This window comes from Cynocephalus volans, chromosome 1 (genome assembly GCF_027409185.1).
Source record: "Cynocephalus volans isolate mCynVol1 chromosome 1, mCynVol1.pri, whole genome shotgun sequence".
NCBI lineage: Eukaryota > Metazoa > Chordata > Mammalia > Dermoptera > Cynocephalidae > Cynocephalus > Cynocephalus volans.
The window spans coordinates 289,939,624-290,191,817 of record NC_084460.1 but is presented as its reverse complement, the minus strand read 5'-3'; the positions used below and the strand labels follow the sequence as shown (position 1 = coordinate 290,191,817).

General features: G+C 39.1%; 3 protein-coding genes across 10 annotated transcripts; 1 reads left to right on the top strand and 2 right to left on the bottom strand.

Moving 5' to 3' along the window:
• The first annotated feature begins 64,077 nt into the window (after nt 1–64,077).
• TM4SF20 (transmembrane 4 L six family member 20) lies at nt 64,078–75,547 on the top strand. Its single transcript, XM_063086677.1, has 4 exons — nt 64,078–64,260; nt 69,974–70,039; nt 71,984–72,135; nt 75,301–75,547. The coding sequence occupies exons 1-4, from the start codon at nt 64,078–64,080 to the stop codon at nt 75,545–75,547; spliced, it is 648 nt and encodes a 215-aa protein (XP_062942747.1).
• Nucleotides 75,548–80,040: 4,493 nt separating this feature from the next.
• On the bottom strand, nt 80,041–109,543 carry MFF (mitochondrial fission factor). Of its 8 annotated transcripts, XM_063097066.1 has the most exons (12): nt 109,379–109,543; nt 106,335–106,446; nt 105,406–105,589; nt 104,242–104,462; nt 102,815–102,984; nt 96,400–96,488; nt 93,661–93,735; nt 90,354–90,512; nt 86,785–86,817; nt 85,211–85,267; nt 82,288–82,372; nt 80,045–80,966 (listed from the first exon to the last, which is right to left on the bottom strand). In XM_063097066.1, the coding sequence occupies exons 3-12, from the start codon at nt 105,441–105,443 to the stop codon at nt 80,835–80,837; spliced, it is 1,059 nt and encodes a 352-aa protein (XP_062953136.1). In that variant the 5' UTR covers nt 105,444–105,589; nt 106,335–106,446; nt 109,379–109,543; the 3' UTR covers nt 80,045–80,834. The 8 variants fall into 8 exon arrangements, with proteins under 8 accessions (XP_062953154.1, XP_062953165.1, XP_062953185.1 ...); XM_063097084.1 differs by lacking the exon at nt 93,661–93,735 and having other exon boundaries at nt 80,041–80,966; XM_063097089.1 differs by lacking the exon at nt 105,406–105,589.
• A 12,436-nt stretch (nt 109,544–121,979) lies between these two features.
• COL4A3 (collagen type IV alpha 3 chain) lies at nt 121,980–249,075 on the bottom strand. Its single transcript, XM_063105191.1, has 52 exons — nt 248,989–249,075; nt 190,338–190,394; nt 188,527–188,616; nt 183,921–183,965; nt 183,301–183,345; nt 182,613–182,675; nt 181,861–181,914; nt 181,045–181,071; nt 180,406–180,483; nt 179,320–179,382; nt 179,156–179,191; nt 177,850–177,891; nt 177,552–177,629; nt 175,845–175,907; nt 175,378–175,437; nt 173,544–173,588; nt 173,216–173,269; nt 172,247–172,288; nt 168,675–168,759; nt 167,254–167,289; nt 165,792–165,956; nt 162,219–162,311; nt 161,644–161,739; nt 158,735–158,805; nt 157,710–157,892; nt 155,875–156,043; nt 153,879–153,971; nt 153,133–153,237; nt 151,349–151,446; nt 150,603–150,753; nt 150,215–150,328; nt 148,352–148,519; nt 147,000–147,089; nt 146,500–146,634; nt 142,638–142,736; nt 141,827–141,916; nt 141,361–141,500; nt 139,284–139,410; nt 138,076–138,156; nt 137,437–137,535; nt 137,145–137,192; nt 134,636–134,821; nt 133,976–134,106; nt 130,977–131,049; nt 128,972–129,043; nt 128,756–128,881; nt 127,807–127,905; nt 125,247–125,459; nt 124,434–124,611; nt 124,195–124,309; nt 122,673–122,845; nt 121,980–122,064 (listed from the first exon to the last, which is right to left on the bottom strand). The coding sequence occupies exons 1-52, from the start codon at nt 249,073–249,075 to the stop codon at nt 121,980–121,982; spliced, it is 5,016 nt and encodes a 1,671-aa protein (XP_062961261.1).
• Between the last annotated feature and the right edge of the window lie 3,119 nt (nt 249,076–252,194).

Below are 252,194 nucleotides of genomic sequence, written 5' to 3'. Positions count from 1 at the left end.
TTGAATGATGGAATAATTTATGCTAACTACCTTTCAGTGACTCTAATTTTGCATGCAGAGGTGAGCTCCTGTGATTAGGAGACAAAAAGCCTAAGTGAGACATGCTCTCTGGACTGTAAATGAAATGACAGAACTAGGGGTCACACACAATACACAGTGTAATGTATTGTCACTGAATAACCATTACCCCATTTAATTAATTTTTTCAGAGGAAGCAACCTTGAATCTAAATGCTAACAGTATTGGCCCATGTAAGGACATCATGATTCTGCCAAAGAGGAAGAAAGTCTGACACTGGAGGCCCGGTGAAATCGTATTCATTAAATTCTGAATTTGAGAAAGGAGAGGAAGTCTCTTGCAAAATATCATTACAAACTAGATGTACCTTGAGTCTTCATGCTTCTTATGGAAAATGTGCATTTTTGTTGTCGTGTGTGTTAAAGATTGAAGGGTGTTTATTGTTTCCTTTCAGAATTGCTTTTCACAATATAGATGCTGATGTGACTCATCAAACAGGCACACAATGACATTGTACTGTGCAAGCTTGAAAAAAACTGCAAGTCTAACCTTCTTAAGAAGTACATATAATTGCTAAGACCTGATGAGTGACAACACCAAATGAAAGCTTTTCTGGTGAAAGTCAAAGGTCAGCAGCATCTTGTAGACAGGTAAGGTGATAGATAACCTTGGTTTCTTAGACAAGATAGCCTCCCCAAAAAACCCAGGCCATGTGTTTAAATCTGGCCTGGATTTCCAAAATCCAGAAGAAATCCTCTTTCTTGCTGCCTTCACAGTCAACATGCATTAACTGAGCTCAGTGGGAGGCCACTCTGTCTGATCTCTCTGTGGCCTGTGACTCTGTGACAGCCCTGTTGCTCTTGCCCTTTCATCTCTGCACTTTTTCCATCACACAGGGCTTCTTTCTGACTATGCCTCTTTCTCTTCTCTACACTGCTTCCTCTTGGGAGAGGAAGATACTAAGCTAAAAGGAAAGATCTTAGGTTTTCGTCTGACTTCTCTTCTGCTATAGTGCTTCTGTTCTCCCTCCCCAACCCTCTTACCACCCCAGCTCACTGCTCCATTCTAAGTGGTGGTTATGAGCTGAGGCTCAGGAACCATACTGCTTGGGTCTGTCCCCTGCTCTCCCCCAAACCTTCTGTGGGACTTTGAGTTAGCCGGTTAACTCTCTGAGCCTCAATCTTCTCATTAGCAAAATGGAGATGAAAATGCTAACTGTGTTTTGGTATGGAATGAGATAATACATATAAAGTTTTTGAACAATATGTGATACATATTAACCACTGCTACTGTTATCTTCAGATGCAGTAATCTATTTATCCTTCAAGTCTCCTGTCAGATTCTAAATATTCTATGAAGTCTTTCCAGATTTTTCTGACCAAATATAGTGGTTCTTGCTTATTAAGTTGAGCCCTTGTAATACTAGGTTGGCACTTTTCTTATTCCTTGGAAAGCAACTAGATGTGATAAGTACTGAGCTCAATACTTTATGTGTATTATCTCATTTGTTCTTGAAAGGTAGGTATTACAACTTTTATTTTACAGATGAGGAAACCAATACTCATAGAAAATAAGCTTCTTTTCAAGATTCACAAAGCAAACATGATTAAATTCTCATTTGTCTACTTGACTTCTAAATTAAATACTCTTCGAAGGCAAACTCAGCATCTCTTACTTAACTTTCTATCCCTTGTACCTCATATGGAGAAGGTGTTCATAAATACCAAGTGTTGATTTAAAATAAATGTACTACTTGGATGCCAGAGTGTGGTGATACAATGAGAATTGGCATTTATATAGCATTGTATACTTTACAATACATTTTTACATGTATTATCTCACTAAAATCTCAAAGCAATTTTGAGAGACATGTATTGTTATTGTCTATTTTTCAGATAGGAGATTGGGAGGCAGAAAGGTTCATTGGCTTTCCCCAAACCAAACTGCCAACAGTGACAGAGTCAGGACTCAAATGCAGGTCTTCTTTCATAGGCTGTCTAATAGACCACCATTACTTTTTGCATCATCCCATCTGAGACCCAACGAATGACATAATGTCTTTGTGGCAAAATAAACTTTATATGAAACTAAAATCCTGCAAAAGAGGCAACAACCACAAATTAGCAGAACACATGAAGCTGTTTTGCCAGAGTTCGGTTCTTCAAAAGGAGGAAGACACAGAGACCCAGAGCCAGGCCAAGTTAAAGAAATCTAATTCTCATTCTGGGGAAGAAAATATTCAGCTCAAATAGTTGCTTTAGTCAAAATATGGATTTATATAAAGTAACAAACCAAAAGGTTTTTAGGAACTCCAAATGTTGACCATCCTCATTTGTAAGAATTCATTTCTGGCACATTCTTTCTTGTCTTTTTTAGAAAGGTCAGGCATAGTGTCATTTCAACATCTCTCTGGCAACGATCCCTACAAAGGGGTTGGACTAGATGATGTAATCATTTTTATATTTCTAAATCTGAAAGAGCGGGTTGGTGTGTTATACGACAGAAAGAGAGAGAGAGAAAAAATGAATGGCTGTGTCTTTAGTAACACGCCCCATTTCAGTAAGCAGCCAGTGTTGCCTAGTTTGTTCATTGCAGATACATAGAAAGATATGGAAGCAGAAATGCTGACACATTTGCAGAGGGAACACATTGCAACATTAGTCCAGAGTGTTGATCTACAACTGGCCTTTGCCTTTCTTCACCTAGGACTGGAAGGGGCTGGAGAGGAGCTCGACTGTATTATCTCAGCCTCCAGATGGACTCACTCGGAGAAGAACAAATACCAGACACAGACATGATATCTAATGGGTCGTTTACTTAACATGTTATCTGCTGAACTCAGTGTTCAAAGTCCTCAGCCACGTGGTGTGGGAAGTGCAACAAGAAAGCAGAGGCAGATCCTTCGTGAAAGAATCCTTCTGTATAATAAAAAAGAAAATATAAATGATCTTAAAACAAGACAGAAAGTGATGTGTCTTAAAAGTGATGAGCTAATGTGCTAAGGCAGTTCATAGGAAGGATCTAGAAGGTTAACAGAAAAGAGACCTCATGGAGGAGGTGGCAGTTAAGATAGGCAGGATTTGGAGGCATGTGGCCCTGAGCAGAAAGCACATCAGGCAGAGGAGACAACCTGGGCTGAGGCTGCTAGGGGAAATTACAGCAGCTGGACACAGAATAGAGAATTCAGTTTATTTATAGCTGAGGATGCTTGAAGGTAGGATTATTACAGGTTTTTAACTTTTAACACTAATTTCTGTTAATGAGGTTTAGAAAGCATTAATAAGGGTGTCTTTCAATAAAGTGAAATTCTTATAAACTAGCCAGTCATTGGTCTTGAGTGCCTCTTAGCTCTCCTAGCAGAGGAAGATGCTTTCAGACATACGAAGCCACAGGGCAATGGTGGGCCAGCCTCACTCACTAGGAAGCAGTCCACGGAATAAAGTTAGGCTTTTACAACTAAACACCTGCCCTTCATTGGTACAATCTGGAAAGTTCTTCATGCTACAGAGAAACTAGTAAAATCCACAGTCCCTTCTTTACAGAGCTTGCTGAGGCAGCTGCTTAATTTTACATGTTCAATTGAACAGTATTACATTAGCAATATGTAATACTTGTACTGACCCACCCACAACCAGGCTTTATTTCACAATCCAGATGTTTTCAGTCAACTCTTCTTATATGTGCGAACATTGTCAGAAACCAAAAGAAGGAAGGAAGAAAAGGGGGAGAGGGGAAAAAAATACTTTCTTGTAGCCAAGTCTCATTTCATAATTTCTGCATTACAAAATTTCGTTGAATGTAAGAAGCATAGTGTGACATCTTTCCCAAACAGGAAATAAGTAAGGTGTTTTACTGCCAAGTTGAATATATAGATTTGGCTGTGACTTTTAAGCAACCTGGTAGCATATTTCAAGATTTCTTCTCTTGTGGCTGTTATCTTAGCTCCATCTATATATGAATGTGTACTGGACTCAGATGCAATAAAAAGGCTGACTTTTTACTTCTCCTTGAATCACTGGAGTTTTTTACCTTGCGAAAAATGTATACTGCAATGTTATGTCTGGCCCAGGATACTTAAAAAAATTCTTGATTCAGGAGAATTTGACCCTGTTCCCATTGTTTTCTCAGCATGTTTTCAGCATCAGAGCATTGATTATTCTGTCATTTGCCAGAATACTGAGACAGGAAAAAGATCTATTAGATCATCAAAGTCCATTCCTGGAGGAGGCCCAGGTCTCCCAGGAGACACTGTGACATGCTGTCTTAGGCAAATGACCAAGGAACGTTGAGAGTCATGTAAAAATTTACCCTGCTCCAGTTTTTAATTTTTGAAAGTTTCTGAAATAACTCTCAGAGACAGACTGTTCATAAAACAGTTACACTGCTGAATTTAGGTTACTGGTTCTCAATCGGGGGTGATTTTGCTTCCCAAGTGATATTTAGCAATATCTGGAGACATTTTTGGTTCACAACTCAAAGGAAGGGGTACCAGCACCCAGTGGGTCGAAGCCAAGGAAGCTGCTAAACATCCTACAGTGTGCAGGACAGCCCCCCACAACCAAGAATTATCCTGCCTACAGTGTCAATGGTGCCACGGTTGAGAAGCCCTAATTCAGGTCTTTTCCTAAGCTTTTGGTTTTCTTGCTGCTTAACTATTCACTCAACTCTAAGCAAAGCAGACCCCTTGACTAACCAAATGTCTTTGAGGAGCACACACTATTTTGAAATAAACTATTTCAAATAAAATTCCTTCCAATTCTATTCCTTAGTCCCTAGACAAGCAATTATTAATATTCAGAGAGAGAAATGAAAGCACCTTTTCCAGTGATTTCAATATTTAGATTGCGATGAATTTAACAAGACTCCAGATCAAGTATGTAACGTTCTAGAGACTTAAAGAAAAGGAAATATTAAATGCATAAAGAAAAAGAAATCATCATATTTGCCTTAATCATTAAAGCCGTATTGTTAATTAGAAGCTTTTTTGTTTGTTTGTTTTTTCATATTCTTCAAGTAAAAGTTTGCATAAGCAGAGCAGATCTATAAAGTCAAAACCTCAAGTGAAAAACTTTTGATAGAAATCAAATATCTCAAGAGTATTTACTAGGCAGCCCTCCTCTCCCCCAAACCATACCCACCACTCATTGTTTTTTAGGAAGTAAAGAAAGGAAAGAAAATATAAGGTAGGATGAAGGGATAGAAAAAGGAAAAGAGAAGAGAAAAGGGAAAAGGAGGAAGGGAGAGGAGGAGAGGGGAGGTAAACACAAATTTTGTCTCTGCAGGTCTGAAAGGACTTTGGCTAACAAAAATTTCCTGCTTGGCCATTCTGTTCTCAGCTTTCTATGGAACTTGGCACTGGCTTTTGTCTCATCTGTAATGTAGATTTCAAAAAAGTAAGCAGTAATTATAAATACATTGACTTAAGATCATCACATATCTTGATATTTTTGCTTGCTTAGAGTTTCTAGTTTTATAAATCTAATTTGAGTTAGTATTTTCAGAGACCAAAGAGTTGTTACCCATCCTAGGTTAGTGCAGATATTTTGAAAGTGTGGGACTCAAGCCTGATCCACTGAGAATCATTGTTAAACATATGGTTTTGTTTTGTTTCTTTCTTAACTCTGATATCATTATCAGAATTGTGCTTGTGTACTTGAAACATTAAATACATTGACTCTTTAGCCTATTGAGGAGGCACCTCTTTCTTGAAATCTTGCCTTGATTATGACATTTTTTTGTTTCTCCCCTCTCCCCACCCCCCATCCCCAATAAAGTCAGGGTTGGACTCTTCGGCACTATTGAGCTAACTTGAATTAAAATCTGTCACTTATGTTCAGTCACAACTCCATTACATTTCCTAATGAGCTGTGTCTGATCTGCAGGCATTTCCTGGGGTATCTATGAGAGCAGTGCATCTAAGTCTGAATGGAGATTTCATGGTGATATGTAGTACTTGAGGCATCTGCACAAAGCATACAGTCAAGAATGTTCATCTTTTATTGCTGTTCACCTCAAACACCTACATTCCTCCCCTACTGAATAAGGCCACCAAGGATGACTCAAACATGCATTCTTCACAGAGAAGACAGTAGCACTGAATAGAACAGAACTCAGAATCCACAAATCAGGTCCTAACTTTATCAGCTGGGGATAAGTTTCATAAACTGTTTTCCTTTACTTTTATGATACTTGTAAAAATTACAGTAGTCGTATAAGCTCACTATTTATGAAAAAATGCCTAAAACACAGAATGGTAGTGAAACTAAAATTTTCTTTTTCTACCTGCCCAAACCCAAGTCCCATTGCTCAGAAGTAAGTGCTATTAATAGTTCCTCCTGTGTTCTTCTAGAAATTCTCAGCGAGGAGAATAAAGGAAAAGTTATCTTTTTTTCTGTGCCCCAATTTCCTTCTCTCCCACCTGCCCCCCCGCCACCCCAGAGCTCACAGTGCTATATATCACCACTAAGTCTTTACCAGGCCAGTCCCATAAATACCTCAAGCTATTCCAAATGAGTTAAAGAGACAAAAGGAGAAAGTAAAATATTGTGATTACTATTAACGACAGATTTTAAGTAACGTTTTTCCCAGACTTTGGTGGTTTCTCTTTATGCTTATCTGCTTTTAATTCAAGTTCTCAAGTTCATTTTGAATTTTGTAGCTGTTTTTCTTTAATTAAAAAAAAAAAGTGCTTCATTTACAGAAATTAAGTAGGGGCTTAAACTGACATTGATCTTGCAAATCCATGCAGACTGTGTGGGACTAGGGTATTCATTAGTGGGCCATGGACTTAAATGTGGTGGTTCTATATCCTTAAATATCTTGATGCTCCAAGATACCGGACCCTCACTATTCCCTTTTAATCCTGAAATGGGAATACATCACTCCTCTGGCCTGTCTTCCTAGCCAGTTTCCTGTTCTCCCTGAACATATTATTAATGTTCGTATTATTAAAACACATACTGGGATCACACTGCTATATCTGGATTTGCCCCCCATGTGCTGTGTGGAGTCATTCTGGCCTCCAGTCTGCTTTGACAGAGACCCACCAATTTCACCCAAGCCACTGAGGGTGACAGACCCCTGCCTTCCTGTTACCTATCGGGCATTCTCTGTCTTTTTGTCCACTTGGAATGGAGCTCCACTTAGAACATTTCTCCACAAGCCTGTGGATTCCACCAGATGACTTAGGCCCAGAATATTTTTAGTCAGTAACATACCTCACCTGGCTCTGGCCTAAGACTTTTTAGCATGTATCATTGTGGACAGAAAACAATGTGAAAGGAAGTTTCTCACTTTTCTTAAGCGCAAGTCAGCACAAAATATTTAACCCCTGGTACCACGTCATTAATAGAAACAAAACCAAGCAAATCTGCAGAGAGAGGCATCAGTAAAATCCACAGCATGGCTGAGGGCTGACAGGGAGATCAGAATGGACCTAACTGTTAGGCTCCATCACCCCTCTCGAACCCCACGCTTGTTCAGGTAACTTCCCCTCCCCCAGACAACCGTCTGTTCCTCAGGAGCAGCTGAGCCCCCAGGATAGGAGAGAGGCCTGGTGGGTCTGCAGGGATCATCCCAGCTGCCAGCCACTGGTTCAGTGACAGGCATGTGAGCCAATGAGATGAGGCCAGGATGCCCCGGGAAACTCTCCTCGCACGGAGGACAAAGCAGGAGGAAGAGAGGGGCTTTCTCATCCTCTGGACACTATCGTGCGAGGACATGCAGCCCAGAACTTGTTGATCTTGCCTGCAGATGAAGTCAACCCACGGGGGAAGGCAGAGCCCAGGGAAATAGAGCTGGAGCCTCTGGATTCGGTCAACCCTGACCATGCCCTATCAATCCCCAGTTCTGTGAGCCAAGACAGTTTCTCATCGTTTAATCTAGTTAAGTTCCATGTCTGTTACTTGACACCAGAAGCATTCTAAGTGGTGAAGAGATAGAGAAGGGAGCATCAAAGGAACAAAAACAAAATTTCTGCTCCACAGACTACATTTTGTCCCCTTGGGCAAATGAACTGTTTTGTATAAAAGCACACTGTGGATCGTTTTCTATACCCTTCTGGTTTCTTTGAATTTCTATAACAGTGTAATTGATTTGGCCTGAGTTTTTTTTCTTTTTGGAATGCAGACTCAAATTGTGTGTGTGTGTGTGTGTGTGTGTTTCTTTCTAAATTAGAATCCTAAGACACAGCTAAATATATATACATATAAAAAACAGCATGAGTAAGAATAAAAATTGTATTCGCTGGACTGAATATGAGTTTTGGGAAGAGGTGAAATGAAAGATGAATCAGGGCTGGCTGGTTATCTCAGTCGGTTGGTGCATGGTGCTGATAACACCAAGATCCAGGATTGGATCCCTGTGCTAACCAGCTGCTAAATAAATAAATAAATAATATAATATAATAAAAAAGAAAGAAAGATGAATAACATGGTGCTGGAGGTAATATACTTTTATTCTTTTTTTTTTTTTTTTTTAAAGATGACTGGTAAGGGGATATTAACCCTTGACTTGGTGTTGTCATCACCACGCTCTCCCAAGTGAGCTAACTGGCCATCCCTACATAGGGATTCAAACCTGTGGCCTTGGTGTTATCAGCACCACACTCTCCCAAGTGAGCCACGGGCCGGCCCTTGGGCTGGCCTCCATTTACTTTCATTCTGATTCTACCCTCATACAATTGCAGTAAAGAGCAATTCATATAATTTTACCTGACAATAGCCTTGAGTGAAGGAGACATTCAACCTGAGTCTTAGAGCACTTTTTAAAAGTAAAATAACTGCAAACACAAAAAGTACAGAAAATGATATAATGAACACCCATATACCCATAATTTTTTTGAATACTAACATTTTCCTATTTGTGCTTCAGATCCATTTTTTTTTTTTTTTTTCATGACCGGTGAGGGGATCCTAACCCTTGGCTTGGTGTTGCCCGCACCGCACTCAGCCAGTGAGCGCACCGGCCAGCCCTATATAGGATCCGAACCCACGGCCTCGTCACTCCCAGCGCCGCACTCTCCCGAGTGAGGCACAGGGTTGGCCCTCAGATCCATTTTTTAATTAAACTTTTTATTTTGAGATAATTGTAGATTCACATGTAGTTGTAATTGTCAAAAGATTAACTGAGGTACATCAAAATTTTTAAAGTTTATTTGAGCAGACTGTGATTCATGAATCAGGCAGCACTAAACTACGAGTGGTTTGAGCTCTACTGAGAGGACGCAAAGGGATAGTTTTTATAAGGTGTTTGCAGAAACAAGACAAAAGAAAATGCTTGTTTGGTTTAAGTGGAACAGTAGCCTTAAAGTCCCTAGTTAGAGGTTAGTTGGTGGTTTATGATTGGTTAAGCTTAAATTTTATTTTCCTAAGATATGGCCTTTTACACTTATATAGGAACTCTAGGCACTGGGCTGTCTCGGCCTCATGGCCTTCCAATTAATTATTTTAACATAAGAAACAGTATCGTGAGATTCCTTTTTACTCAGTTTTCCCCAACAGTAACATCTTGCAGAACTACAGTACAGTATCACAACCAGGGTGACACTGATGTAGTCAAGACATAGAACGTTTTCAATCACCACAAGGATCCCTCATGTTTCCGTTTTATAGCCACGCTGACATCTCTGCACCATGACCCTTTCCTTGAACTCTGGAAATCACTAATCTAATCTCCATTCCTATGTTTTTGTCATTTTCTGAATGTTACATAGATGGAACTATACAGTATGTAACCTTTGGAGATTTCCTTACTTTGTTAAGCATAACTCTGGAGATTTATCTAAGATGTTGTGTGTGTTAGAAGATCTCCACTTTTAAAAAAAATTTTTTTTAAATTTTTCTTTTTCTTTGTTTTTGAAACAATTGATTATACATATTTGTGGGGTGCAGAGTTGACTATCAGCATTTGTGTACATTATGTGATGATCAAATCAGGATAGTTGGCATATTTGTCATTACAGAACATATTAATTCTCTGTGTCCATTAACCAATTTCTCCCTAGACCCCTCCCCCTCCCCCTTCCCCCTTCTAATAACCAAGATTCTGTTCTCTCCTTCTAAAAATTCAACATATTATTGTGTTTACTGTTTCTTTGTTTCTTTCTCTTTTCTTTCTTTCCTTCTTTTTCAGCTCCCACTTAAAAGTTAGGATATGTGGTATTTCTTTCTGTGCCTGGCTTATTTCACTTAACATAATTTTCTCCAAGCTCATCCATGTTGCTGTGAATGGCAGAATTTCATTCTTTTTTATGACTGAATAGCATTCTACAGTGTACATATGCCAAATTTTCCTTATCCAGTCATACGCTGATGGACATTTAGGTTGATTGTGTATTTTGGTTATTGTAAATACAGCTGCGATAAACATGGGAGTGCGGGTATCCCCTCAAAATGATGAATTCCATTCCTTTGGGTATACAGCCAGTCGTGGGATCATATGGTGGTTCTGTCTGTAGTTGCTTGATCATCCTGACTTGATCATTACGCCTTGTACACAGGTATTGATATTCAACTCTGTACCCACAAATATATATAATCAATTATGTTTCAATAAAATAGCTTAATTTTGAAGTCTGTTCTGTGTTCTACGATATGGTCTATTTTGATATACATTTCATGGGCACTTGGAAAGAACGTACATTCTAATGTTTTTAGGTGCAGTGTTCTATAAATGGTGAGGAGATTTAGGTGGTTACTGGTGTTTCTGAGTTCTATATCACTGCTGACTTTCTTTCTGGTTTTTATGTCAATTGTTGAGAGAACAGTGGTGAAATCTCCAACTATAATTGTACAATCGTCTATTTCTTCTTTTACTCCTAACAGTTTTTCTTCATGTATTTTGCGGCTCTGTTATTTGGTGTGTACACATTTAGTATTGCTATGCCTTCTTGATGGTTGGGCTCTTTTTGCCATTATATAACGTCCTTGTTTTTCTCTAATAATTTACTTTGCTCTGAAGTGTACCTAGTCTGATATAGCTATAGCCACTCCTGCTTTCCTTTGATCAATGTTTGCATGATATGTTTTTCCGTCCTTTTACTTTCAATAACTATTATATTTAAAGTTACTTGCAAGAGCATATTATTATGTCATGTTTCTTCATCCAGTCTCCCATTCTCTGTCTTTTAATTGTTGTACATAGTCCATTTTCGGGTATGTTAGGGCTTAAGTCTGGCATTGTGGTGTTTTTCTCTGTATGTTCTCTTTCTCTCTTTATTTCTCTGCTTCTTTTTACTATCTTCCTGTGGATTACTTGAACTGTTTTTGAGTATAACTCTCTATATAGCCTTTTAGGTATTAGATTATATATACATAACTTATCACAATTTAATGGTGTCATCTTTTCACCAGTTAAAGTGAAGATTTACCTCTCATTATCTTCATTTTTACTCCATTTATAATATTGTTATCCTAAATATTTTCTCTACATGCATTGAGAACCGCATCAGCCAGTGTTACCATTTTTGCTTCAACTGAATAACACAATTAAGAAAACTCAAAAGGAAATCTTATTGTATTTCAAAGGAAAGCTTATTGTATTTATTTTATATAAAGCCATGTTCTTTCTTCTTTTCTAAAGTTCCAAGGTCCATTATTCCATCATTTCCTTTCTGCTTAGAAAACTTCCTGTAGTCATTTCTGTGCAGTAGGTCAGTTAGCAATTGAACTTTTAGTTTTCCTTCATGTGAGAAAGTCTTGATTTACCTTTTATTCCTGAAGGCTATTTTTGCTTGGTATAGGATTCTGAGTTGAAAATTCTATTATTTCAGCGCTTGAAAAATATTGTGCCACTTCCTTCTATCCTCCATAGTTTCTGATAAATATATTCTGACATTCAAAGTATGTATCCTGTATAGAAAATGTGTCATTCTTCCCTGACTACTTTCAAGATTTTCTTCTTTTTCCTTAGTTTTCAGGGCTTTGATTATGATGTGTCTTGCAGTGAATTTCTTTGGGTTTATCTTGTTTGGGTTTCAGTCAGCTTCATGAATCAGTGGGTTTATGGCTCTTGCCAAATTTGGAAAGTTTTCAGCCATTACGTATTAAGAATTTTTCATCCATGCTCTCTTTTTCCTCTCCTTCCAGGACTCCAATGACACAAATGTAGTAGCTTTTGTTATAATACCGTGGGGTCCTGAGGCTCTATTCATTTTTTTTCAGTGTATTTCCCTCTGTTGTTCAGATTTGATGATTTCTATGTTTTATATTCCAGTTCACTGATTCTTTTCTCTGTCCCCTCCATTCTGCTGCTGAACACATGCATTGAGTTGGTCTTTTTTTTTTTTTCAGTTCTAAAATTTCCATTTGATTTTTGTTTATATTTACTAATTATTTGAAAATATCTATTATCTTTACTGAGGCTTTCTATATTTTTATTTGTTTCAAATGGGTTAATAAGTGCTTGTTGAAGCATTTTTATCATGGTTGCTTTAAAATCTTTGTTAGATAATTTTAACATCTCTCTCTTATCAGTGCGGGCATCTATTGATTGTCTCTTTCCATTGTTTGAGGTCATCCTGGTTCTTGGTATGATGAGTAGTTTTTTATTGAAACCTGGACATTTTCTTATTATGTTTTGAGACTCTGAATCTTACTGCCTGTGACACTGCTCAGGCAGGGGAAGGAGAGGGTGCTGCATCATTGTGGCCAGATGAAGATGGTGGTCTAGGTTCCGCTATTTGTCATCACTGACACTTGGTGGGGGCAGTGAGTCTCCTTGTTATTGTTGGTCACAGGTGGGAGTTCTGGCTTCCCATGTGATCTCCATTGACATTTCATGGGATAGGAGGCTAATTCCCAGATGGCTGATATGCAAGTCCCAGCTCCCTACTTGGCCTTTTCTTGATGCCATTCCAGTGGGATAGTTGGACACATTGTTGCAGCCTCACAAGAGTAGAAGTCTGAGCTCCCTACTTGTCTTAATCCATTCAGGTGGCTATAACAAGAACCTGGGTGGCTTATAAACAGCAAACACTTATTTCTCACAGTTCTGGAGGCTGAGAAGTCCAAGATCAAGGCAGTGGCAGATTCAATGTCTGGTGAGAGCCCATTCCTCATAGATGGTGCCTTCTTGCTGTGTCCTTACATTGTGGAAGGGGGAAGGCAGCTCTCTGAGGTCTGTTTTGTAAGGGCACTAATCTCATTCATGAGGCTTCTACCCCCATGATCTAATCACCTCCCAAAGTCCTCACCTCTTAATACCATCACCTTGGGTGTTAGGTTTCATAATATAAATTGGAGGGGGCTGCAAACATTCAGACTGTAGCACTACTCAACATTTGCAGAAATAGTGGAGGTAAGATTTACATTTTTTTTCTGTGGAGTTTGGCTAGAGTATAGCAGTTATCATTTAAAAGCTTTTTGTCTCACTAGGCTGCCTCTTTCTGGTCCTATGGATAGAGTGAGAAGGCTTTTGTTGAGGATTTTTTTTCATATGCATCTGTTGACATTTCCAGGTCGCTACCCTCTTCAGTTCCAAGTGTGGATATATATATATATATATATGACACAGAAAAAGACCCAGGGAACTTACTATCATGCCTTTCCTTAAGCCCTACAATCCCTAGCTAATATGCCTTTTCTCCCCACCTCTTGGAGTCTTATGTCTGATTTACATGTAATACCCAGACTTTTAGTTGTACTCAGCAAGAGAAATTGGAAAAATTACTTGTATGTCATCTTCCCATAACTTTAAGATTGATCATTAAAAGGAAATACTATGTTATAATTGCTGTTAAAGACTTCTTTGTAAATTTTACCCAGTCTCATGGTCGTCTTTCCACCCCATGTATTCATCATTAATGTTTGTTTCTATTATCATTGCTTACATTTATGTGGCTATACATTATATATAGTAAGCTTTTTGTAGCTTAAAAATTTACATGTCACACCTTATACATAAAATTCATCCAAAATGGATCATAGACCTAAATGTAAAACGAAAAACTATAAAATTTTTTGAGGAAACACTGGTTAAAGTATTCTTAGTTATGATACATACAAATAGCAATGATTCACATAAGAAAAAAATTGGTAAGTTAGACTTTGTCAACATTAAAAGTTTTTGTTCTGTGAAAGACAACTTTAAGAGGATAAAAAGAAAAAAGGAAAAGCAAAAGTATTTGCAAATCACATATTTGACAAAAGACTTGCATATAGACTACACAAAGAACTTTCAAAATTCAATGGTAAGAAAGCAAACAATGCAGGGGCTGGCCATTTAGTTCAAGTGGTGAGAGTGCAGTACATCACACCAAGGTCAAGGGTTCAGATCTTCATACCTCCCAGCTGCCAAAAAAAAAAAAAAAAAAGAAAGCAAACAATTCAGTTTGTATAAATGGGCCAAAGACTTGAACAAATACTTCAAAGAAGATATGCACATGGCAAATAATCAAATGAAGAGATGTTTAAATTATTAGTAATTAAAAAATTCTAATTAAGCCACAATAAAATATCACTACAAACCAATTAAAATGGCTAAAAATAGGACAAAAATCTGACAATGTCATGTACTGGCAAGGATGTGGAGCAACTAGATTTGTCATACAGCCACTATGGAAAACTGCCCTGTAGTTTCTTATAAAGTATTGTGACTTACCATACAACTTATAATTCCACTTCTATGTTTTCACCCAAGTGAAATGAAAACCTGCCTTCACACAAAAAATTGTGTGCAAATGTTTATAGCAACTGTATTCATAATTGTCAAAAACTGAACACGACCTAAGTGTCTCTCAACAAACCATGGTCTATCAACACAATTTAATATTACTTAATATTAAAAAAAAGAACTATTGATACATGTAACAACTTGGATAGATTTCAAGGACATTATGTTGAGTGAAAAAATACCAGTCTGAAAAGGTTATATTTTATGTTATTCCATTTACATGACAGTCTGGAAAAGGCTATAATGACAGATTATAGATCAGTGGTTGCCAGAGAGTAGAGGGGTCTGGGGAATTTGGGGGTATGTGTGATGAAACCATTCTGTATCTTGATAGTGGTGGTAGTTACATGACTGTATGCATTTGTCACAACTCATAGAACTATACACCAAAAAGAATGAATTTTACCATTTGTGACTAAAAAGTAGAGAAAAAACTTACATTAACGTTGTCATACTGTGTTAGTCTGTTTATGTTGCTTTTAACATTTCTAATTAACCTTCACATATACTATATTCATCCTTCTGAAACTTCATTATTCACTCAACTTTTTTTTATTCCTAAATATGTCCATGTCTTGAAAATTTTTAATAGGTAGAAGAATGCATTCCAAGTGGAGGGACTATTACGAACAAAGATTTAGAACTGATATGGCCCTAGGATCATCTATGCACTCAATTCTAAAATGGAAAATGTCATTAAATGGAGCAGGTTCCAGTTCATCCTCTGGGGAACATTGCTTTGACATGGAGGTTGACAGAGGTTATCCATCACTAGCCATTTTCTCTGATTTTCAAGGCTGTTATTCCCCCAAGTGAATTCTTCCAGAGACCTCAGCTATGTCAACATTAAGTAAAAAGCATGGGGCAAACTAGACTGTACATTCTCTCCAATTTGTTTTTTTTTTTTTTTCCATTCCTGTAGGAATCAAATTTATTTGTATGTGCTGCACTGGAAAAAGGACCAGATTAGTTCTAGTCCTATTCTACTAACTAAATAGTTGGTAACACTGGCAAGTTGTTTAACCACTCAGAGTTGCTTTCCTCTTCCACAAAAAGTTGCATTGTATTATTTTAAGTCTTTTTCCAACTATAAAATATTACATGATATTAACCAAACCTCTGAAGCATTCAATCCATTCAATTACCTGACATGTCTCCGGAACTTATCTCCTCGGCACCCTAAATATAAATAATAATAAGAAAGACTCCCGAGTTTAGAGAGAGCAACAGCATAGCCATATACAATGGGGTGGTACAATGGATTGAATTGTGTTCCTCCAAAGTTTAATGTGTTGGAGGCTTGGTCCCCACTGTGACAATTTTAAGAGGGTAGGAAATCCTATTATGGTAATTGAAAGGTGGGGCCTTCAAGAGGTGATTAAGTTGATGGTTTAATGGTGGTCGTGGACGTGGTTCTGAGGGCTTTAAAAGGAGAGCATATGAGAATCTCTCTCTCTCTCTCTCTCTCTCTCTCTTCTTTGTCATTTCCACCAGGTGAGACCCTGGGTCACTGTCACCACCACCAAAGCCTTCACCAGATGTGTTCCCTGGACTGCAGACATCCCAGCCTCCAAAATTTTAAGCAATAAATTTCATTTTCTTACAAATTACCCAGTTCCATGCATTTTGTTATAAGTGACAGAAATGGGGGCCGAGCCTGTGGCGCACTCGGGAGAGTGCAGCGCTGGGAGCGCAGCGACGCTCCCGCTGCGGGTTTGGATCCTATATAGGAATGGCCGGTGCACTCACTGGTTGAGTGCCGGTCACGAAAAAGGCAAAAAAAAAAAAAAAAAAGAAATGGGCTAATACAGGTGGTCAATGGGGGAGGGCCAATGTGAGAGTCGGGGAACGATGTTAAAGAGGAGAACGCCAAATAAGCAAACAGATTACCCCCACCCCCAAATTCACTGTCCCGTCTCTGTTCTCCACTTCTGATTTCGTTTGAAATAGAAAACAGGAGGCCTTTCCTCTGCTTGCATTGCTCTATCAGAACAATAAACAAACAGGAAGCTACAGACTCTCAGTCGTACTTAGTGCTCAGACATGTGTCCTCTCAAACCTTCACTTATGTAACAGAACACAGAATGAAGGCATCTAAAACTGGAGGGCCTAGAACTTCAGCCGATGTAAAGATGTAAAAGCTTTCCCAGCGATGAGTAAGCACTTAGAATCTGGTCCTTTCGTTTTGTTTTTTTAAGTGGTAACAGCCTAGTTTTGAGAAATGTGTGCAGCACATTTTCCCACACTTCTTCTAAAGAAACAACAAAAGAAGTAAATATTCTAGAAGATGATTTTAGAGAATGAACATAATTCCTACCCATTAATTACCACATGACTTGATGCCAGGAATGTTCATCTAAAAACAGTTAACTCAGAAGTTTAAATGACAAGGGAAATATAAAATCTAAGGGTCCATTAATATAATCTAACATGTATATGAAAAAGCAGAAAATATTAAATATGGGATAAAAGACACCCAGTTAATATTGGTACAAACAATGTTATATTTATTAGGGATATATTTGTCAAAGATGGAACAGGGTTTCATGATGTGCTAGAGAATCTCAATCAGAAAGCTTTTTTTCAAATTTAAATAGGAAATGGGAAATACTTTTAGCACTTCAACATCTATTGTTGAAAGTTTTGATAAAGTATATAAGCTTTCCTGACTATCTAAGCACAGAAGAATTATCGCAGTTGAATTAACCCCTGACAACAGAGGTATCTAAATATCCACAATAATGGCCAACTACCATAGACACAGGGTTGAAGACCAGTATTCAGAACTTCAGGTAGACCCTGGAAAATCCTTTTGGAGAGATAAATTCCTAATGCCAGCTCTAAATATTTTTTTTGGGGGGGGGGAGCTATTTAGACTTACAATCTTTATTTTAAGTTCGTTTGCTTGAATAATTAATTCAAAGTTAAGATTTTATTGTTGAGTTGTCCAGGATTTTAGCAACTGAGTTACTTGGACATGAAAGATCTTCAAGGATGAAAGATAAAATAAAGTCTGTTCTGTTACAGCTCACATTCCCATAAAGCAGATTAAGTTCATTCCCGATTGGTAAAGTGGTCAATGATATGAATATAATGAGGACATCACATAGATCCACATGTAACTTTTTCCAACACATTATTGTTTAGCATAACCAGGTAACAGCAGCCAAATACACAGTTCACCAATAAAGCTCAATGCAACAAGATGCAGAGTTCATAAAAGGCCCATCAACCCCTTACTCTTTCTCTTGGCTCAGATTGAATAAGTCTGCCTCAGTAGTTTTACTGTCATCTCTCCCTGATCTTTCAAAATTTGGATCTGTCTACAATTCCACAATCTCACTACTTCCTTAAACTCCTTTCTATCCAAATACCATCACTTCTTTATTTACAAGGTAAAATCTTTTATTTACTGTAGCATTCCTATATTTATTATAAATTGAACAAGTGGTTTTTAAAAAAATTTTAATGCCAATTAAGAAGGAACAAATTTAATACAAAGATTAACATCCATAATGAAAAAAGAACTCTTAAAAATGAATTAGAAAAATTTAAGCAGAAACTTGGTGAAGGACATGAGCCGATAAGTTACACACCCCATAGAAACTCTCATGTCTAATAAACACACTCTAAGATGTTGGGGGGAGAGAGAAGAGTGGGGCTAAGGCCCTCGGCCCCTCATCTCAGGGCCCTGGGTGCTTTTGGTTGAAGGCTTTGGTTCCAGCTCCGAGGTTGTCCTGGTTGCCTCAGGGCCCAGGGAGCGAATGGCCTAAAATATTTTTCATTTCTCTCTTTTCACCAGATTGTAGGGAACCACAAAAAGTTTAGCAAAAGACAACTTCCACTTAACTGATTCTGGTCAATTGAGATTTTAGTGTCTTAGGAGAATGTTCATGAGTATAGACGCTTAATAACATAGTGGATCTCAAAGAATATTCCCCCCAAACACTATTCACTTATGAAAGGTAAAATATCAGCTTTACAGTGGGGAAACCTGGCACACACCACCATAACCAAATGACCAAGGTAAACTTGCAGCAATGGAACTCATCAGCTCCGTGTGTGTCCTCACAGGAAACACTGAGGAGAACTCACAATCACGCCGGTGGTATTCCTGCCAAAAGTGCATAATCTGAACCGAGTCATGAGGAAACATCCCACAAACCTGAGTTAATTGAAGGACAGTCTGCAAAATGACTGGCCTGTACTCTTCAAAAATGCCAATGTCATGAGAAAAAAAGAAATACTCAGGAAATTGTTTCAGATCCAGGAGACTGAGGAGACAAGACGACTGAATACAAATTTTTTATTCCTTTTGCTACGAAAGACATTGTTGGGACAATTGACAAAATCTTAATAAAGTCTATAGCATTGTTTCAGAGTTAATTTCCTGATTTTGATGACTGTCCTGTGGTCTTGTAAGAAAATTCACGGTTTTAGGAAATGCAAACTGAAATATTTAGGTAGTTGTTAAAAAGAAAAACTTTAGATAGATTAAATTTAACAGAATTTAACTGAGCAAAAAACCATTTGAGAATCCAGCAGCTGCCAGAACCAAGATAGGTTCAGGGTGATTCTGCCACGGCCATGAGTTCCAGTGAGATTTATAGACAGGAAAAAGAAAGTGAGGTACAGAAACAGCTGGATTGTTTGCAGCTGGACTTTTGACTTATTTGAACAGGGTGTGAACAGTTGACTGCCTATAATTGGCTGGGACTTGGCTACTAGTTTACATCCTGTTTACACAGCAAGTTAGGTTACAGTTCACTATGCCCTGAAGAAACTTAATTTAACAGAGTGAAAGGTCATCACACTTATAACTTATTCTTAGATGGGCATGAGACAACTTTATTGCTGATGAAAATGTTCTGTATCTTGATTATGGTGATGGCTTCTATATGACATAGGAGGTGCTCAGTTACCCTGGGCTCTGTTCTGGACACACCTCTGGGCTTCAAGCCACTCCCTAAGGTCTCAGGCCGCTCCTCCGGGTCCTCCCCTAGAAGAAAGCTACTGTTGTCAGTTAGACCTATTTTCAGCACCCACATGGGAGAAATGAGACCACTGGGGCTGGCTTATGCAAATCCCATGTCTGGGCATGCTCAGCAGAGAGGGGTTATATAACCCTGGGCTGGGCATGCTCAGGAAAGTAGCGTTTATCCTCTGAATGACCTTCCACTAGAGGTTCCAGAGAGCACAGAATATTCTTGAATATGCCCGGTGCATGTGGTAGAATTTGACCAATGAACATGCTCCAAGACTAGAGCAACTGAGCATGCACCAGACTAATGTTACATAACTGGGGGCCGCCCCCTTAATTGAATATTCATTAGATAGAGAAACTATAAAAGCTGAATTCCAGCAGAAGGCAGGGCTGTTGCTCACTGTCCTGGGACCAAGTCTACCTGTGGAGTGTGTATTTCTTCCTTTTTGTATCAAACTAACCTCAGCAAATGGCTGCTCACTCTCTTGAGCCAGCCTGCATTCTGTACTGAACTTCAAGTGTGTATTTCTTACTTTTGTGTTAAACTTGGTGTGGGCCCTGCTCAGTCTCTGGAGCTGTGCCACACTCTCTCTGTGAAGTCTGTATCTCTTATTCGTTACATTACACCTGTTCTCACTTTCTACTGTGACTCTGCTCTTGAATCATTTCCTGTGGTGGAGTCAAGACCCTGGTAAGAGGATGGGGTGGGTTGAGGCCACCTGTTGGGCCTCCTGAACCGTACCTCGGACATCAAATAGTTACATGAATACATACATTTGTCAAAGTTCATTGAATTTGAATGGATGGATTTTATTGTTTGTAACCCTACCTCAATAAATAATGCTGATTTTTAAAATAATGTTCATTTTGACATTTTATGATATTGTTTTGTAAAGTATCTACTCAAGTAATAAGTCATATGAACTAACTTTATGGTTTTTATGTGTATGGATTTATATTTGTTGATGGATTGATTACCTAAACTGATGCATGAAATTCGATAGATTGTCACTGAATATTACAAGCTCACTCTCTCCATTACATGTCATTTTATCTCATCTATTTTAAGTAGTCTGCAACTAGGCTTATAGGTTCTCATGAAAATCTTGCTTGCTTTTAAGCAGCTGCAAATATTTTCTATCTAAAAAACTCTTCTTGCCAATAAAAGATCTCTCCAACATAAAACAACCCCTATATTTTGTGTTATATAAAAATGAAAAAAGAAACAAGAAGAAAATCATGTTGGCTAGTTCAAAGGAAATGAAAAACTAGTTCTACAGCCATTTCTGATCTTAAATAATAGGATTTCAGCTGTTCTGTGTCCACTGGAGCTTAGACATTAATTTACCATAGGAAGGGGATTGTAAAATAGACTTTCCTGTGGCGAAGAGATTCTAATGCCTTTACACTGTATTATCAAAGCCTTGAAAAAAAGTGAGCAGTGAGGGTCAGCAAATACCATAGAAATTGTCTTCCAGACCTCAGGAGTGAAGGGCTGCGGGTACAAGTAGAAGCTATTCTGACCAACACGTGATTTTTGGACCAACCCATGATTTTTGGACCAACCCACATTAGCAAGTCAGGATAAGGCTGCAGGTGCCTCCAGGGGACAGAGCCTAACAGAGAAATAAGCTGAAAATGTGGTGGCTTTCACTTGTTCTGGCTTTTCCAAACCAACCAGGTGTCCTTGAACAAGTCTCTTCTCTATGACTCAGTTTCCTCATCTGCAAGATGAAAGATTGTGTTAGGTGATCTTTACAACTGTCTAACCTCCTAGGATTCTGAATCGCAAGATCTTTGATATGGAGCACAAAAGTCTTTTCTACTTAAATTTCTGCCCTTTCTCTCCCCCTGGCTTTCCACATCTGACAATATTGTCATATTCATTGTCTATAGTGATACATGGGGCATTCTTTGTATAACAGGAAATATTTAGATGATTTCCATTGTAGTTTTTGCTTACTGAGGATATAAAATGTTTCCTTTTTTTTCCTTACTATTTTCCTGAAAGTAACCACAAAACTCTCTACAGCATGTACAGTAACAGGGTACAGATACAGATAATAGATAAAAATGCACTGTTTGCTTAACTTATGTCCCCCAGGAATTTCTAAGTAATTGAATGACTAATGGGTAGAAATAACATCTGTGTGCAAAAGGCTATCGATTCTCTTACCACCATTTACAAATTAACAGATTCTAGACTTTAAAATGACTTGCTTAACAAGGAAACCTTCTTTTCTTTGAATAAAATCAAGAAATGCAGAGAAAGAACTATTCCAGCCAAAATATGAGGCCAGTTCATGCATCAGCTTTAAATCACATCTGGCTTTACCTTGTGGTGAAAATGGCTAGTTTAAACTCAGCCCAGGTTCTCAAGCTGAAAACTGCCCTACCTAAACAAAAACATTGGAATAAACATTTTTGCCTTAAAGAAGAGAAATGCACCCAGACTGATGGAAGAAGCCACTTTTCAGCCTTGATGTTGCCACCTTTAAGGATTGCCCTGGAGTACTATTTTTGCCAAACTGTCTTTCTGAGAACACTAGTGTTTTAGTTTGTTTTGTGCTGCTATAACAGAATACCACAGACTGGGTAATTTATAATGAACAGAAATGTATTGGCTCACAGTTCTGCAGGCTGGGAAGTCCGAGATCAAGGTGCTGGCGGCATCTGGCAATGGCCTTCTGCTGTGTCATCACATGGTGAAAGTCATCACATGGGGGAAGAGCAAAGAGAGGGTGAGAGAGAGAGAGAGAAAAGGAGGCTGAACCTTTCCTTTTAAAACAAACCTACTCCCTTAATAGTGAACCCACTCCCCCAGTAATGACATTAATCTATCATGAGGGCAGAGCCTTCATGGCCTGAGCACCTCTTAAAGGTCCCACCTTTTAATACTGTTATAATGGCAATTAAATTCCAACATGAATTTTGAAAGGGACAAACAGTCAAACTGTAGCAAATAGTCATGAAAGATAGATGTGTACAGAGATTCTGAGATCAAATAGGCACGGAAATGCTGCATGCTCTACTTTATATAGGAGAGTCACAATCTACATTGGCCCATTCAAAGCTCTGAGATGTTCTGCAATTATTAAACTATATTTAACTTTATCATTAACTTTATTTAACTTGGAATATTTCAAACCTAAGTGACCCCAGAACAATTTTTCCACAGAAGCCCTTCCTGTCCTACAGAACATACTTTGGGAAACCCAGCATCAGTGTTAATTTTAGTGATAAAATGCCCAGAATAGATCTAAGTCCTGACTGAGCATGCTTTCTGAGCAGGTCACTCCAACAATTCATAAGCTTCTTTGGCAGAGCAGGGGTCTACCTCAGGGCGAGACACAGAGCAGCAATCACCAGGGAGCATCACCTAGGGCTGGCAGAGGAAAAGGTTCAAGCAAGCTATTTGGATCCTTTAAGTAGGAAATGGTTGTGGGGCTGAATGGGGTGGTGATGAAGGGGTACAGAATGATCTTCACTCTTTCTGAAGACTGGCTAACCTCAAATTGAGGGTCAGAGCTAGAGCCTCTATCTGGAAAACTGATCTGGCAAGCAATGCACTATCATGATAAAGCTCCCTAACTCCAGGCTCCAAATTTGTCTCAGCCCCTAGCTAGTCATGCAACCCTGGGCAAGTTACTTAATATTCTATGCTTTCTTTTCTTGAAAAATAGGAATGAACCTATTTTTTGGCTTGTTGTAAGGATGAAATGAAATATTAGTTAAGGACTTAGCCCAGTATCTGGTACAAATTAAAGTGTTTCAGATAAAGTTAGAGATTGTCTTTGTCAATGGGAAAAATACTGCTACAAAATAAGTTCATGAATACCAGCTTAACGGTAGCATAAGAAATCAGCTAGCAGAGAGCGACAAAACAAGAGGTAGCAAGAACACCTCACATATTAGTGAGAATCTTTGATTAGAACCCAAACTCTTTTTGCCCTAAAAGTGAAGAAAGTAGGAAAGAAAGCCACAATTTTGTTAAACAGTTTGTAGACAGGTAGGTGTAGATGGGGGAAAAAATAACATATATCTTGCTATTTGCATTTATAAACCTTGGTTCACATTATATCTCTGGGCTGGTTTCTAGTAATTATCATCAATTCTTAATTTTATTATGAAAGAGTTCAGTCCATTGTTTAATGAATATAAAGTTTCAGTTTCACTGTGGGGATCTGTTAAACAATAATGTGAATGTACCTAACACTATTGCACTGTGCACATAAAATGGTAAATTTTGTGTTATGCATTTTTTTACAATGATTAAAAATAAAGAGAGAAAGAAAAAGAAGAGTTCAGTCTGTATCTTGCCTTCATATGGACCTCCGTGTGGGTGACACCTTCAGGGTTGAAAGTAAACAGACTTACACAGTGGCCCATTTATTTCAGTAGGAGCAGAGGATACAGGTGGACAATTAATGGCTTTAGAAGGGCCACAAAAAATGAATACATTGTGTAATCATAAATATAGTAATTATCCTGATTTGAGCATCACATATTGTAGACAGGTATTGATACTAAACACTGTACTCCAAAGATACATACAATCAATTATGTTTCAATTAAAAAAAGTAATAATAAAGAAAATCGTTTTGATTCCATTCAAGATTTGGTAAGAAACGAGTTGCTCATGGGATGTGGAATTGGGCCCTGAGTGTTCTTTGATTTTATTCTTTTGAAAGTAACATATTACAATTGGGAAAAGTATGTCCAAAACTGAACTCAATTTTTTTGCAGAACTACTCCACCTATTTCCCACCACCCCTATCCAACCTTCTCACCAAAAGCGGAAACTTGAGCGATGGATGGGGTGCTGATAAAATAACAACCGGCAATCCAGAAAACAAAAAGTGTGCCTATACGTATGTGTATTTATTAAAAATTTTACTGATATAAATATGTATAGCACTCAGTTTATAAATAATGATAACGTATCAACCTTCTTTATTGTAAATTCCATGTAGCCAATTGATTTTCATAGAATCCTTTTGTTGGTTTTTGCTGAACTCTTGTAACTAGTCATTCTGTGTTGCCACTGATAAATGAATGTGGCTTTAACATGAATATTGGTTGCTATTTTTATTTGCAGTAATGAATATGAAGCAAGGAAGATGTGTATTTGAATTTCACTCATTTGTCAGTGGTGCAAGTGACTTGGCTGCATCAGATAATAGATTCTGAATAGTGGAAGAATATTTCCTCAGTTTTTATGCTATTCACAATGTACTAGCTGCAGACAAGAAACCCTTTAAAGTTTAATTTACATTACTGACACTATTTCGTTTTCTTAAGTCTAGACGAGGAGTTGACAAATTATGACTGGCAGACAAAATAATAACAACATTCATAATAGTATTAGAAGTAAAAAAGTTTGCTGCCTGTTTTTGCCAACACAATTTTATTGGAACACAACACACTCATTTGTCTGTGCATTATCTTTGGCTGCTTTTATTCTACCACTGCAGAGTTGAACGACAGAGTGTGGCACAGAAGGCCCTAAATGTCAACTATCTGGCTCTTAATAGTAAAAGTTTGCTGACCCCTAATCTAAAATATCAACAGAACAACAAATTAAGCCCTGATTGGTAGCATTTGATGATTACCATGGTGTAAGTAGTCCCATTGTGGAAGATTTTAAGCTGCTAATGTGACGTCACTGATTGTGGAGTTAGGAAGAGATGCACGGATATACACTATTGTACGGTATTTCCGTCAAACAGACATGTAGATGCAAGCGGCCAAGATCTCTTGCATAACAGTAAAATATGGTAAAACAATTAGAAAGTAATGCATTTTGAGAGTTTTTAACCTTTGTTTTTGACATAATTAATTTCATTGCAAATGCATATAATTTAATTTTTAGTGGTGGTTATGTGTATATGCAATTGGATCTCCTGCTGTCTCTGGCATGCCACTGCTCTATCATGTAAACTCCCCACTTTCCTCATGCCAGCCATATCAAATTAGTCCTCAAGTCTTATCATTCCATCCCCTAAACTTCCGTAACATCTGTTCTCACTTCTCCTTTCTCACTGGTAGTGCCTTAGCTCTGGCCATCTTCATCGCTTACCCAGACTATTACAATAATTTCTTAAATCCTCTCCTTGACTTTGGAGGAACATACCTCTTCAGTCCATCCTCTACACCAGTGCTTCTTAAGCCACATTATGCATCTGAATCGCCTGAGATTCTTATTAAAATGCAGATCCTAATTCAGTAGGTCTGGGAGGGCCCAAGATTCTGCATTTCTAACAAAGTCCTAGGTGATGCTGATGCTTGTTGGGAAAAATAGGAAAATGTCAGGACCCCTCGGATGTTCAGAACCTTGCCAAGCATTGGCTGTAAATATCCTCAGGTGTTCCTTGTTACTACTTAATGTAAGCTGTGTATGGGCACCCAGGTGTCCAGGGTTGTGGACTTCAGTATAAAAGATTAACAGCTCTGCTCCACAGTGCGTCTCAAAACTCTCAGAGAAGCCACTGGGATAGTTGCTCCTAGATCTGAATAAAACTCATTCGTTATTCTATACCTGTGGCTCCCAGAACCTTTTATTTTTCCCCCTATTACCTAGCTCACAGACCTATGTGTGGGGGGTTTGTAACCCAATCTGTGCAACAGACTCAAGGGGTCTCTAAGCTCTAGCTTTACAATGCTGGTGAGCCTCGAACCACACTTTACATAGTAAGCCTAGCCTGCTCCTGAGCAGTTGCAAAAATGTAAAGCAGACCACGTTACTCCCCTGACAGACAATTACGGTTCCCCAAACCTAACAGGCTGTTTCACACTTCTGTGCATTATTGATTTTCCCCCACTGCCTGGGACCACTCTGCTCCCTCCTGCATCTGCTTGGAAAATGTCTTTTCTTTCAAAGCAGAGCTGGTGGCAGTCTCTTCCATGAAGCCTCTTCTGACATCCCCAGAGAGAAATGAGCACTGTCCTCTCGGGTCCCTGCTACTCCCCGTCAGCACATCCATCTCATAACACTGTGCTGCATTTATTTGTTTATCTGACTTTCTCCTTCACTAAACTGTCAACCAAAATTCCCTAAGCCCTATTCTCACATCAAGGCAAATGTCATTTTCTCAGAGTTTCCCTGACCTCCGCAAGAAGTCCTCTCATCCCTACCTGTGGCTGGCTCTGTTACAACACCCCACCTTCCTTTCAGAGCACCATTCGCAACCTGTAATTAGCTTACTTTAGTTTTTAATAGAAGCCATCTTATTTAATGTAACTGAAGCCAAAATTTGTTAAGTCCATTAAAAATTAGGCTCTGAAAATCGGAGAATCATAACAGGTGATATATAAGCATATTAAATATTTTTGTGAAAATATAAATAAATGCACACTCCTTTGCCTGTATTTTAACCTAGGCCATCATCCTGAATATGTCAATTGGACTTCAGCATCATTTTTCTTGTGTGAGCTATAACCATAAAGTATCATCTGCCATTTCTGGTTTCAGTTTCTTTAAAGTGAAGCAAAAACATAAGGAAATTTGTAAAGCAGGATGAAAATTTTTTTCCTTATCTTTTACAAGTAGGGCTTGCCCACGCCTAATTTCACAGCATTATTTAAAAGCAACTCACCATGATCAAATCTTCCACAGCATGTAATTTAGTTGTTTTGTGTTTTACCACAAACATTTTATTTTGGAGTAATTTTAGATTTACAAATAAGTTGCAAAGAGTACAGAGAGTTCCTGAATACCCCTCACCCAATCCTATCTTCCCAATTGTTACTGTCTACATTATTATGGTACATTTTTAAAAACTGAGAAACCAACACTGGCACATTATTATTAGCTGAACTCAGATTTTATTTGGATTTTGCCACTTCTTGCCTTGTCCTCTTTCTGTCTCAGGATACAGTCCAAGGTGTCTTTGTTGCATTTAGTTGTCACATCTTCCCAGTCTTTTCTGGTCTGTGACAGTTTCTCAGTCTTTCCTTGTTTTTGCATGACCTTGACGGTCTTGAGAAATACTGGCCAGATATCCTGCATAATGTCTCGCAATATCGTTTATCTGATGCTTCTCCTCTGATTATCCTGGAGTTACTGGTTTTCTAGAAGAATACAGCAGGGATGAAGTGCCCGTCACAGGCACACAATATCTACTTGTCTCCCTGTTGATAGTAACCTTCATGTGACTGAGGGTTTAGAAACATAACACTCATCCTTTCAGCACTCACATGTTACTGGTTTACACACTATTTCATTGAGTAATGTCATGAGAAATACAAATATGTACAAATGGCATGTGCAGCATTGGGAGCAAACACAACTGACCCTTGGTCAGCATGTGTCTCATGGGGGCAGCAGAGCATTTGGGAGCTCAGCCATCAGCCTGCAAGGGGCATCGGTGAGTGGGTTTTCTGATGGAATGGAAAGCGTTGGCTCCTTCAATGTTATAAATTCATTGAGAAGCTACACAAGCATTAACTGTTTACATTAGAGACTGAGGGTTTAAATCTCTCCCTCTGGTAAGTGGAGGTGGGTGAAGAGATCCCACTGTGCTTGTTTATTGTCTGTTTCTGTCCTCTCCCGTGAGTGCAAGGTGCCCATCTGACTCACTCACCACTGTGTCCCAGCACTTAGTTCAGTGCTCGGCACACAGTGGGAACTCATTGCATAATTGTTGAATAAATAAACAGAGCAAACTTTAGATGTGTGTCAGTCAGGAGATAGAACTCCTATCAGTTGTTTGAATTGAGAGAACTTAATCGCTAGTTAAGTATAAGTTCATTGACTAGGTAGCAGAAATGACAAAAGATAACACTGAACTATCACGGAAGTAGCAACTGCAGGAAGCAGCCATCACCACTAGGGCTTGGGGACAGACGGAAGAGGCTGGCACTATTAAAACTTGGATGTTCAGGGCCGATCCCGTGGCTCACTCGGGAGAGAGCGGCGCTCCCGCCACGGGTTCGGATCCTATCTAGAGATGGCCGGCGCGCTCACTGGCTGAGTGCGGTGCGGGCGACACCAAGCCAACGGTTGCAATCCCCTTACCCGTCACAAAAACGACAAAAAACAAAACAAAACAAAACAAACCTTGGATGTTCAAAGGAAGAACCACACAGAGCTGAAAACCAGACCCTCAAGAGGAGGGGGCCAGTCATCAGAGCTGATGCCTCTGAAGGGGTGTGATGAGACCAGTTCTGCAAGTATTGACAGCACTGCAAACTGGACTCACTGGTGGCTACAGAAAGGAACTGCTGCTGCCAGGGTAAAGCAGCATTTCCCAGGTGCCGCTCACAGGTGCAGGAAGCGGTCAGGAAGGAGCAGGTGTCTGTCCCTCCTCCAGCGTTGCAGCCTCCCTCTAGCATCCCCCTATAGGCAGAGACTTACAGGGAGCCAACTTCAAAGCAAAAATGAGGTTTGCAGAGATGCAGCCCCAGAATCACAAAGCAGAGTACAGAAGGGTGGTTCTGGAGCTGAGAGACAACAGCTTAGTGACTGGCCCAGGCACAAATTAGGTCACAGTCTTTTTTTTTTTTTTAATAATAAGTACATTCTAAGATTTTGTTAGTGGGGAGTGGGAGAAGGGGGCTGGCCCATGGCTGGCTCCATTGCTGGCCTGGTTGCAGGACCCCAGGGGCTTCTGGCTCTGACACCAGCTCAGGCCTGGTTGTGGTCAGTGGTGGGTGTGGCCGAAGCTTCTGTCCTCAGGATCTTCTGTCACAGTCATTGTTAATGCAATATTTCACTACCTCAATATCCTCTTCCTACTGACAGTATATGAGGCCTTAGTCCCCGTTTCTCAGCTCCTTTCCTCTCTGATGTCTTGGGGAGTCCCCAGATGTGTCTCAGCTACAGTAGGAATATCTTTGGTGTGTAGTTTTCAACACTGCCCTTGTGTGCAGGCATTTGACCAGGGCTCTCTGGTGACCTTGGCCAGTGGGCTCATCTTTCTGCACTCATTAGGGAGTAGTTTCGCCTTCTCTGGGTTCTGTTCTAGAGTTAATCAGACCCAAGATGTAACATGGTTACTATTCTTTTAATTTCACATAAAGTTCTTTTCTCCCCAAGCCATCAACACACCTTCATTTTTCTGGCTGGGTAAGGGGTGGGTTCAAGGACAGGTGACTCCAGATTTAAGACCTAATTCATTTCTGAATAATATTCATTAATGGAGTAGGCTTATGTTGAACCTTTATTATTTATCCCAATCCTGGAAGCCCATTCAAACTACGGATCTATAGACATCTATTTTGACAATCAAATAAAACACGAGATGATGCATTTATAAACAGTTGACGATGTGAACCCAAACATTTAACATAATACATTGAATGTTTAGTTTAATATATACTTTTTAACATACACAAAATATAAAAAATATAGTATTTTGCAAATGTCTATTTGAGGAGATTTTTCTTCGTGGGCTGGACTGATTGAGGCTTCCTAAAATATAAGTCCAGTAGAGTTTGGACTAAAGATCACTTCCTTTCCTGGTAAATATGCTCAGCAAATATAGATGTTCTTCACTGCAAAAAGGACCTCTACCAAGGCTTCTAATTAGTTGTGTGTGGTAAATGGTGGGAGAGGGAATGTGAAGAAGATAGTAGTTCCAGAATAACTTCACTAATCCCTTGCTAGCTATTTCATCAATGTTAACTGCCTTAACACTGTTCAATGATCTTCACTAACTTTGGGGGAACATCTTCTACATTCTTATATCAGAACCCATAGCTTCCCCCTGAACTCTGATGTGATGCCAACCAGCTCCCTTACTAAAGTGATCAAATCATCCTTCGTCTGGGTTACAAAAATTTTGCTAAGCCTGTTCTTAAGCATCTCAAAGTTAACAAGGTAATGCCAATAGGTGGAGCACAGAGGATTTTTAGGGCAGTGAAGTTATTCTGTTTGATACTATAATAGTGGATACATGTCATTACACATTTGTCCAAACCCATAGAACATACAACACCAAGAGTGAAGCTGATATCAACTATGGTCTTTGGGTGATAATGATATCCTCAGTGTGAGGTCATCAGTTGTAATGAATGTACCTAAAATGTGCAGGATTTTGAAAGTGGGTAGGCTGTGTGTAGGGGCAAGGGATATATGGGAATTCTTTATACCTTCCTCACAAATTTGCTGTGAATTTAAAATTGCTTTAAAATATAAAGTCTATTCAGAAAAATAAAATAAAAATTTTTAAATGCCTTTGCTGAAATGTTTGCTTGGTTTAAAGGCATCCACCATGATGAATTTTTCTCCTAAGGAACTCCAAGGCATCCCTTTCAATTTAGCATCTAGTGCCCACCTCCACCTTTCCAAGTCAAATTCACCATAGCTGGGGGGTATGGTGACGAGGTGATGAGGTAGAAGTGTCTTATATGTAAGACTTGTAGTTTCCAGACATACCTGAGCCTCAGATCCAATCTTCCAGGCACATAGTACATGTCTTAGTCTCTTTGGGCTCTGTAACAAAAATACCATAAACTGGGTGGCTTAAACAACAAACATTTATTTCTTACAGTTCTGGCGAGTTCAAGATCAAGGTATCGAGATACTACTGGCAGATTTGGTCTCTGTTAAGGACCTGCTTTCTTGTTCACAGATGGCCTCCTTCTCACTGTATCCCCACATGGCAGAAGGGGAGCGAGAGCCCTCTCTGGAGTCTCATTTGTAAAAGCACTAATCCCATCACTGATAATCCCATTATGAGGACTCCACTCTCATGACCTAATCACCTCCCAAAGACCCCACCCCTCAGTGCCATCACTTTGGGGGTGAGGATCTCAACATATAAATTTGGGGGGACACAAACATTTAGTTCATAACAGCATGTCACCATAGGTCTTCAATGGCAGAGACCGACTGAGCGTGATTTGTCTGCACACATTATTTGCTTAATAGTGTTTGAGCAAGGAAATATGTGAATAAATGAGAAAAACAAGTGGAGATTCAAAAATGAGTAGAGGCATTTACCAGAGGAAAGATTTAAAGACAAAAGTACGGAGAGATGGCAGAGCTTATATTTTTAGTTAACCTCTCTTCTGTTCCTCGGCAACTCTTATGTGAAGAGCAGCAGAGACTGAGTCAGGAAGCCTCACTCTAGGTTTAGAAAACATTGCCAAGGTGACAGAAGAATGTAGTCCCATCCTTCCTGCTGACCTAGCTCAGTTCCTTGCTTGGGAACATGAGATTCAGAAGCTATTTCCAATAGCAGTGGCTTAGTTCACCCCAAGAATGTCAGTTTCCAGGGACAAAGGGAAGAGAGAAATTGGGCATGAGACTGGGTGGATCAGGTACAACCACAAAAATGCACATGTGAAGATCACAATTGAAGCAAGGTTTTGGAATGCTTAACAATGAGCGCAGACGAGTCCAGACCAATTGCAACCTTAACCTTGACATATAGTTTCACCACAGCAGGAGTCATGAACCAGGGGCCCGTGGGATCTAGCCCACTTACAGAAAACGTTCGGCCTAGGTGTTTCTCTTTTTCTTTTAATTTGAATTCATTGCCAAGATTTAGAAATTGGGAAATTTCAGATCAAATCTGGATTTCTGGCCTCTGGTGAAAAAGCAGAAGATTTGGGAACAGGTGGCCCATGTTTCTTCATAGCCCCAGTGAGGGGCAGTGGCAAGGAGTCAGGGGCGGTGGCAAGGAGTCAGGGGCGGTGGCAAGGAGTCAGGGGCGGTGGCAAGGAGTCAGGGGCAGCTGCTTTCTCCACCTAACTGGCTTCCCTCTTCAGCCAATCAGCCTGGCCCTGTGGACACTGGCCTTGGCAAATCTTCCTTCTCCAGGCAGTACCCAGAAAGGGCCTTCATGGGAATGAAGCTGATCGGGAGGGCTGACGTGTATGATGCATTTCTGAAAGGATAAAATCACACTAATGAGCCATTCTGTTTAGTAGAAACTGAAGCTCCCTGGAGTCTCACAATTACAAGCTCAAATAGAGAATGTCACAATACTGTAGTTGTATTGGGTGATTTAAAGATACAGCGTCAGTTTTTATAAATAAGACCTATTGTTCCTCTCTTTGCTCGGGTCCGTTTGGCTGCTCTCTGTGGCAGGAGAATGGCTTCATCTGTATACCATGTATGTATCTGGGTCAAATGTCCCAACAAAGCCAAGTTCCTTCCACATTTACAAATGATTACCAGTTTACCATAACTCAAATTAAGGAAATGTTACTGTGAGAAATGGTGTAAAAAAACTAGCTGAATTATGAAATGTGCACTTACTTGAAATACCATTTCCTACTGACATTTCCCTCCCGGCTGCCTCGGCAATAATGTAAGAGTTATTGATGACTCGGCGTTTCCCCACGACAGCTGCCCACAGGACAGAGCACGAGCTGGAGAAAATGAATGACCATGCTGACTTTACCCTTTCAGCCTCAGCACGCCCGGCTCAGCAGAGGCAGCTTGCTCCTGGGGGAGGGCAGGGCACGGGATTCACTGGTGCAGACTTGGGTTCAGATCCTGCCTCTAGAAGGTACCAGCTTCAAGACCTTGAAACAGTTGTCTGCACAGGGGTCAGCAAACAATTTCCTGAAGGGTCAGCTACTAAATATTTGTGGCTTTTCTCACCATATAGCCTCTGTTGCAACTATTCCACTCTGCAACTGTTTGGTGTGAAAGCAGCCGTTAGTCTCCTAGGGCTGCCAAGGCCAAGTAGCATGGACTGAGTGCCTTAAACAACAGGAATTTAGTTCCTCCCAGTTCTGAAGGTTAGAAATCTGAGATCAAGGTGTCAGCAGGGTTGGTTTCTTCTGAGGCCTCTCTTTGGCTTGGAAATGGCCATCTTGTCCCTGTGTCTTCCCTCTTGTGTGTCTGCGTCCTAATCTCTTCTTATAATGACACAAGTCCTATTGGATCAGGGCCCACCCATATGACCTCATTTTAACTCAATGACCTCTTGAAAGACCCTACCTCTGTCTCCAAATAGAGTCACATTTAGGACTCAGCATATTAATGCGAGGGGACGTTATAGTTAATAATTTTGCACTGTTCAGTGGAAATTTGCTGAGAGAGTAGTTGTTAGGTACTTCCACCACACAACAAAAAAGGTACCTATGTGAGGTGATGAATATATTCATTTGCCTCACTGTAGTGATCATTTCACTATGTTTTTGTTTATCAAAACATCGTGTTGTACATATTAAATATATACAATAAAAAAAAATGGGGGAAGGTAGGGCACAATTCAGCCCATAACATAGTACGTAAAAGAAAGCTACGTTCCAATAAAACCTTACTTACGAAAACAGACCCTTGCAAAGAGAATAAAACCCAACCACAGCCCCAGGGCCAGATTGGGCAGGCGCGTCGGGTTTGCAGAGCCTCCGTGCCACACATTCCTCACCCAGCTCTCCTCTGCCTCTTGCTCACATCATCCCACCTAAAGATCTCGCCCCAAGGTCACCAGTGGCCTCCCTGTGGCCAGTTCACCTCTGCGTCTTCCTCTCTCTTGCCCCAGCAGTGTCAACTCCATGCGGTGACTTCCTTGTGAGCTGCTCTTCCCTGGACTTCGTGGCCACGCGGCTTGCGTTTCCTCCTGCTTCCCTGCCTGTGCTTTCCCTCCTTTCTTTGCTGGCACCTCCTTCTATTCCCGGCCACTAAATGTCAGACCTCCTGCAAACTCAGTGCCGGGCCCCCTTCTTTCTTGCTATATAGTTTCTTCCAAGGTGATCAAATCTACACCTCCGATTGCAATGACCCTCTCTTTAAGCTGATGACTTCCAAATATATAGTTGCAGCTCATATCTCTTCTCCGAGCTCCTGCCGAGAAATCTAACTACCTTCTTCACATTTCCTCTTGTCAGTGTTTCTGTAACGTCTGTGTTTTGTGCCCTGGCTGTTTACTATTTGCTTTTCTTGGACTACCATAATCTACAGGGTAAATTTAGTTCCCTTCCAAAACCATTTCCTCGGCTGATCTTCCCTGACCTGCCTCCCCTGACCGACAGTCCACGTCAGACCTCCTTTTACCTGCTCTGGGAGGACACTGTATGTTTTTTCTTCATTCCTCACAGAGCCTAGTACCTTGTCCCCTCTTGGGCTCACTGTTGTCCAGCGGACAGTAAACCCAACAGGGGTAGGTAGGGCTCCGTCCATTGTCCCTCTCTGTGTATCCCAGCACTGAGCCCAGAGCCTGGCACACACCAGGGCCTCAGCAAACACATGCGGGATGATTGAAGAACTTTAATTAAATCAATTAAACCCTCAAAGGTATTGAGAAGTGTTGTTTGATTTCAGTTCAGAGTATTTTGTGTTGGGCTGTGCTTGTTTAGTTTGTTATAACCTTCAGGAAGTTTTTCCCAGTTTATATATTTTTTGCCATCCCTTCTATTTTCCTCGATTCTACCTGTGTGGAAAATTGAGATCACTTTAAGAGTCAAACATACTCTACATATTTCTTTAGTTGTTGTGTATAAGAGAAGGGATAGAGATCTAGAGGCAGACTTAGTTCAAACGGTTTACGAAGTGCATGACCTTGAGCAACCTCATTCGTTACTCCTCCGGTTCTTCACCTGTAGAATGAAGACCCTAACACTGACCTGTGTGAAATGGACAGTGTATGGGCAGGGCCCGACACAGTGCCTGGCATTAGTAGGGGTTTCCCTATTCATTTAACAGAGATTTTTTTGTGCACCCACAAATGGGACAAGTACTATTTGAGCACTAAGGATACAGCAGTAAGTGAATCAGACACATCCTATGCTCAGGTGCTCACATTCTGGTGGAGGGGTGGAGACAGGCAGTAGAGATAAATAAAGCAGGTGAGGGTGTAGAGACTGATGCTGAAGGGGTAGAGAGGGATCAGGGAAGCCTCCTCATGAGGTCAGTTGCAAACAATCGTTCCTCTCCTCTTCTGCTCCCCTGTAGGGAGAATTTCTACTCCACCTCCATGCCAGGGAGAATGCCTCACCCTGACCCCTTTTCTGTCTGGGTAGGAGTGGTGCCAACAGAAATAAGAGGTGGGATTCAGGGAGCTCTGGGCCGCTATAGGCATGTATCGTTTCACCCAGCTGAGGGTTCGATGTCAAGGTCTCAGGCTTGGTTTCTTTATTCCATAATAGCTGATATGCAGACTAGGCACAGAGAAATGCTTCTGTGCAATGCAACTACTGCCTGTGGAGCAATAGGTAAAAATAAAACCCCAGGAAATCCCCATGTCTCTCTCGGTGGGTTTGAGACAAGAGTTGGCAGGTTGGTTTTGCCTCAGCTTGCCTGTGGACAGAAAACCAAATGAATCAAAAGGCAGCCAGAAAAGAATAACTAGAACCTGAGACCACACCAGGAAACCTCAGGGATTACTCAGGCCCCAGGGATCTAAGAAGACAGGTTGGCTAATTTGTCTGCGCTCTGGACGTTGTTGTCTTTCCACACTGGCTTGATTGAGTTATTGCCCTGGAATGCTGAACTTGAATAAAATTCAAAACACTTGTCTTTGGACTCAATCATTTCTCCCAGTAGGTCCCATACACTGTCTCCTGCACAGTCGAGGGAGGGAATAAGGAGGACAGAGACATGTCTCTCAGGAACAACCCAGATACATTCTGTAGCATGAATAAACCCAAACAAAAGGACTCCCCTCCTTTCTCCAGAGTCTCTCCAGCAGCACAGCTTGCAGCAAGGAGGAGGCAAGTCCCTCTTACGTGAGAGACACATTTGGCTGCCTGTGGGTACCCAAGAACTGTCAACCTATAAATAAAGCATTCAGTCATTAAATGGTTGAACTGTGAAAGGCAGTTGGGAAATTAGAAAAGAGTGTTGATACATTAGGATTTAGGAAGCTGAGCTTTTTAAAAAGGCATTCGATTGGTCACCGAGTCACAAGTTCTGAAGTTTAGCAGCTTCATGACAGCCAGGGCGCATGTACACGAGAGCTGCTCCCACTCAGCAGGCTGAGCAGAATTTGAACACTGTTATGCATCTGGTCCCGAGGCAAATCCCTTACCAAGAAAATCAGACTTTCTCCCAGACACCTAAAAGTAGCAAACACAAACGTTTATGTGTCCAGGTAGCAAAACCAATCAAACCACTTTTTAAGCCATTGCACCAGCTGTGGGGATTCCACTCGATTCTAAGCCTCAGGAGCACAACAGGTGTGTCCTCCCAGACCCAGCCGATTCCCCAGACCGTCCAATGTGCCCCCAATAACCAAGCGGCCCCTCTTGGAATGTGACTAGTTGGATCTCCAACTAGTTTTTTCCCTAGGTTTTAATAATGAAAGACCTTGTTCTAAAACCTCTGTTCCTCCATTTTCAAGATTTGAGAACCTTCTCTCCTTTCAAAGGGAAATGACTAATAGCCAGAACCAAGGAATGAAGAACTGGGTATTAAGGGACAAGAAACATGCTGCATGAGACTCCAGCTTACACACAATGTGTCCAGACCGATTACACGCACAGCTACACTCCTGTTAGAGGGATCTAATGAAAACAAATTAGGTAGTCTAGAATGAGGCCTTTCATTGGACAAACCACTTTAATAAATTTAGTATATTTTAATGTATGCATAATATATTCCTTTTAAGAATTCATCTGGATTTAGAAAAAGATGCTCTCCAAAGACATATGGATAGTCTCGCTAATTTATATGGAGACATTCTCTAGAAAGATGTGAGATCCCAGTACTGGTGGTTGCCTTTGTTGGAGAAGAACCACCAGGTGACTGGAAAACAGAGGGGCAGAGAGTATGGAGGTTTATTCGTTTGAAGCTTTTGACTTTTGTACCATGTGTATGTATTACCTACACAAAAATAAATGTTTTAATTATATATGAAGAAAGATCTATAATATTTATTTTTTGTCATAACCCCCCCCCCCCCCCCCGCCACTTTTCCTCTAAAGTAAGAAATTCTTTCAAGGCCTGAGAACATGATGAATTAAACTTTTCCTGACAGGAAAGACAAAGTCTGAAAATTATGCCTGATGGATAAGAATCCTGGCAAGAGACAAGGTGCTGACAGATGAAGAGATGCGTGTCTGACAGAATTTGGACTATCCACCGAAATTGAGATAAAGCAAAATGCAAAGCACATTTAGAATGATATCTTCTTTCTCGCTGTCATCTAATCAAAGCACTTTTTTGTCATGGCATCAATTTCCATCCTCATCCAACTCACAGCAGGTTCTTTTTTCATTTCTTCTGAGTTGACTGACACAAAATTCAAGAGTCCCACTTTAGGTGGGGAATGTGGTGCTGTCAGGGTGCATTTTTTACCGCACATTGGTTGCCTGTGTCCTGGTAATGACCCGCTATGATGCGACTGTGCCAGAGAATTGCCAGATCAAGCGACGCGACAGGAATCACAGAAGAGGATTAGCCACAGAACAGCCTGTCGCGACACATGGAAACACATCAGCCTGAGGGGAGGCACACTTCCACCTGACTGTGTGACAATTATGCCAAGGATTATGTGTTAGGTGACAGCCAAAAAGCTATTTTGCTGTGCCCTTTGGCTTCTTTTGCAAAGCGAGCCACAAGCTGCCAATGACACCTCCCAAACTTTAACATGCCACCCTTATCCAAAAGGAATAATCAGATGCTACATTTTGCAGAATCCTGTGGTATTTGTGATTACACCACTCATAGCAAGATAAAAGACTTGCAGGGAGAGGTTTCACGGGTGTGACCATCGAGTGGGTGTGATGTGCATGTGCGTGTCTGTGTGCGGTGTGGATAGTTTACTAAACGGATGGAGCTTTTCTGATCCTCCTTCCTTGAATCCTTATACAAATAGTTAATGACCAAGCAGGTTCTAGAACACCAAAAAGCTTGTGATGACATAAAACATGTTATGATGGGCGGGGATCTGCGGTAGCAATGGTCTCCCACAAAAATGCTATGGTGTAGGGGGATTTAGAGGAGTCAGTTTACTTCTGGCAAAAGAGATTAGGGAAGGTTCTATGGAAGAGGGAGCATGCACGGTTCACTTCGTTGAGTAAACCCAACCATCAGTGGCATGAGATCAAGCCAAGCCAGAGACATCTCAATGGCAGGCACTAAACACTTCCATCATCCCCTTGTACTTGGTAGGCTATCGGAATCACCACTCTCCACTAAACAGTCAGATAAACTGGAACCAGATGGTATCTCTAAAAGAATGTGGCCAGCAGCCGCGATCAGAGAACTGAATGTGTGACTTGCTTTCTCTTCCAGAATAAGAGTAGATGATGTAGATACTGCTCTAGGGGCTGACTCAGAGAGAAACTAATAGATGGAAATATATACCTGAGGTTATTGATGCTTCCAGAAGAGAGGGGCCTGGGTGCATTCTGAGACCCATGCTTAGCCCAGAACAAGTGCACAGTCAATTTTCCTCCAGTAAAAAAGGGGCTTTCTCAGAATAAAGTTTTTGTGATCAGGGATCAAGACAGCCCCTGATTCTCTGCACTTTTGAAGTCTTTCTTCTCTGAATATTTCAACAGAGGATAACAAGTCTTAAATATGATTAGCAGCCCAGATTACTGCACAATTCTGAACCTGAGGATGAGAATTACTTCAAGCTCCTTGCATGCTGTCTCCACACTCTGACTTCACATTCTGGCTCTTTGATTAGAACTCAGAGCTAATCTTGTCCCTCCCAAACACAATTTATTAATCCCTTGTAGGTCTGGGAGTTTAGCCAAAAATTCCTGGAGAAGAGTGAATTCCTGTTCCTCACCAAGGTTGACATTTGAGCACACATCGCCCTCTTGTGTCTACAATACCTTTGACAATGTTGTTTCCAGCACCAGCTAAAGCAAAGCAAAATGAAGCCTTTAAGCCTAAAGACCTCAGCATGAGGGAGAGAGAGAACAAACTCACCAATTTCCCCAGAAAGTCCAGAATTTTCTGAAGATAATACTGAAAATTACCCAACCTAGAGCTTTGAATTTTTTTTTTTTTTTAATAAGGCATGATAAAACCCAAATTCAAGAGCTCACAAGCTGAAAATTTACCTTCTAATGGAGCTGGGCACTTTCTATAAACAGAAAGTCCAGCTATAAAGTAGAAACATGAAGATGTTCTCATAGCATTTTCATATTCAAAGTATCGCCTTTGAGTTACCTTTCATATCCTCATCTGTGTTGCTCATTCACACACACCACACACAAACACACACACATAGACATGCCGTAAGCATGTGCAAATATACCCATCGGCAAGGTTTGTGTTCCCGATCACAATCTAAGACTGCTCGTCCTGCCTACACCTCACGGAGAGAGAAGGACCTCGGATTTCGAACCTAGTCAGGCCTTTCTCCTGCACCCTTTTAAGCAGGTGCACGGTGTTTCTGGCATAGCCCAACAAGCACCCGAATCTGAAGCTCCCATCCTTAGTGGCCGAAGTGTGGCCTGGTTGAGACTGGTGGCCTAAGCCTCTATTCTGCTGGTTTTTAAAGTTAAGAGACTAGAATAAAAGATACTTCCACACTGACCTTATAAAAATCATCTCTGAACACTCAGTTATATATTGTTCTGGGTTAGGTGCTATGAATAAAGAATGAAAAAGACATTGCCCAGAAGGAATGGACATCACTTGTCTATGTACAATTTATGGCTCCCCCTCTCACACAGGAAGCTGTCATCGGGACCTCTGTGGGAGACCCTGGCTGGGATCTGAATGGTGACCTTGCAGGTGTGCAGCACACAACCCAAACATCCTTACCAAGCAGCTCTGATAGAACACCTTCTTACTAAAGAGCACTAAGACTATGCTTTTAAAACTCATTTTTGGACACTACTCAAGAAATAACTGAGACTTGTACTTTCTTACTGCCCCGGATAAATTCCATTTCCTCAGTGATATGCCTCTCCCTAAGGACCTTTGTGCTTTCTCCACCCATTGTTCTCCAAGGTGCCCCCCTTTTTTAATGGGGCATAATCTCTTATGTCAAAGAAGCAGAGCTCTGCTGGCAAATTTATAGACCATGTTAGTGATCAGCAGCAGGCAAAGGGGATATTTGGGGTAGCACATTTCTGACACCTCTTCAAGCATGCTTTCTATACTTGTCTCTGTCATCTCTGTGAAAAGAGGTCTCTTCTTATTTCTTTTCTTTCCCTTTCTTTTTCTTATCCCAATCTCACAGCCAAAGAACATGGTTTCAGCAGCAGAAAATACACCTGACCTTTGTCTCTAAGGGTTCTGACTGCAGCGGTGATCATGTTTGTATAACTGTAGCATGGGAGGAGTATGATTTGCTCTGAGCTAAATTATTCCAGTAAATTTTTTACTGATTTCCCTTTAGAGTTAATTGAAGTTAAGGGTAAAGGTCAGGGTTCTCTTGATTTCTTGGTTTTTTATTGTAAAAGAGATTAAAATAAAAACGTAACAACCCTACCCAGCTGTCTCATGGCCAGTTCCTAAGGTGTGGGGTGCCCACCTGGATGGCTGTGATTAGCATTTCCAAGTGATTCCTGACAACGTTTTCCATTGGCTGAGGCATGAGAGGGGGCTCTTCTTGGGTGGATCTAAATATAACTGGCCAGCACTTGCACCTGATCCTCAGCCCACTCTAAACAGGATCCAATCCCACCATCAAAACTAAATCCAGCTCATTCTGTCCAGTCCTCCACTTCCTTGAGCTCTTAGCATTTTCAGGCTTATTAGAGTTGCTCACTCTCTCCTTAAAACACTCTTTCCTTGGCATCCACAGCACAGTTTTCTGGTTTTCCTCCCACTACTCTGGCTCTCTTTTGTGGTGACTTTGGGGTCTACTTCACCATGGTCTTTTTCTGAGTCCCAAGCATATCCTTCCGGCAGCCTACTTGACATCTCCCTGTAATGACTTGCAGGTATTTCCAATTCAACCAAAGTCACAATCTTGCTTCACCTCAAACAATCCCAGCAACAAAACTGATCCTTCTACCACCTGATCACTGAGGCCAGAACCAGGAGCAATTCTTGACACCCCCTTCCTTCACCTCCCTTATTCCATCAACCAGGAATCTCTTCTAAATATACACCAAAGCCATTGACTTTCCACCTCCACTGCCACACCTAAATCCAAGCATCACCACCTCTCTGCCTATTATAATAGCTTCCCCACTGGTTTTCCCATCTCTCTTTCCATCCCTTTCCAACCCATTCTCCACACTGCAGCAACTCAAATCCTTGCTCCCCTGCTCTACCACTCAATGAGGAGAAAGTGCAGAATCACCAACAGGTCCTACAGTGCTGGGCAAACCTGCCCCCTCGACCCCCAAAGTCTCATTGCAAGCAATCCCCCTTCTTTCTTCACAGTCAACATACTCTGGCTTTCCAGAACCCCCTTCCTCTCTCAGCATCTCTGCCCTTGTTTTTGTCTTTGCCTGGAATGTTCTCCTTCCCCTACTTTTATGGCCAGCTCCTGTCCAGACTTCAGCTCTTAGCTATGTTCCCTGGGGACACCTCCCTGACCTACACAGGAGGTCAAGACCCCTCTGCTATAAGCCTTTCCTTCACAGCACCCCTCACCATCACAACCAAAATATATATATTTTGTTCTTTGTAACCACAACTGCCTGCCAAGAAGCGTGGAACCTATTAAATGGAAGGACTCTTGGCTGCTGAACATCTTACCATGAAAGTTTATGGAAGAACTAAAATATTTTACCAAATCTAGTGGCAGAAAAATAATAACAACAAAAACAATACTGGAGTTCTTGGAGCAATCCCAGGAATACGAGTGAAGGGCAAAGGTAAAGTGGGTGCTGTGGGATTGGAGGGTATAGACAGGGCTCAAGTGGGGTGACTGGGAAAGACTTTTGAGGAACAGAGCTGGCATTTAAAATAGTTTTATTTACCCAGGACGCTGTAAGAGACTGTATGGAAGACCTCTCCCTGGGTGACCCAACTCCTATTAAACTTGTGTCCATGAAGGATTTTTTCCTCCAAGTAATAAGGACACATCTGGCAAGAGAAACGTCTGTAGTGGCTGACAAGATCCAGCCAGAGCCTGAAGCGCTGGTGTCTGTTACGTCTGACCGCCCCGCCGGCAGGTGTCCCCACCGGCAGGTGTCCCCACCGCAGACGCCGGCAGGACTCCCCTGTTCTCTGCTTTCCCAGAATGAGCCGAACCCCAGGCTGACAGCCAACGCTGTAAATATCACCTCGGAAATTCCCCACCCTCGATCGTTAGCTGACAGTCCCTTCAATGTTCCCAAAGAGGTGCCATTAAAGGACATTTATAGCTAATCATTACATTCCTAGACACACCCAGGCGGGAACAAACTCGGGGACTGTGACAGGGACGTGCAGGGCACCCACGAGCGGAGGACCCCGAGGCCGGCGGCTCCCCCACTGCCTGCAGATCCCCGTGTGTGTCAGTTACGGGGAATCCTTCCTCAAGGACAATAGTCAGTATTCAATTGATTAAGAAATGAAGTGTCATTCCAATCAATCAAATAAACCGCAAAACCGTCCACAGCGGTGGGTGCAGGGACCACCGATGGGAGGGGGCTGCTGATACTGCAATCGTGCATGGCAAGGGGGGGACATAAGCCAGTAAACGAATGTGGTCGTTTCAGGTACGAATAAATGGTTAGAGACGATAAGAGAGAGTGGTCGGAGTACGGGGTGCGGAGGACCGAGGGGCACTGGGGGAATCCTCGGGAGAGGACGGACACAGCGACAAGGAAAGAGCCCCTGGGGGACGGGGCCAGGGCAGGAGCAGTTCAGGGGTTGGTCTGCTCCCTCCCATCCCCCCTCAATCCCATCCCCCCTCAATGCCCTCCCAGCACCCCAGGGCCCCTCCGCCAGCGCTCCAGCGGCAGCGCCTAGCGTGCCCCTGAGAAGTGCCCGTCAGTGTCAGGCGCTGGCAGCGGTGGGGTGGGTGCCGGCTGCGTGGCCTCCCTGGTGAAGCTGACAGCAGCCCTCCCATTCCATTCCTTTCATCGGTTTGCATCAAAGCCTCCGAATTTCTCCCCCCACCCCCACCCCACCCCCACCCTTCAGTTCTGGCTGATGCAGCACGTGCAAAGCTCGGAGGTGGGAATACATTTATATTAGAGAGAGTGGGAAAGCTGACCGTGCTGGGGCAGGCCGAGGGTGGTGAGGGAGTGGGGTAACCCAAGCCAGAGGCACCCCACCTCACCCACAGCCAGGGCCCTGCCAGCCCTCCTTAGAGGGTGGGTTTTATTATGGAAGCTCTGGAAAGGCACTGGGGGAGGAAATTGAACAGGAAAGGGGAGAAAGAGGCAAGACCCGAAAATAAAAATAGAGCTAAAGAAGCATACATCATCATCATAAAGCTTAAAATAACATGTTCTGGAAAAGAAAAAAAAGAATGGCTAGAAGGTAATTTGGTAACTGTTCTTTGACACCAGGAGGGCTATTTGACTTCTTATGTTTTCCACCTATTCTGAGGACAAAGAAGGATCAGCCTCAAACTATAGAAGCATTCAGGTTAGTTACATGGAAAACATTCCTGACTGCAGAGAGGTTAAATGGGAATTCCTTATAGATTCTCAAGAAAAGGATGAGATAGACAACGAATGATCTTTGACTGGATGAAATCTAATTTGTACACAGTGTTGAGGGTCCCTAGCAATTGGATACACACAATTATGGATAATTTGGTCTCATGCCTGTATCCACTGTATGGAAACCTGACCTTGATTCTAATGCTGGATGACGAATTACCCTCTGTGTGTTCAGAAAGTCCAGTCTCCTAGGAGGGCACAATACACAATCTTCAAGTTATGGAAATGGAGTATGAAAATAATAATCCTTCTAACATTGTCACAAGTACACTATAAACTAACAGTGATAGGTTATGCGTCTGTGTCATCATTGTAAATTTAAAAATGACTTCCTGATATGTGATACATCTTGGCTGGAAGGCAGGCGACAGAATGCACAAGCTGGCAAAGATAAGGGACCAGGGCAGCCACGACGGGCAATTACGGCTCACCTCTCCCACTGACTCAGGCACTACGCTGGCCAGGTCCAAGTTGCTGCCTCAAGGTAATCACGACGACGTCACAGGAGCAAGACATGGGACATGATCGCCAAAGCCCCTCTTTTGTCAGCTCTGGTCTCTTACCTGGAATTGTGAGGGGTGGGGCCTGAGGGAGAGACAGGAGTCCCTGCCCTCCTTGTAGAAGCTGGCAAGCAAGCCCAAATCTGGACCTCAGGTCTTGGGGCTGAATGGAGCAAGAGGCTGAGGCTCAGGAGAGAGGACAGAGACACAATAAGAGGAGAAGCCCTGGGGGAGCTGCGCTGGAGCCACGCCACGGGTGTCTGCGGCGCTCCTGGGCTTCATGCAGGGAATGCGCAGAGCCTGCCCCCGGGGCCGGGGCCGCACGACCTGGCTTAGAAGGAATCTCAGCTCTAAGTCACCATGAACTCTTTGAGTACGAGTATCCTCATTTTCAAAATGGGACTACAGGAGGACAGGTCAAAAAAAAAAAAAACTTAAAGTGAATCTATTTAAATGGGAACTAAAGTTTCACAGCAAGTCATTTAGGAACATTTGATTACAACCTTGGCTTTACAAATGACAGTAAACATTATGAATAAAAATTATCTTGTTTTATAGTTAACAAAACATAGGTTATAATTACAATTATGTGCTAATTTTTCTTTTTTTTTCTTTGGCAGCTGGCTGGTACAGGGAACCGAACTCTTGATGTTGGTGTTACGAGGCTGTGCTCTAACCAACCGAGATAACCCGCCAGCCCACTTTATGCTAATTTTTAGTAAATGACTCAGATTTGTTTGTGGGATGTGGGCATCTTTTTCTTGACAACATTGCCCATGCTGGAGGGCTTCATCAGTTTTCCTAAGGGTCTCTCCTAATGCTTTGACATGCAAAGAATTCTCTTTCCATGATGTGGCATCCAAGTGTCAATTTACTCCTTACAAGAGCAGATAGGGAAGGGACGAGTATAACTGTTTTCGACTTTAATTTTGGCATCTTTCCCCTTCGTTAATCCATGTCCTTCCCACAGAGGTACATTCCTTTTTCCTCGGGGATCATAAGGTAGAGAAAGTAAGCTCTTGCCTACCTCCTTTCTTTTTGCTCAAAATTGAGCCTATTGGCAGAGCATTTTGGAAAGGTGATAAATGATAAATGCCAAGATTCATGTTGAATCAAGATCCCACAAATTAAAATAAATAATGTTAATTTTCTGTGAGTAATGTTCACAGGCAATAAAATGCGGAATGTGCCATAGGACCAGGAGAATGACTGCATAATGGACACAGAAGAATGGAAGGAAGTATTTACAGGAGACATGAAGTGGGAGAGACCTGCGTAAGCCAGAGTCTGGACGGGGCAACTTCTCACCCTTGTGCATTTTCCTGATACATCGTGACTCCCCTCCCAATTTCATGTTCAACAACATTCCCCCAAATGGTATCCTATCTGTAGCATCTTTTTTTTAAAAGAAAAGGTATTTTTATTAATATTATTTTTTTACATTCTAGGATGTTGTTGCAGAGCAGTTGGGCAGTTGGGAGGGAGCAAGAGAGGGGAAAGGGGAAGGAAATGTGATGAAAGAAGGAGGAAGGATGAGGGGTGGGATTGAGGCCTGTGGCACCTCCCTCATTCCCACAGGGGAGACTGGGGGTCTTCCAGCAGTGGAAGTGGGTGCAGATGTCAGGGGGGTGTGGCAAAAGCCTTTGCCCCCCATCACCCCAGCTCAGGAACCCGGGGCCCTTTTTGCTGCAGCTTGGTGGTCACCTGCTGGTCTGGCTGTGGGTGTTGAGTGGGTGTAGCTGAGGCCCTTGGCCCCTCCACCCACCCCAGCTCAGGAGAGCCCAGGGCACTTCCTGAGGTGGCTTGGTAGTCATTACTGGGCTGGCTGTGCATGTTGGGGGGGGCTGGCCAAGGCCTGAGGCCCCCCCATTGCCCTGGCTTGGGAGAGCGCAGGGTGCTTCCTGAAGCAGTTTGGTGGTTGCCACTGGGCTGGTTTCAGATGTCTGGGGGGTGTAGCTAGGCCTGAGGTCCCCCACCACCCCAGCTCAGGAGAGCCTGGGGAGCTTCCTGTGGTAGCTCAGTGGTTGCTGCTGGGCTGGCTGTGGGTATTGGGGATGCGTGGCTGAGGCCCTTGTCCCCTAACCTCAGAACTGGTTGCGGGTGTTGGGGGGCATTGCTGAGGTCCCTGGACCTTCCTACTTCTGGCTTCGTAGCCCAGGGGACTTCCAGTCCTTCTAGGTGTTATAGGTGTTCTTTGGTGAAATGAGACCTTTACTAGTTAATATCAAACTTTGTCTCTGGTTGTGGGTACTTTGGTATTTCTTTTACTTCTCTGTTGGATTATTTGCTGTTCCCACCACTTAAACTCTGCACTGGAACTAATTTGGTGTCTTTTGTTTACTTCTAAAATGAGGGAACTTCCTGTGGGGACCAGTAATTGAGCTGTGTTTGAGCTAAATTGCTGCTTTGCTGCTGTTTCTCTAAGGAAGGCTTTTTGTGCAGCTCAGGGTTTAATGGTTGGCTTTATAGGTATTTCCAGCTCTCATGCGATCTGGTGCACCTGAGTTGCGTAGCAGCTCCAGTCTGGACCTGAGTCTTTTCATCGACCTGCACCCCATGCAAATTCTATACTCCTGACCAGTCTCCTCTGAGTGGTCCTACACTGATTGGGGGGCAGATCAGCTGTCCTTGCTGTGCCCCAGTGTTCCCCCTGTGGGCCCGTCTCCCCCACTGCCCCTTCTCCAAACACTTCCCATGGGACGGGCCATGCTTTGGTCCCTTGCAATGACTCACTGATCTCTGAGTGGCTCCTTTTTTTTCAGTTGTTTTGGCTCCTCGTTCCTATGTGGGTCCACGGGAACCCTATTAGTGGTCTTGCTGGCCTGGGGGCCACCAAGGCCCTCTTATCCTCTGCCACCTCCAAGCAACTCCATCTGAAGGGCACAGCTGCAGCTTCTGCCGGCTCCTGCTCCATGCTCTGTGTGCTTAGCAGCTCCAACCTGAAAGCTGCCAGGGCTCAATATAGTCAGAGCAGTTTATTCTTTCTCTCATCGTGGCTTCTCCCACCTTCATGCACTCTGTAGGTCTCTCCTCCTCTTCCCCTGAGCTCTAGCAGCCCCAGCTTGACTGTCGTTGTTTTTTTATAGTTGTAAATTGGTTGATTTGTGGGAAAGAGTGATGCTGGGGACCGTCTATTCCACCACCTTGACCTGAAGTACCCACCTGTAGCATCTAATGAACAACAGAAGGAATGAGCAGATATTCCATTTAAAGAACGTGCTCTCTTTTCTCTTATCATTTTCCTGCCTCAGGTGATTTGAGAAAGAGCAATAACCAGCCCTCTTTTTCTAAGAGGGGAGAACTCCTTATAAAAGTAAGATTTGAGATGGACCTACCCAGACCCTACCTGTCATCCCTTGACTGAAGGGAAATTGCATCATGGTGTTTCCCTCCTAGCACATGTGGTTTTGAGCATCATAAGTGACTGCCCTTCAGGAAGAGCAGCTCCCCTGTTGCCTGGGCTATTGGGACTTCCTCTTCCCACACCTTACCCTTCAGTGCTGGCAGTCACCCATGGGACAGACACAAAAATGTGAGAGCAGCTTTCAAGCCACCTTCCTGGCTGGCCTCACCTCTCGCGGTCCTCCCTCACCCGACTCCAGTCCTCCCACAGCACTGCATGTGCTGAGCACGCCTGTTCCCCAGCTGGCGTGGCTGATCCACGTCTGGGCTGAACACGCTCCACCTTCGTTTGCATGTGGGCCCAGCCCTGTCATTGCAGGACCAAGGTTTGAGGACAAATGGAAACCTGCGGACAGTATCTCCAAATATTTAAAAGTGATGAATCATGCTGACACTGTTAACTAAAATGTACACTATCTTCTGCCTTGTCAAATATACCGTCATAACAACCAAATGAAAAACTACGTGTAAATCTGGGATTTTAGGCAAAATATCAAAGACAATTTAATTTAGTCACTGTTGTATTATGGCTGTGTGTTCTGTTGATGGGCCAGGATGTTTGGATGAGTAATAAAATAGAAATATACATAATTTATGTTATTATATGTTTGTCCCAGAATGTTTTTCCTTACCTTCACTTCAGCAAAATTATTAAATATTTATAAATAATAAGGATTTAAAAAATAATTTGTATTTAACTGGTAATGATTTCAAGGATTAAAAATGAAAAATGTACAAAATTTAAATTTATATTTATCAAGAGAACAGAATAAAAGACAAAAGTAAAACAATTAAAAGTATTTTTCACATGCTTGAAAGCTAACTTTCTTGAAAACACAATGTTCAAAATTACCTACAAAATTAAAGACAAGATTTAAATTACAATTAAGGAACATCCAAATTTTAAATGATGATTATGTAAATGAAGTGGAAATATTTATTTACCCTTTAAAAATGTAAATAAATTTTAGCAAATACATTACAAAAGTAAAAGTATTCACAAGTCTAGTGTTTAATGTCCATTGACTGCCAAGGTAAAGAACTAATAGCCTATTTCATACATGATATATTTAGATCTACATGTAAACATATAAGAGTATGACTTATTTCACATAGCAGACATTGCTCAGCTACCATGTGCAACTGTTGTGAATACCACACAAGCGTGTGAGTGCTTCCAGAAGCAAGAAAATTTGGACGTTTGCCACTACTTACTGGAAATGCTATCTTATTATACAAGAATACTTTGTGTGCTCGTGCTGAGAGAAAGACTTTGACAAGTTAATCCGTCTTTTCTCTTACTTAGGTATTTCACCATGCAAATCCTCCTCCCACTCAGAGGCAATCAATACACAAACCTCAAAGGCATCTAGAGGCAGGCAGCTGCTGTTTCGAGGACCTGGTGCAAGAGATGCAGAGAAGCGCATCCCTGGGGCCAGAGAAGTGTTAGTCACAACAGCACGTTTAGGTGCATGGCCTGAGCTGTGGGTCCTAAGGAGCCGCGGGGCCCTTGTGTTTTTTAATAGATTTATTTTTTGTGTGTCTGTGATATGTGGGACTGTAAAGTGCAGAGCCCAGGAGGGGCTTCTCTTGCATAGATGGGAGAGTGGTCCTGGGTATACAGAAAACTCCTGTGGGTACTGAAGAATCACCTCCTGTGGAGACCTCCTCTGTAAAGGAGGGCCCATTGCTCCTGGGCCATGGCTCCAAAATAGGGCGCAGCATGTGGCATCAACTTACTTATTTATAGGGATGCACCTACTCAAACACAGTCTCCTTGATAGTGTAAAACTTACAAATAAGATTTACTTATTTTTTACTCTGTTGTATTTCAAAAGTAATACATGTTTAATTATCCAAATACAAAATTATGAAATTGATTATGTTTTTCCAACTACTCCTGCCATCCTGTTTATGTGCCCTGGTGGAAAGCCACTATTCTATAGGAAAAGACTGTGGTTTACATTACTGGGATGCACAGGCCCCAGGGTAGGCCCGTCTGTCTGTACTATTTGTTTATGCATACAGATTTTCTCACACCACGTGCAGTGCACCGGCTGCTCTAGGTTTTGTCCCTGTGACCCAAAGTCTTGCAATTCTCAAAGAGTCCACTTTCTGCTACCTTTTGAGCTGACTCTCACTATATATCATCTTTTATTTGCAAGATCTAAGCACCAGCCAGGGACAGCAAGAAGCCTTTAAGAAAAAAAAGAGGGGGGTGGGGGGCCGGCGGGGAAGGCCCCATAGACTCTTCTGCTCCTGGAATCTGGCACATAAAAGATTTTGGAGATATTAGTTTTGAAGCCTCTACTTGGTAGAGACATCAGCCTTCAAAGGTGTTTCTTTGTACCATCTCTTAAAGGATCAGTGATAACACTGTATAAAAACAGGAAAGCGTAGATGTCACCATTCTAATCATGCTTCAGTTCAGATCAAGACTTCAGAGGTAGACTTTCATTGGTTGTGCAGAAAATATATATGAGAGCAAAATATTTCGGACCCTCATAGTTCTTTTGAAAATATAGTATGTCTTTAAAACAAATAAATTCAGAACTAAAATAAGCTATTTGATGAGGTCAAAAACCCCTAAGAAAGGAGTAAATCAGAGGTGCTATAAAATGCTCCCAAGGAAATTGAAATAAACAACAAGGAAGTAACCATGTGTTCGGCTCCTGCCCAAGCCAAAGATGGCACATAAGGGCCTCCCCCAGCAGCAGCAGGTGTCACACCTCCCTCGCCTCTCAGAGTCCTCCCTCCTTACTTTTCACCTGAGTCCTCTCTACTAATGCCATGGGTTGCTGTGACTGTGGAATTTACAGTGGCTACAATGGTTGCTGTGGCTGTGGTGGCTGCAGTAGTGGCTGTGGTGTTGGCTGTGGTGGCTGTGGTGGTGGCTGTGGCAGCTGCTCCAGTTACAGGTGCTACCGGGTCGGCTGCTGCTCTAGCTGCTGTCCCTGCTGCCTCAGCTGCTGCGGGAGCTGCTGCAGCGTCCCTGTGGTCTGCTCCTGCTGCCGCTCCTGTGCTGTGATTCCTGTGGCTGTGGCTGTGGGATGGGCTGTTGCCAGCAGAAGTGCAGCTGCCAGAAGTAACGCTGTTGCTAGGCAGCCGGCCAGGCTCTGGGCAGGTGTTGCTGGGGCCAGGCTCTCTTCTGAGAGCTTAGATCTTTAGATGTTCTGTACTTTCATCTCTCTGGCTCACATAAATATTGAGCCATGCGATTTAATAGAAATACACTTGATTAGAAATAGGACTGGGCACAGACTTCATGAATACGACTCCAAAAGCACAGGCAACCAAAGCAAAAATAAACAAATGGGATTATATCAAACTAAAAAGCTTCTGCACAGCAAAAGAAACAATTAACAGAGTTAAAAGACAACCAACAGAGTGGGAGAAAATATTTGCAAAATATACATCTGACAAAGGATTAATATCCAGAATATATAAGGAACTCAAACAACTTTACAAGAAAACAAGCAACCCAATTAAAAAATGGGCAAAAGAGCTAAGTAGGCATTTCTCTAAGGAAGATATACAAATGGCCAACAGACATATGAAAAAATGCTCAACATCACTCAACATCCGGGAAATGCAAATCAAAACCACATTGAGATACCATCTAACCCCAGTTAGGATGGCTAAAATCCAAAAGACTCTGAATGATAAATGCTGGCGAGGTTGCGGAGTAAAAGGAACTCTCATACATTGTTGGTGGGTCTGCAAAATGGTGCAGCCTCTATGGAAAATGGTATGGAGGTTCCTCAAACAATTGCAGATAGATCTACCATACGACCCAGCTATCCCACTGTTGTGAATATACACAGACGAATGGAAATCATCAAGTCGAAGGTATACCTGTTCCCCAATGTTTATCACAGCACTCTTTACAATAGCCAAGAGTTGGAACCAGCCCAAATGCCCATCATCAGATGAGTGGATACGGAAAATGTGGTACATCTACACAATGGAATACTACTCAGCTATAAAAACGAATGAAATACTGCCATTTGCAACAACATGGATGGACCTTGAGAGAATTATATTAAGTGAAATAAGTCAGGCACAGAAAGAAATACCACATGTTCTCACTTATTGGTGGGAGCTAAAAATTAATATATAAATTCACACACACACACACACACACACACACACTCACACACACACACAAAAAAAAAATGGGGGGGGAGAAGATATAACAACCACAATTACTTGAAGTTGATACGACAAGCAAACAGAAAGGACATTGCTGGGGGGGAGGGGGGAGGGAGAAGGGAGGGAGGTTTTGGTGATGGGGAGCAATAATCAGCCACAATGTATATCAACAAAATAAAATTTTTAAAAAATAAATAAATAAATAAATAAATAACTGATTGCAAAAAAAAAAAAAAGAAAAAAAGAAATACACTTTTTTTTTTTTTTTAAATTTTATTTTATTTTATTTATTTTTTTTTTTTAATTTTATTTTGTCGATTTACATTGTAGCTGATTATTGCTCCCCATCACCAAAACCTCCCTCCCTTCTCCCTCCCCCTCTCCCCCCCAACAATGTCCTTTCTGTTTGCTTGTTGTATCAACTTCAAATAATTGTGGTTGTTATATCTTCTTCCCCCCCCCCCCCCCGGTTTGTGTGTGTGTGTGTGTATGTGTGTGTGTGAATTTATATATTAATTTTTAGCTCCCTCCAATAAGTGAGAACATGTGGTATTTCTCTTTCTGTGCCTGACTTGTTTCACTTAATATAATTCTCTCAAGGTCCATCCATGTTGTTGCAAATGGCAGTATTTCATTCGTTTTTATAGCTGAGTAGTATTCCATTGTGTAGATGTACCACATTTTCCGTATCCACTCATCTGATGATGGGCATTTGGGCTGGTTCCAACTCTTGGCTATTGTAAAGAGTGCTGCGATGAACATTGGGGAACAGGTATACCTTCGACTTGATGATTTCCATTCCTCTGGGTATATTCCCAACAGTGGGATGGCTGGGTCGTATGGTAGATCTATTTGCAATTGTTTAAGGAACCTCCATACCATTTTCCATAGAGGCTGCACCATTTTGCAGTCCCACCAACAATGTATGAGAGTTCCTTTTTCTCCGCAGCCTCGCCAGCATTTATCGTTAATAGTCTTTTGGATTTTAGCCATCCTAACTGGGGTTAGGTGGTATCTCAATGTGGTTTTGATTTGCATTTCCCGGATGCTGAGTGATGTTGAGCATTTTTTCATATGTCTGTTGGCCATTTGGATATCTTCCTTAGAGAAATGCCTACTTAGCTCTTTTGCCCATTTTTTAATTGGGTTGCTTGTTTTCTTCTTGTAAAGTTGTTTGAGTTCCTTATATATTCTGGATATTAATCCTTTGTCAGATGTATATTTTGCAAATATTTTCTCCCACTCTGTTGGTTGTCTTTTAACTCTTTTAATTGTTTCTTTTGCTGTGCAGAAGCTTTTTAGTTTGATATAATCCCATTTGTTTATTTTTCCTTTGGTTGCCCGTGCTTTTGGGGTCGTATTCATGAAGTCTGTGCCCAGTCCTATTTCCTGAAGTGTTTCTCCTATGTTTTCTTTAAGAAGTTTTATTGTCTCAGGGTGTATATTTAAATCCTTAATCCATTTTGAGTTGATTTTAGTATACGGTGAGAGGTATGGATCTAGTTTCATTCTCCTGCATATGGATATCCAGTTATCCCAGCACCATTTGCTGAATAGGCAGTCCCTTCCCCAGTGAATAGGCTTGGTGCCTTTGTCAAAGATCAGATGGAAGTAAGTGTGTGGGTTGATTTCTGGATTCTCTATTCTATTCCATTGGTCAGTGTGTCTGTTTTTATGCCAGTACCATACTGTTTTGGTTATTATAGCTTTGTAGTATAGCTTAAAGTCAGGTAGTGTTATGCCTCCAGCTTTATTTTTTTTGCTGAGCATTGCTTTGGCTATTCGTGGTCTTTTATTGTTCCATATAAATGTCTGAATAGTTTTTTCCATTTCTGAGAGAAATGTCTTTGGAATTTTGATGGGGATTGCATTGAATTTGTATATCACTTTGGGTAGTATGGACATTTTCACTATGTTGATTCTTCCAATCCAAGAGCATGGAATATCTTTCCATCTTCTTGTATCCTCTCTAATTTCTCTCAGCAGTGGTTTGTAGTTCTCATTATAGAGATTTTTCACCTCCTTGGTTAACTCAATTCCTAAGTATTTTATTGTTTTGGTGGCTATTGTAAATGGGCAAGCTTTCTTGATTTCTCCTTCTGCATGTTCACTATTGGAGAAAAGAAATGCTACTGATTTTTGTGTGTTGATTTTGTATCCTGCTACTGTGCTGAAATCATTTATCAATTCCAACAGTTTTTTTGTAGAGGTTTTAGGCTGTTCGATATATAGGATCATGTCATCTGCAAACAGGGACAGTTTGACTTCATCTTTTCCAATCTGGATGCCCTTTATTTCCTTCTCTTCTCTGATTGCTCTGGCTAGTACTTCCAACACTATGTTGAATAGGAGTGGTGAGAGTGGGCATCCTTGTCTAGTGCCTGTTCTTAAAGGAAAAGCTTTCAGCTTTTCCCCATTCAGGATGATATTGGCAGTGGGTTTGTCATATATGGCTTTAATTATGTTGAGATACTTTCCCTCTATACCTAACTTATAGAGGGTCTTTGTCATGAATGAGTGCTGAACTTTATCAAATGCTTTTTCAGCATCTATAGAGATGATCATATGGTCCTTGTGTTTGAGTTTATTAATATGGTGTATCACATTTATTGATTTGCGTATGTTGAACCAACCTTGCATCCCTGGGATGAATCCCACTTGATCGTGATGAATAATTTTTCGTATGTGTTGCTGTATTCTGTTTGCTAGTATTTTAGTGAGGATTTTTGCATCTATATTCATCAAGGATATCGGCCTGTAGTTTTCTTTTTTGGTTATATCTTTACCTGGTTTTGGTATCAGGATGATGTTTGCTTCATAGAATGAGTTTGGGAGATTTGCGTCCGTTTCAATCTTTTGGAATAGTTTGTAAAGAATCGGTGTCAATTCCTCTTTGAATGTTTGGTAAAATTCTGCTGTGAATCCATCTGGTCCTGGGCTTTTCTTTGTTGGGAGCCTTCTGATAACAGCTTCAATCTCCTTTATTGTTATTGGTCTGTTCAAATTTTCTACGTCTTCACAGTTCAGTTTTGGGAGCTTATGTGTGTCCAGAAATTTATCCATTTCCTCCAGATTTTCAAATTTGTTGGCGTATAGTTGTTTATAGTAGTCTCGAATGATTCCTTGTATTTCAGATGAATCAGTTGTAATATCGCCTTTTTCATTTCTAATTTTTGTTATTTGAGTCTTCTCTCTTCTTTTTTTTGTTAGCCATGCTAATGGTTTGTCAATTTTATTTATCTTTTCAAAAAACCAACTTTTTGATTCGTTGATCTTTTGAATTGTTTTTTGGTTTTCAATTTCATTCAGTTCTGCTCTGATCTTAATGATTTCTTTCCGTCTGCTAACTTTAGGATTGGATTGTTCTTGTTTTTCTAGTTCTTTAAGGTGAAGTGTTAGGTTGTTCACTTGCCATCTTTCCATTCTTCTGAAGTGAGCATTTAATGCAATAAATTTTCCCCTCAATACTGCTTTTGCAGTATCCCACAGGTTTTGGTATGATGTATCATTGTTTTCATTAGTTTCAATAAACTTTTTGATTTCCTGCTTGATTTCTTCTTGGACCCATATGTCATTAAGTAGAATGCTGTTTAATTTCCATGTGTTTGTATAGTTTCCAGAGTTTTGTTTGTTATTAATTTCTAGTTTTAATCCATTGTGGTCTGAGAAGATACATGGGATAATTCCAATTTTTTTGAATTTATTGAGACTTGATTTGTGACTTAATATGTGATCTATCCTGGAAAATGATCCATGTGCTGATGAGAAGAATGAATATTCTGAGGTTGTTGGGTGGAATGTTCTGTAGATATCTGCCAATTCCAATTGGTCTAGAGTCTTGTTTAGATCTTGTATTTCTCTACTGATTCTTTGCCTAGATGATCTGTCTAATATTGACAGTGGAGTGTTCAGGTCCCCTGCTATTATGGTATTAGTGTCTATTTCCTTCTTTAGGTCTAATAGAGTTTGTTTTATAAATCTGGCTGCTCCAACATTGGGTGCGTACATATTTATGATTGTTATGTCTTCTTGATGCATCAGTCCTTTTATCATTAAGTAGTGTCCCTCATTGTCTCTTTTTATGGTTTTTAGTTTAAAGTCTATTTTGTCAGATATAAGAATAGCCACTCCAGCTCGTTTTTCTTTTCTGTTTGCATGGTAAATCTTTTTCCATCCTTTCACTCTTAGTCTGTGTGAATCTTTATGGGTGAGGTGGGTCTCTTGTAGGCAGCATATAGTTGGGTCCTGCTTTTTGATCCAGTCAGCCAGTCTGTGTCTTTTAATTGGGGAATTTAAGCCTTTAACATTAAGAGTTGTTATTGAAAGGTGTTGATTTATTCCTAGCATTTTATTGGTTGTTTGGTTGTCTTAGGTGTCTTTTGTTCCTTGCTTTCTGATTTACTGTTTGGTTTCTTTGTTTGTTGGTTCCTTAGGTTGTAGATAGTGTTTTTGTTAGCTTGTTTTCTCTTCATGAATGCCATTTTTATTGTACTAGCGGGTTTAGATTTTTCTTAGGTTTTTATGGCAGTGGTAGTTATTTTTCAGGAACCAAACCCAGTACTCCCTTGAGGATTTCTTGTAAGGGTGGTCTTGTGGTAGTGAACTCCCGCAGTTTTTGTTTGTCTGAGAAATATACTATTTGCCCCTCATTTCGGAAGGATAGCCTTGCAGGGTAGAGTATTCTTGGCTGGCAATCTTTGTCTTTTAGTATTTTGAAAATATCATCCCATTCCTTTCTAGCTTTTAGGGTTTGTGATGAAAAGTCTGATGTTAACCTGATTGGGGCTCCCTTATAGGTGATTTGACGCTTCTCTCTTGCAGCTTTTAAGATTCTCTCTTTGTCTCTGAGTTTTGCCAATTTGACTATGACATGTCTTGGAGAAGGCCTTTTTGGGTTGAATACGTTTGGAGATCGTTGAGCTTCCTGGATCTGAAGATCTGTGATTTTTCCTATACCTGGGAAGTTTTCTGCCACTATTTTGTTGAATATGTTTTCAATGGAATCTCCATTTTCCTCCCCTTCTGGAATACCCATGACTCGGATATTTGAGCGCTTGAGGTTGTCTGATATCTCTCTCAGATTTTCTTCCATGTCCTTGATTCTTTTTTCTTTCTTTTTGTCTGCTTGTGTTATTTCAAACAGCCCATCTTCAAGTTCAGAGGTTCTCTCTTCAACTTCGACAAGCCTGCTGGTTAAACTCTCCGTTGTGTTTTTTATTTCGCTGAATAACTTCTTCAGTTCAGCAAGTTCTGATACATTTTTTTTCAGGACATTGATTTCCTTGTATATTTCCTCTTTCAGATCCTGTATACTTTTCCTCATTTCATCATGATGTCTAGCTGAGTTTTCTTGTATCTCATTCAGTTTCCTTAGAATTATCACTCGAAATTCCTTGTCAGTTATTTCAAGGGCTTCTTGTTCTATAGGATCTAGAGTATGAGATTTATTAACTTTTGGTGGTGTACTTTCTTGATTTTTTGTATTTCTGGTGTCTTTTTTTTGGTGTTTATTCATTGTGGCAGGGGGTTTCACAGCCCACCGGTTTAAGACTAATGACTAACTAGGATGTTGCTGTGGTTGCCAATTTGGTATGGCTCCCGCCGTGACTGCTCAGTTGGCCTCTAGTGTCTTGTGTGTGTGGTTGCCTCGGGTCTTGGGCTTCTCCGGGGATCCACCTTTCTGGTCAGCTTGTACTCTGCTGGGCTGGTGGATCACGTACCACAGGGTGTGTGATCTCTGTTGAGCTTTCACTTTCTGTACAGGACTTCTCCCCGTTCCGTGTGCTCTGGCCCAGGCTGTTAGATCGTGCAGTGGTGACCCCACCGGGTGTGTGGTTTCTGTCGAGTCTCCGCCTCCCTGGCCGCACGTCTCCCCCCTCTGTGCACACTGTGCTGGGCTGGGGTGTGTCTTCTGCACCCCTCGTCTATCAGCTGGGCTTTCAAGACCCTGCTCAGCACCGCCTCGCCCAGGAAGTCTACCAGGTTTCTGCTAGGCACAGACGACCGGTCTCTCTGGGTGCCTTTGTAGCACTGTGTAGATCTTTCTCGGGTCTTGTTCACCTTTGTATCCCCCCGGTATAAACCGAGTCTAGTGCCCGCCTGCAGCCTGCTCTCCGGCAGGTTCAAGCGGACCTGGGAACTCTCCTACCACACTATTCCCAACCAGAAATTCGTTAGGCTTTTTTCCAAACTGGTGGTCGCAGAGATGGTATCTGCCTCCCAGTAACAGGAAGTTTACCTGGGGCCGGAGTCCAGGGTGTGGTGGAGTGACAGTCGGCCCGCCCGTACTTCCTAGCCCTCCCAACACTGGTCGGGATGCCCCACACCCCCAGCCCCACCAGAGAACCGCGGAGGGAGTGGGGGAGGGAGTGGGAGAGGAGGCCGGCCCGCAGGGTCCGGAAAGCCCCACGCCAGGCCAAGCAAATGGGCTCAGTGATGGCCGAGCAGGGCGGAGCTGCCCACACCTGGGAAAATGGAGGCAGCACCGGGGCAGTGAGTGGCCTGGTGGTGCAGGCGGAAGCCGCGTGGGCATCCACCCCCCGAACAGAGCTGTGCCAGGGATCACTCACAGTCCTGTGCCAGGTCGGGCGCTCGCTCTGTCTCTGGTTTGTTGCCTTCCGTGTTCTCGGCGCTGCCGCCTCGGGCTGTTCAGTCGCGGCGCCGCTCGGGCGCTCCCAGGAATCTTCTTTAATGCCGGCCTGAAACCTCGAATCCTGAATAGGGCAGCTGGCCGCCTTCAGTGCGGCCCCAGCCTCCGGGATCCTGGCTGCATCCACAGCAGCCCTGGCGCCGTGTTCCCTGTTTCAAGACTCGCTTTTGCAGCTAAGAATCAGTTCTTTTCCTGCTCCACACTTCAAAGCTGTTGCCTGTAAATGAGGCAGCCTCTCCTGCCGGGGGCAAAGTGGCGTTGAGCCCCCACGACCGGCCAGCAGCAGCAGTCCTCCCTTAAGAGATGGCCAGAGGAAGGTCCACAAGTTTCCCGGCTGCCTGAGGCCCAGTGGCCACCTTTTCCACCTCAGCTACTCCGCGCCAGCCGCCGCAGCCGCCGCCATCTTGCCCCGAGTCGAAATACACTTGATTAGAAGTCAGAAGCCACGGACAAATTAGGTGGCCTCCCTGAGCCTTGCTCATACATCTACAGAATCGTAAGGTTGAACAATCTCTAAGGACATTTTCAGATTTAACAGCGTATGAATCTATTGAATTCTCAAAACTAAACTCACAGGCTCTCCATCCTCACACTCTGAAGATTTCTTTTATAGACCCTAAACTTTTCTCTTATATATCTTGGCTATAGTGGGCATTAAAACCTGTTCATACAAAACAAACAAACAAACAAAAACCACCCTCAATCCAATATGATCCATCAACCCTAATTTGCACTGCAACAAAAACAGGCCACAGGTCACCTCATGAAAGTCCTAAAACTAACATTAGTGAGCTTAGTGGAATGAAATAATAATTTTTGATATATTTCATTCTTTTGAAATATTTATGGTCTGGTTTTTGAACCTCTACACTTATATATCTGCTTATATTGGTCATATACTGTACATTTTTTACAGTTTCTAGTGTTCCCTTATTTTCCTAAATATAGGGATCTATTTATTTCCTTAATAAAACACTAGAAAAATATAGCATTTCTCTGTCTTTGTTTTGATTTATTTGTTTTTGAGGAGGGGTGGGAATGATGAAGCTGATGTTTGACAACACATCTTGGAAACTTCAGGAAGGTTATAAATGAAAGACAAGAAATACACTCAATTTATTAGTGTAATGCTAGCTACTGTAACAAACTGATGCAAAACTACACAATAATTCAACACAATGGGAGTTTTTTCTGGCGGATGTCAACTATCCTGAGCAATTCTAGGTGGGGAGTAGGGAATGGGTGTTGGGGAAGCCATTCTCCATTCAGTCATTCAGGGATCTAGGATGGAGGAAGTGCTGGCACTTCCAAGACATAGTCTTCTAATGAAGCTTAGTTGCCTCTAGTCTACAGGTGGCAAAGAAGAGAGTAGACAAAGCCCATCACTACTTAAGCTCTTTGGCTTGAAAGTGACACAGCTTACTTCCCCTTTCTGTCCAGTGGGTAGAAGAAGTCACATGGTCCTACCTGGATGTAAAGGGGGGTGCTGGGAAATGTAGTCCATGGCTGACCCTCTACTGTGAAAGAAAGAAAGAAGCATACATTTTGCATGGACAGTTAGCTGTGTCTACCACACAGAGCCCATGTTCTAATTAAACTCTCAACTGATTTGACCAGTGCAGTGTTTAGTTGCCCTGAGGCAACTTGGGTGGAGGGTTCATGCCCAATCATATCACTTGAATTCCTCCTTGCAGGAGTTAAACAGGTTCCTGAGGCAGACTCAGTGCTGAGGGGAGTCCTGGTTCCCAGTCCATCTTGGTAGAATCCTTCCTTTTTCTGAACCGCTAGGCTTTTGCTGTTTTGGCATGCCGTGTGACATGTTATTTGCATACTTTTCTATCCCTGGCTTTAGTAAAGTTCTGTTTTAGCTCTTTTGGTTGCAGAAAAATAGATATCCACTAAAAACAGTACAAAAGAGATAGGTTATTTTAAGAATATAGAGGCATCTCACAGAAAACAGAACTTGCAGTCAGTCTTCACAGGGTAGAAGTCAAGAAGTAGAAAGCCATTGAGAAGCCAGGCAGCTACCCTTTCTCTGCCTCCCTCTAAATCCACATGGTCTCTCACCTCCTGTCCCTGCACATCTGTTTCTCCCCTCCCCTAGCCTCCCCCTTCCGCCTTCTTTTTGTGTAGACGGGTTGTTCTGTTTCTCTCAGCACAGCTCATGAATTTAAATGACAAGGTAGAGACTGCTAGTTGCCTACCCAATACACTGTCTCCTTCTTCCCCACCCCCCAATTTTAACTGGGCACAGATTACTTGGATTATATACATTTTCCTTTGCAATTAAATGTTGTCACACAGCTAAATTCTAGGCAATGAGATGGCTCTTTAAAAGGAAGAGGGTGGGCCTTTCTCAGCTATGGCTGACACATATTGAACATGAGAATGAAGCGATCAAAGAGCTGGTGGATCCATGAGCTGGATCCCTGAGGAAGAGGAGCTACCATTTCAGCTCTTGAGTACCTACCTCCAGACTTGTTGTGTGTGAGTAACTAAATTTCTGTCTTAATTAAGCCGTTGTTTTATATTCATTTTTACATGCAATTAAGCATAATTCTCATACAAATGTCCTCTCATGTCATGCATAACAGAGAATAAGTAGTGTCTCTCAGTTTTAATTCCAAGCTCCTGGTGGGGATTGGAAGAGCTTAGCTTCTGTATCTACCTGTATTCCAATCAGCAATGGTCAGGAGGACAAAGTTCCATAATACAAATGAGATACCGAAGGTCTACTCATATAAGTTGTGGGGGGTTGTTTTTAACAGGAGTGCATTAGTCCGTTTCTGCTGCTTATAACAAAATAACTGGAACTGGGTAATTTGTAAGAAAACAAAATTTATTGCTTACAGTTTCTGAGGCTGGGAAATCCAAAGTCCAGGGAACACATCTGGTGAAGGTCTGGATGGTGGCAACAGTGACTTAGGGTCTCACATGGCAGAAAACGGCAGAGCTGAGAAAGACTAACCTCTCACATGCTCTTCTTTTAAAGCCCTTGGAACCACGCCCCTGATCACCATTTTTAATCCATTCACCAGGCATGGCCCTCAGAATCTTATCACCTCTTCAAGGCCCCACCTTTCAATTACCATAACAGGATTTCCCACCCTCTTATCAGTCACAGTGGGGATCAAGCAACTAATACATAGAACTTGGGAGACACAATCTCTATCAAGGAGGCGTGTGGTTAGGCAGACACTCAAAAATTGTCTCCTGTACTCCTCTTCAGTTATGAGCTAATTCCCTTTCCACTTTTATCCTTATATATCTTCCCCTTCGTAACATACAAACTATACTTCTACTTTTTTACAGAATTCTTGACTTACTTCTAGCCACAAGTATAAGGAGTACCAAACTCAACTGGAAATAAGTTATGTCCACCAGCAAAACCATGCAACGTACTTAGTTTTTGTCTCTGGCAAAGACTCTGGAAATCAAACTTGATTCTCATAGTCAGGTAGAGTCTGCCTAGTTCAGGTCCCTAGGTATAAAACAATTATCTAAACAGTGCTTCAATTCAACATCTTATGAAGACAGCAAAAAGATTTAGCATTACAGAGCCCACATTTGAAAATAAGTAACTGCCACCTCCCATGGATCTGATCAGTAATAAACATATGATTTACTTATATAATATTATATAATTACATAATCATATAATTTGCATGACTCGGTGAAAACATAATTTTAATTGTTCATTTTTATAAAAGAAAAAGATATATTTATAGAAAATTATGTAACTGTTCTAGAAATCTCAACCAGGCAGAAGTGTACGAATGGAAGTGTCTCCTGTCTCTCAACCCAGCTGTGGTGGGCTGTTCTGTAGTGGTATTTGTTCAATCATTCTCAGTGTTTTGTGTGCTGTGGTGATGAGGAGGGTATTTTTAATCCTTTGGTACAAAGAGTCATTTCCTGCTTAGACCCCAAACTGGAACTGATGTTTAAGTGTCCACGACCATGCATGCTCACTGTCACAGGCTCGGTGTGCCCCACCGCTGCTGCAGGATGGGATGCCCCTCTCTAAGCCCATACGCCTGAGCTGTGGACTCCACAGACTTCCTAACAGCATTGGCTGAATCCATGCTCTGGGCTGGGATGGGGAGCACACAGAAGCAGAAGGAAGTCACTGTAGCTATTAGAGCTGGCTACTGTTCCATTCTTTTCTTCTGAACACATTGGTTTGTATTTCATCACCCACTTGAACTCAAGCATAACTGAGTGGCTCATTTGGCAAACGGAATGTGAACAGAAGAGATGTGGGTCATTTCTGGGCAGAAACCTTTAGACCCAGTACATGGCTCACCACGTTTTTTTACCCTGCCTCTGTGGTTGTGGGAGCCTGGATCAAGACGGTGCTACCGCCAGTCTGGGTCTCTCAGTAACTACCACAAGCAGAGCCGCCTTGCAGATAATGATGGCACGTTAGCATAAATGAGAACTTTTGAATTTTAAAGCCTATCCCAACTGATACAGCCTTTTCTTGAGGAGCTCACAAACCCTTAGGGAAACAACATGGTGCTACAGTCTAGAAATTTAAAACACTGTACATGATCAAGTGTTCAGGTTTTGAATAAGATATGATAATTTCCCCTCCAATTTCTCTCCCATTGTCATCATTCCTTCTGGTTTCCATATTTGATCATTTTTAGTCTGGTAGTGTTAGCCAAACCCCCCACATGTCTTAGATGGGCTATCTCCAGATGAGTTAGTCTACAACATGCATACTATAACAAAAAAACATTTGATTGTGTGTATGTGAGCATACAACCTGAATGCTCCATATTTTGACTAATCAAAAACATTGGCAGGGTAAAAAAAATATTTTTCTCCCAGTCTCATATACGTTCATCTTCTTGTTGAACAACTTCACAATAAACTTCGATAGCTGATAATAATATCAATAAAACAGGAAAAAACAGTTTATGTTAACTGGGTATTCTCATTTCTACTTTTTATGAGGCATACTAATAAAAGAGTATATCAGAGGAGCTTATCTTAAACTCACCTTTTTTTATATTCCTAGTTTCATGTGTAACTATCTCACAGAAACCGTAGGTTTGTTTTTTCCGCCTTTCATCATTTACCCTGTCATAATATAAAATTATCCTTAGTTCCTGTTATACTTCTCATAATAATGTCCTACCCTATTGGACTCTGAACTTGTTGCCACAATTCATTTTTCATAAGTGCTAAACATTAACCAGAAGGTGTAGATAAAAGGTAAGACAGTTCCTCACAAGTGCAGCTGCTTGGAAGAGTTTTCTAACTGAACCAGGGTGACCATGACCTGCTGCGAGGGATGGACATCCTGCAATGGGTTCTCCCTACTGATTCTGCTTCTCTTGGGAGTAGTTCTCAATGCAATACCTCTGGTTGCCAACCTAGTCGAGGAAGACAAGTTTTTTGAAAACCCCATCTCTTGCTTTGAGTGGTGGTTCCCAGGAATTATAGGAGCAGGTGTGATGGTGAGTAATATTTATGTGACTTCATTTGGAGAAGGGCCTGCCTATTTTACCAAACTCCTGCAGACTGTTTTTCAGCCTTAGAGTGAGCTCTGTCTTGGCTTAGGATACATTTAGCAGCAGTGGTATAACATTAATTTATACTGGCCATCAGTGAAGAATGGTAATTTAAATAAACGATGTTGTACAAGCTAGAGAGCTCGGGGGAAAAAAGAATAATAAATTGATAAAAGTTGGTTGGGTTATTACCTATCACATTTCTTCACATGTAAAGATGCTCTTCCAGGCTTTATAGTTAATGTTAGGGACCTTTCCAGTTCATTCCCTCAACTTTCCTTTGCCCCACTAAGTATTTACAGGGAATACGATAGCAGTGGGTTCCTCGGTAGGGATGAGAGAAAACATTCCCATGCACAAGGACCATCCTGGATGATGATAGTTGTCAGGCAGGAATGTGGCACTGCCTGCACGTGAAGGGAGGTGGCCTAAGAGATACAAATGTGAAATCCTGGGTTTCAAGGACTTTTTGACTCAGCTATTACGTAGATCCAGAACACTATGGAGGTCATTTAATAGTTTGATGATTATTAAGAGGTCAACCTTTGGTGAAATCTGCTGCAGAGCAGTGCAATACAGAACTCTGGAATGTACCCGATCATGAATCACCTGAGGCTTTTACATATTTAGATTTACAGACTTTCTCCTGGGAACTCGGATGTAGCAGGCCTGGGTAGGACTCCCTCGGAGAGTGGAACACTGTTTTCAGATCTGGCAACTCATCTCAGCTATAGTTCTCCAATATATTACAGTGAGCAAATTATTTATCCTATGGTTTTGTTTCCATGTTCATAAAATGGGTATGTGGATGTCGAAGGTGAAAATTCAGCATCCAGGGCGCTTGTCTTTGTTTGTTTTACTTCTTGTGTGCTACTTCAGGCGGTCTAGTTAGTGCCAGAGAAATGAGGTTGTGAGAGTGAGTGTGTGTGTGTGTGTGTGTGTGTGTGTGTGTGTGTGTGAGAGAGACAGAGACAGAGACAGAGAAGAGACAGAGAGACAGGCAGAGAGAGACAGAGAGACAGAGAGAGAGAGACAGAGAGCTGCAAGGACTGGTATTATCAGTGTTTTAGAGATAATAAAGCATGGTGGCAACTTTTAAAGAAATTCAGGACACAGTTTTCTACTTGAATCACTAATTCCTAATGATGATCAGTCACTGTTGCTGGTCATATCTCCGGACTTATATAATAACACTCTTAGGCTATTATATGTTAAACTTCATATAAAATTTGTCCTTCAGCTGGTACTGGCTGGTAGACCGGACTTGAGACCACTCTGGCATCAAGAAGCCATCCTAGGAAGCGCTCCCCAGAGGTTGATGGCTTCTTTTCCTTCACCATCAGGAGCAATCTGTTCACCTGCTTTTGGTGGAAAGAGCTAATTAAAGGGGAAGCTTCTGGAAATTTTTGGGCTATTTTTTCAAACTGCCATAAAAGCTCTCTTTCAGCAGAAAGAGAGAAAACACATCGCTCAACAGTATGAAGTAACTGCAAATCTTTGTGTCTGTTTCCCCCCTTGTAGAACTTCTCTCTACTTGACTAGTGCAAGCCTCCTGTGCATCTGCTTACACCAGAAGCCAGGAGCACCTGGCTGAGCATGACTTTACGATGGTCATTTCTATGAAGCTCCTAAAACTTCCTGAGTTGAGATAATCCATTTAGAATAGCTCATATGGCTTTAGATGTAAACTGGCACTGCCACAAACCCCATGAGAACTTTTAAAAATAATTTCTACTAACATTAAAGGAGACTGAGGTGGTTTACATCCCTTGCATTTTTCTATTTGAAGAGGTGAGGGACAGGGGAGGGAAGAGACAGAGAAAGACACAGAGACAGACCGAGGTCCATAAATCTTCTATTGACCACCCACTAAATGCCAACCACTGGGCTCACATGTTACATTATTATCTCATTTCACCTCTATACTAATCTGGGAAGATATCATTTGTACTTTACAGACCAGCAAACAGGTTAAGAATGCTAACAAGGTCACACAGTAGGTGTGAAACCCAGGTCTAGGTTTATCTGACTCCAAAGTCGTTTCCACCAGTGTTAGTACCATAGTCCCCAACACCCATCTCAGGCTGACAGAGGTGAAATACAATCCATAACTTATTCCATAAATTTAAGTAACCAGGAAACTGAATCATAGAAAGTTTATACAGACCTGTGAAACAGTTTCAGAGAATCTGGATATCCTTGTTCCACAGCTAAATTTACTTTTATTACCCTTGATAAAAATTAACAAAAGATATCAATACCAGGATATATCTATTACTCAGTATTATAGAATGTCATTAAAGCATAAACAACTCTTTGAAAAATCCAATTCATAGAGCCTCAAACTCTAGGCTATGTCCACAAGCAAACAGATAGAAGTGCTCGGAATACAGGTGTATTTTCATGATCTTGGTTTATATATAGAATATAGAGGAATATCTTTTTCAAAAAAATTAAGTCCTTTACAACATCTGTCCAAATACCAACTACTTCAAAATACTGAACTCTCAATATACCTACAAATACACAGAAAGTTAATGGAATCAGGAAATCACTGTCTGTGGTAAGTGTTTTGGTTATAGTTCTTGAAATCTTTACAAAATTGATGTAGCATTTCAAATTAGTACTGCTCCAAAAATGGGATTTTGCAGGATACAGCTAATAATACAAACTATTGGATTCATTATTGATTACTTCATGAAATACATTCATTTTATGGTTTTCTGACACCCAAAACAGAGGTGAACCTTTCCTCTTTTGAAACCATGACCAAAAGTAAATGTTATGTAATTAATTATCTTTAGCCTATTATCTGATAAATGAAAAAACTAACACAAATGTCATTAGTTCAAGTATTATAAAAGACCTAAAATGTTTCTTGAAAAAATATAAACAGAAAGGCCATTTTATTTCATATGAAGTAAATTGTAAGCCTGATTTTAATCACACTTACTCATTGAATTCACTTATTACATAATGGTAATTAAGCAAAGTCAATTACTAAAGTCTTAACAGTGAACAAATTGTTGAATGTTAAGCAGATTAGAAGATATGGTGCATAACAAGAATTTGCAAAATATAGTTTTTATATTTATCATGAACTATGGCTTTGTGTGTTACTCTCATATTCAATTACTTAGAGGACTCCCAAAAGTCTAAATTCTAACCAGAGTTTCTAATGGTCTAAAGCTCTTTTGTGCTTCATTTGTAAAATCATATAAATGACTTTTAAAACTAGATAAAAGCATGGGTTCCTATGAGGACAAATGAACAATACTACTTTTTTCCTTTATAAAAACGAAAGACTAGCAAGACTTTTTAATGTTACAGAAGTTCTTATGCATTCAAATATGATTAGGAATTGAAGAGAGTGTTATATTTATTCATTTTGGTAGGAGATTAACTGGAAGATTTATAATTCACACACACACACACACACACACACACACACACACACACACACAAACACACACACACACACACTCTTTCACATTTTGTCCATTCCATAAAAAGTCCGTCCAATTTCTACAGCTCTGAATGGGCAAAATTGTTGGAAACACAATGAATTATCAAATTACCCATAACAGCATAACAAAGATGTGTTAACATGCCCATGAAGTCAACTGGGTGGTGATTCACACACTGTAAGTTATTGTTAATTTATAAAACCCCTTTGCAAGTGAACTATGAAAGTAAATATTTAGTATCTCTTAAATTAATCTTCAAGAAAGTTATCAGAGTTTAATTTACACCAATAAGAAAAATGGATTGATTTATCAATTTGAGTTGTAATTTAATGTTGCTCCACTTTCTTTTAAAATATTCGATTTTCTAAATCAGTGGTTGGCAAACATTTTCTATAGAGTCAGATAGTGAATATTTTAGGCTTTGCAAACCAGTTTCTTCAACTCTACTAATGGTGTGCAAAAGTAGCCATAGACAATATGTAAACAAATGGGCATGGCTGTTTTCCAGTAAAACTTTATTTACAAAAAAGAGGTGGCAGACCACAGTTTGTCAGTTCCTGTTCTAAATGACTTGTTCTGTAAGCTCAGAGGCAGTATAACTTACAGGTACAACAAAAGAGGTTTAGTGTATGCATGCTGTCACCTATTTGGTGGCTAAAATTTTTTTCCCTTTTCTTCTGGACTTTTGGCTATGCCTGAAGTGGCTGGGCAGTCATATATACATATGGCCTCTGAATTATAAGGGGGTTTGTGTTCAAGGCAATGTGTCAGCAAAGCTTGATGACTGGCATGGAGTTAGCACATGATTAGATGGGGTGAAGTTTGTTAGGAAAGCTGCCTTGCAAGAGGTGTAAACCTTAAACTTGTTCTGAAAGAACAAAGGTAGAGGGGGTCTTGGAAAAAAGCATCAGGAAGGAGCAGTTAGAAGGAGGACAATGAGATGAGCAAGGTGGCAGTTGTGGGGAGAATGGGAATGAACAAGACCTATGTGGGAACAGGGGAGAAGTATAAGAATTGAGTCAATGTGGAACAGACTGAATAGAGTCTGAGCGCTGGAGCCCAAATGCTTAGCTATGAATTTCGCCTCTTCCACTTTCTTTAGCAAGTTACTCAAACTTTCTGTGCCTCAGTTTCTCATTGGTAAAATGGGGATAGTAACAGCACCTGCCTCATAGGACTGTTATACGGATGGAATGATCTACAGCAGGTAAAGCAACAGCAGTGCCTGGCATGCAGTTAGAGCTCAATAAAATGTTACAAAATGAGAGGAGAAGTAGAGAGAGAGCTAGTCATGGGCAGCTGTGCTGAGATGGCAAAAAAACCCTTATGGCTAAAATTTCTCAAGTGGAAGGAAGTAATTTACTTCCCACCCTTCAGTGATACAAAACTCCTTCCAGTAAGAATTTCTAGTGACAGCTGCTGACTAGATATAACTAAAAATTGAAACCTAAGTCCCGAGAATACGGTGTCATTTCTTACAGCTTTCCTTAGCAATATGTTTTTCCCTTAATAGAGAATGCAATATATAAAAGATTTCTGGACATCAGTGTAAAATGAGATCATTACATATCATGGATATAGAAGCAGAAAGGAGAATGTGGAACCAAAAATAATTTTCAGATATAAGCTTGGGGAAACTAGCAAGATGATGGTGACCCTGGGAGAAGAAAGTTAGACAAGTGGGAGGAGGTAGGGAGAGAATCTCTTCCCAACTGCCCAGCAAGCAAAACCATTCATTTCCTTTCTGGAGGCTTGCCAGACTAATTTATGCAATTTAAAGGAAATTGGATAAGAGGCTGGAGATTGTATTAAATGGAAAAAAAAAAAAAAAAGGTGAATTTTGGATGATGCAACCATTCTTTCAGAAATATTTCTTATAAAATAAAGCATAAGTCATCCCAATCTACTCAAAATCCAAGTTTCTCGGCAGATGACTCAGAGTAAACTAAGAATGTAGATGGAAGACTTCACAACTGCAGTCTTGAACCACCCCTGCCCACCACCACCCCTTTTAATTTTATGGTTGAAATTGGAGTCACGAGGGTCACAAGATCAAGGACATTGACAGATTTCCTTTTTGTTCTCTTGAGCCTTGATTCCCTATAACTGGTGGCAAGCGGAAGTCAGAGAGTAGTACTACTGCTTCATCTAATAAGTGTAACACTCATCTTTCCTGTTAACGTAATTCCCAGGTCATTCCAGCAACAGTGATGTCCTTGGCAGCAAGAAAAAGAGCGTGCTGCAACGACAGAACTGGAGTGAGTATGGAGCAATCGGTTTGGAGTCGGAAGTGCATAAATTGTTATTGACATCTAGGCAAGGCCACTCTAAGTCATCAGCAACTACTGAATCACAGTAGGACTCCACTGGCAGGGCCACAGTCTTAGAAACATGCTATTTAGGATGATTATATGGTAACATGGAAACTCAGGGGTTTTTTTCCTCCATAAAAATTTTGTTTGGGAGCTATCCTTCAGTCCTTTCCTCAATTTTCAGTTCACCAATCTAAAGGTTTTCAAAGAAAGGAGATTTAGTCACACAGCCAGAGCTATAAACAATTTCATAATGCTCAAATACTTATCAATTTTGGAGTGCATAAAACGCTTATGGAAAAGCATATTCTCAGTTCTCTCGTGCATATGAAAGTCTGCTTTGCTAGGATCAGAATGATAATTGTCCTGGTCCAGTTAAAGGAGATGCCAGTTATTTTTTCAAACATTTAATACCTATCTCCTATTATAAAGTTGTGACCAAGTTAAAAGTAAGTTAATACTCATTAACCCAAGTGTCACTCTGCTCAGAACATTTTCAAATATGCTACCTCATTTAATTCTTTCAAAACGCTTAATTGGGAAATAGTAAGATCTGTTTTATTGACCAAGAAACTGATATTTGGAGAAAGTAAATAATTTGCCAGTGTAGCACAGCTAGTAAGTGGATTTTTATCCAAATCCACCAGACTCCAAAATACAATCTTTACACTATTGACACCATGAACTACTGAACACTACAGAAGTAACACTGAGAGCTCTCATAATTCTCTAAGGTCAGATCAATAACAAGCAGTCACAGTAAATACGCCTGGCTGAGCCTGAGGTTTTAAAGCAAGAGTTCTCAGTCAGATGGGAACATTACAATCATCAGGGAGATCTGAAAAATACTAAGGACTGGGCGGCCCCCAGAGATTCTGCATCAATATTTTTCAAGGGCACCCAAGGTGATTTGACTATGTTGTTTTAGAGAACAGATATTTATGTCCACAATAGTTAGAAGATTAATATTTTTAAAATTACCTTTTTCTGACATTTGATATTTATCTAGGATTAGAATAATTATTTATTTGTTCCTGATCCATCGTAGGTACTCAATAAATATTTGTTTTCAGTTTCCCCTCACTGTCACTTTTCTTTACAAACTATAATAATTTGGAGTTTGACTTTGCATCACTTCTATATTGTACTCAAAGCATTCTTGAGAGATGAATCCCTGCAAAAATATCAAAACACTTAACAGGACCTTCTCTGAAATCTTATTTCTATTAAGGATATATATATTTTTTTTCCTGCACATATCCTTCTAAGAAAAATTAATCTTTTCAATGATCACTTAAGTTTTCTCTCTCCTTTGAGAACACAGCCAGGTGAGAATAACGAAGCCACTTTTCATGCAGGTGTTGGGCTTAACTCACAAAGAAAGCCCCAACAGCAAAATGCCCAAATGTCAGTAGTGCTGAGGTTGGGAAGTCCTTGTCTAACACTACAGGGTTGATTGATCACGGCAGGATGCTGGTCGCTTAGAGAATCAGGGCCAAATTCAGATTAAAGGTTAGTGAGCTGAGAGACCAGACATTAAAGTGTGGGTGGTTAAGATCTAGTCAAGTACAAGTAGGAAGTACACAGAACAGGGAGGAAGAACCAGATCTCGGTGGTCAGATGAAATGCACAAGGCTCAGGAATAATATAAAGATTGAGATTTTTCAGAGACAGTGGCAAGCTCAGCCATCTTTCAGTGAGTGTAATCAAGTGGCAGAGACTTTTCCCTCTGCCTTTTTAATTCGCGGCTAATTGAACTGTGATCTTAAGATCCAGAACTGTAGGATGACTGGAGAACGTCAGTAGTTGATTTAAAAAGACTGCACGTGAGCTTGAACAAGACCAAGAACATGTAATAACGTGTGCAAATGGCTCTACTTTATTTTCCAGATGTTTCTTTCATCACTTTTGAACGTAATCACAGTCATTGGTGCTGTGTACTGCATGTTGGTATCTATCCAGGCTCTTGCAGAAGGTCCTCTCATTTGTAACACTCAAAGCAACAGTGTAGCCACTTGTGAATTTTCATTGAAAAACTTAACGTAAGTAACCTGATTTCATTGTCTCAGTGTCTCACACAGATGGTTAGTTAAGATTACAATAGTGTGGTGCTGAAACAATGCCATGTTTTTCTTTGATGCAACTACTGGAACAAACAGATTCTTAGGGATTTAGCACATTAAATCCCAATTGGCACAATCTCACTCAGAAACGTAGCAATCACTATATTCAGGATGCTCTGGATATGATCTTACCTAAAAGGACTAGCTGATCTCAGATGGGTTATGCTTGTATTTTAAAAATCTATGGCTACATATGTGTATGTGTATGTGTATAGAAAACTTCTGGAAGTATACACCAGAAACTTAAACTTCCATCCTTGGAGAATGGTAATGGGGGATGCTCTGGGAGAGCAAAGGCAACATTTATTTTCTACACTTTGGAACTAATGAAATCTGTAAACCATGAGTATATATTACCTTTATTAATTTAAAAAATTTAATAAAAACACAGTAAATAAAAAATAAACCCTTGACTATAGGCCCTAAAAGAAACAAAGTGGCCAATGGACTCATGCAGACATAGTATAATATTATAGGCACAGGAATGAATCAAAATTTAAGTCACATAACAAATAATACTGAAGAGTTACTGTAAATGGCTCATTTCAGTCTTTTAAAATGGTTCTGTGCCTGAATCTAGTCACAATTTGTAAAAACTGGAAGAAATGAAAAATCTAATTCATTAGCTATCTGCATAGGCTGCTCAGTTTGGAAAATAACTAGAATCTACTTTTGTAGTTAAATGGAAAAAAAAATGTTTCCCTCCCTTTCCCCTTACCTTGTTACACTAAAAAAGACTCTCAAAATTTGCATAGCATAATTGTTGTGAATGAAAACCCAAAGAAATTTTCCTTACTAATAGATTTTAAGATTAGAGATTCCAACCACAGATGCTAAACACATTCAGTCCTCTGGGAATGGCAGCAGTTCACCATGTACCAGGCTCCAGGCTCAGCTTTGCAGGTAACAGCACTCAGCATTCCCAGTCTAGTTGGGGAGATGGGCTAGTCTAGTAAACAGTTACAATGCTTGCTATGCTTGCTGCACATTTCACAAAGTAGACTCAATAACATGCTGAAAACAGTAGTGTTTTCCCAGGTCGAATGTCAGTTGTTGGTATACAGAAACGCAAACTCCCTAAGAACACTCTGTCTTACTCTATAATAAACCCAAGAAAAAGCATCTTGAGATAGACGTGTTAGGGCTAAAAGTTACTCATTTTCTTTTTTTTTGTTTGTTTGTTTGGTTTATTTTTATTTTTATTTTATTTTTTATTTTTTTGTTTTTTTTTTTAAATTAATTAATTTATTTATTTTAATTTTATTTTGTCAATATACATTGTGGCTGATTATTGCTCCCCATCACCAAAACCTCCCTCCCTTCTCCCCCCCCCCCAACAATGTCCTTTCTGTTTGCTTGTCGTATCAACTTCAATTGTGGTTGTTATATCTTCTCCCCCCCCCCCGGTTTTTTTTGTGTGTGTGTGTGTGTGTGTGTGTGTGTGTGTGTGTGTGTGTGTGTGTGTGAATTTATATATTAATTTTTAGCTCCCACTAATAAGTGAGAACATGTGGTATTTCTCTTTCTGTGCCTGACTTGTTTCACTTAATATAATTCTCTCAAGGTCCATCCATGTTGTTGCAAATGGCAGTATTTCATTCGTTTTTATAGCTGAGTAGTATTCCATTGTGTAGATGTACCACATTTTCCGTATCCACTCATCTGATGATGGGCATTTGGGCTGGTTCCAACTCTTGGCTATTGTAAAGAGTGCTGAGATGAACATTGGGGAACAGGTATACCTTCGACTTGATGATTTCCATTCCTCTGGGTATATTCCCAACAGTGGGATAGCTGGGTCGTATGGTAGATCTATCTGCAATTGTTTGAGGAACCTCCATACCATTTTCCATAGAGGCTGCACCATTTTGCAGTCCCACCAACAATGTATGAGAGTTCCTTTTTCTCCGCAACCTCACCAGCATTTATCGTTCAGAGTCTTTTGGATTTTAGCCATCCTAACTGGGGTTAGATGGTATCTCAGTGTGGTTTGGATTTGCATTTCCCGGATGCTGAGTGATGTTGAGCATTTTTTCATATGTCTGTTGGCCATTTGTATATCTTCCTTAGAGAAATGCCTACTTAGCTCTTTTGCCCATTTTTTAATTGGGTTGCTTGTTTTCTTCTTGTAAAGTTGTTTGAGTTCCTTATATATTCTGGATATTAATCCTTTGTCAGATGTATATTTTGCAAATATTTTCTCCCACTGTTGGTTGTCTTTTAACTCTGTTAATTGTTTCTTTTGCTGTGCAGAAGCTTTTTAGTTTGATATAATCCCATTTGTTTATTTTTCCTTTGGTTGCCCGTGCTTTTGGGGTCGTATTCATGAAGTCTGTGCCCAGTCCTATTTCCTGAAGTGTTTCTCCTATGTTTTCTTTAAGAAGTTTTATTGTTTCAGGGTGTATATTTAAATCCTTAATCCATTTTGAGTTGATTTTAGTATACGGCGAGAGGTATGGATCTAGTTTCATTCTCCTGCATATGGATATCCAGTTATCCCAGCACCATTTGCTGAAGAGGCAGTCCCTTCCCCAGTGAATAGGCTTGGTGCCTTTGTCAAAGATCAGATGGCAGTAAGTGTGTGGGTTGATAAAGTTTCTCATTTTCCATAGCCCTGTTAGAACAGGCACAAGTCACTTGTATTTAAAATGTCCTGTGAATAAAAACCGTACATCTGGTTTAAGAGCAGAAGCAACATGCAGTTCTGCACTAAAAACTGAGCTCCTTAGTTTGCTTAAATCTTTAGCAAGTAGAAGACTGCCTTCAAAAATAGGTTGAACCAAGTGAAATTGTGGATGTTCGACCATTTCAGACATAGAAAAACAGCAATTTCATATCGTTCAACCTAAGAGTAGGTGTACTATAGAAACGCTTCTTGAATGACAGGATACACAATGAATAAAAGTTTTATAAACTACTAGGGTAGATGGACACATGCTCAAAACCCTGATCTTACATATAGTTTCTAGGCACTGTATTTCAAAAGTGCATTGTTTGACTATATTTATTCTGAGCACAACGCTACATTCCTTTGATGGTCAGTGATATTTCTTAATATCTTATTTGTATCACTTTTTTTTTCAGTCACATTCATCTAGAATCCTTCGACCTACAGTGGTTCTTCAGTGATTCTTGTCTATCTCCTACCGGTTTCAATAACTCCACCCTCAACTTCAGTTCTGAAGAAAACCACAGGATAATCCACTTCTCAGCATTTTTAGGTCTACTGCTTGTTGGAATCCTTGAGCTGCTGTTTGGGTTCAGTCAGATACTCATTGGTTTTCTTGGCTGTCTGTGTGGTGTTTCTAAGCGAAGACGTCGAATTGGGTAGTTAATGGAAGTATTAGTAGTTTGAATTATTTGAGAATTACATTTAAAATACACTTTTAGAATTTCAATAATAAAGCGTTATTTAGAAAGCTGTATCAGTCATTTTAATCCAAAAAGTTGTTTTTAAAGTCATCTTCGAGGTGATTAAAAAAAAAAATTACCTTTTACATATAATGCATGTTGTAAATGCATCACATGCTTTCACATGGAAAGGAAAAATCATTAGTGGTTGACTCTGGGGAGAAGTGGAAAGGCGCTTTCCATTTGTTTTTTATTTTTCTGTTCTTCTGTGCTATTAGAATTTTCCAACTCTATATTCTTGTGTGGAGAGAGAGAAGGAAAGGGAGAATGGGAGCAGGAGGGAGGGAGGATGACAAGGAACAGAAGTCATCGGGAAGTGAAAGTACGGGACCATTGCATTGTATTTTGTTATATTTTAAAGAGGATAAATATATAACGTGAATGTAACGAGTCTTTAAACCTAATTCCCAGCTTGCAAGGGGAAGAAACAGACAAATCCAAAAGTTGGACAGTAAACAGAATAGCCTCTTCTTTTCAACAAGAGAATATCAAAGGAAAAGAAAAAAGGTGGGCTGGATTGAGGGAACTGTTCTAGATTAAGAGAACAAAGAGATGTGTTTCTACTAAATGCATTATGTGGACCTTCTTAGGGATAATTGGAGGAAACATGTACAAGAATTGGGTTAGATGATATTAATGAATTGTTAATTTTGTAAGGTCTGATAGTGGTTTTATGGTTATTTAAGAAAATGTACTTTTTTTTTTTTTTTTAGAAATGTGTATTTGTATGTTCAGGGGAAAATGTCATGTTTTTAAAATACTTTGTCAGAAAAAATGAAGCAATGGAAAAATATGCATTGTTATAGGTGCCTGGCAATTCATTATACTCTTCTATTTTCCTATGTTTACATTTTTCATAATAATAATTAAAAGACAATACAAAAAAAATCAGTCTTTCAAAAGCTGGTTTCTATATATGTCAATCTTTAAAAGGTAGGTTAACCAAGTGTATTTACCATATTAAAATGATGTAAAACAGACAAAACTAAAATCCTACAATTTCTGAATGCTATCATTCCTGCATTTTATTTCAATTGCTTTTTAAATGTTCACTGGGCTTAATGTTCTACAATATCTATATCACAGCTGCCCAGATAGATTAGTAACATCCAAAATTTATAAGCCTTTTTTTTCTGAATCCATTCACTATATAAGGACATTCTGCCTATACCCGTACCATACTTATTTATCCTTAAGGCCTACCTTAAATATCTCCCAGTTGAGGAAGTCTTCCCAGTGTGCATGGTTCCGATAAACTAAGTTAGCACTTACCCAAGCCACTATTATCATACCCGTCACAATGTAACATAATGTTTTTATCTTGACTGTCACTACAGAATTTCAGAGAACAGGGACCACATCCTTCTCATCCATTTGGTCCTCGGCCCTTCCCAACTCCAGGTCCTTAGCAAGGCCTCTCCTCTCCCCACACCCAGCCCCAACCTCCTACCCCTGCCTTTTCTCTGGCTGAGTCCTCTGTCCTTCAGATTTCAGCACAACTACCACTTTTTCTGAGAGGCTGTCCCCAACCACCTAATGAGAAGTGGGTTCACTCTCTCCTTTAGCATGCATTTACAGCATTTACCACAATGGCAATCTCATTTTCATATGTGCTTGCTTCTTAAATTTCACTGTTCCCCATAAGACCACAAGCTCCACGGGTACAGAGACATGTTTCTTTTATTCACTCCTGGTATAATCAGCACCTAGCAAAGTACCTGGTACAAAGAAGGGCCATCATAAGTATTTGGTTGAATGAACCAATAAATGCTTTCTTCAGTGCCCAGCTTTTAGTGGAGACTCAAGGTTTATTAAATGAGTGTTAAACTGCTATTAGCCATGAAATTAAAACGCAGGTAAAATAAATGACAGCTCACTGTACTTGAGTGAAGAATACAAGGGTCAGTGATAGTGCTTAAAATGTTCTCATCACCCTGCAAATGGGAGAGAAATGACTCCAGTTCTCAAGAGGGTCAGAAGAGACAGAGACTTAAGTCTCCCTTTTCAGGAGGCAAAAGAAAGGATGGTTGGCAGTAGCACAATCAGCTGAAATAGCTGCTAAGTTATTTCTTCACTATTTTATGAAACTGCTGCCATGGATTAAATGTCTAAAGCCTATGGGCCACCTGTGGTTAGTGTCTTTTGGAGGCATGCCATCTCTGATGAGGCACCAACACTTGCAAATGCATGTCTGCACACATATGAGCCTGTGTACCCACCCCCCAATGCACTTTCACTCTCAAACCCCAAGTCAATCTCATTTTGGAATCTACACTTTTATTTTTTACTTATCTGCTGTCTAAAACTCTCTCATCTCCCCATCCTTTAGCACATATCTCAAGTCCTTTTCTGTAATAAAATTGATTTTATAATTCTCTAACTCTTTAATAAAGCTTTAACACCCCCCGCCCCCCCACCCCATAATCTGTCAACTCCTTAAGAGCAGGGCCCATGGCATATCTTCTGTAACTGCTTAGTTCTTAGGTTGGTATGGTATGTGCACAAAGAAGTCTCTACTTATTGAGATGATAATACCTTATGAGCAAAAGAACACTGATGACTAATTAAACATTTCTGAACTTGAAGCCCAGAAAAACGATTCAATTCTTAACTGTCAAATACAGTTAAGAAACTGGAAAACAGACATTCATGCAGGAAAGGAAGGAAAGCTCTTTTGAAAATACACTACTTTCACAAAATTATCCCTTGAAATGTAAACGACCTGCAAATGTTCCGACAAGTATTCCTAGAAGTGGATATCCAGAATCTTTTTCTTCATTCTCTTGTTAAAATCCTATACAATCATCCCTCGGTGTCCACGGATCATTAGTTCCAGGACCTCCAATGGATCCAAAATATATGGATGGTGAAGTCCCTTACATAAAATGGGGTAGTATTTGCATATAACCTATACGGATCCTCCCGTATACTTTGAATCATCTCTAGATCACTTATAATACCTGATACACTATAAATGCTATGTAAGTAGTTGTTACACTGTTACATTGTTTAGGGAATAATGACAAGAAAAATATATCTGCACATGTTCCGTGCAGACACAATCGTTTCCCCCCTGAATATTTTCAATCCCCAGTTGGTTGAACCCATGGATGCGGAACCTGAGGATAAGGAGGGCTGACCGTATATATCTACAAGGTTCAGCTCAAATATCTCTTAGAGGTATTTCCTGATTAACCTAACCAAGAATGAATTTGTTCCTCTCAACTCTGAAACGCTTCTTTACACTGATTAACAACTTAGGGGCAGCAGACTGGTGTAACAGAGAGAGCTTGGCTTTGCAGTTAAAGAGGTTCAAGCTCTTCTACTTCCAGATACGTGACAAGGTCAAGAAAGGCATGTTTCTTTGTTGTCCCCTTTTGCACGGTAAATAGATTTCTCACTCATCTTTCCACTGAAGAAGTAGTTTTGGGCGGTCCCAGCTTCATTCATGAGTTTCCTGTTATAGTTAGTGCCTGTCCAGGGTAGAGAATTCTGTCCTCTGCCCTTTGCACAACCATTAAGGGAGAAAGCTACAGGTCTCTGGTATTTGGTAAAAATTATCAGGGAGAATGAGAGCTTTTGCACTTATCTCCCCAAATTCCTACTTTTATTTCATTTTTGGCCTTTGTGGAATCCTTTTCATGCCTGTTTAGCAAAAGAGGTGATACTTTTATCCATCATTTTGTTTTTGTGGTTTCAACTGGGAAGATCGCTCACAGAAACAACCTTGTGGTATATACTTCACAAAGTACTACAGAAAGTACGTGGAAAAATAGAATTAAAAGGTAATATGAATCCACGAACTTTTGGAAGCACCCTCGTGTATGAAGCTAGAATTAATATAATTGCACCATTAGGATATTACCAAAAGTCAGAATACTTCCACAGACAAAAAAAAAAACATTGTCATCAAACTCATGATAAACCTAAGTACAGAGTAGAATCTTCCTCCTAATATTTTTTGGAGGAATGAGGGAGAAGCAAGAACAGAAACATCAAATCTACCTATATCTAAGGAATTTCCCTCAATTGCCTTTCCTAAACTTCACTGCCTTGGTAGAAAGACACTAAGATGTGTGGAGAATATTGCACCTCACTGATTTCTACCTGTTTCTAAACCGAAAAAGGGAAAATGAAAATTTTGAGAACTGCAGGTGCCCAGGACTTGGTTTCATTGGTGTGTTTAATTCTCACGAGTTAGTACAATAGCAAGTAAGTACCACAATGGAAAAAGCGTACACAACTCAAGGTATTTTAATCTGATACTGCAAATAGAAAACCACCTACAACGCAACCAACGCCCACCCTTACCAGGGTGAAGATCTGAAAGAAAGCAAAGTAGGCTCTTGCTACCTGCTCAGTCAACTACGTTACTTGCTCCTGAGATGAGAAGACTCACATAAGGTAACACAATACAGAATTTAGCTCACAGAGCAGTATGAGGAAATAAAATCTTTCAAAAGACAAATATTGCTTTAGTTGACAGTTTATTAAATACACTACACCGGTACCTTATTCTGTAGTTTTTGAAATTATTCACACATGGATTCAGTAAAAACATACTTTATAGAAAACGGTCTGCAAAACTAAAATGAAAATAAGAACGTACATATTGCACACATATTAGATAAGCTGCTGAAATGTTAGGAATTATTTTAATTTAATCTGTACAGGTGCTTAATGAAGGTGATCATAAAATATTAGGTGGCTTGATTTTCTTAAATCTGGCACCAGACCATGACTTCAAAAGTGTTAATGTTGAAATGTGGATGCAAAAATGTCTATTAACAAAACTGCTTAATCTAACTGTTTGAGAAACATGACAAAATATTGTTTTTCTTTTAGAGATACTTTTCTAAATCCATTCTCTATGCACTCTCTCTCTCATTCAGAGAATTAGTTGTGTAGACTGACGAGGCAAAAAATCAATTCTTTTTAGAAAACAAACTAGAGCCTATTTACAAAACATGCAAAGAGAGAATTTTAAATAGGTGTTACTACAGAACTGGTAAAAGTGAATACAGCTGAGTGACAGAAAGTACCTTTACTTCTACAAATACAGGTCCTTCCCCCCTACTTTCTGGAAGAAATACATTTTTAGGGCATGGACTATAAAATGGCATACAATGCAAAGACAAACAAAGAAGTTTTCAAATCTTTTATATTTCCAGCTGTTGAGCCAGTATTTTTGAGAGCTGAGGTTACCTCTAGCGTCGAAACCAGAGCCAGCTATTAAGCAGCCAGAATGCTACAGTAATTGAATACATGACCATTTCTCTTTTAGCACGTTCTTTGTTCTCCTCTTCTAGAAGCTGTAGACGCCTATTTAGTTTGATTATCTAAGTGGAAAACAAACAAAAAATACAAAATAGAAGGTTTAATACATAGAGCAATCAGGTTCTTATAAAGCAGTATAATAACTTGACAAAAAAATTATTACAAACAAACATGGGAAGTTTCATTTGGAGCAAAATAAACTAACACAACTACATATAGAAAAAATGTTACTCATGACACTTCCAATTCACTCAAATACCCATCCCCCATTCATTTCTCCAAATTTCTAAGTTAGAGTATATTTCCTTCCTTACTTTACCAGATTGTGAGATGAAGAAACCATTGCGTCAGAAACTTTTCTACCAAAATATTGCTATTCTTCTCTACCAGAATATTGCTAGTCTTTTCTACTGTTTTACCATATTGCTATTCTGGTAGAAAAGACTAAGTATACATTTAGGTAGGCTTACCACAGCAGAAAGAATAAGGGACTCCTGTCCCTTTCTGTGCCTCTTCTATGAGCTTCTTGTCATTCAGCCTCAGCTGTTCATCTTTAACCTGTTATAACTACCTTCTCTGTCCACCTCTGTGAGTCACCACAAGGGTCCTATAAAATAACCTATAGTAGTGGGCCCCGTGACATGCTGCCCAGACCCCTCAGCTCTGAAAGGCTGCTAGAAATGTTGTTGGTTGACAGCATCGTCCTCGGCTGTTGGTCCTCACTGCGAATAACCCTGGGCTGAACAACTGCCTTGCCTAACCTCATGCTCCCCTATTGATCCCTACTTAAAAATACTTTATTTCATCCAATTTCCCTCTACATCTATTCGGTATAGACACAATGAGGACACCAAATATGCCATCCCCACATGTGTGTACGTTTGTTTGATTCTAGAGGTTGTGGGGGTACATATTAAAACTACGCATATGTAACTGCAGTTCCAAGATAGGACTTATTACAGAGTACAAGAAATGTGTATATAAAGACACTATGCAAACTGAAAGCACTGGCTTCCAAAACAGAGCTAATTAAACAAAGTAACAGAAGTCCCCAAAGTGATTATTCCACATTTCAAATGCCTTGAACAAGCAATTTGTCTGTACTGGTTTGCTAAAACGTCAAGATTTTTTGTTATTGGCCAGAATTACATCAATCCATCTTGGTAATACTGTTTTATGCTGATCAAAACATGTAAATGGTGGCTTTATATAACTTTAATCAAAATGGGTTAAATCAATTATGGTTTACTAAATAGTTTCACAGATAAAATGTCAATTCATGGGTTCCACTGGAGAAAAACATGATTAAATGTTGTGAATTATCACTTTAAAATATTATATGACTATAACTTGGGATTATATCTTATTCGGTACATTAACTACCTGCCGTCTTAATGAAGCTGCATCTACAAGAGTCATGTCATCTGATGTTCCTTCGATTGATGCATCTATATTTGAAATGCCATACCTAGCAGAAAAGAAATAAAAAATATGTTAATATTAAAATAGAAATAAGAGTAGCTGGCAAACCATGTGATGTATGTGTTGTATAATGCTCTAAGAAACATTCAAATGACTGGTATTGAACAATATGAATTACTGAAATATTTTTACCACCTGAATTACTAACAAAGGAAAGAAAAAAGCTTAAGATGACAAATATCTACAATACTAGGAAAGTGTACTGAAACTTTGAGAGATGAGAAGAAACCCTAACTCAAGATATAAGCAGAAAATTTTCAAGCCAGAGGGACTGGCAATGCTAAAAAGAATTCCTGGCTGAAAAGGTTTGAGAGCTACTGCTCTAGGATATTAACGTACAATTCTTACACAAACTTATGTCCATATACAGTTCCAAAGGCAGACACTCATTGGCAGAGAACGCAAAGCAGACTAAGTCTAATTGAAAAAAGAAAAAAAAATGGATCATTTTTTATTTCTCCTCCTCTTCTTACTGCCTCTTCTCTTGCTATTTCTACTCTTATTTCCAATCACTTACTCTGTATTGTATTCTCCCATAGAAGCAATAATAAAATCTCCTGAATACGTTTTGCTACTACATTTAGATCCAGAATTATTCCATAATAATTGTGTATAAAACAATAACACAAGAAGACCACTAAGACAAAATCCAGGGAAAGCACATTAAAAAGTACTTTTTGTTCAAATGCAGTTACTTCTGAAAGGGCACTGATTTTTAAATGAATGACAATAAATTTCTGAAAAACAAATACAAATGCCACTTCTTCCCTTTACTTGGACGTCCACAATTTAAAATTTAATAGCTTTATTGAGATATAATTTAGATATAATTCATTTCACATGTATATCTATTTTATATCCTATATGGTTATTTCAGTAAAATGACATAGTAACTTTTCTGAATGAGCAGGATATAATTTAATTAAATTAAAAGTTACTCCTATGTAAACTACAGAGTTGGCATATAATATTCCCAGCAAGTCCCCATTACAAAAAGCACATTACCACACAAAAGGATATGAAGTGGAATTATATTTTTCATCCAGACATGTTAAAGACAAGTGCATTCAGAAAATCCTTGTGTTTCAAATGTTGTTGAAAATAATCCAAAAACACTTTAACATAGTATGTAAAACAGAATTTAAGTAAAAGATGGTATATACTGACTATAATCTACAACTATCTCTAAATGTTCCTTTTACAGCTAAAGTATTTGCTTTCCCATTAACTGTCCCTTTCTTCATGGGAACAGAGTAAATATCCCGGAATACTGGAAAGTCAGTGAAGTGAACTTCTTAGCATATGCTAGAACTATCGGTTTACAAACATCTGAGTTAATTATTCTTTTGAACATTAAAACACAATTATTAAATGATTAGTGGAAAAAATAAGGGCTGAAGATTGCTCTTTGCTACATTTTATCCTCAGCATAAAACTCTATTTCCCTGAGGTTGCATATGAAATAAATGATTGGGAGGGAAAAATCAAACATTAGAAGCAATTGCCTCACAGGTAAAGGGACCTGGACTGAACACAGACAATGAAATGTAGATAATAGAGATTACTCAAAATTTACATCTTAAATTTAACTAGGGTTTTAGAAAACTGTAAAGGAAACTTTAACTTGCAAAGAAATAAGGATATAGCAAAAAGACTTTACCTATATAATTCAATTTAAAACAAAAACAAATATTACTTTACAATGTGTTTTAAACCAAAACCTGTATTTACCAGAACTAAAAACTCTATAAGAAATGCTATGTCAGACTATTGGCTGAAAATGCTTTCGCAGAAAGATAAAAGGATCACAAACTTAACAGAAAAATACAAGAGAAAACTACAATGAATTGAATTAAGATTCTAAAAAGAAACGAGTCATCAGAGTGGTCAGGGACCACCAATGGCACCCTTTTAAATTTCTCCATCACAAATTCAGTATTAATGAAAAACTAACGTTTTCCCTTTTCTCTTGCTTAAATGATACGTGGCAGTTTGTTTTCATCATAGAAATAATGCTGCCAGGCTTAAACTTACTGCTACAGATAATATATTTCTGCTTAAATAAACAAATTTGGCTCTGAAAAAATTACAGCAATAAGCACTTGTGAATACCAAGCACTTTTACTTTTGTTTTTCCAGAAGATGGGAAAACTAAATGGGGATTTTGACACTTGAGAACCTTAAGTGTTCGCATGTGCCATTCTACCTGCATGACAGGGAGAGATCATTACTCAGGCTAAGTGATTCTGAAAGTGTGGAAAGGGCAAAAATAACAGAGGAAGGTTTAAATATCAACAGACGATAAAAACACTTAAAACTAAATTCTCTTTCTAAATGTTCAATTTCCTGAACAGTCCTGTTGTCAATGCTGATTTCTCCCAATTTAAGATGATGCCTTACAGACAGGTTTATCTACACACTGAAAGTGACGTTACAGATAACTAACAACTAAAAAAGAAATGCTGGACAGAGAACCTAGGCAACAATTAAAACAATGTACAAAATACATGATTTAAGATTATTTTTTCTGTGTTTTAGCATGTTCTCCCATAAGCTATTAAAACGGTATCTAAATAAAATGTCTCAGATGTCACATCATACCATATCATAATTATTAAACGTTTTCTTCCCTCATAGTCTAGCGGTCAAATGTCATGACTAATCAGACTCATTGTTCTTGGAGAAGAGCAGGATGTACTCATCAAGAAAAGCTGTAGAAGCTCCAGCTATAACATAGAGGCATGGCTACTACATGCATTACGTCCCGCAAAACACAAATTCCGTCAACCATTTACCCTGGTAATTAGAAAGACTCAAAATTTACCTGACGTCATGATGAGGATTAGAAGTGGCGGCAGCAGACCCACCACGCAACACAGGTCTAAGGCAGGTTTTTGCGGGAGAAGGCACAAGACAGTCAGGAAACAGAGAAGTAATAAAATAAAAGCAAAAACAAGACAAATAAATGTCAAATAGGATTATATTGTATGTTATGATACAATATAATATCTCTCAAATACTTTAAAATCTTTGTTTCATATGTCTTGCATTTCATGATTTTCATAAATTTAACAGTCTACAATTTATTAAAGAAACAAGGGGAATCTATATGGATGTGACAAAATAGCACCAACATATAAAATAATTCTTTTTGGTGCTTATACTTTATGGAATTCAAGACAGAGAATAATTCTGTTTAAAAAGTGTAATTCCTCTCTTCTAGTTGGAAAAAAAAATCACTAGCAACTTTTAAAGCATGTCAAGAACCAGTTAGTAGCACCTGCATGATCATGGTTGCTCATCTGATAGCAACAGCTCTATCTCAAAAACTATAAATTTCAAGAAACTCCCATTCCCCACAATTCCTTTCCTCCCACCTTATTAATTCTGATTAGTGCCTGATGTATCAATGTAGCAGTGTCTCATTGAAACCCTCAGCTCTCCAGAGCAGAAATACAAGTGTCAGTTCTGGAGCTGAAACATCAGGGGACAGGCTATAGTGCATTAAAGGAAGTGCAATCAAATATGTAAGTGAGTCTGATCTTGAGACAACCAGGAGTGACACACAGGGCTGCTGAACATGAAGGTTAATGTGCACTGGAAAACTTTGTGGGGATTTTCACTCATTCTCAAATTCAGTAATACAATTTTTCTACCTAGATAAGCAAGCAGTACCCTTTCTAATAAATTTTATGTTTTAAAATCGAAAAACAAAAGGTCTATGTGTACACTGGCCAATTCCCGCACAAATAATAAGCAATATGTCCATATGAGGATTTTAGAAATTATTAAATCCTATTTTGCATGTCTTATTCTCTAAGTATCTAATCAGGTTTGCCTAAATTTATGTATCAAGGCTATACGTAATTACAGCAAATGTTTAAAACCAAATGCACTGATTTTTTCCCTGTAAATTGACACAGTTGTAGAACTTTAGCTATAGTACAAGTCACTATTTTCTGACAAGCCAATATACACAGTTTTAATATACAGAGTTTTTAATATTTAGCTTCTACGTGTCCTAAAGGTGCTACCTGTGTTTGAAGAAATTTCTGGAGCCTAGAGGACAGAAGATTCAGAAACTTTTGGGGAAGACATGTTTGACTTTTATTTGGGGGGCTAAGGAACACTGAGAAATCACATACGCTTGAGAAAGGGTTTAAACTCATCCCATCCTACTAACATATTTACTCTGTGGTATTAGGAAACTGTTACCTAACTACAATCTTAAATTACACCAACATGGGAATGGTTAACTAAATGAAGCCACTGCTGTGTGCTTCCTGAAACCTTTTTTAAAACGCATACTAATACGTTCAAATAAATCTGCCATATTCGACATATTCCACCACAGAGATTTCCCTTTTATAATGCAGAGCCAGAAAATAATACAGTTACCTTTCACAACGTATTTCATTTTGTCTTCTCACACTGGCAATTGACACATATAATATAAAATAAATCAGACAGGTATTTGACAAAGTTAGAAACTTCATTCAAGTACCACTTTCTACCATAAGTATGATTTAGTACATAAAAGAAATCTTTTCAACAGTATGTTTTGTAATTAGAGTAGCAAAAGGGAAGGTAATCCAAGGCTATCAAATTCCAGTATTAACTTGTACATTGACATTTTTGAGTATTATATAGTCTGACTTTAAAGAATATGTGTTTTTTTTTATATAAAAATGTTAACTGCTGCAATAAATAAACAGTCTGATTGCAGGACCAGGAATCACACATTTTTTAAAAAAGCAAAATTACAAATAACAAACATTGCATCAACTGAAACTTTGAATTTCTAAGTCTTCCAAGTTATGTATTTATAAGGATACTAGCCAAAAATATAAATTATCCAAACATTCGCTTCCTATTCTATTCTCTCAAAGCTAGTACACTCTGGTAAGGAAAAACTATAAAAATAATCAAGCTCCTCCTAAAAATGAAACTTAAGTATGACTCATCTATCAATACTTAAATAATGTTCTTGCACAGAAACTAAGTTTCTTTTTAAAAAATTAATATTTTACATTGGAAAATGAGATATATAGATCTAACAGACGTAGGAAGAGATGGGCATTTCCTAACCAGCAGAGGATCAAATCATAAGAGCATTTTAAATCCCACTGCCACTAAGTAAAGAACACACCTGATGCTTGTCCCAGGTGTTTTGGTAAATTTTAAATCTATCAATTTTCCAAATGTACAGAACTGTACCTAGGATTTAACTGGGTTTTCATGTTGAGTTTGTTTTAGATCATCTAAGTTCTTGTAAGAAAAACAAAATGTAGTACATAAATCTTTTGACAGTGCCCCTTGAAGTATAAACTAACAATAGTTCTTATGTCAAGCAACTGTGAATCTCCATCATTTTATAACGATAAACCAGGCAGAAAGCTTTTTGTGTCTTTCTGCATAATAGTTCTCCCTTAAATTAATTACACCTACTGCAATGGCATAAGATGAAAGACCACATATTGGATTAGCATAACAGCAAAGAGTAATAAAATAAAGGAAAAAATAATGTACAGAGCAAGGAACATAAAAGCACCTAAAATTTCATAAGCCATATTATTTTCTAATCATGCAAGTAACATTATCCAAATTTCACATTCCTATTTTTTATGTCTGAAAAGTCATGTTAGATATTTCTCATTGTAGAAATAAAAACTGATTTGGCACTTAAAATTCTGATAAAAACTTGCTCAACATTTAGATCATAAGAGATTTGAATACAACCTAAAGAAACTCTTAATAACCCTCCAGGCTCAAAGGTAACAAGTAATGGTGTACATCGAGGAGTAAAGTATTATTAATTCCTTTATGAATTTTAAAAATGTTATGTAAGTAAGAAAATTTCCTTCCCAGAAAAGGGATTTTAAAAGTTACCAATTATTACAATGTAAAAAAAATAAAATTTGACTTCAAAAAAGTTTTTCATAACAGAAGACTACAAAGTAAAGTTTACATGAGTAAGATTTCTGATTTTGTATGCCTGAACTTGAGGCAAAATTTTTTTCACCATAGAGGAAAAAAACCCTCATTTTTGTAAGTTCTGTATCACTGAACTGCCTATGTGTTGGTGGGAGGGGTGGAACAAATAATTTGAATGTACTGGGACTTTGTCATCTAGCTATTATTTAATCTACACAGGATTTAGAAATATCGCTTTCAGGTATTTTCACTATGATAGATTTGATGTAATATCAAATATTACATCAAATAATAGTCTGACCCAATAATCTGGCCTCTTCTAAGAAACTGGTGTAATTAAGAAGGTAAAGAGGAGGATACCTGGCACAGAATAAATCTGTTTTAAGGAGGGAGAAGAAAACAGGCCTTTGTAAATATTAGTTTTTAAGTGCCAGATACTCTATAACCAATACATTTTGAAGGAATTCCTACCACACTAAATAAATAATTTAAGGCCATTATCCCCATATCTTAAATAAAAGTGAGGGCGGGGAGGAGATTCTTCACAAGAATCCAGAAAAAAAGCTGGGTATTATCCCTCCCTCTCCCCTTTTTTACACAGATGAGGAAAACAAGGCCCAGAGAATCAAGGCAGTTTGTTCAAGGCCATCAGGTAGCTATTGAGTGGGTGGATCAAGACTGAATCTGACTGACCTCCTGAATCCATGCTTTTTCTTCTGAACCTAACTGCTCTTAAAGCTTCCAAACATCCCAGGGTGGACTGTGAAGCTTCAAAGAACATAAAAAGGACTTTAAACCCTCGGGGAAAAACAAGCAAATAAAAAACATATATATATATATATATATATATGTATATACACACACACACACATAAATACACATGTATATATAACCCCTCCTGCTCCACCCCTGCCCCCCACCAACGCCATGAGCATTCTCTTTAAGTTCTTTTTAGTACAGCTTCAAGTTCTTGGGTCCAAATGCATATTATTACATTGACCCTGGGGAGGCTTAGAAAGACCATGGTTTCAACACTGGTAGCAGTATGAAAAGTGCAACACCTGGGGCCTGTGTGAAAATTAAAAGCACTCAACAAGAAAAAGTTTATTCAGAGCAAGCCAGAAGACATATCAGTTCCTAAGGTAAGAAACAAGGTTTACGGGAAGGGCCAGCTTAATTTACTGGGAATTCTTCAAAACGTAAAAATTAACAGTCCAATAAAATGATAATGAAAATTCAAACACTGACTCTCAGGAACCACTAATAAATGCTCAGAGTTGAAATAAAACTGACTGTACCTTTCCCACACTATGCCAAAAAAGCTCCCCGAATTTCGACCTTTTATTACACTATGTAGTAATAAAGCAAGAACAAAAAGTATTTGAAATAAGTGCAAAAAAATTATTTGTATAAACAAGTATAATTATACTACCAATAATTTTACTTGGAGACATTTCAAAGTGAGATAAGTTGTACTGAAAAATATCAGCATTGTCAAAAAGATAGTAGCACATGGGATTTCCAATACAAGCCTAGAAATCCATAGCTAAGAGGAAAAGAGAAAAAACATCCTGGTAGTTACACTGACATCACCTTCTCAGATCTGCTGTATTAATCCAGTCATATTAGTATCATAAATGATTAAATCAAAAGACTTACTGAAGAAAACAAGTATGCTGCAGTCCAACATCCCACACTCAATCAAACAATATCTCTCAGCATATCCCCAAATGGAATCAAGTACTTAGAATAGGTCAGTAAAACCTTTGGAAAAAATCATTACAATTCCTGTGTATAGTTAGTAACTAACCACTCTCCCAAACTGAAGGAAAGCTAATGCAATCTTGTGAAATGTGAATTTTGGACAATAATTTCAAATGAAAAGAAAGCAAAGCAAAGCAAGCTGTTTCAGACCACTGCATCTTAGAAAGAGACTAGAAAGTACAAACATAAAAGGAAGACACCACATTCCACTAAATAAGGAGCCAAAAAATATATAACAAAGCTGGCAAGAGTCACTGATGGCTAATCACCTGCGATTTTCATCCAGCACATCCAAGATCTGCTGGTAAGCCCTACGAGTAGAAGACTGGATAAGCGACAAAATGCCACGAGCAGAGGAAAGATTAGCTCCATCTTCAGGTAACATACGGGGAGGACAGACCCGAGCCTGTTGTGGTGATGGTGTCACACTGTTCAGAAAAGCGCAGCAAATGAAGAGAAAAACACTCAAGTCAGATTTTTATAAAACTTCAGCTGAACAGTTTTCATTTTAGTTTTCTTGCCCCCTTTTCCCACCCTTCATTCTCCCCTAAGAACACAGTCAAACCAAAGAAGTTAATAAATATTATGAATTGTTTTCAAAAACCAGCTACAATGTAGCACTTGTAACTCTGCAACCCTAAACATCGAAATAAACAAACTGAATATGAAAGAACAACTGTGGGGAGTGAAGACAACTGTAAGCAGTGAATATGTTCAACCCCTAGCTTTGGAGAAGCAGCATTCTTTATTTAGTGTATATATTCCAATCCAGTAAAGCAAACCTCTAAGGAACAACACTGCATTCATCTTATGAGTGATCAGAAGAGTAGGACGGAGTTCTGGTATATGGGGGTCAAAGTTTAAACACATGAATCAGGATTCCATGAAAATGCCAATTCAATAACTTCACAAAGACAATGAAGCAAGCTGAGTTATGATGAGTAAATTACACTAAAGATGAATTAAAGTCTCCAAAAACTGTAACAAAGCATTTTGATTGTTTAATTATAGTAAAACATATGTTCTCTAGCTAAATGACTAAAACATAAAATTATCCTAATTCTTTGACTACAGTGAAAGAAGGCAAGGACACTTCTTAAATTAACAAGACGGCTGATAAACAACCATTGCAGGACCTCTCAGTAACAGTAATCTTAATCATTCTTTCACGTGTGAGCTGAGATGCATAATTTCTTTTGGCTCCAATGCCAGTGCTTCCAGAGAGCTGAACACATTTGAATGAAGCAACTTTTACAGTTGTAACCTAAACTCTTAAGATCCATGTATTTTCAGAAAGTTGTTTAATGTTAGAGCATGATTAGCATTTGGTTTGTCACAATAAAAGGACTATGATACTGGGATGAAGGCTCAACATTTTTAATGTCAGGACAAAACACATTAGGCTAAACTTCATCCTTGTGTATTATGTCCCAAAGAATAAAAGCAGAGCAGATGGTGAACAAGTGAAAAGAGAAACTCTTTTATTTTGACAGTGTAATATTTTCTAACTTATTTTGTTTGGAAATCACAAAGTAGGTGGTATCATTTTTGAAAGGACAGTTATTGTTATCTAATAGTATTCCCAGGGTCCCAGAAAATTAAAAACCAAAATCTTCTCCATAATTCTGTGAACAAATTTCAATGTCTTGATGATCCAAAGAGAGGTAAATAAATACAAAAACCATGTTTTACTTAGAAGAGAAAGATCTAAATCACATCTTGGCATACTGAGCACTTACTCTGTTAAGGCTGATTCAACATAGGAATTAGGCCCAATGATGTCAAGATAAACTCAAATTTTCAGATACAGTCTCATGGCTAGTGACCCTAAACATCTGTCCAGAGACTAAAATCCTTCTGGAATATACATAAGACAATGTATCAACTGACCCGTGGTACTTGGCAAAACCCATACTGAGCATCCTAGAAGAATTTTTTAAAAACAGCATATCTGGGATATGTTGGCCACTTTTGACAGTATATATATAGACTAAATGCCTTTGATTGTTGACATTAATTTCTACCTACAGATGAACTGAATGATTACATCATAAGATGTCCAAAACTATCTTAATAATTAAATTCAATAAATAATTTTGCAGTTCTTCTTCTTTTTAAAAAGAATTTACAGTCTTTTAAGTGTGCTTACAAATAAATTTAAGATGAAAAAAGAATAAGTCCCATTTTAGCAATCAGTCTGACACAAGTTGGAATGTCTTCTACTGATAACAACTGTGAAGGGAAACAGAGCTTTTAGAGCTGGGTTTCATCTCTGTCCACTCATGTACCCAACCAAGGTTTCGTGACGTTTTATTTTTGTTGTTTTGACAAGTGAACTATTGTGAAAAATACAAAAGTAAACATACTGCAAAGGAACTAAGAAGATTATTTAAGCAGACATCATAACATTAGTTATTTAATAAAAATGCACTTTGATGACAAATTGATCCTATTAATGTTATACAACAGCACAATTTCAACTTTACCTTTTTTTAAATAAAAAATTAGAAAATTCTGATTAAAAGCACTGATGCTTACCATGTTATTTCATTAGTCATATCTCTACCTCATGCTTACATGAAACCTTATGAGTTAAGTAAACAACACTAGCCAGTGTCAGAACTAAAATTTAAGTTAAAATTTACTTGGCATGTCATTATTAAAAAGTAAGTTCAAAGTCAAGTACCTCTTTCCCTATGGGTTTTCATAGGAATAATGTTTCTCAAACTGTGAGGTTAACCTCTTCAGTGAGGTGCCAGCCTCTTCCAAAAAACAGTAAAGGTAAAATAGTAAAAAAGGGGAGAAAATATTTTCACTGAAACAAATTTTGTATTAATTACTCTTGGAATTTTAAATAGAGAGAAAACTTTAATTTGTTCCCACTGGCTAAGGTAATTTATTAGTTTCTAGAAGCATTAATAATGGAACCAGAATAAGAGAAAAATCATTGTCAGTGTGGTTTTTTCTGTTGCTTAAGAAACTACATTAGCTCTTAGATTCTTATATTGCACACCAAAATGTTCCCACTCACGTGAGAGATCAGTCATCCTCATACCTTATTTTGTCACACTTAAAGAATACATTTAATGATCTCAAATTAATTGTTCCATACATAATTTTAATCTATGGACTTTAAAAAAAACAACTTAAATGACAAACTACATTTAGACTCCATTTCCTTTCTGGGTCAAAATAAAACAAGAAAAAATAGTGTGTTGAAATTTGAAAAAAGATTGGGATCAATGAACTTGGTTGAGTCTATAAAGAAATAATATGCGAACCAAGGCAAAACAAAGAAAATGGACATGGATACTTGGTCCTTAGGTGGATTTTATTCTCCTTCCACCAATATACCCCAAATCATATAAAACTTCCATAATTGGTCCAATTATTTTTTCCTTAATAAAGTATATGATGACAGTTTAAGAAATCCTGAAACAGAGGTACTAAAAAGCCAAAAGTAAGAGAATTAGGGTACTGTATACCAGTTACCTGGTGAAATAGATTAGTATTAATATCAGCTCGCAAGATTAAAACAACTCCTATTTGTGAAAAGCAGAGCAGGTAAAATCTTACGTGTACTCCGGTGCAGAAATCGGTGCGTGGAACCTTGAAATTTTATTTCTTGGGGCAGAATCTGATCTGTGCCACCTTAAATAATAATTATGCTTCTTTTACATATTCAGCTTTCATAACACAAAGAAAAAGCTAGATACATGATTCTACTGGTCAGAAATCATTTTTGTGCCAGTAGCTGACAATAATCAATCCTACTGCCTCTTCAAAGTCATTAAGAAAACAAAGGCCAGCGCTCCTGTTCTTATACCCATTCACACTTCTATTCTTAATGCCACAGAATAAAATAAAGTGGAGGCAGGCAAAAGTTCATGCACAATGAGGCAAAATCAATTTCATACTACAAAGAAAAGACTAAAGTAGGTAAAGAAAGCAAGAGTGTAACAATTACTTTGGTAGGGGTAAAATATAGCTGTATTATATTAATGTTTCTTCCTCACCACACTAACAACATTGAATACATAATGTGCTCATTACACAAAATTCCTAAACTTAATAAGATGTAGACTCTTAAGAATGAATTCAATTATAAATCGTAAAATTAACAATGGCAGAAGGAAGGCAGGTAGATTACATTATAAATAAAAAGATGGTTAAGTATGTTACCATAACATGGTAACATACATAACAACTCTAATGAAAAGTATGGTTAAGTAATGTAAGCATTTCACTGTGATGATGTACAGTTAAGGATTCATGCTACTTTTACTGCCAAAAATGAGATTTTTTAAAACATAAGATTTTCAGTTTTATTAAACATCTAGAAAATGCCATTAAGGCAACCTAAAGAAAAAAAGAAAATCAAATATTTAGTTAGCACTGTTAATCTTTTCTGTTATAAGGAACTTTCATTATTGGGTAAGTACAAAAATATCTATTAACTAATCATTTCATTGGGCTGGTTTTCATACATAACAGAGCTGTTTGCTTTCTCTTCAGCTGAACTTGGCTATCAATAACATATACTTCATAAGAAAAGACAAAAGTGATGTTATACTAAAATAATCCTATTTTTATTTTATTAATAAGAAATAAAGTGACTATAGACTAAGGACTAAGCCAAATCTTTATACATGAGAAAGTTTACTAGAAACCTCTACGGCCTTAAAAAAAATATTATAAACTGAAAATAACTAAAGCCTTAGGTACATGTTAATCATTCTGATAGGGTACTAAAGATCAATGAGCTACCATAGCCATAGACTATGTAGCCTTTTCACTATTTGTATGATATATTTGGATATATTCTAGAAAAATGGATTTAATGGGCCTGCTGACATCACTGCCAACCAGATAACTTCAGGGAAACATACAATTAACCATAAAAAAATTTATATTAACAATGGTTGAACCTTTCAGATAAGTCTTCCCTGAAGAAGATATATATTCATTTTAACTCACTCTCTTTCTATATAACCCTTTAGAATAATTGTAACTACTTTAGGAGACATTTCAAGACTATCCAAGAAATCAGAGCATTAAAAGAAGAGAATGGAATTTAAACAAGGCAAGCAAATAACTTATATTGAAGTTAGAACTTCACTGACTGGTTAAAATGCCAGTGAACTTGTTCTTAAGACTCTTTCAAAGCAAGGATAAAAATACATGTTAAAAAATCCTCTTTCTACCCTGAATATTAAGCACCATACCCCATCAAAATTCCTCTGCACTCCTATATTCTTTAGTCAGGTCCAAACTAGAACTTAATATGGTTATAATTGTATTGTGCTCTGGTTGTTTTATATATATATACAAAATTAAACATTTTGCTTTTATCTACATTTGTAAGCTCGAAGAAAAGGAGATGTATCATCTCCCAGTTCTTCACAGTTCCCTAAGAAGCTAACATGATGCTGGCATCACATATGGTTCATGACGAGCTCATGAAAATTGACCAAAAAATTAAAGAGGAAGAAATATTAATTTATATAAACAATCTAAATATTAATCTTTTTAAAAAGCCACCACTGCCAATGGCTTTGAGATTTAAAATTCTGACCAGTTTTAGAGAGATGTTTTATTTGTAAAAATCCATTAATTTTAATAAAACAGTAAAAAGCTCTTCCCTGATCTAAAACATCTTATGGCAGGTTTAAGATCAGGGTGTGATAATATGACCAAATGGAAAAGAAAGGTTTAAACAAACAGTCCTTTAAACAACATACTTGCATTTTTGAAAACGAAAGAGACCTAATAATTTAACTAATAATTTAAAAAATTAGTATTAAAATCAGTATTTAAAAAATACTCCTGGAAAGTTAAAAAAAAAAAATCCACATGTCTATGCCACACTGTTTACCACGTCACATTAGAAGCAGAGCTGGAAAGGGCTGGTTCACAATCTTATAACCACCTAAGTAACTTGAAAATAGAGACATTTTATACACTGTTTTCCTTTTCTAGTTTTCAATATACACGCTAACTTTTGAAGACTGCGTATAACTAATCCCTTACATTTATCAGTTTGTTTTAAGTATACTTTATAGGAGATTTCCTAAATAACTAAATCGTACGTATAGAAGAGTACCATACATACAGAAGAGGATAATGCTACTGAAAAATTCTCACAACTAACAAAATGGTGCAAGTTTAAGACTATAAAAAGTACTAAATGTAAAATTGATATATATGTAAAACAGATTTCAAAAACTAAGGGAAGAAATTATTTAGAAAAAGCTAGATACACACTATACCAAAAAAACTTGTAAAGGAGATACAATGCTCAGTGGTTCTACTCACATAGAATCATTTCTGACCAGCTGTCCATTTTGGCGAACAGCATTTTCACTCATAGAGCGCTCTCTTTTTAGCCTGCCAACTGCACGGATCTGTTAAGGCATAAAGAAAGGGAAGGGAATATCAAATATTCTTAGTAACATGACAGCTTCTTAGTATCAAAAAAACCTTAATCCAAGGCTACTCACAAAATTTACAAAGAACATAGCCAAGAAAAAACAACCAATAATTGCTGCCAGGCATGTGTACTACAGATAGACTTGTTAAGAAACCCCTACTTATTATAATGCGGATAAACTTAGGAATTCCTACTTAAGATAAAAGCTACTTTGATTTCTTTTCAAGTATCAATCTTACTTTGAACAATTATTATTATTTGTTATAATTTATATTATATACTTATATTATTTATAAGAACTAAAAAATAATTTAAGGGCACATATATTGTTAGGAAATGGAATATATCTGTATGACAAATAAATGTTTCTGGCTTCTAGCGTTAAAACAAATTCAGATTTGGTTGGATATTTGAAAACTAGACTAAAAAAGTATCTTTCTAGCTTAATGGTTTTGGCATTCCAGAATGGTCACAATTGTCCACCCCACATGATCTTCTTCCATTAAGAGACAGTATTTATGATCCCTTCCTTGATACTGGGTGGGCTGGTGACTGCTATAGGAATGATGCAATGTGACTTCTGAAGCTAGGTCATAAATAATAATACAGCTTCTGAATCTTTTCCTCCAGATATTCATGTTAAGAACAATGGCACCTTGATGTAAGGAAGCCCAAGTAGCCACGTAGCAAGGCCATGTGTAGGTGCCCCAGCTGACAACCCCAGCAGAGGTCCCACACAACAGCTAATGTCAAGTGACATGTGAGAAAGCTAGCCCTCAAATGACTGCAGCATCCAGCTGTTGAGTCATCCTTAGCCTTTGAGACTTCCCAGCTTAGGCCCCCAATCACGCCCACTTCAAATTCCTAACCCACAGAATCCACAAGCAAAATAAATAATTTTTTTTATTTGTTTTAAGCCACTAAGTTTAGGATGGTTTGGTTATACAGCAGTAGATAACTAAAACAATGGTAATCATTCACTTTCCTGCCTGTTTTCTTTTTTTAAGCTAGAAACAGCCATGGCAACTTCATGATTAAAAAAATTTTAGACTTCACTGTAAAGAAGAACTAGTATGTGAATCAAATGACTTAAAAATTAAAATTTTCAAAAATGCCAATCAATATTTAGTGTTTTAAGACCTGGGAGTATATTATCAGGTTATAAGCACCATCAATGTAGAATAAACCCTATATTTCATGCCAACAGAACTTAAAACCACACTATGCAGCACATAATTTCAAAGCATGGTTTAGATTTGGTCATAAACCATTTACCCATCTAAACAAAAGAAAAAAAGTAACTTCTGAAAGCAGAGAAAGAGTCAGTTTGGAGCCTACTGCAAGAGCCTTTTAAGGTTAACCCCAAAATCAAAATTACTTTTAAGCAACTATATTTAAAATTTAACACCTTCACAATCAAAGTATATTTTATTTACATACAGTGACCACCGCTGAGTTGGTTTCTGAGAATTCCACTGATGCTTGCCTTCCTACCTCATGCAGCATTGCGGGTGCCTTCCCTACAGTAGAACAGCTCTTTCATATAGCAAGGATCAAGATCAATTGCCTATTAAATCAGAACCAATCCTACTGCAATGTGCTAAGAACTAAGATTAAGCAGGACAGGAAATGATGGGAGAAGACAAATACTTCTATGACTGCAACACATCCTGAAAAGCTAGAGGATCCTAAGTCTACTGCTATTTTCACCACCTGCAATCTGATTTAAAATATATCTTAACAGGGACACTGGGCTTGATATTACTGCCATATTGGGGGTGGGCAGGTAGCAACTTGAGGCAAAAGCATATATCTGTCATGCCTTCTAACATGACTGACTTATATACTGTAATACCAAAGAATTCAGACACTGACTGGGATGTTAAGAAACACAATGATCTTTTAAATATTTTCACCATTTAGTGATGGTGGATGTCTTTTCTTCAATTAAAGATTTTAAAATGTCATTCAGAACCATCCTGCATTGATCAGCCACTTAAAAACTTGTTCACTCCTGAGGCTGAGAAATACGGTTTTCTATCTTCAGACAACTTCCTGGAACGTGGGTCATAGGGACCTCTACGTCCAGTAATATAACATGGAACACTAGACACAAGTTGTACACATGTATAAAATTCCTCTTTAATGTGCTTAGACTCCAAGTTACATTTCATTATTCATAAATTCCTGGGCAAATTAATATCCTCTAGGCTTTTGTTTACCAGTTCTCTCAATCTGTTCAAAGCCTTCTCTCCTTCAAGAATCTGCTCAGGTGCCTTAGTATTTTCTCTCTATACTCATCCCTGTTTTCTGTGGTACTTTTATTGGAGAAGAGTCAAAAGTAAGAGTCAACAATGTGAACCGAACAATTGGGGTGAACATCCTCCCCTCCCCAAACAATTTTCACTGTCCAAAACTTAAAATAACTAATTAGGGGGAGAACAGTGGAGCTGGTGATTGCAGGTTTTGGGAAGGTAACATGGAACAACATGTTAGCAGTGAAGAGACCATGCCCACACTAAGAGGGCCATGAAACAAGAGCTGTACAAAGAATGTGAATGCACCTCCCTGAATCTTCCATGGACGTATGTGTTTACATACACATAATTAAGTTGTTCTTTTTTTCTTCTTCTTCTGTTCAGACTTTTGCTCCATTCTACTCAGTGCAGTCCCAGCTTCTTTTTCCACAAATGAAGGGAAGAAAAGGAAGCTAAATAAACCATCACTAAGGTGATGAGACCCATATCCATCAGGTTCTTGATTTTCTAAACTACTGCACAGCCCCTGTAAGTATTCACTGAGATCCTGGGAGTCCTGCATTTGTTTTAGGAGGTGCCATATAGCTGGGTGACTCATTAAACTTCAGGTCAGGTATGATCTTTCACTTCACATGCTCAGGGTTGTCATGGCAATTGAACTGGGCCATCATAAGGTACTGATAACCATCTGCTGTTTCCTTAAAGTAGGATTACAGGTCTAGAGCCTTCTGTTAGACATAATGGCTTTTATGTTATCCTTTTGCTTCTGGGCCACTGCTTTCCACGTGTAAACTGTGATAAGCTTGGTTCCAGCTGGATGTTATTTGTGCAAGTCCTTGACTTCCAGCTGTACACTATGTACATGATTGCTGTAGAATTTGGCATCTGGTAGATGCCATTTAATGGCTTCTGTATAAGACTTGCATGGCTTGGAGACAGTTCCCTTTCTGAAAACATTCCTTGCTTTTGCTCTTCTCTTCCAAAATCAGGTCTGGGTTATACATAGGCCAACTGATTTTGCTCCCTTGAGATCACATCTGATTATTAATAGTTCTTGGGTACTTGTGGAGTTCAGCACTCTTCCAGAGATTTATTATAGAATGGATGATATTCTCATACTTCTCTTCTCTGAAGTAGGAGTTGCCAATTCAGGCAAAAGCTCTTATAACCAGTCTGTTTTTTCATCCTATTTCAACAGCCTCCTGACAAAGCTCTTGGCATTCGTTGTAGTTAATCTTTTCAAAGCATTCCACTGCTTGCATAATTGACAGAATATGACGGTGGAGTCCAAATCTTTGGATAGGTCACATTGTTCAAGGCTGCATCAAATCTTCTTAGAGGCATCATTTTCCAACTCTTTTTCTTTACATTCTTCCTTCTTGTTCTCTGGAACTTTTCCTACTGGCTCCAGTTGGAACTCCTTTTGGAGAAGAGAAGGTAGTGTCAGTGTCCCCACCTCTTCCTCCCTACTCACACTGCCCGATCTACTGTAAGAACACTGAGAGTTGTCATAATTTGGGTATTTTGTAGTTTCAGGCCCAGATCACATGGTTTACTGCATAGCTATTTCATTAGTTCCCTGTAGGCAGAATCATCAAGCAATGGTTTTGTCCTGGAGATGCTTTCCAAATATTGGTAGAGATTAGGCATATTGAAAGGGTTCATTAATCTCCTCTCTTCCAGCCAAGCCTCCTGATTTTATAAGTCCTCTTTGAACTAGTAGATTATCTATGTCAAATGGCCCTCCTCATGGGCTCACTTATTCTTAAGTCAGTTTAAGAATTCAAGTGCAGGTCCTTTCTACAAATTTATCCCTTTTGGCTTTTAGACAACAATTTTATAGCCTTCCTCATAAACCTTCTCCTGGTAGTAGCCTTTCTTGACATAGGCCAGTGATTCTCAGCCAGGGGTGATTTTGCCCTCTAGGAGATATTTGGCAATGTCTGGAGATACCTTATTTTTATTGTGGTGAAATATACATAACATACAATTCACAATTTTAACCATTTTTAAGTTTATAATTCAGTGGCATTTAGTACATTCACAATGTTGTATGAGCATCACCACTATCTAGCTCCAGAATATTTCCATCACTCCGAAAGGAAATCCCATACTGATTAAGCAGTCACTCAATTTTCCTCTCCCCCAATCCCCTCATCTGCTTTCTGTCTCTATGGATTTGCCTATTTTGGATATTTCATGAGAGTAGAGTAATATAACACATGTCCTTTTCTGCCTGACTTCTTAAATGTAGCATAATGTTTTCAAGGTTCATCCATGTTACAGTACATATTAGCACTTCATTCCTTTTTATGGCTGAATAATAGTCACTATATGGATATATAACATTTTGCTTATCCATTCATCGATTGATGAACATTTTGGTTGTTTCCACCTTTTGGCTACTGGAGACAATTTTGACTGTCATGACTTTGAGGATGCTACTAGTATCTTGTTGACAGAGATCAAGAATGTTGTTAAACGTTCCACAGTGCAAAAGGACGGCCCTAACCACAACAAAGAATTCTCTAGTCCAAAATGTCAACAGTGCTGACACAGAGAAACCCTGGCATCCACTGTAGAATGATTACTACAGTGCAAATCGCTCTGGGGATCTCACTTTACAGATTTTGAGTAGTATGTGAATGAATCATCAATGTTATCAGCACTCCGGGCCTTGGCTGCTTCAATCAGTTATGTGCATCAGATAGGCAGAAGTGTCTAAAGCAGTCAGGGGGAGCAAAAAGACCAAAATAAAAAACAAAGCCTGAAGAGCAAAGGGAATGTCTCTTCCTCGGCAGACTTCTCACTCCAACACAGGATTTTTCACAGGTGTGATTCCCACTGGGAACTTTGGAGAGCTGAGAAGCTGAACCTCTAACTGGGAGCACGCTGTGATATCTTTTGCTTTGTGTAACCATCTTCGTAACTTTCATTATCTTTTTATATCCAAGAACTTTATGTCTTCTGTGTGCGTTGATGTCTTTCCCTCACTTACACAATTGTCCTGCTGTGACTAGGCAGAACTTTTGAGAGCAGGAACTATGTCTTATTCATTACTGTACTACATACAGTGTTTTACACATACAAGCTCAAAAAATGTTTGTTAAATTAATAAAATTCTGCAAGTATCTCAGTGTCTTTTTGCCATTTAAACCCTCAAATTTAGTGCTTTCCACCAAGCAAATATCTAGAATGTTCCAACTGGCACCTACAAGTACAGTACCTTAATTACCTCAGCAGAAATTACAACCTAAAAAAAAAGGCTGCACCTAGTATTAGGAAACTGCATTGCCTCAGATTAGATGGGTGCTTCATCTTTTTCGGAAAGGACTATATGAAAAATAAAACCAGACACAGGCAAGTACCATTACTAATAAGAACATATGTTGGCACACTGTCTTATACTAGCCTCATGACAACATGTTATAAGCTCCAAAGCTATAATGAAAAAGACGCAATTGCAGAAATCATCACAGAAAAACAGCTTCAAAAGATTGGCCCTAAATCCATGGCAGAGGCAAGATGTGAACTCTGCTACTAACACCTTATTAGTCCACACTGCTATATCTAGGTATTAATGTCATGTGGCACAGCAACTAACTGCGTACAAACCTTTCATCAAGTAGCAATGGGTTGTGTCTAGGGATAAAGAGCTTTCTTTGCCCTGTTTGCCAAATTGATTGTGTAACAAAGTGATGCATTAATTTCCCCCTATTGATAGACTTTCCAACTTTTTCTGTATTGCTTGAGACTTAACACCTACCCATAAAAGCTCTTCTTTCAAGACCACACAAACGTTAACAATACCTTCTGCAAAATTTTCATTTCCCTGAAACATAATTAAATAAGAAAAAAATAGCATAATACCTTAATTGAGGTATTTATAAATCAGAATTGATATTAATCAATGTTCCATGTGGATAGTTTTCATTACATATTTCTAATGATATAATTTATAGCCTTTTACCTCCTCTCTAAATTTTACTTCTGTCCATATCTGTATTATCTCAAATTTAGTTGATGTTAAAATTCTACTTACTTCTTCATTTTGAGGGGTTGGAGGAGGTCTTTCTAAATCCAGAAAATCCAGTGGTCTTTCACTTAATGTAAGTACACGAGGTGGTGTTTTTAGTGCCAGAGGTTTTAAGGGAGTTGACTGAATAAGGTCAAGATCTGCTGGCCTTGAAAATGGAATGTCTTCATTATTTCCTAGAACCAAAAAGTAAAATAAAATAAAACAAGAAAGTGGGGGAGGTTTTTTTAAAAAGATAGTTGTTTTGTTAAAATGTATTTACCTTCTCCCACTTTTGTATTATAACCTGCCCAATAGCGTTAGTTTCTTTAAAACTATGCTTTCAGTATAAGAATTGACATTTCACTAATCTTATCGTTGTGCTCCAGAAATAATAAAGTAAATATGGAATACATACATGACAAAAAAGCTGGTGTCCAGAATACATAAAGAACTCTTGTAACACCCAATTTTTCAGACTGGCAAAACATTTAGATACATGCTTCACAAAGATATACAAATGATCAAAAAACACATGAGCAGATGTTCAAAATTATTAATCATCAGGGAAACAGAATTAAAATCACAATGAGATGCCACTACACACTTATTCAAATCACTAAAATTAAAAACACTGACAGTCAATATGTTGGCAAGGGTGTGAAGCAACTGAAACTCTCATACATCACAGACATGACTGTAACATGGTACAGCAATTTGGAAAATAGATTGGCAACCTAACTTATAATATGATTAAGCAATTCCACTCCTAGAGATATGAAAACATATGGTCTCACAAAGACTTCTACATGAATATTCATAGCAGCTTTATTCATAACAGCTCCAAACAGGAAACAACTCAAATGTCCATCAACAAATGAATGGATACACAAATTACAATGTACCCACACAGTGGAATATATATAATACTCAGTAATAAAATGAAATGAACAACTGATATACACAACATGGAAGAACCTCAAAAACATTACACTGAGCAAAAGAGCCAGACAAAAGAGTATATATTCTATGATTCCATTTATACGAAACTCTAGGAAAAACAAATCTAGTCTCTGGTTATAGAAAGGAGACTATGGTTATCTGCAGTTGAGGGGTAGGAACTAACTGAAGAGGGGTACAAGCGAACTTTTCAGGGAACAAAAATGATCTACATCTGGACTGTGGTGGCAGTTACATAGGTGTATACCTTTGTGAAAATTCATCAAGTGTACACTTAAAAATGTATACATTTTATGCATGTAAAACCTCAGATAATTAGTTGAATTATTAAAAAATACTATTTGAAATTCAGACTATTGTAAAGAATAGAAAATGTGAATCTAAAGTTGCATTTCCCAATCCCTTCTCTTAATATTCTGGAAAACCCAAAAGTTTTCATAAAAATATATAAAACAAAGACTTATCAGGCAACTTTTTAAACTAATGGGAAATACCTGCCACAACAATCCTCTCCGGAACCTGCATTATCACACTAGCATTTGGAACTCCTTCTTGGAATCCTTGTTCCAGGTCAGCATTTGGTGGTGCTACTTTTAATTTTTCCGGGACCCTCATTCGTTGACTGATACCTTCGGTGTACTCCATTTCATACTGAATTCGACTAATTTCCGCCATCTCAGCAGCAGTGGGAGAAGGAAATGCTGCCCCACTCACCCTGTGGGAGAAATATTTAAAGACAGGAATAACTGAGTACTAAAATGTCAGTCTCCTCTATGTAGTAGTAAAGTTAGAAGACAAAACCCTTATAGAAATAGCAAAAGAAAACTTCTCATTTGCGAATACTGAATACATACAAAGGAAAAATAAAAGACCAAAGAAGATGCTTTCCTCAACATAATATCTTCTTACTTATCAGTTAAAATTGCACCTTGAGGATATTGCTTAGGAGCAAATTTTAAAAATCATCGTATAACCACAAGACAAATGTGTACAAACACATACACATACACATACTCTCTCTGCACAAACAGATTAAATGCTGCTTAAAACTCAAAAAATGCCTGAAATAAAATTTAACTTAAAATTTCCTAATCAATTCTTTCAGGGAAAGCTGCTTGGACTTTATAAAAATGAATTTAGAAATTGCCATCATTCAAGAAAAAAATAAAACTTTTCAATGATAAAAATCAAACTTATAGGTAAATAAGGTTAATTCTAAATTTACTAAAAAAGATGCCAACCCTTGAAAATCACATAATATAAATCAAAAGATCGCTTACTGAACATGTATCTGTTGACTGAGATGGAATGAATACCAAATACGGAATTTGTATTAATAAATCCTCATTGTACGCATTCATTTTTTGAGGGAATGAAAGTTTTACATTATTAATTTGTACTTAATATCATATTTATACGTATACTTTTACAAAGCAAAGCATGCCTTTAAAGAGAAAGACAATACAAACGCATTGAATCACGTTTTAAACTGGAGGATGATCCATAATCCCAGAAAAATGCAGTACAAAGAATGCTGCCCCAAAATACAAAGTACTGATAAAAGTGTGAAAGAGCACGGTTAGCCTATGGCAATCAGCTTTAAAGCCACTGTCTCTCAAACCTATAACACCAGCTCAACTGAATAAAATTTCACTGACCTTCCTAGCGGTGTGTCACTGCTTGTTCTTTTACTCATTTTAATACAGTAAATATGAGTACACGTCTACAATAGCTATTATAATACTGCTACCCTGTAGTTCAGTTTACTTTACACAACAATTCCCCTACAGATCTGAACTTTTTTTGAAGGAGTACATAACAACACGGACACTGCTTTTCCAGCTGCAAAAAAGAAAGAATAAAAATCAGTATTTCGACAATTCATTTCATAAGAAAACTATAAATAAAAGTAAATATTTACATAAAATTATTTTTCAACTTGATCAAATTTTTCATAAACAATTATTCTATACCTCAAAAATCATACAGATGGTTTTAAACATGGTCACTGTTTTAAGATTTTGCAAACAGGATGAAGAAAAGCTGTATCAAATGTATACACAGATGTGAAGTCAGATTAGAAAAAACACTGCCATAAAACTAATTATATCCTGAAGGTGAAAAGGTACAAATGAAAAAGTCATGAAGAGAATGCAATGGATAAAAGTAAATGTAGTTGAGGCAGCATAAAATTTCATGTGTGAGTAATAGTTTCTTTAAAAGGAAATAAACTTCAAAAACCAAATTACACTAAATTTTCAGCAAAAGATATTATATACAAATCAAGGACAATTAAAAAATTAAAGACAGTATAAATGTCTTTATCATAGCTGCTGAGATATTTCTTAAAAGCTAAAAATGTCAGAGATGTATTCTACACCTTAGCCCCCCCCCCCCCCCCGCACACACTGAGATGCTTAAGAGAGTTCTCAGAGGTTGCTTAGGCTGCTGAGCCCTGACAACCGGTTTGATAATGACTGCTAACTAGCTTCTTTCATTCTTTACCAAAATGTCAGAATTTGAAGGATTTGGCATGCAGACGGTTTAATGACTAAGAAATAGAGCCAAAGAGAAAATTTTTACTCACAAATGTGTACCAACTACTGCTTAATATTTGACACTATCTGCTTCTGTGCTTCATATTAAATCCTTTAACTTGCTTCAATGTGCATGTGCTGGATTTAGAGCCACTTTTGTCCCTGGGGGAGAAAAACAGGGGCTAATTGAGAAATAGATGATACCAATATTAGGAATTCATTGCTGGAAATTCTCCAAATGAAAAAAGTCACAGAGATGCACAACCTTATATTAAGAAATCAATAAAAGAATAAAGAGAAAAATAATAATAATCTTACCACCAATTTTAGTCCCACACATAGGGCCCTATGACTACTCATTAGGTATGGCAAGATAAAATAAAAAACCGACTCTGTCATTGTTTTTGATTTGAATTTAGAAAAATGTGGGAGATGGAAAGTATATAAAATTAAATGAATCTATGCATATTACACACACAGATATTAGGGAGAAACAAATGAATTGGTTAAATTTTCATTCACTTAAAGTGTTTTAAAATTTGAACCAGTAATACATGTACATGGACAAAGTAAACATGTACATACAGAGAAAACGAAGTGTCCCATCTATTCCTATCCTCAAACACCCAGGTACCCACAGATAACCTCTATTATCAACAGTTGTGCATCATGCTAGACAAGATGCTCTTCTAATACTTCTGTGTATCTGAAGCATAACAAAAGCTTATATTCAGAAATAATACCCAAAGAGAGATGTCAAAATGATTATACCTTGGGACATTATGAATTGATGTTTTATAATAACAAACAAGGGACACAAGTTGCTAGAACCACATTATCTCCTTGAAATGTGCTAGTCTCTGCATTCCATTCACTGCATTTCGGTCTTATTAACTTTCCACTAATACATCTCATGAGTCCCAACATTTCTTTCTATAGCATTATTTTTTCTTATGAGAATCTCTGAGTTTGTAAAGAATCATGGACTTACAACATAAAGGTGGACACTGGAAATACAATTTCTGGAAAAAGCCAAATTCTCCCATAGCTGAACTAATTAAATTTAAAAAGTAAATGAATTTTATACTAAGATTTAATACTGTACTGTCCCAATTATTGGGTTTTCTGCTTTGGTAAAATAGATCGAAATCTAATTCTTTTTCTTCCCCATTAGACTATAGCACTTTTGCTAATATCTTTTGGCTATACATAAAATAAACTACTCATTTGGGGTTAAGATATTAATTCCAGAAGTTTTGTCACTTAGAATCTACTAGCCAACCGATACATGATTCTCTGGTATATAACTAAGGAGACAATCACTCTCGGAATCACAGGTGATTATCTCTTGCTAAACCCAGTGCTTCCCAAACATCATTAACTTACTTACCAACTTCATGTTGTTGGTTTTTTTTTTCTTTCACATGGTACATTTACTCTTAGCTACAATTAATTTTTCTCTAACTTTAATAAATATTAATTTTTAAAAGGAAATTTTACATCACTACCCTAAACCATGGACTTGATGTATAACACATAACAAAAACATAACTATTACAAAAAATCCTCATCCACATACCACTGGTAGAAAGTGTACCAATTCTGGGACACAATGATTCAAGCCCAACTTTCTCTTTTTCTGTATTAGAACACTGGAACCCAGAAAACCTAGTAAGTCACACAATTTGGGTCAAATTGATTGCAGTTGTAAAGAATTATATACTTCTCTAATTACATACACACAAAAATCTCCAGTTTTTTTTAATCACTTACTGTGTGTACCTAGTTGAAGGTTTTTATAGGGTCATCCATTTCTAGTTCTCTTTCCAGGTTACTATACTTAAAAGAATGGGTGTATCAGAAAACCAGTACGTAGGGACCCAGGGTTATTATTTTTTTTTAAAGAACAGTCACTGAAAACTTTGAAAAACATGTATTAACGAATTTTAAAATAAGGTTATGATCCCTAAGAAAAATGTAAACACCAGAAGGGAGGACAGCAACAGCTAAACTTTATAATCCTAAAATGAGGCAGCCCTATGGAGACAGGAAGAGGAAGAACACACAATTTCCTTTTGGAAAGCACAACAAAATCAATTCACAAGACTTTGAAACCAAAAAGATTGTAGGTCCCCCAAACAATTTAATTATGGTTAAAGTACATAAGTACTTTACTAAGTACAACTACTAAATCGCTCTGATTTTCCTAAGGGGTCTTCTTTGGGGATCTCATTAGCCAACAGAATTGATGCAGAAACAAATGTTATTCATCCATGGAGAGAATGCATTCACCATCGAAGTCTCTCAGCAGGTTGAGGAGCCTGGATACAACTGGTTTCATACGAGTATTTGGGCACAAGGGCCAGAAAGCTTGTCTAACCTGCAATTAACAGACGCCACGAAAGGGTGCCCTTCCTAGAGCATGCCCCTGCTCTAACTGTGGACGCAGCCAAGGCTTTTCTTTTACCAAAGAAGGGAGCCTCGTCCAGCAGACAAGGTCAGAGGCTCGACGGACGGGAAGGCAGGCCGGGCAGCCACCGCCTGCATCCACCGCTGAGAGCAAGGATGCTCAGCGGCCCGCGGCCACCGCGGATGCCACAGCCGGGGCTTCCCACAAAGCCCTTGTTTCCAAACACGCACGCTCCACAAAACAAACAAAACACTTTTAAACACGGTAGGTTCAAGGTCATGCTGTAAGGGGTCAAGGCTTTGGCCGGGAAGGATGGGCGCTCACAAGCCTCTCCTCCCGTTCCCCAAATCCTAAACTCTCTCCTACTGGGAAACGTCCTAACTCATCCGTAAAACGAGACGCCGAAGAGAAAGGGTGAACAGGTCAGCCCAGGTCCACCTGCAGGGGAGGGTCCCTCTCGCCTTCGCACCGCTCTGGGGCTCGAGGAGCGGTGAGGTCCTGATAATGAAGAAGGGAGGGTTGAAGGCGAGAGACCCCAGGGACGGGACTCTGGCCACGGCGACACCACGGGCGGGCCGAGCCCCCCTCAGGTCCCTCCGCCGGTCAGAGGGTCCGAGCCGCGGGGCCCGGCCCGGAGGTAGACTCGGGCCGAGGGTCCCGGGTCGGGAAGACGTCAGCACTCACCCCTGGGCCGGCTGGAAGGTCCCCGGAGAGGGCCGCCGCCCGCCGGCTCCCGGGGCGCTCGGGTGGGAGCTCTCAGAGGCCGTTGGCGGGGCGCACTGAAGCGCCCGGGAAAAGCACCAGCGGAGCAGCCCGCGTCGGGCCCGAAGGACGCGAGAACTGCCAAGAGTAGGCCCTTGCGGCAGCCGTAGAGGAAGCAGGTTCGTGGTCATGTGACGTGCGAAAGGGCGGACGTGCGGCTCACGCACAGGAGTGAGGGCGGTACAGAGACATCTTTGTTGTGGGCAGAGTATACCGACGCAGGTAACGCTTCTGCGGTACTTAAGTTTGGCTCACGCAAAGGCTCTAGATTAGTTCGTGGGCTTTAAAAACCTCGTGTTTGCAAGGTCAACCTTCGGTAAATTTTTCAGGACCATCTGTTTCAACTATTTTATGGTGCAAGGCCTAAGAATCTGCATCCTTAACCAGCTCTGCTAGTGATTTTTATGCATGCCAGTTTTGATTGCTCCTTAAACCCACTAATTATCGGATATTGTCTTCAAAGGTGAGAACCCTGGAAAAGGGAAGTTAGGTTTCCCAGTAGTTAGCAACCTTGTTCAGCCTTCGGACAGTTCTTCTTAGGGTCTAACCACCTAACTGGATTTTCCTTTTGGAAGCCCTGGCCAGGGAAGACCAGTACCTTGCTCACCCATGTGGGGGACAGACAGAAGTCAAATCACGAACACTTTGTATGCCACAATTTTCACAAACAGCCAAACACTTTTTGTTTTGTTTTTTACAAATATGAGTGATGTATCTACCCCTGATTCCAGAGGAAGGACCTGGGAGGCTTGGTTGCCGGCTTCAACCCACCTGGTCCTCTTACCAGGTTCTTGACTCCACCACAGGAAATGATTCAAGAGCAGAGTCACAGTAGAAAGTGAGAACAGGTTTAATGTAACAAATAAGAGATACAGACTTCACAGAGAGAGTGTGGCATAGCTTCAGAGACTGAGCAGGGCCCACACCAAGTGTAACACAAAAGAAAAAATGCATGTTTAAAGTTCAGTACAGAATGCAGGCTGGCTCAAGAGAGTGAGCAGCTGCTTGCTGAAAGTAAGTTTGATATAAAAGAAAGCATACGCACCTCAGCCAGCAAAGCACGGGTTTGCACCGGGAAAGTGAGCAACAACTCTGCCTTCTATGGGGATTCACGTTTATAGTTTCCCTATCTAATGCATAATCATGCTATCTAATGCGTATTCAATTAAAGGGGGTGGTTTCCAGTTATGTAACATAGTCTAGCACATGCTCCTTTGGTCTCTTTTGGAGCAAGTTCATTGGTCATATCCTATCACATGCACAAGACATATTCAAGAATATTTTGTGCTCTTTAGCAGTCCTAGTGGAAGGTCATTCAAAGGATAAACTCCCTTCCATGGAGCATGCTTGGCTACCAGGGTAATATAACCCTTCTCTACTGAGCATGCCCAACCACTTGATTTGCATAAGCCAGCCCCCTGAGGTCTCAGTTTCCCCCTGTTGTGCCAAAAATAGGTCTAACTAGCAACAGTAACTTTCCTCTAGGGGAGGGCAAAGAGGAGGGGTGTGAGACCTTCTGGAATGGCTTGAAACCAGGGGGTGTGTCATATAAGCGGAACCCAGGGAAACTGAGCACCTCCTATCCTACTCCTCTAGAGTCTAAAGATGTTCTGGAGATGTTACCATTCATCAAACTCATTTGGAAAGTCCTCTGAATGGAATTCTTTGGCCCCTTCTTAACAGTGCTGTGGGGAAGGTAAAATTTCTCCTCCGTCCTCTTAGGATCTTAGCTGGGCATAAGAGTTAAACTGATGTAAAGCAGATTAACAAGAGGGAAGCATGCAAATTTTATTTAGTAATTTTTATACGTACACTGGAGCCATCACTAGAAAAATGAAAACTCAAAGAAACAGTTAGGGTCCAAAGCTTATGCACTAAGTTGGACAAAGGCCAGTAAATTGTGAAGATGTGAAAAGACAAAAGAGTCTGGGCTTGGGCAGTTAATCATGGAGAAGGAACTGGGAGATAAGAATTAGTTTAAGTTTGGTTTGTACAGATTTCTCTTGGCCTTGACTCCCCATCCATCTCTGGTGATAAGAATGTCTTCCTTCCTCCTGGTACAGGGAGGGCTCCGATTGCATGGGAGTTTTATCTCCTGCTTTCAGGAAGAAAAAGGAAGGTCAGAATACCCTTCTTGCATCTGCTGTTTTTATAAGTGCCTTTGGCCCGTAATAATCTTTATGCCAAAGTGGCATATTTTGGGGTGGCATATTTGCTACTCTGCAGTGGCAAAAGAACAGGTTGCTTTTAGGAATAATCAGTCATTCCAAGCCAACCCTTAGGAGGAAAATAGAGGTGAAGCTAGGTGAGGCATCTATGATCAAAACCTTTAGAAATGAGGGTCCTGCTGCTTCCACTAACCCTTCCACTTCTTTCTTATTTGTATTTTTGTTTTTACTTCTGCACCCCAAAGGAAAATGTTTTCCAATAACTTTCAAATGAAGATCGTGACCCAATTACCAAACTCAATGTCTTCTCCCATAATCCTGATTGTCCTTTATCTTCCTGCATCATTTGATTTTGTTAAATTAAATGAGATAGAATGTTGTGCATCAAAGTACCTAATACTGTCTAATAGTAGATTCTCAAAGAAAAAAAGGCATTTTTCTCTGCCTTATGTGGAAACTCTACTCCCTAGTTTTGTGATATAGATTCATGTTGGGTCTTTTTTCTCTTCACCATTAATGTGAACATTCCTGTTTATTTAGTCTCATCCTGTTGCACTAGTTCTTAGCCAATTCTGCTTAAGTGTCCCATGGGAGCTTTGATCCCAGCAGGATTTCAAACTCAATTTTTTTTCCCCTCTTCTCAATCCTGATACCTTCTCCTGAATTCTTTATTTATTTATTTATTTATTTTCAGTTAATTGCAAGATTATGTTTCCAGTCATCAAGGTTCAAAATACTGAAGTTATCTCAAACTGTCACCCACATCCTCGGTGATGGTTAATTTTTGGTGTCAACTTGACTGGATTAAAGGATACTTACATAGCTGGTAAGGTGTTATGTTTGAATATGCCTGTGAGAGTGTTTCTGGAAGAGTTGGCATTTGAAACAGTGGACTGGGCAAGGAAGATCTGCCTTCACCCAATGCGGGTGGGCACAATCCAATAAGCTGAGGACCGGGATAAGGCAGAGGAAAGGCAAATATTCAAAAAGGCACAGGAAGGGCAAATATTTCTCTCTCTCTCTCTCTTTCTCTCTCTCCCTCCCCACACACACACACTCCCCACCCCCTGAGCTCAGGCACCCATCTTCTTCTGCCTTTGGACATCTGAGTTCCAGATTCTCTGTCCTTTGATCTCTGGGTTGCACCAGCAGTACCCCCAGTTCTTGGGTCTTTGGACTTGGACTGAGCTATGCTACCAGCTTCCCTGGTTCTCCAGCTTGTAGATGTCCCGCGCTACCGTCTCGCCAGCAAGAATGACGCGGCACACAAAGGATCCTTCTGCAGATCAGCTTTAATGCATCTTGAGAGGGAGAGCATAAGCTTGCCAAAAATGGAGACCCCGAGCGAGGGAACCCGCGCCCTTTATATAGAGACTGCTCCTCGCCTAGGACGTGCTCCTACCTTATTGGTGGCTGCCTAATCGGCCCAGGCGTGTTACCGAGCAGCCCTGCCCTCCACCGGAAATCAGCGCCATCTTGTAATGGCGATTTCGGGCAGCTCCTCACATCTCCCCCTTTTTTATCATTTAAAGCGGCTGGTACAAGCTCGGCGGTCGCGGACAAATTAGCCAGCGTTCCTGTCCTAGGTCGTCCCTCCACAGACTTTGACCTTACCCGTCATAGGTTGACCCTATCGCCACCGGGCACCATGTCTTAGGTTGGTTCAAGTCTGGGGGAAGTTGCCCGTCTCTGGACACACTGGAGCCTGTTGTTACATATAGACCTGTTTGAGCAAGGGCGAACTCCTCTGAACAAGCTTCAGGGAGGCCAGCCAACAGGAAGGGGGAAGGGGAGTCAGAGCAGGCTAATCCTTAAGCATGGACAGCCAAACATCAGGGTTGGCCCCCTGTTCCAGGGCTAGAAATGCCTGGGCGATGACTACCCTGTCTCTCTGGGTCTGGGCTTTTAATCTGCAGACCAACCATAGTAGGAGCACAGTTCCCCCACATAAGAACATGCCAACCCCAATCACTCCTGCCCACTCCTTGAAGTGGGACACGGCCGTTTTAATCCATGAGGACAGTCCGGCTGCGAAGGAGACATCCACTCTTGTTGAATTCACGGACACAATGGCCATGCGCAGCTGGTTTATCAGGTTGTCAAATTCTCTCGTCCAACCTGTTGAAAGATGCTGGGATAATTGTTTAGACAAATTTGCAGCTTTGGTATACTTTTTATATTGGATACTGGTGACACATAACCCTGAATATTTCCATTGACACCCCAATTGAGCAATTTGCCATAAAACGTCTATTTGTTCCTGCACAAGATCCACCCGCTGGTTAACCGCCATTAATCCTCCCTTTCTCCTCGACTCTGGTTGACCTTGTCCCCATACTTGTGGGGGCCCTGGGAACGGGGGCCCATCTTCACGTTTTTTTGAACCACTTGGTGTTGTTCTGTGAGCGGCAGAAGGAGTCGCCCTTTGATATCTCTAATGGAACGGCAGAGAGCAGCCTTATGATATCCCTTGGAACAGCGGGAACAGAGGGAGTCTGTACTCTGGGGGCCCTTATCCCTGTCCGGGGCTTGGCAGTACTTTTTTAAATGTCCCGGTTGACCGCATTTAAAACAAACTCTCTGGTTCCGCCCCTGTCTTGGCTGTCCCTGTCTAGGCAGTCTCTGCGACTGGAGGATGGCAGCTGCCAGCCCTGCATTGGTCAGGGGTCCCCCGAGTTCTCGACAAACTCTGAGCCAATCCTGTAAACCTTTACCCTTTCTGGGCGCTATAGCCGTGCGGCATTCCTGGGTAGCCTGTTCAAAAATCAGTTGTTCAACAAGAGGCGCAGCCTGATCAGGGTCCCCAAAGATGCGCCCCGCTGCTTCTGTCATTCGAGCCACAAAATCTGAGAATGGTTCCTGAGGTCCCTGAATGATCTTAGTAAGTTGTCCAGAAGCTTCCCCTTTTTTGGGGAGTGCCTTCCAAGCCTTAATGGCAGTGACTTGAACATAAGCACCCCATGGGAAAGCCGTCTGATCAGCGGCAAATGGGCCCTGGCCTGTTAACATATCAAAGGTCCAATCTCGCTGCTCGGGGGTCAGTACAGCAGCGTTTGCCCTGGCTTGAGCTTGTGCAGCCTCATGCCATAGCGCCTTCCATTCCATGTATTGACCCATGGTAGGGAGCGCTGCCTTAGCCAACATTTGCCAGTCAGCGGGTGTCATAGCCACACCAGCAAACCTTTCTAGCATTACTAGAGTAAAATTGGCATTTACACCATATTTTCTAACCGCCTCTGCTAGATCCTTAATTTGGGTGTACTCGACGGGGGCATGAACTCTCCCTCCGCCCTCAACCTCAAAAACTGGGAAGGCAGCTTGAACCTTTTTCCTCACTTTATCAGAGAGGAATGAGAAGGGATTAGAAGACTGCACGTAAGGAGGAGGCGCCGAAGGCGCAGGCCGTGCGGGGGCCACTGGGGGCGGCCGGCATTTCCACTCCCCGAGTGGTCTCCGCCGCCTGTCGGGATATCTCTCCTCCTCGTACCTGGCAGCTTCCTCCTCCAAATCGGATTCCTCACTAGGGCTGAGGGGATCGGAGTCGGACTCATCCAGATTTAAATCTTCTAATTCTTGTTTTAAGGCCCCCAGCTCTTGCATAGGGTAGAGGCCTCCTTCTTTCCCTTCCAACTTTTGTCTGGGTTTTGAAATCCCTCCTTTACCGGCAGATGTGCCGGGAGTGTCACTTTGTTGTTTTAGAATCTCTCCCTCGTCCGTAGACTTACCGGGAGGGCCCTTTTTCTTATGGGAGACGTCTCTCCTCCTGCGGGTACCCATCCTCTCACTCCGTTCAGTTTCTGACATGCTGTCTTGGACCTCCTCTAATGTATTTTGCCCTACTATCACTACCGGTTTACAGCCCTCATCTTCTAAGCAATTTTTAATAAACTTCCAAATGGTCTTGGTGCCCTGACGGAGGTCTCCCTCCGCGTACTTGCGGTCAAGGTCTCTGCCTAGTTTGTCCCAAGAGCTCAAAGTCAAGGAGCCGGAACAAGCAAACCACGGCGCTACACGATCTACCTCTTTTACAAAATTTTTGAGCACACGGCCCCCTACCTTTATATCACGTTGTCTCAGCACGGCCTCTAACGCGGTAACCACAGACTGTGTGGAACCCATAACGCGCTCTGCTTTAGGAGGCGCTGTGAGACACGCCGCTCCCTTACGTACTAGAGGCTCACACAGGTCTCTGGTGCAGCTGCTTATCTACGTCAGTCTGACCACACCAACGGGCGATTTCAAAACCTTTTAAACCAACCGGATTAACCCCAGACCAAGAACAGGCATACCTCTCCGAACTTACCCTCCTGCAGTTCTGAATCCTCCCTGTCTCCAGGGGGTCTCCGAAGGTGCTGACGATGACACAAGTTCCCGGGTTTCGGCACCAAATGTCCCGCGCTACCGTCTCGCCAGCAAGAACGACGCGGCACACAAAGGATCCTTCTGCAGATCAGCTTTAATGCATCTTGAGAGGGAGAGCATAAGCTTGCCAAAAATGGAGACCCCGAGCGAGGGAACCCGCGCCCTTTATATAGAGACTGCTCCTCGCCTAGGACGTGCTCCTACCTTATTGGTGGCTGCCTAATCGGCCCAGGCGTGTTACCGAGCAGCCCTGCCCTCCACCGGAAATCAGCGCCATCTTGTAATGGCGATTTCGGGCAGCTCCTCACATGTAGACAGCATATCTTTGTACTTCTCAGCCTTTATAATCATGTGAGCCAATTTCCACAATAAATCTCTTCTCATAGATAGATGGATAGATGAGGGATCTTCAAAAATGTTATGGAAATTTTCATATTATCTTTGAATTCTATTCTTCCACAAGCTTTTTAAAGTATCCTTGTATAGCCTATTGGTTCTGTTTCTCTGGAGAACCCTGACTAATATATCTGCCATCCTTTAGGTTCTCTCTTTCACTTAGCAGTCATCTACTGTATCTGTCTTTTCTGTTTCTACTGCTAAACCATTACCCATTATCTGGGATGTTATTGTTTTAACTGGACTCCCCATCTCAAATCTTTTTCTTTCTCTAATTCTTTCTAGATGTTGGGTCTACAAGTAACCTATTTTCACAAATCGTGACATTCTGAATATGAAGCCTCACCTTTAAAAGAAATTGATGATTTATAGTTATCTACAAATTCAGAAGTCCATAGCAGCGATCCATTAGTTTTTAAAAACACTTGAAATTATGAAATAGCCCGGCAAGTGCAGTATATTAAATATTACATCTTCCAGGTTATTGTTTAGATGATAACTCCACTCTTTTGCTGAAAAATTGTCACTGGATCTCTGGTACCAGTCAGCAAAATAGTAGTTCAACCTGGTATTCTAAATCCTACCTAACATGGCCTAACCTCCTACTATGCCACTTTATTTACCACTGTGTGTGTGTCTGTATAAGTATATATCATATACTCTTTACCATTAATTTTTCCCTGATATTGCTTCATTCCTTCCTAACTACTTACCTTTATCCATGCTGTTCCTGCCACCTGGCATTCCTCCCTGCTTCTGTCTGTCTTCTACTTCTAGAAATCCTAACTGCTCTTAGAGGACCACTTAAAATGTCTCCTCTTTCATGAATTATTTCTTGAGGCCTCTAACTTTTCAACCACTATTTGTTGTCTCTTGCTGCACTTCTCACGTTTTGTGCAGTATTATAATTATCCAATATTATAATTATATTTATATTATAATTATATTAAGATTATAATTATCTTATTTTCTCCTACAAGATTTTAAACTCAGTGTTTGAGACCAAGGTCTATATCTCACTCATATGAGTATATGCTATGGAGCCAAACATATTCAGCATGTTGCAGGTCTTGGATATAAAGTAATGCCTACTTCCTTGTTTGGCTCATAAATTGGAATTGAAGATAATTCCAAAACAATACTTCTAAAAAGGTTTTAAGCAATGTCAGCATTTTAAGAAAAAGCGTAGAATCTACAAAATCTTAGGAAGGATTATATTTATCTGAATGTTTAAGATTAGCCTGGTTATTAGATATTAGCTACTTTTCCCTCTGTGTTTCCTTGCCTGTTAGTTTGTGATAGGCAGAGCTGGGGTTAGGGTGATGTGAGCTAGGTGCCTAGGCACAAATCGAAGGAGGCATTCACTCTCAGTATTCAAGTGCTCTGCCAGTAGGTTGCTAAGAGTCTATTAAGGACTGATCAAAGTTTTCCTTACTAAACAGGCTTAGAGGTAGAGAGAGAGAATGTGGTCAAACACAGTATCTGTTATTCTTCTACTTACCAACAGTAAAAATAAATTCATTAAAATGGATTAGTACATTTTTTTTTTACCCACAGTGTTTTCAAATTAGATTTTTGGCCCAAATATGAGAATGTTTCCAAAATATTTATTTAAGCAACATTTTTTTTTGTATTAGAATTATTACCTAGAATCACTGTACATGCATTCCATTTCTTTCCTTGATTATGTTTTTATTATCATTTAACACAGCCTGAAAGCTCCTTATCAGAGATTTCATATTTTCTATATAAAAGCATTCTTCTTTACCATTTCTCTACATTTGAAATTTTATGAATTTTTTTCTTGAATGAATTGTATTTGTATTATAAATGGGAAACATTTATCAAAATATCTGATCCATAATTTCTGTAATCTTTATGCATTTCTTATTGATTTGTAAAAACTCTTTAAACAACTCAATATAAAAATAAGCAAAGTCATGATTAGGCCCTTTACAGGAAAACAAAGACGAGCATTCATAATAAATGCTACTTTTTAAGAAAACAAGTAATAATTAAAAGTGACAAATGTTTAGCCTCACTGATAATGAGCAAAATGTAAGTTAAAACAGTGAGATAGGCCAAGATGTAAAAGAAGAGAAATATTCAGTATTGGTAAAAGCCTAACGAAATGAGTATTCTCATTGCAATGTTGATGCAGCTGAAAATTCTAACAACGTTTCTGGAGAGGATTTTTGTATGTATATTAAAGGCCTAAGATTGTGCAATTCCTTTTATTCCATAGTTTTCCTTCTAGGGATTATCCAGGAAATAATCGGACAAATGTGAAATGACATAGGTACCATATGTCCATAATATAACTAAATTAAGTTTCTAGCAGTTGGGGATTCATTGACTTATATTGTAAATCCATTCAATGGACTGTGGTGCAAATGATGGTCAGATTGATGTGAAAATATGTCCACAATATATTAAGTTTTTTTAAAAAAATCTGGTGACAAAACAGTATGGTTTTATGCTATTTTTGTTTCAAAAAATATTTACAGGAAAAAAGTCTGAGTTTACAGTTTAATTAAATAATTATCTTAGGTGGGAGTGAGGATTATCATGGCGATTTTTGTATTTTTCTTTGTAACTTCCATATTGTTTCTTGTTTTTATGCTAAACATCTATTATTTTTACAATACCCCCCCCCCAAATAAATTCATTTCCATTTTGGAAAAAAGACCAAATACAATTTTTCAATTTTATTCTTAGACAATACAATAAAATAATATATTATCTATAATTACAAACATATTAGTACATTACAGAATTGTAATTTTGTCAGAATATAACAATATAAAATATTCAATATATTTTAAATATAGTTCATTTGGTTATAGAGTAAATATTAAATTAAGTTCAGTAGCAGTAAGTTACATTTGATACATAGAAAAATCTTTCTAAGTTAGCATAAAATTCAAATTTAAGCATTATTTTAATACTTTCATAAATAAGTTACTTAATAATGTTTATCTTGCAGAAAGAAAGACCTCTGAGAATTTGGTTACTTTAGCACACTGTGAAATTCCAAAAGTTGAAGCCCCAACTTTAGAAGAAACAAGTTATTTACATTTTATCTACAAAGTTAAATCTTTATAACTTTATAAGCTACTCCTAGGTATCTGGAAAATGATGCACTTGAGCTATATTTTATGCTCAGTCTTAGAAGTATGACTGAACCACAACTGAACCACTGTTCACATGGCTTCATTGGAAATTAAGGTTTTAGCATCACTTGTCTTCCTCAGAAGTTAGATACTGATGAGAGGGCAAGAGAAGATGGAGGTTTGGGGATGAGCAGAGGCCAGTCGTTTGGCATTAGCACCAATCAAGGACTTTAATTTATTAGTGAAATTAAATTACTTACAGTCATCTGTAATTTTAGACTTTTAAAAGAGGCAAGGATTGAGCAATCGTAGCCAATTTTTTGGCTGTTTGTCTAGAGCAGTTTTTCTCAGTCTTTAAAGTGCATGAGAATCATGTTGAGAGCTTGTTAAAACACAAATTTCTGGGCCCTACCCTCAGAGTTTCTGATTTTATAGGTCTGGAGTGGGCCCTAGAATTTGCGTTTGTAACAAGTTCCCAGGTGCTGCTGATGCTGCTGGTCTGAGGACCACACTTTGAGAACTATTTGCCTACAGAGGGTTTATGGAGATCAGCTAGCCCTATCTGCCCCATAGTACAATTGGGTCAGTAGAGTATTTTTAGTGCAGACAAGTCTTAATATTAGGTGAATCTTAGTAAACAATAGTAAGATGCTGCTTGTCTTAGTTTAGGTGTAAAATGGCTTGACAGCAGTCATGTAAGCAGTCAAGAATGTACACCATGGCCACAGTCTGTGCTGTCCTCTGGGGTCACATTTTCACTTACAAAGTGATTGACATTGAAGCAATAGCCTGAATTTAAATGTCAGCACCACCAACTCCACCTAGATGGGTCAAGAGGCTTCTTCAAAGCCTTGTCTCATGATGCCTCACCTCTAAGACTCATCAAATAGTGCTACCATGAAGTATAAATGTTTTTTAATGTTTTGTAGATTTCTTTTTTTCATATTGTTCAGACCTTAGCTTCTGCAGTACCTAAGAGAAGCTAGAAATTCTGAGCTTTCCTTGGGCATAGATCTTATTTTTAAACCTTCACTCAAGCCTGCTGAATTATGATGATGAAATGAAATATAAAAATGTGACAAAAGAAGAAAAAAGGGAGAGGAGCAAATCATATATGAGATCTTAACAGAAGCAATAAGTTGCCTTTTCTGGGATATTAGATTAGAAACAGTCTCCCTTTTTTCTCTTAATATCTCTATAATTTAGCACAGTGCCTGGGACACGGCTTGATGCTGAATAAAATGCTTGTTTAGTTGAATTAAGTAACCTTGGGAATGTATCAAGACACTGAAAAGCAAGTTTTAAGACACACAGTTGCCAAGTTGTACAATTTGTACATTAATATTTTTACACAATGGACTCTTTCAATATGATTTGTAAGAATATACAACATAAAAAAAACTTGTTTTTTCACAAGGGAAGAATTAGAGAAGTAACAATAGAATAAATCTGTAAAACCAGAGTAATGAAATATTTAGAGCAAAGAAAAAATATTCTGAGCCTGATAAGCCAATGAATGCCTTAAATTATTTTATGGATTATTGAACTATTCAATTATATAAGGTATGCACCAACATTTATGGGGATGGGGATAAAGTGCACATGCAATGAGTTGTGTCCTTGTTATTAATGTGGCTGTGCTCGTAAAAGAGGAGTTAAAAGTTAGACACATTTTGAAGTAAACAATAAACACGTGTAATAATATCCTACTAAAATTAATTCACTAAGGGTAAAAATGTTATCTACTATGAATACAAGCAGGCTCTATTGTTGCAGTGAAGTGAATTCAATGAACAAACAAACAGAAATCTTCAAAGACATACAAAACAAAACCATAAAGTATTTCCAAGGCTGTTATGGTTCCATAATACTAGGGAACCCTATTTTGCCCTTAGTTTTGGGTATGTTTGAAAGAATTTTGGAAAATCCATGCATCTCAATTCAATTGTGTTCCTTCAGGCCTCATGCTACTCAACAGGTCTGAAAGTCCAGTTCTAGTCTTGGTGCTCCAGTATTCTACATGCTCCCATCTCCCTCTCTACCCAGGGTCTAAAGTTTCAGGAAGGGGGCTGCAGGCCTGTGTACAATTGACTTAGTTTCCCTGAGTCTCAAAGACTGAAAGAGAAGAGGACAGATGTTGAGAATCCAGTGGGCCAAATATCTCTTAACTTGTAGCATTCAATCTTCACATAATTGCCATTTAGACTTTGCATTGGATAAAAGTAGAATACGATTTCAGTGATACTTTGTGAAAAATTGCTGCCTCGCCACAGGGAACTTTGAAACAACCTAGATTTAGAGATCAATATCACAGAAATAAATTAAAAGAAATGCTTTGTTGTAGGGAAACAAATTGAAACTTTGTACTAAGCCATCATAGAGCAATATTGTTTGATTAGAAAAAATACCTAAATAAATTCATGTCCTGAGTCATAACTTTGTTATTTAGGATGAAAAATAGCAGTTCTATTTTCTTTGATTTCTTCAACGTCTTCTCTTCATGCACACCTGACAACGACTTATTATTTTTTCTAACTCCCCAGCTTTTACAGTTGATGGAATAGGTTTTCTGAAATAAAAACAAATCTTTTGATTTATAGATAAAAGGAAATCCTTGCTAGGTTTGAGTTTTATTAATGAATGTTGTAGCAGCTCTAAATTTTATTACAGAAACATCTTCCTTTATACAAGAGCTGTATTCTGAAAAAGTATATATGTCTACATTTTAAAATTTTAGTTGTATTTCAGTAGTACTAAGGAAACACAGACCTTGATGCAAGTTTACAGATCATCTTTTTTTGTTGTAAAACTATCCCCACCCTTCAAATAATCTGTATTATTCACAAATCTTCTAATACAGTAAATTAAGATTAGTAGGTCATTTAGTGGTTTTATTTAATAATTTACTGTAAATTCATATGTAAATATTAAGTATGTTGAGTGATGACAAAAATCACTTATTTTGTCTTTAATGGTATACTAGTACAAAATCATGGCTAGCTGTGGACTTGAGAACACTTGTAAACTGGGAGTGCCAAGCTTAACAGGATTTTATTGGCATGGCGGCGGGTGTTAATGTGAGTTCATCAACACATAGATAAAGAAAAGCTAACATAGGCAACCTTTGAATAGTTCTGTAATTGAGTCATCAGACCTAGCCCAACAGTGAATAGTTACCTGAACATTCTTTCCGGATTTAATGAAGCCAACCAGAAACTGTAGGAATTTGAATAGTAGTTGCATGTTCCTCTTCCATGACATTCTATAAATGGGCTGGCTCGAAATTCTTCCAAGCAGGAGCCGGGGGATGCCAGTGCTTGCCCAGCGCCCTCAGAACCTGCACTTGTGAACTATCACATAAAAATATCTGAATAAAAACTCTGTCCATTGGTGTTCAAACCTTCAATTCTCTACTTGTGTGTGTGTGTGTGTGTGTGTGTGTGTGTGTGTGTGTGTGTGTGTGTGTAATATCAGGCAATAAGAAAAGAAAGAAAAAACCAGAATGTGTGAATTAAACTTCTGTACTTTTTAATCCAGATTTGCTAATACTCCAGGTATCTCCCAGTTTGAGCTATAGTCATCAAAAAGAAAAGAAAAGCAGTTCCTTCTGCCTGGAGTGCTCCTTGCCCCCAGGTCTGACTGGCTCTTTGCTTTTATTTCTGTTGGATGGCCGGCCCTGCCCCATAAGGGGAACCAAACTCTTGACGTTGGTGTTACAAGGCCACGTTCTAATCAACCAAACTAACCAGCCAGCCCTAACTGGCTCTTCCTTGTCTGCTTAAATATAACCTCATCCCTGTCAGTCTCTCACCTTTTCTTGCCTTATTTCCTTCATAGTACCTGTCACCACCTGAACTCTTGTTACTATTATTGTTATTTTGTCTTCTTGTTTATTGTCTATCCTCCTTGCTAGACATAAACTCCCTGAGAGCAGAAACAATGGTTCCCAGTGCCTAGAACAGTCATAGCACGTGGTAGGTGTTCGATAAATATTTGTTATGTTCATGATTGAATGAATGGATGACTATGAGTCAAGAAAGAGAAGTAACGTATCATAAACATCACTATACTGAATATATGAATACCCATGTATGTGCAGCTATCAGAATCATAGATGGTCAGTCCACAGACTTCCTCATTTAGCACTTACATCTGGGAGATTTTTCTTTAAAAGACTGTTTCTCTTTGTTCTCATCTTTATGTGAATGTCAGGGGCATGGTATAAGGCACAAAGATTTTGGAACAGATAGACCTGGGTTCAAATCCTAGCTTTACTACTTAATAGTTGTAAAACCTTGGGAAAGTTACTTAATTCTTATTTATAAAACTGAAGATGATAGAAACTGCCTTTTAACATTTCCATAAGGATTAAGGAGGATGTATTTAAAGCAGCTGCCACATTAAAAAGTAGGCATTCCATTACCAATAAGTGGTAGCTACTATTCACCTAAATATCATGATTTAGAATTTGTAGGTAATCTCCCAAGACGTCAATTTTTTTAATGCTCCATTATTTACCAAAAGCAACTGCAATTAAAAAGAAAAAAAGTTTACTTGCAGATTTTCAAGCAAATGTCCATGGCATATTGCACGTATTGATATCAGGCAGCATCCATTCTGGGAGCCACATTTTACCCAGCACAATGTAAGATTCTACAGGTAATCTTTAACATAAATTTGCTGTTCCTTTTCTCCTTACCATGATGAAAGAAAATCCTTTCCAGAGAGAAATCCAGCCATGGGGACACGAAGGAATGTCCGTGGTCTGGCTGTGAATGGCTATGGCAATTGCAGGACCTTCACAGACAATGCACCTGTAACATGAAACAAAGGCTGGCTACAGCACCCCTTTCTGCACTGTGATGTGCTGTCTTATATTTCAGTACAAGTGAAGGATTCACTTGGTTCCTTTACAGAACTCAGGGACTGGATTTTTACCTGCTAATGTAAGGCTCAAGGGCCCTTCCGGTAACTGGAGCCATGTCCCTTGGCATCAGAGCTGGTGTTGACAGCCAGTATGAATAATCGTTTCGAGATGCAAAATTACACACATCATTGATGTCACAGAATAAGAATGGCATTGTGGTAAATCTCTGTAAGCAGCTGCCAAGAGTTCCTAACAAAACATCAGCCTGAGTATCACTTTCAGTACATGAAAATCATTTTGAGTATCATTACTATAAAACATAACCTGCAGCAAAAACTGGACAAAGACAACACAAAAGAGTTATTTGCAAAATGTGGTATTGAAAAGTTTTAATAATGATAGAAATCGAATATCCAGTAGGCAAAAAAATCCTCCTTCTCCCACTCTTACTACTTTCTGTGGCCCCTTCTAATCAATCTAGAACTTGGGGACTGGTATAGGTCGGTTGGGACAATGTCTTTGCTTGGGACAATGTCAAAGCATTACCAGTTATTCACATGTACATAATAGCTAATAACCAGATAACATTTTAGGAAAAAAGTTACTTTTGAAATTAAAAAGTAGACAGGTGGTTTAAGTGAAAACCATTTGCATTGAACAGGATGAGCTAGGCTAGCATTCATAAACTAGGCTCTTTCCAGTATTTTATATTCCAGGATGAAAATTCTACACTAGGCCAATGTTGTTTTATTTGCCTTCTTTAAAATATGCTGGAAGACACTCAAGGTTATTTATGCTTAACTTCAGAGGGAAACACCCCATGCTATAAAATTTACAATCTGCATATGGAACAACATGACTGGAAACTAGGACTGGAATGTTACCAAGGTCTTGTCCATGGGCTCGTTCATTTCCTTGTATAAAAAGAAGAGAAAACCCACTGTAGAGTGGCTCTGTCCCTTCTGGACATGAAGGAATCATTGTTGTTTGACTATGTCGAGTGAAGACGAAGCCTCTCATTGCTGTCCTGGTTGCAGGTGACCCAGTGTCTCCAGGTTTTCCCTTTAAACCTGGCAATCCATCTAATCCAGGTGGTCCTTTAAAAAACACATTGTAAATGTTATTTACAAACAATATTATTAAATGTTAAGCAGTTTATCACACAACACCTATTATTACAGCTATTTATGTATATCTTATTATGAGTCTTTTGAGATCAGATCTTTATCTTTGAATTCCCCAGTGAATTCTAGCACAGTAGCCTGCATCTGGTAGGTCTTATATACATCTTTTATGAATAAATAAATAGATCTTCCTACAATGTGGGGGAAAAAGAAACCAAATCAAATATCTACAATTTGAAAGTCTATTCAGATAGATAATAGAAATTACTTATGTTTTTGGTAAATCAATAAACAGTCATAGAAAACAATGAAAGTTATTTCCAAAGGTTCTAATTTCAAGATTTTTTTTCGATCAATTCGTAAGTAAATAAAAATAGAAAAGACTTCTTTTAACTGTAAGAAGGTTAGTTTTATTTATATGAGTTAGAAACAAAATAAATGGTTTTTATACTTTGTTTTTTCCTCTGCAGTTGGAATAGGCTAATCTACATTCATCATTTTAAAATAAGAACCAGGGAGCTACCCTCTCTCCCCTTCCACCTGTCCTTCCCTCTTCTTTTCTTCATTGAATAGCTATTTATAATATTGGCATTAGCTATCACTTCCTCACTCCCCCATCCATTTCCACTGCCACCGTACACTGCCACCCTCCCTAACCTGATGTGGGCCATGGTCCTTTAGGGTCCTAAGGAAGTGCAGAGAGGGCAGAGACTGTTAGACTTTTGGCTTACAGCATCAAGGGATTTACTGTTGCCCACGAACAACCACACCATGGGAGTCAGGCAGTGTGTCCCAAGTTTAGTCCTGACTCAGAAGTCAGTACTTTTCACAAGGATTTGTAAAAGCCCCAATATGATGTATATATTATTTCAGTCTCCTCTGAATTCTGCTCTCTCCTGTTTTCTCCAGGGACCTTGACCTGTTCTTTGAAATTAAAAATAGGGCACATCCAAATTCTTGAAAGTCTCGTGTCTTACTTGAAAAGTCCAAAATTGCCATGGTGGTTTTAGTAAATACAGGAGATACACACATTCTTCACCTTTCCTAATCCCTACCCTAATTCGCAGGGGGTTGTCATTGGACCCAGGCAAAAGATGCCTCCAGGTCTCTTCACAGAAATCATAAAATGATTAGTTGAGCAGGACTGGAACTGGAGGTGAGATTGTAGGCAAATGTGCACTATTCAAGGCTATTCTGCATTTCCAGGAAAGGGGCCAAGCCTATCAGTTTAAGCCAATGCAATTTGACTCTTAGTCCCTTTATTATTCTTATGAGGTCTCCATAGCATTGGACTGTGTATACCTGCTAATAATTTCCAACATAATTTGTACTGTAGTACCTTTGCTCTTGCTGTTACCCATTCTGCAACCCAACTTTGGTCATTAAAGTTTTAAAATTAATAGAATTGTTAATAAGAGTTTTGTTTTTCACCACTTCAAAAAGCACACTGTAAGGAAAGTCGAATGAGTAATAGTTCTTTAATGTGCACTCATGACAATACTAAATAATAAGTAATTACAGAATTATATAATTAGCATCATAATGGAACTTTTAAGGATTTAAGTCTCTACTCTTTACCGTGTTATAGTGGATCTGGGAATATTATCTGTCAATAAATTGGGAAATAACATTTAGAACATTTTCTTACCTCAATGAAGTCAGAAATCCTAAAAATATAAGATTTGGACATGTAGATATTTTCCAGAAGTGTGCTTTGAAATTTTTGCAGAAGGTTGATTTTGATACAGGTATCAAACTGACACATATTAGCTCATGTTCAGAATAAAACCTGATTTTTAAGAGGGACCTTTTTAGGACATACACATGAATTGTTGAGTTGTATGAACATTCAAGAATGGCATAGTTAAAAGATGGTTTTCCTAAATAAGGATACTGAGTAGCTTTCTTATTTATATCAAAGTATTATTTTTTCTAACTACATACTTATATAACACTCCTATAAGTAGCTATTATTAACTAACAACTCTTATAAGTAACTAAAAATAGTATTGGCCTTTTTGAAGATAGAACACTCACTAGAGCTTCATTAGTTCCATTTGTTCTTAGGCTAAATCGTGCATCAGACTAAAAATCTGGAGCACATCTGCCCAGCTAAGAGGTAGGAAGGGTAGTTTATTCCAATAATTCTTGATTTTCCATCTTCTTCCAAATGAACATTTCTCCCCTGACATTTGGTCCAATCTAAACAGTGCAAACTGAAAGACCTGGATTACTCATATAGTCACACACTCACACAAGACTCCTCTGCGTATTGAGACAGCCCTGCTTCATGAGGAAAACAAGCTGGGTCTTTGTTTACCTTGCTCTCCTTTGGAACCTTTGTTGCCTTTTTCTCCAACTGGCCCAGGAGTTCCTGGGTTTCCATCCTTGCCAGGTTTACCTCTTGACCCACAGGGTCCTGGGCAAAAAACCAACATTGTATTACATTTCATCATATAGGATGGTAGGTAAGGTGGCCAACCATGCCAGTTAACCTGAGACTTTCCCATTTCAGCAGTGAAAGTCCTTCATACGAGGAAGACCTTCAGTCCTGGGCAAACTGGGATCATTAGTCATTCAACTTGTTATCCCCAGTTCCCAGGGGGGGAAAAGACACTCAAAAATGAACTATGAGTATGTGAAATACAACAATTTAAAATTGGGCTACTATTTTGATTTATGCTCTTCCAGAATTTGCTGTGCCCATGTATTGATCAAACTAATAAGTAATATCTCTCTTATCTTCTAGGTGGTTCAGGCAAACTTAGAACATAACAGTTCTACTCAGAAGTCTATTACAATATACTAAGTCTATATAAAAGGGTTGGTTCAATTTCCAAACACCCACATTTTGAAAAGAGTTCAAAATCATTTTTTCTAACACTTCACTCTACAAAGTGTTAGAAAAGTATAAATTCAGACAACTCAAGTACATTTGGGCAATCATTTAGAAATAGAGCTCTAAGACTGACAGTTTTCAGAGGAGATAGACATAATGCCTTTACCTTGATAAAAAACAAAAACCAAAACATAGTGCCCTAAAGTGTATTTACTCAACTTTATACTATATACAACAGTTTCCAATCAATTCCAAGGTGTTTTATTTGCTCGCCAAGGGTAAAATGAGCTCAATCCTAAGACTGACTGTAAAAAACACTATCATCTTTAACATTTTCTGTGAAGTTATATCATTTGCTTTCAAAGCACTTTACAGGTATTTTGGTTCAACCATTTCCTAGAGATCCAAGTCAATGCTGCTAGTCCCACACCTAGGTTTCCTGGTGGCCCCAGTGGCCCAGAGTCTCCTTGCATCCCTGGTTCTCCAGGTGGGCCTGGTGGCCCTGGGCTTCCTGGAAGGGAGATGATCTTAACTGTGCCAGGGTCTCCACGTACACCTATTGGAATAAACATAAGAAGAAGATGGCTTTATTGATGAGTTACTCTTTCTTTGTGGAGAGCGATAGCAAGGTAATAGGTATATTTACCAGGTGGCCCTTTTGGCCCAGTTGGCCCTGGAGGTCCAATTGATCCTTGAAATCCTGGATTACCCTTCTCTCCTAAAAAAAAAAAAAGATAGTATGATTATACTTTAGAACAATGGTTTTCCAAGCTCTTCAGGTTGATGATGAAATCTAAGGATAAATACTGTAAGTTATGACTGGAGATTATGTCGTGTGGGTTCTGTGACAATGACTATAACATAATTATGTTCATGTGGGTTTTGGCATTTCATTTGGACCAAGTTGATCATGTTTAATCAGTCTATAAAGAAATATACCCAGAAGTAGGCATTAAGATCTTATATTTTAACATTGAAGGGAAGGGTTCCTAAGAGTTTGCTTTTTGAGTTCAGAAACCTTTTCAATTTAATATTTAAGGTAAAGTACAAAGTCACATTAAAATCTATTTTAACACCTCCTGGTGAATTATATTGCTGAATTATATTGTTTGGTTGTCATAGTTATCTACTTTCTCAGCTTATCAGTCAAGCTTTATAATAGCCTAGAGTTAGTTCTATCAAGAACTTTCATGAGCACATACAGAATATTTTCTTTGATGTGAACTAAAAAAGTGGTAAGATTTCTCTTCCAATCATAGCCTTTTACATGAATAAAAGAAGGTTACCAAGAGCCATTTATTTGGAGAAATAACTCCATTTTAAAGAATCTTGAAATAGTGTACATCAGATTACTTGGATTTTAATACTAAATATGATATTAATAGAAGAAATACAATAAAATAATTTTATCATCAAAAATTAACTGGCAACTACACTATAAATGATCCACTTGGTATCGGAACTGAGGAAGCTGTTAATATTTATTTATATATACCAGGAGAAGCCTAAATGTTTTTCTCTTTAGGGATTAAAACTTTCCAAATAAAGAATTGCAAATTCATTAGCAGTGCCAGCTGATGGTCTTATTCTGAAATCTGAGAGAGTAACTGAATATATTTAATGGAACATATTTCAAAGTAGCTGATTTTAAGAATCTCCCCACTAAATACCTCCAAGAATGTTTCTTTCTCTCGTGGGGCCTTTCTGTAGTTTTCAGATCTTAGGTAGTCTTATTGCAAGACTTGGGAAGTGAAGGGTGTTACACATTTTCGCAGGCTGTCTGCCAGTGTTCATCCACCCAATGTCTTGTGAGGCTCCTTGGTATCACTTGCTGTAATTTATTCTTCGCTAATTTGCTCCTTAAAGAGTCCGTGATTGAAAGTGTTAAAAAAAGGACCTCTTTTAAGTCCACCTAGTCCTTTCTTGAACCTGGAAAAAGTTTTCCTTCATGAAAATGTGGCTCTGTTCATGTTGGATACACTTGTTACTTAACAACTCTGTAGTCTGTGATACTTGATTCGTGGCCATGCAAAAACAATACCAGATGAATTAACCAACTAAGACAATGAATCACATATTCAAAACTTTATTTAAGGCCACAGCACACTTATGGAAGACTTGAGAATTATCTTCTGAAACCTGAAGTTTAAATCCATGTGTGTGAATATTTTAAACTTAAAATCCTCCAAAATTATATATATATTATATTTTTCAGATTAAAAATATAATACATGTACCCCATAAAAATAGGGATGCATAAATCTATGTAAAAACTTACTTATTCTCTCCCCACTAAGAGTTTGGTGAATGTTCTCAGATTTTTCACCTTTTTAAAATTATAAAACTAACATGGGCATAAGATAATATAAACAATTCAAAACCGATAGATACTGTTAATATTGATATAGTTCTCCATCCCCCATCCCAACACATATACCACTTTAAACTGTTTCTGTTTTTAGTTTTTCTGTAGTTTCCATCCTCAGCTGGGTGCTGGTGGAGTCTTCCTTCCTCACTCATACTGAAGTCCTATTTTTACTAACCTCAGCTGTCCATGGTGACTATAGGAGTTCAGTAAACATGTGTGTACCCTCAAATAAGAACGATAATTATTGTATTTGCATCTAAAAAGCAGTGCACAAAAATAGTACCTTTTATCCCCGGAAATCCACAGAATCCAGGATCACCTCTGAGCCCTGGAAGACCTGGGGTACCTGGTGCACCCTATAGTTCAAAGAAAAGGGAGCAGAACCACAGAAAAATGTTTAAAATCACAGTACAGCCTTTTTTTTAAAAAAGCAAATAGGATATAATATTATGTTGCTTGAGAATGAACTAAAGTTGACAGATACTATTTTTATTTTTCAATCCAGTGTTTCACCTGCCTATAACTCCTCTGCCACTTAGATCTCTGCTTAAAATGATCATTAGAAAAGAAAAGAAAAAAAGAATTAAAAACTACCCTTACAACCAAGAGTGAACATACTTTCCAATGTTACTGTCTGTGGTTTTAGTGTTGGATACAATTGGATATTCTGTATCCTAAATAGAACTGCCCAGTATTTGGAGATCTTTCAGGAAGAATAGGCACCAGGTTTCCAGAATGAAAATTATAATCTGTATTTGTAATTCTAGCAAAAACAGTGGAGCCTTTGCTGATTCATAGTACCCAAGCATCATTCTAACTAAGCTGGAAGAGCTATAAATTACTCTTGATTAGGGTGATAGGAGAAGTAAAGTATCCAGGGAAGGGAGCATAAGGGGGTTGTCAGGAGAGTTTTTGACAGGCACTTTTGGCTGTAGGAATTGAGATAGAATGCTATTACTTGAGAACAATGAGCTGAAGATCATGAGAAATGCCAAGAAAACAACTACTCTTGGAACCAGATGTCTTTGGAGCAAGAAGACCAAAGAAGGAACAGTCCTATTGCTTGGATAAGGTTGTGGGAGGTTAAAAAAGGAAGATAAAATTATCTCATCAAGGACTGTCTGGCTTCTGTCGTCTGCCTGTTCTCTCGAGATAAAGGTAACTATGGAGGAGGAAGAGTCATCTTGCAACTGCGTGTGTAGAAGCCTATGACCATGAAAGCATCATGGGATTTAAGCAAGATTACACATCTAAACCAAACTTTCTCCATCCCAGTGTCCTGGGAAGGAATTTGCATCAATGTTGGCAACTTTCAAAGAATCATGGAGAACATGAGAGTTACCTACAGACTGGAGATGGGCAATTATGTTATTTTTCAAAAAAAAAAATTTTTTTTTAAAAGACAGATTCTGGAAACAAAATACCAAGGAAGCTTAAGAGACCCTAACATGGTTCCTAACAATAAGCCATGCCAAAGTACCTCATTACCCACCACTGATGAGGTTGGTAGAAATAAGGATTATATCGCAGATGTTCTGTGTTTTCATATGAGTGGTCAAAACACAGTTTCTCTACCATGTCTTTGTGGACAAAACGGCTGCTGCTTGGAGCGAGCACGATGGGTTCAGAGCTCGGGAACGAATGGCCAGATCAAAAGGCAGTTAAGATGTTAATTACAACTTGCAGAGAGAATTCTGGGCATGCACAGCTGCTTTGTAAATGTTTCTTGAATAAATAAATAACCAAGGTGGTCCTGCTTCTTATCTGGAAAACCAGACTTCCACGCCTTGCGCCTGCTTAGCCCTCCAGCCTCCTCCTGCTATGAGCTGTCTCCCGCCTCAGCCTGCAGTGACACAGAGCTGTGTGTTGTGTCACTCACACACGCCCGTTGTCTTTTTGCTCAGAAAGCACTTTTCCTCTCAGCCCCATCGCTCCTACTTTTCTTGTTTTCTAGAAAACTCCTGTGCATCATGAAGACTGAGGCCAAGGGCATCTCCTCCAGGAGAAATCTTTCCTGAGCACCTTCACTCCACGGACTGGACTAAATACCCTTCCTCCATGTTCCCACGACCCTCTGCCATTCCACAGTGTGAGAATGGCCTGTCTCCGTATCTCTCTCCTTCACCTCTCATAGGCTCCTTTAGGGCAAAGGACGGTGCCTTTTTATTTTCCTATCCTTTGGTACTGAATAGACACTCAATAATAATCATTAAACCATACCCGTCTATTCAATATCTGACTCCAAGCATTGGTAAACAGAGGCATCAGCTTTTCAAATCTGTTGTGAAGAGAAAGCTGGGGCAGACAGCTGAGCTGTTGAGGGAGAGAGGTGATGAACTGAGAGATCTTAAGCTGGGAGCACCGGCCCAAACGAACAACGTGATGTCCAAGAAAGATAAATGTACAAGTTCTGCAGCAAGGTCACAAATAAACAAACATCAACGACAAAAAGCTAGACAAGAAATAATGGAGAAAACTTAGTGTGGTCCATGAGGAAAAGGCACATGGCTTTATTTGACTGTAAGCTCAATGTGCACAACAACGTGGTCATGGGCAGGGCAGCCAAGTAGCTCGAGTCGAATTTTAGGTTGAACTCCTAAACTGGTGATGTTTGGGACAGTGAGACTCTTCTCTCTAGACACTCACTGGAGTACTGAGCTCTCACTTCCAGAGGGTGCTCATCCTAGGGACAAACTAGGGTATATTCAGGATAAAGGCAAGGTTGATGAACAGTTAAACTGAATTAGAAAGAACCAGGTATTTATCCAGAAGAAAATAATTGGAAGGAAGTGGCAGCTATTTATAAACACTGGGAAAATAAATAGACATTTACAGGATAGCACAGATAAGTATATTGATAGAGGGAAAATGTGACATCATTTAGAGTGATTCTAAACTCTTAGCTGCTTTTTGAAGATTCCATCACTGAAATTGTTCAGAGTCTAAACAAGCAAGTGTCAGGAATGCTGTAGAGGTAAGTCCCATATGGACCAAAATCTTAGAGGGCCCTTACAGGCCAAATCTTTCCAACTCTTAAGATTCTTTGATTTCCTGAACCTTCTGGGCTCTGTCTTCCCACAGGCCCACTGCACAAAGGCATCACAAAATGGGAAATTTTTGCTGCCTCCAGGTACATCTGATCCCGGCAATTGATTTACAAGAGTATAATACACGAATTAATAATAGTAAGTCAATATTATTAATATTCACCATATACAATATAATATACAATATAACAAGTCAGTATTGTATCAATAATCCAAAATAATTTTGCACACTCACCACATGACCTGGTGGTCCTTTGTCCCCTACAGTTCCAGGTGGACCTTTTGGGCCAGGCTGGCCCATAAATCCTTTATCTCCTTTTATGCCTTTTACATGACTTCCTGGAGGCCCAGGGGGACCAGGATCACCTGAATTCACAAAGAGCTTATCAGTATTGCCAGTAAGGGAGCTTGGAAGGTTCTATCAGTGATTCTTCCCAACAAAGTGCACACCCTGCCCCTTATCATTCCTTTCCTTTTCACTGGGTGATGGGATTGTGGTAAGGACAGAGTTAGATAAAGCCAGTGAGGTGCCTGGCAAAGCAGGACCTGCTTCTCCTTGATGAAGGTCTGTTAGAGCAGGGTCTGTGCTGCTGCCCTAGTACGTAGCCCAGTACCTGATGCATAGTAGGAGCTCAATAAATATTGGTTGAATGGATGCATCTCTCTCTTCTAGGCTTATTAATTAGTTAACTACTAATTGTTTGAACAGGACACTCAGTGCAACGACACCAACAGAATTACTGAACTCTGTGTGAGAACAGGTTGGTATGGGAAGAATCAAGAAGACCAAAGGGAAAAAAGAAGCAATGAGGCAACACGAAGAGAAGGTTGAAAACTTCTGAGGTCAAACATTATTTTCATTCTTTTATTTTATGTTATAAAGTAAACCCTTTACCTGGGTTTCCTCTCGGGCCTGGTGGACCTCGATTTCCTTTTCGGCCAGGGATGATTGCACCAGGTATGCCTGGTGGCCCGGGGAGTCCTGTTAGGCCAGTAGGTCCTCGGGGCCCAATGTCTCCCACTGTCCCTTTCTTGCCAGGCAGGCCAGACAAGCCTGGGGATCCTCTGTTTCCTTTAGCTCCTGCAAAGAAGAAGGCTCAATCAGTTTCTCTAATGCTCCTATTGTTGGAGTTACAGTTTGTGGTTATCTTTCATAATGTAAGCACTTTGCTTAAAAGTGTTAAGATTCAGAACACTTTTTAAAAAAAAAGAGGTGATAAATGAAGTGCAGGTCTATAAGAACTGAGTTGAGACTCAGTCTGTCTCCAACTAGCCATTTGATCTTGGCAAAGTCACTTCATTATTAAAAGTCTTGGTTTTCTCATTTTAAAAATAAAAGTAATACCTGTCCTAGCTCAGTTCTTTAGATATGAAGTGATATAATACTCATATACACATGGAAAAGCATGGTATAAGCTCTAAAGTCTTACGTAAATGTAAGCCACAATTATTATTATTGAATGAACTTTAATTGCGATGTCATTATTTTGTCAACAATAATGCAATTGAGCATAAGAAGCTAAACTGTATGGCTCTGAGGTAGGTGTGCATTTGAAGTGCTGTCCAGCTAAACCCAAAGAGCAACGAAGTCGCAATCTTTATTCTGTCCTCTGGTTAATTCTCCCCGGAACACCTAACACTAGTCTGGGAGGGACAAATGTGGCAGGAGGTTTAGATTTACCAAAGAAGACCCCCACAAGCTCGCAACTTTGCATTAATATTTTTCATCACAGAAAACTGTCAAGAAATTGGTGCTTTGACATTCATAAATGAAAAATGTTGTATGAACTGAAAATAATCTCCCTTCCCACCTCTCCCATCTCTGTGTTATTATAGAAATAGTAAATGGCATGAAAATAGTGAGGATGAGGCTGGTGGCTCAGAAGAAGGGCTGGGGAAGTCATTATATGATAAAAACCTAGAGTGCTGATGAAGTGAAACTGATGAATATTGAACATCCTGCCCTATTCTACTCACATTCTTTAGCTTTTCAATGCCTGTAATTTATGAATTTAAAAGAAAGTGTTTAGATGACTTCAGCTCACTCTAAGCTCTGTAATGTGTCTTTGTATGGCAGTGACCTGGGGCACCAAGATATCTTGGGTTGTATATTCCATGTCATTACAATAATTACTTGTTCTGTAATATGATTTCCTTTTAGGATTTGGGAGAAGAAATTTCAAAGATTTATACCTTTCAAGTCTCAAAGAACTCTTCTCCATACTTGTCATCCTGGAGGGATTGAGGCACATAATGATTTATTTAACCTAATTAGGCTATTTGTTATTTTTGAGGCTTTTTAAAAACTAAAGTAGGGATCATTTTATATCAAATTTTATTTCCAATTAAATGCCAGTGTTCTCAATTCAAAAAAGTTAAACTGTGACTTGGCCTAGGAGTAGGAACTGAAACTATTTTTGAGCACGATTCTAAAACTAGACTGTGGAAAGGGAAAGGCTTTATGCTCATGGGGGAGGCAGGGTTCTGGGAGACATGGGAACATTGAGCTCAATCAACAGGACAAACAAATCATGAAGAAACAAATGGAAAAAGACAGCTCTTGTCTATTCTCATACTTTGTTCAGTCAAGAGGCAGTTCCTGCCCGAGTGATTTTCTCAGGAGCATCAGGCTACTCTCCGCTGGTTCTCTTGAGCAACCATAACTAATGGCCCTTATTGGGTCTAAGTGTCTTTGCTAATGAAATGCTCCAATCCGTATAGCCACAGCTGAGAAGGGTCAATAAAAGATGCAAACAATCTGATATTTCTTTTGGCAGGTTTCTCTACAGAATGGAAAAGAGTTCAAAGAAGCTGCTTTTCTCGTAAAACATTGGCACGAGAAATCCAAACTCGAGTTGTCAAACAAGAAACTTGTGTATAACTTTGAATAACACATTCAGTAAATTGCCAGGTCTGAGATGTTGAGAGAGCTACTGGGTGGCCCTTAATAAACAATAGCATGAACTCCAAGCTGGGTGTGGGGATGGGGATCAGAACTATGAAGAGAACAACGTGGGAAAGGATTGGCATGACTGCGGCTACTCAGAATCGCAGGGAGAGATGCTCATCGTGCAGCCATCAATTCCACCTCCGTCCTTTTAGGAAGCGACACATTTCAACTGTGCTAACCACAACATCAAAGCCAATGAATAAGAATTCTTTTTCTTTTTAAAGACTTTCATAGAAGGAAATTCCAAACTTGGATCAGTTTCTAATTCATCCCCTTTGTTGTAACGGTAATAATGAAATATTTTTAATTGAATACTAAGACTATAAATATCTTATATTACCACTGAGATGTCTTTAATTCACCATGTTAAGTTTATTTTGTATATCAAGTATATTAAATTGGACTCAGTCATTGGAAATGTGTATCATTAGGTCAGGGAAGAAGATCTGCTCACCTCGAGCACCAGGATTCCCTCTTGGGCCTGGATGTACCCCCAGCAAACCTGAAAGAGAAGATTTTGGCATATTAATATTTAGTTAATTTCATTACATTATATATATATGTGTGTGTGTGTGTATATATATATATATGTTTATAAAAGAAGTTTAATAATTACACACCAAGACCATGTTAAAGATCATCAGTTCTATGAGAGAAGAATCTTCAGAGTAGTGAACCATCACAATGTCACTAATGATTCTAGTCAAAATAAAACTAGTGGAACAAAGATAATGAGCAAGTTATACCCATGTCTCCCTTTTCTCCAACTGGACCAGGAATTCCATCATGCCCTTGGTTACCTCTCACACCCATTGGTCCAGGAGGTCCTGGCAATCCTGGAAGGCCTGAAAAAAACCAAAACAATGGCATTCAAAGAGAGGACTTATTTCCTACTAATGGTCTAATGTGAACACCAGGGAGATGTGTGGAATTTTATTAAAGGTGCTATTTTTTCAGAACTGTAGTTATGTGAAGCTAAGTTCACAGTGAAAACTATGCACAGATTAATATTATCATGAGGATTAACACTTTAGAATGCTTAGGTTGACAGATATTTGAATCAGATAGGTAAAAATATCTAACCCCATGTTTCTGAATTTTTTGTCTGGGTACTGAGTACCTAGGAGCTACCTTCTAAAGAGCAGTAGGTGCTGGCAGGTTAGCTCATTTGGATAGAGTGTGGTGTTGTAACACCAAGGTTTAGGGTTTGGATTCCCATACCAGCCAGCAGCCAAGAAAAACCCCAAAAAACTAAAGCGCAGTAGGTATACAGAGGTTTTTTTTTTTTTTTTAATTTCATTTTAACATGACATACAGAGATTCTAACCTGAGGAGAAAATGTGCTTCCCTTATGAAAGAGAAATAGAGAAAATGCAAAATGAAACCTGGAGGGCCTTTTCTTCCTGGAGGGCCAAGGCAGCCTTTGATTCCTTTAAACCCCAAATCACCATCAGGACCCGGCTTTCCTAGAAATGAAGAGAGAAGGGAAGAAAAAAAAGAACACAAACATAGAAATGATTACAATGGTGACCAAAACAGGCAGTCCTTACAGTCAACTGTGCTGAAGCTAGCCTTAAGGAAGCTCTCTTATTACAGATCACCCCTGGCTTTTGTCCTGGCTGCTGCTTCCTCAGGAACCCACAGCAGAGATGTGTCGAATCGTTTTCAAAGTGTGTGTACACCAGCCGTGTGGACAGCTCAATAGCCAACATTGTTTTCACTGAGAGTTAACTGCAAACTATCGAACCTTTCAGTGTTTGAACAGATAGCTTAAATAATGTCTTTAAGTAAGGCCTGGAGCTGCAATCCAATAGTTTTTAATGAAACAAAACTTAAACTAAAACCCAAACTGTAAGCTAGTAAGAAAGAAAACCAATGTTGAACTTGGAAACATGCCAGAAAAAAAGATTCAAAACAACAGAGCTATGGATTGACCCCAAATTCATATGCTGAAGTCCTAACCCCAGCACCTCAGAATGTCACTGTATTTGGAGACAGAGCTGTTAAAGAAGTAGTTAAGTTAAAATAAGGTCACTAGGGAAGACCCTAGTCCAATGGGAATGATGTCTCTATAAGAAGAGGAGACATAGACACACAGAGAGAAGACACAAGAAGAAGATGGCCATTTACAAGCTACGTAGAGAGGTCTCAGGAGAAACCGGCACTACCAACACCTCAATCTCAGACTTCTAGCCTCAAGAAACATGAAAAAATAAATTTCTGTCATTTAAGCCACCCAGTCTTTGGTATTTATTAGAGAAGCCCTAGCAAACTAACACAGACATCATGATGATGCAATGAACTAACATTTCGTGTCCTTAGGCTGAATTTGTTGAAGCAGCACTTCAAAATTTTGTCTATGGGAGCAAGTTTCTAGATTTCAGTCTACCAAATGGGCTGATCAGTAAAATTCACCTCCTCCTGATTAGTTTGCTGTTTCACGGTGTCTTAGAATTTGAAGTTCAAAGTTGAATGAAAGCAGTAGCAGCACGAAAGCACAAATAACTTTCTGTTTACTCAGAAGACTCTAGGAGGTAAAGGCCATACTATGAGTAATGTTTCCAGCTTCCAGAATTGTAATACCAAGGCTCACCTGGGTGGCCAGGACTTCCGGGACTTCCAGGGGCTCCCTCAGATCCAGCCGGCCCTGAATGTCCAGGTGGGCCGGGTGGCCCCCTTTCTCCTTTCTTTCCCATGTCACCTGGCAATCCTGGATCCCCCTTAAATTCAGTCAAACACCTTTAAAATTCTCATATAAGCAGGATATATGATTAGAATTAAGTATAAACTTCATTCATTCATCCATTCATTCAGCAATTTATCTTGTGTCTACTATGTGCTTGTACCATGATAGGTTCCAGGAACAGGGTGGCTACATGGTTTGCGGGGTCCACTGCAAAATGAAAATGTGGCTCCCTTTTTAAAAATTTTTTTAAGAATTTGAAGACAGCAATGGCAGAGCCTTAAACCAAGCTTGGGGTCCTGATTAGCACGGGACCTCTGTGACTACACAAGATGTATACCCATGAAGCTGGCTCTTGCCAAGATATAATGGTAACCATATACAGATATATGATATATACAGTCCCTGCCTTCGTGAGGCTTCAGAGACCAGTGGGGAGATAGATATGAAATAATCACACAAATGTATAATTACAAATTGCGATGACTAACTGTGGGTAAGAGACTAAATGAGTAAGTGTCCTACAAATTCTATGCATGCAGATAAATGTAGATCAGTCACATGTTAAAAAATCTTTCAATGATTTAATATTCATTAAATCTGTACTTTGGTTATATGATAAGCCAGAATATATGGATTTGATGGTGACTTACAATATTCCCATAGTAACTGATTAAAATATACTACCCTGTTCCTATGATTTGCTAACATTCTGGGCTCAAGGCACAGTTCTAAGAATTTCTTCTGGTGGCTACTTATGAAAACCCTAAATCTAAATGAAACTATTAATTAACTGAATATGAATGAAGTCAAATAGGATTCCTTATCAAGAAAATAACTCAGTGGAAGGAGTCTCTCCCTGGTTTTCTGAAGACCCACTTTAAATAGAAAGAGCAAAGAGAATTTGTCTGTCCAAGTAAAAACGGTTGCTTTCTTGGGACTGTGTAGTGTCTACACTGTTTCTTTCTTGTTTAAGTAATTACTACTAGAGAATATGGCTGATAGAAATATTTAGGGAAAGTGGTATTTTATTGGCTCAAAAGAGAAATGGAAGCTTTCCTAACTAACGTTTTTATATGTTTTGGTGTCATATACTCTTGAAAATCTGATAAAAAAATATAGACTTTCCCTTACAAAAACATTTTCAAACATTTTGCATTTAATTTCAGGAGGTTAGTGGGCTTGTAGGGATCCCATAGATTCCCCTAGGGTCCATGGACTCTCCTGTTAAAAAGCCCTTCTTACCAAAATTTCTATTAATTATTCTCTAGTAGTAAAGTTTTGGCGCAGCATGGCTGCTGTACACAGAAAAATATAAAGGAAATAAACCAAAAAAGCAACCAATCCCTGCTGAAACACTTGGTTGCTTCTTTGTACAATATACCAGTGAGAGCTCTGACGTCCAACTTCAATTTGACAAAGAACAAGCACCAAGAACATTGAAATGAGATTAAAAAAAATATTCAGTGTAATAGAATGAAAATGCTTAAAGTTCTAAAACACTTAAGAAAGATCAATGTATGTATCTTAGGTTTTGCTTGCTTTTTAACAATACTCTAAAGTTATTTTATTTTATGTCTTTTATTATGTCTTAATAAGACAACTGTTTTTGATCACAAGGTTTGGAGATTTATAAATCTGTGTGAGATGACTCCATAGCAAAGACTGGCCACTTTGTATCACAAGAAAAAAAAAACTCTCCTGTCTGATCGTGTGGGCTATAATCACTGCCTTCTTCTGGCAGCACACTTAAATTGCAGGGACTGTGAGAAACTTGGTGGTTGACACAGGCTTTCAGAAGTTGGCAACTATGTGATAGTCAGGAATCCTTGACTATGGAAATAAGATTTTAAAAATCCAAATAACTGCCTGAAAGTACAGTAATATTTTCAATTTTCTCTGTCCACATTGAATCTGAATACTTGCTGATGTTTCAAGGGGCTGACACCACACTACCAAAATATAAATATTATAGTGGCCTACATACCTGTGGTCCTGATGGTCCTGGCCTTGTACCTTCTGAATAACCTGGCTCTCCTTTATCTCCTTGGAGACCGTGAATACCTGGGAGGCCTGGTCTTCCAGCTATCCCTGGGAATCCCAACATTCCCCTTTTTCCTTTAGAACCTGAAATTAGGAAAGACGTCAGGTAAAACAGGTCAACACAGGGATTTTGAAGTGCTCTACTTTTGACCTTTGCAAAAAACATCTACCTCTCAACAAATTGGTTTTTCAGAATTACAAATGCATCAGGTAGTTGTAGTGGATGATTTTTATATAAAACAAATATTTATTTTGTTCCCACTCATTTTCAATTTGCACCACAGTACCTTTGTCAAAATGCAGTTGTTTTGCACAAACTTTCTACCAAGTAGAAAACCAAAACAACACAGAAAATGTAGAATGGTGACCCATCTTGAGCTTCTAGGCTCATAACAGGACCTTATTGTTACCTGGCATGCCCATGTTCCCCGTGCTTCCTGGCACACCACGTGGTCCTGGTTCTCCAGCATTCCCTGTGATGCCTGTGTCTCCTCTGGGGCCTTGAGAACAAATAAATAGTCATACGTTCTGCACAGTTCCTGGCCATAGTAGGTGCTCAATAAATATTTGTGTCTTGATTCAGAACAGCCAGATCAGCTGGTTTGGGTACTTGTTTAGCTGCCCTTTTGCCTTCAGATGAGGAGGGGATGAGGGACCCAGAACATTTAAGATTGGAGAAAGTTAGATTTGTGTCAGCAGGCCTGGATTTCAAACATCAAAATAATTCTAGGACCAGTACGAACAGGAATGGGGGGGCTCCTGTGACCTTATAGTAATATGTTTCCAAATGCAAACTGGAGTTTTATTACCATATAATATATTTTGTTACTGAGGTGATTATGGGGAATAGCAAGCTACCTTAAATGTTTTAAAAGCACAATAATTTATTTCAAAAAGAAAGGCATATCTGAAAATTCTAAAGCATTGTCTAATTTTCATCACTGATATGTGATAGGATAAGTTATAATTTATAATGCACATAAGCAATCTCAAAATAAAATTTTGAGTACAAAAATGGAACCAGGTGAAGATTAATATCTTTTAGTTAATTCATACCGACTGTAAGCACCTTTATTTTAGATCAATTTAGAAGCAAATTTCTGCTGGAACACTGTTCGAATAGAATTCATATTTAACACAATAAGTCTAGAAACAAGTTCTATTACTTTTAGATCTAAGAAAACTTAAAACGTGATATTTCTATTAGAGAATCAGCAATACCTGGTGGTCCTGGTGGTCCAGGTGGTCCTTTGAGGCCTTTTAGACCCGGTAACCCTGGAATACCTCTGTTTCCTTTCTCACCTGGATTTCCTGCAAATCCTAAAGTTAAAAATCAGGTATTAAAACTACAGGTTAGAATTTTGTCAGACTCATCTAGTTTAATTAATTTAATTATTATAAAATAGCACAGCATATTTGTTAAGAGGATGGGCAGATGTGGACTTATATCTTTTTTAGAAGAGGATTAAATGAGGTAATATGTGTAAAGCATTAGTACGTTGACTGGCATGAGCTAGTCCTCGATGAACACCAGCAATTGTCATAATAATTTACCCTTTAAAACAATGATTAAGAAGTAGCAGTCTAAATATCTCTTCATTTTTAATAGTAAAGACAAAGCACTAAATGTTACAGTATTCTCATCTAAACTATTCCACTCTCAATCCATTTATTAAAATTATTATTTATTAAGTGTCAGGTAAGTCCAAGGCCTTACCTAGAGTCGAAATGTCAGTCAGTGGTAACATTGGGATTTGAACCCAGTTCAACATGACTGGGAAGCTCCCCAGGACACCATTCTACTTTCTCTAAAACATGGACTTGATTATATTCTCCTGCTCATTAATATTCATGGGCTGTCTTGCCTACAGAGTAAATTATGAACTCCTTTGGCTGCATGAAGCATTCTGCAATCCGTCTATGGCCTGGCTTTGTGCCTTTCCTTAAGCGCATTCACTTCCCTTGGCTGCCTTCCTGCTTGCATATTTATTCATGCGCTCACATATGGATTTAATATCTAATTAACAGACAGGTCTTGTGCTCAGTACTGCAGATATAAATAAATCATGTTCTCTTTCCCTGAGTTTTTAGTGTTTAATTGGGGAGACAGCCAAATAAACAAGCAATTACCACCCAGATAATTTCTGTGAGAGAGTTGGGCACAACACAATACAGGGAAGAATTTCTGAAAGAGGGGACATTTTTTAGACAAGTCTTGAAGATGAAGTGGGAGCTAATTAGGTGAAGAAAGTATGGAATGACACAGGATTCCCAGGCAAGAACACAGCATGCACAGAGGAGTGGTGAGTAGCAGTGAGTTAGATTATTTTGTTTTTTTCCATTTATGTCATTTATTACAACCTAAAAATATACATGGTTTAGTGTGTTCATTTACTTTAGTTTTTTAGGGTTTGGCAAAATACAGCCTTTGGGCCAAATCTGGCTTGATTTTGTCTGGCTTGAGAGCTAAGGATGGTTTTTACATTTTTAAAAGTTTATGAAAACAAAACAAAACAAAAACAAATAAAAACCAAATAAGAACATGCAATGGGAACCCTATGTGGTCCCCAAAGCTTAAGATATTTACTACTTGGCCTGTACAGAAAACGTTCACAGGACCATTAATGTCTCTTGTCCTCACTAAACTCTAAGTTCATCATGACTGGGAGACTTAGTCTGCTTTGTTCACATCTGTATTCAGAACACAGTAAAATGCCTAGTCCACAGGTATTAAAAAATAATTGTTGAGTACATGAATGTCATGTGGCTGGAGAGATGGGCAAAGAGCAAGTTGTGAAGACATTTGTACACCAGTCCAAGAATTTGAATCTTTAAAGCAAGGGGAGCCTTGGAAAGACTTTTAAACCAAGACTATTATTTGCTCATCTGAATCCTACTCGCAATTTAAATCCTCTTTCATAGAGGATTGTCGGATTGTCCTAGTTGCTGTGCTTTCTGCTTCTATCGGCTCCTACAGAGCTCACTGTCAGTGGTACCCAGCAGCACAGTGAGGAGGCCGAGTATGGGCTTTGGAACCAACCACGTCAGTGGGAGGCCCATCTCTGCCACTGCCTACGAGAGTGACATTGGGTAAGTAAATTGAATTCTCTATTCCCTCTCTGTAAAACAGGACGGTAGCAATAACAGTACCGACTCCTAGAGTTGTTGGGAGGATTAAATGAGTCAATACTTGTAAAACTTAGAACAGTACCTGCACATGGTAAGTGCTGCACAGGCCTTTGTTAAATAACATTATACTAGTTTGCATCTTGTGTTACTATCTTTTCACACATGTGCCTAAGTCTGCATTGCAGACTCCTTGAGTAGAGGACAATGACCGTGCTTATTTATACCCTCAATATTTCTTCCACATTTGCAGTGGATATCAAGTCAGAAAATCAGATTCTAAAAAATGTATCATACTGAAATTACAGAGGCCTAGATAACATGTTGGCGTTTTTGGTTTTTTGTTGTTGTTGCTATTTTTTTTTTGTTCCGTCTGTGCTCCTTGGTTATGCATTTGAAAAGCTACAAGGAAACATATGGAAAAGCTTCGATGCATATTGTACTTTGGGTGAGTAAAAGAATTTTGTTAGAAACATAGAAATAGCTTGTGTCCCTCTCTACTTTACAAAAGGAATTATTTAATTGTAAATTAGCACTCATTGTGCATTTATGCTGTGAGAGCCAAATTTGGGCTTATGTAGGCAGAGATATGCTATTCATATTTTTTTCAAATTGTTTCTAGTACTACCTAAATAATCTAAAATAGTGCAGTGAAGTGGTGTCTATATAGACAGTTTATGAGGACTGTAAATTTGCGCCAGTAATTTTTGTTTTTTTTGATATCTTGGCTTAGACCAGTTCTAGCAATTTTATAAGATTCATATTACTTTCTATTTCATTGCTAAAAGTGGAATGCAATCTTCTGTTTGAACCAGAACTAAATGTCTCTTCAGCACCAGAATAAATGGGAACTACCCAGAAGGCTTTTACTTCCTAACTCTCCTTTATGGAAAAAAAATACTTCCTATAAATTGATTTTTTCCAATGATTATCCACTTTTTCAATTGGCAAATTAGTTGGAATCGATCATTCATCAGAACTCTGGTCAGATGTCACTTCCATGAAGTCTTTCCTAGTGTGGTCTACAGAACTACGCAGAATTTTTAAACCAAATCTTTACTCATACTACAAATCCTTACGTGCCAAGCATATAAGTATTTGTTGAATACGATCTCACTTCTCAAAATTGATTACAAATTTCTTAAAATTTGATGTGGTTTTGCAACTGTGAACATTTTCTTTTATTCCTTCCCTGCTATGAAAGTTTGATCTGCAAGGGTAACATTTTACTCAGCAATTCTCTGTTTTTCTAAAGTTACTTGGGATTAAATTTGGCCAGAGAGATGGCAAGGGAGGCCTTTTCAACATCCAGTTTTATGTTGGTTGTATTGATTGTATTACAAAAACTGTCCCAAAAAGCGCTCAAATAGCTTGAAATAATTTAAATGTTAGGTTTGAATTTTAGCCTATTAATCACAGTTAACAATTAACAGAATTTCTAAAGGACAAAATTTTCGTTAAAACATACTTTCTTTTTAGTAATCATTCCCCAAAGGATTTTGAGCATGAGAAGCAATTTTTAGATGCAATCAGAAAAATTCATCCTGGTTGTTGACAGAATAAGGTAGAATTTGTGGTGGAGGTTCAATTTCAGCCAGAGAAGTTTTTTAATGCAAAATTTTCTAAAGCTTTAATTTTTCCCATACTTGCCCAGAAAAGGGGGGTGGGGAGAGTTGGGGCTTATAATTTAAAAATTGGCTAGTGACTATTTAAATACCTCAGACCAAAATGCAGAATTAACTTAGAAATAAAAAGGTATGCATTAAGGAAGCAATCTTACTGAGAAAGGCATGTAAGACTCATTCTAGTTCGCTCTCAGCTACCAACTGGCTGTGTAACTTGGGTAGGTCATTAAACTCATTGTCCTCACTTGTCAACTAAAGGGATTTGCCTCGATAATTTCTTAGTCTCAGAATCAGCTCTGACGTTCTGATCAGAAACATAAGACATTCCTTACCTTGGAGCCCTGGCTCTCCTTTGTCTCCTGTTAGGTGGGATATTTGAGAAGGCCCAGGGTTTCCTTTATCTCCCTGTTCCCCTTTGGCTCCTGGGGGTCCTCTCCTGCCCTTTACTCCTGGAATTCCAAGACTACCTAACAGACAGGCATAAAACAATATCAGGTCCTTAATTTCTTAAGTGGTTCATAGGGATTTAAAAGTTAACAGTACTTTCAATAACACAGAACTAAGCAAACAAATAAAAAAGGTCAAAAGTGCTGAGAACTTGATAAATAATTTCCCCAGACAGGCAGCCACATCAGCGTAGTGGTATCAGTCTGAAGGGAGATAATAAGATTCTACTCACATGGGAAAAAGGAATACAGGAAACACCAGAATCAAATACATTGTTCTCTCAGATCTGTTTTTCCCTCAAAGAATGAAATGTAATTTATTTCACTGCTAAATAACTGATCATGGCTCATGCCTCCTGATTTCTGGATGACACTCCGTCACTCACCCCTCTGCCCTGGAGTGCCTGGGTTCCCAGGAGGCCCCGGAGGGCCAGTCATTCCAGGATAGCCCATCATCCCAAACATTCCTTTTTCACCTGTGAAAACAAATGACACAAAGCAGCACAGATTGTACATAATGAGAAATGGAAAATATTACATAAAATTAAATTACATTTAGAAATAGAGATTAGGAGTTGAAGGAATGGTTTCTGGGTTTCTGTAAATAGGAACGTAATCATATTTCTTTAGGAGGTGGGTCAGAAAATGATCTTTTTTACCTCATCTATGGAGAAGTCATTGGTAGCAAATCACATGTGAATAGAATATGTTGAAGTTTTAGAGCATTTTATCCTCTCACCCCTGATCAATAGCTTTCTATTGTATCCCTTTACTTAATTTTCTACATAGCACTTTGTCTCTAGTTAAACTTAGTTTTTAAATGTATTTATTATTGCTTCCCTATTATAGGTTGGGGAGTCTTGTCCACCAATGTATCTCTAGTGCCTAGAACAGTGCTGGCATGTGATAGTAGCCAAATAATATGAATGACAGGATAATTTGCCAATTAAGAAGTTATTGTAGGCTCTTCTCTGGAGAGGATATCAGTGAGGTTCTCATGCCATGAGAAAGCTGATAGAATATTCTCCCTGGACATATAAACTATGAAAATAGCCATGAAATAAAAAGGATTATAAAGGAATATTAAAAATAACTCTATGGCAACACATTAGATGACTTTGACAAAATGGACAAGTTCCTAGAGAAACACAGATTACCGAAGCTGACTCAAGAAGAAATAGAAAATGTAAATAGACCTATCACAAGTGAAGAGATTGAATTATGAATTTAAAGTCTTCCCACAAAGAAAAACCAGACTCAGATGACTTTACTGGTGAATTCTACCAAATGTTTAAAGAATATCAATGTATCACAAAGTCTTCCAGAAAAATACAAGAGGAGGAAATACTTCTCAGCTTGTTCTATAAGGCCAGCATTACCCTGATACCTAAACAAGACAAAGACATCACAAGAAAACCACAGACCAATATCCCTTGTGAATATGAATGCAAAAATTCTCAACAAAATACTAGCCAATATATAATAATAGAAATATGTGTAAAAAGGTTACATAGCAAAATAGCCATATCCTGAATAATTGTGAAATGTAATATCCCACCATCACCATTTTCCTGTACCCTGGCCCCTGGTCCCTTACAAATAAGTCAGAAGGAAAAAGTTATACTAACTGAAAGAAAAGCAGAGTCCAAGGCCTATCCCTATGTACAGTTTACTGAACCACCTTAAAGGGTAAGTGTAGAAGAAGATATAAGAAAAATAAAAACACAAAAAAGAATACCTGGAGGCCCTAAAAATCCTGGATTTCCTGGATATCCTTTTTGACCAGGTGGTCCCATCTCACCTTGATGTCCTGGCATTCCTGGTGGTCCAGGTGCTCCAGGAAATCCTGACCTATCCAAACCTGGAATCCCTGGGTCTCCTTTTGGTCCTGTTTCACCTCTTCTGCCTATATGGGAATGAATAAATGAATGAATAAATGAATGACTTAACACACAAGTCCACAAGTCTTTCCCTACCATCTCCAGAAATATATATATATATATATATATATATTTTTTTTTTTTTAATTAGATGACAGTAAGGGGATATTAACCCTTGACTTGGTGTTGTTAGCACCATGCTCTTCCAAGTGAGCTAACCAGCCATCCCTATAAAGGGATCCGAACCCATGGCCTTGGTGTTATCAGCACCACACTCTCCCAAGTGAGTCATGGGCCAGCCCTCCAGAAATATTTTAAGGCTGTAAATAACTAACTGTGTGATTTTGGGTAAACAGCACCTTTATCTGTGTGTGTGTGTGTGTGTGTGTGTGTGTGTGTGTGTGTGTGTGTGTGTGTGTGTATTTAATGTCTCCCTTTGTAAAATTTGTAAGATTCCTCCTGTATCTAATATTCTCTCTCTCTCTGTTTTTTTTTTTTTTGTCTTTTTTGTGACCGGCACTCAGCCAGTGAGTGCACTGGCCATTCCTTTTTTTCTTTTTTTTTTTTTAAATTTTATTTTGTCGATATACATTGTGGCTGATTATTGCTCCCCATCACCAAAACCTCCCTCCCTTCTCCCTCCCCCCCTCCCCCCCAACAATGTCCTTTCTGTTTGCTTGTCGTATCAACTTCAAGTAATTGTGGTTGTTATATCTTCTCCCCCCCCCCGTTTGTGTGTGTGTGTGTGTGTGCGTGTGTGTGTGTGTGAATTTATATATTAATTTTTAGCTCCCACCAATAAGTGAGAACATGTGGTATTTCTCTTTCTGTGCCTGACTTGTTTCACTTAATCTAATTCTCTCAAGGTCCATCCATGTTGTTGCTATATCAATGATTCATACAGTCATAAAAGTACAGTATTTATATCTATTTTTCAGTCCTGCAGGCACATTCTGGGATTGCACATGATAATTGTTGCTCAGTCTTTAACCTGCAGAAAACATACAAAGACACTCACATGGCGATGAGTCACCAGATGCTTCTGGAAACAATAACAGCACCAGTATAATAATTGAGGTCTTGGCCAAAAATTTATTTGTGAACATATAGCCCACAGACATTAACTGAGCTGTAAAGAATTTTTCCCAGAAATAGTTCACCAGATCTGGTTGAGATGAACCAAAAAGATAGAGTTTTCCATTATCTGGAACATCTAGACTATATCATTGAGATTTATTTTCATGCCTTTTCTTTAATGTTGCTTATAAAGCAATGAACTACATATTTTAGTTTATAACTTGTTAAACTGAGTATCTTTGCATTTATTTACTCTTACAATAAAGATAAATTTGCCTCTTTACTATACTTGTGAAAGTATTAAAGGTAAAATATTGCCTGTGAGCTTATATATATACACAAATAAATATGCAAATACACATCTATCTATCTATCTAATCCATCTTCAGTGTTCATATTTTCTTGCATAAAAGACTCAGACCAACTCACTATGTTAATTTCAGGCCTCTTCCTCTATAAATGGTACATACTGCTATGTGCAACAAATCCATGACAGAAAAGTTTATGTTTCTGAAATAACATTTCTTATTGAACAGTGGTCAGAACTTGCTGCTGGAGAGATCCCATGTTAAGCAGCAAAGTGCAGGGCAGGAGTCCCACATCACCTGCCTACCCGGAGACTGGTTTCAAGGCCGTCCTCCTACCTTGCTGCCCTTTCAATCCATTTAAGCCTGGAAGTCCTTGGGCTCCCCTGGGACCCTCTATGCACTTTCCTGGGGGTCCTTTTTCTCCAGGTGGCCCAGGCTGCCCTGGATCTCCTGCAAAAGAGAGTCCAAAAATATATTCAGGTGCCCAAACTCAAGATCCTAGTATTGCTATCCCAATCGTTCTTCCGTAACTTTTTTCCTTCCTACGTCAGACCTATATTTAATACCATTAATATGACTTTTTATAGAGTATACTCATGAAAAAAGGAAAGAAGAAAGGAAGGAGAAAAGAAGGAAGAAAGGTGGGGCAGCAATGTTGAATGGGAAAATAATTAGGCCCTGGGAAGCTCACAGTGGAGAAAAGTAATCACACTTGTTGTTATACCTTGTGGTCCATCAAACCCTTCATTTCCTGGAATTCCAGGGAGACCGGGAAGCCCAGGGAGTCCAATTTCTCCTCTTTCCCCAGAATTGCCTCTTTCTCCTGGAAAACCTGGTGTTCCTGGTTCTCCACGCATGGCTAGTGCTGGTTCTCCCTATAGCACAGAAATCATGTTAGTTTTACTACATAATGCTTCCAAATCTTCATTGACTATTGATTGGGTTTTAAGGCTATTTACATGGAAATAGCCTCTCTGTTGTAGAGGCTCTAAGTTCCTTTTGCACAGCGATCACCATTCCATCAACTTTCTTTTTTCAACTCTGGTTGCTAACTTTTCTATAAAATTATGCTTAATAATTCCTCAGGATATGTAGCCTCCACTTTTTCAGAAGACTGTGGAATTGTCTGCAAACAGAAAAATCTAGATATCTTTACTTTCGATAGTTTTTCTCATAACTACCCACGTTTCTTTCCAGAGTTCTCCTATTTTAAATACTCTGAATGTTTATGAAGCTTAAAGAAAGAAATAGAGATATAAACCTGCTTTTTTAACACCTTCTGTTTTTCTTTCTAGAAGGGTGGGGTGGTACAGAGAAACTTTAAAAAAATATTAAACATCTTCATCGTCTACAAATATATTGATAATTTCTATACCCAGAGCATCCTGCCTTGTGGGGGGCATCCTAACTGGCCAATTGCAATCACCCTTCCTCTTCCCCATGTCAGTCTGAGTTTTAATTCTTGCAGACCTTGGCTCCTGGGGGCCCTGGCTTTCCAGGTAACCCGGGCTCTCCCATTTTTCCAGGACAACCCAGTGATCCTTTTGTTCCCGGAAAACCTTGGTCTCCTACAGAGAAACAAACAATAAATATTACAGGATTAGCCTTATTGAAAGAGTCTGAACAGTATCTCTCTTATTTTATCTAATGTTTTGTTAGGCAACCAGCTAGAGATGTTTTTATGGAAGTTTGAATCATGAGAAAATCAACTGCTGAATTTGCAATGAAAAAAAATTTAATTCCAAGTCAAATGATTTGGTTCCCAATCTAAAAATGACTTTCACCATTTTTGTTGTTCAGTATGTCTATAATTTTGATTCAGTAAGTCTTCATACCATTGATGCAGGTTGACCGTCTGACTGATTTTGTTTTTGAAGTATATTTTACATATACTATACAGCTAAATGGATTTTTATATGTCCATTGTAAATGGATTTGTATGTGTCCATGTTACCACTACCCAGATCAAGATATAAAGCTTTTTAATCACCCCAGGTAGCCTTTCTCAACAGGGGTTGCTCAATAGGATTAAGTCCTAATGCCCTACAGCATTCATTGTATGTGATGAATTAACTTCTTATGCATTTATAATAGGAGAACTGAGAAAGGAGTCACATACATGATTTTCCGTGTTATGTGGTTCAGAAGAAGGAACTCTGAGGAAGCAAGGCTGATTCAGAGAGGTCCTTCACGGCCCTAATTTGACCAACGTGTAATTCACAGTTACTTCATGGGATTCATTAGGTTCAACAGTGAAATTATAAATGTCCACTTTTAAGGAGCTCTTAGGCTAGTTCTGGCTCCCATAGTTCACAGTCTTCTTCCAGAGCATGAATCCATAGAGTTAAAGGCTCGGATGCAGCTTATTAATGCAGGATCCAAAATGGACTAGGCAAAAATATAGGCCAGGTTCCATTACTTCACAGATCATAATAGGAAGAAATTCAAGAAACTGGAGTGAAAGCCATTCTTGGAACCATATGAAAAACATGATTATGGTTTCCATTTCAAATACTCATAAATCGAAATCAATATTCTCATATTTGGACAGAATTGATGTATAATAAACATTGATAGATTATATTTTGACAAACATCTTAAATAATATTAAAGCAAACATGGAATTATCATAAAACTGCAGTTCTGTGTGACACCCCAGGTACTGAGGTTACTCACATGTCATCCTGGAAAATACTTTAATGTACTTGTCATTGGGGAATCTTGGGTTATTATCTGAGCCCTCAGCATCTGTTTTGTTTGTTTGTTTGTTTGTTTGTTTTGGCAGTATTTCCCATTTGATGGGAAATAGCATTTTTTCTTAAATGAAAATATCTGTAATTTAATTTGAAGTGTTAAGGGAAATCAGCTATTTGCGATTTAATAGGTTCTCCCTTATTAAAAAAAAGAAATGTATAAAGTGAAGAAATGTATAAATGCAAAAAGCACAGACACCTATTAAGAAGTAAAGGAAAAAGTCCTCTTTATTCCATGATCAAGATGATCATTATGACCATTTTGGTGAATTTCCTTACAGTTATTTGTATGTATTTTAAAAACCACGATTCCGATGAGATTGCATAAATCAACGTAAATTCTGCCTTTTCACCTAGCATTGTTGTAATTTTTCCCTCATTTAAGACTTTTGGAAAATATCATTTAAAAGCATATTATGGATATTTTCCAGTATTCACTATACATATTTATAGCTCTATGCATCTACAATGAAGCTTATGTTTAAAATGTTTTAAATTTACCCTTAGGTCCAGGAGGCCCAGGAAATCCAATTCCTGGAATTCCTGGTTCACCATCAGGCCCAGTAAAACCAGGATCACCACATTTTCCTATGGGTCCAGGGATACCTGAAAAACACACGGACACAAACATCCTCATTAGCAACTTTCTTTCGTCTTGTTTTAAACAAAAATGTTTAAATTCTTTGTGTCATCTCAGCCCTTTTTGAAAAATTAAAAAATAATTTTAATATAACCCCAATTCTATACCCTTCCTCCCCACCTCTATTCATTGGGCAATCATTATGAGCTGTAAATAATCTTTAAAATATAATTTATTTCCTAAAAAGAAATATTCTGGATATCTTGAACTATATAAGTCCCCTTCCATGCATGCAAAATTAAGTTTTAGATCACACTGGCAAGGAAATTAAGTTTTCAAGTGAAGATGCTATGGAAAATATCCTGATTAACCACTGGCAAACATGCCTTGTTCACCCACCAAAAATCCATGAAGATTGTCCTGCTCTAGAACTCCTCTTAAGTAATCGCATCAGTTCTCCTTTGGAACTTTTACATCAGAAGTACCAGTGGGAATAATTTAGATAACCTCAAAGGTCAATATCAACTCCCCTGCCTGCTTGCTGTTGGCCTGTGCTCTCTTGGGAGCCAACAAAAATATTTTTTCCTTAAAATGGGACAGTATTTTTCCAGGAGAGTCAAGGTGCTGTCAGATGCCATGTGCCAGACTTGACCAAGGTGATACTCACCAGGTGGACCTTGGGGGCCAGCACGGCCAGGGGGCCCTGGAGGTCCTGGGGGGCCTGGAACTGGTATTGTTACACTGGCTTCTCCCTTAGGCCCTTAAGAAAGTTTGTGATCATAGGATTAGGGTGCATATTGACACTTTTCTTAGATAATAGGGGAAAAATATGATTATAAGGGACTTACAAACATATCCCAAGGAAAATAAAAAATAGTCTCTGCTTCCACAGCCTTCAAAACTAGCCTGAGTATGACCAGCCCATGGTAACTTTCTTGTTCAATCAGGTATTTATAAGCATCTGCTATTGGCTAAGCCTGGTTTTAATTAATAGCCCAACTATGCTGGTCTATTGAAAGATAGCCTGTTCCCAAAAATTGATAATATGGAATTAAACTTAAACGATAGTGAACACTGAGACTATATTTATTTATTGGGTGATTAGTTTTCACAGGAAGGCAGCATGGTATATTGAACAGAGCAGTAAGTGTGGCCTGACAGACTAATCTGTGTTTGAATCTTGGCCCTGCTATTTATAAGATCTGTGAGCTTGGGCATGTTTCTTAACCTCTCTGATAAATTCCTCATCCATCATTGGGGAAACAATGAATATTAGGCAGGTAAGGATTTAAGATAATGCTCTGACCACAGTGGCCAATGTTTAAAACGTGTTAGTGGTGTTCGTATACTCATATGTTTATAGAAAAAAATAGGTTTACAGTGTGTGATGGGAAAAAATTGATAATACATTTTACAATAATGGGGTCCTTCACTAAAGGTTCACATTTTGAAAGAACAGAGGAGGATTTGATGATGGCTTAGAGCAGGGGGTCAATAAAGTTTTTCTATAAAGGGCCAAATAGTAAATAATTTAGGCCTTGTGGTCCAGGTCACAGCTACTCAGCTGTGCCATTGTAACATGAAGGCAGCCAGGGACAATATGTAAATGTGTGAGTACAACTGTCTTACAATAGACTTTTTTATGGACATCGTAATTTGAATTTCATATAATTTTCATGTATCACAAAATTTTATCAAAACTTGTTTTCAATCATTTAAAAATGTAAAAACCATTCTTAGTTTATGGACCATACAAAAACAGGTGGTGGGCTGGGTTTGGACTGTGGCCAACCATAGTTTGCTAATCTCTGGATTAGAACAGCAGCCTCCAAAGTAAGGTGCAGAGAAAAATTAATAAATAAATGAAATAAGCTTTACATACATGTGTGGACAGAAATTCTGCACACAGTTTATGATGTATATGAACACTATGGAGGTGTGTACTCTAAAGTTTTATTGATGAGGGAGGCACTCTAAAAGGATTTGGAGACCACGGGTTTATTGAGTCTCACCCTTTAAAGTGTTTTAGAAGTAAAAATTGATCGTGGCAGCATTATGCATTTAAAACTGTTGATAACATGCTGCTCTCATCTTCCACCTACTCTTAGCCACAGGTAAACGTTAAGGACCCGATTCCTCCTCCACCCAGAGCTATGTTCAATACAGGTAGATCTAAAAAACTACCTGGACTTTAAAATTATTATCGGACAAATTTTCTTCATTAGCTTTAGATATTTTAAAGTTTTTAGATATTTTAGATATTTATAACCTGCCTATTGAGTTATGGATCAAAAAGAACAAATTTTCACTAACAGCAGGTCCTTGAGGCTGGGAAGAGGCTCACTTTCATAGACTTTTGACTCTTTTTTGTTTATCACAATTGACTTTCACTCATCCCTTAAAATCTATTCATTCCGTATATTTATATCAGGAACAGATACAGAATATCTTATGAAATTTCATTTGAGTTGATTAGTAACAGGAAAAAAATGGATTTTCTCTAACATATCCTACCTGTTCTTTCCCAGTGTCTATGAGTTGACATATTCTAATCATTAGAAGCAAGTTTCTATATATCAATTAATTTTGGAGGAGCGTCATTAGCTGGGGGAACCACCAACCCACTCCACAGGAAAACAGGACTGGAAAGAAAACTAACCAACCGGCTTCTCCAGGTGGTCCAGGGGCTCCAGGAGCTCCTTGGGTGCCCTCTGGACCAGGCTCTCCCTGGGGTCCATAGCCAGGTGGTCCGGCTGGTCCTGCAGGTCCTGGGGGCCCAGGGGAGCCAGGATCCCCTGGAGGACCCTGGTCCCCCTTCTCACCTCTCAGGGCCTGTGACAATAGGAGCATATTTGGATAGTGCTTCTTTCTAGTATCTTCTTACAACAAGTTAATCTTATCCCAAATATGAATACCACTTAGGCTGTCATTGAGAAGATCTTAAATTAAGAAGCAGTTGGCATTTGATGGGAATTATTACTAAAATTAGAGCACTGTAGGTTTTGTGCCCTTTGTAATTCAGCAACATTTCCTGAACTTGGAACTGTCTTGAGTCCCACTTGAGATATCCTGCAATGACTTGTGTCCCACATAATAACCACTTAAACTAAGTTCTATATCAGCCAACAGTTTAAATAGTTTTAAAGGTGACATTCATGCTAATGGTACATTTCTAAAATAAAAACCGTACAGCAGACTTTTATTTGTATGGTTTTCACCAGGCATTTTCATTACAAAAGAGATAATCCACCTGTTTTAGTTTTTCCTCATCAAATTAAAAAATTTCATAAACTGCAACTTTGAAAATGAGCTGTATATTTTAAAGAAGTTAAATTTGACAAAATAATCACAGCCCCTTTTCTCCTCAACATGGGCCCCACCCAAAATACATTTGACTGGATTTTTCATTGTTTGATGTCATCAGGTGGAGAAATGGTCTTCTTGTTTTTTATAATGACAGGGCATAAGATTCAGCAAATCAATCATGTCCTTGATTTTCTCTCCTTTACTTTCAGGAGCATCTTTACCAGAACTAATAAAGAAAAATTAGTGAGATACAAATAGGGGCATTATATGACTCTATTAATACTAGATCAAAATAATTCTAGACACGGCCTCTCCATAAGCATAACTACCAAAGCGGTGTCTGAGAAATGCTGGTCCTGTAGATGCTCCCAGCCAAAAAGTTTTGTAGTCAAAAAAGTTTAGGAAAGACTGTATACCACATCTGCATGCTGGGGAGTCACAATTCATATTCTAATCTTAAAGGGTCTGTAAATGAATCTATAAATTTGTTTAATACATTTTCCCAAACCTGTTTGAGGTAGGAGCGTTTTTATTGGATAACACTGATAGACCCTGGGAGAAATTGGTATTTTGTAGTACAGTTTGGGCAGCGTGGCTTGCAAACTTCTCACAGATACGTTATGAAAACTGTTCAGTCTCTCATGCTATGACATTTTAAAACAGTCCTGGTAGGTATTACCTCTCAATCGAGCATGTGATAAATTCCATCCCATGAAAAGGGATTGAATTTACATAAGCTTAAGTATCTTAAATGACAAAAAAATAATTGATTTCTTTATTTGATTACCATACCTCTAAATATTCTGTCCTTTTATGCATTTATTTTTACTTAAAATAGTGAACATTGTCCCCCAAATATTTACTAAAGCTTTCCACTACTAGTCATTTTCTGACTTTCTCTATAAACTCATTTAATACAAAGAGGGAATTCCAACTTATATATGAGACAGGGTCATTATCAATGTAGAATTTGAATTGGGCTAAATCATTGAGTGCTTACCTATTTTGTCAAAATACTTCAAATATTTGCTTGGGTGATTACTGCTGGTTTGAAGATGACTTATTTGGCAGTTAGAGTGATGAACTGTGCTGAGTGGCCAACAATTTTTTGAAAGGAAATCACCTTATCTCTTAATTTCAGAGCACTTCATTTATAAGGAGGATAATTTGAACAAAGCTGATAAATACCAACCGGTTTGCCTTTAGGTCCTGGTAATCCTTTTACTCCTGGAGTTCCAGGAATTCCATCCAAGCCCTTTCTCCCGGGCTGCCCTCTGAGCCCCGGATCCCCTGGGGCACCCACTTGCCCTTCAGGCTGAGATGTTTCACCTTTTCCTCCTTTAAGTCCCGGGACACCCTGAGCACCTGGGAATCCCTAGGGTGGTACAGAAATGAGTCTGCATTGCATTTTGATAGAGTTGTTCTTGTGTCAATCTTAAAAACAGTGTAACAGGACTTTTACATTTTAATGAAATTTTTTTTTTAATATACTTTCTTTGGCCCACAAAAATCATTTTAAGCTTTTTGTTTTCCTTTGTTTTTACTTCCAAAACTGGGAAAGAATTCAATTGGACAGTACAATACAACACATGCAATACAAACATGCAATAATATAATTCAGTACAATATAACAATCATCATAATTCAGATTATGTTTGAATATTGGTAAATTTTAACAAGTATCTGAATAATTTGATTTAAATATATTTATCATTATATGCTTTTCTGATTCACTGTGATAATCAAGATTTTAATTTTTAAACAGATTTTTAATTTTTTTTTAATTTTAATTTTTAATTGAGGTTCAACTTACATACCATAAAATTTATCCTTTGTAAAAGAACGATTCAATGATTTTTAGTAAATTCATAGAATTGTGTCACTACACAATCACTACAATTGGTGTTAAAGTATTTTCATTGCTCCCCCAAAGTTGCTCAAATCCATTTGCAGTTAATCCCTGTTTTCACCCTCAGTGCCAGGCAATCACTGATCTTCTTTCTGTCTCTGATATCATTTAAAATAACTTATAAATTCACCAATTCATTCACTTATTCATTCACACATCATCCATTTATTTATTTAATCAACAAGTATCTACTATGTACCTACTGTTTGCCAGCCACCAGACTGATAACCTATGTGTGGTCCAACCATATCTCCACAGCACTCAATTTTGCAAATCAAAGCTAAAGCTTCAAAACCATGAAATCTTACTGGAAATCCTGGAGGACCTTCACTTCCTGGGGACCCTGGGCTTCCTTTCATGCCAGCTGTGCCTTGTCTTCCTGCAAAGCAATGAATGATTAACCACTCATTGAACACTGACTCTGAATAGCCAGGGTAATACAGTGTGTGAAGAAAACAGGGTGTTTTCTTATGAGGAAAGAAAGACAATTTCTACCTTAAAACATACAGTGCAATAAGAGAATGATAGTAAATAACTGGAATAAGAGATAATGTAAAAAAATAAGAATTCTTAGATCTTAGCTTCCTAAAATTCTTGTCTTTATAATTTTAAGGATATACATATTTGTATCATGAAAGTAATATATGCTCATTGTAAGAAAATTACAAAGTAAGAAGAGAATAAAAATCACTTATAAATCCACCACCAGCAAATAATGTTTGCTATGTTTTAATGTATATTATTCACAAGTTTTTATATCCATAAACGCATAGGACTCATGTACACGCTATTTTGGAATCAAATATACATATGTCAGTAAGTGTAGATTTATAGCTTTATGTTAAATGGTTGCCTAAGAGCCTATTAAGTGAGTAAGCCAGCATTTATTTAGTTAACTGATGTTTTTAGACATTTGGGTTGTTTTAACAACTTTTAGCTTGTTGTAAACAATGCCACAATAAATATCTCTAATATCTCTGGATATTTATTTCTCCAAATTTACCCAATCGTTTTCTTTATAATAAATTCTTAAAAGTGTAGCTACAGGACACAAACTTTTCTGAGACTTTGGATACCTGTTGCCAAATGCATTTTACTATACAATTTTATATTTCCCATATTTAAATATCTCTGTAAAGATAATCCCTTTAGAAAATCTTTTGGATGGGTCTCAGGTCAGTTAGTCAACAAATATTTATTCAGATTCTATTTTTTGCAAGATATTGAGGCAGGATACACTTTCTTCTATAGTCATCCAAACCGTTTTACTGCTTACATACCTTTCTTATGCCAAATGTGGAGAAACTAAGGAAAATACAACAGCACAACTAGTCAGTCAGCATCTGTGAGCCGCCAGCTTCTCACCTCGGGCCAGAGGTGAGACAGAAGGAGAAAGTAGGAAAATAACGATTTCTTATTTTTCTCCTTCTTTCCCTCCCTTTTAGTTCTTGTTTTGATAGAACACTTCCCCCTGAGACTTGGGAACTGAGTAGGAGCTACATGAGGAATAGCTCCTGTCTCTTCTCCTTGCAGCTCAGGCCTGTCTCAGGGAGTCAGGGCAGTGGCTGCAAAGTGGCTGAGGCCTTTATAGAACAGAGGTGGGTGGCATCTGAGGGTGACCAAGGATCCCTGCCCAAGCACATTCCCTCCATGGGCTGGCCATGGTGCCCACAGCTGCTACCATTAGCTTTTCTTCTTTGGGCTGAGACCCAGCCTTCCAGAAGACTCTGTGCCAATGCAAATGTCTGCTGGACGGTGATAACACAGAACATTCCCTATCCAGGTTGCCAAGTAGACCATTGGATTAACTCGCCTCAAAGGGCAGCATCTGAGGAGGCAGCAATCAAGGGGTGCCAGCATGGAGGGCAAGATTGTGCCCTCCTCTAGAGAGGCGAATGTACAGATTTGAGTCCAGGCTCTGCCACTCATTAGCTATGTCACCTTATGCCTCAGCTTCCTCATCTGTCAAACTGGGTTCATGAGAGAGATAAAGGAACAGAGGCACATAAGACACTTAGAGCAGTGTCCAGCGCACTGACCAGGGATGCTGTAACTTGAACACTTATTAGTTAATAATAAATAACTTGGCAATGGTGTCTGAAGACCAAGATGCTGATAGCAGAACCAAGATTGTGTATGGCACCCCAGGGGCAAAGGAACCCAGGGAAGCCCTGGGTAGCCAGGAGAGTGACATCAGGTGCAAAGGAACCTAACCAATAAATAGAGACTTTTTGTACTTCAAGATTTTGCTCATGGCCAGTTCCGTGACTTACGCAGGGGGAGGCAGAGACAGCTGGGAGCATCAGTGTTGGGGTGAAGAGCGCTGGTCTGGAGCAGTGGTTACCAGGAGAAGGCCTATGAATCATACTTTATTTAGTTCTCAGAACATGGGCCTGTGATATGTTTTCTTCCTTCAAAAATTGATTTAGTGGCTAATATTTCTTTAAAAATGTGATTTCAGATAAAAATCACGATTTCTTTCTACTCATGAAAAATAGGAAGATTTATTAACAAAGGGCCTAACATGCTGCAAAGTAACAGTAGTGCCCGATAGCCCATTTAAATGTACCCTTCGGTTTACCGCAGTCCTCACTACTCTCTACTGTCCCTGGCACCAAGAATGCTGTAATTCCTTATTGCACTTGTATCCTTCAGAAAAAAGTGAAATGCTGCAGATGCCCGTGTCTCTGTCAAAAATGAGAACATGAGGGAAAGGACTGGGCTGGCTGGTTAGCTCAGTCGATTAGAGTGAGGTGCTGATAACACCAAAGTGCAGGGTTCAATCCCTGTACCAAGCGGCCACCAAAAGAAAAGATAAAAGAAAAAATGGACTGAGAAGGGTCTCATCTTTCAAGAAAAAGGGGGAGAGAGCTTATTTGTTTATGGAAGAAAAATGTGGTGTGTGTTTAGTATGGTTGCTCCACTCTTTTAAGCCACTTGCTGGTCCCCTGTAGGAACCTGTGCTTACAATTCCTGGCTAACAGAATGCTTTGTTAGAGTTCAGCAATTCAAATGGAACAGGGAAAAAGACCAGATTTTATGTGATTTTGACTGACTTTATGTTAACAAACAGAGTATATGTTTTTGAAACTCTCCCTCCAAGTTCATGTAAACCACATCATGACATCAGGCAATCTAATACGTTGTTTTTTTTTTTATCTCCCAGTGTGTTGACCCTTTACGCTTGCAAAAACACTCGCATGCAAATTGTCTGTACCTGGTATTCCTCTTACACCATCTAACCCCGGCAATCCTGGGAGACCGGGGAGCCCTGGGGTACAAGGGCACTGTGTGCACAGGGGACCCGGTTCTCCTGCAATAAGAGCACACTTGCATTACTTACAAGCCCACACTGAATCTCCAGAAGGGACAGATATTTCCCAACCACACGATCATTTACTACATTTAAACATTTTTTTTTTTTTTTGTGCAGTGAAAATCATCTAGGATATTGTACATATTAACTAAAAAACATTCATCTATTATATCTGCTTACTTTATCTTTCTGAGCTGTACAGTTCTGAGAGAGGAGATTCCAAGAGTCTAACGTAAGACATCTACTATTTCGGTGTTTCTCTCCTTCCACACAGGATAAAATTCACATTCCAGGGATATCCAACAATTTATTGCATGGATGCTAAATAAATTATTGATTTACAGATAAATGAATACTTTTAGCTAGATTTTTTTTTTTTTGAAAAGGAAGCCATCCCTAACTGTCTGCTATTTGGGATCATTATTGCCTCAGTGGGAAAAAATCAGACATGATAATGATGATGAGATTGAACCAACCTTTGGGCCCATCAACTCCTGGGATTCCTGGAGACCCTAAATGGCCTGGCAGTCCGCGATCACCAGGTGGACCCTTGCGAAAAACAACATCACCTATAGAAAGACAACACCAAAAACAATGTTTTATTTGTGCTTTTTTTCCAAACAGCAAGTTTTAATATGCGTATTATTTTACATGCATTTCTTCCATATTTATATTGGAAACTGTCTTTAGAAGTTTCTCTCAGCTGAAAAGCCTGATGTGTGTTTATCAGCTCTTCTCCTCACATTACATGGATATGTTATATTTTGATACCAGTGTTGTTGTTCTTTGTAAGCTCATTAGATGATATTTTTGCGACAATAATCAACCCAAATTGTCTTATTTAGTTGTTTCCAATTATTCCAAGACTATCCCTTTAGCATCTTGAGGCAAAGGATCAGATCTCATTCTTCTGTGTATCTTAGATACATTGTATTTTCCTGATATATTATAGGTACCCAATACATACCAAGTCAAAAAAAATGGATCTGACTCATTGTTTGTCCACATCAATTGAGTTTGCCACTCTTCAAGAAACCTGTGCCCGTCTTCTGCATACACCTGCTACTATAATATTACAATGAATAGCTCATTCTCAAACTCGTAACGTGTGTTCTGTAATCTAATTTTTGATTGCTATTTCAAATATAGGTTGAAGGCAACAATGATGAAATTAAATAATTAATAGCTGCCCCAAATTGCAGAGCAACAAGGAAACAGTAGAAATATTTAACTTAATTGGATTATAGTATGAATCATATTGTTTGCTTGACTATGAAAAAAAAAATACCAATTTCATGATCTAGTTTTCTGCATACCTAGATAGTCATCTCCAAATAATACAATATGATGTTAGTTTTATCCTGAATGCAGATTTATCTGTATACTTATACATTTATACATTTATATATATTTATACGTTTTCCTACTCATTTCAAACTGAATCCAACCAATAATTTGAGTACCTACAATATTCCGGCCTTCATGCTACATACGGGGCTTAAAACAGTAAACAAATCACAGTCCCTGACCTCAAAGAGCTCTGATTCTTGCAAGGGAAACTGCCAAACACAAAGCATAGTGGCAATGTGAAAATTTTTACATTAGGATAAGCTTGGGTGTTATAGGACGTGGAGTCTGTGAAAGCTTTCTGCGGGACTTAAACTTGAAGCTGCAACCTGAAAAAAAGACAGGTGTTGCTTAAAGAAGAGAAGGTAGAAAAACACAGGAAACAAAGGCCTCTGGATAGAGTGCAGCTGGCCCAGCCTCCTGGCGGGGGCTGGGACATCTTGGAGGAGGAAGTTACTCTATTGCAGGTCCTGGGCTTTCCCAATCATTAGCTACATGAGCACTGCACATCAGTGCTGCCATTGATAATACTAGGATACTAAACCTACATCTTATAAGAGATTTGGGAGATTAGAAATTGTTAAAATCCCTGAAACATAGTAAAGAGGTTTAGTTTAGCTTAGTTTTGCTTTGTTTTCTGCATGGGTCCACACCATAGCTTGACAGATCTGTTCTTGGATGTGGTATCTTTTTATTAATGGGATAATTTCTTAAATTGTTGTTGCAAAAGCTTTTTTTTTTTTTTAATATTGTTCAAATAAACAGAAACTTGACTGAATTATCTTATTAATACTAAGCATTCCTTTTTTTTTTTTTTTTTTTTTTAATTTTATTTTGTCGATATACATTGTAGCTGATTAATGCTCCCCATCACCAAAACCTCCCTCCCTCCTCCCTCCCCCCCTCCCCCCCAACAATGTCCTTTCTGTTTGCTTGTTGTATCAACTTCAAATAATTGTGGTTGTTATATCTTCTTCCCCCCCCCCCGGTTTGTGTGTGTGTGTGTGTATGTGTGTGTGTGAATTTATATATTAATTTTTAGCTCCCTCCAATAAGTGAGAACATGTGGTATTTCTCTTTCTGTGCCTGACTTGTTTCACTTAATATGATTCTCTCAAGGTCCATCCATGTTGTTGCAAATGGCAGTATTTCATTCGTTTTTATAGCTGAGTAGTATTCCATTGTGTAGATGTACCACATTTTCCGTATCCACTCATCTGATGATGGGCATTTGGGCTGGTTCCAACTCTTGGCTATTGTAAAGAGTGCTGCGATGAACATTGGGGAACAGGTATACCTTCGACTTGATGATTTCCATTCCTCTGGGTATATTCCCAACAGTGGGATGGCTGGGTCGTATGGTAGATCTATTTGCAATTGTTTAAGGAACCTCCAAACCATTTTCCATAGAGGCTGCACCATTTTGCAGTCCCACCAACAATGTATGAGAGTTCCTTTTTCTCTGCAGCCTCGCCAGCATTTATCGTTCATAGTCTTTTGGATTTTAGCCATCCTAACTGGGGTTAGATGGTATCTCAATGTGGTTTTGATTTGCATTTCCCGGATGCTGAGTGATGTTGAGCATTTTTTCATATGTCTGTTGGCCATTTGGATATCTTCCTTAGAGAAATGCCTACTTAGCTCTTTTGCCCATGTTTTAATTGGGTTGCTTGTTTTCTTCTTGTAAAGTTGTTTGAGTTCCTTATATATTCTGGATATTAATCCTTTGTCAGATGTATATTTTGCAAATATTTTCTCCCACTCTGTTGGTTGTCTTTTAACTCTTCCAGGTCATTCTTTTGGATTTTCTAGGTTTATAATCATATTGTCGATAAGTAATGAATGTCTATTTCTTTCTTTAAAAAAAATCTTAGACACACAGAACATTCTTAAGTCTCTTAGGAGGGTAGAATATAAGACACAGGACCTCCCAGGCACCACTCAGGAAAGGTGTACAAATTGTGACCTGTATGCTCCTGAGGATCTACTGCTCCTGTGAGCCAACGCAGGCTGCTAAGTGGCTCTGCAGGGAGATGAGAAGGAAAAGATGCCTGTGTCAGACCCTCTGAGCACCACTTTGAATGCTTTCGGTAACAGCTCTGTGGTCTCTGACCCATGCACCTGGCAGCATCTTACCTCCTATCCATGCTGCACTCCTCTGGCCTCCTCCTGTGGGGATTCCCTGCTGATGCCAAGGCTCGGGATGCCCTGGGAACTATGCAAACACAGCCTGGAAGAGCATGTGTGTGGGGGTGGGGTGGGGGGTGGGGGTGATCCTGTCCTGTGGGGCAAATCTTTGACCCAAGGGAAATAGGAGCTGGTGGATACATTCTTGCCTCTTTCTCCCCTGGGATAGATTATCCTGAGACAGGCTTCTTGGAAGATCCTCTCCAGGGGCTGAACAAGTGGTTGCGCTTGGCCACCTTGATAACCACCCCTCCCTCCCTGCCTCACTCTCCTGTCCCCACCTGCCCCTCTGCCCTCTGAGGAACCTGGGCCAAGGCTTTGCTGCATTTGCACGGTAGTCATTGCATCTTAGTTTCTTATACCTAGAGCTAGTAAAAGGACATGGCTTTGTAAAGATAACAACTAAAAACAAGCCGACGGATGGCAAGCTGTGAGTAAGGTTGATTTTGCTCCTAACATGCACACATCTGTCCTTAGGCAATGTACACAAAAACAGCCCCATTAGGTTTCTTTACCCGGTGGTCCTGGAGGTCCTGGCAACCCTGTAGGTCCTGGTGGACCAGGACAACCTGGGGACCCAGGAGGCCCCACTGCATCCTTTCCTGGAGGTCCTTGTTCCCCTTTGCTTCCTTTCAAGCCTGGCCATCCAGAGCTTCCTCTGAGGCCAGGCCTTGATGATCCTTGAAGAAAATAATCATTTATTATATTTTAAATGTTTTCCTGATAAATACATATATATATTTTTCAATTGCAAAAAAATGATACATTCTTATTTATAAAAGTTGCAAAATTGAGAGGTATATAAAACATAAAATGAAAAGTAAATATCCTTGCTTCTTTCATCTGTGGCCTTATTAATCATAGTACAGCAAAGCACAGAACATTCCATTCCCATGAGATACTTAATGTAATGTATTACAAGGAACTGAAACAGAGTTTGGGATGTGCTGCAGTCTTTTTATTTAAAAGGCCTTGTGAGAAGTTCTTTCACACATGCTATTTCGTAGATTTTTTTACTAGAGAATAAGGATGCCTACCTTTCAGTGCCCCAGATGAGAGGGAAAGTTGTAACTGGACTCTGTTCCTGCCAATTGTCTTAGGTATAAAAGAGGATAGTGAGGCAGGCCTCTCCTGGGAGAGAAGCCATGCCAGGCGGTACAAAACCCGTCCTAATCCTACAACGGGGGGTAGTCCAAAAGTACTCAACGGTGGGGAGGGGGCAGTCTCGAATCTCTGCTGTGCAAATGGTTTAACAATTAAGAGGAGAGATGTTACCACCAAAAGGCTGAGAAACCAGAAGGGGTAATATCTGATTATTTCTTCCTATTTCAGCATGAAGGCAAATCCTTATGATTGACATCTGTTTCAAAGCTTTGTAATTTTCCAATTGCCGGCTTCTTAAAGGAGCCATCATTACTTAGGGGCCAGGCAGGGAGAAGTAGGCCCTCCTGAATCTTTGGCCAGACCTCTAAAATTCCTTTTTGCCCCATTCCAACTTCAAGATATTCACTGTTAACAATCTGATATATATTTTTACATGCAAATACAGGTACATATAATATTTGTCAATTTCTGTATCTATTTTTTTCAGTGGGATTATAGTATACATATAGTTCTGCAATCTGCTTAATTTTAATTCTTTTTCAAAATTATGAAATTGTTTAATGTTGTTTTCTATTTCTGTGCCTCCTCTGAGTTTCAAGGCCCCTGCTCATACCCCAAAGCTACTGTGAAACTCCCCTAACAATAAGGCTTCTTAACACATAGTTAAGACCCCTGAGAAGTAAAAAAGGGCATTTCTATATCACTTTGTATCAGTTTCTACTCCCTTTTCCATTGTAGGTCAACAAAGGTAACAATCAAAAACTGGGAACAGTTTTAGATCATTTAATGAAACATTTGTCTTATGCAAATAACACAATCTTGTTTCCTTTTTAATAGCATTTCTATTCGTGCTGCCAAGAAACGTGGACATACCAGGACTTCCAGGAACTCCAGGGGAACCACTAGGACCTAGGAATATACAACATTAATTAAGTGCTTACAAAGATATAAATGCTCCTTTCTCCATTTTTGAAATCTTGGGTGACAAAATAATAAACATTAATAATAAAGAGTTTTCATGCTTTTTTCCCACTCTCACATAGATAAATATTAGATAACTTCACTTATTTAGACAAACAGCAGAGAGAAAACTAATCTTAGATGTCTAACACTAGAAAGTAAATCATGCCACTTTATCATTTTCAAATAATTCAGCAGAGATTTCTAAGCATCTGCACTGTGTATGGCTTTTCTTGGGAGTTCAGATGCAAGAAAATCAAACACTGCTGGAATCGTCAAGGATCTGCAGTTTGGCCTGGTGTTCCATCTTAGATCTCTTCCAGCTGTAACATTACATGGATTTTAATTCTTCAAAAAGGGGTCTTCAAAAAGTTCGTGGAAATATTTGCATTCCCTTTTAATTTTATTTTTCCACAAACATTTTGAAGTATATATATGAGTGATTTATAGTAAATATACCAGATTTTTTTAAAAAAAAATCTATGTCTATATTTGCAATTTATTTAAATACCCTGGGAAGTTTTACTCTTTTGAACAATTGACCTCTGGATCAAGAGCCCAAAAAGCTTCCATGGTGCCACTCTGTTACCTAAAATTTTACTCTTTTAAGTTAAAATTCTCCTTTGAAATCTCGTTTATATCAGTAATTTGCCTAGATCAGCGGTTCTCAATCCTGGCTGCACAGTAGAATAATCTGGGGAGCAAAAGCCATCTACCAGTGCCCAGGGCTCTCCTCCAGACAGTGATGTCAGAATCCCAGGGATGGGACCTTAACAAGGTCATGATTTAGAGGTTTCCAGGGATTCTAATATGTAGCCAGAGATGCGAGCTAATGGTGGAGAACTTTTGGATCTTTCAAAACTGATATAATCTATAAGTTGTGACATTAATTCATCGCACTGAGGGCAGATAATTGTTCCAAGAGTGAGAAAAACAGGGTGTCAGTTCCCCCTTGTCACGATTTGTGCGGATTTGCTCAAGTTACAGCTTTTCGGGGTCTGCATTTTCTCTTGTAATCCCACTGAGATTGTACACGTCTTATACTCCCTCTTCCTGCCCTCTGGCCATGTTAGTGTCTTCTTGCTAGCCTTGAACATCATGCTTTGCTACATAAAGATAATTTAATGACCTTCTATGGTATACGACTTATGAAATTTTTATATGAAAATATAAAAATGAGGAGACACCAACAAACACCACCACCTATGAGCATTAGGAGACCTCATCTTCCCTCCACCCCCAAATCCCAGGTCTGTATGCACACACTATTAATTACCTTGAAAGAAAGACAGAAGCATGATTAGCAAATGCTTTAGAAAGAAACCTATGCTCACCCTGTGGGCCGCGAGCTCCCTTGGGCCCTGGCGGGCCTGGAATTCCTTCATCTCCCTTTTCCGGGTGTGCATCGTAATATTCTGTCTTAAGGAGAAAGAGATGAATAAAGAGGAAGGACACCTGTTCATGTAGCTCCTCAAATGCAGTTACTTCAATTTCTTCACTTTGGCCAAAAAGATAGTTCACTTATCTTCGTGAATTCACTGGTTTATACATTAGCAGGGATGCATGAGTCACGTATATGTATATATAGATGGATAAACTTAAAGGTAAGGTTGACCTTTCTGATATCACTATATCATATATTTCATGGGCTTTCAATTAGAAATACATTTTATGATGTGGCCCAGCTCACACCCACATTTATATACACACATGCACATTTACACAAACACATATCTATGTATGTGTGTGTATATGTATGCAGAAATTAAAGCTTCACAAAATAGTGACTTACCATTACAACATATGATCAACTCTGATACCTTTTATTCTATTCTGCTTCACTTTTCTAAAATGCTGGTCCTGAGGGACTAAATGTATTTTTAAGTATGGTGAGACCCACACATCAAAAAAAAAAAACTACAACTTGTCCCCAATGTTCATCGCAGCACTCTTTACAATAGCCAAGAGTTGGAACCAGCCCAAATGTCCATCATCAGATGAGTGGATACGGAAAATGTGGTACATCTACACAATGGAATACTACTCAGCTATAAAAACGAATGAAATACTGCCATTTGCAACAACATGGATGGACCTCGAGAGAATTATATTAAGTGAGACAAGTCAGGCACAGAAAGAGAAATACCACATGTTCTCACTTATTGGTGGGAGCTAAAAATTAATATATAAATTCACACACACACACACAAAACCGGGGGGGGGGGAAGAAGATATAACAACCACAATTGAAGTTGATACGACAAGCAAACAGAAAGGACATTGTTGGGGGGGGAGGGAGAAGGGAGGGAGGTTTTGGTGATGGGGAGCAATAATCAGCCATAATGTATATCGACAAAATTTTAAAAATAAATAAATAAAGAGCCAACCATGCAAAATAAAAAAATAATAATAAAATAAAATAAAGAGCCAACCATGCAAAAAAAAAAACAAAACAAAACAAAAAAACTACATATATTGTTTCTTTAAATTCCAGGGCACAATCGGCCTGCAAGAATGGAGCAATATTGTTTCTGACATGCTCGGTGGACCTACTGGCGGTCTCCTTGACCATTTCCTTCCTAAGCAGAATTCCTTTTGAAGTTAGTGGAAGCTGCAAACAGAGTTGTATGGAATTGAACATAAGAAAACACTCAGTAAGTTAGGAATGATAAGAATTCCTCTAAAGTGCAATCAGCTAGTAGATTTCACTTAAGATTCAGTATATTCACCTTGAAGGAGAGAAGGTGGAAATATAAAATGTTTTTTAAAACTCTTTGTTTTGTTTTTTCTGCTGCATGGACCAATTAGTTTGTTGACTTGTTTAAAGATTACGTAACAAGAGCCTTATGGTTAAACAATATGTATAAAAACACAAAAAGTATTATTATTAATGATAATGATAATATATCTCCATCATAATATCTGTAATGATATGTGTGCAATGGCCAAGTGTTGGCCACTATGCTAGCTGCTTTCACAAAATAGCCCATTTAATCTTTCTGGCAACTCCACACAAGTATTTTGTGACTGCTATGGTTTAAATGTATCCCCTCCAAAATCCAGGTGTTGCCAAAGCTATTATCAAAAAGACAGAGAATAAGAAATGCTGGTGAGGAGGCAGAGAAAGAGGAACCCTCCTACACTGCTGGTGGGACGGCAAGTTAGCACAGCCACTATGGAAAACAGTATGGAAGTACCTCAAACAACTACACATAGAACTGCTATATGGTCCAGCAATCCCAAGGCTGGGAATGTACCAGAAATGGGATGGAAATCATCATGTCAAAGGGATACCTGCACTCCCATGTTCATTGCAGCTCTATTTATGATAGCCCAGAGTTGGAACCAACATAAATGTCCATTGACAGACAACTGGATAAGGAAACTGTGGTCTATATACACAATGGAATACTACTCTGCCATAAAAAAGAATGAAATTTTGCTATTTGCAGCAACATGGATGAACTTGGAGAAAATTATGTTAAGTGAAATAAGCCAGGCACAGAAAGAGAAATATTCCATGTCCTTGCTCATAAGTGGGAGCTAAAAAAATAAACAACTAAACAAAAAGAGAAAGGAAGATACAACAACCACAATAATACATTGAACTTTCAAAAGGAGAGAACAGAGATTAAATGATGTGGGAAAGGGGGGTGTTAGTGAGAAATTGGTAAAGGTTTACAAAGAATGATTACATTGTATAATAATGAATATACTAAGTACCCTGATTTGATCACCGCATATTGCACACAGGTATTGATATTCAGCCCTATACCCCACAAATATGTATAATCAATTATGTTTCCAAAGAGAAAAAGGTGGGGCCTGTAAGAGGTAATTGGGCCGTAAGTGCTTCTCCTTTGTTAATGGGGTTAAGGCCCTTTTAAACGAGGCTTCACACAGGCTTTGGCTGGCCTGCCCTCCTGCCCTCTGCCATGTGAGGACACAAGAAGAAAGCCCTCCCCAGACCGACTGCGGGCACTTGATCTCGGACTTCCCAGGCTCCAGGACTGTGAGAAATAAATTTCTGTTCTTTGTAAGTTACCCAATCTCAGGTATTCTGTTGTAGCAGCACAAAATCAACTAAGACAGAGAACCATATGCATCTGAGTTATTTGCTTTTAATGTAAAGATGCAGATTTCCAGGCTCCACCTCCAATTACTGAGTTAAATTACTGAGCTGCATTTTTAAAGGACACTGCCTCCCCCATGACTTTTGACACCATGGGCCATTTTGTCCAGCCTGCATGATCCTATGTGACAGCCCTGCTCAGCACAGAATATGAGAACCACAGAATTCAAAGAACGTTGGTTCTTTGAATAGAAGATGAACAGATACCAGAACTCAGATCTGGGTCCCTTTTTATCCTCCCCTGAAGCTACAGAATCACAGAATACAGAATGTGGCCTCTCTGCCATCAGGAGCTGACATCAAATCCATGCCTGTGTTACGGAGGGGAGCACTCCCTGCTGCAAGGGAGCTTGGGTTGGGACGATGGATTTTTGCCAACCCTGAGTTAAGCCCATGGCTGAGCTTCTGCTGTCAGAACTGGGCCCGGGTGGAGGAGAGAAGGAGCCCCACCTGTCCTCTGCAGTATCCCTCCCCTCTACCCCGAGGGTGCAGGATCACCTTGGGCCAGGTCTGATTAGACAAAGCTTTTCTTCTCTATAGCCCAAGCTGGGCATTGCTGGTGCTTTCTCAGGACTGAATAGGACCAAATAGAAGTATTTATTCACCGTCAAATGGACAAATAGCAACAACAGCTATTTTTTGCCCTGGCTTGATAAAAAGGTAAATGCCACAATCTCTATCACAATGATTAATGAGAGACACTGATTCAAAATTTCCTCTATACTTTAAAGGACTTGATCCAACATGTCATTGATATTGTTTTTAATCACTTACTGGACCACGAAATCCTGGAGGGCCAATGTCCCCTTTCCAGCCCTACATTGAAAGACAGTTACAAATTATGAGTACATTAACCGAAAGTATTGACGTATTTGGTATCCTTAAAAAACAAAATGCACAGTTGAACAATCAATTAATGGTAAAAGTAATGCTATTTAGATGTAATGTACAAGCCAAATTAAAGTTAAAGAGACATTGACTTTAAATTATTTTCCTGGAAAACCCTTATCTGGGTCATAAATCCTGTCTACAAGGTTGTTAGGAAGTGGTTGTTGTTCTTGTGGGTCTCCAGTTTTCTCCTCCATCAGCCCTTTCAGAGGATGTCCACAGGCCTTGAACATTCCTTGTTCTCACCCAGACTACAGGCACAGGAAAACCTGGCTGGGGGTTGTATGCAATTCCCAGTGTCCCTGCTGTCACCAACCCCCTTCTCTCAAGAGGGCATTTCGGAATTCTTCTGGAAGTCATACTACTAAAGGATAAATCTTGAATATGCTCATAGACCTGCATATACAAACCATTTGGAAATATCTGTAATGTGTTGTCAGAAACAAATGACACAGATTAAAGTTTCACAATTAATTGATCATGACCTCTCAGTGTATCATGACCCAGATGGAGACTCCTGGGTTCCAGCTCATGCCTGATCTCCAATGACCAGAAACTTCCTGTAATCACAGGCCTTTCCCAATCCCTTCCTCATGGGGAGCTGAAATCTCACTGGTCCTAAGCCGGCCAGCTTCGACACACAGACAAGTTTTATATATTTCCCTCAAGGCCATCCTTCAAATGTTTAGGTCAAGTTGACACATGTCTCTATTCTTAACAAATACAAGGTATTTTAATGAAGTCTGTGATTGCAGTTCCTTGTACCTAGGTCCAGGGTGTAGGGTAAAAGGGTAAGGTAGACAAAAGCCAGCCAATTTAAAAGGAGCAAAGACAGAATGCCAGGGTGAGGATTACCTTAATGCCGTCTTCTCCAGGTAACCCAGGGAAGCCCCTGTTGCCCTTGGCTCCCTAAAGAAAAGAGCAGAAGGGAGCAGATCAGCAGGCACACTAACCAATTGCTTCTGTAGGAAGCAAGGGCAGTTTGAAGTCCTTTTTGAAAAAAAGATGTACTCAGATGATATCTCTTCACACTGAAGGTGTAAAACTATGATTCTCAAATGTAGCTTTTTAAAGCTATAAGATTTTCATTCATTCCTAACTACTTAGTGACTCTCAAAAATCCTTCTTCATTCTAGTAGGACTGACATTTTCACTACATCAGTGTGCCAAATCATGTCTTCACCTCAGTGCCAGGGAAGCCAGGGGAACCATCTTTTCCAGGTTTTCCCTAAAACAAAAACAAAACAAACACATACAATTTAACAATCATAGATAAGTTTAATAAACATGGAAAACTTAAATAACGTTATCTCCTCTTAACCTCAGGCAAGAAAACCTGAGGGAGGGTCCCCACCTAAGTTTCAGAAGGAAAGACTATTAATTACAGAATTTGCAATGACCTTCTTTTGCCAGGGAAGGCAGAAGCCAATCAGAATGAGAAATTAGACTCAGAGGAAGGAAGAAAGAAACTAATAGCTAAGCTTAAATTAGAGTTGATTGTGGAATATACTATAAAGCATATGTACTTCACAGGGCCTGGTTTTCCAAAGCCTTGCAGTTTCAAATATTGACCTTGCGGAGGACTGGAAATTTTCCCCAGGCTATTGAGTCTCTGTTGCAAGATAAGAATTGTGGCACAGCAAGGTTGCTGGCTCAAAGACAGATGAGTTACTGATTGATATCTAAGTTGCTGGAAAACTGCTAGAAGGAGAAGGAATGATTGCTAAGATCAAGCTTTTTTTGATAGTCTTACTGGAATGTCATCTGGCTTGTTTCACTGAAAGTTACCAGCCTATATTGTTAAACTATAACCCCACCTAAGTCTCTTCCTGTAACTTCCTGGTCTGGAAAATAAATGCAGGAAGAGAACCCCAATTTGGGGTTAATTTCCCAAGGAAGGGATCCCTCTCACTGGAGGGTTCCAGGGAAGTTAATTGCTTCAGGATCTCTCACTGCTCAGAAGAGATGGGCTTTGAGTAATCCTTTGCATCGCTGTCACCCAGGGGAAGAGGGGTGACAAATCCATGGGGGGTGAAGCAACACAAAGCAACAGTTGATGCTGTCCATCCTGAGCTTGGAAGGAAATTCAAGGATGCTCAGAGAAGTGAATATGGAAACCTGGAAAGGGAGGTGTTCACAGTCAACTTATTTATTTGAAAGATGTGCTCATGTTCTAAATATATGTATAAAAGGTATATTGTGGTGCCCAAAACAGACATAGCTTTTGGATTAACTATTATGGTATTTACCTTTCATAATAGAATTGAAAATCACATTGGCTGAATATTTTTTTCTTAGGTTAAAAAGTACACTTCTCCCAATGTAAAACTTTTAGAATTTTTACATAATTAATGCATGTGTTTAAATCTTTCCAAAGTGGAGTTGGGTGTGTAGTGGGACCCTGTTGCTTCTGTCTTCCCAGAATCCCACTTCTGGTTACAGTACGCCCCGTTTCCTTTGAGGAGCTACCCTTCCCTCACTCTGGGTGGCTCTGATGGGGCTGTCAATCACAGTAGCCCACTGCCCCACTGGCCTGGCCAATCATAGCACCTTTTCCTCCTGGCCACAGCCATTTTTCAGACTGAGACATATGACCCAAGCTGGGCCAATCAGATTCTCTGGCATTTTATATACAGACATACAGGGAAAGATACTCTCTCCTTGGATGCCATTAACCTGAAGTTTCTGCTGCTACACCTGGCTCTCTCTCCCCATGTCCCCTGACAAAGAAGACCATCTATCTGTCAAAGGAGAGAATGAGGCAGATGCTCAGAGAGAAGCAGAAGTGAGATGGAGAGAGTCCCCTGCTCATATTGTTTCAGGCTCTCAAGTGCTTGAAGCCTGTTCCAGCCTTGAACTTCTCACATACTTAAACAAATAAATCCCACCTCCCAAACCTTTGAAAAAAAATTTTTTAACCTAAGCTAGTTTGAGTTAGGCATCTTATTCTCACAACCTAAAAAGGTCTGAGTCCTAACTAATATAGGCTGCATGTGACTCTGAATTTCCAAATTTACCTGTGGGCCAGTCTCTCCAGATGCACCCTTTTCAGATCTGTATGACTCTCCAGGTGGCCCCTGTATTAATTACAGCTATGTCAAGTTTAATGAATTATTGATTTTTTTTTTACTTACATTGAGTTGTATTAATTGGTCCCTTCTGATTAGTCTACCATATAAAAAATATTCAAGTGATGAGTCATCTAAGAGAGAAATCTTATTTATGAGTATTTATTTAAAAACAGATATTAAAGATGCAGATGCTAAAGATAAGTCATAAGATGGGTGACATCAGGGGCATGTAAAACAGTGCAAGATTTCAGCTAGAAGTGGCCATGAAGTAATTCTAGTCTATTCATAATCTTTTTGGCCAAATGTTATTGCATTTTAGCTAATATTAAGATTTAAAGGTAGAACATACACCAAACTATGTACTGAGGTTCTACTTTATGTGTCTTGGGAACAATATGATTCTAGAGACTTACTGGGGGTCCCGGAGGTCCAGATTCACCCATGGCTCCCCTGTCTCCCTTCTCCCCCTTGAGGTCCTGCCACAAAAACAGTCAACATTGTTACAAATGGATCAAACAAGATTTAACTGATTACACTTGGAAAAGTCTTCTGATTAATAAACAAACACTAATGTGACTCATGGTAACAATAGACTTTCTCTCTTGTATTTCAAATTTTATACTTGTGATCCCAATGAAACTATATGCAAACTTTTATTTTTAAAGAAAGTATCTGTGGATCAAACTACACTGAACTAATTCAATTCCTAAATCAGTTTTCTATAACCACAATCAGTTAATTTCTAACGTATTTTTACTTTGATTTTTAACAAACTAAAGTTATTTTAATTGGGCTAAATTATTTTTGAGTAAATGTTATAATGAGGATTTAGTTCATTAATTAGTTTTCTGAGCCCTTATCATGTGTTATTATGTTTCAACCAATGTGAGTCTTCTCTTGAGGGCATCATTTTTTTCAAACTCAATTATTTTTCATGGGTAAAATCTTCCAGATCTTGACTTTTTTCACCATAAGATATTTTCTATCATTTTTTAGGTAACAAAGTTTAAGTTTTATTTTCTTTGAATATTTTCCTCAGGCCAATTTTTTTCCCATCTTCAATGTGAGTTATTATTTTAGTTATATCAAATTTCACCAGGTTTTGTTTTAATTTAGTTTGTTTGTTTGTTTGTTTGTTTTTTGATCACTAAAAATTAGTTACATTGGGTGGATAATGGCTAAGGGGTTGCTTTCTGGCATAATGAAAATGTTCTAAAATTGACTGTGGTGATGGTTTTACAACTCTATGAATACACTGAAAGCCATTTAATTGTACACTAAATGAGCACATTTCATGGTATGTGAATTATATCTTAAAGTTCTTAAAAATTAATTATAACTAAAACCCATGAACTGTATGCTTTAAAACGGTGTTATTTGATGGTATACGGATTATATCTCAATCAAGCTATTATTTTAAGCAGTTAATATAAAAAAGAGAAGGATGCTTTGTGTTTATTTCTTAGCTAATCCACAAGAAAATTGTTAGCTACCCTCTCACTTCCTCGGCGCCCCTCCCAGACATCCCAGGATCACTCTAGTGTCTAGGACTGGCGTGTCATAGCGCAGATTCACTTCTTCTGAAAATTCAATTCAGTTCTATACTCTGGTCCTCCTAGCCACCCCACTACAGGAGCAAAAAGCAAACGTTAATGACAAAATGACAGGGTCATAGTGTCGTTGGTGACGAGTGGGGGCCACAATGTCCTTGGGGTTGCAATCGCAGGTAAAAAATGTCCCATTCCATTACGACACCCTCTTCGCCCATACCTTCAGATCATGACCATCCAGTTTGATCAGAGCCACACACCATCGTGTTATCATTTATTCAAAAACAACTCAATGAGAAGAAATGGAGAAACCAGAGAGAAAACCAACACACTCAGGCTCTACCTTCACGAATTTTGGAAGAAATTTGCCTCAGATCCTCCCCATTTAATATCTCTGGGTTCACGAGTGAAGGATGGGGAAGGAAGAAGGCCTGGGGTTCAGGCTGGCCCAGGGGACTGGGCTGAGCTGGGCTCAGATGACACAGCTCATAAAAGAGGTAGGGGATCCCAGGGACTTTGTCCCAGAAACGAGAAGATACCACAACCCTAATAATAGAATTGCAGAGTTACCGTTCTGTTGTCTGGGCCAGTAAGTGTCACAATAACTGTTCCTGGTGGTCCAGGGGGTCCTGTTAATCCTTTCACACCCTAAGGACAAATACACCCAGGAATGAGAAACTAAACATGATCAACATGTCACCTCTATTATGTTTGAAAGGTGTACTTTTTCCCTTTAGTTCTTATGCAAGATGACACAGCAAATGAAAATGCATTAATTTCAAGTTGGCTAGTGAATAAATTGTATCAGCTGACATGCTATGGAACTTCAAATATCTCGCCCACTAATAAACCACAGTATTTAAATTACCTGCTCTCCTTTCGGTCCTATCACATTATCGCCCATGTGACCCTGTAAGGAAACACAAAACAAAATTATTTTTTAAAAATAAGTAGAAATAAATAGTCTACACCCATTAAAGTTCCAATATTTGCAAATGAACATTTATAGTTTAAATTTAATTTTAGAATTATTAAAGTTATTTTGGGTATTTCTTAGAGTAAAGCGGGAATGTGTTTCTTTTAAAGGTGGAGATCTTAAGGGGCAGAAAATGTCAGAGATTTACTTAGTATGGTAAACAATGACTTAAGGTGGTACTGGTTAGGGAAAGGAGCCCAGCTCAGAGGACATTTTTCTGGCTCAGTCACCAGTTAGCTTTGATCCACTGGCTGGCTGCTTAACTTCCTCATACCTTTGTATTCTTATCTTAAAAATAAGAGGGATGGGTGGCTTAACTTCAGGATTCTGAAATTCAAAACTTAATAGAGAAGCTAAGAATAGCATTCACTAGCGACCTGACCTCATTAGTAACTTAGTGACATGAAATAAGCCTAACGTGGTTTCCCTTCAGTAAGGATGGCCAATCCATCATTTTAACCCATATCTCCTTGCTTTTGTGCTCTTCTGTATGCAGATTATCTCCCCTATTAGCCTGCAGAGGAATCAAGACTTTAAACCTCAGATTTACCACTTACTGTCTATCAAACAACTCATTTAACCTGAACCAATCCACCTCTGTGTGTGTGTACATGTGTTTGCATGTGCACTTTCATGCATCAATGAAATAATAAATGTGAAAACACCTTGCAAAGTGCCCAACACATAAGGGCCCCTAATAGAAAGAGATACTGTGCTTAGTACGCATTTCCTGGTGGAGCTCAGCCTCACGCAACATTTTTATCCTTAAACTAACAATTAACCTTTTTAATAGAAACGCATGAATGACTCACCTTAATGAGCACACAGTCACCTTTTATTTACTAGCATACACTCAGGTGGGTTTTGCAAAGCAGCCCACTACAAAAATCTATAGGATAAAGTGTTGGGTGACCAGTAGGATTATCAGAAATGGAAAACCTGTGGATTAGAAATCTGTGCCTTTTTCCTTCATAAGGAGCTCCTTATAATTGAATTAAGACCCTGTATCAGGGATTGAGTTACTGAAGTGCAGGGAGAAGAGAGGTAAGAGCTGCCAGCCATGTTTCCTTTCTTGCTGGGAATCCTCATGAGCTCCAGAGAGGTGCTCTCCAGTGACCCATGTGAAGAAACAGGCCAGGTTTGGCTTTTGGATTGATTATGGTGTTCTGGCTGATACAACATATGAATTGCAATTTACCTTAGGTCCTATAGGTCCCATGGCTCCTGGAAAGCCCTAGAGAAATCCACAAATTAAAATTACAGTAGGAAACGCACCCAGCCAGAAAACTTTTTAAAAAACTTTTTGCTATAACTAACTTATTAGTTTTCAGTGTCTGTAGGCAATGGTGACTTCATACTCACAAAGAGTCCTGGAGGGCCAGGTGGGCCAACAGGCCCAGGAAAACCCGGAGGGCCTGGCAGACCCTTTAAATTAAAAGAAAAGTAGGAGTAAGTTTAGATATATTTCTCACCTAAGAACAATGTCCACTAACTAAATGCATTAAAATATTTTAATAAAATCAGAAGAGCATAACACCTCCCTTCTAAGTGACTGCAGTTAATTATGATAAATATCAAAAAGTGTGTTATCACGTGTGACAGGCTGCTGGGACTCTCCTGATGATGTCACTTCCAGGAAAATGGCCAGAGCGGCTGCTTTCCTTTAGAAGTTTTCAAAATTTTGCTTCTCTCTCTCTTTTTGTCTTTGTTTTGGTCAAGCATGCTCCTACCAAAGGGACTTCCACCTGCTCTCCCTCTGTCTAGAATCCTCTTTCCCCAGATAGCTACATGACTCACTTCCTCTTCCTTTTCTTACCTGTATGCAATGGTCATCCTTTCTATAAGGCCTTTCCGGTCTATCCAAAGTCGTATCACGACTTCCAACCCTTCCAATCCCCCTTCCCGGCATTATTTTTCTTCTGGCATTCATTACTATCTAACATACCACAGAGGTACTAATTTATACTTTTTTCTGTTTCCCCCACTAGGTGAGGGTGAGAATTTTTTAAAACTATTTTTTTGGCTGATTTGTGTCCTGCTGTATCCCTAGAGATTAGAAATAGATGTTGGCAAAATTAAAAATCGGGCTATTTCATATTACAGTTTTAAATTATATTCAGTGTGTGATACAAACTCATCCCTGATTTCAACAAATGCAGATTAACTATTTCTTAAAGACTTCTTACTTTCAGGAAAGCTTGGACAACTGAGACTTAAGAAGAGATTAAAAGGCATACATACAAAATCATCTTTGAATATCAGTTTCTTGTAAGAAGGTGAATCCTTTAGAATAAAAGAGGCACATTTAAATAGATTAAATATGAATGTCTATTTAAAATGGTCCTAAGAGAGTGAGAAAGACATACAGAGGGAAAAGAGAGATGGGGAGAGAGAGGGAGAGAGAGAGCGGGGTTGCAAAAGACGGAGATCTTCTCCAAAGTGCTGTACCTGGGATCCTGGAATTCCTGGCAATCCAGGGTCACCTTTTCCATTAAATTCTATATCTTCTCCTTTAGCAGGAACACCCTTAAAAATGAAGAATTTCATCAAACACAATCAATGTTATATTTTCAAAACCCCCTTAAATGCTTATTGAGGGTCACACTTCTTCAAGGATAAAAGTGCTTTGGGGGATATATACTTAGATAAGTATTTATTATTTAGTACTTTGTAGTTATTCCATTCTGAAGAAATCAAAGGATTTTCATATTTTCTAAAATTGACAATTTACTGTGGAAAGAAGAAAGATACAGGGATAACGAATCATCTCCCTTGACACCAAAAGTAGTGGCAATTCCTGACCTAGAATGTGGGGCCCTGGGCATGAGGTCAGTTCTCATCTCCTAGGCCCTATTTCCTTAAAGGATGATATAAAACCTGTATCCTTAAGACCCACTGATGATGAGAGCCAGAAAGAGCCATTTAACAGGAATAAATATCATGACCCAATTATTATAATTTCTGAATTAATAATGTCTGGATTAGGAAATCCAGATTATGAAATTTGTTTATAATCATATTTAATAGAAGTTCTTTTTGTATGTATGACTAGAGATTTTCAATAACTATATTCCACAAATGACTTACCTTTTGTCCTTTCAAACCAGCAGCACCCTAGGAAAAAAGCAGTTTATGAACAAGTGGAGGTAAGTCAAGCACAAACACTCCTATTTCATCCTTTTCCCTGTTGTTCTGCCTCATGTATACTTCCTACTGGCTTTTAAACATGCTCAAGTGTCTCCCATTTAAGCAAACAAAGTCTCCCCTTCATCTTCACCCCCACTGCCCTGTCTCTCCCTCCTCTCACCTGCAAACTTCCCGTTCTGTTCACTCCTCAGTTCTAAATCTGCCTCCTGCCTCCATCCTGCCATGGAAGTATCCCTTGCTAAGGTTAGCAACAACTTTGATGTTGCTAAAACCAATGGCAAAATGTCAGTCTTCATCTTACTGGACTTCCCAGCAGCTTTAGACTGCCGTCTGCCACTCCCGTCTACTGAAATATATCGTTTCTGGGATTTTAATGCACCACTCTGGTTTCCTTTCTCCCACCAAGGCCACTCTTCCTTTATAGGGCATCCTCCTTGACTTAGACATAACTGTGGAGCTAAAGCTCAGTTCTAAGTCCCCGTTCTCTCTCTCACTCTTAAGTCACCACAAGTTTCTCCTCAGAGTGATTCTCCACTTGGATGTCTCAAAGGCAAAACAAAGCCTCAAAGTCTAACCCTGAATTTGCAATGCATTTATTCATTCATTCCCTAATGATTAGGGAATAATCGCATGTCAACTATTGGCTGCCCCAGACTTCCCCTAAATCATGACAAATTCGTGTATATGGCCTCATGGAGTAGGTTACTTTTATTCATACTTTATGTCTTTGCTGGGGAGTTAGAAATGCAATCCTACCGGGATCCCTGGGTAGCCTGGTATCCCCGGAAGTCCTGGAAACCCTCGCTCACCCTGGAAGACATACGGAGTTTGTCATTATTCTTAGTTGTCTTAGAAAAGCCTGTTCAGATATTTTCCCTGTTTCTTTCTTTACCAACCTAGCAGTGGTAAATCTAGACAGTAACCCAAATTCCTGATGGCTACTGGGTCATGAGGCTGAAGGCCAGAAAATCATTATCTTAATTGAAAACCGGATTAGAATCTAGTGTTTCTCAAATTGTGCATAAATGGCAAAGTCTAATTGTGCCAAGAACTTTTTAATTGCTGCTTCCTTGAAACTTTAGTAATTAGTTCATTCATGGCCACCATTCTGGGGAAAAGGAGAGCTCAGTTAGGAAACAAAAGGAGGAGACTGAACATCAAAAACCTCAGTCATTCTCTCCCCCAAACTAATTTTACACTCCATGCTTTGGTTTCTAGTTTATATACACAACCTCAGACGAAAATAACCAATGGAGCCCCCAGTTATCTTTCCGTAAGATAATATGTGAGAATATCCTTAAAATACAATTAGAAAGCAAAGAATAAAGAGGAAGGAAACAGGAAGGTTCTTGGTTCAAAAATCATATTTCTGCCCTGAAAACACATAGTGTTGATATTAGATAAAAGAATGTTTCAAGGAAAGCCTATCCCATCTCACTGCTAACTCACCTTGATTTATTCATTCAGCATAGCATTTATGAACCATCGTCTGTGTGAAAAGTACATACCTTAGAACCATTGCATCCTGGAAAACCAGCAGGTCCATCAGGCCCCGTATTGCCCGGGGTGCCCTGAAAGGAGAGCACGTCTCAAGGCAGAGGCATAATTACAGGGCTCAGGACCAGGACACAGCAAGGAACCCAAGGAAAAGATGAGCTAATTCAAACAGCTATTGGAATATAAATGGTTGTTTAAATAGTTAAGTAGTAAGTTTGAATCATCATTTTGGATATAATTTAAATAACATAACAAGCAAAACAGGCTAATTAAAATGAAGACTTATCAGGTGATATGTGGATGTTTTAGAGAAAACAAAAGGCCTATATAAAGTGAAGCCCTTTAACATGCTGCTTTAAGCTGGGGAGAAAGGAAGGGAAAGAGAAGAGGAAAATATGTGCAGGGGTAAGTGTTTTATTACTTTACACAATTACACAGAATGTTCTATTCTATTCTACTCTGTTTTATTTTACTCTATCCTATTCTATTCTATTCTTTCTGTTTGTATTTCCAGAAATACAATTTGACCTTATGTCCTGCAACAAATCCCTACTCTAATACATTATGCTATTTTACAGTGCCATTTTCTTCATGTGACAATTGTATCAGAACACATTTTCTTGTGCTACTGTTTCAATATCTTTACTAAAATGAGCTTACTTTTACTTTTTCCAGCTACATATTTTTCCCATTACTTACTGGAAGTCCAGGAGGACCTGAAAATCCTGGCAATCCAGTTATTCCCTGAAGACATAGAAAAGAGGAGGGGTGACAAGAAAAACACATTAAACATGTTTAACCCATAAACATAAAATTATTTACCATTGCAATAATCTCTATCTGCAACTATACCTGGGAATAGCTAAAACAAGCTTGAAAAACAAACACACAAAAAAGGTTTGACAACCCTTTGTACATCTAATAATTATATAAAAAGGGATCTTTAGGGTTGTTTTTGGCTTTTGGGGGTAGACTTTTAAGGTATAACTTGCATAACAGTAAAGTGCTCCAAACTTCTGTGAACAGCTGGCCGGATGCTTACTGAGGTTCACTTTTGTATTACTACTGCCACCCCCTCTGGACATAGCATCTCTTTCATCCCAGAAGGTTCCCCCATGCCCTTTCCCAGTCAATCAACACCTGCCCCTAACATGCTAACCACTATTTTGACTTCTGTCTGTTCTTGAATTTCATCTACAGAACCATATAAAATGTACTCCTTTCTGACATTTGTATAACTTTTACAGTGCAAATTTGATCTTTTTAAAAGAAGCAGAATATTCATCAAACCATTGGGATGAACTGGTTGGACTACTAACCCTTACACCTTTGGGACCAGTGAGTCCTGGAAGTCCTGGAGAGCCCTAGATCCAAGCAAAAAAAGAAAAGGTGAGCACTACCAAAATTATTTGGTAGTAAGAAACCCATACATTAAAGGTCCCAGTCTTACTCATATACCAAACTGTTTTGCTCTTGGGATTACTTCATGGTTAATAAAGTTTAATTACTTCCTTGTTTCATTAGAGTTAAAATATTTATCAGAAAGGACAAACAAAAATTCATTCAAACCCTTGCTATACAATGTGGTGTTTGGAGCCTGCAACATCTGCATCCGAGGGAGCTTGTGAGAAATGCAGAAGATCAGATCTCCTCCACCTCCCAGATACTAGATTCGATGGTGATTCTTGTGCACATTAAAGTCTGTGAAGTGCTGTTGTAAAAGCACCGCATAAGCCAGATAGCTGCTGAGGCCTGATAAGGACACATGACACAATTACAGGGGCAGACAAGAATGACAGCCAACATTTCTGTGCATGAGAAACACTTTATTAACAAAATGTGCTTGACATGCATAAGTAAATAAATAGCAAACTAAGAACTGCCTGAACCAGAGATAAACTTGCTTAGGGCACAAAATGAAAATTTGAGGCCCCATTTCTTAAAGTATAACCTTAAATGGAGACTGTTTTAAATTAACTAGGCCATTCGGTGTGAAAGTTCCATTGTCCAAAAGCTGTTTCTATCATTCCAGAGTTTCAGTACGTTTTGGTATTTTTGATTATTTGAGAAAGGGTTTTTACAGAGTCTTCTGAGATTGGACTGTCAAGGCCAAAGTCAGCCTTTTCTGTCTGAGGTGGAATTCCGGGGTGTGTGATCATATTCAAGGCCATTCCTTCCCTCTGCAAGTTGCTGCTTGTGTTATGCAGAAGGCACAAGAGTGACTTGTAGGTTTTATTTCCCATTGTAAATTTTGTCATGCAGAAAATATTTAAGATAGGTATTTCATAAATCTGAGAAATCTTTTTGGTCAGTTTTTAATATTCTCTAATTGTCTGCTTTTGGTCAAATCATCTTTTGTGGCTGTATCTGTAAGCTGTGCTTTAAAATATGAATCTATGACAACATGACATACAGATTTTCTGGATTAATTTTATAGAATACTCGCACATCACACAATCTGTACTAAGTACCATGTGTTCACAACTATTATTTTAATTGATTGCTGCTTCTCTAAAGAAATGTGGAAGGAAACAAACAGAGCAGGGTATAGAGAACAAAATAAAAAGACAGGGGTTGGCATTAGGCTGCTCTGAGTCCAGGGCTGAAGTGGTGAACTCATTCTACCAGTGAAGTGCAGAAAAACCCTAGACCAGGCCCTGCAGGGAGGCAGTGGAATGTTTAGGCATTGCCCAGAACCTGAATGACTTTTTCAAAATTAGGATCAGAAGAAGGAGAAATGGAGAAAGAGAACACATACATGAACATGACAAATGTAGAACAGATGCAGTAGAATTCCTGGGAAATAGCAAAATAGTTTTTGCAAGGGAACTCTTGTACCTTGTTGGTGGATTGTAGACAGATGCAAGTATCGTGAAAAGCAGTATGGAGGCTTCTCAAACAACTAGAACTACCATGCAATCCAGCAATCTCTCCAATGGCTACACACCAAACAGGAAGGAAGTCAACACATCAAAGGGACACCTGCACTTTCATGTTTATCGCAGCTCCATTCACAATGGCCAGGATTTTGAACCAACCTAAATGTCCATCGATGGGTGATTGAATTTTAAAAATGTGGCATACGTATATACACAATGAAATACTGCTCAGCCATAAGAAAGAATGAAATTCTGCCGTTCGCAGCAAAATGAGCTTGGAAAATATCATGTTAAGTGAAGTAAGCCAAGCACAGAACGAGAAATACCATGTGTTCCCACTGACAGGTGGAAGCTAATAATAATAATAATAATAAAAGTTGAACTTTAGAAGTAGAAAGTAGAACTGTGGTTACTAGAGGCAGGAAGTATGGGGGATAGAGAGAGATTGGTTAATGGGCACAAAATTATAGCTAGATAGGAAACATAAGTTCTGTTGGTGTACAGTAGAGCTGGGCATCTATAATTAACAATCTATTGTATGTTGACCAGTAGCTAAAAGAGAGGAGCTGAAGGGTTCTCATCACAAAAAAATGACAAATGTTTGTGATGATGAATTTGCTAGCTACCCTGATTTGATCACTACACACTGTATAAATGTATTGAAATATAACTCTGTACACCATAAATACGTACAATCAATGTTTCAATTACATTTTTTAAAATAGGAAAAAAATAGCATTTGCATTGTACTGTGAGCTGTAGGTGTGGATTTAGTTTCTTTGGTTACAGGAAATGGGTTAAGGCATCACCTATATGACATAACAAGAAACATATATTTGGTCTCTGTCCTTGGTTCCCAGCACAGAGCTCCTAAAACCCTTCTAATATACTGAGTGGTAGTGGTGCTAGGAGCGTATTTTGTTCTAATACTTGGTCTTTGGCCCTGGTTCCTGGCACAGAACTCCTAATCCTTTGGAATTTCCTGGGCTATAGGAATGTCTTTTGTTCTAATGGGGTGACTTCGGGTGGGCTCCTGGGTGGGGTTGGTCACCAGAAAGACCAGGCCATGTTAAGTTTGGAAATTTCGGCCCCACCCCCATCCTCCAGAAAGGGGAGGGGCTAGAGGCTGAGTTAATAACTTATGCCTACGTGAGGAAGCTTCCATAAGAATCCCTAAAGTATGGAGTTTGGAGAGCTTCCAGGTCGGTGGGCACATTTGTGTTCCGGGAGGGTGGTGCTGCTCAACTCCATGAAGACAAAAGCTTTGCATTTGGGACCCTTCCTGACCTCACCCCATGCACCTCTTTGTGTGGCTGTTCATCTATATCCTTTATCATATCCTTTATCATCAACCTGTCAACAAGAGTGTTTCCCTGAATCCTGCGAGCTATGACGACAAAATATCAAGCCTGAGGAGGGGGTCATGGGAACCCTCAAATTACAGCCAACTCAGACAGAAATGTGGGTGACCCAGGGACCCACATTTTGTGATTGGTGTCTGAAGTGGGGGCAGTCTTGTGGGACTAAGTCCTTAACCTGAGGGGTCTATGCTAACTCCAGGTAGTTAGTGTCATGACTAAATTGTAGGACACCCTGCTGGTGTCTGAAGAGTTGGAGAATTCCTTGCTGCGGAAAAAATCCCACACAATATAAAACCGGGTTTGAACTCTGATTTTGCCACTCATTAGCTGTGTGACCCTTAAATTACTTAAGTGCACTGAGTGTCAGTTTCCCCACCCTTAAAGTGGAGATAATGGGACCACGTTATGAGTCACCCTGTGATATACGGGATCCATGTGAGGAGTGAGTGAGATTCAGGGAGGAATGAACAGCCCAGTGTCTGGTGCAGAGCAAATACACAGTGTGTTGTCTTCGATGAGCACTGAGGTACTCCACGATCCTACTATCCTCTGTAACTTATGAGTTAGTTCACAGCTTGCTGGAGGCCAGGAGTCAGGGGAGGGAAGGCGTGAGTGCGTGAGAGCCCGGGCTTAAGTCCAGCTCATGTCCACAGCAGGAAAGGACAATCAGCAAATCTGGTGGTTATGCAGCTATTTGGTAAATCCTCTAGGGTATTTATTTAAACAAAGCCCTTTGTGTATCACAGACTTTCAGATAAAAGTGTGTGATGGGTGGGAAGCTCAGTAGGCTCTGCTAAGAACCTTAGGAGCCTGCTGTTTAAGGGATCAGTTGAGAAAGAGGAATCCATGCAGGAAGGAGAGGTTGGGGAGACAGGTAGAGAATCAGGAAAAGGAAGATCCCAGAAGCAAAGACAGACAAATGTTTCAAGGAGAGAGTGAGCCACACAGTTTAAAACAAAGCAGAGGGGTTCAGGTCAAGTAAGGACACAAAAATATCCACTTGGCATTGGCCATTTGAAGGTCATTCGGGACCTTTGCAGGAGTGTTTTCAGAGGAGAGGAGGGAGAAGGCAAATTATTGCTGGCTAACGAGGGAATAGATGAACTATAGGCAGCGCGTTTAGCTATACTTTTAGGAAGCTTGACAGAGAACGGAAAACAGGGAGAGGATGGCAATCCTGTGGTTACAGGACCCAAAAGATCTAGAGAATTTGTATGGGAGAATATTTGCATGTTTAGGGACTGAAAGAGAAAAGCCAACATCAAAAGGAAAGTTAGGTTGCACAGGCAGAGAGGGGAGACACCCCCTGGAACAAGGTCCTAGTGGGAATCCCAGTGATCAGGTCCAGGTGCATGGATCAGCTCTGAATGGAAGGTGAAAACAGCTTATCCTTTCAGGTAGGAGAAAAGAAGGTAGGAGCAGATGCAGGTGTAGAAACTGTGCAGTGGGTGGATGGGAGGGGGTGGCGTTGAGTAGCGGACTTGGAGATAATGATAATCATTTGCAATGGTCTTGGAATAAGACGTAGTTCTGAGGACCCAGCTAAGACTGGAGACCAGGAATTTGTCACGCACCCACCAGTTGGCTAAGATGTGGAATTATCTCCAGGTTCTCAGCAGCCCAGGGGGTAAGCATGGAGAACGGTTAGGTGGATGGGGGATTTTCAAGCTTACAAGATGACATACCTTGGGTCCCTGTGGTCCGAAAAGGCCTTCAGGACCTGGGAATCCTTTCTGGCCAGGAGAACCAGGGGGTCCAGGAAAGCCTTTCCCCCCCTGTTAAAACCAAACACACAGAACAGCAACTGTCCAACAATGAACACACTACTGCCATTGTGTTTTCTTCCATATGACTTCATGAGGACATTTTCCATATTTTTTTCTTAGATTAAAAAAAACAATAATTAGCTCTCAGCAGTGAGTGCATAGGTACCTGGAAAGCTACCAGCTGTTAGCACTTTCTACAGGCTTGAAAGAGCTGGCCCTTGGTCTTGTAGAAACTTTACTTTTACCCTAATGGTAGAGCTATGCAGGGCAGAGCTTAAGGGAGAGGGAATCAAGAATTGAGGGGAATGCCCAGTTAGAAAAATCAAGGCTGTGGAATGTGCTTGTTGAGGGTTGGAGAGTCAGGGTAAGGCACAAGAATGTGTTTTGGGAGTGTGCATAATTACTGTGTAGCTTGAAAAGAACACCACGTAGATTATGAGTTTCAATCCTTTCTTGCTTACACAGGAATTAGTAATTCAATCTGCTATTTGTGTAGGAGATGCAGGAGAGATATCAACAGTGACATAACCAAAAATGTGAGGTAAATAATTTTTCAGAAGGAGTCATGATATTATGGGAAAGTCCCTAGGAAAAGTTAGTCAAAGAACGTTAGGCCCAGTCATTGACAAAGCTCTACCCATAATCTTCCCATGAATATGGGTCCCGGAATTACTCTTCAATAGTAAAGGCCACTGGTTGTCCTGTCAATTTAGTTACACAACTGGCAAATTAAAAATAATAAAGATCAAGTCAGCACCCAATAAGAAGAGAAATAAAAGAATTTTCTGGACCTCTCTTACTACTCAGTTACTTTTGCACATCCTAGAGTAGCATCTTGTAAGTAGCAGGGACTCCGTAAATGCTTCTTGAGTGCAAAATGGATCACAGAGAGGGTGTTTTCAACGTGAATCTGAATACACTCCATTCATAGCTTCAGAAAAAAATCTAAATCAAACTACACATGAATTATGAAACACTGTAAAATAAATATAATAATAATGATTACAATTAGCATATAAATAATGTGTAAATTGTTTTCTCTGCATAGCTTAAAATATGTTCTCAAAAATATTTCTAAATTGTCACCCTTCAATATTGTTAAACAATTAATTAGTGTCTCTGAGGGAAGGGTTTTGTAAACAAAGAAAAAACTTTAGTTCTGCCTCTGTCTTAATTATCACAAATTGCAAGTTAATGGAGCGAATTAATCAGATTTCATGGCATTCCTTTTTTGCTTGAATTCTGCTATGGAGCTGCGGGCGCTCTGCTGAATTTTTGCTTCAACTGAGGTGCTGCTGCGGGATTTGTCCACCAGGGGGCGCTCTTGCACCAATGCTGCTGGACAAAATCTGCCTGTTTCACTGTTTATTTTATGTCAAAGTGAGTGAATCAAGTTGTTTTCACTTCTCCTCTAATGTTTAGCAACCTTGTAAATAGTATATACATATGGGGGCTTCTCATAAACTTTCGCTAGCTCGCTACCTATTCATTACAGACCGAGAGAACTGTAATTTAATTGCCAGTATTTACACAAGTTACCTGAAGCTTCCTAGAAGGCTTTTTTTTTTTTTTTTTTTTTTTAAGGTTAATGTTTATATCCAATTACTTTAAAATTATATTTGGGGAATGGAGCAACATACTGGCGATCTTTCTGCTACTGATGGAAGAAGGGTGTGAATTATTTGATGAGCTGCGTAGTGAAAGGAGGCAGTATTAGGTTTTGTTTTTACCTTCTCTCCTTTGGCTCTACCACAGAAGCACTGTCCTTTGTCTTTACAGACACAGCCCTAGGAAGAGGGAAAAAGAAAGGTTTTGTTTAAAAACAGCTTAAGAAATTCCAAATGACAGGACGAAAGCAAGCATATTTCTCTGTTCTTTGAGTATTAAACACTATTCATTAGGAGCCATGTGACGGTGTAGCAATCTATCAATAGAAATAGAGCAGAAAAGTGAGATGTTGCTTAGAGGAAAAATGTCAGATGAGTGTACCTCGTTTTTACTGTATTTAAGAATTTTAAGCAATTTATTTATGGAAAAGACAAAGCCAACTATCCTTTCTTTAGAATACTATATCATTGAATCCTATGAAATTGTCACCGTTGTAGGTAGAAAGTGATCCGATGTTGCCAAATTCTTAGGTTCAACATAAAGTCCATAAATATGTGGATAATGTATATGTGTATATGTGCCTTGTGTGTACAGCATGATGTGTATACATGTATTTGTGTATATTAATATGTGATATCTTCTATAGGTGATTCTAAGGTTTTCTTTTCCTGAAATAATGTTCAAGACTGAGAAAAGATGATCAATACCCATTATGTATCTTTAAAAAGTACAAACTAATTCGCTCATGCTAGTATCAAAACGTTCTTTCTTATCAAAAACAAACAAATATTTAGATGTGAGCAGGGAGACTCTTATCCTATCTCACTAATCACTTTGACACACTTTCGACCGCAGCCCTCACACCTGTGCACACACCAACTCTAATAAAGGTTAATTTTTAAAAATTTTCTCTGCCAGCCGAGGAACAAAGAGAGAAATAGTTTTAAATAGTGAGTTTAAAATGTGTGTTTGACACACATGATAGATGGTTATATATTAATTCTTTTCCTTATTTTCTTTTTCAGGTTAATATTAACTGAAAATTAGTTTGCTTTCCCCAGAAAAAATATTAATTGATAGCAGAGACAGGGTGAATCTAGGACTTACGCTGGCTGGTTGGTAGGGAAAATAAAAAGAAATTGCCTCAGATATTCCTAAAGTAGAAAATTCTATTTGTGTAACCAGAAAATCCTACACAAATAAAAATAAATTTAATGGAATATATTTCCTTAGCCTACGACAGTAGCCTTTTCTGCCATTCACGAAAAGGGAGTGCATAGTAATTTTCAGATACTCACCACTGATCCTCACCACATTTACAAAAATTGTAATTTATATGAATGGAAAGTAAGTGATTGAAAAGGAAAGTCTATAATCTCCCAAAGGGTTGGATATTTGATTTACAGAAGACTAAATCTTTCCAATTTTCCTCCCAGATGTTTGGGGTCACTAAGTCATATCTTGGCTTAATTATTTTAATCTTGTCATTCTGGATTTTTAAATTTTTTTTTTGTTCATTTCAATCCTGTATTTAAGTATATTCTACTAAAGCAGTGGTTCTCAAGTGTGAATTCCCAGACCGGCAGCATCAGCTGCACCTGCAAACTTGTCAGAAATGCAAATTATTGACCCTTTCCCCACTCACAGAATCAAAAACTCTGGGGGGGGTCTCAGTAATGTTTTGATACTCCCCTGGGTGGTTGTGACGCCTGCTCAAGGTTGAGAACCACTACCCTAAACTCTCACCTCAATCCCAATCTCTGTAGGAGAGAGCTGATTCTCTAGAGATTTCTGAACACTACATCATTTGAGACACTAATTTGCACATGTATTTTTTCTTGTAATGTCTTTTTTTCTGTCATTCGAAGAAAGTAGTCAGACTTGTGTGTTCCCTCACCTTTGGGATGTTTTTGTTGCTGAACTCAAAAGTTGCCTAAAGACAAGACTCCTCTGGGCTTTTGATTGTGAAAGTGTAAGTACCTGGGACCAGTGTGCCGCTCCTACACAGCATCTGCAGGAGGCAGCAGGGCCTTGGAAAGAAAAGCCTGAGTCCTACACATGAGGGCACCCAATGCTGGGCAAGGAAGCCCAACCTGGACCAACACCTGTGCTCATGTGTCCATGGAGCTATCTGGCCACTGTTTTCAAATGGACAGGAGCATCTCTGACTCTTCTGCCTTCCACATGCCACACGATACCTGGATTCTGAGCATCTCCAGGCCAGAAGGAGGAGGCACAGACTGACAGTCCTCTAACCCCTGAGAAGGTATGTGGAGGCCATGAGACAGGCTTAATTTTTTTTCTTGGAGTAAGAGTCAGAGTCACCGTACACTACTGGAAATTTTTCAATCTTAGATTGAGCAGATAAGTGTTTGTTGATTTCCTCCAGACTAGATCGGACTCCATTCCCTATATGCTCCCATGGAACATTTGCAGTTAGATGTTTCATGCATGTTTTCCCTGGTGACTGTATGTCCCAGGAGAGAAGGAATTATATAGTCTTGCTCACATTGGTATCCTTGGCATAGGATATGTCTTGAACAAATAAATGCTCATAGATTGATTGGATGGATCAACAAGTGGATCCAGTAGACTGCTGGTAATTGATTTACATCCAGGTTAGAGCCAGAATTTTAAGGCATATGAACTAAATGGTGATTGTTGGGCTGCCATGACTGAGATGCTTTCTATAGGATGAATTATGAACAACTATGGTTGAAATGGCAAAAACGAAACTAGAGGCTTTGGCTATTTTAACACATATTAAAATAAACATAAGACTAATTGTTAGTCGATTAAACTTAAAAGTTTTATAAACATTTTAAACCCTCAAAAGAGTTGAAAAACAGTACAGTGAACACCTATCCCCTCTCATCTAGGTTCACCAAGTGCTAACTTGTTGTCCCACCCTCTCCTCTCTCTTACACACACAGACACACACAGACACACACACACACACACACACACACACACACACACTTTTTTCTGCTAAACCACTCAAAAGTAGACAGCAGACAACATGACACTTCACCCCAATACTTCTGTGTGCATCTCCCCCAAACAAGAGTACATTCTTATCCATGTCCATATCCAATCACATCATTCCCAAAACTCAGAAATCAACTTGATGCTTGAACTTCAGTTCACTAGCTTTTAAATAAGGTCTTCAGGCTTATACATAGTCTTAATGACCATAGAAAATGAAAAGCTGTTTAAATTTCGGGCAAATTTTTTATTTTGTACCAGAGATTTAGTGTCATTGCTTTCCCTGTGATTAGTACATGAGGTCTGATCTCAGCAAGTGGCTCTCACAGTTCCAAGAATCCTTAGGACTCACCCAGGTGTCACCAGAGGGCGGGGAGGGGGCACTGCATGTCACCTCCTAGTTCCCATAAATTCCCTCCTGCCTGGGGTCTGGCTTCCCAACACCACCTGCAGTGACTTGGCTCCCCCTTTTTGGGCATCAAGTCACAGTTCCTGATTTATTATTATTATTATTATTATTATTGTCCCTCAGTCTGGGTCTTGAACTTCTAGGGGTAATGTATTAAGTTTTTATTTGTGTTTGGTTTGTTTTCTTATTAAAGTAGCAGCCCTATTTGATAGGTCAGTACCAGCTGATGGGTTAATTGAAAAAGTTTAAGTGAAAAATCCAAAACAAACAAGCAGATACTTGGACACTAGACATTTTAACTTTAAAAATACAAATGCACACTAATTCTTCAATCTTGGAGATAGGGTCCAGGTCCTCTCTTTGGGAATGGGTCTGCTATCTAGAGTTCTGTGGTATCTTTCTTGCTAAATCACACCCACAGTGTGCCATCAACAATTTCCTGTTCTGGTTCTTTGAAACAGGCCAGTTGCTTAAAGATGTTTGTGTAACAATCTGAGTACAGAGTCCTTTTAGATATTAATTCATGCTTTTCTCCAACTTTTTAAAATGCTATCTCTGCCACACCTAATTGAATAGCAGTTTGTCTAACAATTTTATTTGATCAAATCTTCCAGCCTTGTTTTTACAGAAACAAATTTATATTAAATCAATTTGTTATTTAATATTTAACTAAATTAGTTTATTACAATAAGAAGTTCAACTGGCAGTAATGAGAGTGGAAACAACTAACTCTTGGCAATCATAAAATCCATCGGTGTAGCAGACATGTGTGCTGGTATGCTAGGGAGAAGGCTACGGGTCTCAATTGGCCTGTTGTATAAAACATATGGAGAGTTTTGGTCCATCCAGCAGTCAGTTATTACATTATTATTTTATTTATTTGTTTGTTTATTTCTTTATATTTCTTTTTGCAGCTTAAACAACAAATATTTGTTATCTCATACAATGTGAGGTTTGGGAATATGGAAGCAACTTAGCTGAACGATTCTGGCTCAGGATCGCCCAGGAGGCTGCGGTCAAGCTGTCTGCTGGGGCTGCACTCACCTGAAGGCTCGACTGCCACATGAGACCCACGTCTAAACTCAATCACAGGGCTGTTGTCAGGAGGCTTCACTTCCTCACCAAGTACTTCTCTCCACAGGGTCACTTGCAATAAGGGGGCTGGCTTCCCCCCAGAGTGAGTGATCCATGAGAGTGACAGAGATTGACCAAAGCGGATGATGCAGTGTCTTTAATAACCTAATCTTGGAAGTGATCTACTCATACTATTGCTTCTGCCATATTCACACATGATTACTAAAACGTGGGACAGGACTACACAAGGGTGTGATCATCGGGAGGTGGGGTTGGAGGAGGCCATCATGGAGACTGCTACCAGTGTGGCTTCTGACAAGATGATCAATACTTCAGATGGCGGCCCATCCCATCTCTGTACAACTGAAACTGTTAGACAAGCTCTTCTCAGACAAGCCAAAGTTTACCTTCATAAAGGCTGAGGGGACATGAACAAATACAATTCACTTAATTTTGGTGGGTTACATATTCCTGTAATTATTGGAAAATGAAAGTTTCAATTCAACTGCTATTTTTGGAACTCTTTTTTTTATTGAAACATAATTGATTGTTCATATCTGTGGGGTACAGCATTGAATATCAATACCTATGTGTAATATGTGATGCTCAAATCAGGATAATTAATATGTTTATTATTATACAATGTAATCATTTTTTGTGACCCTTTACCAATTTCTTGCTAATCCCCCTCCTCCTCTCCCTTTTCCTCCTCCGGTGGCCTCAGTTTCATTCTTTCCTTTTGAAAGTTCAAGGAATTATTGTGATTATTGTATCTTCCTTTCTTTCTTTTTTTATTTGTTTCTTTTTTTCTAGCTCCCACTTATGAGTGAGGACATGCCATGTTTCTCTTTCTGTGCTTGGCTTATTTCACTTAACATAATTTTCTCTAAGTTCATCCATGTTGCTGCAAATGGCAGAATTTCATTCTTTTTTATGGCAGAGTAATATTCCATTGTGTCTATATACCACATTTTCCTTATCTAGCCACCGATCAATGGACATTTAGGTTGGTGCCAACTCTTGGCTATTGTAAACAGAGCTGTGATAAATATGGGAGTGCAGGTGTCCCTTTAACATGATGATTTCCATTACTTTGGGCGTACACCCAGCAGTGGGATTGATTAAAAAATGGGCAAAGGAGCTGAACAGGCATTTCTTAAAGGAAGATACACAAATGGCCAACAGACTCATGAAAAAATGATCAACACCACTAATCATCAGGGAAATGCAAATCAAAAACACATTGAGATATCATCTCACCCCAGTTGGACTGGCCATTATCAAAAAGAAAGAGAATAACAAATGCTGGCATGGATGTGGAGAAAGCGGAACCCTCCTGCACCATTGGTGGGACTGTAAATTAGTACAGCCATTATGGAAAACAGTATGGCGGTTTCTCAAACAACTACAGATGGAATTACCATATGATCCAGCAATCCCATAGTCGTCAGTTAAATGGAGAGTCATTAGAGGATCTGCTGTGTCTCTATTCGTGCATGTACACCATGCCTCCCATGTGCACGTGATCTGCCTTGTTGGCAAGCTTCAGAGCCAGATCTAGAGCTGTGTTTCTATGTCCAGATTAGTAGAACTGCTCCAAAATTGTTCCAGCTTTCATTCTCAATTAAATTGGCAAAACATGGCTTCCCTATGCTTCTGCACAATCAAGCTGACTAGGACTTCAGAGGATGTGACAATTTTGCTGACATGTAGATGCTCCCCCTGATTAAATTAACTCAAAATCATAGTCAGGGCAGCTCTCTGGCAGTTTTTAAGCTGCTGCTCCAGAAACTAGCCCTGCCTGTGTGATACTGCAGAGGACCTGGCACAGGGCCACGTGAAATGAGACACTTCAGTGTTTTTGGATGGTGATGACAATAGCCCAAGACAAAAAGGTATTAATTTTTCTTAATTATGCTGTCTTTCCTTAAATAATTTTTAAAATTTGCAACTATGTTTCAGTAATTTAATAATTTGAATAGATTAATTGACTAAAAGGTACAGGGGCCATATTTCCATTCTCCTTGATTTTGATCCACTTTTTTAGACCCATTTTTTTTAAACACTTTGGTTACTTTAATGCAACATAACCCATCAATTAGTATTCAAATGCTAAATCACTTAAAAACCACTATGGCCAAAGGCTACTAACTATTAAGGGAGCATAACTGATGGCTATTTCTTAAGCAACATTTTTATGATTTTTCCTCTTTCAACAATAAAGTACCTCTTAGTTTCCTTATACCTTAATGGAGTAAGAAATCATTTGTCATGAGCAAAAAGCTCTTAATAGTGATATTATGGCTTTTCTCTCCACCCTCATTAGGAAGGGATTACAGAATTTTAGTACTTTAGAATATTAAATATTCAACTTGTGAAAGTCATTCTTTTAACAGTCACATTTATTTTTTATGGGTTCACTTAGAATACAAAATAAGCTTTCATCGTAGAGAATCTAAAAAGGTTTAGAAGTTCAGAAATCATGGGCCACGGATGCATGGGCCTACTCTGTATGTATGATCCATGTAAGACCTTCTTGCAGCTTTGCAGCTACTAACTGGAGCTTCGGGAAAAGTACTTAATCCTTCCAAGTTCCCTCATCTTTAATGGAAGATGTTAAGATCTGTCTTGAATAGTTCTTGTGAGGAGGGTCAAGCTGTCAATAGGATACCTGCAGAGTGCCTGTGCTCAATGTGGTAAGTTTTCAATGGGGGCCACCCCTTTCCTTTCATGCTATAAGATCCCATTGCTAAAGGATGTACAGGCTCCTGTGTGATCCTTTCTTCAGTCAGTCTGAAGTAGCCATTTTCCTCCCAGACATTTCTTCCTGAAGTCATTTGTCCAGTGCCAAAGCAAGAGTAAGAGACCAAAAATGATTTTTGTTAAACTTCAAATGAATGATTTGTTAATAGCATTTGTTAACAGCATTATTAGAGTACACTGAGTATATTAGTTGATTAATGAAATATTATTTGTACATGAGCACAGACACACTACAGTTTGTTTTATTGGTTTAATAAAATATTGGTTAGAGACCCCAATGGTACTTGATACTTATAAATGAAAGGTGCCAATCAAATACATTACTCAAGGGCAGAGAGCACTTCCAGGAATGCTGGTCATTCGGCTCTTGCACTCTTGTCTTCATCTCAACTCCTATAGTGCCCACGCCTCACCCTCGTCATCATCTGCACGCTGCCTCTGTGCAACGTGGCACAGAGGTTAAGGGCACCAGTCCAGGGGCAGAATTCCCAGGGCTAGATTCCAGCTTGGCCAAATCACCTGTGTGTCTTTAGGTACTCTTTAGTGCCTCAGTTTCCACATCTGTGAAATGGGTCAAATTGGTCAGCACAGGAAAAGCCCTTGGGAGAGGACATAGGATACTTACTGAGGGCTGTTACCGTGGGCTATTACTAATTAACTAACTTAACATTGCTCCTGAAATGCTCATGAGCTGAGGGCTTATGACTTTCACTAGACTGCAAGTAGAAACTGTGTCTCACAATTCTTTATATCCCCTCAGAACTGGCAGGCGGTAAAAAATTATCTTTCCACTCTTAAGCCTAATAAAGGATCTAATTAAGCATGTACAATTTTATTGGCCGAGAAATATGCACACACATTTTATTTTTCAATAATAGGCCAGAAAATAATTTCCAAATAACCTTGGACATTTCCTCCTTCTCCTCTCGAAGCGTGCACAGTATATCCTGTCCCCATGCATGCTGGTGAAAAAGAAGGGGCCCTGCCCTCTCTCCAATCTCTCCTCCCCCACACCCAGCCCAGCCTGGTTTAGCAGAAGGGGAAGCTGGCACCGTTCACAGCTTGTTAACACCCTACTGAGCAGGTCTGTTGATTTTGCACTATGACTATTGACCCTGCAGTCCCTTTGCTCAGCCAATAGCCTGAGGCGAAAGTTTTTGTGTGTGAAAAGAGCTGACCAAGTGCAGGCCGAACCGTGCCAGACAGACTCCACGAGCTGGTCTTTGCAGGGCTGCCTCCACCCGGAGTCTGCCTTAAGCAACCAGCCGTGAGCCCTGGCAATGGGCCCTCCAGTGAAGGGGAATGACACCCATCCACTGCTGCCTGCAGTGTCCCGTCCTGCCCTGCCCAGAAGCTGCTGCCACCACATGTGGATATCACAGAAATCTCACTGCAACTGCCACTTCCTATCTTTCAGCTCCTGTCCAGAGAGACATCACTAGTCTAGACATCTAAACCAGCCACCCATTTTTTATTTTCTGGATGACAGCAAGTGTGCAGACAACTGGCTCTGACAAAGAAGGTGGCAGTCAGAGTTCCCTGGTCCATTTAGGAATAGACAACATGGTAAGAAAGCTTTGCTGTGTTGTGCAGTGCAGGGAGTGGCATGTATTCTACCTGTAATCATGAACTCCCAGGTCCCTTGCTTTTTCTCCTAAAAGGTTTTGAATCCAGAAGGACTGAGAGGCCTTCACCGTTTATGTGAGATAGACAGACTCTGCAGGATCCCGTGACAAGGATGGACCTTCCGTAACTTGTAATGAGACCAGTGGTTACTGAGCTCCGATCACATATGGTCCTGTGCTCAGCACTGTCTGTCTCAGGGACTATCTCCTTTATATCATATAACGATTCTGTCAGGTAGACACTTTTATTTGGTTGCATCTGTTAGATGAGAAAACTGAGATATCGAGAGGCTAGCAGTGAGGAATAGAACCGGGGGGTCTGAACCCAGCTGGCCCGACCTGGGGTCATATTCTGAAGCTCTGAGGTTGTAGTTCATGACTGACGGACTCTGTGGGCCATGGAGGCATTGGGGGAGGAGACTGTGTATCTCCTTCCCTCACCCTGTCACTGTGCCCCTGATGATGGGATGTAAAATCCCAGTGATAAACATACTACGGTAATTCCCAAAATTAGCTGTATAAATATGGGGTTGGCAACTGCAGCCCACGTGCGAAATATCATCCTCTGCCTGTTTCTGTGTGGTCCACGAGTTCAGGATGGTTTTTCTATTTTATGTGGTTGAAAAAAAAATCAATAGAAAATTAATATTTTGTAATGTGAAAATTATGTAAGCTTTAAATTTCAATGTCCATATATAAAGTTAGTATTTCATCAATAAAAATTTTGTGGATATTTGTTTTCTGTCTTGTTATATAGGTATCCACATAATATCCTTGATTTTGCCCTTGGCCTGAAAAACCTAAAATATTCACTATCTGGCCCTTAATAGGTAACGCTTGCTGATCCCTGGTGTAAATGATCTTGATTATATTTTTGTGACAGTATAAAGTTGCATTTAAAAAACTAAGAAACTTAAAGAAGAGGCCAGCTCTGAGCTCCAGCGAGAGACGGTCTTGCAGCTTGGAGTGGAAGATGGGACCTTTTTCGTCTTTCCATCCCTCCCTTGTTTGCCTCCCTTCCCCCACTATTGTTCTGTCCAAGGGTGGGGGATATGACTGATGTAATTTGGAGATTGGAAGAACCCAGTAGATTTTCTAGTCCAAGAGTTCCGAATGTTTTGAACTTTGCTGAGCAGTGAAATAAAAATGTTCTGAAATGGAGACAAGCATAGAATTGTCTTATTTCTATTTTTCTGTGTAAGGGCAATGATCACCCTTAAACACAAACAAACTGAGCCACTCTCCCACCCACCAACCAACAGCAAACCTACCGTCTTACTATCATCACATTCCATAAGAAAAGAAAATGAAAAACTGTAAAGGAAGCAAGTAAATGATCACAGAGTGAAAGATGCTCCTTTGTAATGAAAACACATAGCTTTTACTTCATTTAAAAAATCTCTGTGATTTTCTTATTTTTCTCGTTAGCCTTGGTTTGGTGAAACTCTATGTCAGCCACCACAGCTAGGACGTAGGCAAGCCCTGAGTTAGCCACAGTGGCCTCCTCTCACCCTCCCCCGTCCCTTCTTGGCCACCATTTGATTTGTCACCTCTTGCTGCAGGGTTTTCTCTCTGAAAGCTGAAACTGAGCTAATCTCATACAGTGTCATGCATACTAGGGAGCTAATTTTTTAAAAGTCTGCCCTATAACTGACACGTTTTCCAGGAACTGATATCTCTTAAGACAAAAAACTTCCACAAATGCGACAAATGATAGAAAACCCACACTCCAGACTGGCAGGTGGAGACACATGTTGGGGTAGATGGAGACCTTAGGTCAAATGGCTGATATGCCTATTTGTAGGACCAGGTCTTTCAGAAAATATCTTTGAAAATGTTGTTTAAAAACTAAGTGTAGTTTGTATACAAAATCCAACCATCCCTTTTTCATTTGACAATCAGTGAAGAAGCAGTTGATGGGATTCTACTTGTTGACCAACCATTGAACCAGGTTCTTGAGGATTCTCATTGACTGCTCCAGAATGTGCTTCTTCAGACAGGACTCACTGTCCCTGGTGAGGCCACCCTTACATCTTGTCCATGTAGAGGATGACCACAGCCTTTCACTGCTTCCGTGAGCTGTAACTTAGCTAACCATACCAATAGTCAAGAACAAATACTAAAATGTCTTTAAAAGTTTTACATTTTTTAATTTTGGGTGCTGAGAGAGTTGCTAGGAGTTTTTTAGAAAACTTGTTCTTAATTACAGAAATGTAAGACATTTCAAGGAAACATGAATTTTTTATTTGCAAACCTAAAAGTATGCCACTTTTCCAAATGAACGCCTCCCGTAGATGCTAGGGGAAATTCATTCACACTCTCTGAAGATATGGATACGGCTTGAGTAGCAATATTATGGCTAATAAGCAGAAAAAATAGGCTCACTTATGTGTGTGAGAGTTAATCCAGAAAGATAGTTGATTAAGTACTTTTGTATGTGTCCTTGGTTCTTCTGAAATCCAGAATAAGATGATGGAGAAAATACAAAAAATATTAACCCACGTGTGATTGTTAATTTTAGGTGTCAACTTGACTGGATTAAGGGATACCTGCATAGCTGGTAAAACATTACATCTGGGTGTGTCTATGAGAGAGTTTCTGGAAGAGATGGCATTTGAATCAGTGGACAGAGTAAAGAAGATCTACCCTCACCCAGTGTGCGTGGCCACCATCCAGTCAGCTGAGGGCCAAGATAGAAGAAAAAGGGAGAGGAAAAGAGTTCACTCTCTCTTCTGGAGCTGGGACAGTCTTTCTCTCCTGCCCTTGGACATCAGAACTTCAGGTTCTCTAGCCTTTGGACTCTGAGACTTGTACCAGCAACTCCCACCCCCACCGCCTCAGGTTCTCAGGCCTTCAGTCTTGGACCGAGACTTACACCAGCAGCTTCCCTGGTTTTGAGGCCTTTGGATTAGAGCCACGCTATCAGCTTCCCCACTTCTCCAGCCTGCAGATGCCTATAGTGGGACTTTTCAGCCTCCATAATGGCGTGAGCCAATTCCCGTAATAAGTCTCCTCTCCTACGCATGTGTGTGTATCCTATTGGTTCTGTCTCTCTGGAGAATCCTGACCAATACACCACCAGACAAGGGAAGCAGGTAAGAAAGAAGCAGACCAAAAGCGTCAATTAATTTCTGGAGGATGGACAAGTGGAAACTTCGAGGCAAGTGGAGCAGGAAGTGTGTGAACGCTTTGACACAGCTCCTCTGCTCCAATAAAGATAAAATATAAAAACAGAAAGTAAAAGAGACACAAATTCAGAACAAGGTAAATGGAATAGAAACTCAAAGTGGGGCTGATGCACAGGCTGCTGGATTGAGTCTAGGAGCCAAGTGGTACCAGGCATTTGGCACCTGTGCCATAACAGGGGCATGAGCCAAGAAATGCCATTTTCACACCATTGGACTGGGGTGCTGGCAGATTCCCCATAGAGGTGACTCCAGAAAGGCTGACATGCACATGGTTGTGGTAGCCAGGCTCTGAGCTGGCCCCCAGTGATCCCTCGTCCTGGTATCCAGGCCCTCCTGTGGTCCCATTCACATTGTATCAAGGTCGGTCTGTGGGACCAATAGAATTGGGCAGATGTGATGGTATGTCACTTCTAAGACTAGGTCATAAAAAGACATTGTGGCTTCTTCTTTCTCTCTTGGATTACTTACACTGGGGGAAGCCAGCTGCCATGCCAAGCAGCCTTAGGAGACTCCCAGTATGGAGGAATTGAGGCCTCTGGCAACAGTCTTGCGAATGAGCTATCTTGTAAGCCAGTCCTCCAAGTATACCAAGCCTCAGATGACCACAGCCCCAGCTGACAGCTTGACTACAACCCTGTGGGACACCCAGAGCCAGTACCACCCACTAAGCTGTCCCCACATACCTGACCTTCAGAAGTCTGGTCAAATAACTTTTCTCTTTTAAGCTGCAAAATTTGGAATAATTTGTTAGGCAGCAATAAATAATACAAGGACCCAACTAAAATTAAAAGATAGACATATAGACATATTTTCCACTGTGTCTATCTGATAGACACAGTGGAAGATAAATTCACAAAGTCTTCCCAGAAAGCAGAACAAAAAAGAAAACAGGTGAATTATAAGAAAAAGCTAAGAAGATTTGAGGGTCAATCCAGAATGTTCAGCATCTAACCAGTAGGAGTTTCAGAAAGACAGAGAGAAAATAGAGGAGGAAATTACCAAGGAATACAAGGAACAATTTTCTGAAGTGAAGAAAATAAATTTTCTGATTGATAGGACCCCTGAAACAAACTACTCTCATAGCACACACAGCCAAGGCACATTTTCATAGCATTACCCATTACCAAGCACTGGGGACAAAGAGAAGACCCTGGGATTAAACACCACCACCACCAACAACAACAACCAGTTATAGTCAAAGGACTTGGAATCAAAATGGCATTGGATGTGTCAACAGCAACACCACAAGGGCGATATGGCATGAAGCTTCAGGACACAATGGAAATTGATTTTCAATTCAGACTTTAGAGTCAGCCAAACAGTACGTCAAGTTTGCAAAAACACAGAGGCATCTTCAGACATGTAATGAATCAAAAAGATTACCTTCCAGGCGTGCTTTCATAGTAAACTACTGGAGGGCGTGCTCCACCACAAACAAGAATTAGGTCAAGAAAGGGAAAGACATGGGATCCAGGAGACAGGATCTCACTCAGAATGACAGTCCCAGGGTGAGGGTGACTACCATCCAGCTGACCCAGATGGGAGCCAGCAGGTGGAGAAAAGGAAAGGACACCAAGAAAAAAACAAGGTTGACAGGTTGTCTGAGGAGTGTGACAGGAGAAAACTAAAATGGCTAAGAAAGTTCACAAACATGAAAAGTGGTGGTTCGGGAGCAAAGGAAATTTCCATAATCATACACTATTGATTTAACCAAAAATGATGATATAGGCATACTGGAAAGATTTGAGCAAAAGAGGGAGTGAGTCCTCATCTACTGAACTGCAAGTCAATAGATAATGGTAAAATAACTCAATAATCCTGTTTTTCAGAAATATGGGGATAAATAAATGAAGGAAGTGGCTGTGAGAGTTGATACCGGTTACCCCTGGGGAGACAAACTTGGGAGAGAGTAGCCAAGAGAAGGATTCTGTTTTTGTTGTAATCCTTTAATATTGCTAGCATTTTATTAATTTTATTATTATTTTTTACTGTCTTACTTTGGTAAAAATCAACTGTAAAAATAAAGTTCATGTAGAATAATTTTTCTAAAAATCAAAATTAACAGCAAAAAAGAAAGTTCATCTCAAAAACAGAAAATTTCCTGTTACTTTACGTTTCAAGTCCTGTGGTTTATTAATTATTCTCTCAAACTAATAAGCATTCACCTTAAGGGATGTTTTTCTTCAGTTTGGAAAACTACTAACTTAGTTGTGACTTCCTGGTAGGAAAAAAAAAAAAAAACAGTAAGAGTAAACATAGGAAAATTTTAAAGGAAAATGATTGATGAAGAAACTTAAAGCTGACCATTCTCTGCAGACACAGGTGAATCCCAGAGGTCGCCTGAGTTCCCCCTCGCTGTTGGTGGGAGACCTGCACTCTCCACTGTTTTAAGTCATAGTATTAAGATTGGACGAGGCCTTAAAATTCACCTGCCTCACATTCATTCCATGGTCATTCCAGATCTTATCTGGAGCTTGGAACTTCTCATTTTCCCTTGGGCAGTTGAGCTGACTGCACTTTGGGGAGATTGTGTACAAACTTAAAGGCCATGAGCATGTCAACTGTTCTGCGCAGAGCTCTGGCCCACTTGGAGAGCTAGAGACCATGAGCCTGCAGGCTGGTCTCAGGGGAGCTCATCATAAGGAAGAATAACGCCTTAGGGCTGAAGTGGGCTTGGGCTCAATTCCTGGCTTAGGTTGCTCACTATGATGCAAAACATCTTCTCCCTAAAAGTAGAGGACAGTAGATGCTGTGCAATTAACACTTTGTTGGGGCTGGATATAAGCCAATAAATCATGACTACCACTCTTTATAAAGGATAAGAAGAAAATCTGATACTCCGAATTTGCTTTTTAAAGTGTATGATATGAATGTTTGGGATGTTTTTGTTGCATGTGTGTGTAACATACATTGATAGCACACGTTCACATCAAGTTGTGCTTAAGAAAATTTTCTTTCTTTAGTTTCATGGTATTCCAATGGATACTTAGGATAGCGATTCTCAACTTCTCATATTCTTAAATTATCTGGTGCCCTTAGTAGCCTTACTTTTTTCCAAGACCCCATCCGCAGTGAGTAGGTCTGAGTAGGTTCCTAGAACTTGGAACCAGCAGCCCAGGAGATTCAGTTACAGGGTTCCCCAGACCACACTTTGAGAACTTCTTTAGCATATCAAGTATTAAAAAGGGGCTAAGATTCATCTCAAAAACTATTATACTAACCTCTACGGTATTTATGAAATAATAAAAATATAGGACAGTTGGAGATTAATGATCAACCCTAAATAAATTCCCCGAATTGGATTATGTCATTTCCTTGGTTAAAAGTATTTGCTCATTGCCAACAGCCATTAGTGCCAAGTCTACACTCATTGGCACGATGTAGTAGGCTCTTTGTACTCTGGTGCCCCTATGTCCCCAGCGTCAGAGGCCCCTGGTCCCATGGAACTGCCAGGGCTATTTCCACCCACTGACACCTTGCACTCTCACATTCCTGTGCTTTTCTACATGGTTTTTTGGCCTGAAATGTCCACTTCTCACTACCCCCACTTTGCATGGCTAAGTTTGTCATTTCAGAGAAGATCGAAGCTTACCTCTTTCTGAAGACTGCTTCCCTAAACTCTCCAAGTAGTTCATTTCTCCCTCCTATACCTGCTTTGTGTACAGCTGCTCTTATAACACATACTAATTGCACGTGATTATTTGTTTATATGCCTTTCTCCACCACCCAACACAGCTCCTCATAGGAAACCACAATCCTACTCCTCTCTGTGTTCCGAGAAGGTAGCAGGGGAGAGAGGGAACTGATCTCCAGGGAGAAAACTGTCCTCTTAGCTGCCTCACATGACTTAATGAGTCTGCTTGATTATAACATGAGGCCCTCTGGACATAGCCTGGGTGGTGGGGGCAGGCATCGACCTGAGTCCAGGCCAAGAAATATATAATTTGCACTGCATAAAAAATGAACAGGAATTATGGAGAATAGAGCAGTCCTCAAAAGGGAAGATGGGCAGAGAGCCTGGAAGGTTAGCAAGCTCAGGGGCAGGGGGCTGGAGGACTTCAGGAGCAAGGTGGGGCAGTGGGAGCCTCCCTGTGTTGAGTGTGCTTAAGGGGTCTTTTAAAAACAACGATGCTGAACTAAATTATGGCTGTGTTTAGAGATCTGATGTGACACTTTCTCACCCTCAAGGCCATTTCCCCTCAACCACATTTGTTTTTCCAGTTTCCAACTCCAAATTTATAAACCAGTCCAGAAGTGGTATTATCTATTTATTTGACAAATATTTATTGAGTGCTTACTAAGCCAGACACTATTCTAGATACGGAGAACATGGTAGCTTGTATTCTAGTGGGGCAAGGAAAACAGTGGACAAGATAAATACTAAGATGTATTGCCTATGTTAACTAATTATAGTTGCTGAGAAAAACTAAAGCAGGAAAGGAGGAAATGAAATGCCGGGATGGGCTTTGAAAGTTTAGATAACGTGGCCAGAGAAGGGCTCACCTGAGAAAGTGACTTTGAGAGTACGGGCCTGAAGGAAAGGAGGCAGGCAGCCACATTTGGCTACGTAAACGCAGTGGGATTTAAGGGCATTTGCTGTTTTGCTGGATGAGTTTGATCAGGCAAAGGAGCTGAGGGCATATGCAAAGAAATGGCTGTGATGACTCGTTGGCGTGGAGTAAAGATCAGTATGGAGGGAAGAGAAGGAAACATTGTGACCACAGGGACAGCGACAGGGTGATGGATGAAGGGATTGCAGGTACCCATGGGGTTGTACGATTATTGGATTTGGGGTCCTTTAAAGGTACAGAGATGGAAAGAGGAGGGGTGTTCAGAGAGGGACTGTGACTGGTAATGTCAAGATCAAGGGTAGTGTTCTGCAGAGGAACAGGTGGCACACGTCCAAGTAGAAGATGACAGTGCTGCAATGGTAATTCCATAACATCTACAGGCAGTGATAATGTCTTTGTGCTAGGCAAGGTGAAACTGGGAAGGGGGATAACTTCAAAATGTGCTTAATAAAAAATTCCAGCAATAACATCCATCCACACGCATTTAGACAAAGTAACCAGCTCCTCTGTGCATCTGACAACTTTTCTGATAACGTGAAGATGATGACATAATTTATTCTGAGTAATAGGACTCTCAACTTACACACAAGAATTTTAAACTATTTTCCATATTTATGGAAAATGTCAAGAATAATGTAACAAATACCTTGCACCTACCACCCAGTTCTGAAATAGCATGTTACCAGCACAGCTGAAGTCCCTCGTGCTGTCTCTGAATCTTCGATAAAATTTTTTCATAAAACTGCCTCATTCTAGGGAAATTGAGCAAGAGGCACTCTGTCCTGCTGCGGTCCCTTAATGGAAGAATAGTCGTGGAAGCTGAGATGGTGGTAAGATTCAGTCTCTAGCAAGTACAGGAAATCAGAAGTAGAAGCTGCTAAGAAAATGCAAGCCCCAGAGAATAGGCAGAAATCTTTGGGCAGAATTTGGACTTCCCACAGATTTGGGATGGCATTCAAGGAATTTCAAGTAGTTCTAAACCTCAAAGGACAAGATACCCCTAGAGAGCATTGGAGTTAAAATTATGAGTAGAAGATACTCAATAAATATTGCCTGTATGAAAAAATAGAGTACAGGGTGCTAAATATATAATGTAGGTCATAGGTGTAAATTATTTAACTATATGAAATATATAACTATTATTAAAGCAATAAAAGGAGATTAAAACTGGGAAAATGTTAAGAATAACAGAGCTTCACGGCACTGAAAACAGACTATAGAGGGATAAGCATGTAAATTTAACGATGACAGCTGGAGTGAGACGTCATACAAAAATAAACAGGAAAATGTAAGCAATGTCTCTGGGAAAACAAACATTTGGATATTTTAGACATTTTGATGATTGACTGAATTTTTCTTCTCCTCCAGATGACTAATACCAAGTAAATAAAATCTGAGCAGCAAATAGACAAGAAAGCCAGGGAGAGTTAACTAGAGTCCTTAGGATTAGATCTGGGGGGGAAAATCCACCAGCTGGCACAGGTTAGTATCGTAAATATGAAGAGAAAAGGAAATTTATGAGCCAGAAAGCAGAGGCAGTAAACCAGGCAAAGACGAGATAAAAACAATGGATCAGAAGACAGGGATTTCTTTCTGTGTGATTTTATTTTAAATCGGAAGATGAGAAACTCTGCACAATGATAATATGTTTTACAAACAGATATGAAAAAAATGGTTTCATTAACTCTGAATTTAGAACCAACAATACAAATAGGCAAATATAAAATAGAGTGCAAAGCAACTGAAACTCAGGTCACTAGATTTCTAAACATTACGCATCAGATATCTTTTGGAGCTCTCTGAAATGATTATATTTTCACACTTTCCTAATATTTGCTTTGCAGTTCTCTTAATGTTAAAAATTTTTTTTGTTGTTGCTAAAATAGAGTTTGATTGTTCAAGTTCTATCAACAGAGCAGGCATCTAGATGGCTTGCGTCACTGTTAGTTTTGGAAGGAAGACTACAAAAACAAAAAACACATTTAAATTAGTTTTCTTAAGACAGAGATGTAATCAGTATCATATCCTGACAAAAGATGCAATATTTTTAGATGACATCTTTTCAAATGTGCAGTTGCACTTAGAAACTGTAAAAAGGGGTATAGCTATTAGGGCAAATTCAAAATAATTATATACATAAGCAGACCTGTAAAATGGTGTAGCTGTCCTTGAATCAGGCTTTGGCAGTTGGGGCTCAGAAAAGCAACAGTGCTGTGCTCATTACACAGTGTTAATATGCTCTCATAGTCAAGTATTTCAAAAGTGATTTTAACTCTAAGAGTTTGAATGCATATTTTTATGGATGAATATGACTCTTACGACAAAGCCGGAAATGTCCAAAGTCATGTTTAACTTTAAGGCCTCCAAATTTCATTCCTTTATCTCCAAAGGAAAATAGTTGGGTCCCATTACAGATTATGGTAGTCAAGGATTCTGTTATGAACACATTTTTCTCACACAGTTATCTTTACTATTAAATTCAGTTGCCGAAACCACAAATTTCATTTCTGAATCTTTCTATGTTAAATAAACTGCTAGATGATATATTGATAATTTTCACAATTTACAACTTCCCTGGAAAAAAGGGAGGAAGATAAAAAAAATTCATGTAGCAATGGTACCTCAAACATTTTTTTTTTTTTCTGTTCAATATTAGCTTTTTCTATCGTCTAAATCTATGAACTGTGGCGTTTGGCACAAACACCCAAATAAAACAAGACTATAGTCAGGAAGATGTCATGGTTAAAATCAAGATGAGTTACTGCAAATGTGTATAACCAGCAAATATGCCTTCATTACGAACTTGGTAAATAATGTGCTTGTAAATTGTTTGCTTACAAAAGGAGAAGATGGATCAAGTCTAAGTAAATAGTAAGGTCACTAAACCATATACAATTATAAAACAAGAATCTCATTTAGACACAGGATTGCTGGGAAATATGAGATATTTTACAGGAGTACAATTTTCAGATAACTGAAACTTACCACTAAGATGCCCAAACTTTATCATCTGTCATTGTCACACTCTCCTCTGCCTTTGTAAATAGACTGAAAATGACAGAACCCTCCTTTTCCAAACACCATTGCTATCACCGCAGACACTTCTGTGCCCTAATGGAGTCTTGGCACACAACGGACTCTTAAGAAATATTTGTTGAGTGAGGTATAGAAATATTTGCATCTATATAATTTCATTTCAGGATTGTATATAGGGTTTCAATTGTTACATATGCTTTTCTTTTCTTTTTTCTTTTCTAAAAAGAGGCTCTTTTTGTGGTATTGGGCATCTTCCTCCCCTTTTCTCTCTCCCACTGGTTTCCTGCCTATAGCTGTCTGTACCTCTTCTGTACTTCTAACCGTTTCATACCTGTTACTGGCTGAGAAATCAGGTAACTAAAGTTTGGTAGAATTGCTTATAAATTTCGAATAAAAAGACTCTGGATAAGGAGTGAGGGCTTCAACTATGAATGAAGTTCAGGAACTTTGATGTATTATTCTGCTTTTTGTTTAACTTCTAGATAATTAGAATTGCTAAGTAAGGGTGGTGTTTATATGACTAATAAGTAAATATTGCAATAAAATATATACACCAATATTTTAAGTACACTCTGAGTTTTAAAAAATTTAATTGTGATAAGATATATACAACATAAAACTTACCATCTTAATCATTTTTAAGTGTTCAGTTCAGTAGTGTTAAGTACATTCATATTAGTGTGCAACCCATCTCTAGAATACTCTTGCAAAATGGAAACTCTGTATCCCTTAAACAATTTCCCATTCCCACCTTCCCTCAGGCCCTGGTAATCACCATTCTACTTTCTGTGCCTATGAATTTGACTGTCCTAGGGACCACATATAAGTGGAATTGCACAGCATTTGTCTTTTTGAGACTGGCTTGTTTCACTTTGCATAATGTTGTTGAGGTTCTTTCATGTTGTAGCATGTGAACACCTCTTACTTGTTTTATCACAAATTAAAATTTTAGTATCAAAAGCTAAGGTCATCTATCATCGAAAGCTAAGGTCATGATATGCATACCTGCACTTAGGATGCTAGAGAAAACCAAGGGAGGATAAATCTACATATAAAACACACAAGATTTCATAGGGAGTTGGTTACATATGTTACTGTATATTAATTCAGTGGAATATTATGGTGATATAAAAAAGAGATCTGTATGTATTACCTTGGAGAGAGGCTATATCATTAAGTGAAGAAAATAGATTGCTAAACAGTATGATCATATTTGTGTATGAAACATATGTGTATGCAAAGAAATTCTGGAAATGTACACATAGAATAGTTAAAAATGGTTACTCTGGAAGTGACATTATGGTAACTTTCCTGTCTGACCTTATACTTTCTTAAATTGTCTTACAATGTTTAAGTGTACATTACTTCAAAATCAGGGAAAAAACAATAATAACTTTTTCATTTAAAAAAAAAAAGAAATAAGGAGGAGGAGGGAATGGAAGGCTGTGGACCTATTCATAAAAATGAAAAGTAAAAAGGCATCACTGAGAAAAGTCTGTTTTAAGTTTAGTTTATGTTAATTTCTCATTTCAATTCTACATTCTAAGCCAATTAAACAAACCAAAAACTATCCAGTATAAGTTTCAGACGTTCACAATGAGTCAGTGTGAAAACAAATAGTTTCAAGTGCACTTTTCATCTTTGTGGAGTTGGTAAATAGTGCCCTTCGTAGCCCTTTGATAATGATGTGATAAGAAAGTTTTTAAACCAGACACTCAGACTATAGAGCCCTAGGAGTTTACAAGAAGGCTCCTCAGAATATGGGACACAGAATAAATGAGAAAGAGGCTGACAATTTCCAGCTGACCGTATTTCAAGGACTGGGTAGCAATACTCAAGTTCTCCCCACACAAATCTTTGAAATAGTTTTCACTTTAGACAGCCAGTGCGTATAACTCATAATGAACAGGTATTTGAAGAATGAAAAGCCACTTGTATGCTCAGAGATAACTTTAGGACTGTGAAGTGTTTTTACGGGCTCTGGCTTAAGGCATAAAAAAAATAAAAATAAATAAATAAATAAATGAAGAAAGACAACTCCAGACACACTCTATAGTGATTTGGATGTAGAGCAAGAAACAGACAAAAGGTTAGGATGAAACGCAACTTCCTTTAAAACGTTTACGAGGCAAACCACGTACTTCTAAATCAAAGAAGATACAAAAGACAATATCTACATCAAAGAAGACTTCTGTAACAGAACACTGGAAATATTAACGAAGCATCTGATATGCTCACAGGTCTAATATACTTGGGTTTGAAGAAGCTCTAAGAATAATTCAACAAAAACTTTTCATCTTTAAATGGTGAAAAAAGTTAATCTATATTAATACTTCTGTACTCCCAGTGTACATATTTAACTGACTATACATAGACATTATATTTTCCCAGATTATGGAGAATTCTCACATCAATTACCATTGTTAATTTTGTGATTTAGTACTGAAGAGTCCCTGCGGCATAACAGATTTCTCAATATGTGAAAGATAAAATGAACTAGATTCCAATTTACTTAAGCCGTCTTCAAAACTGATCCTCAAATAGGTACAGTATAGAGTTAGTGTCTTTCTGGGAACACAGTTTCACCTCTGGTTGCTCCTAATTGCAATCAGAATCACTAGGGGCTCTAACTTACATGTGGTTTGGAGCAGGGGTTGCAAACTTCAGCCTGCAAGAGAAATCTGGTCCACCACTTGTTTTTGCATGGCCCTTGAGCTAAGAATGGTTTTACATCTCTAGATGTAAGAATGGTTTTACATCTTTAGATGTATATTAGTCTGTCCAGGAGAACAGTTGCTGGAAGAATTGAAGATATTGCCTCGTGGTCCACAAAGCCTGACATATTTACCATGTGACCCTCCAGAAAGAGTTTGTCAACCTTGGTACAGAGTAGAAAGAACTGAAGCTGGATAGAGAGCAAAGAGACCTGAGTTATTTTTCAGACTGTGTAAACTTGGGTTGGTTAAGTACCCTCTCTGGGTTGCCACACTCTTGCACATATGGTCTCTTTCAATTTAATCCTAGTTTGTGTGTTAGCCTGTACTTCAGCTATTTAAGAAATCCGGAGAAACCTAATTTCTACTGTGCTCAAAGAGTAGTCCTGTGACCTTGATTTGCTTTGGAGGAAGCCAAGTCAGGTCAAGATGAAAGGAAGTAATTATGATGTTTACATGTTTTAAAATGTCAAACCAAAAAGTTTGACTGAAACAGGTTTGTTTATGAATGGCCAGGGCTAGTCTGATTGAGTCAAGAACCACATTTAGTGCAAGGGTCTTGAGTTTTACGTTAAACAGGTTTATAGTCTCCAATGAGACAATGAAGGCGATGTTGTGTCTTGACTTTGAACCCTCTCAACTATTTCCATTAAACCATGGATATTCATCCTATGCAATGGCACCAGAGTGAGAGCTGAGAATGTTCTTTTAGCAGGTAGACAAGGGCAATATGCACTGGGGATGACTAAGGGCCATGAAAAGTGTGAAGCACTGAGGGAAATGTATGTAGAAGTGCAATGAGCCCGTAATAGTCAAGGTGCACCTGAGGAAGAGAACCAGGGAGGGGCGTGCTACCCCAGATTTCAAGACTTACTGTATGGAGCTGCAGTAATTAAGGCACTCTGGTGTCAGTAAGAGATGGACAGATATACCAGTGGAATGGTGTAGAGAACCTAGAGACAGACTCCCCATACATGGAAACCTCATGTATGGCAGAGCCAGCACTGCAGGTCCCTGGGGAAAAGACAGACTGTTTAATAAATGGTGCTGAGTTCATTTGTCATCCATGGACAACAAGGCAAAGTTTCCCCAATTCAGCTCTTATAAAAGACCGATGCCAATGGACTGAGCACTCAAAAGGAAAAGGTGAAATTTTTAAACATTTAGGAAAAAATTTAAGTGGGTATCTTTATGACCTCAGGTCAGGGAAAGATATTTTAAATAAGATGCAAAAACATAAGCTATAAAGGAACATATCAAGAAATTCTACTACATTAAAATTTTTTAAAAAATTGCTTCTCAAAAGATACCATAAACAGGATGAAGAGATATATCACAAACTGGGATATGGTATTTGCAACACATATAACCAACAAAGAATTAGTATCTTAGAATCAATGAGAAAAAGACAAAACAATGGAAAATCGATACGAGTACTCATTTTACAAAGCACACACAATTCATAAACATATAAAAACATGCTCAGTGACATGAGTAATCAGAAAAATGGCACATTTAATCCAAACCTAGGTATGACTTCACACACACCATTTTGGAAAATATTAAAAGTGGGTTCCAGACTGGCAAGAATTAAGTCTGACACCGAATTTGGTGAGACAAGGAGAAATGGAACTCTTACATCCTGCACATGAGACCATGAGCTGTTTTCCAACATGAATGTAGCATTTCCTGATAAATGTAAATGTGTATATTCCTTATCCCACAGCAAGTTCACACCTAGTGTATTCCCTGGAAGAAAGTCTGACACACACACAAAAGGACAAATGTACAAACATGCTCATGTGTTTGGAACAGTAAAAATGGAAAAAACCCACACATGCCTCAATGGTAGAATGAAAAGATAAATTTCATTGCATTCGTAGAATTGGATATTATACCAGGGGGTCTTCAAAAAGCTTAAGGAAAGATTTGCATTATCTCTTAATTCTATTTTTCAGTGAACTTTTTGAAGGACCCTTGTATAGTAGTGAAAATAAACAATAGTTTTACAATTAACATGGACTAAAAATCACATGTATAATTTAAAAGCAAGTCAGCACATGCATCTGCAGAGAGTTCAAAAACAGGTGAGATATTTTTGTTTGAATTTTTGAAACAAATATACATGGGGTGAAAGTACAAAGAAAAATAAGGAGATAATAATATGAAATTCTGGATTGCATTTGTTGGTGGGGAGGCTGTGGGAAGGGAATGTAGTTGTGATAGATCACACTGGAGTTTCAGTGGTGATGTTCTATGTCTTAGATGCGTGCATGGGTATGTGTGCACCCTTGCATGACTGTGTGCATGCCTGTGCCTTGGTGTGTGTGTGCATGCACACACGTGTGCCTGGGTGCTTATTTTGTATTACTTACACTGTGCACATACTATATGTCCATTCTTTCCATTGTATGTTGCACTTTGTAACACAGGATAGCTTTGCAATGCTTGTTGAAGAGACCTGCAAAGACACTTTGGAGCTCCTGTCCCGTTTCTGTGACAATAGTTAACATCAGTTTGGGTTTGGTGCAGCAATGTCCCACAGGTAGTTGGACTCATAGATAACACTGACATAGCTTTTGCGACGTGCCTGGCACTGTATTATGCATTCTACTTATAGTAACTAATTAGATCCTTACAACAACTTTTTTAGTTTACAGGCAAACTAAGGCAAAACATCGCCTCACATGCCAGTTACCCCACTTCATTCCTCCAAGCATTTGAGGGTTGGTCAGGACATATCCATATAAAAAAAATAATGAACAGTACAAGGGTAAGGTTCCCATCTTTTAATATTCTAATGTAGTGGGAGTGGAGTTCTCAGAAGGTTGGGTCACAGAGACTTCCCAGGAGAGGTGGGGCTAGAGCTGGGTTATAAAGACTGCAGGATTTGAAACAAGGAATCTATGGGGGAAGATACACCAGGCAGGAGGAATAATAAGCAAAGGTTGGAGATAAAAGCTGCAGGCATGTTGTGGACCTAAAGCCATCGGACCAGTCTGGCTGGAGTGAAGGGAGCAAAAAGGAAGAACTAGATGGTCTATGGGAAAGCAGAGGACTGTGTCTAGATCGGACCATCCTGACACAACCCCCAGGATTATCCTGGGATAACCTTCCAAGCACCCCAGCATGAAACAGGAATTAGCATTGTGCTAGTGACCGTGGCTGGCAGAGCTGCTTCTTCTCAAATCAGGTTTTGTGCTGTTCAGAAGCAGCTGGCTTAGGCAAAAAAATTGGGTTCTCGAAGTTTGCTTTTAATGCCCCCCTTTCCTTTTGTTCTCCCTTGGGAAATCCTCAAGTCTTACCCTCTTCCCTTCCTGCCTTCCCTTGTCACTTTTATTTCAGAGGCAGATTTCATGAAAGTGTTAAGCAAAAAATGTATTAGAATTATTTGCATGTAGCGCCAGGTTCTTTTGCTTCCAACCTGTCCCCTATTTCTTTCTTTGCATTTCCTTGTTTCTTGCTCCCCTTTCTAGAACTCTGTGTTCACCTCCTTCTACAATTTGTGTGTGTGTGTGTGTGTGTGTGTGTGTGTGTGTGTGTGTGTGTGTATGAGAAAGAGAGAGAAGAGAAGATGTAGGGAAACAAAAAGTGAAGAAATACTTAGAAGATAAATTTATTTTTATGTCACACTAAAATGCAGCTCTTTTTAGTGTATATTTGAGTTTATTGTAAATCTGGGTGACTGGGCGTTCCAATTGTATGGGTGACTGTCTTTTTTGTTGTTGTTGTATTTTTCCTAGAACTTTTCTTCTGCGGCACCAAGAAGGTCTTTCAGTTTAGAAACGTGGGGGCCGAGCCCGTGGCGCACTCGGGAGAGTGCGGCGCTGGGAGCGCGGTGACGCTCCCTCCACGGGTTCGGATCCTATATAGGAATGGCCGGTGCACTCACTGGCTGAGTGCCGGTCACGAAACAGACAAAAAAAAAAAAAAAAAAGAAAGAAACGTGGAGTGAAAGGCAAGAGACAAGAGTGGAAACGGTTAGGGGTGCGGGAAGTGGGCCCCTGGGTTGCCTCCTCTGGGCTCTGGCTCAGTGGGGAGGGGGCACCCCACTCACAGGCCTGCTGTTCCTAGCCCAGGACACCAGGCTTCCCACTACAGTGTATTTCCAAGACTTTCTCCTCCAGGGTGTCTTCTGGGCTTCCTCTTAACCACAGAAGTGGTGACATAGTACAGATGGTTCCTGACTTACAGTGGTTCGACTGAACAGTTTTTCGACTTTAGGATGATGCTTTCAGCTGTGCACGTTAATAGTGAACAGCCATACAGCCATCCTGCTTTCCACTTTCAATACAATATTCAATAAATGACATGAGCTATTCAACACTTTATCATAAAATGGGCTTTATGCTGGATGATTTTGCCCAACTGTAGGCTAATGTAAGTGTCCTGAGCACGTTTAAGGCAGGCGAGACTAAGCTATGCTCTGTAGCTTAGGTGTGTTACATGCATTTTCAACTTATGATATCTTCAACTTACAATGGGTTTATCAGGACGTAGCCCCATCATAAGGTGAGAAGCATCTGTACAAGACTGCAGTGTAAGGGCTTTGTAGTAGTCAGGAGTCTTGGGTTTGAATCCCAATTCCACCGCTTTCTCCCTGAGCAAACTACCAAACCTGTGAGTTTCAGTTTCTTCCTCTGGAAAATGGGGTGATGATGAAGAATAGCCCCTTACAGGTGGGTATGCGGCTTAGCTGAAGGAGCATGTAAAACTGCACACCAGTGTGTAATGTCAGGGACTGTCCTCATTATTGTCACCCTGTGATCAAGCCCCAAGTTCCTCAAACCTTGACATGCACACAAATCACCCATGAATCTGGTTAAAAGGCAGATTCTGAGTCAGCAGGTCTGAGGCAGGGCCTGTGACTCTGCATTTCTAATAAGATCCTGGGTGATAGAAGTTCCCATGGAACGAGCTCGTGAACCACACTTGGAGTAGAAGGATCCAGCCAATTCCTCCTACTCCCTGATGTTCCCACAATAATTCCTGTCACACACCTGCCTCTGCCTGCTGTGCTCCCTGCCCTCTCCTCAGTCCCATGCAGCTCATCAAAACCTCTCTCATTCTTCAGAACCAACGTCTAAGATGATTTTCAGCTTTTCTGAAACCTTGACTGTACAATAGAATCACCTACGGAAACTCTGAAAAACCCTGGTGTCGCAGGCTACCCTCCAGACTAATTGAATCAAAACCTCTGGGGACTGAATTCAGCCATCAATGTTTTTTAAGGCTTCCCAGAGGCTTTTGCTATAGAGCCAAGGGTGAGAACCTTTGCCCAAAAACCCCAGCTAAACTGCCCTGATTTCCCCAGATACGAAGCGTTGACTTGGTAAGACACTTCTCTTACATTAGGCATCATGTTGTCTTATTTAGTAACATGGGTCCTTGGCTTTTTATACCTATGAAAATCAAAGTTCCTTGAAAGTGCAGACCATGTCTTAATAATATTTAAGGCTCATGAAACTCTTAAGGAGCATTTCTGAACTTAGTAGATTTAAAAAAAATACTTGTTGAGTTGTATAATCACATGAGTTTCAAGCATTATGAGAGAGAATCTAGTACTATCATTGATAAATATTTTTGAAGTAATTTACTTGCTTCCATATTATTTTAAATTTAATTGACAATAATTTCATCTATAAATAGATACTGTCAAAAATGTATACATGTCTGGTATTATTTACAACTATAAAAATAGTTCCCAATATAAATTATCAATTCTATCCAAGGCATTGAAAACAAATTCTCTTATGTTGTAAAGGAATATCATGATGCTTATGCTTTGCAGAGACCGTCAATCGGGAATAATGGATTCTTTTATTATTGATCTTAATTTAATTTTTTTAAATTAATTTATTTTTAATTGATGAAAATTGTATATATCTATTGTGCACAACACCATGTTTTGAAATACGAATACACTGTAGAATGGCTAAATTGAGCTAAATAATATATTGCATAACCTCACATATTTTTTGGTTTATCTTTATCTTTAACATATAGATGAGATTATTTAAAACTGTGAGGTGAAAGAAAATATATCAGTTTTCTAAATTTCAAGATAGCATGTGGAAGTATTACATATTTTTTGTAAGTCACCAAATCGTATTTCTGCCTGAAGAAACTTCTGTTTCTGATTTGAAATATAATTGAATGTTTTCACTTGCACATTTTAAAAGATGAGCCAAAAGGACATTTGAGCCCCGTTTCTCATCACTGCTGTTGCACCTGTATGCCACTGTGTACATAGGCCCATGCATATGACCAGTCATTAGTCAAGTACTTTGGAAATATTAAAAACTTGCTTGATTTAGATATGTGATTATGTGTGCACGCACATTCACAAACACACTTGACATTATATGTTTTTGTTCTAAAGATCCAGACACAGAGTGAGGAAACATTTTAGGTCTCCCTGATTGAATATGGAAGCTATACATGAACAGCTTAAGAGATAAAGTGTGGTTGAGTGGGTCTGGGGATAGAATTTGAAAATCCCTGGCTACTTGGTCCTGCGTCCAGCTAGGCAACTGTTGGGAAACAGGATTAAAATAAGAAAGAGTCATTCAGAAGGAAAATACCAACAAAGAATTATGTTAGCCTGTCTTTAGAAACTCAAAAATTCTGTATTTTTGAGCCATCATTTGCATGGGTCCCTTACAGTATGATGAAGTCTAACCCCAAGCATCACCAGAAAGATTAAGTAATATTTGTGAGAGTCTTTGGCAAGATTATAATAAAGTAAAAGAAGGAAGGGTAAAGGGAGAAGAAAAAAGGTGAGGTAGAAGGTAAGATGGATAGAGAGAAAAAGATAGAAGGGAAAGAAACAAAAACAAAAACAAAAAACAGTGTCATAGAGGGAGTACCAGGTGGTTCCTAAAAGTAATAGCTTAGATTTATGGAGCACTCACATGCCAGGCATTGGTCTAAGTACACTCCTTGTACTTTTCATAGCTCATTTAATCCTTACAGCATATTACAGGTGAGAAAACTGAGGCACAGAGAGAATAAGTAATTTTCCCAAAGTCATATAGCCAGTAAATGATGGAACTTGGATCCTTGGATTTGAATCCAGATAGTTTAGGTCTACTATGGACTATAAGGTTCCACATGATATTAGCTCTGTAAATTGAATGTAAGCTCCATACTGCCAAGAATCTTATTTTTTCACTACTGCATTCCCAGGTTCTAGTTAGACTGAATGTTAGCCAATGAATATTTATTAAGCCCTAATACTAGTTTAGGTGCTGGGGATCCAGCGGTGTGCATTAGACGAAGTTCCCTTACTGGTGAGGCTTATATTCAGCCACAAGGAAAATATAGACTAGTATAAATTACACAGCTCTCTGAACATGGGTGAACTATGTACCACAGCCTAGGTGGGACTTGTGATGCCCTAATATTGATACCCTATGATGTTACAAGCCATTTAAAACGTCAAATTTCAATGAAACTTTATTTAATAATACCCAATAATAACAGTAACTTTGGAAAGGAATTCTGCACCTGGATTTTCATGTTGCTAAACAACCTTGAAATCAACCACTAAATGGGACTTAACGCACTGGCAAATTATTTGAAGTTCTTTTACTAGAGTTCAAGTTAATGGTTAAGGGTTGGTATTTAAAGCGTGCTATAGTTTCCATTCAGGACTTTAGTTAATAATACACCATTCTATGGTGCCTGAAGAATATGTCAAAACAAATAATGGCAAACTAGTCCAATGCCTCATTTGGGGTCAGAAAGTACTCAGGACAAAATTAACCTGGCTATCAATTTCCAATAATAACAGTCATTAATTTCAATAGGAGAAACACCTGCACCTGTAATGCTTGAGTCGCACAGATGGTTTTAAATCTCTTGTTCCTTTCAGAATCCTTTCTATTTCACAGTTGAAAAGACTTGGTAGTTTCTGATTGGTGTCTGTAGTCACACCACGCATATCTCAGTTTTTAGAATGAACTATTTGTTTCTGTAAACACATGACCCCACACCTTGGATTTCACAGTCTATTGAAATCAAGGTCAACTGGAAACTAACATGCTGTTCCATTCTTCTTTGTGTGCCTTCACTTTAACTAAAACCATTGACTGAGAGGACACCTCCAATACAATTAAAGTCTGGGATATGACAAATTTGCCTTTTCAATCCAAAATATGCTTTTTTAAAATTTTATTTTGCTTTTTGATACCATTTAACTAGGTTGACTCTTATTAAACTACTGTTAGAATTTTACCAACAGAGGAAATTTTTTCCTCCTCTGTAGAAAAGTTTCATGTCTTAAAATTATTCACAAATTTGTAAATAAGAGCATTTTTTCTCACAGAAAATATTCTTCTGCTCTTTACACAGATGCTAAGTAAATATTGTTCAACTTTTATTTTCTTGGTTCTTTCTTCTTGGGGCTGATTGGCTCTAAAAAAGAAATTCATCAAGGTAACATCTCAATCGAATTAAAATAAATGTAGTTATTCAAGCAAAACAATTTTTAAAGACACTTAGTTATTTTTATATTAAATTTAAATATAAAAATATGATTTCTAACCTAAACTTAACTAAATTTAAAAGGAACAATTCTATCAAGTTTTTTGAATGTTTGAGCATTTTTCATAATAATGTTTTGAAAAAATGGAAAGCTAAATCTAACAAAAAATAAGCAAAGAGTTGAGGAGATTTGACATTTGTAATTGAACCATGAAGCCATAACGTTGACTGCGGATTAACATTACGTAACTGAGACAGGTTTACAAGTACAAATCACAGAGAACTAAGATCCTGCTTTCAGAGGCTGTGTATAAGCTTCTAGAACTTACAATCCAGACTCAAAACATTTTAGCCCTACTTACGCTGCTGGAGTCGGCTAATGAGTGGTTTCGTGAGTCTGAGCAGTTTTGTGAGTTCTAGCTTCAGGGCCTACTAGAAACATCCACCAGCACCTTTCTCCTTTTCTAAAAGGGGGAGACTATTAAATCTACATGCATTCTTTAGGCACCAACTGTATGCTATAGCTGTGTTTGGGACTATGAAAAATTCCACCCTGGGCCAGCCTTCAAGGAGCCAGTGATGAGGAACAGAAGTGAGACCGAGCAACCAGAGCTGAAACTTTGTGTAGAACCAGCATTATTTGGGATGACGGGGAAGAGAGAGGGGCTTTGGGCTGCGAGAACCCAAGAAGGATGTTGTGAATGCAGTGGGGTTTGAAGAATATTGTGTTGGAAAGTAACTGTAGATTCAAAGGGAAAAAAGCCCCTGCTTAGAACTATATATACATATGCACACTACATAAAGATACACACTTTGTTTCTTCTCTTTCAGTCCACATCTAGATCACAAAAAGGAATGTCTTAAGTTAGTGAGGTTGGGCTTCTCCAGCATTTAGTTGTGTGCATCTGGAAAAGGTTTCAGTCTCTCTGGTCCTCAGTTTTCTTAGGTTGGGCAAGACTGTGGTTTCTTTTACTTCTGGCATTCTGCGATGAGGTCAAATCATGCATAAGCCTACAGAACGTGGGACCTCCAAGGCTGTGAGTAAACATGCAATATAACTTATGAATTAACATGTAAAATACAAAGATAAGCACTTGCCTCAACTTCCTATTCTCTTGAAGGTGACCGAAGGCATGAACTTCAGGCTAGTTTTCTAACAGTTTTATGTGCACAAGAATTAGCTGGGGAGCATGTTAAATGCACAAGTCCTTCTGGACTTCCTCTCCTCCCCACAACCTGTCCTCATTCTGATTCACTGGGTCTGGTCTGGGGTCATAGATGTGAATGTTTAGTCTAGCTAGACCCAGGAATCTGAATATTTAAAGGTCGTCTCAGGTGATTCTGATGCCTGTGGGTTGTAGGCAACAATTCAGGAACACTGATGTTGGGATTAAACCTGACCCCAGGTCATGCTTAAGCTGAGGACTTTCAGGGACTTTGGGGACATTTCAAATCAATCTCTTTGGAATGCTTCAGATTAGAGATAAATCCCTTAGGTCTGTTTGATCCAGTCATAGTTGCAGGCTGAGTGAGCCAAAACGAATGACAATAGGGCATTGATAACCTGGTTATATTTAAATCTCTCAAATATTTCTTTTCTAGAATGATGTGTGCCAGGGGCAAGAATTTCTGGGGGCAAAAATTTCCAAGTGGTATCAGTGATGGAAACAACCCAATCCTAGGGGATTGGCGGGGGAGCAGAATAGACAAGGAAATTGGTCACTAACTCTGCTATGAGGCTACTGAGTTTGTAATTACACAGGTAAATCCTCCAGAGGGAGCTGGAATTTTTTCTAGTGATAAACATCTTGCTCTGTGGCCCCTTGTCATGCTTACCAGTCTTCACTTAATGCTAATGTGCTTCTCTGTGCCTGACCTTAATTTTTCATTCCTTCATTCATTTTTTCCCTACTCTGTCTTTAGTTGAGACTGAAAACAGCTGGTACTCTCTACTGGAAAATAAACCAACCAAGAGCAAAAAACGCTTTTATAGAGAAAATATTAAAATAACTCTTTGGCTTTGTCATCTAATTTTCAAGTGTTGTAAGCATTATTTTGGGTCTTCCAAGAACAATCTTTTATTTTTAGAAAGGGAAGTCCCTTGCCCAAGGTCACAGCCCCACTCTGGGCCAGCCTGCATGTAGCCATGGCATGATGGGGTGGGTGGGAAATTAAGTACCCAGCTCCCTGCCTTGATTCCTGTGACTCAGTAGAGCCATCTCAGTTTCTGCCATTTTGAGTCCATTCACTTCCCTTCTGGCCATCCTGCACTTCACACTGCTCCTAGAGGGGATCTTTCTAAAACGCAAACCTGTGTTGATTCCCTAATAAAGACCCTACACTGGTTCCGCATTGCCCTTTATACAAAATTGAAATGCTTTTAAATTGCCAAAAAATAAAAATAAAAAAGGACGGACTTTCATAAATATGGAATATCTCTCCCTCTCTCTATAGGCTCTTCTCTCCCATCTTGGAAAACTTACCTCACTGTAACAGTTTTCCAATTAGTTTTGAAATTTTTGCATCTACCTCTATGATGGGAATTCCTCCAGACCAGGGAATTTTTTTTTTCTCATTTATTTTTATATCTCCTGCACTACTAGCACATGGCCTGGAGTGTTGGTCCTTTTTTTAAAAAAAGGAATGAATGAAGAACTTATTTGATCTTATTGTCTAAAAAAGAGAGATGTATGTGTTTCGTTTGAAGTGATAATATAAATAATATATTTGTAACAATGTATTCAACTTTAGTGTTTACTTGAAACACAGTTTAGTACTTTATTGGCACAATGGCTTATGTTCTTCATAAATGATGTATTATGTTTGAGTTTTTAAACAAACATTGTGATAATTTAAAAAATCAACATTTGAGGTTAAGAACCTAGTTCTAATCAGACTCTGATGGTCATTCACAAATCCAAGCTTGATTAAATCTGGTTGCAGGAAACAACATCTCCACTCCAGACTTTGGTTTCAAGCCACCAGTGGTTACAATAATGAAGATAGCTGCCCCCACTATCACTTACAGAAGATGACCCACATAGATGGCTTAGAACTGAATTGAACCTATTCCACAGAGAGAAAATGTAACAATCCTTAGAACAAGAAGCAGGGCCTCACTAATATTCAGGTAAGAGCCACAGGTGGCCATTTCTAAGGGATTTGGCATTGTGACTGTTATTCATCAAGGCATAAACATGATTTCCACGACTTATAGAGGACATGGGAGGCAATATATTGGAGGGGCCACCCCCAGGCTTCTACAGCCAGACTGATAGGCAAACACCCCAGTTCCACCGCTCTCCAACCTCAGGACCCATCCTGCACCTTACTTCACCTCTCTCTGCCATTTCCTCATTAGTAAAATGAGATAATCCTTGTAACCTATTTCACGAGAGTGTTGGGTGCATCCTAATTAATTTGTATGAAAGGCTTACCGCCACGCCTGGCACAGGGTAGGAGGGCTTGGTAAGTATTAACTATTTTGATTATCTTTCTATTTCCATTTTTCCAAGTAGTGTAGTGTGTGTGTATGTGTGTGTGTGTGTATGTATGTTGTGAGAAATGACTGGAAGTTTTCCCAAGTGCTTTCTAAAACTTAAGGAATAAAGTTATGTTTTTCTTTTTTAACCTAAGCATGTCCAATTTTATAAATAACATGGTCAAACAGCTTTACATTTCTGGAATGGTACTACTTGGTCTTGGTGATTTATTCTTTTAATATATTGAGGTTTTATTTTATTATTTTATTTTATCTTCCTAATGTTTTATTCAAGACTTTTTCATCAGGACACCTACACCGTATTGGATTATTTTATTTTTTCTGCACCATCTTGCTCAAGTTCAGAACTGGTTTATGATGACTTGTGAAACAATAAAAATAGAAACAAAATGTTAGAACATCTATCATTTTCCTCTATGCACCAGAACTGTTTAATAGTTTAAAACTTAACTATTTCTGGAAATGGTGAAAAAAATCACTTGGGACAACTTCGATGTAGGAGTTTCCTTAAAGGGTAATTAATGGCGAACTTTCTTATTTCTTCCGAGATTGTTGGCTTATTTAGATTTCCTATCTCTTAATTTTGACGAAATATATTTTCATTGAAAATCATTTCAGTTTATCCATGTTTTCAAATTCGTTAGCATGGACCGTGGAGACTATTTTTGCTTTCTTCTGTGTGTTTTTGTTTCTACGTTCTCATTTTGTATATCAGTGATTTTTCTATTTTTCTTTGATTAGAAGAGCTAGTAGTTCTCTGTTTTCAAATATTTCCAAACACCTAGCCATTGTATTTATGAATTTACAGTTTTTCTGTTTTCTTTTATACTCACTTCTTTTTATGTTTTTTGCTTAATGTCCTCCTTCTGATTTAATTTTCCATAGTTCAATGTAAAAAAAAAATTCTGAGTTGATTGCTTACTACATCTATCTCTTCATTTTGTTAAGGATGTGCTCACAGCAGTGTCAGGTGACTTTCAGTCCTCTGCCCAGGCCTGCTCCCTGTGCTGGGAGGTAACAGGGAAGACCATGGAGAGGGGCTCCCACAACAGGGGCTTCTGAGCCCTCCTAGGATTCTGGCCAGAGATCACAGGGAAGGGACATGGAGCAGGGTAAGGTCAGGGTTTCTATTTTCCTGGCTCCCTCCCTGCAGGGTGGTTTTGAGCTCCTGGGTCCCTCCACCATGATGGTGGCCAAGTCAGTACCACTCTTTCTGGGTTCTGGGGAAACAGTTGACTGCTCTGTTAGTACTATCTGTGATGGTTTGCTTGAACCTCACCTTTGCAAAGTGTCTCTATAAATAAACTCTGCTCAAATTAACCATTTTTGAGTGTGTCATGTGTTTCTTATTGGGATGCTGATGATACAACAGCTATGCATTTTCCTCAGAGAACACTTTTGAACATAGTCCATATGATTTTATTCCCAATGTTCTCATTATCAATATTTCTTTAAATATCCTCCTGTTGTGATCTTGACTTTCTCCTTAACAAAAGAGTTGTTTAGGAGAAATTTAAAATGCATGGACAGGCATTTTATTGTTGTCATTTTTTTTTCTAATTTTATTGCATTGTAAACAGATTTTGATTCTAATTCCACAAATTTATCTAATTTGTAGAATTCCTTTATCATTTCTTTGTGGCCAAGTTATGGTCAGTATTTATAAATATTCTATGAGTGCTAGAAAAGAAGATGTATTCTTGTATGCAGGAGATTGAGTTAGAAATTTCAGATGAAGCTTATCAATTGCATTATTGAGGTCCTCTAAACCAGTGCAAAGCGTGAGTCTCAGTTTCTTACCTGTCCATGATGAGGTAAGTACAGAAATTGAGAGTAAACATTTAGAAGGTTTAGAGCATTTGGGCAGAGCAACTTTAGGCTGATTGAGTCTAAAATAAAATATTTGGGCTTATATTTTATATCTTTTATTCTATTTTCTTATCATTCATTTTTTATTACATTTTACAAAAGTATTAGCTCATAATAGCATGGAAATTTAAAAAATAAAACAAACCAAACTTCCTTCACTGTAGAAAGTTTGAGAAACATTGTTCCAAACTCCTGTTTTGGATGACTTAATTTGTCAAGAACCATTTATTCAACATTCACTGTCATTACCCAGGGGACATATTAATACTCTTTCCCTGCCCCCCAGTCCACCCCTAACCTGTCCTCCACCTCTCACTATCACAACTACCACTAGGATGCACTGAGGAAAGTCCCAGGGAGAGGGACAGTTGCAGAGATTGAGGATTTGGAGCACAGGAGACTGTCATGCAGTCTCTCTCCAGTGACTGTTGCTGCTGGTTCTGAAGACTTTCACAGTCCTGATGAGAACCCTGGGACAAGGGATCATGTAAAGAGGGTGGATGAGAAAACTGAAGCCTGGGGCTGGTTCTCATCCCTGCCCTTGTCAGGTTCTGGGGAAAAGGAAATGAGCAAGTCAGATGTGATAGTGTAGCCTAAATCACACTGAACATTTCAAAGCATTATGCACACAGGAAGAAATTAAATACACAGAGAAGAAAGACAACCAGACACAAACTTAGCCTTCGTCACTGTCCGATAACCAGGTTTGGACAAGCTGTTCATGATGAAATAGGTAGTCAGCACCTGGAGTAATAATTGTTTGGGATTAATTTAGAATCTATTTTTCAAATACATTTTGCATCTGAATGGTATAATGTAACTTAACATCTATACTTTGTGCTAAAAACATGTCTTGCTTTTTTCTTCCTATAACCAGAGATGAAAGTGAATACTTGAATTTAGAGCAGATTCTTTCTTTTAAAAGGTTTGCTACAGACAAATGAACTGTTGTACATCCACAGGTAGAGAAATTTCAGCAAATATAAATTTCTTTCCTTCAATGATTTTTTTTAAACTTCATAATTTTTATTAGTCTGTTTTTGATAAGGGCACTGCCCTTGAAGAAATTTCACTTGTAATATTCTAAGTTTCCACTATTACTAGTGTTCCAGAAATTAACTATGAAAAAAATATTTAGTTTTAGCTTTTGTAATTACAAAAATAAGAAAGTGATTTTTATTCAAAGTAACCTGAGATTTTGCTGGTAGTTGTAAACACAGTTGACTTCTATTACAATTACATTGAAATTTTTTGAAGTCGAAGGCAATAGTGTAAAATTTCAGCTACATCTGTTTCCAAGATGAGTTATTTGGCACACCTTGAAATCTGATCGTTCTGATTTGCTGAGTCACTGTAATCTTCTATTACAGCCCCTTGGCATGTTCTTTGAATCCTTGACTGGGCATGGCCACCAGGGTGCTCCATAAATGCATCTTGGAAGGAGCTACTCAACAGTTATATATGGCTGATGCAGAGTGATTTTGTGAACTGACTTTTAAAACACTTCTTAGCTGATTGTATTTCTTGCCCCCTCACCCACTTAAAATTTTTTTTGGATAAAGTCTTAATTCAGAAAAGGAGTCCTATGTATATATCAAGAGTCTTAATATTTGGATTCTCTGGCATGGCAATTTTGTTTCTGAGAACGTGTATGAAGAATATAATTCTAAATCTGCAGCAGTGTGTCATATATGAGTATGATCATAGCAGCATTATTTATAATAATAAAAAATTTTAAATACTCTAAATGTCCAATAAGAGAGAAATGGTCAAGAAAGCTTGAATGCCCTAAATGTCTCATAAGAGTAAAGTGGTTGAGAAAGCTTTAATGTTAATCATTGTTTGCAAGACCATATAAATGTTATGTATGTAGCTTGTTTTAGTAAGAGGGGAAAAAAGACATAGAAGTGTATGCACACTTTACATCTATATTTTAAAAAATCCTATACACAATAGAAGTGCTAGAAGAAAATACTGAAAACGTTCATGATATTGTCTTTAAGTAGTGAAAGTATGATTGATTTTCTTCTTTCAACTTTTCAGAATTTTGCACATTTTCTTTAATTAGCACACATTATTTTTATAATAGAAAATCACCAATACATTTTGTGTTAACTAAATGGTTAAACATCTCAACCTCAAAGAATACACAGTCTCTCATCCAAATGTATTTCAATCTGAAATAATAAACCCATAAATGTTTCTAGATAATATATAAGACAAATTTATCTATTTATGTGCTTGTTTTAGACTGCAGAAGTATTTCCATTTCAGTTTTTCAGGAATGGATCCTGACCGTTATGAGAAGCATCATTTTATGTCCATGTTTTAAAAGGGTACCAGGATCTGCAAAAGACAAGATTCAAGGCATGTTTGCATGACCAGCAGAGAAAGTAAGAGGGTGTCATGGAGCAGGCAGGCCAAGTGGTAGTAAGGGAGAAGCATTGCTCTCTTTGAGTGTGTCTGCAGCTCTTGAGGAACCTGCATGTGCCTTGCATTTAAAACAAAAATGTATTTCAGTACTTCCTTACTGGGAGAACATTTCAACTTGTTTACCAATAGTGACTGCAGCTAAAATGCAAAGGGACATTTGCTGCATGTAGGGGCTGTTTGCTTCCTTTTCGTATGAGCCCCTCTGTCTCCCTGGCCACTGTGATTGCTTTAGAGCATGCAACTCCAAAACTTTTTTCTGAGGATTTCCGGGAAATGAAACTTTCTGATTTTGGGGAAGAATTACTGGTGGATGGTTTCTCTTCATAGCAGATATAGCACAAACACAGAAGTAGATTGTTGAGACTATGAGAGAAAGCAACCTCAGCATAAAGCAGACATAATATAAAGAGGAAGAGCAGGGAAAAACCTGGTCTTTGTTACCACTGAAACACTGGATCCAGCCTCACCTGAAACCCTCATGACCTCTGGATTTTTAAGTTACGGGTGTAAATAATTTTTTATTTTATTTTTTTATTTGCACCACGTTGAATAGAGAGTTTAGGTTACTTACAATTACAAGGCTGCTAATTATTAACATAATCCGGGTATATTTAATCCTTACTTGGTAAAAGGAGTGCATAATAATATAGTAAAATAGACAAATGCTTTACTGTTACTGGTTTGTAATACGAGTGCAGCCCAAGTCCCTAGGTGAGGGCAGTGCTTCGAGGATGCATTTGGGCAGATGCAGAGCCATTCATCTGTCATCACCAAGGCACGTCGATCAGGTGGAAAGAACACACGGAGGTGCCTGCTTCTCTCCACTGCCTGGCGGTTTTCCTCCTTCGCATCCCCTCTGCGTCTCACCTGGATCACCAGCACACCTCCTCTGTTGCTCTCTTCTCGTCCATTCCCCACACCACAGCCAGGGTGCTCTTTGCAAAGCACAAATCTGATCATGTTTCTCTCCTCTGAAGCCCGTTCTGTGCTCTCCACTCCTCTAAGGATCAAGTTCAAACTCCTTTATGTGACCCTGCACCATGGAGCCCAGCATGGGCTGCTCTGCTACCTGGGAGATTCCCTCCTCCTGTCCTTCCTGGCTGGTTTCAGTTCTCAGCATGGATATCACTTTCTCTGGGAGGGCTTCTCTGACGCCCCTCTATGTGCCTCTTGGCCAGGCACTCTCTCCCACCATGTTGCTGTCCTATCTGTCATACCACTTTAAAATTGCCTGTTTATTGGTCCCTAATTCTTGCTAGACTGGAAGCTCTGTGAGGACAGGTCCACTTTTCTCACTGTCATATCTTCAGCCATAACACAGCACGTGGCACACAGTACGTGCTCTATAAATATTTGTTGAGTGAGTTCATTAATTATAACATGGCAAACCCATCCCATAATACCATATACATATCAGTGCAAAAATTTATATTCTGCATGCATATATGTCTGTCTAATTCAGCGAGTAATTTCTTTGGTACTGCAGCACATTTAAGTGAAAATGGTTCCAGTTTTAAACAAGTTCAAAACATCTCATTTGGGTTTTGATTTCATGAATCACAGAACCTGTGCCAATTTTCTAAACAAACTGCAGTAACTCTGTTACGTGAGATGGAGTGGGGGAGAAGCTCTCCAAAAATAGCTGACCGGATATCCCTCTTGGAGGCTTGGGTTATGTCAAAGTATTTTGTGTTAAGCCAGTGCTTCACAATGGATCACTGGGCTTTGAAAGGCTATTTGGGGTCCCTGTTCAGTGTTAAATATCTGCTTATAAATGGAGTCAGGCTAAAAATCTAGAGGAAAGGATACAATATCAAAATAGTTATCACTTTCTACCATTTGATACTTAAAAAAATCTGATTTAATAGTACTGAAGTGATTTCTTTTTTGAACAAAGTCCTATAACAAGGACACAAAAAACAATTATATCATATATATACCAATTATCCTGATATGAGCATCTCATGTTGCACAGAGGCATTGATATTCAATGTGGTAACCCACAAATATGTACAATCAACTATGTTACAATTAAAAAAAAGTATTTTAACAGATTAGTGAGGAAGCCAAGTTTTCTATAAAGAAGAGCTATTAGATTTGGGCTTAACTACTTTTCTATTGGAGTAGAACAATCAGATAACATCTGGAGTTACTAACACTTCAATTTTTAAAAAGAAGTAGTTTGGGGATATCATTCTTACTGACCTCATAAAAACTAGTAGGGATTGTCGTTTTGAATGTTTATGACGGACCACAACCTTGAGCACAGCTGAGTGGACCTCCATAGGTGAGGCCACTGTGCTGTGTGGGGCCGTGACTCAGAAGCTCTATCAAGGCAAAGATGAAATGATTAGCTGGACCAATCAGATTCTCTCTGGAGATGTGACGAATGGGGCGCTTGGTAGTTAGAGTGGAGCCGAGACACACAGAGAAGCCAGGGGACACATACACATGGCAGGAGAAGCTGTGAATGAGTAGAAACCATGAAGAAGTGGAGGCTGAGTAAGCAGAAACCAGGCACTAAAAACACACAGTAGAGGGCGAGGTACTTGGTTGTCTGGGCAGAAATGACAGAAGCAGAAACCTGTACGAAGTTACTATTTGTGGGTGCCTTGATCTTGGACTTCCAGCCTCCAGAACTGTGATAAATAAATGTGTGTTGTTTACAAGCCACTCAGTCTATGGTACTTTGTCATAGCAGCCCAAATGGACTCAGACAAGGCATTTCATCTGATAGAACACCCCTCAAAAATGGAGGGTCTGCACTCCACCCCATGGCATACCAATCCTATTAACATCCACAAATGGTGGAGCCTACTTACTCCCTTAGTTAAACCAAACTCAGGAGCCTGCTAGGTTGGTGTAGAGGAAGTATCTCCTTGGGAGGAGCTCTGGGTGGGCTTTGTAATCTGATTGTGGGTCAATCAAATTCAAACTCCCCTTGGAGGTTCTCACAATTAGCTGCTCCCCACACTAGCCTGGCCTCAGGAGAGCGGAGGCGCTCCACTAGTAACACTGGCCTTGTGCAGGGGTAGAGATGGGAGAACATCACATTCTCCCCTTAATTTCCACTAAGACAGCCAAGACGATGGTGTCGTCATAATCATCATTGTTGGACAGTCATCAATCAGAGCTAACACTTCAACGTTTTTTTCTTGGTTTCTTTGACTTCTCACTATGGGATATGTCTTATCCTATTCAATTTTCATAACAGCACTACGATAGAAGGTATGACAGAAGCTTGAATTTATAGTAAAAATATAGTAAAAATCAAACCAAATCAAATACCCTTCTGTTCTCCACCCCCTGCTCCTTAAGGGGGGAAATGTTTAAAAACAGAAGGATTAACTAACACACCACCTGCTATTCTGCTTAGCAAACTGCAGTCCACTCCTATTCTGCTGACACCCTCCCTGTAGGAGATGCTGCCTGGCTTAATATCCAGAAACTCTTCTGGTGGCTCACAGGTGTGGTAATGCTCAGGGTGAGGCAGTCGTTCTGTCTGTTCCCTCAGTCTGAGGCAGTTTTTCCACAAGTTTCAAGGACTGTTTATACCAGAATCAACTGGGATGTTCCAAGTGAAGATCTCCAGGCTATACCATAGATTTACTGAACCAGAATCCTTGGGGATTTTGCCAGGAAATCTGCATTTTTCCAATAAGCTCCTCAAAGAACGGTCATGCACACTAAAGTTTGAGAACCACTGGTCTAAAGTGTTCCTTCTGAATTTTACTTCTCTTTTTACTTTTTCCTGTTGATTGACGGGGAATATTCGCTCTCATCTGTGGGGAGCACAATTACTCATGGGGCAGGGCCTCCCTCGCTGATCTCAACAGGGCTAAATATTTACAAAAGATTATAAAATAGCAATGTGGTGATAGGAGTGGGGGAAACTGGGGCACTGTATAAAAAGTTAAATGATATATACATCTCTTCATATTTGAGGATGAGCATACTGCCTTAAACCTACATTTGCCATTGCTTTTTCAGTAGTAATGACTGGTTTGCCTTATATTTAAGAGCAAGAACAACTTGTAGGATTACTATTTTTCTCACAGAGCTGGAAGTTAACCAGTCTGTATGGAGATTTTGCCTGATCTTGCTGTACTGACTAGCAGTGCCACACACTAACTATCTGGGGTAATTTCCAAGAGCCCTTTGTCAAAGCACCTTAAACCACCCACCCTTCATTTAATCAATAATAAACGAAAACTTGCAAGTAGCCAGAAGCTTTTTATTCTTTATAATTTGGTTGAATGAATCCACTTCTAAAAAAGAAAGAATTCAACCTAATGTTAAAAGTCCAACAAGGCAGCTATGCAAAGTAGGGGTCAAGAATGTGTACACAAGGTTAGAGGGACTTTTTCCAAAATGTGCTTAATGGAAAAAAAAAAAAAATGTCTAGTCTTTTTCTGTACCTAACATGCTCTATTTGGCTTTTCTGGTTCTGGGTACAAATTTTAAGCATGTTCAAATCTTGCTATTGTGTTTTATTAATTTGATATATTACTATTTTACATTTTAAGTTATTTGAAGCAGTTAAATAAATTACTGCAGGTGGACAAGAAAACGCAAGCCCCAAAAAGTTAAAGGATGTCATCATAAAAATTGACTTGGAAATGAACAAAAATATAGTAGTGTAGCAAAAATGCAGAATAGGTTTTTCTTGGTACAAAATGTACAGATCATAACTTCTTGAGGGGCATGATAGGGCAAGACAGAGGCAGAAACCAAGCTGGCACACAAGGTTATCTTGCTGAACATTCTATGTCAAGTATTTATTCCAAGTTACATCTTTTGGGAGGAGCTAATATTTCAATGGTTACCATTTCTTTTATAGATTGAGTCACTCTTGATTTTAGCAGGGCTCACACTCATACTAGATGTGCACAAGACTGAAAGCACCTCATAGTTTGGTGATAAGCAATAATTAGTAATTCAGTTGTCGCAGTCCCCAGTCCATCTTGGGTAATTGCAGGGTGAGTTTCCTAGCAAGGGTTCACCCACATGCACTTGCTGTCCAGCATTTGTTGCTCCTGAGGGCACCTCTCTCCTCACGTTAGTATAAGAGGTTCCTGGGCTGGGGTTAGAAGGTTGCTGACCCACCAGTTCTGCTGGCCAGACTGTTGTCTGGATTCCTGATGCCTTGCCAGGGTTTTTAGGTGGCAAGCAACAGAAATGATTTAGGCTAACACAATGATCAAAAAGGAATTTGTTGGAATGACATGGGGCGGCACACAGAAACTGAAGACAAGTTAAATAAACAAGCCTCAAAAAAGACCAGCCCCAGGGCTGTTGTGAGGATCAAGGTACAAGAACTAATGGAGAGTTGTTGCAGGGCACTGCTGTCAGGATGAATAAGCTCCTTGCGCTTTCAGCTGTAGATTCAAATTCCTGGGAGAGGCCACTTGACTGGCTTGGCTCAGGTCATGTGCCCAACCTAGTGGCTCAGGGACTGATAAGTAATGAGGGGAGGGGAGTTCAATAAAGTAAACTTGACATGCTACCACCAGAAGTAGGAAAAGATAGTGGCCAGGAAAAACAGCAGATGTGCATGGCACTCTGTTTTCTGCGTGTCCCTGCTTTCCATCTGCCTGCCTCTTGGCCTTGGACGTACAGTCCCATCTTAGTCTGGGGTCCTTCTGGCCAGATCTGACAGCCACCACGCTTGAGTCACTCTTCTCTGTGTCTGCTTCCCAACTCCTAGTTTGACCTGAAGTCTTAAGTCAAATATAATTCCAGTGAGCCCTCTGGCTTGAGTTTGCCTTGTTTCCACCCACCACCTTGTTCTGGCCTCTGGTTCCCATGCTTGTCCCAACTCTGCCCTGCTCCTTAAGACTTTCAAATATTCCTGGGCCACTATTTTCTTTGTTTTTGCTTTCTTTTTCACTTTTATAACTGATATAAAATTAAATATATTTATCATAGACAACTAGATGTTTTGAAAAATATATACATCGTGGAATGACTAAATTAACCTAAGTAACATACACATTACCTCACATAGTTGTCATTTTGGTGGTGAGAACATTTAAAATCTACTCTTCTAGCATTTTTCAAGAGTACAATATATTGTTACTAACTATAGGCACCATGTTCTACAATTCCTGGACCACTATGTTGTGAAAAATTCTCCAGATTCACTCTATTCTGATGTTGGTCATTGTCATTCCAAGCTCTTTTGCCCCCAAATGCTTATTTTAAGTGGAACAATCCAAGATATTTATCTATATAGTTCCAAATGTTTTTAAAAGGTGGCAAAACAAGCAAGCAAACAGACCACTCTCTTTTCTTTGGAAATGCACAGTCTTTAAGAATCTACTTAGAAAATACTTCGGATATGTTGGAAAGTCAAATTTTTCATAAATCCAAGTCAGTGGGTACAATGTCATTAGGAACAGTTCTGATTTAACTTAATTCAAGTTTATTCGTAATGGTAATTTAAAACTAAAAAATTTAAAATAAATACCCTGTGATACAATTAGAATCTCATTCTTAAAAATGAGTACCTCAACTGCTCTCTCTGCATGCTGACATAGAAATCATTCATTGTGTGGTTGCTGTGGTAACAAAAGCATATAAAATAAACTAGAAGAGTTCTGACTCCTGGGCTGTAATAGATAAAAACTGGATGATGATTTGGTTAAATGCTGCCAAATACCACCACCCACCAACATAAACACTTACTGAGCTCCTAACACGTGCTAGGAATGGTGCTCAGCATTTACAGGCATTGCTGTGCTTAATCATCCAGGCAATCCTATAGGTTCCTATATTTTACATTTAAAAAAAAATTTTAATTGACATGTAATTAATACATAATTGTCAGGTACACTCTGATGTTTTGATACATATATTTGTTATATAATAATCGGGTCAGGGTAGTTAAATGTATCAATCGCCTCATGCATTTATCATTTCTTTGTGGTGAAAACATTCAAAAGCCTCTCCTCTAGTTACTACGTAGTAATCAAAGTTTAACTGTTAATCATAGTCACCCGCCTGTGCAATAGAACACCAGAACTTATTCCTTTTATCTTATTCCTATTCTACAGATATCTCAGCAACTTAGTCAAGGTCATGCAGCTAGTTCTTCGTGGGGTGGATTATGTAATGATGGACTCTCTCAATATCATCTCAAACAAGTGTGGGTCTGTAGAAAGGTTTGCACAAGAGAGGGGTCCTCATATTAAAAATGATGAGAAATGATAGAATTAGAGTTCAGAGGTAAAGTATGATTGGAATTAACCATCCCTTCATTTTATTCTAATGCATAACTGTACTTCCTAGTACTTCTCCAGGGGAAGATCGTCTCTCAGGGGTCACAGCTTGCTTTGGTGGCTATGATGAACATGATTACCTTTAATCTGCTTTTACAGCCAGGAACAACCACTCCCATTTTAGGAACGAAAAGCACTGTCCTTCATATTGGAAAAACAGGAAAATTGAAGCCAAGAAGAGCAGATAATAATAAGGAGCCCACTCACACTAATTCAGTGATTTATCCAATTGAAAAATCACAGCAATTTCACATGTAAAAACAAGTCGGACTTTAGGGAAGCTTCTCTGATTGCTGCTTTCTTAGGTGAACTTTTAAAAACTGACTCCCAAGTAAATCATTTACAGTATGCTAGTTAGTGGACGTTAGAGTGATTGGTATTAGTCTTCTATTTTTATATCCGAAAATGTTCAACAGGTTGCAAATGTTGATAGCTTAAATAAAAAGTTCTTGAATTATATGTGTGATCATTCAAGAGTGGTCTGACTGCTATTTTAGATCAATAGGTGCAGGTCAAAATTTTCAACATTTTTCTCTACTACGAAATCTTGGGTCTTAAGGTCTTCATTTCAAGTTTGTCTTTTCCTGCACTATATTTTCTTCTGAAATTACAATGCAGCCATTATATAATCTACAGCTGAGATTATAATGCACTCACATGCTTATCAAGCAACTGCTCAACTTGATATGAGAAAGTCAGTGTAGTTTTAATTTAGATGCATGGTTTCAGCCAGATCAGCCTTCAAGAAACCTAAAAGAAAAAAAGAGCCTAATATATTCTAGGTGCAAACGTCCTCTGCTGGGAGATCTTTGAAAATGAGTGAGAGAAGCAGGAAGGGATGGGACGAATGGAGCGGTGTAGGAAAAGAGAAAATTGCTCCTTGATACATTGATTGAAAATTCTCTTTGAACGATTGGAATGATCTTGAACCAATTCAGATGTCCTATGGTGATGGCAAATGGGGGTGTGTTCTAAGAAAATCCTGGCTCCATCCAAAATATTCCTTTGGTTCATTTTTGGGCAGAGCTGAGACAAGTCAATAGGGGATAGGTAGGTTATTCTAGAAGTAATGATGGGAAAATTGACTATTTGGGGGAAATTTTAAAAATTTAGATCTTCAATTCACAGCAAGTCATATTTTAGATTACATAAGAAAAGAAGATAGAATATATATCAAAATGTGAACTCTATATTTATGAGATAGAATTTTGGGTTGTTTCATTTTCTTTTTGCTTGTTAGTATTAAAACTATATTTATCATTTGACAAGTAGAACTTGTAGTATAAAAAAGAAAAAGTTATGCCAGTTGCTCTGCTTAATAATTCTAATTAGTCTATTATAAAAAATTGGATATGTAAGTAAGGAAATTCATTATGGTGTTGTTAATAATATAAAAAATTAGGTTAAATTATGGTCTGTAAAAATAATGTAATATTATACACTTATTTTTAAGGAATATTTAATGATGTGAGAAAATACTGACAGTATAATTTCAAAAAAGCAGGATACAAAATACCATATGCCATATGATTACATTTTTATACCAATACACCAAAATATTAACACTGGTTACCCCTAGGTTCTTATATCAGGAGTTATTTTTGTTTTGTTTTACAGTCATCTATATATCCCAAATGTCCACAAATGATGTGTATTGTTAGGGAAAAAGATTGATAAAGAATATTTATGCCCAGTTTGATGATTAGTTCCAGTGCCTTCATTTTGAAATCTCACAAACATTCATCCTCTGTTTGAAGGATATCCCAAGAGTTTCCATAGCACGATGCATTGGTGGAGTTAAGGTGCTAAGTAAATGTGTACAAAGTGAATTTACATTGCTGACTCTGTTGCAGTCAGTTACGTATAAATGGAATTTGAGGGAGGCTGTGCACCAAAGCTGCTTCGGTGGCTTCTCTTTTAAATACATGTCAAAGATCCCTACGCTTTAAATATAAGAAAGGAAAAAATATTAATATTAAATGTTACCCAGGACTATCTCTATAATGAACAGGTGTTTTAGTTGGTAAAGTTACCATAAAAGTGATCAAAGCACTGACTTTTAGCACAAGTATTTTCATGGGCTGGTGTAAGATAAATAAACTATTCATTTTTTAATGTGGCCAGAGATAAGGGAGGATGTCATTTCTGCTGATGTTTTCAAATAATGTTATTAGAAAATACCAGCAGTAAAGAATGCACTGAATAATGTTTTTGAAAATCAGAAACTCCTTAATCCATTCCAGGAAGTTGATACTAGGTCACGAAATAAAAGGAGAATTAAACCAGTATAAGAAACATATTTGGAGTATTGCTTTTCTGATATTGAAACTCATTCCTGTCTTCGTAATACGTGGCATTCGTGGAATGCTTGACTGTGTGTAAAACGTGTTCAGCTGTATCATTTCTGGATATAGGAGCGGCAAGATTTTATCCGCCACATTATGTGATTGAGGAAATGGAAGGTCTTGGAATTTGAGTGACTTGCCCCAAACTGTCACAACACTGTCTTTCTTCCAGCACACGATGAAGGGCTCTGACTGCTGCCCCATGCTGCCTCTGCCTCCCTTAGACAGCAGGGTGCCTCCAATGTCCTTGCCTGCATGACTGCCCTCATAGGGTCTGGGGATGCTGCCTATTCAGGTCACATGGGCTCTGAATGTTTCATCTCAAAAGGCCTGAGCAGAAACTCTGAATGGTTCTGTGGCACAGCCCCAGGCACATGCATTACTCAATAAATCCACCTCTTGGTTTTCTTCTGCCTTTTCTGCAGCAATTAGAGAGTGCTGGCACCCGCATGGAATAGGTAGTCTGGCTTCCAGTCAGTAGGAAACTTATCTCATGAGATTTCAGATATGGCACTGTTTTTTGTTTTTATCACTTTTTTTTGGGAAGGGATTACAGAATCTGCTTTTGCCTAAGATAGCAAAATAAGGAGAATCCAGTCCACATGTGTAAACCTTAGAGCACTGCTGCTAATCACTGACAGGGGCTCGAGCTGGGGCATACACCGGAGGTAGGTAAAGGTACCACCCAGAAGCTCTACTTGTTGCTTTCAGAACTCATCACCAACATTTTTAAGTACTTTACTTTGAAGATAAACTGTTTGAAAGCCACTGAAATCTTACTACTTTCAAGCTCCTTTGCAATCACATTTGTTTAAGATAATGCCTGCTAGTTCACTGTTCTGTGCACTCACTAATCCTTTTTCCTCTTTCTCAACTCCACTTAAATTCTGCTCTTCCAAATTTACCGTTATTGCATGTATAATTCTATTGTTACTGTCTGCATGCTTATCTCAGCCGCTCACTTGGTTGCAGACTCCAAGAGGACAGGAGAGGCCATGTGAGTTCTACCTACTTTTGTTCCCAGCATGTAGTACTGCACAGAACACATAGTAAGATGTGGAAAAGTATTTGTTGAGTTGTTGAATTGAAAAATGAAGCATTTGATAATTCATCCAAAAAAATAATGTTTTAATTTTTTATGCCAAAGGATTGAAGAATCTACTTATTCTTTACTGACTATTTAGTTTAGGTATTGAGTAAAATGTTGGTCCAATTCCATAAACATTCATTGAGGACCAGCAATACCAGGTGTGATGCTAAGAGCTGGAACCACAAGAATGGATAAGACATGACTCCTGTCTTCAAGGAGTTGAGTAGGGGAAGCAACACGCCAACAGGTTAATCTGTTTCTACATTGCAGAGACAAATAATGCTTCAGTAAATAAAAGTAACTAAATAATGCTATTGATTATAATAAGGATAAGAGTGTCAGGAAACATTTATCTTGTATAACTAAAGCATTTTAAAAATTAATCTTATCTCAAATATTACTTAATTACTTAACTGATAACTACAGTGGCATCTGACATTCCTTTTCAATAATCTGGGAAGACTTTGATAGGAAAGAGTCCTACCAAATATCCCTAATAACCAGAATTCCCAATTATAAACCCAGTTCCTCGACTAACTTGATGAATACCCTTGGATCATACTCTCATCTGGAAATCAGGAATGATATTACCTTGCCATCTAACTCTCAGAAATGCACAAAATCAGACATTTGGTAAGAAAGCATCTGCATACATAATCATTAAAACTATGATTTTACTAATTGTTTATCTTCAAAGAGTTCCATTTTAGCATTATTTCTAAACAATTGGAAATAACCAAAATGTTCAGTAGAAGGCATTACTTAAATAAATTATGATACCAATCAACAATGAAGTTCTCTGTAGACATTTAAAAATTCTATTTAGAATTACAAATGACATAAAAAATTTCACCAGTCTTTTGTTAGGTAAAAGAAGCAGAATGAGAAAAAAGTCTAGAAGGGAATAAACCAAAATGTTAACAGTAATCATCTATGGGTAATGTGGTTATAGACACTTTTTATTTTTATATTGCTTTTGGTACTTTTAAACATTTTCCAAATTTTGTATAATACATACAACTTTTTTAAAAAGCCAGCATGTGAACTCTTCAGCCTTCCCAATATCTTACACAAACAGCATGAAATTATCCTATCATCCTGGTTAAGCAAAGAAAATAAATATCTTGCCTTGTAGCCTTGGGTCTCTCCAGACATACTTTGTCATTTGATACAAAGGGAGAATATTGCAGATTTCTCAATTTCCCACTTGTGGAACTTTTTCCTGGAGAAGTTCATGTAACAACAAAAATATCCTGGTGGGAAAAAAATCTAGCGACCTGTCTGTTTTGTCTACATAAAGACAAATTTCCCAATGTTTCTAAATACACTTCAGCTCATTTTTAAACACTGGGATCACTTCTCCAAGAATTTGGAGAGGCAATCTAATTAACAAGCATGGATCTTAAAGATTAAAAATGGAAAACTCCTAACTTACCTTATCACTACTGTCAGAGAAGTAAAAAATTTTTATGTAGCTATATCTTAAATAGCTCTGAAGATCACACATTTTTTAACTATTATCTCACTACAAAAATTAATATCAAAATGCTGGCAGTATAAAATATTCTTTAAATATATGTGTATGCAGATTTATATGTACACACACATACACATGCATATAATACTTACCATGATATATGGAAATTTGTTTGTTTGTTTGTTTGTTTTTGTCTTTTTCGTGTACTCAGCCAGTGAGCGCACCGGCCATTCCTATATAGGATCCGAACCCGCGGCAGGAGCGTTGCTGCGCTCCCGGCGCTGCACTCTCCCGAGTGCGCCACGGGCTCGGCCCTTATATGGAAATATTTTTGATAGTCTGATACTGTATGTACAGAGCATTAGAAATCAGCTGGAGTTTTCACTTTCTTTAGTGTGTACATAATGATTCCCACGTTAATTGCCTGAACCAAGCAACAGGGACAGACTGAGCAATTGCTCTGTTGGTTTCTTCTAGTTCTTCTCTCTTCTCCTGAGGCTTCTAGCTCTCCTTGTATTAGAGCCCTCCCTGGCCTGGGCCTCTGTCATCTAGGACAAGGGCCCTGTGGCTCAGCTTCCTAGTTCTGCCCTGGGCTTCACAGCCACCTTCAGCAAATTAGACCCATCACAGTGAGGTTGAGGAGAGAATCACAGTGTTCCTGGTGAAAGAAGGTTTTCACACACCGCTTTCTATGTTGGCTCATTCCCAAATGCAACGTGAAATCATTACTCGAGCCATGCACTGGGCTGTGGGCTTATCCCCCCCTATGCAATGAGCAAGTTTCAGTCCTAAATTAGCATAACCACGATGTACCCTCCCCTCTGGGGTACCCGGGCTCCCTGTTTCCCTCTCTTGCTGCACCCTTAGCAAAACACTCAGCATATTCTTTCAGGGGCGTGATTCCCTGTGTGGTGAGTAAAACCCAGCCTTTAAATTTTATTTATTTATTCATTTATTGATAAGTTCTGCTGGTCTCGATTTTATTCTTTGACAACCCAGGAGCCATAAAATTAGAAGTGTCTCGTCTCTGTTTACATTTGAGAGGCCCTGGCCTGGACCACGTCTCTCAGCGCTTCGCAAGGCTGTCCCCACACGTGGCCTAAGCCTATTGCTGCTCCTCAGAAGGACTTTTCTAAGCACCTCCGCCTAACCTTCTCCATCACCACATCCCATTACCTCCCACCAGCAGCACAATCTGTGGTTACACAATTATCTGTTTACTGTCTCCCAACTCTGTCATGGCTGGGGATTCAGACTTTTGTTTACCAGTGATTCCCCGGCACCTGGCCAGTGCCTGTCTTCTGTCCTATTCTCTCCTTCTGGCTTTCAACATTAATAATAATAAAATAATAGTAGCTAGAATATAAAAGCTGGATATTCACTCTGTACCATGCACTGGGTTGAGCATTTTATCTGCTAGCAATACTTTATGACCATTTTCAGATAAGACAAATAGACACTTTTTTGGAAGTGACGTGGCTGGGGTAACACTAAACTTGCTACCTGTCTGGACTCTACTGATAATTTGGTTTATAGTTTAAGATGAAAGGCAAGGTGTGGTCTGTTGGTTTTCAATATATTTCTCCTTTCCCCCACTCCTTTTTCAAAGTATTTGCCATTTTTCTGATGTTTTTTGAATTCTTCACATGCATAACTTACTCATATTCTGATGTAGTTACATACGCATAAATGGTAATTTGTGTAGCTTTAAACTCTGCAGCCAACAGTCTTAATTTTCTGGAGAAAACATTGCACGGACATTTAGGCACAAATCATCCTGATTTATTACCTTTAATCAAAATGTATCATTTTGACAAATATTTATTTCTTATGGCAAATAATCAAAGTGAGTTCCATCCACATATATGACGTTACAGATTGTATTCCCCTCTCTTGTCTAGATGCCACTTACATAAAACTGAGCTGTCTGGGACGGTGGCCCCAAGTGGCTATAGATACTTGCAAATGTGGCTTGTCCAAATTGAGATGTTCTAGAAGTGCAAACACACACACAGATCTCAAAGACTTGCTATGAAAAAAAGATTGTAAAATATCTCATTAATTATTGTAATAGTGATTACATATTAAAATAATAATATAGATGTATTGGGATAAATAAAATATATTAAAATTAATTTTACCTCTCCTTATTTTTTTAATTTGGCCACTAGATAATGTAAAATTACATATGTGGTTCATAGTTATAGCTCACATTATATTTCTATTGTATGACATGAACACAGATGTTTATTTATCTGAGGGTACAATGAGAAGACAGCACTCTGTAAGCCAGGAAGAGGGCCCTTACCTGCACCTGACTATGTTGGCACCCTGATCCTGGACTTCCCAGCCTTCAGAACTCTGAGAAATAAATATCTGTTTAAGGCATTCAATCTGTGATATTTTGTTATAGCAGCATGAGCTGACTAATACAGATGCCAACAGATTCCTTCTACAATACATCAGAAATGTGTGTTTTTCTCCATCATACATATCAAATATTTAGGATCCCAAGTTTCTCACTTAGAGGTATTGGCAAACATATAGCCATAGGTTATATGTCTTAGGTGGACTCCCATGGGTGTTGATCTCCTGTGCTGGCTGCATGTAGACACCAAGCATAGCGCTAGGAGTTCACATACATTATCTTAAAATGCATGAATCTATATCCACAAAGTTCAAAACAGGCAAAACTAAATATAGCACTTGGAACAGATGTTTAGATGATAAAAGTATAAAGAAAAGCAAGGAAGTGATTATTAGAAGCCAGATTCTAGTTTTTTTTTTTTAGGGAAGAGAAAGGGGATCGCATCTGAGACTGATGCAAGGGTAACTTCTGGGGCTGGCCATGCTCTGTTCCTTGACCTGGATGGTTGTTCCTTGGGCATTCAGCTAATAAGCCATTACACTCTACATTTGTTAATGCGCTTTTTATATTGGTGCCATCAATAATAGAGCACTATTTAAGAAGAAACATTATGACCAATTAGGGTTTATCCAGGAGCAATACAAGGATGGTTAAATATTTTTAAAATATTTTAATTTACCACATTGACTCACTAAAAAATATATGGTTTTCTTAAAATAGATGCAGACAAAATAAATAATAACATTAATATCTATTTGTTGAATAAAACAAAACAGTGAGATTCAGGAGAGAAGGAAACTCCTTAACCTGATAAGGAGAATCTATTAAAATTCCACAGCAAAAGTCATACCTAATGAAATGTTGGAAGCATTCCCTTTAACGTCAATAATGAGAAAAATTATCTGCTATTACTGCTTTTATTTAGCATTGCACTAGAAGTGCTGGTCAGCATAGTAATACAAGGAAAAAAGAAATAGAGATTAGAAAGAAAAACTAATTATTTGCTGACAATATGGCTGGCTACATAGAAAATCTAAGAGTATCTACAAATTATTAGAAATAATAAGAAAATTCAATAAAGTTTCTGGACCCAAGATCAAAAAGTAAAAGTCTCTAGCATTTCTATGCACCAGCCATGTGTATATGCACCAGCAATAGTTAACCTATATGTTCAATGTAATACCAGTCAACATCCCACAGGCATTTCTGATGGAACTGTGACAAGCAGATGTGAAAATTCAGCCAGGAAAGCAAAGGGAAAGAACACCAGTGACAATTTTAAAGAATAAAAATAACAGCGTAACTGTTCTGTCTGGTACTTATCCTATCAGACATAGGTTTAATATAAGTATAGTGATCAAAAACAGTGAAGTAGCAGATATAATACTGCAAAACACTGAGGAAAAAAGCATACTATTCTGTAATTAATGTTGGGGCAATTTGTTATCTTTGTGGAAAAAGTTAAAATCAGATCCCATAAGTAGAAAACAATTCCAGGATTATGAAATCTACATCTAAAAGTGGTAAACTGTAAAAAAAAAAAAAAAACAACTTTTTTTTAAATGTAGATGAACATTTTTATAATCCAAGGAAAGAAAAGATTTTTTTCAACAAGGTACAAAAGATGAGATATCAAAAAAGGATGAATAAGTTTGAGGTTATATTGAAAAAAGTTTTATACATTAAGGCATCAATAACTAAATGAAAAGATAAACTAAAGATTGGAATAAAGTATTTGCTATACATTTAAATGACAAAAGTTTGGTATACAAATATTTAAATAACTTCTAATTAATGGCAACCAAAAGGCAAAGTCCACAATAGATGAATAGGCAGAGAGCTGCACATGCAATTCACACTGTTAGAAATATAAATGGCCAATTAAAATATGAAAATGTTCACAAACTCGCTAGTCAAAATAAGACCTCATTTCATATCCATTAACATCTAAGCACACCAAGTTTTACTGAGGATATGGGGAAATAGGTACGCTGTTGGTGTAACACTTTTGGAGATCAATTTGACAATTTCTAATAAATTTAAAATATGCTTTCTCTATGAACCACCTAGGATCTCAAATTCTAGTTGTCACAACGGTACATATACAAAAACATGCATTGCAACTTAGTAAAATGAAATGTGAAAACAAACTTACTCTGCTTATGGGGATGAAAAAATAAGCTGTGCTTTATTTATATAACTGGATACTATGCAATGGCTATCATTACAAATAAATCACATCCATGAAAGGTCTTCAAAAAGTTCGTGGAAAATTTGTATTATCTTTCGATTCCATTTTTTCACAAACTTTTTGAAGTACTTTCATATGTATATCACCATGGATAAAATCCAAAAACATAATATTGAGTGATTAAAAAGCAAGCTCCAATTGGTATGCGTAATATGAAACTAACACACGTGAAACACCACAAAACAATAATATTTATTTTTTGTGGACACACACACACACACATACACACAGAGTATGAACACAGAACTCTGCAGGAGAATGATATGCATAAACCTCCTGGAATAGAAGGAGAAGTAAAAAACGTGTGTCTGACTTTCTGTATTCATTCATATTTTTTTTTTCCCTAAAGGAAGAGATCTGAGAGCAAACAAGTCGAAGTTCATTAACATTTGCTTCATCTCAGGGGACAGATGAATTGGTGTCTGTTACATCACTTCCTGTTTGAAAGGTTTCCTAATTCAACTTAATTTTTTAAATTTAAAAATGAAATCGGGGGAGAAAGCATCCTCCCTAAATGCAGCTGTTTTTCTGCTTTTGATATTTACTTCTTATAGCTCTGCCCTTTCTGGAATTTTAAGGCAAAAAGAGGAAGGATAAACCATGATATCTTAATTTGTGAACCTCACTTTATCCAGAGATCAAAGAAGGAGCTCTCTATACCTCAACTCCAAAATCTATCACCTGAGGCCACAGCAAAGCACCTCCCAGTCTCAAGAGGGTGGTCTGGTCCTGGGGAACAGCTCTCAAGCCTGGGATGGTCCCGGGGAACAGCCAGGCCTGGAACTGGGTGCCCGTGCAAAGCAGCAGAGGTATTTCACTCTGGTACTTCAGTACAACTTGTGTGGGTGGACAGTTCCACCCTGTCTACACTCAGTACGTGGGGTCAACACCACTGTATCTTCCTGTTCTGAGAAATGCTAAAGTGAAACTGGAGAAATTCAGAGCAACATAGGTCCTTAACCAGGGTAGCACAAAGATCATAAATATGATGGCCCAAAGGTTAAATTTAGCTCTCACTGATACATTGTCTGGCTCATACTATGTTTTTTGGAAAGGTGTTGCTTAGTTGCTAATATTTAGAATTTGAGAAGTTTCTAATAAAATCTTAAGTCCAAGCTTCTCTGCTGAAGTGACTCTGGTGTGGTTGAGTCTGAATTCTAGAATGTCAACAGCTGGTTGGCCTTGAAGATTGACCCCTGCCCCAGTGCCTCACTCCTTACCTCACCTGCTGGCCCCAGTAGGGGTTTCAAACCTCCATTTTACAGATGAGAAAACTGAGGCTCAGAGTGGTCAACTGCCTCGCCCAAAGTCAGAGTTACTCTGTTGAGTGAGTCATGTTGGCACATGTTACCCAATCATCAGTTAACTTCTTGTGATTCCTTTTCTTTACAAGATGAAGGCACATTTCATGATTTTAATGTCATATTTTCTGTCTAATCCAGCAGGTACAATGGAAATGATAATTCTTAAAACTTTTAATAAAGGTCTTACTTCAAGTGATAATAAAAAAACAAACAAACAGATTAATTGTAATATCAGCTAGAAGTCATCAAGATTTGGCCAAAATCAAAACAGAAAATTTTGCATGTAAAAGGTAATAAGGGAATATAACAATATAATTGAAAATGGTGTAATTAGAGGTTGCACAATCACAGAGCATCACTTTTTCAGGCTGATCCTTATCTGAAAGATCAAGTACAATCATCTCCCTCCCCTTTCCCAATCTTGTTTCATTTCTTTGGAGTCCAGAAGAGTCAGGAACTCTTCCCCAGGCCTCTCACAACATATACTTCCTTTAGTTTTTTTACTTTTGGGATTCATTTGTTCCTGGCTAAATCTGGTGGATAGTCCACATTGACTTGGATGGGTTTTATCTGTCATGCCCAGCAGTATTTAGTTACTTGGGCTGGGCATTCCTAGTCTATGCAAAGTGCATTTTTGTTAGAACCAGCTATATTAAAAGATTGCAGTGGATTACAAAAATCCTTTAGTATGTGACACACTAAATAAATGTAAATCAATAGGGCAATGGTTCAATTAACTTTGGCACATTGTGAAAAACTCTGCAACAGAGCAAAATGGAAAAGAGGGAGATCTTAAATCCCAACATGAACAGATCTGTAGGTTGCAAAAGGATATATGCAGCACAGTATCAACTGTGTTAAAAAACACAAACAAAAACACATATTGTTTATGGGTCCATATATGTGTATGTTAATGCACAGAAAATGTCTAGAACAAAACATGAAAGTGGTAAGAGTGGATACGTCCAGGAAGACAGGGAAATGGGGAGAGGTAGGGAGGTGGTCAAAGGGGGCTTTAGCTTTGTCTATAACGTCTGCAATGTCTTTTTTTATAAAATGTCATCTATAGTGTCAATTTAAAATTTAATTTAAATAGAAAAAACTTGGATTATATGTGGCTATAGGTTCTAAAACTCTTTTTATGCAACACAAATATTTCTGTGACTATTAATTTTCAGTCATAGTTTCAATCATGAAATTTGTAAGACATCTGCTCATCTTGGAAATGAAACTTACTATACTGTGTTGCCACCCAGATTAATTTTTAAGTGTAAAAATAACACAAAGTATTTGAAAAGTTAAATTTCACTTTTACCAATTAAAATCAAGTCAGTCTAACTCTAGGAGGCATAACAGCTTTGGAGAACACTCCATTTATCTTTAATGGCAAAGAATAAGAAATATGAGGCAGATTTAAATGAACCAAGAATCACCCAAATTCCAAATCGAAATCAAATGAAAGTGAAGGATTGCTTAATTTATTCTAACATGAGTTCTAAGCTGCTCTTAATTTTTCAGTGACATCAATGGAATACTGAAGGACAAGTTTTGACAACAGGGACACTGAGCTCCAGAGAGGTTAGAGTCCAGGGTGAGGTCATAATTAGAAAGTGGCAGGGCTGGGACTCCCCCCAGGTCCCCCTGCTGAGCCGTCTGCTCTGATTCACTGAGGTGACATCGCGCACCCGCCTATCCGGCCTTCTCACATGCCATCTCTGGCGATTGTCTGTCTAGTTCTCTGTCTGCTGACTTCTGGAGGCTTTCCCCTCCATTCTGCCTTCTAGGGCACTGACAGGCCCCCTCCTCGCCTCCTCCCGCAGCCCCGTGCACTGCACCTGTCCCCGGGGCATCCCGGCTTGCTCCCTTCCGCCCGCTGCCAGTCCCGGGACCTGCGTGGAGCCCGCAGCCACGCCACCCGCCAGGCGGCGGCTCAAGGACAGCGCCCCCGAGGGTGGGGCCGGCCTGTCCCCCGGGACGCCGGGGCGTGGGTCCCCGCACTCACCTTGCCCGCCGCGGGCGCCGCCGCCAGCAGCACCAGCAGGACCTGCAGCAGCAGCGCCGGCGGCCTCGGCGCCGTCCCGGGGCGCATGGTGCGCGCTGGCTCAGACCCCAGCGAGTCCAGGGACCGGCAGGCTCTCGGGCCACTGTGTCCCCTGCGCGGCCGGGTCGGGGAGCCCTGGCTGTGCAGCTCGCCTCGCCAGCCCGCCGGGAGGGTTTTGTAGGGCTCAGCCGCGTCGTCCGTCCCTCCCCACCCAGGATTTTGGTGTGGCTCCAAGGGAGGCAAGAAGTGGCTCAGGTCCCGCCCTCATCCCACCCTCCCTCCCAACTCACCAGGCACTGTCCCTTCGACCCGGGCACCGTGCCCAGGACGGGAGAGAGACGCCTGCGGGGCAGGTGGGCGCGGATCCAGAGTAAGGGGCTCGGGAGATGATGCTGCTAAGGTCCCGGGGCCCAGGCCGGGTAGAGGGGTACGGGCGGGAGGTGGGGACTCTGGGGGTGGCTGCGCGGGGTGGAGGGAGTGGCCCGCGGCCCTGCCCACACTGAGCGGAAGGGGCGCCGGGCTCCGCGCCGGGGAGGCTGCGCTGCGTCCGGCCACTTTCCGCTTCTCCCACCTGCCTGCGACCTGCAGCCGCCGCGCTCGGCCCTGAGAGCGCGTGAAGACGCAGCGGGGCCCGGGCGGATCTGTGCAGGTCCGGGCGCTGCGGGAGTGTCCCTTCTCCTCCAGGTAAGGAGCCCACAAGCTGGACTGTCGCTGTCCCAGGGCCTGGGACACCTGCCTGCGGGTGGGGGTCGGGGGGTGGGGAAGGAAGTGTGGTGTCCTGCTAGGGAGTTGTGGCCAGGAGTTACCAGAGGACAGCTGGTCTGCCTGGGCTTGAACTGGGCACAGTGTGTTTTGATTAATTTGGAGGCTCTAGTTACCGGCCTGGCAGTCGGGCAGGTCCAAAATGCCAAGAGCAGAGGCAGCTGAAGAGAAAGAGAAAACCCATCCTATTCCCTGCTGAGTTGAACTGCCTTTTCAGGCTAAATCTTATCTGCGGAAATGCATGAGAAAACAAGACCCAGCTCTGGTGCAGATGTCTCTCTCCTGAGGGTGCTCTTCATGGAGGTGGCCCTGGATGCAAATATACAGTGTCTGTCTTCTTAGGGCACCGTCTTCCAGCAGGGCTCTGGCCCTGTCTGGTGCCACCGACCACATTGGTTTAGTGAAGCCTTTAGTGCCCTTTTCAGAATAATGTTGTTAAATGCATACAATGCAATTAAATCAGAATCAGTTTTACTGGAATACAATGATCACGTACTGAAATCATGATATAGTAACATTATTGCATTAAGTAGCTAGATCTAACAGCAGGTTGACTAAACAGCTGTAATATCATCGTAGTGTTGACTGCAAGTGGTATTTTGAGATAACTGTCCAAAGTGAAATGTGACATGAGTAGGTGCAAACTCTCAAGAGCTGCCAGCACTAGTGTGGTCTGTCTCCTGTACTCATAACTGAAGGAAACGCTGAACTTCTGTGAAGATTAGTGAAAATAAAGATGTAATTTTTTTTCCCCATCCGAGTTCATGGACCACCTGAATTCCATCCTCAGGTTAAGAACCCCTGCTCTGGAGCAGTGCTCCTGACATCTGCAGTATCTGCTTATCAAATGCCAAGTATGAACTATGAGGTTGGTCACTACAGTAGGGAACCACACGCTTGCAATTAGAATCAGGTCTAAAGTATCTTAGGCTTATGTAGCCATGCAGGTAGGCTAAACCTTAACAGTGAATGCAGACAGCCTCTGTACCCCACCATTTTGTAATTTTTTAATTTTTTTACCGTGGAGTGAATCTTAGTCTTCCGTCTGTCTTTTATGCTGGTGATTCTCAACCGTGGCTGTGCATTGGAATCTCCCGAGGAGTGTTCAAAAATCCTGATATCCAGTCCATGCCAAACCAATTATATCACACTCTCTAGTGGTGGGGATCAGGTATCGGTATGTTTTAAAGCTCCCTGGAGTTTCCTATGTGCAAACAAGTTTGAGAGCCACTGTTTTACATACACATTTTGTTAGCTGCATTGAATTAAGGTCTCTTCTTAGTACAATAATAAAAAGAACAGGTATTAAACTCTTTCCAAAGACTTAGGAACACTGTGGAATGTGTGCTCAGACCTTAGATATTGCAGTGTGGTATATAGTAGCTTCCCATCGATAGGGAAGGTTCTTATGGAATCTTCTGCCATCCCTGTGGGATAGGGCAGCAGGTGCTCTGCTGCTAAAGTGACAGTGTCCAAGAATTTCAAGAGGTGTCTCATTAATCTTTCTTGAACTGACATTACTTCCTGAAAACAAAAACAAAAGCAAAAAATCTTCATGCTGATGTTAAATGCTCCTTCTCTTTGCTGAATCCTAGAAGATGTCTAAATTTGAATTTTAATTGCCTTTTTCTGAAACCAAGTCATTGTGATGGGAGACCGGACTTGTCTTTATCATCTTTGGAATGGAAGGTGGCAGTCAACTGCAGGTCACTTCTGCCACAGCAACGGGACAGGGAAGAAACTTGTGATATAAATACAGTGAGGATGAAGCAATGGTTAAGAGCATGGTCTCTGGAGTAAACTCCGGATTTTGAATCCTTCCTATACTTACCAGTGTGGCCTAACCTCTCCGGGTTAGAGTCTTCTCTTCTGAAAATTGGGATAATCATGGTACCGACCTCAAGGAGTTGTAAGAATCTAATAATCCATCAAAATCCCTTTGCCCAGAGTCTTCATTTAACAATCACATATTGGAATGTGATTCTTAGTTGCATAAAGGAAAATAGGTGGACCTGATGAGAAATGCTGGCACGAGGTAGAGATTCTCTTCTGAGCTCAGTACTAAAGGGACGAGAGTCAAGCACAGCCCATTAACCCACTTGAGGTTAATATACTTCTAAGGCATCTAGAATCTTGCTTTGGCATCTCTGGGACCAGCAGCTTCAGCCTCCCAGGGAGCTTGTTAGAAATGCAGAATCTCAGGCTCCACCCAGACCCACAGAATTAGAGGCTACATTCACCAAGATCTCCAGGTAATCCATACACATGAAACTTTGAGAAGTGGCTTATCTAAAAGCCAAATTTAACCGCTTATTCCCCACCTCCCCACTATACCTCCTCTCCTTTTGTACAATGTTTGGTATGCTTACCAGGTGGTGTCAATTAACCAGAATTCTTGGTTTTTT

What these genes read in the sequence shown, in the direction of transcription:
- TM4SF20 (XM_063086677.1), top strand. Translation starts at nt 64,078, where the DNA reads ATGACCTGCTGCGAGGGATGGACATCCTGCAATGGGTTCTCCCTACTG. An exon ending in TTATAGGAGCAGGTGTGATG is followed by an intron (nt 64,261 to 69,973) that starts GTGAGTAATATT and finishes CGTAATTCCCAG; the next exon opens with GTCATTCCAGCAACAGTGAT. An exon ending in TTTTCATTGAAAAACTTAAC is followed by an intron (nt 72,136 to 75,300) that starts GTAAGTAACCTG and finishes TTTTTTTTTCAG; the next exon opens with TCACATTCATCTAGAATCCT.
- MFF (XM_063097066.1), bottom strand. Translation starts at nt 105,443, where the DNA reads ATGAGTAAAAGAACAAGCAGTGACACACCGCTAGGAAG. An exon ending in GGAGAGGATTGTTGTGGCAG is followed by an intron (nt 102,985 to 104,241) that starts GTATTTCCCATT and finishes TTTTGGTTCTAG; the next exon opens with GAAATAATGAAGACATTCCA. An exon ending in AATGAAATACGTTGTGAAAG is followed by an intron (nt 85,268 to 86,784) that starts GTAACTGTATTA and finishes AACCTGCCTTAG; the next exon opens with ACCTGTGTTGCGTGGTGGGT.
- COL4A3 (XM_063105191.1), bottom strand. Translation starts at nt 249,075, where the DNA reads ATGCGCCCCGGGACGGCGCCGAGGCCGCCGGCGCTGCTGCTGCAGGTC. An exon ending in AGGAGTTGATGGGCCCAAAG is followed by an intron (nt 161,740 to 162,218) that starts GTTGGTTCAATC and finishes CTCTTATTGCAG; the next exon opens with GAGAACCGGGTCCCCTGTGC. An exon ending in TGGATTGAAAGGGCAGCAAG is followed by an intron (nt 148,520 to 150,214) that starts GTAGGAGGACGG and finishes ATTCCCATATAG; the next exon opens with GCAGAAGAGGTGAAACAGGA.